The sequence below is a fragment of the Anthonomus grandis genome, chromosome 11 (genome assembly GCF_022605725.1).
Source record: "Anthonomus grandis grandis chromosome 11, icAntGran1.3, whole genome shotgun sequence".
Taxonomy (NCBI): domain Eukaryota; kingdom Metazoa; phylum Arthropoda; class Insecta; order Coleoptera; family Curculionidae; genus Anthonomus; species Anthonomus grandis.
The window spans coordinates 8,229,229-8,517,586 of record NC_065556.1 but is presented as its reverse complement, the minus strand read 5'-3'; the positions used below and the strand labels follow the sequence as shown (position 1 = coordinate 8,517,586).

Below are 288,358 nucleotides of genomic sequence, written 5' to 3'. Positions count from 1 at the left end.
CGCGAACATGTGCATTTTGAGAAGAAAATATGAAGGGTCATTCAATCACACAACTTCTGCATAAGAAAGGATGTCAAGCACATTGGAACGTAAGTTCATTTATAACCAATTATAACATTTATACATATATACATTTATAACCCATATATACACTTATAAGTCAAAACTGAATAAACCGAAACACTGCACACATACTCCCAGAGTCGACAACCCATTTGACAGATAGCGACTGTCATTGAATTTATGGAAAAAAAACAGCAAAAAATTTAAATAAATCAGTTTCCTTCATTTGTGAGTACTTCACATTATTTATAAAAAAACTCTTTGCAAGATATACCTTCCGCCAATTTATTCATTTTTTTTCAGGTAAAATTAAGCCATTAAAAAAAGAAAACCGATAAAAATACGCCAAATTTGACAAAAGCTTCTAAACTGTAAAATCATATTATTTTTAATTCGGACCAAAATCTAAAAATTGTAAGAAAAGGTAAAAACAGTTTTTGTGAAATTATATTACTTTATTTTACGCATAATACCTAACATTTCACGTGACTAGAAAAATACAGAGTGAATTCTTCACTTTATAATTCACTTTAGAGAAGGCACTCATGAGTAAGCCACACTGGAGACAAGGCTGAAGCTGCAGAGTAATGCAGTTGACGACAATGATTAATCACGTCCCATAGTGAGTGATTTAGTGCCTGATAATACCCTCGTCGTAATAAAATTTGGCTTTCTGCCACTCTTAGTGAAAAATATATATCCAAATCTACTCATTTTGCAAAAAACCCGACCATTGTCAGTTTTGACAAAAGCCGCTAAACTGCAGAATTACCGCCAAAATGTATAGATACGCGTTTGGAACTTGTGGCGCACTTTTATTGACCGGGCTAGCAAAAGTTGAAACTGAGGCCATTTCAAGTCTTTTTTAAACGTATTTTTCGTGTAATTCACAGATTGTTTTAATTCTCTTAAACAAGCGTAGACAACCAAGTATGTTACGTGTAACGTAAGTTTTCGTGGGTCACCGTGCTTCAAAAATACTAAGTAAATCAGTGCTACATTAAGACCAAAGAAAATTCAGCAGATCTTGCTTCTAGCGGTATTATGTCAAGTGGATGATTTAACTGTTCGATGTAGTAGAATAGTTCTTCTTTCCTATGTAACGATGTTTTGGAATAAACCTAAACCTTTGACTGGTATTATGGCTAATTTACCTTATTTTAGAGTAAACGTATTCGGTCCATTTGAGTCGTGGTCATCTATGCAGGATCTTTTTTAATAAGGGACAGGAAAGGCAGAAGGTTTAAGACGAAGATTTTCGTGCCTTTTTATATGATTTGCTACTATATATAGTAGTGCATTTAGAACTAGTTATTAATTTAGATTCCGAGTCTTTTATAGCAAATTTAAGACGTTTTTGTTCAAGAGCCTTTTGTTGTCGAACAGGAGTTCCTTTTCATATTTTTTCTAAAAATGTAAATAGTTTTGTCGGAACCCTATAGGAGTTAAAAATTTTAGAAGATTACCATTAATCTTCCATTTGATACCATTAATTGGACCATTCCAATTTAAAAATTGGGCTCACTAGCCACGATACACATAATAGAGAAATTGAGGATAAGTTTATAAACCTATTATGCAGTCTGTTTGCATTCTGTTGAAATGTTACTACCAAATAAATTCCAAAAGCAAAATTGCAATTTTTAATTATTTGTAATAGGGTAATTGTTACTTAATACCTATCTGAATCGATGAACACAATAAATCGTGTATAATTCCGATTGTTTCTTTATGAATTCTATAAATATTTTAAAATAAACTAAATGGCAATTAAAGAATTATAGAATTTTTCTGGTTACAAAACACAATTTCCCTAATTGATATAGATATGTTCTGAAAACCCAAAGATTTTCTGGATATATGCCTTTTTCTCGATAATTTCATGATAATTTTCAATAAAAGTTTAACGATGTTATAACACTTTTCTAAAAGAAAAGACATTAACTAGTTGCTGCCTTTTAATTTAATTGAAATAAGCTTGCAATGGTAGTAAACGTGTTAAACGGCATAACGGTTTAATTATTACAATTATTCACGTTTTATTACATAACACGAAGATCGTAATCACGTGTGACATTTACTAAGAATAATATAAAAATACCGATAAATAACAGGCGCATGAATTAATAGTTTTTTATGCATAGACGGTTGGATCTAACAGTATTTCTATTTTTTTTTATTACATTATTGTTTGAACATTTTTTTCATCGTAATTTATTGTCATTAGTTGCAATTTTCGTAAATTAAATCAGATCCTGATATATTTTTTTTAGGAAGACATGTTTTTTATTGACATCAAATTACTAAAATTTTACTTGACCGGCGTTGACTATCTACGCTTAATTGCTTTCAAGCCAAACAAGAAAAGTGATTGAAATATAATGGAGTACGGTCCATAAAATTAGTAACGAAAAACTAGACATAAGTAAAATCCTAAATAAGCTTAACTAGCCAAATTAAATTACAAAACAAAAGAAAACATGAGAATAATTAACCTATTTATATTTTCAGAATGTGTCTCCCCCTTTAAGCCGCATACTCATTGACAAACTGCAACTGTACAACTTTTAAGCAACGAAATTCAGTAATGTGTTCAGAACAAAGTTCCCGAGTACATTTGGAACTGCTTGCAGCGAGTCGCAAGTTTGGTTTTCAAGGCGAACACCAAGAAAGAAATAAATAAAGAAAGAAAAGTCGGTTATTTGCCTAGAAATATCAGAATACAATATTTGACATAATTTAATTTAATAAAATAGGAATGTATCTCGATTATAAGAAAATCGTTCGACAGTAACACCTTGCCAAAGAGTTACGATCGTTATGATGCATCCTTGCAATTACTACTTGGGAAATATATGCAATGCAATAATTGATATAAAAATAACAATTTTATATGTAAGGAAACAAGAAAATATAAATATACCGGGTGACGTAGGAAAAGAATGCAATGAAATCGATTTTTCCATGATTGCTTTATCAAAAATTAAAACTCTTTTGAAATATTATTTTCTATCAAAATACGTAATAATATACCAAGTGTCTTAATTAAACTAGGAGTGTGTGAAAAAGTGAGTATTAATTCCAGTTAAATCGGAAGTGACGGAAATGAACTAAATATATACTAAAAGATGCTCTTATAACAATACCATCAATATACTAAATTTCATTTGTTTATCTTGAAAAGTAAAATAGTTATTAAGTGTTCCCTTTTTCCTGTGTCACCATAGAGTAATTAAAAGTATGAGAGGGTTTAATCCTATAGTGACAAGTAGGCACCATCTTTACCCTAAACTCGATTGCAGCATACGGTTGCGGTCTAACCGAACTAAAATAATTGACATTTGTGACAGTCGGTAAAATAGTCTACTGTAATACCGATCCGTCATAGAAATGAAGGGCAGGCTATTCAAAATTTTAGAATGGCGCGAAATTAAAAATTATTGACCCATTAAATCAATTTTTAACAGCGTAAAGGCTGTTAATCTCAATAGTGCAAGTGTATTAATTTAATTTTTGAAGAGGCTAAGAGTGATAATGTATGTAATTTAAGTTTATTTTCTACATTTTTTAATTGAATTCGTTAGTTTTTTGACATTAAATTCATCAAATTTGCTTTTAAGCTGTTAAGTTAATGCATTAAGGCCCTTCAAAAAAAAAATGTTAATAATGCACTTTTTCATTGATTTTTAAAGAATGTGAAAGAGATTTTACAGCCCAATACGCGATCAAAAAAAGATTTAATGGGTCAATTATGTAAGACAATATTTTAGAGATTTAAGTATAATATATTAAGTCCTATTTTGAGAATTGAATGCTTAATACTAACAATGTTAATTTCACTGTTATCAACAAATTAACAAGGGTAGGGGTAGAATTAAAGTCAATTGTAAAGTAAGTTTATAATCTATTGTCTTAAAAGGGATCCTGATACAATTTGTTTTTGGGCTGCTTTAGCACAACACTGTCCATGATATGTATTTTGCTTTTTCTACATTTTGAGGATATGATACAAAAATTACAATTTATCAAATTTATAAATTAATTATTTATAGACATAAGAACTATATTTCTCAAAAATATGCCCTAAAAATTTTACGTTTACCACCTACTTTTTTGTACAGAGGGTACCCAAAAATGTTAGGGGAGTGGTAATATATAAAAACTAAACCTGTAATTAAAATATTCTTTATGGAGAGTATGATATTAAAAATTAGTTAACACTGATGTATACCCTAAATTCTAGATGTCATCGGTCCTTCTTCTTAAATATTCAAGGAGAATCCCTGGATCTTACTCCCACCTTATCGAGGTGAGGTACCTCTTTGAGTAGTGACCTGGTGGAATGGAAGTTGTTTCACTTATTGTGCTTTTGGTACTTCCTAGCAGCAAAGCACTGATGATACCTTTCGTCAGACCTAGTAAAAAGTGGTCTAGCATAATTATGTTCATTCTGAACATTATATTGAGACTGCTGGATTATGATAGCAGGTAATAAAGTCAATGTATCTTCCCAAGGTACTTGTGCCTCAACCAGTACTGGGGCATTTTGAATAATACTTGGGCCAGCAACTGGGAGAGCACACTTTCTTAAATGAGTATGTATAGTACTAGTAAATGAAATATCATCAAAATGGTCTTGACATAAATAACACCTTGTTGAGGTTGGGCTTAAACCAAGTATTTTAAACCATTCGGACCTCCTAATAATGTCACTTTCAGGAAATTTAAAGAAAATTTTATTTTTGTATGAATCCTCAATAGGCCAATAGTATGTATTAGAACAAATAGGTGCCTTGCATTTAAAAATGAATTTTCCTGTTGATAACATTATTAGGGCAGTTTTAAAATGGTAAACAACAATTTTAGGTGACCTACAACATGGTGAAAACTATTTGATAAAAAAAATTGCACTTACCCCATCCTAGGGATCTGAAACCACACAATAAAACAACAAAAAAGCTTCTCTATGATGAAATTAGAGTTTAATCACTTTAAGCTACATTTTGAACTATTTTTTGTTGAGAAAAAAAACAAAAGGACACACCCAATGGACGGCAAAATAAAAATGAATAAGCAATGGCGACGATCGATGAGGCGAAGGTGGGTGGGGGCAAGGAACGAAAGAAAATCGATAATCTAATGACAATTATGACAGAAGTTGGCCCTCGATGCGGCCTAACCGAACTAAGTTTGTTAGGTTAAGTTTTAGAACTTGATGATCAGGTTAGGCTACCTTTCGAACACTCTTTTAATATTCATTTCTCTATGCTGTGTCACCCAGTACAATACAGGCACCGGCTGACCGCAAAACGTGAGGTGAGGGGAAAAAAGTATTAATATTATAAACGTTTAAAATTAGTATAAGTTATAATAACTTAAGGTTTTTTTTAATGATATATTTATAGTTAGTACTTTCAAAACTATCACAATCCTCAAACTTCTTCTATTTGACATAAGATTAATGAATTGCATAAGTAATATTTTATTTTTTCTGCAAGATGCCTCTTAACTTTGTATAATTGCTTTAGTCATTAGTAGTTTAATATATAGTCTTCAGCAAATTTGTAAATATTATTATATATTAAGTCCTGATTGAATTGATTTTGGGAAAGAAGAAAAGAGTCGGCAAACATTGTATACACCTGGGAATCGTCGCCGTATTCTTGAAGTTTAGAATAAGATATTACATTTTCATATCTGCGACATACAGAGAAAATAACAAAAGCCGGAGAATAGATCCTTGGGAACTGCAGTTTTATTTAAAACATAGATTTTGAAATGTAAGTCGTTCTATTTCCACACAGTAATATCTATTACTGAGACCTTATTTTAAAAAAGAAATAAAATTATTTGAAAAACCATAATAGTGAAGTTTAGCAAGCAACGTAGTGTGACTAATAGTATCAAAAGCTTGGCTGAAGTCAAGAAGTTAAACAAATCAGTTATTTTCTTTTGGTTCTCATTGAGTCTTATATCATTAACTAAGATAATTAGACAAGATGATATTGCTCTCTAGATCTGAGAGCACTATTGTTTTCTATTCTTCTCAACTCAACCCACGCTTGCATTCATTGAAAAGAAAAATAAACTTAAACGGTATGACAATGACAAATGATTCATTCTAGCAGTTCTATCAGTCAATGTCAACAACTGTCTGTCAGCTCCTTGTTAATTTTGCCAAGCAAGATGGCCGACATACGATTCCGATTTTCACCATACAAGCTTCATACATGTGGTGTCACCTATAAGAGCTTTAACCTGTCAGGGTATATTCATTATAGAACCGCTAGAACCATAAATTAATAGTAAATTAGAAGATATATACTAATATTGTTTAATAATTTGAAAATAGAGTTGTCATTATTATCAAGCATATAATTTAGTTATGTTTTGAATTTTTAATGCTGAACATTTTGCACATTTTTCCGAGACCACTTATAAAATTTATGCAAATTGGTATGAAAAACTTTTGTTAACAAAAAAATTTTGTGCGCGTATCATTTATGCTGATTAGGTCTTAACTATCTTAAGTTTTTCGATATAATTTTGTTCTTTATTTTAGTACCTACAAACTCGTGGTGTTGTATTTTGTTAAATTCATTTCGATAAATCCGCATAGATTTTTCGACAACCAGAGTGACATCTTTGCTTGGGCCAATTAAATATGTTATTTCGTGTTCACGGTAATTCTTATTTAATAAAAATATTTGAGAGGATTCGGTTAGACATTCGTTTGACTTCAGTAAAGTGGCACAATCGAGACAAGTAAAATTTTGTAAAACTTTTTTAACTAGTCAGTAAAAATTTATTATTTTCTTTCTTTTGATCCTTATATAAAGATTTAATTGCACTAATAGATTAAAACATTCCATTAAAACAAGATGGCCTTTTTTAATTACTTTGCTGATACCTTTTTTTTCATTAAAAACTTTCTTTTATTAAAAACGTAAAAATATGTTTCCCTTTCTTTAAGGCTCAGATCACTGATTCGTTTTCAGAACTAATATCGCAGTTAAAAGGATTTTTAGAATATAATTGTTTGCTATTTAAAGCATTAAACAAATTATTCATATTTTCTATGTATTTTGCAGTATAAGTGCCTTCTTGCCAATCAACGAAAACTTTTTCCACACACGTTTTAACAGCTGCAGCCATTGTGTTTGAAAAAATTTGTAACGTCAAATTTATTTGGATTAATACGCTTGTCAGTCAGTTTTGGCAGAACTCTAGCGAATTGAGACGCTGTATCAATTTCATAAGTTTTCTTAATTATATCAAAACTAATTTTTTTATTAAATAATTCAAATATTCCTGATATTATATAGCATATTATTCCGAATACTTTTAAAAAGAAAAGGTACATCGTAAATTGAAAATATTTTTCTGCCTCAATAATAAAAGTAAGGTGTATCTTTCGTAACGCCTAATAATTTCATAGCGCCCCTATTATTGATGCCCTGATCGCAAACTATAACAAGAGGCGAAAACTCAACTGAATAAAGGGTGTTTAAAATGTATTTTATTATAATTTTTAAATCTTCTTTTGAAGCGTAATTATGTCAAAAAAAGTAAATCCTTCTATTAACTCGAGTTTTCTATTAAATTCAAAGTTTTCTTTAAGGCTTATTTCATCGAACTCGACTAAACGCACAACGCGTTTTTTCCTTAAAAAATAATAAGCTGATGGAGACTTATAGTAAAAAAAATGGAGAATTCTTATTCCTTTTGACTACAGGTCTTTTACCCCTTAATTGCATATTAACAAATATTTTTGCTACCAGGGACAAAAACGGCAAACGTGTAAAGGTTAGATTTTAATTTTTTTTGTGCAATCTAGATTTTTTTTTTAAAGTTTTATTTTTATTTGTTAAAAATCTTACTTTTTTTTTAGTTTCAATTTTCTTGGTGTCGTAACAGTATCCGGTAGTTCTACTAAGTTGTTAATAAATTTATCGGATGTATTTTCATGTTCAAATTTGAGGCGTTTCTTAGAAGAGATAAGTGGGTTAGTCTTAAAAGCTGAATTGTTTTCACCTGCAGTATATTTTCTTTTTGGAGTTTGCACGTTTAAAGTTTTCTCGCTATCTGAAGCAAAAGGGTTGCTTAAGAAAGCAGTATAGTTTTGAGGAACTGCATTACTCTTCAGATATTTTTGGTTTTCTGTCCGGAAGTCTTCATTGTTGAAATGGTTTCTACAAATGTATTCTCCACGTAAGATTTCAACTGGAAATCCAGCCAACACAGCGTTTCCTAAAATATTTAAAAAAATCTTAATATTTAATAAAGCATAGACGGACAAATAAAACAATAGTGAAAACTATTTAAATACGTTTTTATAATGAGTTTAGTTGTGATAGAAATTAAGAAATAATCTAAATGATTGTGTTCAAAGTTTTCAGCCTTGATTCGGGCTTCTGCTTTTTTACAAAATATGAAGGGTAAACTGCGAATTGATTGCAGTATTGGTCATAAATAAGTACATTTTTACAAATTTTGTAACAAATAAGTACATTTTTCCTTTCCAGTTTTTGATTTTTTAAAAAGTGCACGTGCACATTGATATTTTACATGTTTTATTTAAGCATATTTTTTTATATTTTAGAAATAAAACAAACAATTATTTTTTAGGAATTGCAAAAGATATTTATTTAAATATTAATAGCACAAGGAGCGAACTTGTACTTTTACTTATAATTTTACTTACCCGAATTTAATATCCATTGATTGCAAATTTCCTTAAATTTCACTGGAAATCTAAACATCCTAACGGTAGAATTTCTGCGTGAATTGCCACAATTAAAATTTGCATATTTATTTCCACCTGGACGTTTTTTAACACTTATTTCATACATTTTTAATTTAAAACTTTAAAGTGTAGCCAAACAAGATACAACTGCGAAAATATTTTTTTATAATAACAGACTAAGGAAAAAATAGACCTTTTGGCTTGCGTAGACCAATTGGGCTTTTGCAATGCTCTCATTCGTCCAGAGCAGGTTATGTGAGCGTGGGAAAAACCTAATTTCGGGTTTTGGCTACTTCCCTAATCATGCTTATTGTATTAATTACTATTCTATAATTAACATTTACAATTTCTAAATTGATATACATTTTAGAAACAAAAATATAATTAAGGGTGCTTTAAATTTATTCTGTTATAACTATAGCACTTAATACCCTAGTTCGAAACTAAATACCCAAGATCGAAAATCCTTTATTACTCGTCGTAACGCAGAGGTGCGCAAGGAACCGGGATGCTCAATTTGGCAACATAGACTAATAATTTTGGCTTGGGATGCTAGAGCTCACACAGGCCAGCATCCTTTTAGGGTCCGCAAATTTCACATTTAACGATAAATTAAGCAATTTAGCAAGAAAAGCCTGATAACAAACAAAGAAAACAAGAGGAATGAAATCGTAAACAAGAAAGTGATAAAGCACAAAGAAAAGAACAAGAAAAACGAGCTTGTAAAAAAAAAGAAACAGTAAAAACAAAATGAAACAAGAAACATTAATACCTGATACAAACTATAAGAGACGACCTTAAGAAAGAAAGTAACAAGCGAAATAGAAAACAAGAAAATCTGTTGAAGGCCCTGAAAGGAGAATTACATTACTGAACCTAAAAGCAGATCTTAAACGAGAGTAAGAAGAATGAAATACGAAACACAGAGAAGAATAATGAGAACTAGAACGACAACAAAAAAAGTTGTGAATCTTACAACTTCGACAAGATTTTGAGACAAAATAAGGAAAGTTAGTAACCAGTTCGCGATAACCCATTGACAGAGAATTTAAAAAAGTATATAAAAAATATGAGAACTAGAAATAAAAGTAAAGCATGCCTCGTTGCTTTTTCTCAACTTGGAATACGAAATTCTAAAAGCTGAGCCACCAAATTTGGCATCAAAGAAGGATGGAGTACCTAATTTAATCAGTTCAAGGCTGCTGCGATAGAAAACCGCTGGGATAACGAAAAAAACAATAAATCTTGAGATCTGCCTGAGAGAAGCAGCTACAGAAATACTAAGAATAGTGCCACCTGAGATCATCAGCTTAATTTCCACGTACTAGTGCTTACCTTAGGAATGTGATATAGTGAAGCCCATCTACAACAAATGTACCAGGCCCAATTGAAACCTCTGAGACAACAACCCGAGCAAGGTCTCCAATAGCTGATTGACAAAAGACTATTGCATGTGCAGCAATACATCTACCAGGCGGACAAATCCATTGACTTGGCTCTACATCACCTAGTGAGAAACGTCCTCTAGGCATTGGTAAAGCCTACCTGGGTGTGTTCCTAGATATTGAAGGAGCGTTTGATAAAGCTCTTACGAAGTAATCTGCCAAACACCGAGTGCCATGACTCAGGATCCTGTTTCATGAGTTGAATAGAGAAGTTACCTCTTGCTGTGTTACTAAGTTGCAATGTTGTAGGCATACCTACCCAGCTCAACAGCCAGGTTGTCCAAACGTTGGCGGCTATTATCCCCACCATGTAATGCCTAGTGGTCGACAGCTCGATTGAATATTTAAATAAGGTTGGCCTATAAACACAGGCCTACGCTGATTATCTGGTCATCCTGTGCCCGCGGAAGGGCACCGCCATAATGCAGGGCTTAAGGATGAGGGCTTTGCGCATAGTGGAAAAATGGAACTCGAGGGATCTTAGGATCAACCCCAAAAAAGCAAAGCTTTTACTATTCACGAGGAGACGTAACTTTGCTGTTAAGAATGCCTATGGGTCTACACTGCTAAATAATGCGAACTTCTGGTATACAGTATGAACAATAGAGCTGGTGCTCTGTGGTGGGATTCCACAGATCAGCAGAGCATACTCACTGATAGAGCATGCTACTGTTTTCCAGGCTCAAGTTTTTACAGTGTTGAAATGCGGACAGGAAATCCTTAGCGGCGAACACCGCAACACAGTCGTATTAATCTGTTCGGATATCAGGGCGGCCATTAAAGCTATTATGGCCGAAAAAGTGAAGTCCATGCTCGTACTGGAGAGCATAAAGATCATAGAGGAACTGGTAAAGGTTAGCTGTAGGGTCCAGCTTGTCTGGTGTCTCGGAACTCAAGCCATGCTGGAAATGAGGAAGCGGACTCCCTTGCTAGACTAGGATCTGGTAGGCCAAAAACCTATGATTGGTTTAGTCAAATGTTTTCCTGTTGCATTACAAAAAAAATCCTGAACAAGTGGATCTTCTGGAGATTGATGAAAGCACCTGGCATGAGACAGGGTAAGGCTCACATAAATAGGCTCGCTGTCTGACTCACCAGATAACTATTGCATTTTAAGAGACGAGAAATTCGGCTCGTGATAGGTCTTTTAACCGGACATTGGCATTTAAGGTGCCATTTCCATACCATAGGTATTGCAGATAACGCGGAATGTTGTTGGTGTTGGGAGGAGAATGAAACTGCAGACTACATTATCGGAGAGTGCACAGCACTACGCCCACTAGGTGCCAACATATGGGTAACACCAACAGTTTACATAGCGATATGCGATTCGTCTTTTAAACCAAAGTACATCATTGGTTTTTTAATGGAAATCCTCGTTGGGGCACGACGGGTCCAGTAGAGATCTATGTACACTACAGCCTGTTTGGGGCAGGCAAAGGAAGATCAAACTACCTTACAATTATAAAATTACAATATATATTTAATTTGATCAACTAAACCCCTACCATTTTATTTATTATAAAATCGTATTTACAACGGTAAATTTTTCTAAGTGATCTATTAATACTTTTACAAATTTATGCAAAATTTGGGTTTTAGTTGAAAAATATAGAGTAAATGTAATATAAATAAACAAAGCGTTTATAGACATAAGATCTATTTAGATAATGTATTTCTTTTGTAAAAATTGTTTATTAGGAAAAAATAATTTTTTTATAGTATATTTTTAAATTAAAAAGAAATATTTCGGCGTCCGTATGCTCTATTTAAGTATACTAAAGTTACTCTTAACCGCTCAGCTGCTTAATGTACCGTGACTCCTAAATTCAAAACAGGAGCTTCCTTCAACATAGCCACCAGCGATTCTTTTGCCACCATGAGGCGATGCATTCTACCTTGTATATCAAGAAAATTTTCATTTATAGCGTTGCAAACTTGGCAAAAACTAGTCAATGAGAAGGTATCCTCACTGGAGCTTAATTCTAAAGTGCACCGATGCACCTCTTCAGAATTTGTATATAACCAAAATTCTCCATAAGATGAGTTTCCTTTCTCCGATCCTGCCATTAATAGCCAAAATGTACTAATTGGTACCGTTTGGCAAAATTTATTACAAGTATTTATTATAGCCTTATCGGTTTTTTCAGGGTTTCGCAAATAATTTACACGATTAATTTCATAAACGTTCATCATTGCCATGCAAAATGGATTATCATATTCAATCAGTGATACATCTAAAGATAACCGAAAAGGTTCTCCTCTCTCCACACCGAAGTTAGGTACATCTTTGTGTTCACACTTAAAATGGCTGACAAATTGCGATAGTGCAACAGGTTTATTGCACATCTTATGAGGGCAACGAATAGGTTTTCTTGATATCATCACAGTGGATGGTAAAGTCAATTTGTATTTAACGTTATGATATTTTTCTCTAGGTTCAAAGGTAAGATCCGATTGATAAAAATGTTTCTTGCTTAGGCCTATCAGTCTTTTGAATCTTTCTTCATCTTCATTTTTAAGATCACTTATTACTTTATGAGCGGTAGAGCAAATATGTAAATCATTTTGATAGTCTATCAAGTTTTGCTCTGAGACTGGTAAATTATTAATATTGTGGTAGTTGCGTTTAAAGGCTATATGTTGCTTGCTGCTATTTGATGGTTTGTTCTTAGGATCATATCTACAAACCAGACAAGAGAAGATTGTCTCATTTTCTAGAAAAGAATATTTAATTTAACATTTATTTCATTGTTTAAATAAAATTACTTACCCTTTTTTGATGTAAATTTAATGTAACAATTTTCACAATAGGGGTGATTTTGTGGACAATAAAACAGCACAAGCAAGTCGATTACTCGACCGCATAAAATACAAGCCCGCTCCTGACTGCAATTTCCATTTTTTATCGCAATGCTCGTACTATATGGGCATCCATTTTCCATTTTAATACTTAATTTTCTAAAACTAAATTGATTTTCTAAATTTTCGTCTTCATGAACAGTTACCAAAATTTTAGTATCGACTGATTATCCGAATAAAATATTATGTTCATAACTTGAATTTAATTTAAAGGGGTTGACAGCGACATTTGTTTGATAGGCTGTTAGTAGTGACGTTCGCAGGTAATTTTGCTGGTCGAGGAAATAGGTAATAAAATGGTAAAACTTTAGATTAAATCGCGTTTGGACCACGCGATTATATAGAATTTCTTTTCTACGATGTAGGGTTTCTCGCTTATGAAAAAAGATAGAGAGATGCGGTCGCAACACCATGCTACTTTTTAATGAGACTAAAGATGCACTAATCAAATTTGCCAGATCTTAATTTTTGTGCTATAGGGTGATTTTGAAAAAAAAAAAATTCAGTGATCGCCTTTAATTCTGGTATTGTCATAGTTTTTGAGATATTGGCATAACTTTTATTGTTTTTAATGGGATATCTTTTTAAAGTCTGTTTCAACTAGTCAAGAGCGTTCACAAATATAGCATAGTCCATGTTTATTCTTATAAATAACATGACAAAATGAAGAATACAACGTGACAAAAATAAGAACGATAGCTAAGATATTTTAAATATTATAACAAAAAAGCTATAATTCCATAATAATATTGAATTAAAAGATAGATTAAGAAGTGCATATTTTGTTCCCGGGATATATTTGTGGTCCAATAAACTACTACTACCTTTACTATTACCACGACATATAAAAAATCGAATATGATCAGCAAATTGAAAATAGCCAGGTTTTTCATTTAATTTTAGGATTCACAGTGGAGCATATCTATACGATTTTACATACAGGGTGATCAATTAAGAATGCAAGGTACTGTATCTCGAAACGTACTCATCGCAGAGGCTTGCGGTAAAAAATATTACTAAAACGGCCAAGGGAAAAACCAGGCTAATATTTTTAAGTTTCTAAAATGACCGCTAGGTGGTATAACTGCAATCTTGAATCTCTAAAAGTAAAGTTTTTGTGAATTTCGATATATTAACATAATAAAAAAATAATTAATCATTAAAGTAGAGGACAATCTGAAACTTTTTTTGTTCGACATTTTGCTGCATCTCTGAAAATAAAGTGGGGAGGAGAAGGAGGGAAGGGGGTATTCAAAGATTTCCGTAAAAAACACCCTGTATCTTAAAAATGGCTTAGTCGAGTTTAACACAATTATGTTCTTTAAAAAGGGCAATTTTTGGACATGTTTTAGTATTCGAAGTTAACAAGGGTTAACGAAATCCTTAATCTCATTTGAAAAATTCATGCCAAACTTACGACCTATATTACTCAAAACCTGAAAGCTGCCTTTAGAATATGTACCTCTTTATTTTTTTTAATTATTTCTTTGTTTTTAACAACTATCACAAAATATAAAAATTAAGCAGGTTACTAACAATGTTATCAGCCTCCTCTTTCCTCAACAGTGGTAGTCTTCTAGCTGTCTGCCGGAAGACTATCATTTTTCGCTAGTTACTATTTTTTTCTGTAGATAGCAAGCCGTCCAAAACGACCTTGTTTTGCTGCTCACGTTTTTCCGGTTTGGTGCGTACTAGCACCTTCTGAATAGTGTTTTTTTGATTTGATCTGCTTTGGTACGTTTCCAGCATTCCAACCTTTAATCCTGACAACTACATCCTCCATTCACCTTCCTAATGAACCGCTTAACTGATTCCCCAATGTCGTCCTCTCCTGGAATTAATTGGCGGACAGGAGCCTGGCCTTTGTTCGTGTTCTTAGAATTCAAGGAGCTGAAATAATTGAACTGCTAAATGTTTTTATTTAAAATATATTTAATATAGTATAAATATGGAATACAAATATTAATAGATAAGATCTGTTTTATAACATAAAATAATTATTTTAAAAAAAAATTATATTAAAGCATAATCTGAATTGAAGTTGAAAGTGTTGGTACCTCTTGGTTAATGTTTCATTACAAATGTCTGGGTTACTTGTTTTGCCTTGGTCAATGTTGATCTAAAAATAAGAATGAGATTTCATTAAGTATGAGGCCTACAATAACTGGTTTAATAAAATTGTTCATAGTAAAGATGATCCTCATTTTCATATATTTGTATTGTGGTTAAAGTGTAATGAGTTTCAATTTCAGTAAAATTGTGAATAAATTACCTATCAAATATAATTATTGATTTACTTCTTAAGACCTCATTCTTTAAGTTTTATTGTGGCTGGCACATACTTAAAGATCTTACAAATACTACTTAGTAGATGCTAAGGATTGTCTATATTTCTGGTAAGATTCCAAGGTTTACACAGGCTAAAATCTGTAGCGAACCATTTTGACAAATGTGGGATAATGGGTCATTTTTCGCCTTAGTTAAAGTTTTTTTTTGTGATAAAAATCCCAAAAAAGGCCACTTTCCAATTTAAGTACGTTTGCTTATGGCTTATGGTCAACATATTTTTGTATTTTTTCATTTAAAGTATTCACATTTTTAAAGTAAAATTGTATTGAAAAATTATTTTCCTTACTTAAAAAATTCCTCGGTTCATATGGTTTCCTTTTTAAACCTTATCGTGTATTTAATAAAAATTAACCCATTATGAAATATTGATGGAGTACTCCAAGCCTATGGTCTGAGCACAATCAAACATAAATATCCTGACATCCTTCACATGGCTGACTGTAATGTGCAAACTAGGGCTGGCAAAACCTGGCCAAAATCGAAACCAGTAAACGTATCAAAGACTTGGTGGAAATCCTGACCGAGCATAACAGTCTAAACAGGCATCTAAACCTTCTTGGTATAAGAAAAAGCCCACTCTGTTTGAATTGCGGTACAGGGGAGGAAGCTTCATACCACATACTTAGGTATCTGTGATAGGTGGAGAAGGAAAATTTTTGGAGCGATGACACTCCAGTGGGAAGATCTTAAAGATATGGACTGGGACAACGTGCAAGTTTTATCAGAAGGACTCAGTGGAGACCGCGCATTGGGAGTGGAGGCGTGGGGGGTGGGATGTGTGATTTTGGGGTTGCCGGACTGCTCAGGCCTATTTGCCGAGCTCTAGCTCCCCCACCCTTATTACTATTACTACTAATAATTCGGAAAAGGTATTACAGATTAATCGGTTTTTGATTGCTATCAGTTTGACAACGGATTTTACTATGAATGAGCTGTGATATGTGATTTACACATGGTGAACTGCAGTTAAGAGGATAAAATATCAAACTGTTTTTTCCTATGTACCTATTTCTTTCTTCAAAAAAAATTTTAATTAAAATTCTACCCGCAATATTTATGTATATTAACGTTAGCGCGATCTGTTCATACACATCCCAGTTTTAAAAATAACTTTTTCTACTAATTTGCGTAAAGTACTTACTTTAAGCACGCTTCTGACTTAAACTTAAATCGCAGATCCTTTGTTTGGATCTGAATCAGCAGAAGTTGTAAGAGACCAAGAATCATTAGAAAGCGGTGACGAGTGTGACGACCTTAGAATCTTGCCTAATCCTAAAAGTCCATCAACATCCAGCTGAATAACACAAATCGACCAAATCTTCCTGTCGAAAAAAATTGCGATGAAAAAGAAAGAGTCGATCACGAATGGTATAGTAAATATGATAGTTAAGGATATGCTACCCCTTTCATTCGTGGAGGGTCCAGGCTTCATTGAGTTTATGAAGAAGACTCTACCATTATATAAAATTCCATGTCGTAATACCATAAAGAATAGAGTTTCAGTAATGTATGATGTCGAAAAACAAAAAATAATGAATGAAGTGAATTTGATTGAAACTTCCAGAAATAATGAATCTTATATTACTGTTACAATGCATGCAATTTCTAGAGGATGGAAACATATCAATTATACACTTACGACAGAAATAATGGAAGACAATTTAAGAATACTGCTGAAAATTTAAAAAATAAATTGAAAGATATCAGAACATGAAATATAACAGGCAAAGTTTGTGCAATTGTTCATGATAATGCTGCAAACATTGTTATCGCTTTACAAAAAACTACAGAAAATTCGGAAAGTGTTTGTTTTGCACATACTTTGCAACTGTGTATAAATAAAGGCCTAGAGATCGAAAACATTCGGCATCTTCTTGCGAAATGTTCTGCTATCGTAGGGCATTTCAAACATTCAAATGTAGCTGCTAACACTCTTAAAGAAGCCTAAAATCATATGGTAGTACCAAACCATAAATTTATCCAACATGTCAAAGTCAGATGGAATTCTGTATATGGTAATATATGGTAGAACGACTAGTTGAGCAACGACAAGCAGATAAACGTCCTCCAAAATCGCGTTTTTACCTTCAGGTCTCAAGCCTTCAGCTTTGAATTAAAAGAATCGGATTGGGATATGTTAGAGGCACTCGTAGTTACTTTAAAGCCGTTTTCTTAACTACAGCAATTATGAGCTCAGAAAACTCTCCAACCATATCAATAGTTTTGCCAATTGTTCAATCCTGTTACTATACTATGTTCAATCCTATTACTGTTGTGAATAATGATATAGCATTGCAGTCTCAGAGGACGCCTGAGCTTAGTTCTGTAAAAGATCCATCTCATCATCTATATTTTTTTAGGTCAAACCAAATTCGGGAAAGGCCAAAAAAATTAAAGTCACAAACGGAGTGAAGATTGTTAATCTAAACGCAAGAAGCATTCGACTTAAATCTGCTCACTTGGAACTGTTTTTACACTTAAATGCCTATCCTGAGATTGTCTGCATCACAGAAACTTGGTTGTCGGATATAGAGATCACATGTTTTAAACTTAATCACTATGAGGTTGCGTCATACTACTGTAGGGACTCGTGTGGTGGTGGTGGTGTGCCAATATTTATCAGATCTGATTTCAGTACTTATAAACTTGTAGAGAATAAAGACTTTTCACTGTCTGGTAACTTTGAATGTGCTGCTGCTCTTCTCCAGGCTATAAATAAATGTTAAGATTTTAGTTTTTTTGTATATATCGTCCTCCTAGCTCTGATTTTAACACTTACTATTATTATATTATTATTATTTTATTAGTGAATACTTTGAGAAATTGTTAAAGCTTTTATATAAACTTAATATTTTAATGTCCTTTTGTGGTGATTTTAATTATGATTTTATTTCCAGATGTAAAGAAGCAGTATATATGGTGGACGCATTTAGCTCATATGGTCTTAAACTAGTTTTTTCTGAACCTTCCAGAACTCAGGGATCAACCTGTATCATGATTGATAAAATATTAACTAACGCTGCACTGTTTCACAATCAGTCACGATTTAAGCAAATTTTCTAAGAGTTCCAGATCCTTTTCTGGTGAAAACATACGCTATTTTGACAACTTGTTGTCCAAAGAACATTGGCTGTCAGTTATTGATACTCTGGATTTTGAAAGTAAATTTTCTTACTTCTTTGACACGTTCTTCAGTTTATTTAATACGAGCTTTCCTTATGTAAACAAATCGAAGCCATATCACAGAAAGTCTCATCAGTGGATAACACTATTGATAATTAATGAGGGCAAGCAGTTGAGACTACTTCGTACTCAACTAAAGAGCGTTCATGACCATGAGTTACTGACATTCTATAGAAGGAGATATATAGAATGCTAAAAAAGCCTATAATTCAACAAAGTTGCTTACTTTTAACAATATAACTCGAGCCTATTAACTCAATCACGAACTTCGGATTCACGAACAAATCGCGGAACAAAGTATGTTCTAATACATTGCTAATACATTTAATTTTTTTTTTGTATAGTCAGTGCCAAAGATCACAGATAATTTTCAAGCACCCATGGGAATGAATGTGCCTTTCAACTCTTTTTCTATTCCCTCTCACTGAAGGAGAAACACTTGAGATTATAAAATCTTCCTCCAGGAAAAAGTCATCCGTTGTAGACGAGCTACCTTGTTACTTATTGCTAGCATGTGCTGAGCATATTATCTCTCCAATTACGTATTTTCTGAATTTGGCTTTTTTCCTAAAGGGCTAAAATCAGCTCTTTAGGAAAATCTGAGCTGAATAGCTGATTTTAGCTCTTTAGGAAAATACCTCTCAGCAGTCATACCTCTTTATAAAAAAGGAGGAGACAGCAGAAGTGAGTAACTATAGGCCTATTGCTCTCCTCTCTGTATTCTCAAATTCTTTTAAAAGAAGACTTTAATTACATTGCATTTTTAGATTCTTTTGCTATACTGTCATGTCATCAGTTTGGATTCAGGTGTCTAGACTCTCTACATCAGATGCTTATTATCTTTTTATACAAATATATTGAATAATTTTGAATTGAAATTAAAATTTGTTGGTATCTTTTTTAATCTTACTAAAGCATTTGATACCATTAATTATTTTTTGCATGTGAACAGAATAAGCCTTAGTCTAGTAAACCTTAGTTTTAAGATAAGTTTTTAGTTTTTTTTTTTCTGGTTTTCTTTTGTCTCACTTCAAATAATTGTTTAGGGTAGGTACAATATGTCTTTACGTATTTCTCAAATTAATGTTAGATCACTAGTTCCGCATTTGGACGAGTTTAAGACTACCATTTTCAACAATAATTTCGACATTGTTGGTGTGACTGAAACTTGGCTAGGTCCAGATATACCAAACAATAATATAAAACTAAATAATTATACCTTAAAAAGATGCGATAGGGCGTATGGCCGCGGGGGCGGCGTGGCTCTTTATATTAGAAATCAATTTAAAACTGAAATTCTCTTTTCTGAGAGTCATGAGTTTTTAGAATGTATCTGGGCAAAAATTACAATAAAGAAAGAACATTTTGTTATTGGAATAATTTATAGACCACCTAGATCGAATATTCAGCAGTTTTTAAACAGAATGGAGGACCTTGTTTCTAACTTGTTTTCTTTGTATAACAACATATTTTGTATAGGAGACTTTAATATTGATATGTTACAATGCGATAATCTTTTCACAAAAAAGTTAGTTTCGATGTTTGAGCCCTTTAATTTGAAACAAGTTATAATGGAGCCAACCAGAGTCACGAAGTCTTCTAGTTCCCTAATTGATTTAATAGTCACTAATTATGACCAAATTAAAAGCACTGGTGTTATTTGTTCTGATTTTTCCGACCACTTCGTAGTCTATTGTGAGATACAAATGGCCAAATTAAATTATAAACCAAGAACTATCATTTCTAGAAATCTAAAAAATATAAACTATAACCTATTTAAAAATGACCTTCAATCGATACCGTTTAATAATGTTTACAATATCGTTGATGTTAATCAAAAAGTCGTATTTATTAACAATGCTATAACTAGCCTATTTGATATTCACGCTCCTCTTAAAACAATTACATTGCCTAAAAAACCCTTCCTACCCTGGATTACAGAGAATATTAAGAAAATGCAGAAATTAAGAGATGCAGCTCTTCAGCAGTTTAAACGCACTAAACGTCCAGAAAAATGGGAATATTATAAATCATTAAGAAACTTAACAACAGCTTCAATAAGAATGGAACGCAAAGCCTATTATAAGCATAAATTTAAAAATTGCAGTACTCAAGAAAAATGGGTGGAACTTAATAAACTAACTCCGTCTAAGAAAAAAGATATTCCGGTGCAGTTTAATGATGTTGATCAATTTAACAATTTTTTTATAAACTCTACTATCTCAAACCAGCCTTTAGATCAGGAACTTTTAAATTTTTATTTAACCAATAAAAAAAGTGACATAGATTTCTCTTTGCAGTTCAGAGCAGTGGAAAATTATGATGTATTTAACATAATTAAAAAAATAAAAAGTAAAGCCTTTGGATCAGACGGTCTTAACATAACTCTTCTTGAGCTTTGCTGTCCTCATATTTGCGAATATATTACACACATAATAAATAAATGCTTAGAAACTAACTATTTTCCCAATTGTTGGAAGGAAGCCATTGTCTTACCCCTTTCAAAAATAAGTAACCCTACTGACTATACACATTTTCGATCCATTAGTGTGCTACCAACTATGTCTAAAATATTAGAACGCGTATTGGATGTACAAATAAGGAACCATATTAATAGATTTTCAATATTACCCATTAAGCAATCTGGATTTCGCAGTGGATATAGTTGCGCAACAGCAATGGCAGATATTACCGATGACATTTTTCGTGCCCGAGATAATAACAAAGTCACCGCTCTGGTATTGCTAGATTTTACTAAAGCCTTCGATTTTTTAAATCATCAAATATTGGTAGCCTTACTGCACTACATAGGATTCTCAAATCATGCTATAGCTTTAATAAAGTCATTTCTAAGTAATAGGTCTCAAATGGTAAAAATTGATGCAACCTTTTCAAGTCGTCTTTCAGTTCTTAATGGGGTGCCTCAAGGTAGTATATTGGGGCCACTACTATTTAGTATTTATACAACATGCTTTCCTCAATATCTTGAATACTGTAAGTATCACTTCTATGCAGATGATACGCAGTTGTATCACTCCTTTGCACCTTCTGATTATTTAACTGCTTTGAACCATATAAATGCTGATCTTGACGCACTTGTTAAAGTCTCTAGTAAGCATATGTTAAAATTAAACCCTAAAAAATGTGTAGTTATTCTCTTTGGAAGTAACGTTCAAATAAGGACTATTTATGAAGAATTTTCTTTGTTTGTTGGACATCAAAAACTTCAAGTAGTTGAGAGCACCAAGAGCTTGGGTTTAACACTCGATTCACAGCTAAAGTTTAGTGGACACATATCAAATAATCTTAAAAAGTCGTATTGTGCTCTAAAAACCATGTACCCTCATCGACATTACTTAGATCTGAATATTAAACGTGAGCTATGCGACTCTCTTGTGTTGTCAAATTTTAATCATTGTGATGTGGTTTATGGACCTTGCCTAGATGGTCAAGACTCCTATAGAGTTCAAAAAATGCAAAACTCTTGTATTCGTTTTATTTATGGCATTAATAGGCGAGGTCATGTATCACATAAGCTTAATGATCTTAAGTGGCTTAATATGTTTAATAGACGTAAGCTACATTCCAGTGTGCTATTTTATAAAATTATTAAATACCGCAGTCCTCCCTACCTATACAACAAAATTACATTTCGGACAGACATTCATCACTTAAATTTAAGAAGTAAATCTTTAACTATTCCTAAACACAAAAATCAATTTTTCAAAAAATCATTCTCTTATAATATTTCTCATATCATTAATGCGCTACCACCCGATATAACTGATATTTCGAATTCCATTTATAGATTCAAAACAAAAGTAAGGCAAATCTTATTGGATAATCAGTGACATGCATATTAGAACTAGAAGATTTATTTTTCATTTTTCTTGTTTATAAATTGTAATTGAATGGCTAGTATTAGATATATTCTTCCGTATTTAATTGTTGTATTGTTGTAATCTGTACCAAATCATCAACTCTCTAGATGTAATGTATGTACATTATATCTAGTAGTTAGTTTAATTTATTAGTTGTTAGTTTAATTCGTTAGTTTTATTTATAAAGTAGTTTAGTTTAAAAAGTTTTTTATGTTGTAGCTATGTAGGTAGAACAGAACCTGCATTTTCAATGCAGGAGTCTGATACATTAGCTTTTATTTACCTCAATTATTCAATACACCTGTAAGTTTATATTCTATGTAATTTCCATGGTAAATAATAAACGTTATTATTATTATTATTATTATTATTATTAATCGGCTTATAAATGGCTTGAATCATATTTGACAGGTAGAACCCAGGCTGTTAGATTGAGAGTTAGTGGTCAGGTGACCATATCTGATTGGGCTACTGTCGACACTGGGGTTCCACAGGGTAGTGTTTTGGGCCTATTTTATTTTGACTTTTTATTAATGACTTGCCTCTCCTGGTTAATGATAGCTACATAACACTTTTTGCCGACGATACTGCTGATGCAGTTGTCCCAGCAGGGGTGGTGCCAGAAACATGGTCTTTATTTGAATAGTTTGAAAACCAATATCATTCTTTTCACTCCGATTCGAGCTATTCAGGACCGGAGCTTACTCCTTAGAGAGCAGTCATCAAGTAGCCTCATCCAACAACACTCCACCAAGTTCTTGGGAATTGTAATTGATAGACATCTATCGTGGGATCCTCTGGTGGAATCTGTGTGCAATAGATTATCCCGCAGCAATTATGCCATCTTGCAACTTCGAGACTATGTGGATGCATATACACTTAAAAGCTTTTATTATGCCTCAGTGCATTCCACTCTATCCTATGCCTTATTAGCTTGTGGTAATTCTTCCAGTATTGGGAGAGTGCTAATAAATCAAAAGCGCATTGTATGTACGATGCTTAGACTTTCCTCTAATTAACATCTATATCTTAGAGTACGCATGTCAAGTACATAAAAATCCTTCAATCTACATGAGATCTGGAGATCTTAATTTTTATAAAACTCGAAATGCAGATAAATTACACATCCCTTTTACCCGGTTGTCGCAGGTACAGGATGGTCCGGAAATTACATCTCTCAAAATTTGACAGAGTTCTTTAACTGTAGATTTATTAAATTAAATTTGTTTCCTTTCATATCTTTGTAATTTTATACTATTTTTATTAGAATTGTAGTTTTTTATTCACAATTCCTATATATTGTTATGATGTCGATGGAAATAAATGATTTAATTTGGTTTGAATCCCTTTTAGACAATTTTTTTAACTTTCGATGATAAATTTACCTTGCCTGAAATAAAAAAGTTTAAAGAGATTGTATCTAAGCAGATAAGGTCAAGATTTGATGTTAATGACACTGAAGACGTCTGTCAAACCAAAGTAATACAACTCCATGACCAGCTTTTGTCACAAACACCCAATACGATAACTACTAATGCTGGTCCCCCACAAGATAAGACTTCTGTATCACTTTTAAGAACGGCCTTAGATCTTCTCTTTCCGACAAAGTTGCAAGACGAAATCAACACGTCGCAAGATCCTGTTAAAAGGGAAATTAAAATATATGCCAAGGAAAATCGAATAGATAAAAACTCATCCCCATTAGATTGGTGGAAAGTAAACGAGCCAAGATTTCCTCTTATGAGTCAATTAGCTCGTAAATATCTTGCCATACCAGTAATTTCTACACCTTCAAAGCGAGTCTTTTCTGATGCAGGGAATATAGTTTCCGCTAAAAAAACTGTTTGAAAGCAAGCAAACACAGTAAATATGTTGGTTTTCTTTAACAATAATCTAAAATTATAAATTCTTAAAACTATTAGTTTTCCTTGACTTTTTGTGGAGTTTTATTTAAGTTCTCCAAAGTCAATTTTCAATAAATATCCTAGAATCTTGCAACCCAAACTGCTAACTAAAATTCGACTTAACAAACATGTTTTTTCTTTTTGGTTTGGTTGATTTACCTTTAAAATTACGGTGATAGTCAACCAACAATCCATTAACCACCTAATCAATCACCACCTAATTTTAGCAAAATTGCATGTTTTCTTCTAACGTGACATAATTCTCTCTAAGTACATAATAGTCCCATCTATTATAGTCTATTACATCCCATCTATTACATATATACAGGGTGTTTCACTTTTTTGTAGCAGGACTTTAACAGTATTTAGAAAAATTAATTTTAAGGTAGGTTTCTCATATAAATATTGATCGTCAAACTTTTTGTTTCTGAGATACAGGGTGTCAAAGTTTCCCAAAAAAAAAAGTATTTATTTTTTAATATCCGAACTATCAAAGATATTGAAATCAAAATTGGTATAAACAATTATAGGATGAAGGGTCGTAAATAATCGTAAATAATGTCATGTTTCTACGTTGGCCAGTGGCGGAGATATGACTAATTAATAATGTTAATGTGACTAAAAAAGTAGCACGCCACTGGATTAAGTCGATTAAACGATCATTTCTAAATAGTGCATTTAATTGTAAACAAAAATGCTCTCTTGATATTTTTTCGTATCTGACTCCGTTTTCTCCTCAAATTAGGTTGTAAAAATCACTTAAGATTTGAAGATAAATTTATTTCAACCGTCTAATAAATCGCAACATAGAACAATACCACAAATACTTATAACTTACTTATAACAAACAACAGATTACAAGAACACAACAAACAATTAACAAATTTAAAGAAGATGTTCGAAATGTGAACCATTTTCTGCAATACATAATTCACATCGACGAATAACCTCTTATTTTTCTCTTCTAAGAGAAACTCGGCTTCATTATATTCAATCTTTTCTTTGGGCCACAACTCTTCGTCTTGCCTCAGCCAAACTGGACCCTCCCACCATTTCGACTCTAGTAGATGCTTTGGAGAGCACCCACGGGATGGGAGGTCAGCGGGGTTCAAAACACACGGGACATGTCGCCATTGAGCAATCGAAGTAGTATCTCTAATTTCTTTGACTCTGTTGTGCACAAAGGTGCCCCAACTGTCATCTCGACCTATCCACGCTAAAACTGTTGATGAGTCGGTCCAATAAATACATTTTTTCAAATCAATCCCCAGGCCGGCTTTCACCGTATTTGATAGCTTGGCACCTAACACTGCAGCCAACAACTCTAACCTAGGATTGGTACCACTTTCAACGGGGACATACGACTTTTTGCTGCCACCAGGCAAACATGGACTTTTCCAAAAGAAACACACCTCAAAAAAATTACCGTTGCATAGGCACTCTTGCTTGCATCACAAAATATGTGCATCTGTATGTCCTCAGTCTCACCTGGATCTGCCAGTACCTACCTGGGTATTAAAATGTCCAATAAAAGGTATACCTCCTTCAACCAAGCCTTAAAAAGATTTTCAGCTTCCTGATCTACTACCGCATCCCAAGTCAACTTCTTCTCCCATATCTGCTGCAATAATAATTTGGGAATAAGGGTGGCAGGACAAGTAAAACCTATCGGATCAAGAATCTTCAGTGCCAGGGATAGCATAATACGCTTGGTTATGGGCTGGTCCAAATGTTCATCAACACGTTTTAAACATGTCTCACTAATACATAAAAAATCACCGCAGGTATTCCAGGTCAACCCAAGAAGTGGAGTCGTTTTGGAACCATCATCATTGAGTTGGTCTCCACTAGAGTACTCCCACCCTTTCAAGCCGAAATTACCCTCTGCTAGGATCATACTCGATTTCTGTATAAAAGTTCTTAAGGTTTCTTCATTCGGCACAGTTGACAATTATCGACATAGAAGCTTTTAGAAAGAACAGAGAGAAGGTTTTTGTCATACGAAGAGTCTCCCCTGTTGCAATTCTCTAAAGCTCTCGACAGATGGTAGTACAAAGTCGCTGCCAGTAAGCATAGGCTGCTATTGACTCCAAAAACAAGTCACCTGTGTCGATACACCACTTCGTTTCCCTCTAAATCAGTCCACAAAAATCTAAGAAAATCTCTATCCGTAGGATGGACACTGATTTGAAGAAACGCCTTGCGAATGTCTGCGATGACCCCAATTCTACTCTGACGAAACCTTATTAAAATATCTGGAATTACCTCTATCAAATTCGGACCTTTTTCTAGACAACAATTCAACGAGGGACATTCCTTTTCTTTTGCAGAGGCATCAAACACTGGCCGGATCTTAGTAGTACTTCCTTCCTTAAGTACAGAACTTTCTTAATTATGCCCTCTTGTTCCCACTCCTGAAAAATGGCTTCATAAGAACTAAAAAGTTTCATACTATCCAGCCTTTTCATAGTACTCTGCAGCCTTTTTTTAGATATACTTAAATTGGAGGGCAGCGGTGGATGGCCTTCTATCCAAGGCAACCTAATTTCATATCGGTTCTCCGAGTCCACTCTCGCTGTCTCTAGAAAAAACTCTTTTGCAGCTTCATTCAATTGATCTTTCGACTTGGTCTCAGAAGGATCCTTAATGCCTAGTACATCCAGCTGCCACAGCTGCGTAAGGGAAGCATCATTGAAAAACAAGGAAACGGCTGTCAAACAACTGCCACTACCAGTCTTAATTAGAGGAATTCTACCCATAAGAGTCCATCCTAATAGTGTCTCCACTGCCACCAATCCACTGGACAGAAGCTTCCTTTGGCCTGTGTAAAGTTTCCCAGCCACATCTGCTCCAATCAAAATTTCAATAGGCCCTGTTTTTTTCTTTCTAGCCCTTTCAACTCTTCTATCCATGGTCCATAGAATACTGGAGAAACGTCAGCACAAATCATAGGTTGGGACAAAGCCTCTATGACACAACTATATTTCTCATAACTCAGTTTTACATCGTAACAGTCATGTTTCATCTCAGACATAGCACATGACAAGCAATGTTTAATATCGAGTTGACGCTTCGAAGTGTAGTGCAATAATTGAGCCGTCGATTTACAGATGTAGGTATTCTGGGAACCAGTGTCGATCAGCGCACGTACCCATCGAGAACCGTTGATACCACTAATCTTCACCCTTAAAGTCTGTAGAAATACGTGACTGGACGTTCCATTGGTGCAGGACAATAATACCGCAGATGACTCACTATTAGACGAAACTGAATTTGAAACTCCTCCTTCTTTAATTTGCTTGCTTCCTCGTGACTCTGGACACATCAAGGCAATATGACCACATAACACATATTTCAGTCGATCCTTAAACCGTCGGCCCTGATGCCCTATTTTTAAGCAACGAAAGCAAGCCCTTTTTAGAGTTAAAATTTCCTTTCTTTTTTCAAGCGAATAACTTTGGGCCTTAAAACAATTGGCACTGTCATGAGTTTTGTCACAAAATAGACATTGTAACATAGCATTAGTTCTTGACTCGTGATTAATTAAGCCAGCTGCAGTAGGAACTGTATGATCCATGGTTAATCTACCTTGCCTACCTACTACCCTTGAATCCCTTGAACTAATACTACAAAGACCAAAACCCTCTGTAGCCAAACTGATCCGCTGTTCCCCTTCAACTTCACCCTTTAAAAACAACATTAAATTGTTGAGCCGAATCTCAGACGTGGAAGCGACATTCGTTGTAGAGTCCTCCCCTGCTTGGTTCAATTCCCTTAAGCTACCAGACACTGAAGCCCTTTCTGTGGAATTTGCTACTGCCAATGGGGACCTCTGCCACACTCTGAGAAGTTCCTCAGGTAAACAGGATTCAATAAGTGGAAATAACATCGATGCACACCCCTCTGAAGCCACCCCCAATGTCTCAAGAGCACATAGCTGAGTAGAAATACCGTCATATAAGAGAGAAAGGTCAGTTTTACCAGTGGAAATAGCGTTATTTATGATTAGCTTCAAAAGTTCCCTAACATAAATTTCTATTTGCAAATCTTCCCTACCAAAACGCGCCTTAAGACATTCAATAATAGCGTGATAATTTTCGCCAATAGTAGGAAAACTTTCCACACACTGCCCAGCCTTATTATTTGCTACCGTAGCTTGCAACAAATATTCCACTTTATCATTGAGGTCTATACTGGGGTCGTCATGCACTTTGCTAAATTGGGCCCAAAAAGGCAGCCACTCTCTAACATTACCATCAAAAGTTCTAAATTGAATAACAGGTAACTTAAAAGTTCGCTTACCCTCAATCCTGCTGGCTAACGCTGAAGAATTTCGCTTCTCTGTACCCTCACCCACACTCAACTTCTTGGCGAGGTACTCATTAACTCGAATTTCTAACAACCCATACCTTTTTCTGTATTCCTCCTGGGACTCCAGCTCTTTTATTAAATCCTCTTCTTGAAACGTGTCGTCCTCAAGTAAAAGGGCATATGTTTCTTCGTCCACGACCTTTAAGGAATCAGATTTTGCAGTCAATAACTCAAACAGGGCCTTAATCTCTGTAATATTGCCTTCACTGTTGAGTAACTGCTCCAATTCATTACTATTTCTTGTGAACATCGACCGCGACGCCTTCCTATTTCTCTTAAACTGCTCCATAACAATAATTTAAGAAAAAAAAAAGGCGAAAAATAACCGGTTAACTGGGTCCGTCCAAACCTGTTCAAAACACGCACGACCACGTAAAAGTTTGACGGAAAGTTTACTTAAAAACAGTAATAAAAATCACCAGTCCGCTTACGCACGTTTTCCGATTTAAAAAACAACTCTGAGGCGGCAAAAACGGCGGGGAACGACTGAATCGGGAACCTACTAACGCACGAAAGTACAAAAAGTACAAATCGTTTCAAAAACTAAGCGATTTCAACCCAAAACTAACGGCAACTTATTGCAGTCCTGTCACGGTCGCCACCACAGAACACAAATATAGAGAAATGTGTGTTGCCTAATGAACAGACAGAAATTCTGTTGATAGCTTTATTGACGTTGTTGACAAAGACGGGGGCATCCATCTTGGGTGGCATGTGGCGGGAAATTTAAGCTTGATCTATTGCCTGATATTTAAATTTCAAGTAATTTGCAGTTGCATTACAAAGTTGATGCGTTAACTGACGAGTGATGAGATATATTTAAAAAGAATTTTATTTTATTTAAAAAAAAACAATATGCTTATCATTTTAGAAATACCCACATTTAATTAAAATCGTTAATTTTAAATGTTGAGAAAAAATAAAAATATTGCATCTCAGACATCCCTCATCACTTTAATCAAGAATTAACACATCAACTAAAATATTATTTAATTTAAATTTGGTTCTCAAGACATTGCTTATTTAAGATATATACCTATAGATACGTACCAAGAATTATAAATTGGCCCGATAGATATGGGACTAAATTTTAAATAAAAAAAAACAAAGCTAAATTGTCTTTTAAATGTTTTATTAGATTAATTAAAATAAATTTAACAAAGGATTTTAAAATGCATAAAAAAGTTACAATATATTCTAAATGAAATACTGCAAACTGTAAGTATGGTATTAATAACACCTTTTATGTAAAAAATAGAATTGTTGCAGGTATAAAGCATATTTTAACTGAAAATCCTAATTTCTGGAGTTTCAGAAAAAAATTACCTGCTTTTTTTTTTGTTTCCATAAGTGTATAAAACATCATAAGAAATATGTAACAAACATACCTAGATAAAAAATTAAACATATATATTTTTTAACCATCTATACAATTCCAATAAAATAATATATATCCACAAATTATGGAAAACAAAACATAAGCTCTTATAAAGACAGAAACTGAACCTATCTCTTGAAATAAATCTGGCTTTTCATTGTAAATAAGTTAATTAATAATGACTAGATATAACACAAATACATATGTACGAGTTAATATGCATGTTTTTTTCCATTTTATTTTTTAGTATAAGCAAATAAAAACAAAATATGACTTTTGATTAGTCACAATCGGGTAAAGATGTCACAAGTCAGTGGGGTTGTCTCCAGTAAGTATGCAACATGAAACATAAGAAAACAGATTAAGACAGTGTATTGTGTATACAATATTATATATTCTATCGGGTTAAAATTAAATCTCCTAAAAGTATTTCATCCTAATGATCCAAAATACATAAGTTTTCATTGATTATCACATTAGTTATGATTACAATTAAGGTTCTAAATAATACCGCAAAGGATTTGATATTAGTCCATAATTTTACTTTAAGCTAAAAATATGAATTTAATTATGGGTCAGTAAAAATAAAATAGGACTGTAAAAAGCATAAAATGTCTGAGGTAATTTAGGTATTTTAAAAAATAAGATATTACATACTAAAATCTTAACTAAAAAGTTAAAAAACAAAATTATTCTGATTGTGTAGGTGTAGGATCATGAGTATTAAATGAGGATATTTAAGATTTTTGTTTTTTTAAAGGCATTTTAGATTGTCAAATATTTTTCTGTTTTTTAGAATGACCAATACTTAAAGATTGTTGTTGTGGTTTTGAAGTTGGCTTTTGATTTTATATTTTAAATATTTATAAACCAACCAAAACTTTTTCTCTAAATTGACTAAATGACCATGGCTATCCATCCATAAATGTGAATAACTTAAGGTGGATTAAGTCGATTAGGGAAATCAGTTTTTGAGAAGTATATGTCAATCTGTTTTCGTTAAATTGAACAAATAGGTATTGTGTTTATACTCCATGTGAATATCATTTCTACTAAGGAACCAGAAAAGTGTTTGGAGCAAACATTTTTAGCCGGACTTACATGACAGACAAGATTTTTGTAAGGATGGATTCATTCGCAATTAAAAAAAATTATTTGACTGTCTGGGCAATTCCTCATATATAAACTAGTGAATAAAGGATATTTGCATGAATATCTTAATCTAGATAAAGACAAGGAAAAGGAAATACTTCATATTTTCCCAGTGAAGGTTCAAGAATTAAAACTGAATTGTAAAAAAAGTTAAATTGAGAACAGTGACGTAGATATTTCCAAAATAGGACTAAATCTATAATTATATCCTGGAAAATAATAATACATCCAAGATACACCTAAACATTATTAGAAAACACTTAGGTATGTCATAATTGAAATTTACCTGTCTCCTGCTCTATGTAGTTGCACGATGATTCTTAAAAACTTTAAATTGGAAGAAAATCATGAGGCTTGGCTTGTTTTCCACCCAAAGAAAACTTAAAAAAGACAATCGTCAAATACGACAGTTAAAATGTCACTATTGTCATATTTGATGTATGTCAAAAATTAGACAATCAGAATCAATCGGCCATCTTGGGTGGCAGACTATTCCGCCCCGCCACATTCAACCTTCATACCGGTGGTCGCCACTATCATATATCGCGCCCTAGTCACAAAATATCCCCCCCTAGAAGAAACTCTCAAACGTTCAAGAATTAGACTGATTACAGCGCCACCTTTTAACTGACCGCACCACTACGTTGCTTTATGGCGGGCGCGGAAATTTAAAGGTGGTGTTATTTTTGCTTTTCTGATAATTTTCACATTAAAGTTATCAAATATGTAAATTTATTTGCAATTTTTCTGTTACGACAAAGATTAAAACAAAAAAATTGCAAATCATACATATTAGCAAAGTTTACTGAATAAAATACAAGTTGCTTCACTCGGCTCAACGCGCCGAATTACCTATTCACCGCCCCCCCCCTTCATTTGCCGGGCGACGCTCCAACAATCGAATCTGTTGGGTTACACAGTGAGTGGAGTTTAAATCGTTTTGATATGCGAGCGTTTTATTACTAGTTGTACCGGGTGGACTCAGTGGACTGGGAAATTATTATAATCTATTATATTAAAATGTCGACTTATTGTTCGGTAGTGGTTTAATGTTTTTTAGATGTTCGAAAAATGAAAATATATATTTATATATATATAATAAAATAAGAAATAAGGGTAACCAATTACATGCCAGATTATAGTACCTCTCTGTCTTGAGAGGGTGTGTTGTGACCAAAATAACGTGCGCAGTTTCGTTTTCACATAAAATAAAATATGAAAGTTCGATTTTGGTCAACTTCTTACTTTATTCTTATATTATTTTGCTATATAAATGCGTTATGGAACTTTTGTACATTTAACTCTTATTTTATTTTTATTTTACTTTATTTGTCTGTATAAATCCAGCTTAAGAGACTACATTGTTTACATTTTAAAATGGCAAAATATATTTTACTCTCAATCTTTTGTCCTTCTTTTACAATATTGCACTTTTGCCAGAGCTATTTATCCGCTTTTTAAGTATTAAAAAAGGTAATACCTTTTAAAGGTTATTTGAGTCGGAAAACATAACTGAGCTTATAATGAAAAAAACTAATCGAAAATTAATAAAATTCATAAAAAAATCGACTTAATTTAAAAGCAAAAATATTAATAAAAGCAGTAGTCAAAACAAAAATATCTTGGAGCATTAAAAAATTTAGTCACTTCGGCAACATTGCGCCACAGTCTTACGCACATTTTACTATTTTTCGAGTTATGTCAAAAATTATGAATGAATGAATCCCGAGCGATGTTGCCAAGGAATTAAAACAAATAAACGCTTTAAATTATTGAGTCTAAGGGCGTGTTTACGTTTAAACAACAAAAGACTTTTGTATTTTTACCTCCAGCGTCGTCACATGAAAAATAACCTTTAATTAATTATGTAATGACATTTTTCGCCTCTATTTAAAATTGCACAAGAGCGACGAAAACAATACGTGTAGATATAGAAAATTATTTGTACAGTACACAATTTGTTTGGTTTTTAGCGGACTGTATATTAAAATAAACTATTGAGATTTGGTTCAAACACTGCTAACGTTAATTAAAATCGACAAAATAAAAGGATACTATACGTTCAAAAGCAAGATTTATTTTTCCCTTTATTTACAAAGTGTAAGAACTTAACTTGTGAAATTTGCGAGAGATAACAAAATAAAATTAAAAGGTTGCGCGTGTGCTTCGTCGAGTTCTCTCGCCAGACTTGTTTTTCGATCGCGTCGTTCGACCCTGTTAGGCGACAGCGCGGGTTGGAGAAGAGTGGGGAAGCGAACTGAATAAATATGTCTGTAAGCGTTGTTGCCGCGACTTCGTTAAACGCACTTTAATTTTGGAAGAACGCTCACACATAAACTAAAACGGAACACAATCCTAACCCGATTTGTAAGGGAGGGAAAATGAAAATTACAAATTTGTCGATTATTATAATATTATTTGCACTAGTGCATAAGCTCTACCCCACTGGCAACAAACCAAACAAACATTAATTGAAAATATGCATTGTTGCTAAGGGGTACTAACAACACTTTCTCCATCCTTTTCTCTCTCACTACTGATTTTAAAACAATAAAATTCTACATTTTTGGGCTGGTTATGAATGAAACGTTACGTTTATTACTTATAATGTCTTTGGTAATGCTATTATTAGTCTGACAAAATAATTAATTATAAAATTCAAACATGTCATTAGTTAGTAGTTATGTCTATCTTTAGTTGTTACGTTTAGTAACAGTAATATATGCATTTTTTCACACAAACTTTTGACTTTGATTTAAAAATAAATCCTAATAAAACCAGTCGTACCAAAACAACCTTTAATAAGAAACCTAAGTACCTAATTATTAACAAAAAAAATTTAACCATTTAGTTCTTGAATTACGTAAACTTTGATAATGTAACATTTATTTAGTTTGGTGGCTATAAAAACAAATAATTTATAGTATTATCAATTTACATATTTTTCCCAAGTAGGTACATTAAATAATAATTTTATGCCAGATAATAAAGTTATTATAAAATCGTGCTCCGTCTTCCCCTACAGTTCGAATTAGACGAAACTCGTAAAATAATAGCCATTTTTTATCCGAATTCCCCTTTACATTTTTTGCTAGTTCCCCGTCGGCGAGGAGCTCGGCGGCCTGCTTTTGAGATCGAAATATAAAAGGTTTTTCGCCAAGTGAAGCAACTTGTATTTTATTCAGTAAACTTTGATATTAGTAACTCTAAAGTAAAAATTATCATACAGAAATAGTAGTAGGTATAAAAAAAACACACAAAAACATTGAAAACAAACATTTAAAAGTTTATTACCAAAACAAGATTTTCTTATTTTATACCTTACTAAGAAATACTTATAGTTAGTTACATACTTAGTTTATTAACAAAACTACTATTAATAAACAATTTACAAAATATTCTTACAAATGAATATTAAATATTTGTACATTTTATTTTTAAAAGTGCTTACTTGGCCATTTATAATTATATCCAACGAATTTAAAAATATTCATATGAAGTACACATGAAACCGTTCATAGAATGGTAATTTGAGGTTGCTTAACATACGTTTGGTGCTTAGTTAGCATAAGCCACCAGCCAGCAGCTATATAGTTTAGCTGGGCGACTAGAAATTACCATTCTCAAAACGGTATTCTCAAAGCATGGGTATAAACCCGTGCGTCCCCCCCCCTCCAGCAAGTGTTTTAAAACAAATTAAGAGCTGGATTTTTGCACAACCATTTTCAATTATTTCACAAGTTTTCTGATCCAATTTACTGGATCCCAAACCCAGCATATTAGAATATTTAAAAATTGGTTTCTAGCTTACCATGCAATTGAAAATTTATTCTGACTGGTCGTGCATGAACTATCTGCTTTTGAAGAACCAGGTAAGCAATCCACTTCGAGTACTTGTAATCCTTCAGTAAAATCTTGTACAGACAACTGCAAAAGTGGTTGTATTGGTGGTTAATTATATTCTTGGTGATGTGGCTCTGGCTCTTCTACAATTTATTATGTTAGAAATAAAATAATGGTACGCAATAATTAATTTTTTTTACCTGATTCATTAGTAAGAAATAGAACTGGCATTGCATCTGGCTTAAGCCTCTGCCTTGAGCCATATTGCCTTTGTTCAGGTAGAAAATTTCTCTCACACACAACACAATTTTGGTATAAAGTATCAAAAGGCATTGTCATAAGCTTCGGATTGTTAACTTTTTTCAGCCATCAATCCAATATTTATGGTTTTTATTGTGAAAACGAAAACGACTGCCATCTTTATTGCAGCAACCCGGTACTCAACATTTTTTTTTTTAGGTCTTTTTTCACCAGCAAAATACATGGCTATTCTTTAACTCACAAAAAAAACGGTAAATACACACAAAAAGTAACTTTCAATAAGCAGTTAAACCCTTTAAAAAAACACTACTCCTTAATAATCTCAGTTAAAACGAGTAAAAACGTACAATAACAAGCCACGTAAACACAGAAAATAATCAATATGGCGGACTGAGTGGCGAACTTACGACTTTACGATGACTACAGCGCTCCCTGGCGACTGATCGCATAAGTCTTTATTATTTCACGGGAATGCACATTTAAGTGAAATTTCTAAAGGGGGATATTTTATGGCCCTAGTAAGCTACCCGCTTAAAAGGCCACGTCGGTTCGTTCGCAAATAAGTTGATTTGCAAGAAGGGAAAATAAAACAGTTATTTTTCCGGAAAATGTCGACACTTAAATCTATACCGTACTCAAATTACAAATTACAAAAATCACGTCCACGTTAAAGGTTAAAAAACTGACCGAATACAGTGGTTATCCCGGCGAACTCTTATTTTACTCTAATCTTAATTTATTCCTGGCGGCGGTCGACGATCAACCGTAACCCAAAGCTAAACAAAAAATATAAACATAAACGCCGGTATAACAGGGCGACGATTGTATTACTGATAGGTACTGAAGACACAACAATATCAAATATCAAAAGGAGATAAACTTAATAGTTGATATATATAATGCTGCGTTGGCCCGTGCATTTGACACTGAACGTCATATAAATTTACTTGAAAATATTGGAATTAAAGGAAATATAAAATTATTTGAGTCGTATTGACCAGAAAGAACCAAAAACTTAAAAATAAAAGACGTATACAGCAAATCCTACAAAATAGAATTCGGAGTAAACAGAGGGAACTGTTTTCGGTCCGGCGCTTTTTTGTTTCTGTATAAATTACCTTTTCTCTGCCATCTCCGATATAGATTGTCAACTTGTATGCTATATGTAGATGATATTGTTGTTTTAATTAGGGGTAAATCTTGGGAGGATGCATTTAGCAAAGCAGAGGATCATATACGTAATTATGTGATCGTATATGCATATATACATACACAACTGTGGTTTGATCAAGATATTCTTACAATGAACGTGAAAAAAACAGTATGTGTTCCATTTTCAATAAATAATAACCAAAATAGCAGTTTTTCGTATATTAAATTATATAAGTATTTCTGTTACACTAAAACTACGGCATAAATTATGTGAGATATTTGGGTACTTGTATTGATAGCAATTGGATAAGAGTCATATAGAAAGATCCGCAAAACTATTTAAAAATCTTAGCAACTACGTGAAGTTATTTTTGAATTTATTAAAAATGATATACCAATCACTAATTGAGTCAAATTTCATTTATGGCCTTAGCATATGGGGCAGTGCATGTTTGAAAGTAATTCAACCTTTAAACATCACACAAAAATATATTATCAACATTTTTACCAAAAGGTTTCCATCAGGCTTACTTTATAAACAAATAAAGCTTTTAACAATAAGACAACCATATATAAAAAGTGTTCTTCAATACATGGAAAAAGAAAGAAAAATATAAATAATCAATTTTACATACAGTTACGACACGAACACGAGTTGATAGGGGTAACTTGGTGGCGCCACTCGCATATTTTACAGCCTCTCACAGACATGTTCATTGGGCCAAGAATTTACAACTACTTGCAATACGAGTAAAACATTTTCCTAGACTAAATTCTAGTTATTTAAATAAAATTTGTACCTAGATAAAAAATCACAGTCAGCAAATATTTTTAATTCTCCCATGTTTCGATGTTAGGGTGAATTGAGGATAGATATAAGTTATTTTTTTACTTTTAAGTTAATTTGGTTTATCTTTGGTTTGTGTTTTCAGAACTTTCTTTTCAGTAGTATTTTTTTCTCTTCTTTCATTACAAATTTACTTGATTACTACTCATAATTCTAATTAAATGTGTATTTTGTACTTTATCTTTTAGAAATAAAGATTATAATATTTAAATAATTTAAAAATCCAGACAAGCTTAAAGATTTATTGTTGTATTTTTTTTCTGAAACACGGTTAATATTAATAAAGAATTTGAATATTGTACTTGCATAAATCAAAATCTTTATGTAAAAAATATAGATTTAAAATATATTGCTGCATGATATATGTAATATTTTATTTATTCTTTCTGAAATCAATATTCTCCTATTGCATTTAAAACTTGTCTTATTGTAAAATGACCAGCTGGGCGGAAAAAACCACCAGATGTAGGCCGCACTATCAGTCCCTAGAGAGAACCGATAAGGAATAAGGACGACAGTCTTTCTTTACCTGCTTGGTGAACCGAGAACACATCTACGGGTCGGGCAATATTTAAAACTAACTACTAGTAGTCTGTTACAAATCTTTTATATTTAATAAATGACAGCTTATTCTCTATTCCGTAGTTTGGACATTTTAGCCTATCGTTTATAGAGCAGCGGTGAGATTGGCCTATGTGCCTAGTACTTTTACGGATATTTGGGTTGTGTAAAAGTGCAATTGGATTACAGTGAAATTGGGTAGTAGTTGTGAATGGTTAAACCCAAAAGCTGTAAGAGTAGCATATCAAATTTAAGACATTTAAATGCATAAATATTGATATTAAGTATTGGCCAATTTGCACGATAAAATAAAACAAAAACTCTTGTTAAAATTAAAAAAAAAAAAAATCCACATCTGTTTTCGTTCTTTACGAACGTTACGGGTACCTGGGTCAGGGTAAAAATAAGAAGGGTCAAGTTTTATGACTGTGTATCTAAACAGGGGAATTCAAGTGTTTACCTACGGATTTAGTTTTCGCTGAAATATTTTTGTTTTAATATTTTAACGTATTTTAATTTAAGGATATTTATAGTTAAAAACATTTATTGATATACGCTAATAATAATTAAGTGTGAGTAAAATGGGTCGTCGTAGATCTAAGTCTTCAAGTTCCAGCTCTAGTTCAAGCTCAGATGACTACGACTATAAAAGGAACACTTGTAAAAAAGATAACAGACGAATAAAAACACAAACAAAATCAAAAAGATTGATACCACCACCACGTGAAAATTCGACTCAAATTATAAGAGTAGTGTCTTCTCCTAGTGAGGCGTCTACTTCAAATGCTGACTCCAGAATTGAAAGGCTTGAGGCTTTAGTTGAAAAATTAATTGAGAGCAACTCAAATAGAAATATGCCATCTTCTTCAAGGACTATGGCCAGAGCAGAATGTATTCCAGAATATTCTCCCGGAAATCCGAATTTAAGTTGTGCTAAATGGATTGAAAAAATAAAGCAACTTGCTTTGGTAAATCAGTGGGATGACCATGTAATTATTTTCAATAAGCAAAGTCGATTGACCGGATTGGCTAGGAAATGGTATGATAATTTATCAAGTTATGCTTACACTTGGGATGAGTGGAAAACGCTTTTAAATAAAAGTTTTCCTGAACACTGAGATTTTTGGTCTCTTTTGGAACGACTTGTACTTCGAATTAAAATATCATCAGAAAGTTGGGAGCAGTATTATTTTGCAAAAATGGATCTCTTAAATGCATGTGAAATTCCCGGTAAAAAGGCCGTATCCTGTATCATTCATGGTATTTCGGATCCCACAATACAGGCAGGTGCACGTGCTGGACGATATAATAATCCTGAAGAATTGTACGCAGAGTACCTGTCTAGTTTGGCTACAGAGGTAATAAAATCCAAAGACTTAGATAGCCAAAAATACGATTCGAGAGGTTTAAAACGCTTCCACAAAGGATCGGAATTTCCAGTAAAGAAATTTAAAGGGTCTCAAATACAGAGTGAGTTTAAACCAGTTGCAAAATGTTATAACTGTAAGGGCAAAGGACATTTTGCAAATTCATGCACAAAACCCAAAATAGAATGCGGAATTTGCAAGCGTTTAGGTCATTTAGCCAAGGATTGCCGTAGGAAGCCATTGAAGAGTCAAGTAGTAGAATCGGTAGTTCCAGAGGCCGATTATAATAAAAACTATTATTTTGATGGTTACATTAATGGAAAATGTATTAAAACATTCATAGGTTCAGGATGTGGAGCTGTTTTAATAAGAAAAACAGATGCAGACAAATTAGATACCCCGAGTTCAATAAACATATCAGGGTATGGTGGTGCAATTATCAATGTGATAGGTGAAACAAAAGTGTCGGTCAAAATCGATTTGGCCGAAGGAAATGTTGACGCCTTGATTGTGCCAGATACTTCCCAAGCCGTACCCATTATGATTGGTCAGACTTTCTTTAACCAACCTGGATTTCTTACGATAGTGTCTGGGGAAAAAGTTAGGATTGTGCCAGCTAATATGGACTTGCAAAAAGTTCTTGGTCTCCCTGCTAGGAAGATACCTTTATGGGCCAAGAACGAAACAGTGATTCCTGCGCAAAGTGTTGCTCTGGTGGCTGTCACTTCCCGTGGTGCCATCTACGATGATGTGTATATTCGAGGTGGCTTAAGACCAGTACCAGGCCAAGCGCACTATGTAAATGAATGTGTAACAAAGGGGGAAGATGGTTACGTGACCGTGGAAAATCTGTCAGGAAAAGATCTCCTGGTAAGTACAAAAACCATTATTGCTCGATGTGTTTATAGTTTTGAAGACAAAAGTATTCACAAAAGTAATTATTTGTTTTAAGTGTGAAGCCACATACTTCCAAGAGTTTTTTCTGACAAAGATTTAACTTTTAATCCAAATTTAACAAAAAGTGAAACAAAAAAAATTGGTTGATTTGATTAATGAATTTAAAACTTGTTTTTACGAATGTGATAATCGTTTGGGGAAAACTGATGTTTTAAAAATGTCCATTCATTTGACCGATAAAAATCCTGTACTGTATAGACCATACCGCTTATCTTACAATGAACGAAAAGTTGTAAGAGGTATTGTAGAAAATTTAATTACTGATGAAATAGTGCGGGAATCTGATTCCCCATATTCGAGCCCAATTCTTCTCGTGAAAAAGAAAAACGGTGAAATGCGCATGTGCGTAGATTACCGAGCATTAAATGCAAAAACTGTTAAGGATAAATCTCCATTGCCCCGTGTGGATGATTTTATGGAACATCTAAAGGACTGTAAGTTCTTTACAAGTCTGGATCTTGCCAGTGGCTATCATCAAATACCAATGGAAGAATCATCGATTCCAAAAACTGCATTTACGACTCCAGATGGTCACTATGAGTTTATGAGGGTGCCGTTTGTGTAAGTTTGTGTTTATGTAATGCACCGGCAATATTTCAAAGAACGGTCAATAAAGTTTTAGGGAATCTACGATATGGCAAGGCTCTAGCGTATATGGATGACGTATTACTTCCTTCCAAAGATTTTCAAATAGGTATCAACAACTTAAGAGACGTTCTGATAAATTTGCAAGACGCTGGGCTCACTTTACGTCTACCCAAATGTTGTTTTTTTATGGAAAAAGTTGAATATCTTGGACATGAAATGTCGAGATGGTGTTCAACAGAAAATTGAAGCTGTAAGCTTCTTTCCAACTCCGTCCGATCTTCATTCTGTAAGGCAGTTCTTAGGGTTATCAAGCTATTTCCGAAAATATATTAAGGACTTTGCTACGATCGCAAGACCTTTGACTTTACTCACAAAAAAAGATGTTAAATTTTCTTAAGGACTTGAACAACGTAGAGCTTTCGATTCCCTTAAAGAAAAGCTAGTTTCTAGGCCCCTACTGTCTTTATACGGTCCCTTACTAAAGACCGAGGTACGCACGGACGCTTCAAAATGGGGCTTAGCAGGAATTTTGATGCAGCAGCAACAAGATAATTCTATTAAGCCGGTCCTTTATTATTCTCGACAAACCAATAAACAGGAACAAATGTACCACTCATACGAGTTAGAAACAATAGCCGTTGTCGACTCATTAAAACATTTTCGAATATATCTAATTGGAGTAGAGTTTAAAGTTGTGACAGATTGCAATGCCATCAAGTCAACGTTAAGTAAGAGGAATTTAATCCCAAGCATTGGCAGATGGTGGTTAAGTATCCAAGAATTTACATTTACCGTTGAATATAGACCCGGGACAAAAATGGGACATGCAGATGCTTTGAGTAGAAATCCAGTCGAATCTATGTGTTCAACTTCAGCAAATATTAATGTTTCAGCAGTAAACGTTAACGATAACGATTGGATATTACATGCACAGTTGACCGACGAACGGTGTAAATTTATATTTGACGTGCTTAATAGAACACCAAATGATAAGAAAGACCAGGATATTCATAAGAATTATTGTATTAAAAATAATCGAATTTACAAAATAACTTTAAAAGGAGAAAAATGGTTTATTCCTAAAGCTGCAAGAAGACAAATACTTCTACATTTTTATGACGGTAATGAACATTTAGCGGAAAACAAAACGCTTTTAGCTGTGGCCAAACTTTATTGGTTTCCTGGCATGAGACGATATGTAAAAAAGTTTATTTCTTGTTGTTTACCTTGTTTGTATAATAAACAACCTGGAGGTAAACAAGCTGGATTTCTTCATCCAATAGAAAAAATCCAGGAACCGTTCGATACCCTTCATATCGACCATTTGGGGCCATTTGTAAAATCAAAAAAGAAAAATATGTATTTAATTGTTCTGATTGAAGCATTTACCAAGTTTGTCTTCATGAAAGCAGTTCCTTCAACTAGAGTACGCCCACTTATAAATTTTGTTGGTAGTGTTTTAGAAAATTTTGGCGTGCCAAGAAGAATTATAACCGATCGAGCTTCTTGTTTCACGAGCAAAGAATTTAACGGTTTTTGTAAAGAGCTTAATATAAAGCATATTCTAAATGCAACAGCAACACCAAGGGCGAATGGTCAAGTCGAACGGTATAATCGCACTATACTATCTTGTCTCGCAGCATCCACGACTGATGAAGAAAGATGGGATGAGATGGTATCTAAAGTTCGTTGGGGCTTGAATTCGACGACGAATTCAACCACAACAAAATCGCCATATGAATTGCTTTTTGGATATTCTCCGAGAGGAGTGGCCAATTCTTTTCTGGCTAATGAAGTATCCTTAGAGTCCACGCATGATAATGAGTAACGAAAACTCGAGAAAAGGTAAAAATCGCTATTACCGACAATCAAAAGAAATGCAAAGAAAAATATAATGCACGACGCTGTGCAGGAAAGAAGTATAATGTTGATCAACAAGTATTAGTACGTACCAATATTGTGGTTAATGAAGGCAAAAGTAGTAAATTGCCTCCAAAATATAGTGGACCGTATAAAATAGTAAAAATCTTAGACCACGATCGTTATGTGGTTGAAGATGTAAAAGTTCTCGTTCGCAGAGGAGGTACAAGGGAATCGTATCCCTTGACAAAATTAAGGCCTATAACGTTGAAGTTAGTTCGGACTCGAATACCGAACTTGATGACAACAACGAATACTTTGTCATCGTCAGGTAAAGGTATTGTTTTTATAAAAAAAAGAGGGATCCCTTAGTGTCAAAGTCATTATCCAAAAGTATAGTTGCAAATTGATTAATTTAAATGTTACATTTGGAAAATGACCTGATGTACTTATTTCAAGTTGTATAAGAATAATAAATATTTTGTTTGTCAAATATTTTTAAAAGATTCCAATAGGTTAGATCGAAGATACGAAGTTCCTGGGAAGCTGATGTCAAATATTAATATTTATTTGAATTTATTGCCTAGACAAATTGTTTTTTTTTGTGACATCTAATTTAAAAAAAAAATGCCCTTGTAAAATTTATAATGTGAGAAATTTTTTAATTATAGGATATTCCGACTTCCACGAAGACGTGGAGCTAGGTAGCGCAGCCGACTGTAAAATGACCAGCTGGGTGGAAAAAACCACCAGATGTAGGCCGCACTATCAGTCCCTAGAGAGAACCGATAAGGAATAAGGACGACAGCACATGGATGAAACTTGTATGGTGAAAATCGGAATCGTATATCGGCCATCTTGCTTGGCAAAATTGACAGGGAGCTGACAGACAGTGTTGACATTGACTGATAGAACATCTTTTATCATTGTCATACCATTTGAGCATAAAGAAATGAATATTAAATACTTTTAATTACTCTATGCATTTGAGTTTGTTTTTCATTTCAATGAATGAAATCAAGCGTGGGTTGAGTATGCTATTTGTTTTAAGGATGTTATTTTAAATTTGTGAGTTTTTTTCTAAAAAGTTCTCTTTCAATATTGGGAGTAGTGTTTTAATTAATTTGCGGCAAGCAATTCCAGGTTTCTGGTAAGAAAATCTGATTTTATTTATTACTATTATGTTTTTGTATTGTCAATCTTTAGTCTTTAATAAAATCAAATTCAGTTGATTTCAATGAAGAAGTTTCACTTTATAAGTATTTAATTTTTAACTTGATTATTATAAATACATATTACAAAATGTCTGGCCTCTCATTTTCTATTCAACAATTAAAAATTGATTGAAATTTTCCTGACCTTGATGTAAGAGTATGTATATTTTTAAATGTTTCTGAGAAACAGTAATAAAAGATTTTTTTAATTTCCTTCAGTTCATATTACAAGAAAAACATGGAGAGGGATTGCATATCCCTGTAAATATTATCAAGACTTTGAGCTATATAATTATAGAATAATATTATTATAGAATTTCTTCTGATCAGTTCTCCACAAATTTTAATAATGCTGATACCGCTGGCTTTACACTACAATACATATTTATTTAAACATTTATTTTATCTTTTTTTTACATGATACATTTAGTAAATTGATTTATAAGGTTTGCACTGTCTATTTTTTTATTTTATTTCCTGCTCGTATCATACCACTTCCTGTGTTCACTGAGACAAGACATAAGGTATAGCGGCTAAGAGACCTGAGCACCCGGAATGGATCAGAATTAATATTTTTCTTACAACTTGTTTTTTTAAGAGTTTCTTTTTATTTTATGTAAACATCTATGCTTGAATTAAGTTTTTAGTAATATTATAGTTCCAAGATATGTTGTTAGTATTATAAGAGACCAACAAATATATTCTATGTAAGTGATATATGTTTATACTAAAGAGTTGTTTTCATTTTGAAAGAGTTTATTTTGTTTTGTCGATGGATATATTGTTTCTTTCAATAATATTCTGTTATAGAATTTTTAATTAATTTTAAAAATTAATATTTAGATTATAATTTAAATAATTTTAAAATCTGTTTAATTTTTCTTTAGGAAACAGATACAAGTACATATTAAATAAGAATAATTCATCCTCTATTGACTCTATGTGTTAATAAAATGAGGATATTATTAACCTGGGAATTAATGGGAATGCCTTTAGATGTATTATGAGAAAATAGCACAAAAATGTTGACAAACTTTTCTAATCTGTATAAAATTAGGGTAGTTCAATGCTAACAAAATAATTTTAAATTTTAATTTATATAATGTCTGTTATAATGAATTATTGAATATTATGTATATCATTTTAAGTAATTTTTTTTTTCCAGGAAAATTAAATAATAAATGTACTAAAGCAAAAAAAACATTGTTTTATTTCCATTTGTCCAATTGGTGATATGTCGTACACTATTGTTAGTACAATTTCGTAGATTATTGCAGTAAATTAACCTATTTAGATATGTAAAATAAAGCTGAAAAGTGTTATTTTTGTTCAGATCAATATCTGATGCTAACACCTAATCAAAAAAGCATTTTTCTCTATGAGTAACCTTTTTGATTAGGCGTTTGCGTTAGATATTACGATTAAATGATAAGATTGTCAGATTAAATGAAATGTGATTTCCCGCCTTAAGGAGGCGTAGTCGGCCGCCATATTAGACTTCCAACTTTTAAAATTTTCCGACAGATGACGCAAGTAACATGTTATTTATAAATCGTTAGTTTCGTAAAAGTCCACCGTTGGCTGTAGCGCCACTGTATAAAGCTGTAGAACAAAATAATTAAACACAATAAATTACACACCTATTCATGGGGATTATTTGACCCTACGAAGTTTCATTTATTTTCCGACTTATCAGCATAAAATAACACAACCTTGTTATAGTTTTATTTGAATGGCTGTTATTTTATTGGAGTAGCTGCGATAATTTTACTACAAAATGTTTTTGAAGAAAATATTCGTATAGTGCTGTGATTTTAAGACTCAAAAGTTAGAGGTTCAGTTAGGTCATATCAAAGTTGCGTCATTTGATGCTTATCAAAATAAAATTTAAAGATTTTAATTTAATTTTCGAATATTTACGGAAAAATTCATAATTTTTTTAAATACTTTACTTTTACTTTCTACAGGTTAAAAAAAAAAGATTTTAAAATACTACGCCTTTTAAAAGAAAGTCACACACTTTTTCGTGGTCGCTTTTTTTAACCTACATGATAATCGTGCTTAGCTTCGTAGGTACCTTTCCTACATAATTTAATTTGAGATCGCTTCAACAGTAATACAAAAAAAAAATTCTCGAATATTACAAATAAGCACCTAATAATAAACTAGTAAATTTATCGTGTTGCAAAAAATATACCATATCATATAAAAAACAATGCGGTCTTTTTGCAAGCCATTGCTTTTTTTGTAAATGTACCTATGACATGGTCTGCATGCAATTAAACAATGTTATAATTTGTCATATAGCTTTGGCCATTGGGTATTTACCTTTTCCAAGGAAATTGTCTTAATTTATTTTTAAAATAAAGCACAAGACTTCTCTGATAAAAAAAATTAACGAGTTTTAATATCTTTTCAAGAAGCAATGAAGCGTTTAATAAAATCGTTTTTTAATTATTCTTTTCCTTTTTTTTTAATTAATGCATACAATTAAAAAAAACATGCGTTAAAAGAGAATTCAATTACCTTTAAAATAAGGTATCACATTTAAGATTTTAGAAAATAATTCTGAAAAAAAATAATGACTCTCCGACATATATATATTTATTTATCATATGTATATATGATTTTTTTATATAAAAACCTTACCATTGAAAAATTCATAATCGGAATTAAACCATAAATCACAACGAAAAATTAGAAATTACTTGTGGAAATTTAAAACTGAAATATTTTTATCAATTCTCAATCTTTTCTGGGTTTATTTTAAATCCAACATCGTTTTACTCCCAAAAAAATTAAAATTGTTTTTCTTATAATTTTTTTTTTAACTTCTTTTTCTATATAAGACTTTTTTGTAAAGCTTAAATTGATTTCAAACAAATAAAGAATAGAAGTTGGCTTCCTAGTTAATAAAACATTTATTTATTGGTAATTTTTTATTAAAAGTTTTAATTTTGTTTATGATTGACTGAATTAAATATGATTAGATTTTTGTTTGATTATTTTGGAATATGATTAATTAGATTTAAAATATTTAAACAGGAAAAAAGTTGCAAAAAAAAGAGTTCAAAAAAACAGCTTCTGACAATGAATTTTAAGTCTTCATTCTGCTTTTTAGAAATCATTAAAATTAAAAATAAATAAGTCATCATTGCATAAAAGGTACTCTATAAGAGTATCACAAATAATAAGAAAATATAGAGGAATTTCCTTGTAACTGACTAAATTATTTTCTTTCTGTGTTCTTCTGTCCATTTAAGATATTTTTAAATGATTAAAAAAAAGGAATTGTTCCTATAAGGGTATCATTTGAAAAAAATAATTAAACTCCAAAAATACAGCTGTTACAATTAAATATATGTATGTTTAAAAATGGGCACTTAGATAAGAAATCTCCATACCTAATATCATTTGTTTGGCTAAAGCAATGTAGGTATTAATAAGTGTTGCCTTTATTCCTTTCATATCTTTTAATGTCCTAATAACTAATGTGCGCAGAGTTAAATATGTTGATAATCGTTTTTATTAAAAAAATATTATGATGAGATATGAATATAGTTTTCAATTTCTCCTGTTCATTTCATGAACATATTTTATACAAGTATTTCAAATGTAATATAAGAAAAATTGAGGGAAACTATTATTACTAAAATTATGAAAAAACCACATTTTGACAAATAACATTTATTTATTTATTATTTATTTATTTATTTAATATTTAAACAGAAATATAAAGTAATTTACATCGAATTTTAACAAAATAGAAAAGCTATATAAATATTAGTACCTAGGTATGCGCTTGAAAAATAATGCTTCGAATGTTAATTTCATGCTAATAGAGTATATTTTGAGAACCAAAAGGTTAAAACTAGGCAAGACCAAAGTAAAACTAATTTTAAAATTTTAATTATAAAAGAGAATAATTGGCCAATATATAGAGGTGCATGTCGACAGTGTAATTAAAAGTACCTTAATTGTAATGGCACTAAATTTTTAAATTTTTAAAAAATATTTGGCAATTACTAGCTTTACCGATAACTATTTATTATCTTTTGATATAGTGTTTTTGTTCTTTGGCTACTCGAGCTTAGTTTCTAATCTTAATGAGAAAAGGAATATGAATCTCAAAAAAATTATATTTGATTATCAAAAATATGAACTAAGCTATTTAAAAGTTCTAATTTATGTGTCTAACTAATTTGATAGTTACATTTTTTTGTTTAATACTAACATATACATGTATGTAATGAACCCTTGCTTTTTAAAAATGGGCATGTAATTGTAAATTAAGTAGTGATTAAAAGAACAAGGGTACTAAATAAATAATCTCTATTTACCAATTTTCAAAATTATTTCACATTATATAACCCTCCTAATTAATTACAAATAAACATGTGTGTGAAGCTAGTCGTCGATCGATATCCAGCAACCAAAATCGAGAACGCAGCATATGCCGGTTGCCAGCGACCAATTTATAATCCGCGCTCCCTGTTATTTAATCAATTTAATGCCCGTATCTCCTGAAATTCCTAAGGGATTTTAATAATTTTTTGTCCAGATATTAACAATGAATACCTAAATCGACTGACGATGGTCTCAAGCCTCTAAAAACTAAGGTTTCGTTGTGAAAATTAATTAAAAAGTCAAATTGTAAAAAAATTAAAAAGGCTCTAACTCCCAAAATTCCCAAAGGATTTCGATAAAACTTTTTTTTATAAAAGATAATAAATATCTAAATTGATTTTAGATGGTTGCAAACCTCTACAAACAAAAGTTTTTTGGTAAAAATTTATTGAATTTTCAGATGTACAAAAAAAAATTTTAAGCTATAACTTCCAAAACTCCCAAAGGATTCGAATGAAACTTTTTTATACAACTAATAATAAATATCTAAATCGATTACACATGGTTGCAAACCTCTACAAACGAAAGTTTTTTGGTAAAAAATTATTAAAATGTTAGATGTAGAAAAATATAAACGACTATAACTCCCAAAGGATTTGAATGAAACTTTTTTACGCAATTAGTAATAAATATTTAAATCGATTTTACATGGTTGCAAATCTCTACAAACGAAAGTTTTTTGGTAAAAAATTATTGAAGTGTTAGATGTAGAAAAATATAAACGACTATAACTCCCAAAGCTCCCAAACGATTCGAATGAAACTTTTTTATACAACTAATAATAAATATCTAAATCGATTTGACATAGTTGCAAATCTCTACAAACAAAAGTTTTTTGGTAAAAAATTATTGAAATGTTAGATGTAGAAAAATATAAACGACTATAACTCCCAAAACTCCCAAAGGATTTGAATGAAACTTTTTTACGCAATTAGTAATAAATATCTAAATCGATTTGACATGGTTGCAAACCTCTACAAACGAAAGTTTTTTGGTAAAAAATTATTGAAATGTTAGATGTAGAAAAATATAAACGACTATAACTTTCAAAACTCCCAAAGGATTGGAATGAAACTTCTTTACGCAATTAGTAATAAATATTTAAATCGATTTTACATGGTTGCAAACCTCTACAAACGAAAGTTTTTTGGTAAAAAATTATTGAAATGTTAGATGTAGAAAAATATAAACGACTATAACTCCCAAAACTCCCAAAGGATTCGAACGAAACTTTTTTATACAACTAATAATAAATATCTAAATCGATTTGACATGGTTGCAAATCTCTACAAACGAAAGTTTTTTGGTAAAAAATTATTGAAATGTTAGATGTAGAAAAATATAAACGACTATAACTTTCAAAACTCCCAAAGGATTGGAATGAAACTTCTTTACGCAATTAGTAATAAATATTTAAATCGATTTTACATGGTTGCAAACCTCTACAAACGAAAGTTTTTTGGTAAAGTGAACCGAGAACACATCTACGGGTCGGGCAATATTTAAAACTAACTACTAGTAGTCTGTTACAAATCTTTTATATTTAATAAATGACAGCTTATTCTCTATTCGGTAGTTTGGACATTTTAGCCTATCGTTTATATTATTTAGGATCTTTTATTCTAACCCAATCCCCAATCGGTTGTTCACATACAGTCTAGAATTATAAAAATACATAATAAATAGAAAAAAATGAAGATAATCCAAAATAAAATGCTTTGTGACTTAGAAAGAAAAATAAATCTTTTTTTCGCTTCAAAAGTTACATTTATTGCTTAAATTGCTAAATTGTATCTCTGGGGATTTTCTAGAATACTTTGAAGGCAAACCAATCATTTTATGAGGTTAAAAAAAACCAAATGTTCCTTTTCCATTATAACATACTTAATTATATATTATTGTCTTTGTAAAACAAATAATATATTATGATGATTTTTTAACTTTTTTGAAATTGAACCCCTGTATTACACCTTCAAACTTGGTTATAAATAAAAGATTATAAGGTACATTATATATCTGAGACACACGTTTTTGCAGGGGATGAAGGGGTGTAAGTCACCTCCAAATAGTTTAAAAAATCGTAGTAATTAGTAATAATTTCCAAATTACGAGACAGTTTTACCACTAACCAAAACTCTTTATTTTTAATCTCGCCACGTGTTTTGCAACGATGTTAGCGTGTTCGGGAAAAGATTAAAACTACTTACAAATCTCCAATATCCTTATATACTAATGATGTAACTAATAGAGCGGAAAAGGCAATGTCCAAGCAAATCTTAAAAACTAACTAAACTATATAATTGACGATCAGGAATTGGACCTTTATCCCTGTTAAGAATGTTTTTTTGATTTTTGAATATTGCAAAACTTTCGTATGCATCTAATTTTCTATTTTATAATCTCGTAATTTGAGCATCACACCAAAGGTTCCAACCATAAAACTATCAGTAATAATTTTGTTACACCTTCAAACTTGGTGTACAAATAAAAGATAATAAAATCTCTATTTTATTATCTTTTATTTATACATCAAGTTTAAAGGTGTAACAAAATTATTACTAATTACTACGATTTTTTAAGTGGCTTACACCCCTTCATCCCCTGAAAAAAATTGTGTTTCTGAGATATATGGTATATTTTATTATCTTTGAGTTAACACCAAGTTTGAAGGTTTAACAAAAATTTAACAATTACTGTGATTGTTTTGATTATCCATTTCATTCAGAATCATTTTTCCAAAAAGTACAATTATCTAGACCTTGAGATTTTGCAAAATGGAGGAAAACTGTTAATGTGTAGTACTGTAACTAGGTGCTTAAATGCTAATTTGTTAATGGTCTAAAGGAAGGCGGTACTAATATGAATTTACAGTTAACTTAATACCACCCTCATCGGTTAGTTTTAACCTTCACCAAAATATTAATAATTGGTAATTAACAATTAAGGGTTAAAATTAAATGGTGTTTAATATTTATTGATTTTTAGGTAGACAATTTATATAGTATTTTTTTGCCATTTTGCATGTTTTATTCTGTCTACTGTGTAATTTAGAATTTATTAATTATGTATTGGATATGTATGTTAATCGTGTTTATTTTTAGATGTAGCTTTTTACAATTTTTGATTTTTTCAATACATGTAAGTGTAGCTCCCACTTTTTATAACATTGCTTTTAAAATTATTATAATAACATTGCTTTTTTTTGCTTTTTCAAATTGCACCTTAATCCATCTAACAAACTTAATTAACAAGTCATTCCAAAATGGAGTCTTTCCTACCTGCCTTAAGACTGCAATAATTATTCCGTTGCATAAGGGAAGAGATAAACAACAAGCTTCAAACTATCGCCCAATCGCACTCCTTCCCACTTTATCAAAGATCATTGAACGATTGGTTAAAAAAAGGCTCTTATCGTTTCTGTTTAAATATAAAATTCTTACTCCTCACCAATTTGGATTCTTGAGTAACAAGTGCACAAATGATGCTATGTTTTCTCTCTTTAATAGTGTTTACACCAGTATAAATAATACTCATTCAACAGCAACAATTTTTTGTGATTTCTCCAAGGCTTTTGATTGTGTAAACCATAACATCTTAATTGACAAATTGAATCACTATGGGTTCAGAGGAACGCCCCTTGAGTGGTTTAAATCGTATCTCAGTTACAGAAATCAGCTTGTAAAGGTTGATACGACGAAGTCTTCTTGCAAACCAATAGAATGTGGGGTACCTCAAGGTTCAGTCCTGGGCCCTATTTGTTTCTGATTTTTATAAATGACATGGCCAATCTTAACATCAGTGGCAAAATCTGTCTTTTGGCTGACGATACTAGCTTTACATGGAGCAATCCGGATGCTAGGGCACTACATGCTACTATTTCTAATGATTTAATTACCATTAAATCGTGGTGCGATTCTAATCTTCTGTGCCTAAATGTCTCAAAAACTAAAGTCTTATCATATAAAACTACTATTCAAGCCTTTGTACTTAACAACACCAGTTTGGACGTTGAATCTGTGAAGTTCTTGGGACTTAATGTTGACTACTCCCTAAAATGGGACTTGCATATTGATGCCTTATATAAAAAGTTAAGTTCAGCATGTTTTGCCTTAAGATCAGTTTCCAGGGAATTAAGTTTTCAAACATCAAGAACAGTTTATTATGCCCTTTTTGAGTCACATCTACGTTACGCACTTCCATTCTGGGGCACATGCCGTGTGACTCAATTTGAGCGCATCTTTAAACTCCAAAAGAGAGCAGTTCGGTATCTGCTTGGACTTAATAGCAGAGCTCACTGTCAAGAAATCTTTAAAAAATACAAGATACTTACTCTTCCCTCTTTATTCATATTGGAATCTATTTGCTTAGTACGCAAACATAAGTCAGAAATGCCAAGTAGGCCGTCTCACAATTATTCACTTCGCAACGCAGTGCATGATCTTCATCTGCAAACTCCTTGGTCCGAGTTAGTAAAAAGCTCTATTCTATACAGAGCCAAAAAGATGCATAATTTTTGCCTTTGGAAATTAAATCAATTACTTCTTTTCCTCGATTTCATAATGCTTTGAAGGCCTACTTTCTGGAAAAAGCCTTGTACGCAGTGGAGGATTTTTTTCTAAGATAACTTTTTGGGTATCACACACACACTGGCTCTTTTTATGTCTTAAAATAGAAAATATATTACTTTTTTTGTCTTTAATAAATGAATTGCACTTTCATTTTGTATTTAATTAATTTACTGTTATTGTCCATTGTGTTTATTTTTATTGACATTTTAAACATTATGATGTATATTGACCAGGTACATTGTTTTTGTACAGTTTTGCATGTATTTATTTTGTTTGTATATTTATTTTTATTTTGTGTGTTTTTATATGTTTTTTTTTTATTAGGTTTGTCTACACAATTTTGTAATTTTTTGACAATATAGCATATGATTTGATTGATTGCTTTTGTGATGTTACTGGCAATAAGAGATATTATATTGAGACTAGAAATTCGGCTATTGATAGGTCTTTCAGCTGGAGAATACCTATAGTTTGGCCAGGAACATAAAATTTATCTGACCGGAGCGCCTCATTGGCTTCTCCAAGACCATTCACTGGTAATCTTCGTTAAGCACGACGGCTCCATCAGAAAACTTATGTGGGCAACAGCCTTTTGTCTACCCATTGCCGTAATTCAATTTAAAGCGACTGAAATAAAGGACCTGGAACTCAGTTTTATGATCTTCATCAATCGATAGAGTTATACCGATGAAATATTAGAAGAGTTATATTATATAGTTGAAATATTATTAGAGTTATAGCGATGAAACAGCTGAATGAGCAGTTGGTTCATTTTCGACCACTTTTAGGTTCGTAGCACAAAACTTTTAACTGCGCCTGTTAAATGCAGAAAATACTAAATTGATTAAAAAATAATTTTATTTAAGAGTGGACAATAGGTATGTTTAAGCTTTCAACGTAATTATAATTTTGATAATAAATTCAAACTTCTTTCAATATGTTCAATAACGTTAGCTTAATTACGCTGCGGTAAAAATATCATTTGATTTTTGGTTTACTAATACTTTCGAAATTGGGATATCCTGTTTATCTAACCGATCCCAAGTAAAGTGCATATTTCCTAAAATCTATAATAAAGGACGTATGAAAACAACGAAAACATTAAATAAATACAGTTTATTACTTTATTAACCACAGATTTGCTCACCACTCAAATAAAACTTTACAATTTGCAACTACTGCTTGGTATGGTTAAAGTACATGAAAACGTAAATAACAGAAAGTTATTGCCACATTTCCAATGAAAAAAGATAATAGAATTAGATTATTTTCAATACTTTTATTTAACAGAACAGTATATATTTTCCCACCTTTTGTGTTTAAAAATAGTATAGATTATGGGACAACAATCTGCAAAATACCCCATTCTTTCCAATTTCTATAAGTGTTTATAGGATTTCAGAAACTTAAGTTGTGTACATATTTAAAGATTTTTATAAAAAAAAAACAATAACAAATATTTTTTATACAAACTCCTTAAAAAATCTGCTATATATCCTATTAAATACGGTCGAAATTAACAACTTTTATCTTTAAATATTTGTTTTTTTTTTAAATAATCTTATAGCATATCTTGATTTTTATTAACTTATTTTAAGTTCTCCTGTATATGATGAGTATTATGCAGACTTTAAGTTTATCCGAAATCAGGTGTCCTGGGTTATGATGGAAAAATAACAGCAGTCCACTATTTATCAAAGACAATTTGTTATAATAATGGTTAGTTTTTAGTTTGGTTCTGGCTTTTTAAAACAACTAAAGTCAAGGTAGTCATAATAAACCACTAAAAAAGGGTAACAAAGAAAACGGATACAATAGAATAACAACGAAATCATTACACATGGATATATACAAGCTAGTAGCAGCTACTGAACTGCTGGGCCATTATTCAGCAAATAATAATGTCAGTTATACATCTCAAAACAACCATTCACAAAATCACCCAGCTATTTACTTTTAAGCTTTATACTCCAGTCTATATTGATTACCACTCAGCATCTCCATTTGCCTTCTGGAACACATAATCAACAGTATTTAAATTCATGATGCCGTCTTTCAAATAAAACTTCCACTTATTCCTGTTTCTAATAATTTTATCATACTGACAAACTACAATGTTATCAGTATCAAAGAGGTCTGTAGGATCTTCATCTGAGACATCATCTTCAGAATTGAGAGGTTCCTCTTCTCCTCCTTCATCAATTCCATCACCTTCATCACGCTCCTCTTCATCTTTATCATCGTCCAAATCATCAAGATCGTCTTGCTCATCATCTGAGCCCTCAGATCCTTCATCCGAAGTATCCATGGAACCATCTACTTGATGAAAAGAACTATGAAAAGCTGAGGCACTGTTTAAAAAGGAAGGTAGTTCAGGTTTTCTAGAAGATTCTGTAAAATAAGTATTTTCCTAAAAGGTTTTATAAATCTATCTTAATACTTACTCTTTTTAGTACTTCTACTGGATAGGGCAACTTCAATTTTTACATGGTTATCACCACTATCATCTTGGAAAGTACCATCAAGCTGTACAGGTCCAGTTCTGCTAATTACTGTAGTCTGCTGTTGGCTATTGAAAGCAGCATTAACGTGCTGCTGTAAAAGTGAAGAGGCTATTGCTGGGGGAAGACCCATAGTAGCAGTGATAACTGGGCCAGTGAGAACTTTCTGGAGTTGATTACCTTGCAGAGCAGTTGCTGGCACCTATTGTTTTAAGATTTTAAATTAATAAATTATTAATTAAAAACATAGAAATAAATTATGCAATAAATAAAGATTTGGCAACAAAAGAAATAGGCAATTAAATATTTTGTGAAATCGCCTCCGGAAATATCTAGATGAAATATATTGCTAAACCGAATCACGAATTCTCATAATTTGCATGTTGTAATATTCTATTTTACTTTAATCAATAATTGCAATAATAATGGCGAAAAAAGATTTAACACATAGAGTTTCATGAAGACCTGATTAATTTAGATATAATTAATAAGTTAGTTAAGCAACTTAAAGTGTGTAATACAAAAATTAACTATTTAATTTATTTTACAGTATGTGTTTCGCAACTTAAACGCAAATACGCCACGCTTTTAAACATTAACTATGAGTCATCTGTGAATTTAGTTATCTTATTCAGGGCGTTTCAAGAAGAATGGTGGATATTTTGGTATGTTGTAGTATCCTTAATTCTGAATCAAAAAGTTCATGTAAACATGTATCGTAAACTCAATAGTTTAGAGTTTAAAAAATATGGTCCACGATTTCCGAACAGACGATTATACTGAGTCCAAGAGTATTTACTCGTATCTTCGCCATACTGGATGAATTAGAACAGATCCTTGAATCGGTGGAACCTGATCCTAATATGAGTACACGGAGAATTGCTGTACGCACCGGTGTTCCTCACGTAAAGGTATAGCGAATATGACATAAGCAAGGTTTGCATCCATTTCATGTACAACGGGTACAACACAGGTGTTGTAGGGTTCCAGGGAACCCAATGAACTCGCTGGTAGATTGGATTTTTGTCATTGGATAAATGGTCCCTATCAATTACTTTCATTAATACTATTGTCTAATGAATCAACCTTCACTCACGACGGTATTAACAACACCCATAACTGGCATCGGTGGTCTTAGCGAAACACGTGTCGAGATTAGAAATAAAGAGTTTTGGTTAGTGGTAAAACTGTCTCGTAATTTGAGCATCACACCAAAGGTTCCAACCGAAGGATTAACAACACAAGAAGTAACAACAAAGCTAGATTAAAGTGTAAATCATAAAGAATATAATGCTAATCATTAAAAAATTCCCTTAAAGTATTGTAAGCTTTACGGGCGAGAATTTCCTTTGTATTTATATGTAGACTTTTTTTAATCTTAAGTTTTCTTATTTCTAGTGGAAGATTATTAAATAACTTTTTACCTCCATATACAATAGAGCCCCTTATAAGTTCAGTAGTCGCAGCAGGTAAGTCAGTGTATCCCATCAATACTATGTCCCTTGGGAGTATTCTAAATATATCTCTCATGTAGATATTAAACAATTGTGTGCTTAGTGGTGATCCCTGTAAAAGTCATTTTGTGCTATTCTTTGATTTGTTAGGTTGTCCTCATGATCCCGTGTTATTATTTTTCCATTCTCTAGTATCTTAAAGGTTATGTTGCACATTTTTTCTGGGATGCCGCCTTTACGTCCAAGAAACTGGAGTTATTACAATGTCCTAGGTTTATGTACGATGTGAGGTAAGCTAGGTTGTCTGGCAAGCCCATCTTTTTCCTAAAGGCTGTTTGCAATGGTGTGAATCTTTTCTGATTTTCCATTTGCCATTCAAGTCTGTTTCTCATCATTATTTCCATTGTTTTAAGGATACAAGATGTCAAGGTAATGGGTCTATAGCTGGAGAGGAATTTCGGATCTTTTCCTGGTTTACAGATTAGGATTATCAGGTATTCCTTAAGTTTTCCAGGAATTTCATCTTTTAGAATTTGGTTGGATATGTCTAGGATGTTTTTTTTATGCTTAGAGGTAGTTCTTTAATCATCGAGCCCAAGTGCAGTCTTTATTGTCCTTAATAGCATTGTACATTTCATGGATGGTGAAGGGAACATGTTGGGAAGATTTTTGAATTTGAAAAAATGGGTTGATGAATTCATTTCCGATTTCCCAACTTGGCTTATGGATTCCTTTGTTGCTGTATTTTCCTGAGAATTTTCTTATCTTGTTCCATATTTCTGTAGCGTTAGAATATCCATTCACATGCTAAGGCAATATCTTTGGTGGTCATTGTTAAATCTAGTGGGCTGTATGGGGGTTATTCTTATTGTAGGTCCATTATTAAGGATAGTATACTCATTTTCTAATAAAAAAATTTGGTTTCCATTTCCATTGATTTTGTTACTGCTCCACAATAGATGATGGGAATTGAACTCACCCATTAATATTGTTTGCCAAATTATTGTGCAATTGCTTCTAAGTGACTTTTGACATTTGGTGCTGAAATTGGTACCTGTTTTGGAATGTAGACTGTAAAAATGTTTAATTGTCCTATATTATCATCTACTGTTGAAGTAAATTTGATTTTCCTGTATTCAATGTTTCTTTTTCTTAGTATTGCGAAACCCCCAAACCCATCTGCCCTGTCTTGTCTTATTATGATATAATTTTGTATGTATAAGTTAAGTTGTGGTTTTAACCATGTTTCATTAATAAGCCCTATGTCCGGGTTATTTTCGGCTAGTAGATTTATTAAGTTTGTTGTTATTGAGTGTATATTCCATTGCAAAATTTTCATATTGGATTTGTTTGTGATCTTGGGGGTAGGTTGTGTTTAATTGTTTTTGTAATAACCCATTTGTGTGTGTTTTTTTTCTATTTATTTTTGTTCTAGCAATACTTTTATTGTAGATTTATTTACTTTTCTTTTTTTTTTGTTTAGTTTTTTTAGAAACCCAAGTCTGTCTCCATGGCGTCCTCTGCCATGAAAATTGATAGGGTTTCATATATTTTTTTCCTTGTGTTATTTCGTTAATATAATTTCAGTTTCTATTCTTGTACATTTTGTTAGTATATCTATTACACTATCAAGCTTGTTTGTGTTGACCTGATTATTGGTTTGAGTGTTTTAATTTTGATGTCTAAAATGAAGTATCGGTCTTTGTGATTGTGATGATGTAGCTTGGTTGTAATCATTTTGGGTGTTTTCAGAGATAGCTACTTCTCTGCTGTTCGGGCTGTTGAGGGTATTGTTGTGTAGCCCTTTGTTTGGCTCCTTACTTCGGTTAGGATCCTTTTTTTTTATTGGTTTATGCAATACATGTGAGTAAGATCTTTTGTGCTTTGCCTCTTGTCTTTGTGCGGTTGCTTCGCTTTTGCAAAACTGGTATAATATTTGGTTCATTTCTATTTGACAATAGTGGTGGGAAATCTGTTGTATGTGGGATGTAATTGTCTTTATTTGCCTGCGGGCATAGTTGGGCGGAATCATAAAAAAATATATTTGGGAATGTCATTTGTCTTTTAATCTCTTTTTGTCCGATGTGTTCAGGGCATAATAGACATTGTTTTGCAGAATAGACATTTTCTGGGTGGTTTTCCTCCATGATTTCTGAGCATTTTTGGCATCTTACTTCTGCATTGGGCTTCTGTGTGTCCATACCGAAGGCAATTATAGCATTGGGTTACCAGGGATATTTTACTACACATTTTTTTATGAATTCGTTTCTAGTAACTTATTTGCTGTTTTAATGCATGAAAAGTTTATGCCCATTTTATTTCTACCCTTAATTTTTATCTCATTAATATGATCAACGTTAAGGTTACATATTTCTTTAGCTATCTTTAAATAGGAATATTTGCCTATATTTTCATCTTCAGTATTAGGTTTTACTACAATAGTAAAAGGCGATGTATTATGATGCCTTAGGAATCTTGGTTGACTTTTTTTAGAAATCTTTTGACCGTTTGGATTCTTCTACAAATATTTCAGATTCAAATATTTGAGAAAAATTAATTTCGGCGTTTGTTTTATATCTAAATGCTTCATTATATCATACTATACAAAAAAGAATCTCATAATATTTGACTACCAAATTAGTGATGTTTTCCTAATAAGAAAATCTGAAATTTCTGATCTGGGTATAGTGTTTGACGGGGAACTCACTTGTATACCGCACGTTGAGAATGTTGCCTCTGATGCCTCAAGGATGTTAGGATTTGTCTCAGGTATGTATGTGAGTATGGCAACAACAAAATTGATTGCTGGAACAATTCCTTCTGGAACAATTATCTTTTCATGTACCCCGACTGGAAGCAAGGTATAACAAGGTTTCATTATGTCCAAAAATTTTAATCTCATCTCGGATGAGGGTGACATAAACAATTAAATCCCCCTATATTTGTCACCTAATTCTTGTTCCGTGCGCTGGCTGGAGGCTTGACTAGGATTTGTTTGTTGGTTTGGAAAGTTAAAGCAATAGAGCAACATACATACGTCATTGAAAGAACAGGGACCTATCTGAAATATCTTAAAGGCAAAAAAAATCTGTAACTTGATGTTGTTTAATCTGCCTGAAAATACTGAACAAAATGACTTGGATAAAGCTTAAAATCTTATGTTCAGTGTGATTTGGTGTGATTGACGTGCCAATTAATATATTGAGTGCATCAAGAATTGGCAAATGTAATAAAAATGGTCACCGTTCCCTGCGTATTATACTTAGTTATTATATTGAGTCAAACTTAACATCAGAACAACGGGTTGAACTTAATAATTTAAAAAGGTACTAGCGGCAAAGGCAACAAACTCGTGAGAAAGACCTCTTCTTGAAATATGTTAACGGTGTTCCTAAAATAATTTCAAAAACCTGAGTTTTCCTACTGCGAAACTGCTAGTATTTGCATCGGAGTTGTTTGTGTACTTCTAGAATGTTGGGAGTCTGGGTACTAAGCTTCAGCTGCTCTTTGAGAATCTGTCTTACTCCCAATACCATGTTATGTGATATTAATGAAACATGGTTATCCTCCAATTTTACAGACTGTTAACTTCAGTTGGTAGACTATGTTGACTTTAGTAAATGCCTTGAGGCAGTAGCATAAGAGTATTCATCACCTAATGAAGTACAGTCGATCAGTAGTCAGTACCTGAGTACTGTTATTTATGTGATCATATTAACTTTTTTTAAACAAATGCGAAAGTAAATGAGAGCAACTCTATTATGGATCTGGTATTTCTACAGGACAGTGAAGCTGGGGATGCATTGGCAGACATTCCTTTGTTGAAAAAAGTGCTTAACAAATACATAACAAGAGGCTTGTTCAGTGACTATGAGCACTTTTCTAAGCTTAGAGCTGATTGTAAGGCATTGAAAAAAGAGTACCACCGAAATTATGTAACACATATCTTCACTTAGAGATAATGTTAACATTTTATGGAAATATGTGAACATGGAAAAAACGAATGCTGGCATTTCTCCTGAGATGTTTGATAATGAAAATAGGACTCCCTCTGGGAAGGAAATTGTTAATCTCTTTGCAGAATTTAGAATTCTTTTCACAAATGTATACTGATAAACTCTATGACGATCCGCTGATATAAATTTTTTACAGAGTTCCATTAACTTGTCTGGCCATAGAATCTCTATATCCATGATTTATGAGAAACACGTATCCATGGACGTAAATAAGGGACCTGGTCCTGATGGCATTCGTTTTATTCTTATCAAACAATGTGCTTTTATACTTGCCCGGCCGCTTTTCATAATTTTCAATATGCCACTTAATAGTGAAGTTTTTCCAAAAGTTTCGAAATCAGGTTTTATCACACCCATCTTCAAGTCAGGGGACAGGTCGCAATTATGTAGTTGGTAGTTAGGTTGGTCTATTTGATTTAATTATAATTCTCAGATTTATAAACATTTTATAATGGGCTGGCTTATGTATAAATAAATAAATAGATTTATCTTTTTATATTTAGTGATTGATCTTATCAAAAGGAAATTGATAAGATCAATCACTGTTCTTTTAAATAAACTGGTGCAGTTTGGTTTCTCAAAAAACCTTTTAATTTATTGAAATCTTATTTATCAGACTGAAATTTACAGACAGACTTTTATTTATTGACGTATGCTGACGAATACTGGCAGTAAACTTATGAAATTGCTTTCTCATGAGCACGAGTTTTAATGGGGTAAATAAAAAACATAAACAAAACATAGTATAAGGTATGTTTTAGTGTAGTAATGAAGTTGTAGTGTAGCTCTTTTTTATTCATGTTTAAATTTTATATGGTATGACAGATGTGATATTTTCAAAAAAAAGTGTAACTATTGCAAAAAAAAGTAACTGACCCTCTCAGTGTATAAAGTGTAAGGCACTACCATCCAAGTGTGCTGGCCGAGTGGGAAGCAGGAATTATGACGGAAACTCGTGTGTTGTCAACACCCTAAGAAAAGCTGAGTTTAACCAACCAAAACAAAGGAAAAAAAGAACTCCTTAAATTTGCCGATGAAAATAAAATGAAAACCATCAATAAACAGTCGTTCCAACAATATCTCTCCCCATTTGAGTGAAAAATTGAGAAAAAAATGTTCTGACCTAGAGAGCTGTAAACAATTTTTGTCGGATTTATTCGATGAATTAAAAGGCATTTGATGACGTTATGAGCCAGGCCAGGGAATGAAGGAAAGAAAACGTCATGCTGAAGAAAAAGACACAAACTTTGAAAATTAAGTGTGACGAATTGGAAGTAAAAGAGAGCGCTGATAACGTTATAATTGAAGGGGTGCCTAAGAGACCAGATGAAAACACAAGTACTGCAGTGCACAATAGTTATTTATGTAACAAGTATGTTAAATGATCTTTTTTTATGAATGGGAAATTTGTCGACGGCTCATGCAACAATTCCCATGAATGTGCGACCTAGTTTATAAACCAACAGACAAAAACAATAAAATATATTTAAACAATGATTTACCCATTAACAAAAGAAACTTATTTAAAAAGGTAAGGGACTTCAGAAAAGAAAAAACTTTAAATCATCTTTTTGTATGAATTGAGTTATCTATTTAGTTAAAACAAGCAATAGTTCTGCCTGTGTATAAAAAGATTGATAGTAAACTTTTTGAAAATTATCTCCTGATTAGCCTCATTCATTCCTTTTCGACGATATTTGAGACGGCTGTTTGTTGTACCATTGTAATTTTTTTTGTGCAGCATGGCCTTGAGTTTCTCAAGGGTAGATCAATAGATTAAGCTATCTAAAGGGAATATATAGTAACTTAGAATAACAAAATAAAACTTTGGGGGCATTTTTGGACTGATCCAAGGCGTTTGATACCATACATCAAAACCTTCTCTTGAATAAGTTGGAGATATATGGGATCTTAAACACTTGACCTTTTGACATTTTTGTTAATAAAAGATATTTTTTTTTAATTTAATTATGACCAACCCTATCAAAGGCCTTTGAGAAGCCTGTATACACACTATCGACCTGTACAGACGCTCTCAAAAGCACCAATCAAATCATAGTGCTAAGTCAACAGGTTAGTCACCATAGATCTACCTTAAGAAAAACCATACTGATGACCACTAAGCAATCGCCTACAGTGCCATGAAACAGAGAAAACAACCTGTCAAACAGCTTAGGAACTACAGACTGAATACACACACCTCTATATCGTTCTATCTTAGCATCCAATAATCAGGAAATTTGCCTGATGTCAAGCAAAGATTGAAAATGTGATCAAGAGGCTTACTTAGAGTACGCACACAGTTTTAAAAAAAACAGATGGGATACTATCAGGGCCAAAAGAATTTTTGTTAGAAAGGCCGAAAATTTAATCAAATATGTCCAATAAAGAAAAAGAGATGCGATTTAAATCCAGACTGTAATCAAACTTATAGTCAGGAGCCTTACTGATAGGTTGCCTGTATGTAATTTTAAAATATCTAGCAAATAGGTTTACAATATTTTGACCATTACCGTGTTGTATAATTTTTAGTTGCGGTTATTAATTCTCAGTAATTCTAGACACAACTAATTTATTGTATTTTTTAAATATACCGGAAACAATATGCAGATGGTGGAGTAGTGAATTTTCAAGTGGATTTTTCCCAGAAAAAAAAACAAACAAATTTATTTTGTCATTTATACATTTTAACCGTACCTGGAATTATAAACCCAACCTAACTTTTATGAAAACCACACTTAAAAAGAGAAAAAAATGAGTAAAGATGATTATAAAAAGTGAAATTCAATTGCTTTTGAGCAAGCAGAATCTGAGCACAGGACCATGCCTCCAGGATGAACTCATGACTGTCACTTCTGGCTCTAAAAATATAATTGGACAATGCCTATCAACAGCCATTTACTGTGGAGGGCAAACTAAGGGTCATGTAGAGTTCAGAATGGCGGACAAGCAACTGAAAAATGTCCTTGTGTATGGGGATACGAGTGCCGGGGGTTTTTCTACTATACTTTGAGATCTTCTAGCCTCAACTCATCAAGCGTCTGGATATATCCGTTCCGGGTCTACATTTAAACATTTATGTGAGCAGGTATTTCCTTCAGTTGTTAACTTGTCATCTGTAGATAATTTTATTTTATGCTTAGATTTAAATGTTACATTGTCTACTTATACCGGGCTAAAAAGTTTACTATCAATTGGCAAATTTACGAATGTTATTCTGTATATTAAATGTGGTAGTAGATTTAACAATAAGAATAAGTACTCTAAAATAATTAGTTTTATAAGTTCATTTGTACTAAACTCAAGATTGTCTGATTGTCTGTGACACAAAATCAAACTAAGGTCTATAAATTGCATTAATACTATTATGTCTGATAGCGCCATAGTAATGAACTTGCCTGAAAAAACTTCAAAAGATTTGAACAAAAAAAAAATTTATATACAGAAGCTAATAGAAATACCACCATAGCTCTTTTAAACATTCTGTACGACCCAAAATTGATGAACTATTTATATTTCTGGAATCACTTAATTTTCCTGGTATTGTGACTTTGGTTGAGCATTGATTACGACCCCTTGAACCTTTGTATATGACAAATTATGTAGTAGTAGCTAGATTTGATAGACACATTTGATAAACAATTCATGGTGGTACTTTATTATGGTGGAACAATCTTTACGTAATAGACTTAAAAGTGAAAAAATTTACAGCTTTAATTTTTTGTTACAGGACAAAGTGTTTGAATTTTCTGTTGTGTTTTTTGAAATAATTAAGGTTTATGTAACTTGTATTTATAGGTCACCATCCACAGATTAGAAATCCACATGTTAAGAGATTTTTTAGAGTCTAGAAGTTTTGTTGAGTCAATTCTCAGTTAATTCAACAATATTATTAACAGAAGACAGAAGACAATATTGATTACTCAAATAAGTTGTGTCTCCTAATGTGCAATCATTAACTAATTTGTTAAATTCTTTTAATTTGTTTATGCATGTTGATGAGCCTACTAGATTCTCTGCTTTTTCTTGTTTGAGTTCTAGATAATGTATGTACGTGTTTTGATAGTGAAAGTATGAAATGCAATACGGTAAATGTTGGATTATCAGATCATGAGGCTGTTGTTGCATTATTGCCACTTAAACATTATGGTCAAGATAAACTTCAAAAAAAAGTAGGTCATATATTTTCCAAAAGAAATTTTGAAAGATTCAGTTTAATTTCTTTGGAGACCCATTGGGAAAATGCTCTAAGCTTTGATAATCCACTTCAGGAATTCCACAATACTCTATGTGTATTATTTAATGATTCTTTTCCCATAACAGTTATGAAAAATAAAGAAAAGAAACCTTGAATTACAAGAGGTATAGAATCATCCAGTAAAAATATGAAGGCATTACATTATATAAGAAAGTATTTCTCTCAAAATGTAAAGTTTATATCATTTTATAATAAATATTGGAAAAGTTATAGGAAAGTCATAAAATCTGCCAAATATACTACTATCAACAGAGTATTTTAAATCCAAAAAATAGATCAAAGGAGTCCTGGAGAATAGTCAACAAATTAAGAGGCCAAACCAACTCATCATCAGAGACTTCAATCCTTGATGCTAGCCAGATAAATGAGTTCTACTGCAATATTGGACTTAACATAAATTATGATGCTTGCACTGATCATGTGGAGTTTCGGGAATACTTGGATCATTTGTCTGTTTCAGATGCTTTCTTTTTTTCATCATTAGAAATTCAAGAATTATTTGGACAAATGAAAAATAAAAATTCTTCTGGGTATGATGATATCTCATTGAGAGTGCTGTTAGCTATCCCAGACACAGCTTTGGAGGTCTTGGCCGAAGCTATTAATTCTTCATTTTTAACAGGTACCTTCCCTTCTTGTTAAAAAAAGCTTGTGTTATCCCTTTATACAAAGGTGAAGATGCAAATAATCGTTCAAGCTTTCAACCAATATATAAAAATAGGGTCCTTTCATTTTTAAATATTATAATTGTACATTATAAGCTTTCAACAAATATACAAAAATAGGGTCCTTTCATTTTTAAATATTATAAGTGTACAGCAGTTTGGCTTTCAGGCATCCCTAAGCATGACTGATGGTATTTTCAATTTTGTGGAAAAAAAAGTTATATCTTAGACTAAACAATGGTGATTGTGCTGCTGCAGTTTTCTGTGACTTGTCTATAGCCTTTGACTGTGTCAGCCACAGTATACTGTTGAGTAAATTGGAGGCTTATGGATTCAGGGCAATGGTCTTGGAGTGGTTCCACTCATATTTGATGGGAAGAGTGCAGACCGTTAACTTTCAGGATCAAAGCTCCAATGAAATGAAAACTAGCACAGGTATCCCTCAAGAATCAGTTTTGGGACCTCTCTTATTCTTGATCTATGTTAATGATTTGCCTCATATTTCAATAAATGGTCATTTTACCATCTTTGCAGATGATACCACCATTCTGTGGCAAAATAAGAATGATGTCTTTTTAAATAATAATATAGTATTGTCTGCTAATCTGAAGATTCTGGGTTAAAATTTGAAAATCATGTAAGCACATTATGTAACAAAATTTCCTCTGGCTGTTATGTTCTTCGTCTCCTTGTGAATAATTTAAACAGCTCGGTGGCTAGAGCTGCTAGCATGTTCTCAGTATGTCTTTAACAAGGTATTTATGTTGCAAAAGAGGGCTATTAGATGTTTATTTAGGGTCGGTCCTCGAGAGACTTGTCGTCTCTTATTTGATAGACATAAATTCTTACTTTGTACTGTATTTTTATTTTGGAAACAGTCTGCCTGATTTTTAAAAGACATAATGGTGAACTCTCAGGTAAACTAAATGTGGATAATATAGGTTATAATACCCGGCATGCCTCTTTTATCAGATTGCCAATCCCCTGGTCTGAACAAGTCAAAAAATCAGTGGTGTATAATGGAAAGAAAATGTTCAATCATCTACCCTTGTCATCCATACACCAAAGTAACAACAGCTTGGAATTCAGGCGCTCTACCAAAGCTTTTTTGTTAAAAAAGAGCAACTATAGCCTCACAGAATACTTTTCTGAAGTATATATTTGTAAGTACGCGAGTGCGAAATTAATTATGTAAAATATGCCATATGTAGCTCAGTGTATAAGCTTCATAATAGTTGCTCAGTGTATAAGCTTCAACTTGAGCTTGCCTTTTTTGGTGCTCTGATTGTAAGAGGGAAAACTTGGCTCTGATCCAGAGGGGACATGGTTCTTATGCACAAAGGGGAGGCAACGTTTTAACCAAGAGCAAAGACTCTATTATGAAAGCTAATGAAGTAGAAATAACATATTGAAAATGAAAATAAAATTGCTTAACACTGAAATTACAGAGAAAAATACCCTGCTAAGGAAAAACAATAGCCTACTCAACCAGAAAATTGATACACTGATACAGGAGCTGAATACTTTAAAAGAGCAGGCCTCTACACTTTCCATTCCCAAAAGTAACTTGCCACCGGCAGTGGATACATTAGAGAACTTCTTTTTAGAATATCAAGAAAGGGAGAATCGTATGAAGAACATTATAATATTTAATTGTCCGGAAACAATAACCAATCCCAAGGATATTGCCACCCAGGTCATAGAACAATGCACTGAAGCTAGAGAGGCAGACATCCAATCTTTTTGCTTAGAAAAAATAAAAAATAACAGAAACAGGCCCATTAAAGTAATTTGTAAGTCTCATGATCTTGTTATGAGCATTTTGCATAATGCCAGGAAACTGAGACAAAACTCTCAACTGAATTAATGGCTAAGGGTAATAGCCTGGTAATTAGCCAAGACAGAACTCCACAGCAGATTGAGTATTACAGAGGGCTTAAGCAGGTTTTGAAGGATCAATTAGAGGGAGGCGAAATAAACTTGAAAATCATACACCGAGATAGAATATTAGCATTATTTACCAGAATGTCAGAGGTCTGAACTCTGACAATGGTGAATCTATGTGAAAATAAGCTGATGGCCATAACTGCAACTATGATCACAGCCTCTTGGGGGGTAAAAACCATCAGCTTTGAAGCTTAAATACTTTAAAAATTTACGTTGTACATACTCGAGCATGTCAATACGTACCTTATAGTTAGGGAACCATATCATTGCAGCATAAAGCAATTTAGATTTTATCAAGCTATTATATAAAGCAATAAGGCTTTCCAAATTCAGAAAATCTTTTGTGGACCTAATGATAAAACCAAGAGTTGTTAATGATGCTTTTACAACTTCATCTATGTGTTTACTGAATGTGAATCTGTTGTCATTTTCCACCCCCAAGTCCCTGGTAGAGCTAACTCGTTCAAGAGCAAAATTACTCAGGTTTTAGTTAAAATTAAATTCATTGTGAAGGTTGGAGATTGATGTAATTTTGCACTTTTTAATATTAAGAGGCAGTTTATTTATTGAGCACCAGGATGATAAGTTGTCTATGCAGTTGGACGCAGTGGTTGTTGTTTTCTATAGTGCAAAATACAATGTTAAACTGGATGTGATGTCATTAAGAAAAATTAAGGAGGCAAGGTTACTCCCTTAAGGAGCACCACTCAGAGATGGATATGAATTGGACTTATATCCACCAAATTCAACATATTGCGATCGATCATTCCAGTAGGAGATAAAGAATTCGAGAAGATCATAATAAAATCCCATCAGACATTTTTTCGATAATCAGACCATGGTCCAATCTGTCAAAAGCCTTCGAAAAATCAGCATAAAAAACATCTAGTTGTCTTCTCTTTCCAATAGCCTTGTATGCCTTTTGTAAAAAGCATGAGGGATTAGTTACTGTAGACCTTCTAGAGAAGAAACCATGCTGCTTAATAGATATTTGATTCTTTAATAAGTGAAATAGTTTAGTTCATTATATATAAACAGTTCAAAGACCTTTGAAAAGTTGCTTAAGATGGCCACTGGTCTATAGTTTTCTATATTGTTTGTAGGACCACCCTTGTGTAAAGGAGAGATTCTTGCAATCTTTCAAATGTCCGGAAAAGTACATGATTTAATTGCCAATTTAAAAATATGACAGAGAGGAGTTGCAAAGCATTGTGCGCAATCTCAAAGAATGAAAGAGGGTATCTCATCATGGCCAGCTGTATATTTGTTCTTCATCTTTTTAAGTGCAATACTCACTTCCTGTTCTGTGAAGGGATTAATTCTTATGTTTTGATAGGCTGCATTATTAAGATATTCGTATTTTAGGTTTGGGGCACAGGACTTTACATATACTCCCCGAAAAAAGAAAGCAAAAGCATCAACTATATTTTGAGGTGTCTCAGCTAAACTTTGGCATAGCGTCATTGAGCCGGGTATGCGAGAAATATTTCTTTTTTGGCTAATATATTTCCAAAACTGTTTAGCATCATTCTTCAATGATGACTCAGTTTGTTTTAAATAGGTTCCATAGGCAGCAGCAATCTTACCCTTAATAATCTTTCTATGCTTGGAGTATGCTATATGATCAGTATGAAATTTATATTTTTTGTACCTTTCATGAGCTTGTTTTTTTTTTAAATCTCTAATAATTTCCACTGTATACCAGCTAGGATATCTAACTTTATATTTCTTAGGTTTATGAAGAGGTACTGTTTGATCTAAAGTATCATACAAGAAGTTATAGAAGAGCGCAACTGATAGATGAGATCAGTAATGGAGTTATCAGTAATGAGTATTAAAGTTATAATCTCTACTGCATGGATTTGGTTCAAAGTTCAAGTTTGAGGAATTCTTAAGTGAAAAAGAGATACTAATAGTTGGTTGATGCCTGTCCTCAGGGACAAGAGGTAGATCTTTTTTACCGACCTCACATTCAAAATTGGAGGTAACAAGATCTAATAGATTATTGTAATAATTTTTAATGGCTCTAAGCTACTTTAAACCACATAAGGCCATAAAGTCATTTAATTTATTAAATTGTGAATTAGATGTAATATTGAAGTCCTCTATGAAAATGGTGTTATTATCTTGAATGGGTTGAAAAGAAGAAAAAAAAATCTAATAGAGTTTGGTAGATAGTTGGAGGCGAGTTTGGTTAAATGTAAATTACAAAAATATTACTAGTATACTACTTTATTAAATATTAAAAGCCTACAGCCTAATATATCAACCTCAGCCAATAGTTGTTTCAGATCCTGAAGTTCGACCCTGGTCGATGGTATCTGCCTAGTTTGTTTAATTTTGTTAGTTGATTGTATTTTTTTTGTTACCATACAATTATGAATAAAATTGTCTTTTGTATTGGGATTTTCCTGTTGGACAAAAAATGAATAGTTTTGGTTTGGTTTAAATGGGTTAAGTACAAAAAGAGTAGTGATTTTTTTCCTGTATTCCCATATACTCAAAGCACTGTGAGTCGGTCCAATTTTCAAAATATGGACTCTACAAATTATAGAGATATCATATTAGATGTAATGCTGCCTTATGCTCGTAGAAACATGCCACCAAATTTTTTCAACAGCATAATAATCTGAAACATACATCCAAGCTTCCTCAGCAGTCTTTCAGCAAGGAAGATATCTGAAGGAAAGGAAGTTTTAGAGTGGCCTATAAAATTGTGTCATTATCTTGTTAAGCTTATAAAAGCGTAACAAAATAATCACATATTTAACAAAATTAAATTAAATTAACTGCAATATACCTACTAACTATAACTTACACATGGCTCTTGATCCCAAGAGTAATGATCCACCAAGATATTGACAATCACATGAACCAGAGAGAAATTCGATTAAATGTATCGCATATTGTATATAGCGGCGATGTCAACAGGATGTTAGTATGAGGCCTTGGCAGAGAGAATGTTAGGGGATGTTTTTTCTAGCATTAAGCCTTGCCATCATGAAACGTACACCAGAAAGAAGTACAGGACTATCAATTAATCCATGCAGGAATTTTACAGAGAAGATCATTCTTCTGAGATGTAATGGATGTAAATTGGATGGTTCCAATAGTTGTCGATGATCAAACCCTTTAACTGGATATATGCCATCCTGCCTGAAGACCAAAAACTTAGCAAATTTACTCTTCCAAAGTAAAACTTTGAGAACTTCTATGAACCCAAGCCTTCTCAGAGCTGACTTGACTTTGTTGTTGAAGTGTGGAACGAATGTAAATTCAGAATCAAAGGTGATACCAAGATCAGTAATTAAAATTTAAGGGTGTTTTTAATCTAGAGTAACAAACCACACAACATTTAGTCGCTTTCAAGCCTAACCTGTTAACAGTGCACCATACCTCCAATGCATTTAGGCAGTTCTGAAGAAAAACACAATCCTCCAAACCATATACATACATTTAAATATAGCTTCAAATAATCGGCAAAAGCCAGCCTATGACAAGTGACTCTATCTAGTCATTTATAAAAAAACTATACAGGAGCGGACCCAGGTTCGAGCCCTGTGGTACACCCGACGTTACGTTAAAAAGTTTCAATTTAAAACCCCCATATTCGACATATTGAGATCTACCAATCAAGTAGGAATGAAATAAATAATCTCCCTGAAAAACCAGACAGAGTTAATTTATGCAGCAAAATATAGTGCTCTATTTGATCAAAGGCTTTTTGAAAGTCGGTATAAAAAACATCAACTTGAGTATTAACATCAAGTGATTCACAGATGTGGCTAGACAGACAGGATAAGTTAGTAACACAAGATCGCCTGCTAAAAATATCCATGCTGGTCTACAGAGATGAGTTCTTTTGCGTGACTAAATAGTAACCAATTAAGGATAATTTCGAAAATTTTTGAGAAGTTACAGAGTAATGAGATTGGCCTGTAGTTTACAATTTGATCAGAGTCCCCAGCTTTTAAAATAGGTATTATTTTAGCAGTCGTCCAAATTTCAGGAATCTGTTCTGTTGACAGTATTAAGTTGAAAATGTAGGTCGGATCAGCCACGACACCAATGCAATCTTTAACCAAAAAGCTAGGTACACGTCTACACCAGATGTTAACTTATTTTTTTTAGAGTTTTTTACTAGCCAAAATAATCTGGTAAGCATCAACTTTGGAAATGTCAAAGTGGGGCACATTATCTGACGTCGACAAATGGTTAATGAAATTTGATTGTATAAATGCCTCACCAAAGAACAATGCAAAAGCATCAACTATGTCTTGTGGGTCTTTAATTACCATGTCACTGGGTAGCCTCATCATACCAGGAATCCTGGTGCCAGCCTTCTTAAAAACAATAAAAAAAACAGCATTTATTTCCAACAGGTTTGTTACTCAATTACAGGAAAGAATTTTAAAAAATTACCAAAATATGTATAAAAACGAAAAATCTAAATGCTTAACATTCTATGTACTTAAACAGACTATCCATATACATACTAGAAAGACTCTGCATCACCTATTTACTTTATACTTTCTATAATGGACCTTAAACTGTCAACTAAAATATCAAACCGTTTATGTAAATTATTATTAATACAGGGTGATTGATGGTTGATGCTACCTTAGACGTTTACGGAGAACGGAAAATAATTTTTTTTTGAAAATTTGGCAACATGGGTTTAAGCTGATGATCTAACGATTAAAAATATTTTGAGCGATGCAGCGTTGCCGCTTATACCAAAAAGTAGTAGAAACTTTGTTATTTTAAATGGAATACCCTGTATATTTTTTTATTTTCCGATCCGCTGTCACTTTATGATTGGTTCTGTATAAGGTATTCATATACCTATCTTTAGTGGTTTTCGAGAAATTAATTATTTTCTTTATTTTTTGACGAAAACATAGATCCAAATAAATTTGTATTACTACGACACGGGAACGCGCAGAACCTTGAAATTATAAACGTAATTTATGGAAGTATTGTACATTATTTTTCACTATGAAAATTTGTTCTAGGTTATACAGGGTTGCTCAAAATTAGTGATTTTACCGCTAGATACAAAAATGGTAAAAGGTGCATTTTTTTAAATGGAACACCCTGTATATTATAACATATTCTAAAAGGAAATTAAAATCCCTGTCTAAAGAGGTATTATGTTCCTATATCGAAGTAGTTCGGTTTCGGAAATAAAAGCAATTTTCTGTAAAAATCGGAATATTTTGACATATTTGCTTTAGTTGACCATGAAAGGTCATGATGAAACAATGCTATCCTATTGATGTTTGACAGTGACATTTAGTTGATTAATAGTAAATACGCTTGGGTGTTTGCTTAAAATAGTGACCTAAAAATTCATTAAAATGGAAAGAAATAGTTATTCAAATGAAGTTTTGATGAATCTATTTATTATTCATGGACAATGTGACAAAACTGTAGCAAGAACATGCAGAAAGTTCAAAGAAATGTACCCGAATTTACAAAAAATGGATAAAAGAAAATTTGTGCGAATACAAAATAACTTTATACAATTTGGTTCACAACTTAAAAATGATACAAGATTATAAGTAATTTACAATAAATTTTCAAAATGATTGCCATTGACTTCTAAGCAATTCAAAATCCTGCGATGTACAGCATTTGCTTCAAATTACCCCAAAAGTAAAAATCAAGTGGTGTAAGATCAGGTGATTTCGCAGGCCAGTCCCATGGTCCCAAACGCCTAAACCAGCGGTCATCAAATTTCTCAAATAACTCACGTGTCACCTCCTCAGTGCAATGAGCGGGTGCCCCAAGCCAATTGGAACCAGCAAGTGCGATAATCTTCAGGCGTTAAATTTTCCAGAAAATCTTCTACTACTGAGCGCAAAATCTGAATGTATTTATGGGAGTTTAATGACCCGTCGTAAATAAAAAAAGCTATTTGATTGTCTTTTAGTAAACAAAAAACATTAAAACTAAATTTTTCTTCAAACCCCATTTCCTTAACCGCGTGGATTTTGATTAGCCCAAAAATGTTGATTTCTTCTATTAAAAATACCTTCTCTAGAAAACTTTGCTTCGTCTGTCCATATTATTTTTTTTAGAAAGTTTGGATCCTCTTGAGTGCGTGTCAGAAGTATCTCACAATATTGAATGCGACGTTGGTAATCATCCGGTTTCAGCTGATGAACTTTTGAATATTTAAAGGGATGCATATTATTGTCGTTCAGAATTCTTTGCACAGAATAATGAGTTAGGCCTAAATCATCTGCTGCACTTCGGATGGAAGCTTGTGGATATGCGTGAAAGTAGGCTAAAACATTCCCGATGTTGTCCTCATCAGACGTTACAGGCTTGGGCAAACTTGTATCATTTTTAAGTTGTGAACCAAATTGTATAAAGTTATTTTGTATTCGCACAAATTTTCTTTTATTCATTTTTTGTAAATTCGGGTACATTTCATTGAACCTTCTGCATGTTCTTGAAACAATTTTGTCACATTGTCCATGAATAATAAATAGATTCATCAAAACTTCATTTAAATAACTATTTCTTTCCATTTATATTTTTCCTGAATTTTTAGGTCACTATTTTAAAAAAACACTTAAGCGTATTTACTATTAATCAACTAAATGTCACTGTCAAACATCAATAGCATAGCATTGTTTCATCATGACCTTTCATGGCCAACTAAAGCAAATATGTCAAAATATTCCGATTTTTACAGAAAATTGCTTTTATTTCCGAAACCGAACTACTTCGATATAGGAACATAATACCTCTTTAGACAGGGATTTTAATTTCCTTTTAGAATATGTTATAATATACAGAGTGTTCCATTTAAAAAAATGCACTTTTTACCATTTTTGTATCTAGCGGTAAAATCACTACTTTTGAGCAACCCTGTATAACGTCGAACAAATTTTCATAGTGAAAAATAATGTACAATACTTCCATAAATTACGTTTATAATTTTAAGGTTCTGCGCGTTCCAGTGCCGTAGTAATACAAATTTATTTGGACCTATGTTTTCGTCAAAAAATAAAGAAAATAATTAATTTCTCGAAAACCACTAAAGATAGGTATAGGAACACCTTATACAGAACCAAAAAATATACAGGGTATTCCATTTAAAATAACAAAGTTGCTACTACTTTTTGGCATAAGCGGCAACGCTGCATCGCTAAAACTATTTTTAATCGTTAGATCATCAGCTAAAACCCATGTTGACAAATTTAAAAAAAAAAATATTTTCCGTTCTCCGTAAACGTCTAAGGTACCATCAACCATCAATCACCCTGTATAATTCTGTCACATTATATTAATAGGGGATTTACATAAAATAATCTAAAATGCCTAGAGTTTATTCTTCGTACCCGAAAATTTAATCCAGCCAAAAGGGTGGGACAGTCAATCTTGTTATGAATAAGGTTATATAAGATTTTTTGGAAAGAATTTCTCTTCTTTTTGCTAAGGGTATAATATTAATAAAGTATTAATATTTTCAAAATGCCGACAGTTTCGATAAATAAAACCCAACAATTTGGCAGAGTCAGAAACTATTTTTGCTACATGCTTGGCGAAACTTAATTTCGCATCATAAGTAATGCCCAAATTAAGTGCCTCATCCACTCTGGCTAACACAACATTATTTGCTGTATAGTCAAAATTGATTGGCACCAGTTTTCTAGAAAATGAGAGAATAGAGCATTTATTAACATTTAAATATAGTCTATTGACATTGCACCACTCCTCTACTTTATTAAGATTTACCTGAAGGAATTCGCAATTGTCTTCAGTATCTATTTTTGTGAACAATTTTATACATCCACAAACAGCTAACTCTGACAAGACGTGAAGCTCTTACATATACACTTCATATATAAGAGACTTAAAGCTTCATATTCAACAAATTGTTTACGACCTCGTAAGTAAGATTTTATTAAAGCAACTAAATCGAAACCAAATTGATTAGGTGCCATGTCTAATTTGACATGGGCATATATTTTATTATAAAGAACTATTTCAAAAAGTTTGGAGAAATTACATAAGATCGATAGAGCTCTGTGATTTTGAATGTCGTTCTTCGGACCCTTTTTGAGTATCGGGGATATTCTTACAGTCTTCCATTTATCGGGAAATACTGATGAAGACAAGATAAGATTAAATATGTGGGCAATAGGCCCTGACAAAACGCGAATACAATCTTTAATGACAAGACTTGGTACTCCATCAGTACCGGAGGTCAACTTATTATAAAAGCAATTTAATAGATTCAATACTAACATTAATACTAGATGGGTTCGACTTAATATATACACTTTGAAAAGAAGTTCCAAATGCATCAACAATTTGCTGTGGATCTTTTATTGTACGATCCTGAAACAGCATTACTTCGGGAATACGTGAAATTCCTTTCTTAATCTGCGCATATGTAGTTCCAAAAATCGGAGAAGTCTACATTATTTCAATTTTCGGCTGTTCTAGAAAATTCTAAAAAAGCAATCCTAATTTTTTCTTTAATATTGCTTTGAACTATTTTAAACTGATTTTCATAATAATGAGTTCTGTATTTCTTGAGATTTTTCCGAATTAATTCTTTAGTTTGATATTTTTTATGATATCAGAATTAAACCAGACTGGAAATTTATATTTTTAACGATTCTAAGTGGAACTGCTCTATGAAATATTTCATTAAGTGCACTGTAAAAGCTGTCGCAAGATACACTAGGATTTAAAGAGGCAAACACCTGCCAGTCAGCAGCTTCAATTAAGCTATACAAATAAAATTCCAAAAGCTAGATGGATCCACAGATATATTCCTTTCAGTGTTTGATATGTACACCTTATATTCATCACATATTTGTAGTTTGATAAAGTGTCTAAGGGAATGGAATTTATTTTGAAAGAATGGAGAATTGTACATATTAAAGTCCTTGAAAGCCTTTTCTTTCCTATAAATGTTCTTAATCAATTCTCGGGAATAATAATTTGAAAATCTTCTTTTATTTTGCTCCCCAAGAGGAATGAATGTGGCAAATATGCCATTCAGTATATCATATAGGGCTCCACATGCATCATTAACATTAGAGGATAAATACACAGTAGACCAGTCAGCTTCATGGATCGAGTTGTAAATGATGAGGCACCTCAAAATCCCAAAACCGCGTTTAAAGTTAAATTTTTTTTGAGAATAATTGATGTAGTAATAAGTTCTCTAAATAGTAGATTTGATCTCTAATTATAAAAATGTTTTTGGTTTTTTTAGTAATATTTTTACATTATGTGATGATGATCTCCTAAAGAACAAGCTCTACAACAGAAGCTTACTGATGCTCTACAACAGAAGCTTACTGATGCGGTAAAGATCGAGGCTGATATTGAGGCAGATGTTTTGTTTAATGAGACTAAACCTTAAAAGTTATTTTCAATTCCTTATTCTTCAAATCCTCTGGGTATATTGCAATATATATTTCAACATAATTTATCCTCATCTCTGCCAAATGTTACAATTTCCTGAAGAATACTCCTAACTTTACCAGTATCTGCGGCTTCTGGAGAGAGTTCATTTTTAAAATTAAAAATAATAAAAAATTTTCTTCAATTAACTATGCATCACTAGAGACTATCTGGGCTATGAATATTAGTGCTGAAGTTATAAAAGAATTTGCTACCATTAAATCAAGAAAAGCACCTATATTTGACATTTAACCTAATAAAAGTTCTAGTTTTAAGTGATGGATTACAGATGCTTTTTTTTGTTATTAATTACTTATTTATTAATTATTAATTCCAGTAAAAATAAAATTTGAAAAATGTCTGGTCTTTTATTATAAAATAAAAAAAAAGATGTTTAGTAGAAGATATGTAAAATTTATAAAAGCAAAATATCAAAATAAATGTAAAAAAGGGCGTTGGGTTGCCACGCCCTTTTTCATCTGCGCAACATTTTCATCTGCGGCGCTCCACCTACCTAATATATCTCGAGGTGACATTGATAGGATGCCAAAACAAGGTCTCCCACGCGGGCGCCGCTCACCCTTGCAGGGGCCTTGGGGATTGGAAGAGATAAGTTGTTTACTTGATGAGCATTATGACTGCATTATGGTGGATATATATGAGTGTAGCAGTTTCCAACATAAAGAGTGAGAAAACTGTTAAAATTCTTTTAGTTACAAAAAGAGGTTTACAAGGACTCTCAGAGCAACACCACACAGATACCTTAATGCTTTGTTCTAAATAGTAAAAATTATTTCAATTTTGTGTTTGTGACCCAATATCTTCAATATTGCGGAGGGTTGTTGGGTGGGGTCAGAAATAAAACAGAAACCTGTTTACCTAAATGTCGACGTTTCGACTTATATTAAGTCATCCTCAGGACACTGAAATGGATTCAAGTAATTACAGAGATAAAACAAAGTAATTTCAAGTACATAAAAAACTATTAAAATAAATGTCCTTTAAGTTACAAAAATTAAAACAAAAAAAAACAAAAACCACGACACAGTTAAAATTACATTCAGGTACAATCCGTTTCAAAAAATTTTTTATAAAAAAAAACAGTATAAAATATTTTTTTTTTTTTTTTTTATACGTTACACCTCTTACCTATGTCTAGGTTTCTTAAGTTATATTTAAAACACATTTATAATAAAAGCGTAGAATTATTTTTAACATGGGTTAAATTGTATGTGTTATTGTGGGCAAACTAGAATCAACAATAAGCCAAGAAACAAATGTTTTTAATCTTCCGAGCGTTTATTTATTTATGATTCAATGTTATGTTAATAAGTTAAGGATTAGTAGATAAGGAAGATGTATGTATCTATACGTTCAAAACCAGAAACTTAATTTGTTAATACACTGTGTGATCTAAATTTGGGACATACACTCTTTGACAAAAATAAATTTTATGTTTTAGTTTTATCTTTTTGGTAGTAAATTAATTAAATTATAGTAACTTGCATTTAGATCATCGGTGTCTTGTTTTTTATTAATGCTTTCTTTATACTTTTTTATATTAACCATTTCTAGTAAAATTCGTTTTTTATAATTTGATTCTCTGCCAATGATCCGAGTGCTGGTTAAATCAAATTGGTGTTGTTGATTGAAGGAGTGTACTGCTAGAGCAGTCTTCCCAGATGCTGCGTAGTTCGTTGGTTTTACGCTTCTTTCGTGTTCGCTAATTCTGGTTTTTAAGTACCTGCCCGTTTGACCCACACACAGACCTTGACAATCAGAACAGGGTATTTTATAAACCACGCCACTTTGTAACTCATTTGGTGTTTTATCTTTGAGTTTTGAGAAGTATTTGTTGATGGTATTTTCATTTTTGAACACTATTCTGACTTCATCATCAGAAACAACTCCTGATAGCCTTTCAGACAAACCTTTCACATAAGGAATTTTTGCAAATTTATGGTTTTGGTTTTCTTTGACTTTAATAGGTGTAGGGTTGTTGTTTAGGATTTTGTTTAATAGTTTATGAGGAAAATTGTTTTTTAGTAAAATATCTTTAATTTTGTTAACATTTTTTTTTAATGAAAACTGGAGTGAGATAAGCGCGGGATTTTAGGTTGCTAAAAAAAAATGCTTAGGTTGCTGGAAACGTCGACATTTAGGTAAACAGGTTTCTGTTTTATTTCTGACCCCACCCAACAACCCTCCGCAGTAAAAATTATATTAAGGAGTCGCTCGGTGCACAAACCCAGAGAGTATATATCGGCAACGTTGCATGCTCTTGTGTGGTTTGTTTACAATTTTGGCTCCTCAAAATAAGCTTAAGAAGCGAAGACATTTAAGGGACAGTGGCTTGCCGGCAAGAAAACCATACAAGAAACCCTTTATTTCGAAGAAGAATCGAACCGCCCGACTTCAATTTGCACATGACCATTTAAACTGGTCAGAAGCAAGATGGAATACAGTATTATTTTCGGATGAAAGTAAGTTTAATTGATTTTCTTCTGATGGTATTTTATCGGTCAGGCGTCCTAAAAATAAAAGAGTTGATCCAAAGTATACTTTGGGCACTATTAAGCATGGAGGGGGAAATGTACAAGTGTGGGGTTGTTTTTCTGGTATGGAAATGGGCCCCATTGTCAAAATTGATGGGATTATGGATCGGTTTAAATATTTAGAAATATAACTGATAATATGTTGCGATATGCAGAGGAAAACATGCCATTGCAATGGAGGTTTCAAGACGACAATGATCCGAAGCATACAGCGAAAATTATAACAAAATTTTTTGAGTACAAAAAAATAACTCTTGTTAAGTGGCCAGCTCAGAGTCCTGACCTTAATCCCATAGAGAAAGAAAGAAAGAAAGAAAATGTGCTATATTACGTAAGAATAATCTTGTGTACAAGCATCCTACAAGCTAAAAAAACAAAACACAAATACAATTTCAAAAATTGACAAAACAATGAACAAAATTAAACACAAGAAGACAAAACTTTTTGAACATACTTAAATTAAAGATAACTAAATAAAACAATCAATTACTAAATAAAGGTAAACTTGTTGACAAAACTAGAGAAGAAAAAAGGAAAAAAAAGAAAACTTTCCAACATGTCCAAGGTTAAAACCTATCATTAAAAAAGTCATCCAGGTTATAATATGCCTTAGCCAATAAAAGTGACTTTAATTCTCTTTTAAATTTCTTAACATCCGATATATGTCTAACACACAGAGGAACATGATTGTAAATTTTTTTACTTATGTAAATTAATGAGTTTTTGGTAAGGGAAGACGTAGGAATAGGTAGGGGAACATCATTTACATGATGAGTCAAATGGCCAGTGTCAGAGGGTAGTTTGGGATTTTTGTGAATAAGAGCAGCTGTTTCTAAGATAAAGAGTGAAAAAAGAGTTAGGATTTTTTCAGAAATGAAGAGGGGTTTGCAAGAATCTCTTAACTTAGCAGAACACAGATATCTAACTGCTTTTTTTTGAATAACAAAGATAATGTTAAGTAGCCCCTTATTGGTTAAACCCCAAAAAGGCAAGCCATACCGAATATGAGATTCAATAAGTGAAAAGTACACTGAACGTGCAACCACCCCTCCCAGCTCTTGTTTTGCCATTCTTACTGCGAAACATCCAGAAGATAATTTCCCAGCTAAATGTAAAATATGATCTTCAAACTGAAGGCGACCATCAATGGTAATTCCTAGGAACTTGCAGCACTCTTTATTCTGCAAGAGGGATTTTTCGTCAAACATCAGACCCTGAACATCGCACTTAAACCCCATAATAGACGTCTTTCTTACATTAAACACGAGCCTGTTGGAAGTACACCACCCTGATAAAATCTGAAGGTCTTCAAGGATACAAGTCTTAATATAATCAGAATGTTTATGGCTCCATAGTATGGTGGTATCATCAGCAAACTGAACCACCTTGCCCTGCAGTTTCAATGAACTCAAGTCATCCAGATACAGTAAAAATAACAGTGGTCCCAACACTGAACCCTGGGGAACGCCGCATTTTAGGGATCTAGAAGCATGGGAATCTATGGGATTTAGTAGACAAAAAAATTCGTAAGGAACATCCCGAAAAATTTTAAAATGGAGATGAGTTGTTTGAAGCAGTTGAAGCTGCATGGCATTCTGTACCCGAGGAGACCTTAGGGAATCTGATTGGATCTATGAAAAGATGCCTTGCAGTTATTAAAAATAAGGGATATGCAACTAAATATTAATTTGTTGTTATTATATATTTTCTTTAAATATGTGTTTTTCTATTTTTGCTCCCTGTTTTTTTTTAATTAATTTACATATGGCTTTATAATAAGTAGAATTATATTGTTTATGTTTTATTTTTATTATCTAGTTTGGTGTAGTATTATAGGATAAAAAAAATTTAGTTAACTTTAATAAAATAAATTTAAAAATAAAAAAAAAGTTTCTTTACTTTTGCTCGGTACTATATATTTGATTAATGGTTTTGATTTTTTCTGGAAAGACAGAGATGGTGGAGGAGGTGGAGTTGCAATATATGTTAAGTCTAAGCTCAAGTCAACACTCATTGCTACTCCCAATTTTAATAATGAAATTGACCAACTTTGCATATGTTTTAAATATAATAAACAATAGGGGTTGTTTACAGACTACCTTCTGTGCCATACTCTGCTCTCAATTGCCTATATGATGTTTTTGCTGTGGTTATTTGTAATTGTAATGTTTTGGTATGTATTGGTGATTTTAATGTAAACTTTTTATATGATAAATCTGTAGAATTTAAGTTTTTTAATGATATTTTAGAAAGTTTTGGTCTAACTCAGCCAATTCCGGAACCAACCAGAATAATACCCAGCAATGAAACTTTAATTGATCTCGTAACTTTAAATAACATAAATCTCGTCAAAAGTTATGATATTGTACCCTCTGATCCAGTTTCCACAGATCATGAAGCAGTATTTTGTATATTAAAATGTGATAAATTAAAAATAAGTAACAAGTCTGTGATAAAAGGTAGAGATCTGGCATATTCTAAGGAGTTTAGGGCAAGTGTACAACAGGTAGATTTGCATAACCCATACTATTCTAATGATATAAATATACAAATTCAAATATTCAATGAAAATATCCTGTCCCTGTTTGATGTTTATTGTCCCTTAAAACCACTAAAACAAAGAGGGTCTAAACCATTGTGGTTAACACATAATTTAAAAAAAAATGATAGAGTTAAAACATAAAGCTTTTAAAAAATATGTTTATCTAAAGGCTGGTAATAGTAGAAGGTATTATATCAATCTTAAGAATTGTGTAAATGTGGCAGTAAAGGCAGAAAAAAAGGCATATTATTCTCATGAAATTAACAAGTGTTGAGGACCACAATTGGAAAGTAAATACAATGTACCTGCAGAAATTCCTTCTAATCTAAGACAGTCAACACTTATTAATAATCATTTTCTGGATAGTGTGCTTCAATTACAGATTGATCCAGATAATTTGGATACATTTCTTAATTCCTCAATTGATGGGGAGCTGTTTCATTTTAATTTTAAACTAGTCTCTGAAAATGAAGTTTATAAAACCATAAACAGTATTAGAAGTAATACTATTGGGGCAGATGAGATCTCTATAAGAATGTTAAAAGCTTGCATTCCTATTTGCCTAAAACCTCTAGTGAACATTATTAATAATTCTTTATCTTCTGGGTGTGTCCCTGACATCTGGAAAAAGCCCTTGTTACTCCAGTACCTAAACTGAACAATCCAACCAATATTAATGAACTAAGACCAATTAGTATTTTGCCAACTTTATCTAAACTAATTGAGAAAATTGCAAAAGGTAAATTGCTGCATTACTTATTAAGCAGAAACATTATCCCAAAATTTCTGGTCAGTCTGGTCTGGATTTCAGTCTGGCTTTAGACCAAATTATAGCTGTACAACAGCTCTTCTAAAAGTAACAACAGATTGCTGTATCTCTGGATAATGGACAATGTTGTCCCTGTTTTGATAGATATGACAAAAGCCTTTGATACTCTCAATATAGAACTTTTAATGACAAAACTAAGGCACTACAATATTCAGGCAAATGGGTGGTTTAAAAGCTACCTTCAAAACAGGCAACAGGCAGTAAAGCTGACTAATGACAAGGGAGTGGTAACTTCTGGGTGGAGAAATGTAACTCAGGGGGTCCAGCAAGGGTCGGTGTTGGGACCACTTCTCTTTATAATATTTGTGGCTGACTTAATTCATAAAATAATTTACTGTTAGGTATCACAAGTATGCAGATGATTTGCAAATTTATTTGCCATCATTGGTTGGTTGCCTGCCTAAAGCTTTGGATTTAATTAATGCTGACTTACAGAGGATCTCTGATTGGGCTGACAAAAACTAACTTTTTATAAATTCTGGTAAAACACAGGCAATCCTGTTCTTAAGAAATAAAAGTACCTTGAATAATGGAGCACCAAGTAAATTAAATATTAATGGTGTTAAATTGGAATAGGTAAATCAAGTAAAAAACCTGGGCAATAGATAATGAAGTATTTAAGTATGGATAATTTAATGTCATTTAATGCGCATGTAAATAAGATCTGTCAACAGTCATATAAATTAAAGTCATTATATGAATTTAAGGATATTTTGCCTGCTAGTACAAAAAAATTCTTACAGAGAGTTTACTGCTTAATATTGCTGGATACTTAAATATTGTATATGGTCCTTTTTTAACTGAACAAAATAAATATAAAATACAGAAAATTTAAAATTCCTGTGTAAGATTTACTAGAAATTTGCCTCGAAGGGTTCATGTGAGTGAGAATGTAAAGCAGGTCTATAGTCTTAATATGGCTCAAAGAAGATTTTTGGGTATAAGCTACACTGCACATAAATTACTTAATTTTCATTAACCAGAATATCAGTCAGAATGAGTCAGAATTGCTTATTCAAAGGGGAGATAGGTACACATAATGTAAATATTCACTATAAAAGCACATTGGCAATCCCCCAGCATAAGACTGAATTTCCGAAAAGTTCTTTCATATATACTTCTGCCTGTATTTACAATGACCGACCTGCAGAAATTAAAGATTTAGGTATGGCCTCTTTTAAGTCTAAATTAAAAAAATTTTTGGAGACTGCTGATATTTTAATATAGGTGTAACTTTGATTCTGGTATGGTTCTCTGAATCATTTTTGTTCAGATTTTTATTTTTATGAAAATTGTACTATGTTCTATTATTTATTGTGGTGGTTATTAAAACATGCCTAGCAGTACTTTCCACCTTTGTATGTATATATAATAGATAATTTATTTATTGCATACAATAAAGATTATTTTATTTTATTTATTTTATATTAAGGCAAAATAAACTCCAACTCATGCCTGGCAACCCTGACTACAAAACAACCAGAAGAATTATAAATTTAGTTTATTGTAATTTTTTGATTGTTCTATCTTTAAGATAATAAAAGTACTTTACAATGATAAGTGAGTGAATTTTTATTATGCATTTTTTGTAGGACATAATCATAAATTTATCTTTGACCAGATCATTTTTGGATGCAACTGCATATCCTTCATATATTTATTCCTAATATTAACTAACATTTTAGAAATGAGTTAGATCTCAGTTTCAAAAATGGTGATGTAAAATGAACTAAACTTGCACATGCAATCAGCCTTAAAATTAGATTATACCTGTATTGTAAGCACTCTCTGTCCCCCATCACTGCCAGGTTGTGGTGGTAAGGTAATCTGAATTGGTACCATTTTAGTCTCTACCACAGACTGTATTGAGGCTGAAGCTGGTGCAGGAGCCAAGGCCTGTGCCTGTTGATGGGGTAATTGCTGAGAAGTCTTTGCAAATCCATTGGAAACCATGTCCTGCTTCTTTGGTTTCTCTTCAGATGGAGGTTCATTTTGTATAGCCTTGCTGGCCGTTAATTTTGTTTCCCACGTGTGGCGAAGCTCTTGAAGCACCTGTTCATCGACTCCATCTTCGACAAATAATTCCCGAACTCCAGAAATCACATCTTCTATAACTTCTTTGTAAATTCGAAGCACTGATGTTTTACAAAGAGAGCTGGCCATAGCGGGGGCGTACGTAAATATTACTCTATTGATTATAAATAGTTGGAAACATTAAAAATCTCCCATAAATATTTGTAACATAGCTTGGATGGAATACTTATTTTAACCAATTTTTTTAGAACCTATGCAGGGATACATGATAAAACAAACCCCATTTTCATGATTTTGACACTAGACAATGACAAATTACAAGCTGCTAAGAAGTTGAGCCATATTTTAGCGAATAAGCAACCGGCTATAACCGTCTTAAGACATTTCATTCGAGCGATCAATTAATTCATGACGTCACCGTATAAGGCGCTTTAAGGGTTTGTAAAGATATGGTTTCGGTGGCGCGTCTGGCTGCCGCGACTGGCTGCAAGCGGCAGTCGCTCAAGGTGTTGAGTGGTTTTAGTTGTGCGCCTAGAGTTAGCGGTCGGCTGTCGGAGTAGCCAGTTTGAGTTCAGTTCTTGATATAGCGTGTTCACCCCTATAAACTGTTTATCTATGAGCGTGTTCTCTAATCTTAGTTGTATAAGGTACGAAAAATGGACGAAGAAGAACATATGTTCCCAAAAGCTCCAACTAATTTGATCGATTATTGCGATTTTCACAATTATACTGAACTTTCCTTTGTTTCTTTGTGAAGTATTGACCATATTGTTGTTTATTGTGTTTTAAAATAGTACCTGAAAAGTTTATTTTTAAACACTATGTTACCATAGACAAGTACTATATTACAGTGAGAGCTGGAAATTAGTGAACGCTAATAATAAGCAACGTACTTTTGTTGGGTCGGGTTAAGCCTAGGATTTGTATATATGTATTTTATAAATTACAAATTCTTACATATTTTATTTGTCATTGAATAATTTTCAGCTTTCACGCTGAAACGTTACACATTCTCTGTTTGATCTGTTTCCTAAATTTGCATCAAAATTTGATTATGCACGAATCTAAGGGCTTTAAAGTTGATATTAATATAAATTATAGGTTGATGGATGTAATTGAAGATTTGATGGACGCAAAGATGTGGCAGAGAGTTTTGAAGTTGAAAATACCAGATAACTACCAAGACAAAGTGATAGTAAAAGCTCATAAAATGGCCGAAAAAATGGATATGGCAAATATGGTAACTGAAATTATATTTGGACGGTTTCAGGTAAAAAATGCAAAAGAAGAATTTTATAATGTTTCCCTAAATGAAGTCTGCGAGGTTGGTTGCAAAACATTGTATTGTAAATTAATTATGTAAGATCTGTCTTCATCGCTACACATGTGAGTATCCACAATATTGCATTAAAACAACAATATGCATACATTTAATATGTTTATACGAGCAAAGGAAGGGAAGCGATTCTCTTTTAGGTGATGTCGCTGAACTCCTTGGGGAATGTTCGTCCAATAATATTGAAGCCATAGTGTAGAAATTGAAACGTTTGTTAATGAGAAGACGACTGAAAATCAACAAGTAGCAGTACAACCATTGAATAAGCAATCAACAAGAGAAATTGAAATTGAGAGCATATCAAACTTTACCAGCATATTACCTCTCTACCTAGGTATAAAAGTGATTTAAAAAAATACTTATAGGTACTTATTTCAAAAAGATTAATAACATTTATATATTTAAGATTAAAATTAAAGTACAATACTACAATATTTTATAAATTTAGTTTTTCATTTATTTATTTTTTTCTAAATATACAATTATTGTTTAAGTTGGGCTTTTCCTTTTAATATGTTCACATATAGAGAATTTTTCAAAATATTTATTCAAAAAAAAAATTCAATTTCCATTCCATTGAATCGTTCAACCAAACTGCATTTTCTGGAAACTTACATTAGGGTATTATGTATAAAATTATTAATTCAATTTTCTTGTTTTGATCCTTTATTTATATTTAATTTATTTAAAGAATCAATAATTAATATTATTCCAGAAACGCTATTTTTTATTTTAATTAAATTATTATTACATTAATTCTTATTGCCAGAAACCACTGCTTCTAGCAACAAACATTGCTCTTTTATTGGTTGCCCGCCAATCCCGCCATTCACATAATATTTAAATATCCGATTGGGACAGTCGGAGATAGCCGGATGGTGACGGGAATCGGGTGCTTTTTAGTCGCGTCTATCTCAGACCCCTGCTTTTCAGTCTTTTTATTAATGATCTTGGATCTCTCTTGGAATCCCATTTCCTGCTCTTTGCGGACGACCAAGTCTACAGGCAAGTCTCCACTCCAAATGATATTATTACTTTGCAAAATGATTTAAGCACAATATATTCCTGGTGCCAACAAAATGACATGCTACTTAACGTAAATAAAAGTTGTTATATGAGATTTAGTAGACAAAAAAATGTTGATTATGCCATTAACAATGTTGCATTAAAGAGTGTTGAATTGATTGATTGAACTGGTTCATTACCGTTTATGAAACAACTCCCAGCATTGAATAAACTGCAGTTTAGGACACATATGCAACAAATATTAATAAAAGAACTACTAAAGAAATGATTAAGCTTTGCCCTCTTCTAAGGTTACTCCTACAAACATAGATCATGCTAGATCATCATCAGAGTAGATCATGCCCCTGCCCTTTGCCAGTGGTAGCTGAACCTATTGACGTCGGTAGCCAGGTCGGATGATGCCGGATACGTCGTGGGGAAAGCGTCACCCTGCATTTCAGTATTAAAAAGTGTGAAAATATCGATTTGGGGAACAGGGTACATACCCGACGGTTTTCCCGAATCTCCAAATCGTGCTGGCTGATTGCCTCGTAGCAGAAGCTATTAAACCTCGCAAATCAAGTCACGTCAAAGAAATAACTTAGACAGATTGCAGGTTTATTATGAAAATTGTAGAGGTTTAACAACAAAGCTAGAAGAGAATTAATTATTAAACTTATTGAACAATAATTGTGATATTATTGCTTTTACTGAAACATGGCTTAATAGTTCAGTTTATAATGAAGAATTTAATTTTGATAGAGTTATCTTTAGAAAAGACAGGAACAGTAAGCTTAAGGGTAAAAAGCAGGGTGGAAGTGTATTATTAGCATTAAATAAGGAATTAAATGCTGAAAATTGTGATATTTTTGATAAAAATATTGAAGCTCTGTGCGTTTAGAACATTCCGGCACTGAAAACATTGTATTTATCCTTAGTTCGATCGAAGCTTGAATTCGCAAATATAATCTGATCCCCTTGCTAACAAAATAACATATGTCGAATTGAAAACATCCAATCCAGATTTATAAAGTTTGTAAGATACAGACTATTCAAATCTGGTGTAGTTCTTAGTACGGAGCAAACTATGTTTTATTTGTCTATTACTGCATTTTCACTAAGGAGAGAATTTTATAATGTCTGTTTTGCATAGTACAGAGTGGCCTAACCAGATGTCCTGAGTGTTTGGCTCCTTTCTTAATCTAGATCCCATTTTATGCAACCTTCTGCATATTCCTTTTTGTCGAACATCACATTTGTTAAAAAATTAATAAATAGGAATTCTGCAACTGTTAACAGATATGCAGATAGTCTTGATTTCTTTTGCAGTAATTTAAAAAAATTTAAGAAATGTGCACTTAATATTAATTAATATTATATATTATATGTACCTATTGTGTATTATCTTAGAATTTTTATGTAAACGTTGATAAGAATAAATAAATAAATATTAAATTCATTCAAATTAACCACTTGGAATCTACCAGAGGAATAGGATTCTAATAATTTTATGCTACGGCTTGAAAAATTACAATATCTTAATTTCATTGCAAGTGTTTTAAAGGAGATACAATCGAAAGCCCTGCTCAAATCTCCCTTTTTTAAGACCATCATTTATTATTTCTGTAAAGTGATTAATTGCCATTGTTGTTGATTTAGCACTTCTAAATCAAAACTGTTTATTACTAAGAAAACCATTGGATTCAAAGAAAAGAGTAATTCTAGTCTTTAACTAGGGCATTTTCGAAGATTTTCGAGAAAAGAAGGACTATTGATATAGGTCTATTGTTTGTCAGATCATTGTGAGGGCCTTTGTTATAAATAGTTGTAACTCTAGAGATTTTAAGGACAGTGGGAAAAACGGAGTCACTTATGCACAAATTAAGAAGTTCTACTTTATATTCATAATATGTTTAATCAACTTAGTATTCATTCCATAAAAATCACGACTGTTTTTGTTTTTTAATGATTTGATTAGGTCACGCAGCTCATGGATAGATATTTCGGTAAATGTGAATTTATTATCTGAAAAGTGTGGTTCAGCTGTGTATTATTTCTCAACATAATCTTCTGTCATTCCCCGGGAAAATTCATTTACTCAGTTCTGTTTACCTTTTAAAATATTAGAATTGGTATGAATTATGTAAGTGTCATATGCTTCAGATTAAGCTTTATTTAATTTAATTATGATAATGTTATCAACACCAATACTCAAACCTCTTGGCAAGACGAACCATTCCCAGGTGCTTACAAGATGTAACACCATCGAGAGCGCATAAATAAGAGGGTTTTATTTATGGGTATCGATTACGCTAATGGGCCTTGGAGGACGAGAACGAAGGGGAGTTACTTTGGGTTTTGACCTGCAACGCGTATGGTTGTACTCGTCCTGTCAATTATTAACCATCACCTTACTTTATTTTATTTTGTTTGCATTAATAAGTAATAAAGTCCGGGTATTGTTTGTACTTCGTGTTATAATTATTTTTTGTTTTACATCAGAAGTGGGATAATTAAATCCAGTGACCTTATAAAAATTAAGATTTATTAGTGTATCGGTTTTGTGTAAGTGTAACAAAATGTCCCGAAACAAAGAACGCAACTATGTTCACTCGTCGAGTTCCCCTATTGCATACGAACGTTCCCGAAGTAAGGACGGAAGTTCTCGTGATCGCCATGACGGTGAGTTATCTCAATATTGTTCCAAAAGAAGTAAGGATCAAGGAAGAAGTTACACTGCCCCTATGATGTCCAGCGAGCAAAATGATAGTGAGTTTTTTTATTCATTAAGTCAAGCCTTAATTCAGGGTTTAAATCAGATTGCTAATAATTCTAATAATCGTTCTGGTGTGATTAATAACGATATTATTAAAGAGTTTAATCCTGTTCATAAAGATATTAAGGAATGGCTGAACGCTGTAGATGAATGTTCTGAAATTAATAAGTAACATGTCATCTAGCATTAAGTAAATTACGTGAACCGGCAGAAATTTCGTATCGAGGACTGCCTACACGAATATTTACTTGGTTTGAGTGGAAAGATCTACTTATTGAAAATTTTATTCGTGAGAGAGACTTGAATGCTGATATGAAAAAAACGTTGAGTTGTATCCCTATGCCTAACCAAAGTCTATATAAATACGCGTTTGAAAAACTTGCATTAATAAACCGTATGAAAATTCCCTTTTCAGACACGGATAAAATTAATTTAGTAATGGGCAATATTAAAAACCATCAAATTCGATTTGCGGTAGAAACTGCTGAAATTAAAAATCCAGCAAAATTAGCTCGTTATTTAAAAATATTTTATGACAAAAATTCTTATACTGAAAGTTCTCCTTTAACTTCTTCCGCGACTTCAAATTCTTTTCGCCGACCTTCAAATTCTTTTCGCCGACCTAACAACAACCAATTTAAAATGGTAAATAAACATAAATGTTCCCATCAAATTTCAGAGAAAAACTCAATTCGCTGTTCTAATTGCCACGAAAAAGGTCATTTTAAAGAACAATGTCCTAATAACAATCAAAAAAATGCCAATCGTGAACTGGTCACCTATCATGAAAATTAACTTCTAATAAGTTTCTAAGCCATTCAATGAAAACTTACATAAAAGACATCTATATAGACAATATATTTTTAAAGTATTTTATTGATTTCGGAAGTGAATGCTCTTTAATTAACAAGTCAATTATTCCAGACTTTAAATTAAAAATATTTCAGTTAAAAGCAAATATTTTAATTAAAACCGTCTCAGAAAACAGCTTAGAATTATCAGAGTATGTAACAGCAAATCTAAATATCGACTCAATAAAGAAACATATTAAATTGTATATAATTAAACAACAAATTTTAGGCGTTGACATACTTATAGGGCAGAACTTTACGGAACAAAATGATGTTGTTTATTTTAAAATAGGATCCACTTTAAGATTTAATGCTCAACCCTTTTTAGTTTTAGATAAATCCAATGTAAATATAGGTATAGAAGATGCCAGTGCTGAACAGTCGCTTTTAGTCCTTTTAAATAGGTTTAAGAATCCTTTTAATTAGACTATGTGTGCACCAACATAGATGCAAATGATTTTAATTGTAATGTTTTAAAATTTTTAAATTCAGGGCTCTCTGACCATGAGGCTATTGCATGTGATTTTTGCATAGGTCACAAGAGTCAAATGAGGGGAAAGAGAAGGAGCAGAATTTATAGCAAAAAAAAACCTCCTAGTCGCTGGGTAGATCAGAGGATTGGCAGCGAGTTTTGTCTACTGCAAGCCCTTTAGAGTCATTTCACGCAATTATTTGTGAAAATTTAAAAAAAGTTTTCCGATAAAAAACATAAAAACGAAAACAAAAAAAAAATGGATTACCAAGGGTCTTAAGGTGTCTGCTAGAAATCTTAGATCACTGCATTATATTCGGAAATTTTATTTAAATAACATTGCTTTTATTAACTATTTTAACAAATATAGAGTAAATAATATAGAGTACAGACTAACAATTAAGTCTGCAAAGCAAAAATACTTTAAAAGTCGCTTAGGTAATTCAAATAATGTTCAGGGGGAGGCTTGGAAGATAGTAAATGAACTAAGAGGTAAATGGGGCAATATTGTAAAGGTATATATTGAACCTGATAGGCTGAATAACTTCTACTGTACCATAGTAGTAACATAGCAAGTCAAATTCAGGGTTTTTCCAACTATGAACAGTTTTTTTGAGTATAGGGCTGGACCAGATTCTTTCTTCTTTTTGCCAACTGATCTAGTTGAGCTTAAGTCTACTCTAAAGAAGATAAAGAGGAAAAATACGTCTGGCTATGCTGAACTTAATGTACGGTTATTTTTCAATTTACCTGATTCGGCACTGGAGGTACTTGTATCTGCAATTAATTATTCTTTTAAGGCCAATTTCCCAATTGTCTTAAAGTAGCTAGAATCATGCCTTTGTTTAAGGGGGAAGCTTCAGAATCACCCTCTTCTTACAGACCACGGTATGGATTCAGAGGTTTGGCTTTTCAGTGGTTTGGGTCTTATTTGCATACTAGAATGCATAGAATGCATACTAGAGTGTTTCTGTGGATGGTGCCCTTTTAAGGGAACAGCTTGTGACTCACGGTGTTCCTCAGGGTTCAGTTCTTGGGCCACTTCTATTCCTCATTTATATTAATGACATGGCTAATCATAGGATCTCAGGTAAATTCATGCAGTTTGCGGATGATTCAACAATATTATGGCATGACACGAGTGCGATGAATCTAAATACCACAGTTAACAGAGATATTGATTCCAACAAACTGTGTTTAAATATTTCAAAAACTAGTGTTATGAATTTTAAATGCAATTTAAAAGACGAAAATACATTTTTAGGTTTATTTATTGATAGTAAACTAAAATTTGAGGGTCATATCACGCAATTGTGTTGAAAAATATCAGCAAATTGTTATGCTCTTAAAGTGGTCGCAGGAGAGGTTGATTTTGACATGGGGAGAAATGTTTATTTTTCTTTATTTGAGTCCTATTTAAGGTATGGTTTGTGTTTCTGGGGTGCATGCACACATTACTTATTTAATAGTGTTTTTGTTTTGCAAAAGAGAGCGATCCGACGTGTGTGTAATGTGAGTATGAGAGAGTCTTGCAAACAGCTATTTATCACTCATAAAATCCTAAGCCTTCCTGCCTTATTTATATTGAAATCTGTTTGCCTCGTTCATAAGAAATTTAGAAATGTGAACACAACTAATAGGCATGAATATAGCAGTCGACGAGCTAATGATGTGCAAGTGCCTATGCCTACAAGTTCACTGATAAAAAGAACTTTTTGATGGTAGAAAACTCTTTAATCATATTCCTGCAGATTTGAAAGGTATAGGTAGCTGGAAACTTTTTAGAAAACGTGTTAAAAAACTCTTAGTTGCAAAGGGCTATTATGAAATAACTGAATTTTTATCGGGTAGATTTTGGATCATTTTTACCTTTTTCTTGCAGGACTTTAGGTATATTTTTTACACCATATCATTTCGTCTAATTTATTTCTATGATTCATTTTTTTTTTTACAGTTTTACATTTAATAAAATGGTATATTTCGGGAGTGAATAATCTATTTGTGTTATACATATTGATACTCTTGACATTACATTAGCTTTGTATGTTTTGGTTTAGTGTCTTGGTGGAGTATTTCTGAAGAATGGGGATGTTGTTGGTTTTACCGGTATAGGTAAACCATATTCATGGAAGCAGAAGGCCTTTAGGATGATGGACCATAGCATGCTAAATAACCTTTTTACATGTTTGTGTATATGTTTTTCTTTTTTACAGCTTTGTCAACAAATTTACTTTTATGACAATAAAGCATATATTGATTGATTGATTGATTGATTGAATTAAGTAGTAATACTTCAGTCGTCCAAAGACCGCGGCGATTTCCGGAAAAAGCAAAGCAAACTATTCGAGATATGGTCTGTGGAGGATCTTTTAAAGCACGGCATAGTTAGGGAATCGGATTCTCCGTATGCCTGCCAAGTTTTTATAGCCATAGATTATAGAGCGTTAAATAAAATCACTGTACCAAAGAGAAATTCTCTTCCATTAATCGAAGATCAAATCGACAGACTATCAGGATATAAATACTTTTGTAACAAAACAACCGTGACAAAGTCACGGTCTTTTTACTTACATGGATTTGATGAGACCGTGACAAAGTCACGGTCTCATATAATTTTTTTTTTTTTAAATATCAAACGTGTTTCGCTCCTATTGGAGCATCATCAGGCCTAGACCTACACAGATCACATTACAACTCGAGTTACAATGTGATCTGTGTAGTGATCTGATCAAAACGAGTTGTAATGTGATCTTTGTAGGTCTAGGCCTGATGATGCTCCGATAGGAGTGAAACACGTGTAGCATTTAAAAAAAAAATTATATGGATTTGATGAGACCGTGACTTTGTGTTTTTACCTTTATTTTGTTTTCGTTTGGTCTCTTGGAGAAAAAATGGATGATAGGTTTCTATTTAATTAATACTTTTGTAGTTTAGACTTAGCATCCGGATATTATCAAATAAAAATGGCAGAAGATTCTATCGCTAAAACCGCGTTAGTCACACAGGATGGACTTTATGAATTTTTAAAAGTTCCCTTTGGTCTAACTAATGCGCCGTCAGTATTTCAAAAAAATCATAAATAAAATTTTAGGTAATTTAAGGTTTAGTACAGTTTTAATTTATTTAGACTCTTCAATTGTGCCTGGTAGAACAATTGAAGAGACTTTAGATAGCTTAGGTGAAGTTTTGCAACTTTTTGCAAATTAAGGTCTAACTTTTAGACTAAGTAAGTGTTACTTTTTGCACACAAAAGTAGAATTTTTAGGATATGAAATAACGAATTCGACCTTTAGACCAATTAACGACAAAATCACTGCTGTAGAAAAGTTTCCGGTTCCAGAAAATATTCATAACGTCCGTCAGTATTTAGGTTTAACTAGTTATTTTAGAAAGTTTATCCCAAAATATGCCGAAAACGCAAAGCCTTTAAGCGAATTATTACATAAAAATTCTTCATGGGTTTGGGGTTCCGCCCAACAAAAGACATTTGACCAGTTGCTAATCCAAAATACAAATAAAAGATAATAAAGAGCATCCCGTATTTCACTAAACAAACAACATCTGGGAAGCAAAAGTATCATTCTTTTGAGTTAGAAACGCTGGCCGTCGTTAGGTCAGTTCAAAAGTTTCGTCACTATTTGTTTGGTAGAAAATTTAGTATTTTAACTGATTGTTCGGCCGTTGTAAGTACTTTTAAAAAGGCCGAAATAAATCCTTGAATAGGTCGTTGGGTTATGGAATTAAGTGAATATGATTACGAAATAAAACATCGCAATAATCAATTACGCCATGCCGACGCCTTTAGCAGAAACCCTATACCCGAAACTAATTCTTCGTCTGTTAACCGTAATATTCACATAAATTTCATAAATATAACCGAAAGTGACTGGCTTTTAGCCGCTCAGGAGGATGATAAAGATATCAAAGCTTTAAAAAAAATATTAACATCTGGTGATATCCGAAATTATAAACAAACAACAACCGCATAATTCCACTTAATTATGGCTATTTTTCGTCGATTGAGTAGTAGTATTGACACTTTTCCTCACATCAGTGACAATATTCATTTTACTGGTGCCCGTTTAGTTTTACCTGAACCGAAAATTTGCTAATTCTGCAATTACATTTAATTGAATAATTCAAGAATCGCTTATTAAAATTTTTTGAAACTTAACACAAAGGTTTGCCAGATTGGTCTCTTCAAAAAGTTATCGTACGTTTTTTCTGTAAAATGTACAGGGAAGCCAATAATTGACCCCCTTAAAATTTATATGGAATTTCCTATGTTCCGCTCGGCTACGCACCACCCGGTATATTATACAGAATAAGGTAAGATTATTATATTATAAGAATAAAGGGCGTCTCAGAATTAACCCCAAAAAGGCAGAGCTCCTACTATTCACGAGGAGACGTAACTTGGGCACGCCCCCTGTTATATCTCTAGACAGTTCGATTTCTGGGAATCAAGTTAGATCCCAAACTCTCCTGGTATGATCATGCAGACACCAGAATGAAGAGGGCCACATGCGCGCTATGGGCCTGCAGGCGGGCTTTCGGCAATACCTGGGGTCAGTCTCCTAAGATCCTCCACTGGATCTACTCGCGCATTGTGAGACCCCCTCTCACATACGGGGCTATCGTTTGGTGGCCATGGACGGAGAAAGCGAAAATTCGTGCTCAACTGGACAGAATCCAACTTCTTGCATGTCTCAGCATACCGGGTTCCATGCGAATGGCGCCAACTAGAGCACTTGAGACTCTGCTGAGCCTTCCGCCTCTCGTTGTGCAATTCGAGACAATGAGGACTGCGTACAGGCTATACGTCCTCGGCGAACTACGTGCTGGCGAGACCGGTCACGCAAAAATTTGGTCACGGGCCATTCAGGAATGTCTTCTCCTTCTGATGGGCAGTGACTGCATGGCTCCAGTGACTGTGGAATGCGAGGAATTCGTGAAGCACATTGCAGGCAGAGAGGAGTGGCAGCATTCCAACAGACCTGCATTGCTAAATAGGGGGACCATCTGGTACACAGATGGCTCCAGAATGAATAACAGAGCAGGATCAGGGCTTTGTGGTGGGATCCCACATATCAGTAGGGCATACTCGCTGGGGGAGCACGCCACTGTCTTTCAGGCCGAAGTATTCGCTGTATTAAAATGCGGACAGAAAATTCTAAGCTGCGGACACCGCAATACAGTCGTATCAATATGTTCGGACAGCAGAGCTGTCATTAAGGCTATCACGGCCGCAAAGGTAAGCTCCAAGCTTCTACTAGAGTGCATAAAAGTCCTGAAAAAACTGGTGCAGGTTGGCTGCAGGCTCCAGCTAGTCTGGATACCTGGCCACGCAGGCCATGCAGGTAATGAGGAAGCGGACTCTCTTGCCAGACTGGGATCCGCAAACGTGCCGATGGGGCCGGAACCCATAACTGGTATCGCCAAATGCGTAGCGGTCGCGTCAAAGAAGGGTCTGTTGAACAAGTGGACCCACCGAAGGTGGACTGAGTCCTCTGGCATAAGACAGGCCAAAGCGCACATAGGTGGGCCCTCTGCCTGTCTCACCAAAAATTTACTACGCCTAAAGAGACGCGAAATTCGGCTAGTGACAGGTCTTTTAACCGGTCACTGACCCTTAAGAAGCCATCTCCATACCATCAGTATTGCGGACAACCCGGAATGCCGATGGTGCTGTGAGGAGGATGAAACCGTTGATCATGTTGTCGGGGAGTGCCCAGTACTCACGCGCGCCAGGTTCAAATACTTGGATAACACTTTCAGTGTACCGAGTGACTTTAAGTCCTTCAGACCAGAGAGCCTTATCGGTTTCTCTAAAGCCGTTGGGCTCTGGTAACCCCCCGGTGGGGCATGACGGGTCTATCAGGAGACCTATATGCACAACTACCTTGGCAGCCCACTGTTTCGACAATTTCAAAAATTTTCAAGGTATGATTAGTGAAAGTTGTTTTTTTGAGCAAGAACCCATGTTTATATAAAGTGTAATCATCACCTAAAATGAGACAAAGTTTCAATTAACTTGGGATAGATGCATGCACTTTAAAATAATATTTGTTCTATTATTCTGATAATCTTGAATCTTATAAATATAAACCTAAACTTGAATGTTATAAAACCTAATACCATGAAAATGATGATCTTTATTTAAATTTTTGTTTGTATTTACTTAACAAATTCAGTTAAAAACACTTTTATTTTCTTTCTATTTTTACTATTACGTATAGTACTTTCCTTCTATGTATAGTGTTTCCACATTAATAGGTACAACCATCTATAAAAATCAAAATATATCGCCAAAAACTAGGCAATCCGCTATATTCACACGTCAAACGTCAGCGTCGTCAACTTTATTACCGTTATTTAACGTATTTTTTGTTGGCAACACTGAAAATGTTCAGAATGACCAACATCAAAAGGACACAACCACCATAAAAATGGCGGCTACCAGGCAGTGGTCATTTTTGGGTTTTGTGGCCATATGCATTAGCAGTCCAGGTATACTCGTATTTATTAAGTTCGTAATCAGGTCTTCAAATGTCATTTCATCCATGATATCCGCTGAATCTCTTAAGGATTTCACAAAGGACCAAAACTTAATTCTGGGATTTGTTCGTAACGCAGATCCACGTCTCTTAGGTAGTTGGTGTAGGCAGCTTTAATCTTAGTTTTAACAGCAGCTCTTATGAAATGGTATCTGGATTTCCAGTAGAAAGATCTGGATTTTTTTTAATTTTAGATAAACTATATACTTTAGCTTAATTAGTTTGATAATCTTAATGGTAAACCACACTAGGTATTTCATATATATTTGACAAACTGCTGTATTAAAAAATTTCAAAAGTGACACTATTTACATCAGTAAAAAGTTACCCTTTCTAAAGTTGAATCTAGTTGAGGTAACCTTGCAATGTCTAGGACGTTCTTAACCTTTAAGGAAAACATCCAAACACGAATTTGGTGTTTCCAATTTCCACAATTTAAATTAACAATTTCTTGGATGATGAGAATCAACGGGAACCAAAAAATTCTAAATGCCATAAATATCATCAAAAAATACAATTACAAACGATTACAGTTTCAAGGAAATAAAATAAGTGGATTTTTTGTCCATAATAGCCGATGAAACTAGTAATGTATCAAATATATTTGAAATGGTAATTCTCTTTCGGTACATCTAAAAGGGTAAGCCCGTTGAACGCTTTTGGGATTTTTTGGTGCCTTGTGATCATGACGCCAAAACTTCGTCTTCGGATATTCTGACAAAGCTTGACAAATACGTTAAAGATAACAAAGCCGTTAACATCAAACCATTACGCAAACATACGATGGCGCATCAGTTATGAGCGGGTCGTCTAACTTCGGGGGTGCAAGCAATAATCAAAAAATCTTATGAACATGCTGCGTACGTGCATTGCTATGCACATCAATTAAATTTAATAATGTTAAATGCTGCTTCTGCAAACAAGAACGTTTAAATTTTCTTTATAAATTTACAAGGAATTTGTTAATTTTTTTTTAATAGTTCTCAGAAAACATCAGTACTGGACCAGATTGTGCAAAAAAGCTTACCACGCTCAGTACCGACAAGGTGATATTTTAAATTTAGAGTTCTCTGTGCTGTCTTTGAGTACAAAGATGGCATTTTAGAGACAATGAAACAAATTTTAAATGAAAGCAGAAATTTTAGCACTACAAATCAGGCATCAGGGTATGTGAAAATTCTTGAAAGTAAAAGTTTTGTTTTATGGCCTAATTTATTTTATAAAAGAATGCCTCATGTGGTTATTTTATTTAGTAAATTTCAAATCAGGCAAATTGACACTGCTCTTGCAAATAGCTATATATTATCTTTTGAAAATAAATTAATAGGAATTAGAAATAATATCACCCCGGATGCTATTGAGCCGGCTCTGATATGAGTAGATGAGGGAATTTTGCCGCGAAGCAAAGGAAGTATGTAACATATTATTTTCAAGGAAAGGAGCAATTCAGTTTTACTGGCACTTAGTCTTTTTTTTGTCGTCAGACCAGAATAACCAATATAATATTATTTTCCATACCTAAAATTTAAAGAAACAATAAAATATTACTAATCAGTTGCTAATGTAGTTCGCAGAGTATCTGTGTCTGGGCTGTGCCAAAGAAGTGTGGTATCATCGGCAAATAGAGTAAATTTCCCCCGTACATTAAAATTGATAAGATCATTTATCTATAGGAGAAAAAGTATAGGCCCAAAACTGAACCCTGAGGAACTCCCAAGGTGATAGGATGGTAATCAGAGTACTTAGATCCTACAAGCACTCGTTGTTGCCGATCTTGCAGATAGGAAGCAAACCAAGAAGATGAAACTCCCCGAAATCCATAATGATGAAGCTTCCGCAGCAGAATCCTATGGCAGACACAATCGAAAGCCTTCGACAAATCACAAAAAACGCTGTTAAGCGTTTGTTTAATAGTATGTTAATATTATTAAATTAACGTATGTTAATAAGTGCCATGTTTAATTTTTTTGCTGAGTAAAGCTCATGAAAAAAATTAAACATGGCATCATTGGTACTGGTATTTTCACGGAAGCCAAATTGAAGTCTGGTGAGGATGTTTTTGGACTTTAAAAAGGACATTATTCGATTTTTAACCAGTTTTTCGATTACCTTTGATAGCGTAGACAAGAGAGAGATGGGACGAAAGTTGGAAGGATTATCAAGAGCTCCACCTTTGTGAATTGGGATAACTTTAGCTGATTTTAGGCAAGATTGAAATATCCCCTTGCTCCAAGAAAGGTTAATTGCGTCAACTAGTGTATTTAGCGCCGTTTCTGGAAGGTTGAGAAAAATCTTAGCTGAAAGGTTGTCTTCTCCAGTTGAATTTTTATTTTTTTTCAGTATACAGAATATCCTTGAGTTCGTTTAGGTTTGTAGGTATAAAGAAGAAGGACTTTGGAACATGAATGGCTGGCATAAAGGAAAGAGGATCCACAGAAGGGTTCAAATTTTGCTGAAGTTGAAGAGCAATATTAGAAAAAAAATTGTTAAAATCATTGGGAGAGACTTCAGGGCATTGTCTTGACTGCTTACCACAATTGTGACGAATATCATTAATAATTTTCCAACTCTCCTTATATTTGTTATATATGTGACATACTGCACAACAAAATTGCTTGTCTTTTTTACAGCATTTAAAAACTTGCTGCATAATTACTAGATTTATATGTCAATAACTTTTCAAAATTAGTTTCGGAGAGTTCAATAAATTCACGACAGAGGTCAAGTTTAGCAAAACACGCGCGGAAAACGGATATTATTTTATTATTCTGAAAATAGATATTTTGCACGTCGAGTCGATGCGATGCCAGGTCAAAGCAAATCAAAACAAAACAAATCAAAACAAAGCATCAACAACGGCGAAGCCGACGAGCAAAAAACACGACCGTCTCGTACGACTGTACGACTACGATTGAATATATAATAGGTTTTTATTACGGGGATAGTAAATAGCTGAATTAATCAGTGCTGATAATCTAGGATTCGACTATCTTCTGCCTTGCGCTTTACAAATATTATTAAAATTATTTTGGTTAAAAGAAACCTTAAAATTAAAAACTAAACTTAAAAAAAAAAATAATCAAAACCATTTTTTATTCTGATAATGACCCGGACATCAGAGTTATTTCAATAAAACGAATACAGAATCGCTAGAAAGAGAATAACCCAATTGGAATCTTTTTAAAAATTTCTATGTTTATAATTAGTCGAACAGTTATATTAACTAACGAACACATTGACTTACAGCAATTTGATTGATTTCAATATACATCTGTAGATCTGATAACTTGTTTAAGTAATAATAAAATAATAAAATTAGACGCATACGAAAGTTTAGTAATATTCAAAAATAAAAAAAAAAACATTCTTAACAGGGATAAAGGTCCAATCCCTTATAGTCAATTATATAGTTTAGTTAGTGTTTCAGACTTTTTCAGCCATGAGTCATTACATTTTCCGCTCTATTAGTTACGTCACTAGTATATGAAGCCATTTTTAAGTAGTTTTAGTTTAGTTTTCTCCTGAATTTCCTCCTCTTCTCCCGAATATGCTAACATCGTAAGCGAAACACCTATTGGGAGTAAAAATAAAGAATTTAGGTTAGTTTTAAAACTGTCTCGTAATTTGAGTCTCACACGAAAGGTTCCAACCATAGGACTTGAATCTTGATAACGGTTTGTCATGCGATGATGATGATTCTATTATATATCTAAATAGATTTACTAATCCGCAAGGAAGATGAAAAAGATCATGATAGCCAAGATGAAAAACTAAGAAATGAATGAAGAAAAAATGTGAATGAATGAAGAAAAAATATTTTTTCAATCAACACAGAGAAAGAAGGAACAGGAACAACAATCTATGATCGACTTTTAGCTATTAAAGAATAAAAATTAGATAAACAGTCCTCGATTTGCACAAAATTTGATAAAAATATTACAGCATATCATAACTATAATAAGTATTTTTTATAACTACTTGTTTCTAATGAACTTGCTACCTCACATGAAGAATCTGCCACCTTTGCGGAATATGTATATGCCATTGCAAATTCAATAATTATTTATAACCGAAGCAGAAATGTTAAAGTCTACTCATATTACTCAGAATCCAAGTCAAGTATTAAAAATCTTCAGATTATATAATAAAATTATATTCAAAGCTATTTTCATACTTTTAACTGAACTTTGTAAAGTTTAATTGATAAATATTTACTTTAAAGTTTCAATAATATTAGACAAATACAGTTTCGAAAAATAGAATATTTTTAAATTCTGGATTTAATTCTAGTTAAGATATAAGCGGTGAAATATTTTTTTTAAATATTTTCTACATTCTGAAATATTCAAAAAATGTTGTCGGCTGTTGCTTTAATTTTTCGAATAAAAAAATTAATTTATCCATCTTTTATATATTCCATTTACATATCTTTTTTTCTCGTAATTAGATATTTTAAAATGTTTTTTCACTCAACATCAATAAAATTACGTCAATTTTTCTTAAACTGAATGTTGTAAATCTAATGTAATGTAACCATTAACATCAAATGCTCATCCAATAAACTTCTGAGAGAGCTCGCACGTGTTAAAAACGCATGAATCCACATTCAATGTAATCATGTCCTAAGACAAGGGAGACGTAGCCATTATAACCATTAACATCAAATGCTCATTCAATAAACTTCTGAGAGAGCTCGCAGGTGTTAAAAACGCATGAATCCGCATTCAATGTAATCATGTCCTAAGCAAGGGAGACGTAGCCTAGCCAAATAAAGAACTACACCGATGCTGCGAAACTGCACGGAGTTCTCAATAAAGACACATGTAGAAAAAAATACGATAGGAGAATGGCATATTTAATGCTAATCTCCAAGGAAGCGCGCGAGGCAAAGAGGTCTGAAAAAATCCCAGAATAGATTAATAAAATTTGATTTATTAGATGCGCAGCTAAAAAGGCTTTTTCTTTACTTTGGCGTATTTTCGGCTTAAACGCTATGAGTTGAAATAATATGGTTAACCCTTAACCAATTGGTAGAGTTTGTAGTCATGGAAAGTGACACTTATGGCGAATGGCGATTTCGATTGGGCTGCAAGGTTTCTATTCGAATGGTCTCGGGGTGAGCAACTGCTCGTATACAGAGTTGCATTTGTACGGTTCTGGAGCAAGGTCGAAAGGTGAATTTGTAAAACCAAACTTCCTTCAATTCGCTCGAATCAAGTGCCCATTCTGATCTGCTCGGCTGTGTGGATTTGAGGTTAGGCTACGCATAACCGACCCTATGAGACAATTCCAAAATAATTGCACTGAGTGCTAGTTTACGAATTTGCTCTGATGCAGCGGAACAAAAAACCAATCCGCTCCGGGTCAGTGCAAAGCGAGGCGAACACGCACTTAACACTGCTCTTTATTAGTTTCTACCAGTTAAAACTCAAAATTGTCATTCTGTGCGAGTTCGCATTGAGTGCGGCTTAATGCAGCCAGTCGAAAACGCCATTAGATAGCCTAAAATACGCTCATGCGGACTCCATTTTGTCACGTGATCGACTATATACTAAAGGAAGTCGACTCACGAGATCGGCTCAACGTAAGCAGTATACCATCAATTGAAAATTCTAGATTATAATCGTTCATTTAGACACAACAGAAACGGAATATTCTGGACGGAAAACGTGCAATTAGTGATAGTCTTGAAGTGTTGAAGTGAAAAACAAGGTGTTACTATTCTGTTTATTACTTTATTACATTGCAGGGAAACGTTTTATCCAAATGGAGCAGGTGAGTAAAAAAATTATTTTTTTTTGAGTAAATAACCGTCTTTTTAAAAAAAAAAAATTTTAGGTTGTAGCATTGAAAGATAAAGGCAATGCGGCATTAGCTGAAAATAAGTTAGAAGATGCCATAAAATATTACACAGAAGCCATCAATTTAGACCAAGATAATGCCGTGTTATATTCAAATAGATCTGCTGCTCATGCAAAGGCACACAACTATGAACTCTCTTTGAAAGATGCTGAGAAAGCTATTGCTCTAAAGCCTGAATGGGGTAAGGCTTTTTCAAGAAAGGGCACTGCCTTAGCATACTTGGGTAGGTTGGATGAGGCTATTGAAACTTATGAAAAGGGATTGCAATTAGACCCAAATAATCAACAACTCAAGGATGGGTTAACTGAAGTAACTACTCAAAAAGCCGCTAAATCAAGAGGTGGTGGAGGTTTTCCAAACATATTTGCTGGTATTGATGTATTTACTAAGTTAAAGGCTGACCCTAGAACTGCAGCACTTTTAAATGATCCAGATTATTTGGCAATGTTGGCAGAGCTACAAGCTAACCCCCAAAGTCTAGGTTTAAAACTACAAGATCCAAGACTGCTCATGACTTTAAGTGTACTTATGGATGCAGGTAAATTACTTAATAAATAGGAACCAAACCCATTTTAAGTGATACCATTAAAGAAACTGGAATATGATGTCAGTTAAATTAGAAGAGATCAGTATCTTATGCTCAGTAAACTTGCTTTTACAAATTTATGTCTGAACTTAATTTGGTGAGAAGACAGCATAAGTAAAAAAACTTATGTGTGTGAAGCTAGCATCCAATTGATGTCCAGCAAACTAAATCAAGAATGCAGCATATGTTGGTTGCCAGCAATCAATTTATAGTCTGCGCTCCCTGCTATTTAATAAATATGATGCCTGTATCTCCTGAAATTCATAAGGGATTTTAATAATTTTTTGTCCAGATATTAAAAATGAATACCTAAATTGACTTTAAAAAAGGTTTTGTTGTGAAAATTAATTAAAAAGTCAAATGCTTAAGAAATGAAAGATTCTTAAAAAAACTTAATGGCTATAACTTCTAAAACTCTCAAAGGGTTCGAATAAAACTTTTTCATGTAATTAATAATAAATATTTAAATTGACCTCAGATGGTTGCAAATCTCTACAAATAAAAGTTTTTTGATAACAAATTATTGAATTGTTAAATGTACAAAAATACATATGGCTATAACTTTCAAACTCCCAAAGGATTCAATGAAACTTTTTTATGCAATTAATAATAAATATCTTAGTCAATTTCAGATGGTTACAAATCTCTATGAACAAAAGTTTTTTGATTTTTGGGCTATAACTTCCAAACTCCCAAATGATTCAATGAAATTTATTTATGCAATTAATAATAAATATCTTAATTGATTTCAGATGGTTGCAAATCTCTACAAACAAAAGTTTTTGGATAAAAAATTATTGAATTTTTAGATGTACAAAAATATAAACGGCTATAACTTCCAAATCTCCCAAAAGATTCAAATTAAACTTTTTTATGCAATTCATAATAAATATCTAAACCAATTTTAGATGGTTGCAAACCTCTACAAATGAAAGTTTTTTGGTAAAGAATTATTGAATTGTTAGATGTACAAAAATATAAACGGCTATAACTTCCGAAACTCCGAAAGGATTTGAATAAAACTTTTTTATGTAATTGATAATAAATATTTCAATTGATTTCAGATGGTTGCAAATCTCTACAAACGAATTTTTTTTTGGGAAAAAATGATTGAATTGTTATTATTAGATTAGTTATTGTAATTGACATTGATCAGACGCTAGCTTCAGACACATAAAACACTCATCATTTATAATAATTATCTAATTATTTATAAAATAAATTATATACATTATTTAGACAATTTTCCTGCATATATTCATTTTCTATATTTTTATCATGTAAATTTTCTGGCCATCGCAAAGACCATTTTTTTTCTTATTTAACTTTATTGACTTTTTTTATGCATCTTATTGTTTTAAAAATACTCATTTATATTATTTATTGACACTACTGTACATATAGGTGTATGTGGCCCTATATACTGATCAGTTCAATCAATCTATTTGTAGCCATGCCTGCTGTTATTTAATCATTAATTAAGAAATTTAATGATTTTTTGTCCAACTTGAGTAACTAAATTACTCAAATCAAAACAATTTTACTTTTTTCTACATTATTTTAATAAATGCCTTGACCTTCATATTCACTCTGGCAGATACACCAACAATTTTTGCCCCACAGATATATCTTTGCTTGAACTGTTCTTTCTGGAACACTTAAAGTATATTTTCAAATTCATTTTTCTTTTTTTTTTCCCAATGTTCCAACCCAGTTCATTGGCCTTTTCTTCAAATTCAATATATTACATGCAAAATACACATAGTTGCATGTACACAAGTCAAAATCAATATATAAAACAAAACATTAGTTGCACATTAAAACTTAAGAAATCTAAAATCGCACAATACACTTTAAAACTTTAACTACTACTGAACAATACAAAACATCTATTATTAAAAGCACCAATGAATTCTGTAGTTCTGAATTTTGATTGAGCACAATTGCTTACGCTTTTCATGACATGAGGAAGATAATTGTATATATGAGCAGATTGATCTTGATGGCTTAAATGCAAAACATTGTGTCCCCAGAAACCAAAATTATTCAGGGCAAAAAACCTTATTTTACAAATCACTGTTTTTATTTTCTGTTTTTGTTAAATTATTTACAGGATAATGCAAAACAATATTTTAATTAATTAATTTTTTTTTTCCAAAAAGTAGTGGGTAACATTTTGGTCTTGATGATGAGTTGAGAAAATGATTGTGACTTAAGACCTTTAAGTATTAGAGCAAAAGAAATTAAAAACAAAACAGGTTTTATTTAATTCCAAACTTAAAAAAAGATTTACTTCCAAAGATTTATTTTGAAACCAAAACATACATTTTTCTAAATTAAAAATGAAAACTATTTTTTATTATTTTTGACAAAAAAGGTATGTGTTCATCTTTTTTATTCTGATCTGGACGAATAGACTGGTATCTGGAACTATCTTTAATGCTAAAGTGAAAAAATCATGGGTGAACTTAAAGGAGAAGGCTTTTTTCTAGCATCCAAGATAAAAATTGCATATTGACTTATCTCTCATATAACATTATCTAATAGTAGTACAGTGTATTCTGCCGAGATATTTTCTATAGCATTGACATCTTTAAATAGAACAGGAATATTATCGATGTATTACTCATTTGAGCTCATTGAAGTTTAATTACTCATTGGGGTCAAATTGGTCAGAGATGCTGAAATTAGTTCATCAGACTTGAAGACTTCTTTGTTTTTATTATTTCTTACACCACTTAGATTTTCATTAGAGATATTATTATTAGTGGTAATAGCAGCAGTATGCCAAAATTTGAGCTTTTCTACTTGACATCCTATAAAAAAAAATGATTATAATAATTACAATAATTATTATTAGTAAAAATTATAACTTATTTATTTAAATGAATTAGACAAGATTCTGAATTGATAACTCCTGATATGCTAAAAAAGGTAGCAAATGATTTTACTACAATTTGGCACATTGTCAAACCATTCAAGGGACCATTTTCAACATTTAATTAAATAAGTTTATTGTTTAAATACTTCTTTGTATTGTTTTCTTTTTATTGGTTAGTATTTGCATGCTTTATTTATAATAAATTTTACACAATAATTTTCTAAATTATTGTATCTTTTAATCTGTTGAAGTTAGGTATAGCATATGTGACACGAAGTTGTGTTCAAATTGCGGAAAATGCGTAAAAAAATAAACCGTTATATTTAAAAAAGGTATGTTTAGTCTCTAAAATTATTGGAAGCCTCCTGTATATGCAAAGTTATCTTTCTAATGGAGATCTGTAAGAGAATTTTAATTTGGGACACTTCTTGATGAAAGAACGCGTCCGCGAATTATTAAAGGAGACTTTTTTAACACATGGTAGGTTCAGTTTTGATAAACAGGTATTATCATCAAAATTATTATCTAACTGCTTTGCGAGATATTGAATGAACTAGGCAGGTCAATAACTAAGAGTGCATACTTTGCACTGATTGACTCTTATTAAGATACTGTGTCTGCTTTTGAGGAAATTTTGTGGGCTACTGGCACAGCTCTCTTTTTGTACTGGAAAAATCGTGGCATCGCAATCTTGTATAGTCTCAGCAATTATTATTTTATTTATTTAATTTATCTGAAAAATTCGATTAACAGATTACAATTATCAAAGTAATAGTAAGTAATCATCAGAATCAAGCAGAATGAAAAATAATAAATAACTATTACAATTATATCATATTTAAAAACTTAATAAATATTTTCATTATATGTATAATCCCAACACTTATCAGACTTATATTTTATCACAATATAAAATGTTATGTTATGTTACACCCTAAAATTTAGGGTCAGAACCTAGATTTCATGTTATTTAATTGACCTTTGAAATATAAGGAGCTAATATCAAAAATTTCTAGATGATGCTGATTACTAGATAGATATACAAGGAAAGTACTTGTATATCTATCTAAAGGAGAATAATGTTCCTAGTTGGTTCTGTGGAAATATACAAGAAACAATATAAAATCCTGTCTTCTATTTCTTGAGGCAATGTCAATGTATATAATTTTAAGTAGATCTGTACACTCTATTTCATCTTTAACTAAGTTACAATAATTTTTATCCAGCATGAAGCCTATGATCTTCCAAAGGAGGCAAATTGAGTTAACTTTCTATTTATCTATAGTTGTGATCCATTATGATCAAGCTAAGTTTATATGAACAAACTCACAAGAATTTATGCTGAATGCCTTCTGCCAATGTGATAAGTACTGCATGATAATGAGACCATATGCAGTGATGCATACTCTAACCTAGACCTAACTAATGAACAAAAAATATTATATACACAGAAAAACTAGCATCTTTAACGATTTTGTTGTAACTGTATTAGTATGTTCAACAAAAGATAAGTTTTGAATGAAAATCCTTGATTCTGGAGATATTTCAGAGTTACCCCTTGCTATGAGTAAGAAGTATTGAACTTTTTTTTTCCCTGAAAAACTTAATTTGACAACATTTAGATATAAAGTGCTTTCATTGCACAACAAACCACCCTTAATAAATTATTAAAAAAAACATGTGCATCTAGGTATACAGGGATACTTTTCATTTTATATTTGATAAAGTTATGTCAATCACCTGCAGCTAACATCACTTTGAATCCGCTGACGTACCAGCGAGTAGTGAACTAAAATATCTTGTAATAATGAATATTTTATCGACTTCATACTTTGATAATATGTCAAATGGCTTTCCTATAGGGTGATACATTATTTTAAAGAGCATATAATCTACCACACCACTGTGTATAAAAATGTAAGTTTATAGTACTTATAAAGAATAAGGGTTTAAAAGGGTATTTAAAGAATAAACAATTTAATCAGTTCACAGAATTTATTTTATTAAGTGCTTAAAATGTGCTCCGCTCTTCGCGGGAAAATAATAAGTCTGCTTTGAAATTCCTGACGAACATTGGCAAGTGTTTGTCCGCTAATATCTCTACATTCGCGAGTAATTTGATCCTTTAAATAAAGGGTTTAATAAACTTTGCTTTTTAAATACCCCCAATGGAAAAAATCTAGCAGTGTTAAGTCTGGCGACCGTGCGGGCTAATTCACATTCCTGGAAACTGTTCATTAAGCCACTCTCGGACTGTCAAAGCGTAGTGCGGCAATCCGATGGGGGGAGCTTTATCTTGTTGGAAATACAAATTATTTTGCTTTAGTATCCCAACATCATTTTCATCCACTTCGTTTTCGAAAGATTGGATGATATATTTGTTATTATTGTATATATTTAATATTATTGCACGAAGGATATATTGAATTTTTGAGGTCTAAATAAATTTGTCCAGTTAAATTTTCTTTTAAAAAAAAAATGGTCCGATGATTTCGTTATCATAACTTCCTGCCCATACATTAATTTTTTCAGGTTTTTCAGGATACTGAAAATGATGATCCTCTCGAAAAAGGTGTGAATTTTCATTATCCCATTATCTACAGTTATGCCGGTTTACGAGTCCATTTAGAAAAAAAGTTGACTCGTCATTGAAGCAGATGTACTTTCCTCGTCAATTCCCTAGCACATCAATTCGCAAAATTCAATTCTCGTCTTGTCCTAGTCGTTCACGGATTTGAATTTTGTAGGGAAAAACTTTTTTTTAATTGTGTACAGAACCTGTTGAAATCTTAGCTAACTCTGCGACTTTGGGAATAGATAATGTTGGATCGTACTGCATTGTTATTTTTGTACCAAAGAATATAATAGTCCCTCTAGAAGGCTCATGCTTATGAAGGAACGCGAACCGCGAGAGGCGCTCTCTCGACCGAATCAATGAATAGTTCAGTTAAATTTAAATTAGCGCCGCTGACGTCTTCTTTTGGCCGCGCGACGTTGTCATGGTTTAATTTTTATAGATTACAATATTCCTTATATATTCTGTTGGTAGTTTTATGTATTCTTATAGGGAGCGGTAATAGTAAGTTAAGTTGAGAAGAACTAAAAATATTGTGTTAAAATTTGAAATAATTTAATGCCATGGAAAAATGTTTGTTGGAAAATTAGTCTCCTTCAATCCTATCCAAAAAAAATTTAACTATTTGATTTGATAGATTTTACTTAGCGAAGATCAACAGCATCCAATGATTTTTATCACAAATATCAAGTTTCCCTCTGAGACGCCACTTAACTGAATCTAATTATGCGGAAAGTAGCTCCTTAGTTTCATTAAAATACGGCGAAACGCGTAACCTAAAACAGACGCTTGATTTATGAGACTTAGACTTTGAGTTTACTTTCTCCCTCCTTTGTTCATATACTTAAGTCTCTTTGGGAGTAATGGATGATTATTTTGAATTAAAATTAGTGTTAACTACATATGTCAATAATGACTCAAGTTATTTTAAATTTAACGCCCTGTGGCAAAAGAATGAAGCCGTTGCAAACATGTTTATAAAATGACCTGAAGAATCACACATTAGCATATCATTAAGTAACTCTATACAGGGTGTCCCATAAAAAATGGCAAATATTTTAATAGCAGAATTTCCTATTTTTATAGTACGAGTAAGTCAAGTCAACGACAATCAAGATACAGGGTGATAAACATAATGTTTTTGTTAATGGCTTGGCGTAATTTAATTCATTATTTGAAATATGTATTGTGCAAATAGATTTGCTTAAAAAAAAGTTAAACTTAAATCTCTACGATTAACCCTTTTCGAGATATTTACATTTAAAGTTTTCAATTCCCTCAACAAAAACAACATTCATAAACTATTTAAATTGCTTTATTACACTTACACGAATTAATAATAAAAATATTTGCCAGTAAATGATTGATATATTTTTTTTTACTGAAAGATCGCCGAATCTTAAGAAATAATTGCTAATTTCTAAATTCCTCAGCGCAGTTAATATTTTTGCTATTAATTTTATGTATTCTCGTATGCAAAAATCTAGTGGGTTAAAGTCTGGACTTCGTGCAAGCCAAGATCGTCGACTTCCACGTCATATGCAATAAGTAATAATAAGTAATAGTAACTGACTGTGATTACTTAGCATATGCAGATGATTTGAAACTTTTCCGTGTTATTAAGTCACAGCGGGACTCTGATATCTTACAACACAATATTACTTCTTTTGTAAAGTGGGCTAATATGAATGATCTCTCTTTAAATATAAATAAGTGCTACTCAATTGGATTCTCTAGACTTAAAAATAAAATGAATAATATATACACTATTGATGACATAGTACTTAGTTCTGTTGACTCAATGAAGGATTTAGGAGTAGTCTTTGATACTCAGCTCAAATTTGGAAAACACTGTGATCTTGTGGAGGGGAAGGCCTCTCAGATGTTAGGTTTTGTTTTACGAACTTGTCGTGACATGTCTATTTCTACTTTGAAGATACTTTATTGTTCATTAGTTAGAAGTCATAGAAGTCCTACAAGTTGAATATGCAGGATAACCTACTTGACATGGAGGCAATATTGGGACTTCAATCGTTGGAATCTAGAAGGATTCAAAGTGACCTCAGCTTTATGTATAAGGTTATTCATGGGCTTATTGATTGCCCTGCTCTCATCAACAGCTTTAATTTAAAGGTCCCTGCACACACCCTAAGGAGACATGAACTGTTTGCTTTACCAATCTGTCACTCCAACTATTCTCCAATCTGTCGTAGTCTTGCCTATTTAAACTCTCACCCTGAAATTGATCCATTTGCAAGCTCACTCTCTGGATTTATTGGTCAACTGGGTCAAATATTTTAATTTATTGTTTTCTTATTGTGTTTATTTCTTGTGTATATGTTTTGGAGACTGTCTAATTATGTTCGTGAAAGTACTTTTATTATGTTAATTATACATCTTTTACTTTATTTAATATTGTAACCAAATCTTTTGGAAAATGGGGTTTCCCGTATATTGATTGAATAAATGAAAATACCAACAGTGACAATGACATGTATAAATAATTCATATGTATTCATAATAAATAATTAAATGTAAATATTTCGAAAAGGGTTAATCGTAGGGAGATTTTTGAAATATGTATACCTATTTTAAACAAAACTATTTGCATAATGCATATTCAAAATCAATTTATATGATGCCAAGCCTAAAAAAGTTTGCAGACAGAATTTTAAAAAAATATTTAAGTATTGCTGGTGGCGCCCTCTATGACATTGTCCAAGCTTTGTTAAAAACGAAGAATAAATTGGCTTTAATTTTGGCCTAGGAAAATTTAACTTATCCTCATTTTTTTTTCAAAAGAAATCTGCTGTTAGAATATTTACCATTATTTATGGGACATCCTGTATATTTGAGAGTAAAAATCAAGTTAAAATATAAATAAAGAATGAACAAAAATTTCGCTTTTAGATTTTGCAGATACAAAGAACGACATTATAATGACAATGAAAATAGCATGGTGCATAAGAATACATTTTTGGAAACCAAAAAACACGTTACGTTTGTGATAGGGAATTGTGACGCTAAAAGCATAACACCTTCAACCCTCTGAGCGCATGTGTCCGCCATATTTTGTCAAATAGCAATCAAGGGGATCAAGTGATACCTTATTCGAAAGCGCTTTTAATCCTCTACACATACCGGCTTAGTTTTTGAATACTATAAGTAGTTTTTGAACCTATAAGTTTTGAGAAAACGAGATATAAAAATATACATTTCTACCATCACTAAGTCCTGTCAAAATGGTTCAAGTTAAAGCAAAACGACTTTTACATTTCTACCTTAGAATAAATATCAAGACCTATCCGAAGTCGCACACCTTAACTGATGGTAAACTTAGCTAACAGTGTGGTCCTTGAGCTAAGAATTATACATAGTATTATAGAAATTTAAAGGCAGTTTTGCTTTAACTTAAACCATTTTAACATTACACGCTTAAAAATGTCAGTTTTTTGACGTCGTTTTCTTAAAAACTTTGGTTTTCAAAAACTAAGCAGCAATACATATTAAATTAAAAGCCCTTTCTAATGGTAATCTAAGGCATTGACTTCATTTCCAGGGAAACAATTTGGGGTTACTCCTATTAAATGAATTAGAGATGTTGTTATGGTTTTGATATCAAAAATTGTCCCCCTCCCAAACAAACTTGACCTATGTTTTGATTTTGAACAAAAGTTCTTTCTCTCTGTAATGCCTTGGGGAAGTTTTCAATGCGCCACCGTGTATATTCGGCATGCGAGTTTGTAAGACGAAAAGACTTGGCAATCGACAATGTTGGGCTGAGCAAAAGTTTATCGTCTGGATAACACCCGATACGATCCTAAATATGTTTGTGAGAGATCCCGAAGTGGACGATTCTCAGTTCATATTTGAGGTTGGGTGTCTCTGAATGGTCCTGGAGTAATTTGGCAAATAGAGGGCAATCTGGAGATCAGTATAGGACCATTCTCAAAAATATGTTGCTGTCGTCCGTTGACATAATCTATCCCAATGGGTTTAAAATAATTCACGACAATTCACCAATTCATACCTGGCGTGTTGTCAGGAAATGGATTGGGCGAAAATAAAATATGCAGATGCAACTGGACAAGCTATTAGACATTATATGCCATATCCATTTTGCTTTTTTCATATTTTTCATATCCATTAGTATTTTCTAAACTTGAATTAAAACTAAAAAATTCAAAATTTTTTTAAATAAGGTATAAATTTTGCCAGTCTGCTTTTAGAATAAGAAAACATTTATTAAATATTTGGTTCTTGCATAATTTTATTTTTCCTGAAAATGTATTTTTTTTCTTTAAAAACTAAGGTATAAGCTGGCTTATTTTGTTAATCTAGATAAAAATAATAAATTAAATGTCAAAAGCTTTCATATATAATTGTAGGTATTGGGTATCGGATTCTAAAGTAATGTCATGTCGTAAAAATATAGGTATTAAAATAAAACAAATGTATTTAATTTAAAATAGGGAAAATAACGCTTCTGGTTTACTCTTTTTTTCTCACAAGTTTAAGTTTTCTATCACAAATGAGTTGGAATTACTCGGAGGATAGTAGTTTCATTGTCACCGAGTATAATATATCATTTTGAGAAAGAAAAAAAAATTTCACTACTAATGACAAAAAATAATAGCATTATTTTGTAAGTTGCACTATTAAATCGTGAAAACTCCGTCTAAAAACATATAAACCGATTCCAATCGATCTATCGGTCTTAATCGCGGTTAAGCCCTTGGTTGACCTTGAACAATCCCTTTATAACATAACCAATCATGTCCGCTTGGACGTGTTTGGTTAAAGTAATTTCGTAATTTGTCAGCTGTCGCTGTCATCATTTTGTTTGTTTGTAAATAATACCCCAGACGCCAGTAATGTTATATGTAATTAGTTCACATAAATATCAAAAAAGAAAACTTATTAGCCATAATAAATTTTGTGTCATCTTTAAAAAGGAAATAATTTGTTGTTTGTTATTATTTTTTCCCGCACTTATTTCAATATCTTTGACATTTGACTTTTAGAAAACAGCTCCGGACGTAGGTAATTACTGTTCCAAATTGATGACGTATAAAGGGCTAATTGGTGACGTCACGTATCTCAACACGGTTATAACTATAACCGCTTGGACGTGTTTGGTTAATACTATTTAGGAACGGTAATTACCGATAGACCGCTTGGAATCGGTTATAGTTACATATGTTTTTGACGTTAAAATTCCCCTACCACAAAAATTAATTTATTTAGAATAAATATACCGAGAGATACGGCCGTTTGGTGGGGACAAGTGAGCCGCAAAAGCAAGGCGTTCATTTCGGCGTGGCATTGCCGGTGTTGGCGCGCGAAACCGTTCAGACAACAGACCAAACCTCACAGAAAGGCCTGAAACTTTTTACTGACGGGTCCCGTTCATAATACAATACCTATACAGGGTGACCAAGATAAGAATCCTAAGCATGGGGATCTCGGTACCTGTTGGAGATACAGCTTCGGTTAAATTAGGAAAAAGTTGTGCACTTTGAAGCGTATTTACATGCCGTTGAGCAACTTCAAAAATTTCCATGGCCTGCTGAGATATTTGGAAAAAACGGAAATTTGCCAATATCGATTTTATTTTTTCCTGGCTTTATTTTAAAAGATATCAAAAAACTATTGACACATTTGAAGTAGTACGTGATGGCGCTTTTAAATTTTATATCCGACGTTTCGTTTCCGAGAAACCACCATCAACTTTATTTTTTATATGGCGCGAAAAGAAAGTACACCCTGTATCTGATTCCATGAAGTACAAAAATTTGAAGTCGATAAAACATGCATTTTTTCCAGAGATTTTTGGTCACTATTATTTGCTCATCCGTCAACAGATGATTTTTTTTGCAATGTCGAATAGATATTTTAAGGCTGCTTACAATGATGTGTCTTACGATGGGGGTTCCCATTGGACATATCAAAATGAGGTTAGCTGGATGTGAGGAGGTCATTGACAGAACTAAGTCAATTTTAAAATTAAACGTCGCTCTGTATATCTAGGTTGACGTGTTTTTTTTTTAAGAAGTGATTAAGGGTGGTTTGTTTTGAAATGTATATAAATATGTATATAAATGAATGTACGTACATATATGTATGTATATATTTATAATCTCTTATATATATAGCTTAAGACTGCCAACATGTTTTGGACACGGTAGTTTCCATCATCGAAGAATATTAAAAAGAATTAGTCGTGAACAAAGAAACGATCTTAAAATTAATTTAAGTAGTACTTAGGGTTTAAAATTAACACAAGTCACATAGACGAGGGCTTGAATTTATATGAATAAAAATTCTTGACACTACAAATTTATTTTAATTTAACATTTCTAATATCCATATTTCTAGATTTTTCAGAATCATAAGTTCGAGTTAATAGTCGGTCAGTTGGTCTTTTATTTTGTCGTAAAATACAGATACAAAACAGCAATATGCTCTTCCAGTTACTTATTCTGCTTACCCCAATTAACGCTATCTAAATTTAATATTTTCGGATAGAGAAATTGCTCAACAAGCTTCTTGGTATCTTTCTCTTCTACACTTACCCGGTGACAAATCAGGGTGACATTAATCGCCAGCTTGAGTCAAGTGCTATATTTTCTTTTGCATTATAAAGTTTTTAACTATTTTGCACTATATACAGAGTTTGATCATCGATGATACGTGAGCATTTATCTCACCTAAGATTTTATTAAACAAAAAAGTAAAGCTCGTATGTGCTGAAAATTCTCGTTCGTGCTCGTTCATGCTCGAGGAACGTTCTCGAAAAATACATTTTCGAGCATTTTACAACACTATGTATATTTAAGAATCTTAATGCTAATATAAGGCTAACATTTTGATTGACAACATTTTTTCATCGCAATATTCCTTTTGAAATAATTAATTACTTAATCAAAAAAAATTGAAACTTCGCCTGCCCAACTGAGTATGAAACTTTTGGTATCTAAACCAATTTTCGCGGTTCAGCCAACACTGGAAAGCGTGTATGATTTGATCCAGATCTGCTTTTGGATTTTCCAATCATTCTAAAAATTCAAATTTTGGTAACTTCAACTTTGGTAAATTCAAATTTTGGTAACCTATAAAACATTAACAGCAAAACGGGAAATCTTTTTTAATTTAAAAGATTTCCAGTGAATTCTTTTAGAAAGACTACCTAACTAGGTAGAGTTCAAAAATGTAAAAATACCATGAATACAGCACCTTTTGTCTGATAGCACAACGCATTTTTAATCTATAGGTATAAACAAAAAAAAGATAAACATTAAGGCAGTGTGTAATAATTGGCTCAATAATTATTAACTATACTTTTTATACATACACGCAATGGCACTTTCAATAAAATGGTACAAAATAATCTTGAGTAGCCTGATTTAATAATACTTTATACTAAACAGTCTTCTAATCAACTTAAATGCCTTATATTCTCTACGCATGACTCCCACATACGAGTGTATGCGTGCATTGCATAGCACAGCGGTCGAATTAAAAAACAGTCTAAATACGACCGACACGGCAATCATTCTGTTTTGTGCCTGCATATATGGGCATTATTTTATGTTCGTTCCTCAAAGTAGAATTCTTATATGATGCCTTATCCGGCTCGGATGTCGGCGATTATCAAGGCTCTCATACTTTTATTGACGGAATCAGCTCGGCGGATATTATTCTAACTATTGTGGGAGATTCTTCAGCCACGAGATACGACGGCGTGCTGGTCTCCTCCTGACATATATTTTTCCTTGCAGGGCGAGTTAGATCTAGAAGAGAAAATAACAATTAACATACAAAATAAATTTATTCCAAATAAAAAGGTACTAATTTTTTCAATTTTAATAGTCCTTTATATTCTTAGGTGGTTCGGATGAGCCAATGGAAACGGAGCCTACTTACACGCCACCCAAAAAGCCAGAACCAGAACCAAAACCTGAATTCAAAGAAGATCCCGAACCAGAGTTGCCAGAAAATAAAAAAATTGCTAGAAAAGAAAAGGAATTAGGAAACGAATGTTATAAGAAAAAAGATTTTCCAGGTAAAGGTTTTTAGAATTATGATGAGTTAAGCAATAAGTTGTCTTTTACTTTAGGTGCTATTGAACATTATAGTAAGGCCATAGAATACGACCCGACTGATATTACATTTTACAATAACTTAGCTGCGGTATATTTCGAACAAAAAGAATTTGATAAGTGCATAAATGAATGTGAAAAGGGTATCGATATCGGTAGAGAAAACCGTGCAGATTTTAAGATGATCGCAAAGTCGCTTATGAGGATTGGAAACGCCTATAAGAAGAAAAAAGATTATCATAATGCAAGAACTTATTATGAAAAGTCAATGTCTGAGCATAGAACTCCTGAAATTAGAACTTTGTTATCTGAAGTAGAAAAACTTATTAAGGAGGAGGAAAAGAAGGCTTATATCAACCCTGAATTAGCTGAACAAGAGAAGGAAAAAGGTAATGAATGTTTTAAAAAAGGAGATTATGCTGCCGCAGTAAAACATTACACCGAAGCTATTAAACGAAATCCGGATGATGCAAAAATTTATAGTAATAGGGCCGCATGTTACACAAAATTGGCCGCTTTTGATTTAGGTTTGAAAGATTGCGAAAAATGCGTCGAATTAGATCCGAAATTTATTAAAGGTTGGATTAGGAAAGGAACAATTTTGCAGGGAATGAAGCAGCCTAGTAAAGCCATAGCTGCATTCCAAAAAGCCTTAGAACTCGATCCTAGTAATGCTGAGGCACTTCAAGGTAAGCTTTTCCAATAACATATTTTTTGTTGCATGCTTATTTTTATAGTAAATAAGATATGAATAAAACAGCAAAGATCCAAGTGTTTTTTAGTTGCTTAATCTAAAAAAATATAAAAACTATAAGAAAAAGTTACTGAATATTGCTGTGATGCCCACGAAGAACGATAGTTAATGCTAAATAAATAATTCTAATTTATAATTGCACCAAATTTCTGCCGAATCGATTTTTAATACAGTTTCTTAAATTCCACCTTATGTATATAAAATTTAATTTTTATATCCACTTAAAAAAGTTTTAACTTATTTTATTAACTCGATTCCGAAAGTTAATACTTCATTATTCACTGACTGTGAAGTTCCAGAACGAATGATTTACAGGTAATATGAATATGGTTCATGATGATCTTATGATTTAAAAAATATTCATTGTTGCCTTGATAATTAAGAAAATGATATCGTTAGCGAAATATTGAGTAGTAATAAATAGTGTTTTGGCAAAGGGATACAAATTGTTGAGTTTGATTTATTATAGTCTAGTTTTTTGGTTTAGTAAATTATAACAAAATCCGTAATATTATTTTCGTTCATTGCAAAAAGATGTTTATCCTTCTATGCTATGAAAGCTTTAAAAAGAATACGACATTTATCTAAATGAAAGGATTGAGTAGTGCCATGATTTGATCAGCTAATAAAACCTAAATTGATTTATAACGTTCAGGTTGGTAATCGTTTTTCCTAATAGGTTACAGAACATGTACAATCGAAAACTCCAATTTGGACGGGGATCCAGAAAAAATTAGGCAAAGAGCGATGGGCGATCCTGAAGTACAAGCAATCCTAAGGGATCCAGCGATGCGTATGATCTTAGAACAGATGCAAAATGATCCTAGAGCCCTTCAAGACCACCTTAAAAATCCCGAAATAGCTGCAAAAATTCAAAAATTGCTCGATTCTGGTTTAATCGCAATCCGTTAGATCTTGTATTTAATTAATTTGAAAAATCTCAGAGACAGTTTTACCACACCAAATTGTCTATTTTTCTTAGGTATTCTTACGTGAATTCAATAATGATTGTTACTTTGTTATTGGATTCAATATTTACATGTAATTTTAATTATATTATTTTTCATGAGGATAAAGATTGTATCACTGCTTTGCTTTTATTCCTAAATTTATATTGTCGTATGTACTTTAAGAAATAAATTATTGGAAGTTTGACTATGTTCATATAATTGTTTTTCCTATTATAGCTCCACCAATTTGGACAAATTGTAAAGAAAATTGTTTCTTACAATTTATAACTATTTTTCTCATATTTTATCAATTTCGATTGTCGGCCGTAAATATTATGAAGACTGTACACTAGAACAACGAGCTGGATCGTCGCATGATCTTTTACGACAGGCCGACTGGCAACCACCAAACGATGATGGCTGATGCAACCAATTGTCGGTCCTTTAATACTGAGTAGTATTAAAGGGAGGAAACGTTAAAAATTAAAACATATGTCAAATAAAAAAATTACCAGAAGTATGGATGTATTCAAAATCATTCAACTTCGAAAATGTAAGCTGACAAGAATAACACTTGAGAAGAACTATTTTGGGATACAACCTTTTGACAACGAAATATATAGGCAGGTTTATCCCATTTCTACATTTATACTAAATTCTGTTTTAATATAAAGGTAGAAATGTATGTAAATGTAAAACGACTTGACCAAACACATTTTTTAGATGCCTACGAGAACAATGGGATCGACATGACACTGCGACTTAAAACCATTCACAACTCATTTTATCAGCTGGCCCATTTTTACTATATTGTTTTTCAATACCTATTGGGAAATGACATGTGACGGAGCGTTGATAATATATTTTTGTGGATTTACCAGATAAAGTAATTTAATATTTAACTCTTCTTAGTCTGCTACTTAAGTTTGGCAAAAGGCCTAGACAATCAGATATATTGTTTATTTTAAAATATATTTTGTTATCATCAGCAAATAATAAACTTTTTACTTTAAGGTGATTAATAAGCTTTTTACTTAAGTGAGAGATTGTTTATAAATGAATTAAAGAATAGCGGTCCCAAAATTGAGCCCTGCGGCACACCAGGTGTGGGAATTATTTTGCCCGAGCTATAACCATAGCACTCAACATGCTGTATGCGTTTAGTGAAATATGAAGTAAAAAAATTGTTTAACCGTGGGGAAAATCCATAATTTTGATCAAAGTTATTTATGAGAATGCTATGATTTAATACTTGTTGCTGTATCTTTAAAAACTTTATAGGAAAAAACAATAACAGCATTAATATTTATAAGAGAATATCAAAAAATAAAAAAATAGTTCGACACTATCAATCATGAACTACTTATAGCCAAACTTCATTATGTAGGCTTTTCTGATGAGCCTATCGATGTTTTTAAAAAATTTGGTCACTCTACGGCAGAGCTGCGTTGCAACACCCAATCAAATGGGTATTCAAAAATCAAATAATAAAATTTCAAAAAAGGCTATTCTACAGGGCAGTACTTTTACCACTTCTTATTGCCATTTATGTAGCAGATATTTGAAGCTGAGTAAAATTCTGTAAAATTAAACAGTTTCCAGTTGATGCTCAACTTGTAATCCCTGTAAATAGTCATAATATAATAGAAGGCTAACCTGGGATGTTAAACATATATTTGCTTGTGCTAAAAGTTATAATGTAGACGTAAATACCACTAATTATTTGTTGGTCGTGTGTATATAAATCAAATCCATAATAATAAATGTAACTAAAAATTTGAGGAAAATCATTTTAAACCGTAAATTCGGCAGCCGATTGAAATAGAAACGAGACTCCCCGGGCCGAATGATACTGGCGCGCTAGTTTCCCGATTGGACTTTGTTTCAATTTGTTCTCTTGTTGACCGTCACCGAACATAATGCATGTAGACCTGATATCTAACGCTAAATTTTCTCCGCTTTTCGAATCCGCAGTTAAAAATATGGACTAGCTCCCATTTAAAATTTCGAAGTTGCCGTCAAATTCACCATCAAAGACATTTCCAGGGTCAAATTTAAGGTCACCGTTTAGTTCCCTTTTCAATTCTATGTAACTCACAGTATGAACCCAATTACAGCAACCATTCCCATAAAGAAATAATTATTGTAATATGATATCTTCTACATGAATAACTGATCAATATTAGATCTAACAAATTTTTTGAAAGAAACTAGTGTGAGAGATTTTATGTGCAGAGGAACTCTATTATAAAGTCTCGCTATATTGTAAGTATAAGACCTTTCAAAAATAGAAGTTGAGTGAAGAGGTATAGTTACACAGCTCGTATCACGAAGATCTAGATTATGGATTATTTGTCCGTTCGGATATTTAATAGACACCCTGTATATCTCACAGGTCGTCTGGGTGGTTGTTGTCCGATGTTCCCCTCTCAAGTTCACATTTATATATTTATAATACTGAACCTGCTAAGAATTCTGCATGTTTCCTACTTGTTTTTTTTCTGTTTCTTAGTTTATTTCATTTTTTATTCTCTCAAGGCTTTTTTTTCACAAGGCATTTAAGTGGATCTATTGCTATCATTTATCGGGAAAGAATCCTATTTCGACCATAGATTAACTATATTAATAAGTACATTGTGTTTTGAATTCGAAGTCAGGGATATCAAGTAGATGAAGAAAGCAGAAAAGTAGCCGCCTTTCCTACAGTGGCAAATGAAGCGATTGCCTTTGGGGTTAAAAATTAGTCCAAGTGCTTTTTCCAGGCTAAGACAATTGTAATGGGTTTAAGTTATGAGAAATATTTTATTTATATGATCTTATAGTTTTTGAAGGGATCTAAAGGAGCATATTAAAAATCAAGGTTTTTGCTAAGCTTCGTAAAGTAAATGCAAAATTTAATTTATTAGTAAAAATCTTTATTTAGGTAATATTGTACGCGATAATGGGAACTCACATACAAAATAAAATCCTTAAATGAATATCCGATGCCTATTAAATAAAAGTGGTCAAACGTTTCGTCGCTTTTGCGAATTATTATCGCATATTTTTATCAGAATTTGTATATTAAAATTAGTACCACTAAATTAATTGTGTAGGAAATATAAAAGATTTAAATTGACGGAACAATATGATAAATCTTTTCCATTTTTAAAGAACGCCCTTGTTAGTTATCCAAATTTACAATACCCTAGGAATAAATGAATTTATCGTGCAAACGGATGCATCTAATTTCACTATTGGTACAGTTTTGTCAAATAAAAATAATAAACCAGTAGCATACACTAATAGGAGTTTAAACAAACCGAAAATTATAAATACCCAACAATAAATACATTATAATTTAGAACACATTTTAGCTATATTTTCGCGATTCGGCATTTCAGCATGCAAAATAGCAACTTTTAATATCTTTTTAACAGCACCATATAATAAGTGGTACAATGCCATCGTTGACTAATGTTACACCAAACTAATATATAACATATATACCAATACCATGATGGTAGAACTGCACGAGAACAGCGCAACCCATAAAAATCGGTAAATAAAAGCATAAACAAGGTAATCTTCGGAATGCCTGAATGGGGCAAAAAGGGTTTAAATCTAGATGCCTTAATCCTAACGAATCTGTCCCTCACGATGATGACAAATGATATAGCTTTGTTGTCTAACGACCCACAAGATATCAAGAAAATGCTGAAAGATTTTCAGGAAGTATGTGCTCAGGTCAGGCTAAAAATTAATATGTCGAATTTCCGATGAATCTAGAGAAAATAGTGCTATTGGTGACTGTGAGGTGGATAGTTATACATGTCCTGGTCATGAAATACGAATCTCAAGGGGCAACCAAACATGCGCATTAAAATGAGGAATCGGTAAATGAGCGCAACAAGGTGATATTATATCCCCCAAACTGTTTATCACCGTTCTGGAATAAGCTTTCGGAATGCTTGAATGGGGCAGAAAGGGTTTAAATCTAGATGGTTTAATCCCACCGAATCTGCCCTTCGAATGATATAGCTTTGTTGTCTAATAAGGATATTTGGAAAGCATTCTTTAGGAAGTATGTGCTCAGGTCAGGCTAAAAATTGATTTATCAAAAACCAGATTTACGACGAGTCTGGTGAAAATAGTGGTCTTGGTCATAAAATACGAATCTCGAGGAACAACCAAACATGCGCATTAAAATGAAGAATTACGCACTGTTGGGCTGCATATGGCAGACTTGGAGATTTGTTTAAGAGTATTCTCTCAATTTGTCTATTTGCTCGGTGTATCACTTCATGACTCTTAGAAAAGAGTACTTACGGGCGAGAACAGGAGTTACTCATGTGATTTACCAGGTGGCTAACCTCAAGTGAAACTGGGCAGCCTATGTGTATCGCATGGCAGATGAACGAAAATTGCTGCTCAAGTGGAGAACAAGAGGTGACAAGAAAAACAGGAGACTTGCCATGCCATGAATGGACGATATCAAAAGAATAACCATAAACTGGATGAACAGCGAAAAAAAAAGAGGAAAGTGGGCAGAAATGGGGAGGATAACCAACATCTATGCAAAGGGCTGATTGGTGATAATTTACGATGAGGCATTTTTGCCGATACTTATACGGTCGAAGATTTAAAAATATAACTGACCATAAGCCACTATTATACTTATTTACCCTTTGTAACCCTTCTAGTAGATAACATTTATAATGAGGTTAGAAGAATATTACTTTTATATAAAATACGTCAGTAAATAAGCAGAAAATAATTTTAACTCGTAAGGAACTTAAGATCATGAATGGAAAAATGATAAGCGTTATGACTAGAGCGCAAAGAGTAAGGATGAAAAAAGAAGGTTAAAATAGAATTTTTACAGATATATCGAGTTGCGGGTTATTACGATTTGAAAAATTAAAGAATATAAAAAGTATTACAGTAGACAATTTTATTATGTGCATACAACTTGTTCTATATGTATCTGAGCATTCTAAATCAGCATCGGCGCAAGTGAGAAAATTGATATAAAAGAGCTATCTATTTTAAAAAATGACAGTAATGTAGACACAGCTTTTTCAATCAAGTTTTTTTCAGAAAACTAAAAAATAGACGAGGTACTGAATACAAAAAGTCTCTTTATGTTTAGTTTTTTGCTCTGATCTATAGGCATTATATCAATCTGTTAATGCAGTAGTCACTTTCGGTTTATCGTTGTTAATTGTAACTTGTCAAATCAAATAATTAACTTGCAAGTGTCTTCAGAGTGCGGCTGGTGCTTCGAAATTATGCGCATAGTGCTTTCCTTTGCGGGCTCATCCTTCACCGCGGATGCTACAAGCTGTAGCGCTTTGACATGTTAAATGAACGGACTGATCTGACTTTCTTTGCAGAGCTCAGTGAATAGTTCGTACAATACATTGAAAATATTTACACTTTTTGACAAGAATTTTAGATGTGGAAGAGGCAATATTTATCCGATACGAAAATAATACTTTTCGAAATATGCATGTTTCGTCTGTTAATAATCCCAAGGCAATTCGGAGAACCACTTTTCAACACCGGTTTTTTGTTAATGTGTGGGCAGTAATTGCGAATGGGTTACTTGTTGAGCCGTATAGGTTATCAGATCGTTTGACGGGCAAAATTTGTTTGGACTTTTTTCCAACACTGGACTTGTTGCCTGAATATCATGCAAGGTATATGGCTTCTGCAGGATGGAGCACCTATTCAAGACGGAAAGTGCGTGAGTTTTTAGATATTACTTTGTCAAATAGGTTGATCGATCGAAATGGATCAGTTACATGGCTACCAAGGCCGCCATACTTAAATCCGTGGGACTTTTTTTTGTGGCGGCTTATGAAGTTTAGTTTTCAAGTGGCCTGTCAATACACGAGAAGAATTAATTGCTCGTAGTAAGCAGGCTGCAGTAGCAGTTAACATTGTAACACATTGCTTGTGTCGAGCAAATTCTTGTGTTGGAAAGAACTTATAACATTTTTTTATTTTTCGGTTTTTTGAAAAAGTTAAATTTTAACAATGTAAAATATATAGTTAAATCTATATACAGCGCATCCGAAAAATAGCGGATAAATTCAATTAAATGAAATGGGCCGTTTCTGAAGAAAATGCTCGAACTCGTCGATTTGAATATATGATAATATTACAATCGATTGAATTATCCAACAAAGGATAATTCAGCAATTGATTCCCTAAATTATTCACAGAATGGATGAGGATAAAAAGCTATGAAATTTTTCATCACGCAAGACATTGCCTGACTGCTGCCTGCTAGACAATTAGCCTAAATCCAGATTGGTACGTAATTACGGATACGTGAGGCTGTCAAGCCTATCCGTGACTTTTATGCCATCCACCGCACACAGAGATGTGAGAGATGAGCGTATCCGTAAAATTACATTATGTTATTACTCGAGTTTTTGATGTTTACAGTTTTGACCTCCCACTATCGCTTCGACCTATTTTTATACCTTGATTGTAAAAAGGTTTTCGGATCCCATAGAAGCCATTACATTTAAAAGCTAAAGTTAAAATATTGTCCTAATTGGCGCAAAGCTCGAAGGTAAAACCCTGGTTCTCCTCTATATATACTAGGAAACCATGGCGTTCCAAATAATTGTGGCACTGACTATTAATTAAAAAGTCGCAATAGTCACATTTAAAATATGTGGAACCCAAGGTTGAACCCAAACTCGACATTCTAAAAAAATAACTAATAAAAAAAAATTTGGTAAAAATTCAAAAATAACAATAAAAAAAAAATAGTAGAACGGACCAAAAATACGGTTCACATTAACAAACTTCTACCCGTGTTTTCCTTCAAGTAGGTACGTGAAACCTTTTGGGTCTCTTATTGGCTGATAGCAATCACGTGGTCCCAACGGATCCGTAATTACGTGTCAAAGTAGTAGATTCAGGCTTAGCCTAGTGCTTAGCCTGTGCAAGCGTTAAGCCATATTTTAGAGTGTAAGCGCTTTACTCGGTTGCCTTACGATACCTTAAACGTTACGTCATCATATGGTTGTGCTCGAATGACGTCATGTCTAACAGCTGTCAGAGTCTAAAATATTAGCTATACCTTTCATGGGTATTGCATTCATTTTGAAGACTGACCTAAACCATGAAAACACCGATTTTTCAAAACGTTCTGAGTCTAAATCCGATCTCATACATTTTTAGAATCAGATCTAGATCGTAATAAAATACAACGTAATACCTTTACGAAAACGTTTATAAAGGGCAGACATTTGCTCAAGAGGAAATACATTAAACAAAAAAGTTACTGATTACTAATAAACACGAACTAATCAAAAATTAATTTAAAAAAATTTCCGTGCAACCTCACCTTTACGTTCTTCACAGTATTTTTTAATTAATATTAAATAAATTAAACCTAAAGAAATATAATGCTTCTTAAAAAAAAAACATCTCTAAAGAAATATCAAAAAATTGATATCAATATTTATTGTTTATTATTGTTTGTATAGTTTCCCTTTGACTTTGACATATCGGTCTTCCGAGACCGCTAACAACTAACTTAAATCTAAAAGAGAAAAAAAAGCTTATACGGTGACGTCATGACTTAATTGATGGCTCGAATGAAATGTCTTAAAGACGCTTATAGCCGCTTACTTACTCGCTAAAATATGGCTTTAGTCTGTCAAGAACCGACGGTTACTGTCAAAAATGTCAAATGTCGTTAAGGCTATCGCTTAGATGGGATGTTTTATATTTGCGGTCAATCGGTTATTTGTTTACAAGTCTATTCTGTGGCGCTATATTGTGTACATGGACGTTGTTCTTAAAACTTCAATATTCTTTTGGATAGAATTTGAACTAAACCCATTTGTAGTTTTACAATTCTTAAAAAATATTAGGCCTAATACATTTTTTATGATTGTGCTGATTGTTTATGTATATTTTGACAAATATATAATACTAGCCGAATGCCCGCGGCGTTGCTCGCGTGGAATTTGAAAATTAAAGAACATTCTACTGAAGAATTTCTTTGTAAACAACATTTTTTGGTGGCTACATGAATTGTCCATGCGTAAAGCAATCCTGTCTCAAATCAATCCCTGCTATCTTTGAGTCTGGCCCTGCGACTCAATAAACAAACCAAAAAATTCTTCAAAGGGATGAAGAGCTTCCTTCTGTGTGCGGCCTTTTATTTCGTAAACGCGGCCTCAGGATAAAATGTGTACTTTGCCATCATAAAAAATATTTTAATCGAAATATTTTTTTTTAATAATCATCAATATCATAACGTATTTACAACGTAAATTAAAAGAATAAAATTTTGGAAAAAAAAACGTGAAAGTTATGCAGCAAAATAAAATTGTTTACATTCAACGTACAGACCCCACTGAATACCCGGTTCTCGTCCGACCACCGAAGTTACGCAGCGTCGGGCGTGATTAGTTAACTTGGATGGGTGACCGCTTGGAGGAAACACTACGTCGTGTTATTTTCTTTTTTTAAACTTTTTAGTACTTTTATGCAAAAAAGATATTTTAATGTCGCTTTTTAAAGTTAGAAATAAATATAGAAATTTTCCTTATAATTCCCCCCCTTTTGTTCACCTTGCCTCTTTCTGGTGTTTTCATTAAAATAAAATTAAATTGTAGTGTTTTGCAGTTTTTTTCCGAAAAGCAATCAATTTAAGGATAAAAAAGATGTTAAATCCTAAAGGGTGGTTTTAACTCTTTAAAAATAAAACAAAATATGGAAATTGAATAAAAAAATAAAATAAAAATGACGTGTTTCATCGTTTCTTAAAAAAGTCGTTAGTTTTGAAGCTATTATACATAAGGGGTGGTTTCAACCCCTTCCCGATATAATTAAAAAAAATCCCTTTTTAGTGGATGTCTACATAACCATAGGAATGTTGTCTCCTTAAACGGTAAAACCTATAAATATTTCATATTTCTAGGTTTTACCGTTCTTTTTATATATAGAGATATTATAAATATATATATGTTAGATGATTTATTTCACAAATTACTTTTTAAAAAACACTTATATTATGAAAAAATACATTAACTTAAAATGAACATGCCATTACTTTATTTATTTTTGGTTTGTCCTCCTTTTATAGTTCTTAAATATGTCGATTCAGTGCGAACAGGTGTCTGGCTGGACCGCGTCTCAGGGTTTCTGCTGACTGTGAGGCTGCAGTTCCTTCTTATTAAGTTTAGGATGCCGTAATTTAATCCGATGAGAACCAAGGACCAGATGACTTTGTTAGAGGTGACTGGTGTCATGGGAAATAGTGATATATGCGTAATTTGGTCCGATGAGAAACAACGACGGATGATTTTGTTAGAGGTGACCGGAGTTATGGGAATTAGATATAACAGCTGCCACTTTAAGAAAAAAGTTAACGTGTGACAGCAACTTTTTAAGACATCTGTTTGTTCGAGTTGAGTTCTAGCTCTTCTCCTTTCTCCAAGGGATCTCCAATATGGATACTTGGTCTTCTTCTGGGAAGAATTTTCTTCGATTGTTGAGGAAAGGTACTATTTGGATATCAAGGTGGTAAAGGGGAATAGTCATCGCTGGAAGTGGCAATTCCTATTCTCAGGTTTCTTCGTTTTTTACATTTACAGGTGATGTAGAGGATGATCAGGGCTATAATAAGAACGATTGTTAGTACAGAAAACCAGCTTATATGTTTGTTAACGAAAAGTTGCTTTATGAGTCGGTCCATTTCATCAGAATATTGGTTTAAACTTATGTTGTACAATGTTGAGGTCCTCTACGTTCAATTTATTTAGCTTAAGTTGCTTCAAGTCTGGCAGATGTGTTTTTTCTGGTAGATGGTCACATCAACTGTAGGGTATAATGACTGTATAATTGCTATAAGTGATGTCATGTACGTTAATCAGCTTCTGAGCACGGATTCTCGTGCTGCCAACAAAGGCGGTACATTCTGGTTGGAGTTTCAAGAGCGTATTATTCTTGGTATTTTCGTTACTATGTCTCTGGTACCACATTGGATAGTATTGTTAGATGCCATAGGTTTTCGCTAATTTATTGGATGTTGTAATCTTTTGCGAGTACTACAAAAATCTGGCATGTCTTGGGTAGATGGGTTAGTCGTTTGAGGAGTTGACTTTCACAGATGGCACACAAATGCTATCTGTGAAATTTGGGATGAGTAGTATTTAAGCTGATCAGAAATATCCATTATTGAGTTCCTAATCTCTTCTATGTCTTTATTAAAAGTTTCCTCGTCAATTTTTGGATAGTAGCGTTAAAATTCCGTATTACTGAGGTTGCCACTGAAATTTGATTTTTTAGAGGGTTCTCTAGTTCATGTACGTCATGGGCTAGTTTGCCTATCCATTCGTTAAAGTATTCTCCATCTGAAGCATCGAGATTACCGGTTATAGATTTCCAAATTGATCTCACACCGTTTATTAATCCACCTTTTTCTATAAAAATGTATTTGCGTGCGTCAGCCATGATGTCAGTATTTTTGGTTTAGGGAATTTGATATTTGCCTAAAGAGACTAATGTAGTATAGTATAGAGACTAATAGTATTGTTGATTGGTGTTATAGAATATTGGCAGAAGATGACTGGAAACAGTCCGAAGAGCCTAAAAGAGAATTTACTCATGATAGAGTTTCATTCTATCAAAATTTATTTTTGATTTGTTTGGGTATTTAGAACAATTGCCGAATTTTTAAGGATTTCAAGAATTTCAAAATGTCCGTTGAACTTATTCGCTGATATATTTGCGACTTGAGATTCTTTAATAGATACTTTATTGCCTACTTCATAGTTTGGAGGGTTTTGGAAATCTTGATCGAAACGTTCTTTAGCTTTTTCTTTCTTCCGGTCAGTTTTGGATCGTACAACTCTATAGAAATCTTGCATTCGGTTGCTTAAACCTCTAGAGGAGGTATGCCCAAAAATAAGTTCATATGGTGTGAACCCGTGTGTTTTGTTTTTGGTGTTGTTATAACAAATAGCATATTATATAGCATTTAGCATATGGTAATATATGGAAAGGATGATCGTCTGGATAAATGAGCTCGAAGCATTTCTCCTAAAGTGGCGTGGAATCTTTGATTGAGGGTGGCTTACACTTGAAAATGTTTTTTTTGATCTCATAAAGTTCGCAAAGATCTTTCACGAGTCTGTTGTCAAATTCACGGCCGTAATCTGCATGGATCCTTAGGGGAGTGCCATAATGTTGGAAAAACAGTAAAAGGGTGTTGATGACCGTTTTGGCAGTTTTGTCACTTAAAGGATATGCCTATTATAGTAGTAAATTTAGTGAATTCAGGTAAATCTGTGTGTAAATGATCGTGAATTGTGGAAGAGTAAACTATTATATCGTCCATGTAGACAATACAGCGTTCATTTAAAATGCCAAGGAGAATGTTGTGCATAACGCGCTGGAAGGTGGACGAGGCATTTTTGAGACCAAACGGCATTCTGTTGAATGCTGTTTTTGGGATGTGTTTTGGGTCGATTTCTATTTGGTGGAAACTAGATGCAAGGTCAAGTGTGGTGAAGTGATGACACTTTTCAAGCTGATCGAGTAAATCGGAAATGTTCGGTAGTGGGTATTTGTCATCCACAGTAGTCTAATTGAGTTTTCTGTAGTCGATGACTACTCTCCACTTCTGTTTTCCGGAAGAATCAATTTTTTTGGGAACAACCCAAAAAAGGGAGGATCATGGAGTAATAGAGGGCCTAATAATTCCTTGATATAACATTTTATTGACTTGGCTTTTTATTTTCTCTTTATGGATGTGAGGGTTTCTATAGAATTTAGTGAAAATGGGCCTGGCATTATTTGTTTCGATTTCATTAGTGAATGAAAGTTTGTCGCCTTCGAGATAAAATATATCTTTATATTCAAGACAAAGATCGGTAATGAGCTCAGTTTCTTCTTCGTTCAGATGTTCTGTGCGAAGTTGGTTTTTAATATTCTCAATTCGATTGGTGGAAAAATTAAATTGGTTTTCAGAAGTATTGTAATTTAATAGGTTATGTAAAATAAAAGGTTCAATTTGAATATCGGAAAATTCTATGCTTTTGGGGATGGCGTTAGCATTGACTATTGACGTATAAAATTTACCATTTTTGTTTATGTGAACCAAAGCATTAGGAATGTGGACTTCTTCGATTTCTTGTCTAGATAAAATAGCGCCTGTATCTGAGAGATTGCATTTAAGTTTGAATATTTGTTCTGTTCTCGCGGGAATATTAATTTTATTTGAAGTTTTTTCTATAGAGGGCACCTTTTAAAATTCTGTTTTTTTTTTCAATTTTGTGAAGTGGCAAAGTTTTGAAATAAGTTATTAATTGTTTTTTGTTTAAATCAATAGTACATTTATAGTATTCCAAAACAAGTCTATGTCTAAATTATTAATATAGACTTTATGTGGATCTCCGACTTTAAAAGGTATAAGGGTTGAATCTGTAACAAAGAGTTTTTTATCAGTAATAGGTACCTTGAATTGAAATTTTTTCTGGAAAACGTTGTTTTCCAGCATTTTTCACGGCATTTTCTTTGAATATAGAGATACCTGTAAGTACCTGTGTCAATTAATAGTTTTAAAGTATTTGTAGCGTCTGTAATGTAGTGGCCGGATACTATCGATAGCACTATCGATATAGTCTTGCTATCGACAACTATCGATAGTTTGACGTAATTATCGATATTGATGGTTTTGCGTGGCTTAGATTTTATTAAACCAATTACTCAAATTAAAATAATAAATTACTGTTTCATTTATATTTAGTTAATATTATTTTAAGTATTTATAAAAAAGCTTAATCTTTCCTTAATAATAATGTTGGTGCTGCCATCTATGGAACAATGAACAAGTTAAAAAATATTGATCCAATCCTGCGTCCTGCGGGGATTCCCCAATATTCGGTAATTTCTATTTTGTTTTCGTTGAGGTTATTACATTTATTTTTTACTGCTACAAGATAAGGTTTTCTTGGAGTGAGTTATGTTTCCTATCACGTTAATAACGTTTTAAAAAAACTTTTATTTTGACAAGCAGCGATACAGTGTACTCTAAGCTAGAACGAAGATTACCTTAACCTAATATTACAAGTGATTATATAGACTAAATAATGCAAATAAAGCATAAAATACAATATAACCGAATAAGCATATACATGTTAAGCGAAATATTATATATAGGGTGGCATAATTGTGTACATAACTCCTCCCGCCTAAGTCGAAAACAACAGAGATGGTGTGTTGCTTTTTGAGGTACCAGGCGTAGCATCTTTTTCTTTAGCTTCTTGAAGTTCCAGTTCCTCTTCAGTAAACCTTTTCCTTTTGATAAGTGTGTAGATAGCGAGTTTTTCAAGTTTTCAAAAATCAATTAATAGGGAAGTTTTAAATTCTGTGCCATTATCACAGGTAATCTGATGAGGTAGTTCATGATGACTTATAAAAATTGCTAAATTGTCTAGAACTGTAATTGCGTTGCAACTAGGTTCTAAAGGGTAAGCTTGGGCAAAGTTTACTGAATAAAATACAAGTTGCTTCACTCGGCTCCACGCGCCGAATTACCTATTCACCGCCCCTCACTTCATTTGCCGGGCGACGCTCCTACAATCGAATCTGTTGGGTTACACAGTGAGTAGAGTTTAAATCGTTTTGATGTGCGAGCGTTTTATTACTAGTTGTACCGGGTGGACTCAGTGGAATGGCAAATTATTATAATTTATTATATTAAAATGTCGACTTATTGTTCGGTAGACAGTTATTTTACAAGGCGTGGCAGTGGTTTAATGTTTTTTAGATGTTCGAAAAATTTAAATAGGTAAGTACATTGGAATTAGTTGTTTATTAAATTCATGATTGCATTCCTAGTTACTTTATAATCTGGTTCCTGTTTCTTTTTTTAAATTAATATCAAAAATGGATTATAGGTGCCAACTCTGGAAAGGTATTTTGGGATTTACTGGCGAACATAGATATGCCGATCTTACTCCGGAACAATGTTATAAAAGGGTTAATATCTATAGCTTGCATTTTGCGGAGAGCAGTTTTATATCCCCTTCAAATCAACGTCTTAGACCCGACGCAATTCCTACATTGTTCCTGACCAGAGCATCGACAAGTATGTTTTATGTTTTCTTCTAATTTGTACACTTATAATGGCAATATGTATTATAGAAGGTACCTTTTAATATTTGCAATTTTTTGGTGTATAGGGAAATCAGAATTATTTACAAATTTACGTACTATTTTTCCAGACACAGATAATTCTAACATCATTGCAAGTCACACATTAAGGAAGGAATTCAGTGACGCTTCCGTGCAAACTGACACTCCGATGCAGGTTAATGTTTCTGTCCAGATGGATGTATGTAATAATACAGGTAAGTGAAAGAATCGGCAATGTGAACTTTTTTATAATATGCAAAACAATTACACTTGCACTATACTCAAATGTTTTACTTAAAGTACAATAAAAATTAAGAAAAACCTAGTAATTTAATAATGAATACGACGCTACCCCTATAATAGTTTTTTAGCACCTGAGTAAAAAAATCTATATTTTTTGTTAGATTTTATTATTTCAGTTTGGGTAAAGTTCAATAAATTCCAAAAAACATTACCTTCAATTTTTTTAAATTATTTTGATCTTGTTTTGAGTTAAATTTTAATGTTGTATTAAAACAGGTATCGTATATCCAAAATAAATTTTACTTTCAAGATAAGTTCTGTCAAACGAAGATTTCGGCAATGACTCCAAGAAAAATTCAATTAAGAAAAGAAATTAAAAACTCTGAAAAAGGAAGGCTCTCACGCAAAAAGATCCCTGGAAGTAGGAGTTACTTTGGACGATGTTCAAAAATTCCTAGATGACAACTACCGAGCAGATTTTTGTGCATTCCTTAAGAGTCAGCTATCTCTTCTGAACAAGTCTCCTCGGGGAAGCAGGTACATAAATGAATATAAACAATTTGCTATGAGTTTATACCTTGTTAGACCAAAAGCCTATAAAAAAATGTCATCCGTTTGTCGTTTGCCGTCAAAGTCCACTCTTCAACGTTTCGCAAAAAACTGGCCAATAAATCCAGGATATAATGATTTTATTTTTCGATTAATAGAATTGAAATCGCGTTTTTTAAATGACAAAGCAAAAGACTGTTTTTTATGTATAGATAAGATGTCCATTAAGTCACATCTATATTACAATATCTCAAGTGACAAGGTAGTTGGTTTCCAGGAAGGTTTGAGAAAAAACACTACAGATATTGCCAGCAACGTTTTGGTTCTAATGGCCCGGGGTATTGCAACCAGTTGAAAGCAGCCTATCACATATTTTTTCTATAAATCATCTCCAAATTCCGATGAACTTAAAAATATTTTATTTAAATCAGTTCGGAAAATAAATTCAACAGGTTTAAATGTCCTAGGCGTGGTTTCTGACCAAGGCTCAAATTTTTATAAACTAGTCAAAACTACTTTACATTTATCTGAGGAAAATCCGCGGTTTTTAGTTAATGATAAAGAACTTGTATATATGTCTGACGTCGCACATTTGTTAAAATCAACGAGGAATAATTTTTTTAAGTACAATTTTGTAATTAACAAAGGAGCAACAAATAAGAGTTATTTGGAAACCATGTATAATTATGATAAAATGAAACAGTATAGACTTGCTCCAAGACTATCTAGCGAGCACATTTTTTCAAATAACTTTCAGAAAATGAAGGTTAAATTAGCGACACAGATATTTAGTCACTCTGTTGCAGCATTGCATACTTATATTGATTTTAAAATTCTTCCAGAGTCAGCAAAAGTTACTGCAGATTTCATTGAAAAAATGAATAGATTATTTGATATTCTAAATTCGAGTACTCTGCAAAATTTCAATGCTTTCATGGGAAATGAAAAACAAATTTTGTTTTTAAGAGAAATGGACAACTTATTTAAAAACTTAAACGTTATAAATGTTAATGGAAAAAATATGACAAAACAACTTAAATTTATTTTTGGTTGGCGGCTGTCTATTAATGCTATTTTGATATTATTTGAGACTTTGCAGGGTAAGGGATATAAATATCTGTTTACCAGAAATCTAAATCAAGATTGCTTGGAAAACTTTTTTGGGCAAATCAGGAATTGTACTGGAAATGTGAGAAATCCAACTCCTATACAGTTTTGCCGGGCTTTTAAAAAAATTTGGGCTGGTTATGAATGAAACATTACGCTTTTTACTTATAATGTCTTTGGTAATGCTATTATTAGTCTGACAAAATAACAAAAACGTCAAAAAGTGTAGTAATCAATCATTTAAAATTCAAACATGTCATTACTTAGTAGTTATGTCTATCTTTAGTTGTTAAGTTTAGTAACAGTAATATATGCATTTTTTCACACAAACTTTTGACTTTGATATAAAAATATATCCTAATGAAACCAGTCGTACCAAAACAACCTTTAATAAGATACCTAAGTACCTAATTATTAACAAAAAAAATTTAACCATTTAGTTCTTGAATTAGGTAAACTTTGATAATGTAAAATTTATTTAGTTTGGTGGTTATAAAAACAAATAATTTATAGTATTATCAATTTACATATTTTTCCCAAGTAGGTACATTAAATAATAATTTTATTCCAGATAATAAAGTTATTATAAAATCGTGCTCCGTCTTCCCCTACAGTTCGAATTAGACGAAACTCGTAAAATAATAGCTATCTTTTACCAGAATTCCCCTTTACATTTTTTCCTAGTTCCCCGTCGGCGAGGAGCTCGGCGGCCTGCCTTTGAGATCGAAAGATAAAAGGTTTTTCGCCGAGTGAAGCAACTTGTATTTTATTCAGTAAACTTTGGCTTGGGCGTAACGTGAAAAAACATCTATTATAGTTAGGAATTTTACGTTACAAATCTGGAAAGTGTCGATGTGGATAGATTCTAGAGGTTCTATAGGTGTGAGTGTTAATGAAAATTCTATTTTTGGAGGATGGCGGTCATACTTAGCTTGTTGACATATATCACAATTGTTTATATATTGGGTGAGGTCTAATTTCATATTGGGCCAGTAATATAATTTTTTCAATGACATCATACATTCATTAATACCTGTGGTATGGCAAGTTTTCTCGTGATGGTTCTTTATTAAATTCGTTTGCATTTCTACATTTACTATATCGTTTAAGAATGTATTGGAGATGACTAATTTGTAAGAGTTATGTTTGAACATTTTAGCTAAGATTACTCCTGTTTTATTTCCTAAATTTTCAATTTCAGATTGTTCAATATAAATGCAGTGTACAACTTTAGGATCGATGTATTCTCGGAAAAAGTATACAATTTCGTTTACATAATTGCTAGTCAAAGTTAAGTGATATCTGATTTTGTTCTCAAAATGTTTCGTTTTAAAGGCACAATATTATTTCTTTGTATTGTGAGTAATTAGAACTTGATGGTTGTAGGTATTTAAACCATTTTCTGTTATAGGTATATTTAATATTGGGTCATCTACTGCTGAGTCAATTGTATCTCCATTTTGTGGACGTTGGTCATGAGGGGGTAATATTTGTATATCAGAAAGAATTTTAATTTTATTCGGTTTTGGTTCTAGATCTAAAGCAGGGTTAAATAGATCTGGTAATTGATCTAAATCATCTAAAGTAGCGTTTTCATTTGCAATGTATTGATCGATTTCTTCAGTGATGTCTCCAGGGATTCCAAGTATAGAATCATTTTCTATTATGTTAATCTCTATTCTGGATGGAGCATCAGCATTTGTATTTTGGGTTCCTTTTTTGTATTGGACTTCATAATCGAATTCTTCCAATTTTAATCTTCATCGTACCAATCTAGAGTTTGGCTCTTTTAGAAGAGGTAGGGGTTTATGGTCTGTAACGATTATGAATTTTCTGCCAAATAGGTAAGGTCTGAAATGTTTCGTAGCCCATACTATGGCTAAAAGTTCCTTTTCTACCGTCGAATAGTTACATTCAGCTTGGTTTAAGGTTCTAGATGCATATGCAATTGGAAGATCTTGTCCTATTTTTCCTTGACTTAATATGGCTCCTATTGCTATATTTGAGGCATCTCTGGTTAAAATGAAGGGTTTTCTAAAGTCTGGGTATTGTAGTATAGGATCGTTACATAGCAAATTTTTACATGTTTCAAAGGCTTGTATGTATTCAGGGGTGTGTTTTATTACTGCTCCTTTCTTTAGGCATTACGTGAATGGTTTTGTTAATTTCGCAAATCCGTTTATAAAGCGTCTATAGTAACCTAAGAGTCCTAGGAATGCTTTTATTTCCTTTGGTGTTCTCGGGATCGGGAATTTCTGGATCGCCTCTATTTTTCTAGGGTTCGGCTTAACTCCGTCTTTCGTTATCACATGTCCCAGGAATTCAACTTCTGTTCTTAGGAATTCAGATTTATCAAGTTGAATTTTCAATTTTGCCATTCTTAATCTTTGAAAAACATGGTGCAGGTTTTTTATGTGCTCTTCTAGGCTTGCTGAAAAGACAATAATATCATCCATATAGACTAAACAGGTTTTTCCTTGAATATCTTTCAGTACATTGTCCATGATTCTCTGAAAGGAGGCTGGTGCATTTTTTAATCCGAATGGCATTCTTACGTATTCATAATAGCCATTTTTTACTGTGAACGCTGTTTTCTTAATAGAGTTTGATGCCATTTCTATTTGGTGGAATCCTGATGATAAATCAATTGTGGAAAAGTATGTACATCTTCCTAGTTTCTCTAATATATCATTGATGTTTGGCAGAGGGTATCTGCCATCAATTGTTTTAGAATTGACTCCTCTGTAGTCATTGACAATTCGCCATTTTTGTTTTCCACTTGCGTCAGGTTTTTTACTTACTATCCATATTGGACTACTCCATGGACTTTGGCTGGGTCTTATAATTTCATCTTTCAGCGTTTTGTTGATTTGCTTTTGAACTTCTTCCTTGTGTATAAAGGGTATCTGTATGATTTTGGGTGTATTGGGATTTCATCGTGTGTTTTGATTTCGTATTTGATTTTGTCTGTAAATGATAGTTCTTCCGTTTCTTTATGAAAAATGTCTGAGAATTTTCTGATTAATTTAAAAACTTTTGACTTTTCCTCTTTATTAAGATGATCATGTCTTATAAATTGGGTAATATCAAGATTTTTGTAAAATGTAATGTAATTATTATAGGATATTTCTGGGTTTGAATTTATTAAATTGTCTAGGTGAAAAAATTCGAAATTATCTTTATGGTAATCTGGTAAAATTTTACAGTCAATTGGACTCATTAATTCAACAGTAATATTTTCATCTGTATTGTTCTGAATATCAACACGTGCAAAACCATTTTCTGCTGTGAAGAGCGTTTCTGGTATATATAAAGAGTTATTTATTGTTCCTTCAGGTATAATTATGTCAATAGGATCATGTGTTGTTACGGGTACCTTTGTGCTTAGAATTTCGTTAATTCTCTAGTTTAGTTAATTCTCGAAGGCCTAAAATACCATCATAATAGTTATGAAAATCATAGAGCATGAAATCGACCGAATCGTTTGTTTGTAATTCTGTAAAAGCTGGAATATTGGCTTTGTAGAGAACTTCTTTTTCTCCAACTCCGGTTTTTAATATCGAAGAAAATTGATAGATTTTGTCAGGAAAATATTTTTCAGCTATGGAGGGTCGTAATATTGAAGCGTAACTGCCAGTATCTATTAATAGTTTAATTGGTGGGTTTTGAATTTCGATGTAAGGGAGGCTATTAGTGACTTGTGTATTTACTTCGTGTGTTATGTTAGGGTGTTCGAAGGGTTGGTAATATGAAAATTTTCATTTTCTACTTGTTGGTCTGGAATAGGGAATGTATTCACACGTAGCCGATCGAGAGTTCTAGCCGTGACAGTGGTTTCGTGGCATCAAAATTGAAGCCGAGATCTGGTGGCGCACGCCGTACAGTGGAACGACTAAGTGGAGATACCGCGGGACCTAATACTTTACATTTTACAAGATAATATATTTTTTTTATTATTACGTATTTTTAGGTATATGAGAAATGTTTTAAATATTTTTTATTATTTATTTTATTGCAGAAATATACATAAACGGTGTTTCAAATTCGTCTACCCTCAAAATACGAAAATGGATAATTTACCCCAAAGTTGCACATTATTTACTTGTAAAAGAATATGCCATATAAAAAAATATAATATATATTATATTTTATGTGGTTTTGAAGATTATTGAAAAAAAACAATTTATCAAAAACTTATTCTTGACACTTTTGTGGATTATCTTGGTTGCTATGGGAAAGTTTTTGCATTGCTGTATTACTTTTTCGTAAAAATGTTAATGCCGAAAACAAAATTAGGTAGGTACCTACGGCAAATTTTTGTTGCTTATTTAAAAAATCGAAAATTTGAATGATTCTGAAGATAATCAAAAAAAACAAAAAAAAAATTTTAAATTTTAATTTAATTTGAATTTTTTCTGAGCTTAAACAGGAATGCAGCAAGAGGTAGGCATTATTCTAAATAAAATTAAGATTGTAAAATGTAAGTTAAAAATAAAATTGTTAATTTACCCACCTAATTTAAATACCGAATTTTTATTCTTTTTAAAACTCAAAGCGAGTATCAAAATAGTTTGGTAGTTTAAAATTTTAAATGCATAATCTTACTATAAACTACAATAATAACTGCAGTAAAATATTATTTCGAATCAACGCAAAATATGTGCCCCAGCGCGGAATTTTTGCCATCGCGGTGCGGTCGTCGCCTCGCATGATTTCGGCTTCTGTTGTGAGGTATCGATGGAAGCGGGGATAAGTGTCCAGGCTAGAACTATCGATCGGCTACAATTCACATCATAGGAATATTCTGCTTCATATTCCAAGTTAGTTGATGTACAGGGGTTATTTCCATGTATTTGGTAAGAATTTGTCTCATAAGGATTTTCAACATTATTTTCATAATAATCATCATTATCTTCACTGGGGTGGTAATTGGCTGTGACATTTTCTTCTGGATTTTTATTTTCCATTTGAAAAAGTTCTTGTGAAATGAAATTTCTTGGGCCATATGGCTTAAAATAATTATTGGGGCGAATGTTAGAATTTGTTGGCATTGTATAAGATGTTCTGGTTGACATTGGCTCAGGTTTATCAAGGGGTGTTCGACCTGTGGGTTTGAAAACATTCTATGGGGTACCGAAAACTTGTTGATTGGTTGGAAGAGGTCTCTGAGGCATTGGCCTAGGTTGTATTGGACTGGACCTCGAGGGAAATTTTAATTTTGATTGAAATTCTGATAATTAGGCGGAATAAAATTATGTCTATAGTTATGTTGTTGATTAAAATTATTATTTGGGGTTCTATAATTATTTTGATTTGGATATTGTATATTATTATTATAATTTTTGTGTTGCGGGTAATTCTGTGAATATGCTGGTGGTTTGTGCATTGATGTTGGTTGTTTGTTATGGTTTATCGGTATAAATGGTTTGTATAAATTTTGTGTATAGTGGAAGTTTTCTTCCTCTGATATCATTGTCATTGCGGTTTCTATGCGATCTGGGTTTTTTAATCGGATAATACTTTGTAAGGGGTTGTTTAATCCTCCTATAAATGTTCGTAAGCATATAGTATCGTATTGTCTAAGATGAATAAGTTTTGTTTCAGCTGTCATAAGATTATCGTCAAAACTATTAATTTTTTGGGCTAAAGCACTACGCAATACTTGTAGTCTTTTTGCAAAATCTAACGGTTGTTCATTTTTATTTGGGATAGCTATAAACAAATCTTGTTCAAGGCATTCTATACTACGTTTATCGCCAAAACAGTCTAATAAAGCATTTCTAATATCTACCCAGGATAATAATTCCATACGACAACCTACTAATATTAGTACTCGGTCAATTAATTTCATTCTAATAGTTCTAATCAGATAATTTTTTAAAATAGGATCTTTTTGGTTATCATATGTTTCAAATAGAAAATCTGCGGCAGAAATGAAATTGTTAAGAGTATAAGAGTCATCATTGTAAGGGTGAATTGTATCAACATACATTTTTAAAAGGGTGTAGTTTATAGAATTTGATCGTATGGTAGTCATTGTATTAGATAATTCGGATTGTTCAGTAATTGTTTCTAAATGCGAATTTTGTTATTGTAATTTAAGAGTTCTGAAAAATTCTTCAGCTAATGCGTCAACGTTTGGTTCACTCATAGAGTAAAAATAAAAATAATGTTATTAATTAAATAACACAGACTCAATTCTAAAATTAATTATATTACTAAATTATTTGAATCTTTCTTCCTTTACGATAAAGAGAGAGTATATTCCAATAGGATTTGCTCAAAAGAAAGTTCAATGGTAATTTCAATAATGTTCAATTGGTAAAGATAAACTCAAAATAAGTTTTTCAAATATATGTTTCAATAAAATCTTAAAAATAACAATAATCTTAAAACTAACTTTCCACTCGCTCAATCCAAACTAAGTGAAAGGGTTTGAAAGGAAATTGGCACTTACCTTTTTCCAATCAGATGAATCCCCGCGTTGCTAAGGTGCTGTGGTCATGCTGCCAAATGGTGTTTCCACTGATCTCTCGTCTCAGAGCGATTCTGATAAGGTTTGATCTCAGCTTCCACGTTCGTATCAGGACCGAAGAGTTAAAACTCACGTTTTACGATTAATCGTCTCGATGACGTGCAAATCTCAATCGAAAACTGCCCTGATCCTACCCGACTGGGCCAGTTATGTTTCCTATCACGTTAATAACATTTTCAAAAACTTATTTTGACCAGCCGCGATACAGTGTACTCTAAGCAAGAACGAAGATTACCTTAACTTAATATTACAAGTGATTATATAGACTAAATAATGCAAATAAAGCATGAAATACAATATAACTGAATAAGCATATACATAAGCAAAATATTATATATAGGGTGGCATAATTGTGTACATAACTAGTGCGACCAACTTAAATTTATTTTAAAATGAGTAAAAGCGGAAAGTCATCATATGTTTGGGAGTATTTTTTGAAAACTTCAAGTGGAAGTGGCGTTGTTAAATGCAAACTGTGTTTAAAAGAATATAAATCTTCCGGAAATACATTTAATTTAATGGACTACTTAAAAAGAAATCATTCGAGTGAAATTTTGAAGCATTCTGATGGTGACGGTGAGCAAGCAAAAAGACAAAAATTGAACAATATTTTGGTTCTAAAAAAGAAAACTTTTATGAGTGTGACAGTGCGAAGTGTAATAAACTGAACGAGAAATTAGCTATGTTTATAGCTATGGATAGCCAACCATTTTCCGTAGTTGAAGATAAAGGATTTAAACAGCTAATAGATGAATTAGATTCTAGATACAAAATTCCAAGTGCCAAATACGTAAGTAAAACCCTCATGCCTAGTTTATATCAACAAGCACAACAGAAACTAAGAAGCATGCTTTCTGATGAAAAAGTAGAATATGTAGCTTTACCTACAGACTGCTGATCTTCTATTAATGTCCAAGGGTTTTTAACTGTTACGTGCCATTTTGTGTCCGAATTTAAGCTCATATCTGCTGTTTTACAAACCGTTCTTTTAACTAAAAGTCACACAGCTCTTTATCTTAGTGAAAAAATTTAAACAATAATAGATGATTGGCAGCTTATGCTTAATAGAAAAGTGTCTGCGATCGTAGCTGATAATGCCAATACTATGGTTAATGCTTGTGGTCTGCTAAAAATTCGTCATATGCCGTGTATAGCCCACACTATAAATTTATTAGTGCAATATGCTATAAATTCTAACTCTAATGAGGAGTTAAAATTAATTATTAAAAATTGCAAAAGCATTGTGAATTATTTTAAAAACAACCCAAAAACATATGAAAAATTGCGTTCTATCCAACAGGATCAAAATAAACCCATCCTTAAGGTGATTTAAGAAGTAGCCACTCGTTGGAATAGTTTATATCTAATGGTGCAAAGGCTGCTTCTTATTAACGATTAGATAACATTGGCTTTATACTCTAGCTCAAGCAAAACAGCACTCAAGCCTGATGAAATTGCAATCATGGAGGATATGGCCGCGGGACTATCCTCATTTTTGGAGGCTACCGAAAAATTTTAAGGGGATACATTTTTTGCAATTTCACTAGTAATACCGATAATCCATGGACTTCACAATGAGCTAAAATCAGTTAATTGCAAAACCGAATGTGGTGATAAATTAGTCAAAGATTTGCAAGCACGGCTAATAAAAAGGTTACTCGCTTATGAAACTAAAACGGCAGCATTTAGACTCGATGATAATTATAAAAATGCTGTTAATATATTAACCAATGAGTTGACCAACGTTTTAGTTCAAATGAAGAATGAAACTAAAATACAAGAAGAAACTGCAGGTACGTCTCAATCAGTGGACCTTGTCGAAAATGTAGACACGTCAAAGGAATTAAAAAAATCAGGATTATTGAGTTTCTTGGAACCCAGAAGAAAGCTATAGAGCAAAAGAACTGATGCTATAATAACCGTAAGACAATATTTGGAACGTCCTGTTATAACAATGGATAAAGATCCTCTGAGCTATTGGCAAACAAATGAAGGGGCTTATGAAGGGTTGCCACACCATTGGACTTTAGTAAGAAAATATGGATGCATTCCAGCTACCTCGGTTCCATCGGAACGAGTTTTTTCTACGGCAGGGGAGATTTTATGTGTACATTTATTTTCTTTTAAGAATTTTTCTTTATTTTATTTTGTGTTTTGTTTCATTAGATACACTTAAAATGATAATTTAAGTTTTTTTCTGGTTTCTGCCTTTATTCTTATTTATTTCAAAAAATATATTATGTGTTTTTGAATATAAATCTTATTTTTTATTTATTTTGAACCATTAAGCTTAAAAAATTATGATATTATGTATAAAAACATAGAATACCATAAATTTACCGCATTTATCCAGTTTCGAAAGTACTATCGATGGTAACTGTGCGAATATCGAAAAATATCGATAGCACTAACTATCGATAGTATCCGATCACTACTGTAATGTAGTATACATTTTTAGAATTAACTGTTAGGTTCCGGGAAATTCAGGGATGGGTCTAAATCGTCTAGATATCTAAATGTTTCGAATCTCTGCCATTTCCGACTGGTTTTCTGATTCTCGGGTCATATTGGACGTGATGTCCAGTGTGGTTTTGACTGGATAGGGATAAAAAATCCTAATAATTTTGGTCATCGATTTAATTTATTGTTTGATCATTTTCTGAGGAATAGTCATAAAAATCATTAGGATAACAATTCTCAAAATTGGAATCATGGTTATCAAATGGGCTCCAAACTTGTCTGATTTGCATTTGGATTTCTTTGAATTACTGATGGACGTGATTGAAAGTTATTTGATTATGGGTTAGCAGATGAAAAGTAAGGTCTTTGTTCATTGGACCTATTTTGTTGATTAGGATTAGGTTGATTGTTATTAAGGTCTTTGGAAATTGTTGGTACCATTTTGGAAATAATTTGATCGTTGCTGTGAACGATACTCGGTCTCATAAGGACCGATGCGCCCGCATGAATGACATTTGGGCACTTAAAGATTGGGTCTTCTTATTGGTTGATTAAAAATTGGTTTAGGAAGGTTCGGTTTTACGGCTTTTTGATTCTCAAAATAAGACAGTTAAAGTTCACGTCTTATATAACAAACCTGGACTTCTAAAAGATCTCTCGGATTACTTGCCCGAATGATATGGCCAATTTTTGGTTCTAATCCTGTTAGTAAAGTGTTGAGTGCCATTGATTCAATTAGGGTTAATTGTGCCTGTTTTTCATTAATGGACATAACGTTAGTTTTCTGTACATTTGCATGCATTTTTGCATTCAAGGTTTGGACACATGGTTTATGAATATTAAAGGAGATTCTTTTGTTTAAGATTCTAATTGTTTAACGCGTTACAAGTCCTAAATAAGCGAGGATATATCTCTAGTATCGCCAAAATGAGAGTTAGGTAGTTGTTTTATTTCTAAATATGACAACGGACTTCTAGAGCTTATTAGCTAATTTATTTCTTATGTGAATTACTAATAGATGTTTCTGATTTATAGTGGATATGCTATAAGCACAATCACAAGCGTTAAGAAATATTTGAAGAAAAATTTGATTTTCTTTAAACTCAGGGATTATAGAGAAAATTTCTGATAATTTATATAGTTATACTTCTGCATCATTATGTGCAGTAATGCTTGTTTCGTTGTCTGTCATGATGTTTAATTAATAATAAAATTACAAGCAAATAGTACATTTTTAATTGAAGTATTGACACAAAAATTTGTTTAAAACGCAACACTACTATAGATCAGAAAAATATTTATTGATTAACGTATAATGAATAGTTTATTTCTTTAAAAAATTTTAAACCATTATTTGTTATTTCTGTAATAACAATAATGCTGAAAGCTAACAAGAAATAAAGTTTAGTTTTCCGATTATTCTACTAATAATCAATAAAGTCGAACGGCATTTCTACCGTTGATTAATATATAATAAAAAAAATAACGCGATGATTCAATGCTGTGATTACAGTAAGGAAATCATCTAGCTGATCGTCTTGTTCTCTACGCCGATTTACCAACCAGAGACTTCATTAGCTGTTCCTTCCGTAGTTCGTCGTGAGTGAGGACGTCACAATTCTTCGGGATTCTTGATTGGTTCTTTTTCTGTTAAAGGATAGGGATCCACTATCACTAGTTAGAATACTCGTGTTCTAGCGACGTTGTCAGATCCTACTAACGACTACGCCAATTGTTATATTACTTATTTTACAAATTACTTTTTAAAAAACATTTTTATTACTTTTAAAAATTACAATGAAAATACATTAATTTAAAATCAACATAAAGTAATGGCAAAATGACTTGATTTTGCCATTACTTTATTTATTTTTGGTGTGTCCTCCTTTTATAGTTCTTGAATATGCCGATTCAGTGAGAACAGGAGTAGGATTCTCAACTTCTCGATAGGTGACGACTCGGAAGGTCACGACTACTCGAAGTAGATTTCGATACCTAGCGAATAGGTGATTCTCAACACGTCTCGAGTCGTAGTCGTAGCAAAAGTCAAAATTATATTGGTAGCATTGAATTTAAACTCGTAATTTGACAGACTTGACGTTGACATATTGTTAAATTATTTTGATATGATATTTTTATTATTATCAGAGACAACCAATTTATTAATTAAATTATTAATTAAGTTATTATTTTTGTTTGTGGTTTGTGGCAAAGGACTAATACCTATTATTTAATAATAAATTTTCTTGTGTTTTTATTGTTAATAGTGATCTAAAAATGTTGCCAGTTTTTGATCATTTGTTAAGGGAACAAGCCAATCTTGATTTTAGACGCAGAAGGAGAGAATGCAGAGAGAGTTTTGATTTTAATGGTATCAGTGATAATCGGTTTAAAGAACTCTTTCGTGTGAATAAAGCACTCTTCCAGCATCTGTGTGAAGTTTTGAGACCTCATATACACCACCCGACACACAGGGATAAGGTATCGGTGGAACAGAAAATCTTAGTAGCCCTAAGGTTTTATGCAACTGGTGGCTACCAGAGAAGTGTGGGTGGAGATTTTAATATGGCCGTGAGCCAGACTAGTGCCCATAGGTAGGTAAAAAATTCATATTGCATTTAGCACAAGAACATTAAATCATACTGTGAGCTGAGTTTCACAAAAAATGGACTAATGCCTTTTTTTGTTAAAAATGAAATTTTAATTCACCTATTATTTCCATAAATTTCTCTGTTTATTAATTTTCTTATGTCTCATCCTATCTTTTATTTCTTTTTCAGATATATCCATGAGGTTACCAATGCTATAAGTGAGCATCTATCACCCCAAAAAATCATATTCCCCCGCACCCAAAGAGAAATTAATAGAAATAGGGAGCTCTTCATGCAAAGGTTTAATTTTCCCCGCATAATAGGAGCTATAGATGGGACTCACATAGCCATTTTAAAACCAAATGTGGATGAACACATTTTCATAAATAGGAAGGGTTTCCATTCTCTTAATGCATTAGTAATATGTAATGCAGAATTAAAATTTATATATATAAATGCAAATTACCCAGGTAGTAACCATGATTCGTTTATATGGAGGCAGTGTCATCTGAGACAATTTATATGGGAAGAATACCAAAGAGGTAATATGAGGGGTACATGGCTAATAGGGGATTCTGGTTATCCCTTAGAACCCTTCCTTCTTGTTCCATATTTAAATCCTCCAGAAAACAGTCCAGAAGCCCGCTACAATAATGCGCATATTGCTGCAAGAAATGTTATTGAGAGAGCTATTGGAGTTTTAAAAACAAGATTTAGGTGTTTACTGAGGGAGCGAGTGGCAAGATACTCACCAAACTTTGTTGGTGAGCTTATAAATACTTGTGTAGCACTACACAATATGTGCATTGATTTTGGATTGGGACAAGACATGGAAAATTGGCAGCCTAATGAAATTGAAGTAGTCCAGTTGGCTAATGTACATGTAGGAGGTTTATTGGGTCAAGGAAATGTTGTAAGAAATAGGGTGGTAGAGCAGTATTTTTAGTAAGAAGTTTGTTATTTTTGGTAATCTTAAACATAAATTTAGATTTAAGTTTTAAATCTATAAAAAAAGTGTCAGCTCTGTAAAATGGTTGTCAATAATTTAAACCTGTTTTGCTAAGCATTTTTTTCTGGAACACCATGCTACTCATTTAGGAAATTTTGCTAGCTTTCAGCAATTATTGCTGTTTTTAATTTAAAGACTTAAGTTAGTTTAAACAACAATGATCTATTCTTATGACATTGCTTTTTTTGAATCAGATTTTTTTTTATGGTTTTAGTGAGTGCCGCCACAATGCAGACCTTTTTAAATTAATATAATTTAAATAGTTAATAATAATTCAGTGTACCTAATGTATAATGATTTATATTATTTTATTAATTGTTCAAACATTTTCTTCAAGAAGTTTTCTTTATTTGTACAATTTGTATGTAATGTTCAATATTTCCGAATATAAAATATTTTTGTAAATTGCTTGTTTTTTTAAATATTTTTAGGTTCTAAGAAGTAACTAAAAATTATAGGTAGCCACAGAAAGTTAAAATGGCATTTTTTTTTAAAAGAGCAATAGTATTAATTAATTAAAACAATAAAAATATAAAAAACAATTTAATAATGAAGTCAACATAAAGATAATTGAGACATAAACTTAAATAACATAAATAAATATAAAATGAAAATAGGAACTCTAAATAATTAGTAATTCAATCAACGCTAAAGAACAAAAAGGGTAAATGGTATTTAAACTTACATATCATAAATAAATACAAACTAAGATAGGAACTTTAAATAATTAGTAACTAAACTCTAAAAAGACAAAAAAGATAACTAAGATATAAACTTAAATAGCATAAATAAATACAAACGAAAATAGGAACTCAAACACTTAATAACTAAACTCTTAAAAAATAGGAATAGAACAAAAATCACAAAAAAATATAACCCATGGTGTTAAAAAAGAAAAAAATTGCACTCTTGGTCACAAAACTTATACTAAATTAACAATGTTTTTATACCTAATATATTACCAAATAATGGTTGTGTTTATTTTTTATGGCAAGTCATTGTTCCTTTTACTTAAAGATTGAAAGCCTTCCTTCAAAGTCAAATTTATATCTGAAAGACCACATTTTAAAGTGTTTTCAATGCTTTTTAAGCATTCTATGGTTTCTTCATATGCTTCCATTGGTTCCTTATTTTTTTTCTTTTTTTTGGGGGGAGGTTCACTATGCTTCCCAAAGAATAAGTAATCATGGTCTTGGTCTTGCCTAGGGCATGCTTGCTTACATGGACCTTCACTTTCCTTACCCCTTTTAGCAGCAGAAGTCGAAGGCTGCTGTTGAGCATCATAATTATTATTCTCTATTTCAGTAATAGATTGCTGCGATAAGCAACAAGAGGTTGTGGTATAAGGTGTTGAGGTTGAAGGGCCTGATATGCTAACATTTATCTGAAAATTACAATATAAAACAGTTAATTAATTAACCAGAATTTTATTTAAACAAAAGTGAAACACAGTAATTTAACAAAAACCATTTGCTTGTTTATGATTGGTCTATTTTGCAGGGAAAGAAATACCTAATCAAGTAAAATACTTACACCTCTTTCCTCCACACCAACCCCTGCCTAAAACATAGTGCCCAGAATGTTAAGGATTCTCTGTTCTAAATCTGACAAAGTCTTACGGGTTGCTGGACCACCACCTGTGCCTTCTTGATACCTTTTTATTTCGGCAGCTTTTTTTTTTAAATTACTTTTGTAATCAGACCATGTCTAAAAATATATACCTACTAATTAAAACAAAATTTTTACATAAAATATTTTATTGATTCTAACTCAGATTTTATATTTGCGTATCAGACACCCAAAAAGCAAACTTTAAAAGTCACATTTCAGTCAAAAATTTGTTTGATAATGATAATATGTTTGAAAGATTTGTTGTATAATTCGGTAAATGGCACTTATTGCAACATGTGTTTAACTTTTGTGATTGTGACTAAACAAATGTATAAATCTGGCATTATATTGTATATTTTGCTTACTTTTTGCCACTTTGCCACATCTCTAACACCAAGTCCTAAGGAATTTAACCTGGTGGTTAAATTTCCCCACAGTGCCTTGAACTTCTCCCTAGCATTCGAGGCAGAAAGTCTACCCCTTGCAAATTCAGGGTTGTCTTCCATAAAGTCTGCCAAAACTTCCACATGCTGTATTTGCATTCTTCCTAGGTACCTCAAAGTCAAAGTCAAAAAAGTTTATTACCAAAAAAATAGTTATAAATATAATTAGCTACATGAGAAAATAAAATTGGACCTGTTTAATAAATATTATTATATGGCAGGCTCCTAATTTAAACTAATAAAATGTATATTTCATACCATAAGCTATTGTAATTTTAATTGTTATTGTAATGATATGCATAAATAAACAAACAACTTACCGGATTCTCCAACTGCACGCTGCCTAAGGTGCGGAAAGGATCGATTTAAAACTTTTGGAAAATATTTGGAAATACTCTGTACTTGTACTCCCAAACAAAAAATCAAAATATCAAAAATTCAAACTTAAGCTGAAGAACATGAACCAACAACGGATTGTCGTTGTCGATGTCCGATAGAGATAGACACACACAACGAAAAAAAGAAATAGGAGATTTTTCGACTAATAGATCGCTTCTTTTACCGTTCTCGGCAGCTTCTTAGGTCCCGAGCGAAAATGACAGATGAACTCGATAGATCCCGACTCGCTATCGAGAACGAAATGGATTGGGAATCGCATTTCGTAGCAACTCGAGACGTCACGTCTCGAGAAGATGATTGAGAATCCGCCTTCAGTACTGTCGCGGCGGCGGCGTTGGAACATCTCGCCTTTTATAAACTTTATAAACTTTACAAGTCGCGCCAATGTTCCGATTTGAACTGCACTCTGCGGCGTGGGCTCCTTGATATATCAGCTAGACCACTGTTCCAGAAGATTCGCTAACGATCTACGCGTCTCCGGAGATGTCTTGCGATGTTGCCGCTTGTGTCACCGCAATGATTCCGGAATGACGAAGAACAGCTAATATTGGCCACATTAGAGAACAAATTTAAAAAAATCTCAGTCTATATTTTATTAACTTATTTATTTAATTTTTTTAAAGTTTATTTTTAAAGTTTAATTTTTTTTTTCCGAAAAAATAGTGTAAATCTAAAAACAGATTAAATTTACAGTCCTTTTTGTATACGTAGCTTTAATTCTTCCTATACAAAAGAAAAAAGAATGCTAGAAGAGCTTATATGGGAAACCAATTTTCGGGACTATTTATATATATTTGGGACTATTCTGTGGCAACTATAAAGATTTTGTTTTTGTTTCGATTCCGTTCTTGACTTCCATGACGTATAGTGGAGACATTTTTACGAAAATTGGTGAGGGTTACAATTTTTTTTTCTAAATTATAATAATAAGATACGCCTATGTGTATAACGTTATAATGATAATATCATTGTGCTACATTGCTTTATTAATACTTTCCACTATTATTACTCTCGTCTAAATAAATACACCTGTTTAAAAATAAAATTGATAAGAGCGACGCAAGCTGCTTATCTCCAGGAAACCAGTCGTTTCATTCCACCTAATCAAAAGCAAGCAAAGAAAGTCATGTGCCGTGTCTTGTCTAAATATTTTTAAGCAAAAATGTACCCATACTATGAATCAGAGTGGAGTGTTTTACCACCCGAAGCAAATAGAAGGTAATATATGTTTAGAAAAATATTGAAACCTCTCAAATACGCGCAGAGGATCATTGCTTTTTATTGTATATACAGCTTTTATCTGGCAGCCATTTATATACCATTTTTTCTATTTTGGTGTATGCATGTAATTATATTTAAGAGACAAAAATAGATGAATTCGATAGTTTATAATAAACCATTTTGGCCAATTATAAGATAAATGATCGCAATTGAAAATCAAACTTATACATTCTCCCCGATAAGATTTTTTTTATATTTAAGTATTGAATCGGATTTTAACGTAGGTAAAAATTTATGTGACTAAATAAAGAACTGCGGACAATAGTTAAAAAATAAAATTTTAGGTAAAACTTAAAAATATGCAAAATTTTTTTATTTTAAAAATGTTTCTATCTATGTATTTTTTAATATCTTTTATGGTAAGCGAAATCTTAATGAATGAAATTATATCTAATATCTCAAAGATTAACAAGATGTATATCACTTAATATTTACTTAGACACTTTATATTATTACAAGAAACTTATAACACGGCATACAAGGTATTAGAATATTTAATATTCGAAAAAGCTCTCTTCAGAACTAGAATCGTCATCGTCAGATCAAACTATTATTTTGGGTTTGCGTAGTAAAACTGTATATTCGTTTTCAATTTTATAAAATTTTATAGTTATGTTCGACATAAATTTGTTATACTTCACTTCCAAATTATGAAATTACTTGGCGGATGTTGTCAATGACTACATGATTAATGTTGCTGAACTGTCGCACTTTCGAAGTAAGTTTAGTTTTTTTAATGTAACATATAAACTAGTTTAATAGGGTCAAATATACCTGGTGACCCAACAAGACTATTCCTCGGTCAGATCTCAGAAATCGTTCGTTTTGGAACCATTCTTTTGGAACTATTCTGTTTAAAACTTAATGAATATTTCTGGGGCTCCCGATTTAACCTCCCTTGAATTTATCTCTGGGGATGGATTAAGAATATATTCTTTGCAATAAGGCTAACTTCGCGTGAGAATATGATTGCAAGAATTAGGAATGCCATCTTGAACATCCCAAGAGCTGAAATTTAGACTATCTATAGAAAATATGTTAAAACCAGGACTTTGTAAAAAGTTAACTTTAACTGATACCCCATCCATCCGATAAAGTTAACTTCTATATTTTGAAGTTAACTATGACATGTGACGTTATTCCACAAGTTAACTTTAAGTTATCTGTCAAAATAGTTTTATAATACCGGCCTTTAGCCAATAATTTTTTTTTCTCCTTACGTTTTTCGAGATATGGCCGAGGAACAGTCTTATTGGGTCACCCGATACAATTACATGGAAGAAATCTTAAAGGAATATATTAATTATTGTTGGCAATATTGTCAATAACATAATTGTTAACATTAAAGTTATAACGCTTAATTAATAAAAGTCAACAAATGGAATAAATATTTGCTTTATAGTTCTATTTTTCCAATTCCAAACTAAGTCCATTGTTACTAAGCAAATTTTGGAATATGCATGTTCTTAATTTCAAATAGATTGTAAAGAGCTTTATTTCTGATACAGAGCACCAGATAATTCTTCCAATAGCATACATGTATTTTTTGACCACTAAAACGCCACTATGTTAGAGGCGGCAAAGAGAGCTGATTTCTTATATGTTTCGAGGGATTCTAATATAGACTTCGGGATAGAAAGCTATCAAAAACATTATTAGTAGAAACTTTTAGTAGTTTTAGTAGTTATACTCTACCAACAACTCAATCATGCGGCCGGAGTCTCAGACCAAAATTGATTATATCTGTATCAATTATAGCCACTACAATATTTCGACCCGAATAACCGCTGGGTTTTATGATCACCTAGCCTTGTCATTAAAACTCAACCTAGGTCAAGTTGACAAAAGCCCTACAGAAAGATTAATCAGGCGGTTCTTTTCAGATAAAAACAAGGCAACATTTCATAATTATCTATCTTCACAAATTTTTAACAGTGTGTACTATGCCACTGTCGAACTGATGGCGAAGAAGATGTTTGAAGGAAAACCTCATGTGACCCAGATGAGATTCCCTGTTTTATTTTGAGGCATATGGCAGATATTATTTCTACTCAATTGAAAAAATAATAAACAAATCGTTTGAGCAAGAAAAAATTCCATATTTCTTAAAATATGCCAGTTATTCCAATTTACAAAAAAGAAATCAAAAAAGATCCAAATAATTATCGTCCTATTTCAAATATGTCGGTTTTTTCAAAAGTATTCGAAAAACTTATGTTTTCCCGCTTAACACATTACCTTTTAAAATAGAATTTATTCTTAACATGTATTTTTTTGAAAGAAAAAAACCACATATTTGAAAAACTTGATAAGAATCGTTTTGTTGCTGATGTTTATTATGACTTGACTAAGGTCTCTGATCTTGTTAAGAAGGGACTTTTAAATTTTAAACATGAATTTTTTGGCACTCGCGGCCAGCCTTGGATTATCTCTTGTGTAACGGATAGGCGGCAATTTGTTCAGGTTGTATCTAGTCTGGGGACGATTGTCAATGAAAAATTCAGGTCGACCACTCTTGTTATAAAGTACGATGTCCCGCAAGATGGAATACTGTAACCGCTACTTTTTTAAATATTTTGCCTGAATACTTCAATTAATCAAGCTAACCCAAAATCCAACCAATTTGCTGATGACACTTCCCTTATAGTTTCCAATGAAAGAGCGGAAAATCTTATTATAGACATAAATGCTCACTCTAATAAAATTTTAGAATGGTGTATTGGCAATAGCTTATTTCTTAATCCTCAAAAATCAGTACGCATTCAATTTTCTAATCCTAGTGTGGCCAATCGTAATCCCAAATCCTACCTTATAAGAACAAATGAATAATACATGTTCAGTCTACAAGTTTCTTGGGAATTAAAATAGGTTCAGGCTTAAGTTGCTGTAATCACATCAATTACTTAAATAAAAAATTTGCTTTATCGTGTTTTGTATTGACTAAGCTGAAAAAGAAAGTCCATCTCGGTTCAATTCTCCTCTATATCCATGCACCTGTGATGAGTCGCCTTCCCTACGGGATTATAGTATGAAGATTAGATTCCTCTAAGATTGGCAGACTATTTTTACTGCAGAAGCGAATGCTACGCACACTGGACGATGCAGAGTGGAGAGCTTATGCTGCTCCCACTAACAACACTCCCAACTAACATCAAAAATCTTAACAATTTCAATTCATACAAAAAGAAAAATAAGTCAGTCTTATACTTAAGAATGTTGTGTATTCACATACCGACTACTTTAAGATTTGTAATTAGAATTTCTGGCTCTCTACTTACTGTGACTCACTCTATATTCTTCTGTTCAAGCTAAATATGCATGCTTTCAGTCTTGCCCAGTTTGTTTGTTAAAGTTTTCCCGTGTAACGTTTTAAGTTATTTGAACATATCTTGTAATTTAGGATAGGTGAATTTTATTATTATTTTATTATATTATCTTTAGTGTTAGCTAAGACATTTTGTTTTTGCTTATTTTTAATTTCTTAACTGTGTAAAGCAACCTATATGCATTTGTGTATCTTCAGACTTTAAATAAATAAATAAATAAAATAATAATATTACCATAACTTTACCATATACTGACTATTAAAGTGTTAATTACATATAACCAAATTAGGAAAATGGATAACTGGGACAATTTCAACCATGTGAACCTTCAATACACATTCAGTCTTGATTATTAATAATAATAAATATATAATAGTCTGTTTTATTGACAAAAAAAATTACAAATTTTGTAGACAAATCTAATAAAATAATAAAAAAAACAAATAAAAGATCACAATACAAACAATTTTAAATATAAATCATAAATACATACTTGTTATAGCACAATTACACAATAATATTGTACAAAGATAACTCTTTTTACAATAAAATAAAAATTGTACGTGGTCACAATATTACTTATAAGTATAGTATAGTCTTAAAAGCACAAAATTAAAAAAAAAAGGAAGAAAATTCTCTGAAAAGAACTTTCTCCAGCAAGAGTGATTTTAAAGCCTTGTGAAATGTGGGAAAAGATGATATGGATTTGATTTCAAGTGGCAGGTGATGTGCTTGTGGTTCAGGGTTGTTTCTTGGATGAAATGAAGCAAAACATTCTTATGAACATAAGGCCTAAACGTCTTAAATTTTACACTACAGGGTGGTAAAGTTGAAAGAAAAAACTTAAATTTTTCGATAAATTTGATACATGTATTCGAATGTTTTACCGGAGAAAGCCTCGGATTAACTAGATTTAGGCGTTATGGCTGTCCACAATAATGGTTTTAATTTTTTTATGCGAAAAACGTGCATCGGGCGGAATATTAGCTAGATAAAATATTGCCAGATATGCTCTAAAAGAAATAAAGAATTTAAAAATATTTTCTATTACAAGGAAAAGCAGTGGCATTATCAATTCTTTAAAAAAAATATACAGTTTAAAGCCAGAATAAACGCCAATGTCGAATATAAAAATTTAAATTTTTGAGCCCACACAATAAAAAAATTGCTACTGCTTATATGAGCTTAAAATATTGAAATAATCTAAAGCGCTTTAACAAGTATTTTTTGTGCAACTCTTGTATGTACACCTCTCAATGTACATCAGTAACGCAATTACATCTTCCGTTTCATCTTCTATTCAAAAAGCGCAAAATTCCTGTATGCTTTTATCCTTTAATAGTTGCTACAGAAGTCATATTACCCCATATCTTAATAATCATCTTATTCTTTCAATGTCAAATAGATGCAAATATCACATGTACTCTTTCATATACAGAATTTGAAAGTCGGGAAACCCACCACATCTTTTCAAATCGCATAAGAACCAGACGGTTTAATATTTTTAGGGTTCCTCAACATACAACAACAGCTTTTCAAAAATCATTTAATTACGTTGCAGTTCATTTGTGGAACAAGTTGCCTCATTTTGTTAGAGCTTATTCTTTTTATAACTATAAGAAATACATAAAAAGTATAATTATGCAGTCACAGTATGATGCCTAATAAATAAATATGTATTGAGATGAATGTGAATTGGATTTTTTCCAGTCTCTTTTCATTCAGGTTGTGTCATATTCATATAGCTGTACTGGGTCTAACCCTACCCTTACATTTTGGTTTCGCATTTAATAAGATATACCTGTGGATATTGGATGTGTTTCCTCTCCTGCGCTTCCCTAATTCAGTCGTTGCATACCCCTGCCCTGCGTACATAAATATAAATAAATTGTATTTTTTATAATGTTAAGTAATTTCTCTCATTATCAAAATATTTTCAGCTAAAGTTTTTTTTGTTTTTATTTGGTTTTCTTTTTTGTTGCTTTTTCTCAAGGATGTATCACTTAAAAGTGTCTCTTGCAGAGATATTTTTGAGAAATGGTTTTTATTCGAGATGCACTCCTATTTGCTAACTAACATACGTACAATTGTTTTATAGTTTTTGATATTGACAAATAAACGTTTTGAATTTGAATTGAGTTTGTTGTGCTGTGAAGCTCTCCTAATACTAGGGACGTAAAAAAGTATAAATTTTCATTAAGGAGGTATAAAAGTGGATCATAGGAAGAAGTCATGGTATTCATTAATTTTGTTGCAACATTTACAAAATAACTATTAAGGGGCTCGGGTGAAGTAAGGATTGAGCCAGACATCATCAGAGAGGAAGTTCTAATCAGTCGGTTGACATAAGTGCTTGAAGTTTACAACATTTTTATCTCTAAAAATATGGACTAATTTGCGTGTCGTATTTATTTATTTATTTTTTAATTTATAGAAAATTTATCGAGATAGCTACATAATTAATTTACTTTTTAAGGGCAGGAATTTTAGCAAGCTCAGTAAATTTTGACAGAATTCCTATACATCAATATCAGATATTCTGTAAAAACAAACAATATAAAGTTTATATTATTTATGGTAGACAATGGAAAATTCGAATATTTTTTTCAAATAATAGATTATCAAATGTCATTATTGTCGAGAAGTCGTTAGTGGACAGCATTATAGTACCTCCATGAGATAAATTACTTTTATTATATTAACTTATGATAGTATAATTTTGAACAAACACGTTTATTATATTTAATTTTATATACACTCATTTATATTTAACCAATATTCATTTATAGTGACAATTTCTGAAAAACTTCTCTTCTAATAAAAGAAATAATTTATTTGTTTTATGTCTTAAGGACTGAATATTTAAGAAAAATACACTAAGCTTACTAACGTCAGATTTTTCAGAGGCTGCTTGACTTCTGATCGCGTTATACAGGGTGATTTTTAAGTTGATACTTTTTTTTTAACTGTGTATAGAACTCGGTAAAATAAACATTTTTTTCAAATAACTTTATTCAAAAAACCGAAAAATGAAAAAATTGCATTGCCAAAATGTTATAAAATGAGTCCAATATGGTCTTCTCTAATTTAAATAAGTTGTTCACAGTTGTCACCATTAACTTCAACACAACGATTTGCTCGACGTAACCACTGTTCCGTAACGGCACGCAATAGAGAAATCGGTTTTTGTCTAACTGTTGCCGCAGCCTGCTCAATACGTGCTATTAGTTCTTCTTGTGTGTTGATAGGCGTCTTGCAAACTAAACTTTTCATATACCCCCCACAAAAAAAGTCACATGGATTTAGGTCTGGCGACCTTGGTGGCCATGCAACTGGTCCATTTCGGCCAATCCACCGATTTGGGTAACTTATATCCAAAAATTCGCTCACTTCTCGTCTAAAATGGGCAGGTGCTCCATTCTGCAGGACCCACATAGCTTGCCTGATATTCAGTGGCACGTCTTCTAACGGAACAGGCAGATTATTTTGCAAAAAGTCCAAATGAATATTGCCCGTCAGACGGTCTGGTAAGATAAATGGTCCAACAAATATCCCATTCACAATTCCTGCCCACACATTAGCAGAAAAGCGGTGTTGAAAATTGGTTCTGCGAATTGCATGGAGATTATCAACAGACCAAACATGCGTATTTCGAAAATTGTTAATTCCGTTTCGTTAAATCATTTTCATGTTGTTGTAGGAACCATTCACAAAACTGAACTCTGCGGGGGAAGTCTTCAGGCAGTAGCGCTTGGACACATTGAACGTGAAAGGGATTAAATTGATTCTCGCGCAATGTTGTCCATACTTTTGTTTGACTTAATCCGACCTGCCCTGCAACAACTCGAGTACTTGTTGTTGGATCTTCTTCGATGAGATTTAAAATTTGTTCTTCCCTATGAACATTTTCACGTCTTCTTCCTCTTCCTGCATGCCCTCCACGATGTTCCCGTAAATCGCCAGTATCCTTAGCCCGTTGAAAAAGATTTATGAAACTTCTGGGTGTAGGATGATTCCGCAAAGGAAAGCGGTCTGCGTATAATACCAAAGCAGCAGCAGCACTTTGAAGACACTCTCCATAAATAAGCAACATATCCACAAGTTCATTGTTTTCATAACGATGTGCCATTTTTAGGATTTGCAAATTTAAAATTAACAACAATAAACCAAAAGTGTCTAAGACTAACTGATCGGTACAATGCGTGATCGATAATACAAAAATTTGAGCAAAAACTAAACATAAACAAACGATGAAAAACAAACCCATATTCACTTTTTTTATTCTGTATGTCCCTTATTTTTGAGTGTATCGAAAAAAGTTATTTGAAAAAAATGTATATTTTACCGAGTTCTAAACACAGTTAAAAAAAAGTCTCAACTTAAAAATCACCCTGTATAATCGAAACATTTTTGGGATTTGTTGGGGAACCATTAGAAAAGTAGCTGTTTTGATTTCCCCTAATTTTCTGGAGCCGTAGGAGTTTTTCTGATCAAAAGAATGACCTCTAGGCCGAGAGATCTGCTTCAATTTCATCGGAACCAGTATGGAAGCGATAGTATAATTTTTGCAACGCGTTCATATTCATTAATTTAATTCTGGTGCATGTATGGCTTTCAAAATATGTACTTGAAGGTTAGCCATGGAGGAAGGAAAGGAAGAACCTGAGTGATTTTAAAATGGAATAATCCCTTATTCTAGCCAACAAGTAGCGACTATTTTCTGTATCAGATGTTCGGGATAGCTTTACTATTGGAGGCGTCATTGGGTCCATAAATAGCCCATCATCATCCTTCGCATGTTTTTATCCCGGTTTTATATTTTCTCACACATGAAACTTACTTGCAGCTACAGCCTCCTTATCAGAATCGATACTGTAGTTTGTGTATGTGACATCGGCGGTGTTGCTTTTTGATGTGTCAATACTGCGTGGGCATGCGTGACAGAATTTATTTTTTTGCCATCTATCACAGTACCTTGCCGCCACATAGTTGTGTCTTTTAGCAGCTTTAGGTTATTTTTATTTCGCACCCTTACTTTAAAATCTAAGTCTAAACTGTCCCCAATCTTCAGCATTGGAAAATATCGAATAAACTCAGTAGTTTCTAGTTTTTCTGTTACATAGTGTGCAAAGGTATATAAGGTGATGGAATTTTGGAAATTAGCACATAATGCCACTCTTCTGTTATGGAGGGTTTACAGAGTGGAGGAGTTTATTTCTTTTTAGAAAATAATTCTTGTTATTTCTTCCTTATCTAAAAAGTTAATTTGACTTGAGATGGGTATTTTTAGTGGTGGTAGGCTATTACTAATTTTGGGCTTATCTTTGGCAGCTAAAAAGCTATTGAAAATTTCTTACTTCATTTCCCTGATCGAATAAAATAAAGATTCTTGTTCATTGTCAGAGGTGTTAGATTGGAAGCCGTGAATGTCATCCATATATTTTTCAAAGGTTTTCCAATTAGGAGTAATGACGCTCAAAATGTCGTAGATTATCGTTTTAACAGGAAAAAAGTCATTGTTCCTTTTAACACAAGTTCCCGAAGTTTCGACGACTTTCAGAGGTATCTGTGATTTTTGCAGCAGCGAAATACTGTTGGAAAGATATTTCACCATAGGAGAGTCACATACATTGCATAAAAATGTTATATTGTGGAACTTTTGATGGACTTTCACCTGAGTTAGTAGCTGCATTAACAAGGTACCTCAAACTCAAGGCTGCTATGAATACGAACAAGAGCCAGGCTCGTGTCCGGCAAGTAATTCCAAAGACAACTTTGAAGAATCAAGCAAATAAAATTGGAGGAGGGATGCGATTAAAGGACATAGCCACCTGGACCGAAAGGTGGAGTACCGGAAACTTGGCAAAACGGGTCATATAAAAACAATCTAGTACAGACACTATCCAGAAGGCTAATTCCATTCCCGCCAAACGATTGTTACTACTTGTTGTACCTTTGTACCTACATTCAGACCAAGGAAGAAATTTTGAATGCAACTTATTCTAGAAGTTTTGCAAGCCACTTGGAAAAAATAAGGATTACTGCATTACACTTGCAGTCAGGTTACATGGTACAACGAATGAATAGAACCATTACTCGGTATTTGGCCAAAGTAGTCTCAAAGCGACTGGTATAGGTTTCGTCATTTGTTCCTGCTGGTTTATCAATCGGCCATTCACGAAAGCATAGGAGAGTCTCTGGCTCGAGTAGTGATGGGAAGAAAACCATCACTATCCGATCTGAAGTTTGGGTGCCCGCTAGGAGCCGATATTGCCAGGGCGGTCTATGTCAGTGAGCTGCGTAGAGGAATGGATGTCATTGATAGTCAAGTGCGCATTTCCATCAAAGATGCCAGCGATCGTGTGAAGGATGCATATGATGTTCATGCCAAAGACCAAATGTACAACAACGATGACTTGACTTAGCCTTATGACACTAAGAGACGGGTCTGTCAACGAAATTTAAAACATCCTGGGATGGGCCTTACAAAGTTCTAAAAGCCATTAACGGGGTTCTTTACAGAATAAAAAACTGACTGGCTCCTTATTATTATGGAAATCACAAAGACGCTGAGCTACAGCATATTAAACCGGAGTTGAATTTGACATTCGATAAATTCATGACCCATTATTCTAATGGCCGTTCCAGATGAGTATACTTTGCTACATTATGTGGTTACAAATTTTCGAACGTCTCGAAGAATAAAAGAGGGTTTCCGTCAAAAGTTTAGAAAAAATTGAAGAATTGCATCAGTCTAACCCCAGAATCGGCAAGCACTTAAGACAAAAAACTGTTGGAAAGTTTTTGTCAGACGCTTTGTGTTCTCTAATGGAAGGAGGATCTGAGAAGCCTTTCCCAATTTCCGAACTCAGAGGTGCACTCGATAACTTGGACTCGAGGATGATTCGCAGCATGGTGGTCTTCAAGTTTATAGGAATCCAAATTCTGGTATGGTGTTATAATCCTTAATGTCATTCTCTGGAGAAAACTGTGAATTGATACTTCTACGAGAGATCATGCTGCAAGAGTAGAACCTTATGCCCATATCGATATCCACCATCTTCGGGATCATCATTCGGAAAGAAAATGAGCTTAAGGAGCGGGCAGTGTAACGATATTGGCAACGCTGCGAAATCAGCTGTTCCTCGTCAGAATCATCGCGGTGACGCAAGCGAGTAAAACGGAGTACAACGAATGGTAAAAACACTACAATATTATCGTGAAATATGTAATCTTACAAAACATGCTTTGTCTCGATAAAAGACAGGTTATTATGAGCAATTGACTCTGAAGAGTGGCAAAGAGTTTTGTATATTGCGAAAAAACCACAGCTATTCAAAAAAAAGTTGGTTATCTTTACATAATTTTAACCCTAAAGATATACATAGACATTTTTTTCAGGATATGCATATCCTGAAAAAAATATCTTAATAAACTTGTCTTTTGGACGAAGTTTTCCCATCAGCTTGGAAAAAAGTATTTTAAAGCCATTGCTCAAGAAACCAAAAGTTTTGTGCTGTAAAAACTAGCAACAAATGCGTCTTCAATTTGAAGCATTCTTAGTTTTCTACTTAACACGGAATCGGAAATACCTATCATGTATCGATGCTATCCCTGCTCAATATCTATTTTATTTTCATTGATATTTACGGAAGTTGAAGTATAACTGCTTTAACTCAAGTACCTTGGAATCTCTAAAACGCCGATCTTTTTACGTCAATTTTTTCTCTTGGATACACTCTGCTTTCCAGTTAATTTTATGTTTAAATTACAAGAGGCTTCTAGTTTTGCAGAAATTGCTCTATTTTCCTCAAGAGGTATATTCTTGTGTTTGATAAATATTGCATCAGAATCTTTTTGGTAGTCCTCCCTTGCATAGTCTATTGAAATATAGATTGTGTCCCTTTAAGCTTATTTACATTCCTTAAAATTATACTTTTTAGGTAATAAATAAGAAACTTAATACTTGTCTTTTCTTCACTTCGGTTTCCCAATTGTTGAAAGTTGAACATATCCGAGAAATGACAGTTGACGTCAGGCTTTTGATTGCACAGTTAAAAATAAAAAATTAAGGTCTACTAATTCCTCATCTATTTCGTCCAATCCTTTTATAATAATTTTTAGTTTCTTTTCCAGTTTTACTTGGCTTTAGTTGGTTAGTTCTTAGGAGTTATACTATACAGGATGTCCCATTAATAATGGTAAATATTTTAACAGCAGATTCGTATCAGGAAGATAATGAGGTTAGGTTAAATTCCTAGTCCGAAAATGAAATGCAACCAAGATACAGGGTGATAAACATTAAGTTTTTTTTTTAATTTTGCTCATAACTTAAGCATTTGTTCTTTGTTTTTAATGAAATTTGGTATGTTGGTTTTTTTTATATGACAAATATAAAACTTTTTTCAATCATCTCATAGAGGGCGCCACCAGCCTTATTTTAGTCTTTTTTTAAACTCCATAACTTTTTTACACTTTCTATAATGTAATGTTTTATTATAAATTTCTATTCTGAAAGTGTTTTTCCTTAAAAAATATATATTTTAAAAATGTCGCTAGGATTTACCTTTCTTAAGATATTTAGACTTAAAACTTGCAATGCGCTCAAGAAAATATGAATATTTTTCTACTTTAAGTTGAAAAAAAAATTTAGTAGGCTGAGTCTAACAAAAAAATTAAAACAAACAAAGTCACTGCCACGACTTGTGTTTTTTTAGTTACTGTGACGCGTTATAGCTCACACGATTAGTTACTTTATTACCTTTTATTGCGTTATTTTTCTTAGTTATTAATTGTTCCTTGTTGCGTTAGTGTTAGTTCCGGTAGTCTTTAGTTATCACTTTAGGTTAAGATGCCTAGACATCAATATTTTTCTAATTCGGAAATGGGAGATATGGTTTGTGTTTATGCCCAAGCAAATTACAGCGGTCTAAGAGCTTGTCGACGTTATGCGCAATTGTATCCAAATAGCAGGCAGCCAGATTTTAAACTCTTTAAAAACGTTTACCAGAGACTTGGGGAAACGGGAACATTCAGGCCAAAGCGAGATGTTGGGCGTCCAAATAGACGTAATGTGGACCAAGAAGAAGAAGTGTTAGTCCAGATTGCTGAAGATCCAGAAATAAGTGTAAGGCGTATGGCGGCAAGAACTGGAATTAGTAAGTCCTCAGTTTTAAGAATTTTTCATAGTGAGCGTCTTTATCCCTACCATTTTACGCCAGTACAAAATCTTTTGGATACAGATCTTCCAGCGAGATTAGATTTCGCCCGCTATATCCAGGAACAACAAAATCAAGATCCCCTATTTATTAATAAAATTATGTTTATGGATGAAGCGACTTTTAGCCGACGGAGAATTTTTAGTTTTAGAAACAAACGTTCATGGGATATTGCAATTTCAAACTTCATTACTAAAAGACACTTTCAACACGAGAGTTGTCTATAAATCTGCGCCCAGATATGATTTTTATGCAAGATGGCGCTCCTGCGCATTTTGCTAGACTCGTGAGAGAATATCTTAATGCTAATTTCAACTGGATAGGACGTGGAAGTCAAAGACCTTGGCCCACACGAAGTACTGATTTCGACCCATTGGATTTTTGCGTATGGGGATACATGAAATCCATTGTTTACGAAAAACAGATAAACACTAGGGAACAATTATTTGAAAAAATTCAAGCCGCTGCTGAGTCATTTCGAAATAACCAATTATTTTTTAAGATTCGACGGTCTTTTAGTAAAAAAATTTTAAAATGTCTTAAGACAAATGAAGGCCATGTGGAAGATGCCGGCAAATATTGATAATTTTTATTTTTAAATAATTATTTTGGTTTTATATTTTTATTTATCAATCATTTAAAGTGTAATATAGCAATTTAAATAGTTTAAAATATGGTACAATCTTTAAATATAAATATCTAGAAAAAGAGTAATCCTAGAGAAATTTTTAAGGTATACCTTTTGTAAGCAAAAATGCTTGCAGAATGCATATTTAAAATAAAAAATAAAATTATACAGGGCGTAAAAAAGCTATGGAGTTCCAAAAAACTACTAAAATGTGGCTGGGGGCGCCCTCTATGAGATAATTAAAAAAAACTAATAAAATTAGATTTGGCATATAAAAAAACCTCCAAATGCCAAATTTAGTTAAAAACAAAAAACAACTGCTAAAGTTTCAAAGTTTCAGTCAACAAAATTCAAAAAAAATACTTAATGTTTATCACCCTGTATCTTGGTTGCATTTCATTTTCCGACTAGGAAAATTTAACCTAACTCATTATTTTTATGAGAGGAATCTGCTGTTAAAATATTTACCATTATTAATGGGACACCCTGTATATAGTGTTATAAGAGTTTGTATCAAGTGAACATGGTGAGTGATGGAAAAATTTCCACTTAAACCGATAATTTAATTTTCAGTTTTAATACTTGGAACTTCACAACTTTGAGAAATTATTCTTATAATTATATAATCTGGGTTTCAAATATTTTTGTAAGGTTTTTTATTTCAGTTAAGGTTTTATATTTTATTTCACTAGTAAAAAAATATAAGTATAAAAAAATTAAAAATATTTACAATTTTAAATCTTGACCAACTGATAAAGATATACATATAGTAAGACTAAGTACAGTAATTCCTTAGAAAAAAAGGAGAAGCAGGAAATGAGTATTATCTTAATTACCAACTAAAGTTTTAGCCACATTTGAGTAACAATAATTATTTTAAAACTATGTTAAACATCTTTTAGTGCCTCAAATAAAAGCATAATCCAAAATGAAAATAGATAGGAAACAAATTAGAGCACGACAAATTTAACACTTTTCAATTATCAAGTGAATAAGCAAATCCTCTATAAGCACCTCTATAAGCAAACTCTATTCTCCAGGCTTATGTACTCTGCTAATTTATAATATTCAGTAAAGTCATGTCAAGCGTGAGTGCTCTTGATCATATTTTAGAGCAATGGGGAATATCTACACTGAGTTGACTGAGAGCTTCTGGATTCTTGCGTGATGTAGGTAACTTCAAGAAACTTTCTCTTTCTTTAGTGCTTCTCCCTGCAGAGAATCTTTGCTTCAGACAAATAAATATGGTGGCCATTTAACAATCGGATCTACCTGATTTAGAAACTGTCCCTTTAGTCTATCCCCAATGTAATATGGTATCAGTTACTGGGAATCAGGAAGAGGTGCTCTACATATATTTAGAATGCAAAAGTGTATCATTCATTGTTTCTTAGGCCTGACCTACAGAACCTCCTCTAGATCTTACTCACCCTTCCTTCCTTATACTTTTCTTCCTTGGTGGGTGTTATTCGCAAAAAACACAATCAATTATTTGTTGAGACCAGGGCAATGTACCAATACCTCCTATAATAAGGCTGGAGCGCTTAACGTGTGATATTATAATTTAGATGTGCTTGTTTCTTATTACATATATACACAATTTGGCAACTGCGAGATCATATGTCAAAAGTTTGACAATGTAATTATCAATAGCATAGAGTTTCGACACAGCCTTCTTAACTTTACAAGCCGTGAAGTTAAAAAGGCAACACTGTAATGTGTCAATTAAGTGGTGCTAATTCTGTGGATGACTAATTTAATTTCTTCTAGTAATTATAATAGTTATATTTATGTTTTTAGGATTAAAATAAACCAAAATTATAAATAATAATACTTTTTATTTATTTTCCGTATTATAGAATAAGATAACATACAACCAGGATTTATTAAACATAACAAATTAGCTCATACAAACTTTAACAAATTTATATAAATTTTCATTTTGTCAGAACTATGGGTGTCTGTGGAGGAAAAAACGTATAAAAAAAGGTTTATTTGCCCTTATCCAATCAATATAAATACAATATTAATAGGTAGGTATTCTTAAAATTACTTTTGTTAACGTAAAGTAGTAATTTTTCTTTTTTTACTTGTATCAAATTTCGGTTTATGACATTCATTATTTTTTAGCTTATTCAACAAAATATTACTGATTATTAAAGATGAAAATAGATATATCTTTCTACTAGCTGTCCCACATTTACATATTTGCATAAGGTCTACTTTAAAAATGTCATATTCTAATGAGGCTAAAGCTAAGTTTGATAGTATTTTTTGATGGTTTTTTGCTTTCAAAAACTGAACCTCTAGATTTCTGTTATTCTTAATGTATTCAAACAAAGCACAAATGTAAAAGTAAATAAATTTAGTTTCGTCAGTCGCAACACAGAGACCACCTCTTTGTAAAGAAGTAAAATAAATGTCTTCAGTTTGTTTACCTTTTTCTAATACAACCAAATTTTGACAATCAACACACTTGATATTTTTTAACACTGATCGGGCTACATATCCACAAATGTATTCTCTCACTGAATCATCAAAAGTTGAATACATTTTTAAGTAATCGGTTTTTAAAATCCACATAAAGTCATTAATTTCATCTAATATTTGAAAATTATTGTCAGCATCACTGATTTCTTTTAGATCACATTTTAGATTATTTAAATTACAATTATTTTCATCACAGGTTTTAAACAAATTTTGAAGTCTTACTTTCTTTTCTGATTCTAAAATTTGACAATAGGATACATTATAATTACAACCAGATAAATTTTGGTACCTACCAAATCTTTTTTCCAGATTGTCAGTTTGAAATTTTCCAGGCAATATATACTTTAATTCAAATTTACTAAAAGAATATTTGACAACATTAATAAGATTTTGTGTACTTTGCTTTAGGGCATTATATGTGTCATTAGTAAATTAGTAAGACTTACGTTACTTTAATCATTATGCCATGCTTCAAGCCAAAGAATAAATTTTTCTAAAAAAATAACTTTAAAATCATTATGAGAAAAAATGGGAGTGCAAAAATCATTTCGTTTTATGACCCCTTTATTGCTGTTCTTTACATTTACAATGTTCCACCAATTTTTTATTATTTGAAGGAAACCTGCAATCTCAATACATGATACATCTGTTTTCAAGGCAGCAATGGTAGAATCATGAAATATATTTTCTGCCAATAAAACATTTTGCCTTTCTATGTTATTTGGATACAATGTTTTGTCACTTAACCGATAGGCTTTTTTAGTTACCTGGCTCAACTCTGAATTATAAAACACTCTAATTTTCTGAAAGGAAGCATTTTTTTTATTTCATGGTTCTCAAAATCTGGATAGACAAATGTTTTTTCGAAATTTTTAAGATTCAACCAATTATAATAAATGTTCTTAAAAATATGAACAAAATCATATGACAAAAATATTTTTTCATTTTCAATTTGGGGGTTGTCAATAAAGATTTTTTTGGCTCCAAGAAGAGCAAACATTTTTTGATTTACTCTGTTGTTATCAGTTATGAGGCATAGTACTTTAAAACCTATATTTTGGACATGCCTAACAACTTCAAGTGTACTTTCAAGTAGTTGTTCACCTGTCATATTACTCACAGGAATTAATCGCACAACTTCTTTCATGTTAGCAAAAGGAGAGGAAATCATAAATGTCTGAATAGTTTTAGCAACCTGACTAGCATTATTTTCAGCATAACCAATTATTCTCTTTGATTTGTATGTGAAACCACTTTTGAGATATATTTCACCAATAAGAATGCAAACAATTTTTTCTCGTTCATTTAGATTGGAAAAAATATGTGTAAGATAAAGGTTTTTTTTGATGTCATTTTCTGGAGTTGCATTTAGATCAGCTATTACTTGCTGAAGATGTCGTGCTGAAGGCAAAATGAGAAATTCATGGAGTTTTTCGTATGTCGAGGAAGACTGACAAAAAACTAGAAGAGAAAACAGCATAGTAGACATATTATATCTTTTTCTTTTGGTATCAATCAATAAAAGCTGGTTTGAAATTAATTCTAATGTAGTTTTAAAAATACAATTTTCATCCAGTTGTTTTAATAGACACTGGATATTTTTGTGAGCCTTTTCTATAAAATACTTATTGTTTGTTAACATGTTCAAGGTATAACCGTAATGAGCTAACAAATTTTCAATTTGAGACCACCTAGATAGTTTACCACTTCCTGGTAAAATCCAATTTAAATCATGATAGGATATTTCAGAGTTTTTAACAAAAACACTTACCACTAAACCTTGATCAATACTTATACTACAGGTAATTTGAATATTTTCTTCAGGAATATAGCACTGAGTGTCAATGTTTAATAAATAGAAATAAACCTTATTTGGCAATATCTTAAGGCTCCACTTATTAAGCACAAGTTTTGAGTCAATACATCTTACAAAATCATCAAAATTTAAAATAAGATCACTCTGCAGGAACTCTTCCACTTCCATGTTTTGATTATTAATTAAATTGGTTCTTCTTTCATCAGGATTTTTTCGTGGGATGGCAGCAGGCTTACTGAAGTATTTAGGCAGCATCTTAAATAAATGTGGAACAGCATTCTTCTTTAATCTTGGTCTTTTTAACTTAAATTCTTGAACTATGCCCTCTTTATCTTTATAGCTTTCAAACCTCTGAATTTCATTTTGGTCAAAATGCTTTTCACTGACTACTGTGTTTTTGGTTAATATAAAGTTTTCCCTATGTATTGCTTGTATCGATAATTTTCGGATAGCCCTCCCTATCTTTGGGAAATGAGAATGTCGTTGCTACTTTTTCGTTTTTTAGTGTGCTTCTATAATTAGATTTACATCGGGAGATGCAGCAAGTTCTAGGCATCTAAAACAAAATTTGGACATTATTTTATCGAACAATAAACAATAATTATGTACTAATACAAACATTTGACAATTACTAGCCCGACCACTTACCTTGATTGATATTTTAATTAAAAGTAACAATTTTAAACTTTTATAAATAATTATGAAGCATCAGCTTTATTTTAATTTGGAAACTAAACAACATCTAACATAACCTCAAAAAGAAAAGCACCATACGCGACGTTGCCATTATTTCTTACTTCATGGCTTGTAAAGTTAAGAAAGCTGTGGTTTCGATTATCAAATAGAGTAGAGTAGACCTCTTTTTTCACATAATTTAATATTATTTTTTAGCGTCCTATGTGAATAATCCGCAAATTTTTTTCTCTTAATCTATTCTTTTCAAAGTAGTCTTTATGCTCAAATTTTAAAATATTGCAAAATCGGAGATACTTAAAGTCGACAAGACTCCTATAGGCCCGTTTTTAGAGCAATTTCCCTAACATCCCGGTGCACTACACTTATACAGCATATTCAGTTTATTATAGACATTAATGTAGTGATGCGAAGAGTCCGGATTAATCGTCCGTTCAATCCGAATATCAAATTATTCCGAATCAATCCGGATATCTAAATCGCCCGGATACACGCCGCCCGTCGACCCGTTCGACCGACAATGGAATAATTGTATGAGCTTGCACGAGACTCACGAAGTTCCACCTTCCACCGGCTAAGAGAATCCGAATTAAATCGTCCGGACAAATAACCCGGCAATCGGAAACAAAGCATTTTTGTATTGTTTTGTACACTTGATTTATTACATACATAATTAGCTATTTTAGTTTAGTATGTAAAAACGAAATTTATATGTTTTTCGAAATATATTCGAAAAACAGCTATAAAAAACGTTTATCGGACGGTCGAGCATCGAGCCCGAAACATGGCATAATTTGCCGAACGGGCGAGACATCGAGCGGACGAATTAATCCGGATTTTTACAACACTACTTTAATGTGTAAAAATGAAAAAACGCGAACGGAAGGGGCAAGATAAACAACCTGTAGCCGAAAGTCATGTCACGATTGTCACGCACAGAAAACAAGAGAGTTCTCTCTTTGTTTTCTGTGATGTCACGCGTCAACAGCTGTATTCGATTCAACGCCGGTTTTGGTTCTGGTTGACAGCTATGACGTCATTAAATGTAAAACGAATACGGTTGGTATCACTTCGGTTAACCGAAACCAGTGGTGCGATTCTTATTCACTATTTCGAGACGTCTCGTCTCGATTACTACGATTTCGCGATTCTTATCAGGAAAACCGAGACAACAGGGCTGGGATTCTAAAATCTAAATTTCAATCGTCGGCTAAACACGTTTTATTCGATTTGATTTAGGTTTCTTGGGATATATTTGTTATTTTCCCTAATATTTGACAGATGGAAGCGTCAGTTGTCTTTTCTATTGAGTTTTCATTTATTTTGTTAATTTTTTTCGCCTTCATGCTTTTTTTATTTAAATATATGCCTATATTATTTCTTTAAAATAAAAAATTGTCGTTTAAAACCATCACTATCCATTGGAAAATCATAATTGAATTCATGGAAAATCACAAAAACTTGTTGTGTTCATCCACTTTTGGTATGTTTAAACGTTTTAATGGCAACATGTGTGCAATCAATAGAACCTAGAATACCAGGGAAATTGGATCTCTCTATAAATGTTAATTTAATAATTTCTCTAATCTCTTATATTTGAAAAATTAATGAATCGGTCAGCAAGGTGATTGTCAATAATTTCAGTAATTTTATGGATCCAATGACTTATAGTAGTTTCGCTAATTTCAAATTTAAAATCTTGTCCAATGCTTCTTTGGTAATAATATGTGGCATAAAATCTTGATATATGTACTAAAACTGCCCATTCAATGGTAACTCTATTTCCTCTGCCTCTATTATTAACAGAAGGTTGTGGAAAATAGGGTCGAATTAAATCTATTAGTTGTTGTGTTTAAGAAAGCTTCTTGATATACTAATGAAAACCTGGTATCATAGATAATATATATAATAACTAAAAATGCCTGGTATGACTATTGGTAAACAATAAATGAAACAAATACGTTTAAAAAAGGATGCTGCTACATTATGCACGTATTAAAAAAGGAAGAAGCTATATCGTCTGGTGTATACGATAAACCCAAGCGTGTCGTCGACAAATCGTTAAAAACTAGGCAATCCGCAAGACACTCACGACTGAAAATTTTATTTAGAATCAGTCATACCGAGTAATCGTGTCGTGATTTTAGAATCCCAGTGCAGTTAACGATTAACGATTCGAACTGTCAGTCGTGATCGATGTAGATGCCGAAATGGTATTTAACCTCACATATTTATTGTTTTCTTGATCGGTCTCACAAAATATAAACCTACGTGGGTAGTTTATATTTTGTGATCGGTCTGGCGATTAAGGATAGTTTCAATAAAACTATTAAAATGTCCTTTAAGATTAGAGGTCCATTTGATTGCCTTTGCAAATTTTTTCGAAGAATATCCGGATTTTGCCAGAGGGCGATTGTCTTGCTCTAATGCCCCCCAGGAATTTAAAAAACTATGGCAAGAACTGGCAAATATCTTAAATTCATTAGGGTATGGAACAAGGACAACTGAAAAGTGGCAAAGGGTAACAAAAGTTATTTTTTTTAGAAATATTTATAACAACATAAGAATAAAGTTAAATTAAAATATATTATGAACCATAGATGTCTGGAATTTTGAAAAACTATTCAGCATTATTTAGTTAATTTAAATGCGTCTCTTGGGAAGATTTATCTCCTATTTTTTATACATGGTCAGATTATAAACTCAACTTAAAAAAGAGGGCTTCAGAATTAAAGAAACATCAGACTCAAACAGGAGGAGGGCCTCTTTTAACAAATAAAGGTATATCTGACACTGATAACCGATTATTAAATATTCTTGGAAAGACATTTTTTGAAGGCTGTGGAACACAGGAAAAAGGTGTAAGTATAATATTGCCTTGTAGCAATAAGTTACTAATAGCAGAGCCTTAAACAAATATAAATAGAAGTTTTAAACAAATATTTGTACTTCCTCTTATATTATCCCCAAACAATAAAAAAAACCATTAAGATTGAAAAAATGTCATAAATACCTCCCATTCATTTTAGTTTGAATCATATCACAAAAAATTGGTTATTCCAAAGAAGAAAACATCTTCTGCTACATCTACAATTACTTCTGGAACATTATCAGTTAGCCCTGTACAGCAAATAGTGTCCCAAATTGATTTAGAAAATATGACAGATTCAAATTTATTAGTTTCCTCACCCTCAACACAAAGAAATGAAAGTCTTCAACAAGAGAAAAGAAAAGGTCCAGAGGATGACCATGATTATTTTGCCCATATAAAGCTACAAGAGAGAAACCCAAATAAAAAGAAAAAACATGATAATAATACAATCAATTATTATCAAGATACAATCAATATTCTAGAGAATATTGATGATCGTTTGCAAAAGGTAGAAAATAGGTTAGAAAACATTGACAACACTTTACATACAAAATTAACTGAACTCTGTGAAATTTTAAGAAACAAGAATCCTAAGAAAATGTAAAACTACATTCAGACTGAATTTTGAGGAATCTACGTTTCAAGCTCTAATTTTTTTATAAAATTATAGGTTTGTTCCTCTAGGAAATTATGATATTTAATACTAGACATACTTAAGAAATGTTTTTGAAAAAAAGTTTTCTTAAAAGGATATTATCCTTTTCGAAAAGGATAATATCCAGGGTTATAAATATAAACTTTTTTATGTTCAGATATGTTCTCTTTCACTAGTATACATTTTTAAGTTATTTTTTTTGTTTAATTAGAATGAGTTTTTGATTTGTAATCCTTACAAAAAGTATTTGAATATTTGATGTTCCTTATTATATATATTAATTTTTTGTTTACCTGTTTTCTTAATGTAAGATTTTCAGTTGGTTTTTTAAATTTTATTTGTGTTGGTGATTTTTTTGTGTATTATAATAAAAAAAGTTTATTGTTACTTCAACATGTTGAGCATTAAACAATAATCAAGTTATATACCAATTAAACTAGATTTTGACCAAATAGACATTAGTTTTATTCAGAAAGACAAACTTAATAGTAATATTACTGTAATATTTTTTTTATATCTAAAGCATAGAAAAGTAATTTGGATTTGATTAAATATTAAAATATGTGTTAACAATACTTCTTCTTATTGCCTCTCCCTCTCGAGCACCTAAGTTACCCATTATATTTTGATTCCCTATATTTTGTAAGTTGTCATTTCCTCTTCATTATCATTTTCTTCATGTTCAATACCAAAAGTAATACACAAGTTGTGTAATACACAGCATGTGTTAACTAACTTTCCTACAAATTCTGGAGCATATCTTGCCACTCGTTCTTTTAACAAGCATCGTAATCTTGCTTTCAAAACCCCATTTTTTCTTTCAATACAGTTTCAGCTATCGTCTCCTTATATGGTTTTAATTGTAATGGGATTCTGGAGAGCCTTCCAAAGGGTTTTGGTATTAGGGTCATTAATACTGGTTCAAGTGGGTAGCCTGAGTCACCCAAGAGCCATGTTCTTCTCAGACCCTGACGATATTGTGTCAAAAGGAAATTTTTTACCTCAGAATTTCTCTAAATAAATGAGTCATGAGTTGATCCTGGGTAATTGGCATTTATAGACAAATTTTTAAGTCTAAATCTGTATTTATATTTGACAACGCCGTATTTACGAATTTCGGCAGCTAAATAGCGACCGATGCGATGGATTGTCTGTGTCGCAACTGTTAATAGCTAGATGGCGCACGCGGGCGGCAACTGTATTATTAAGTTATATGGAAATATGGGGTATTCTGTATAGTGTATATGTTACGATCAATGATGAAAATTCGCACATTAACGATAATGGCCGAGCAATAACATAACGATCCAAGTAAAATAGGAAATATATGAGGTAAATCGAAGTTTTATGACCAATATTCTCTATTTTCTTAAAATATTCAAAACCTAACCCAACCTTGGGCCAACCCAAGTCACCAGGACGTTGTGTAGCCAATTAATTTTAATAATGCTTAAATTGATGTCCAGTCGTTATCATTTGATTAGACAAAGTTAGGGCGAGTTAGGTTGGCCCAAGGTTGGAACAGGTTTCGTATATTTAAAAAAAAAAAATAGAGCATATTGGTCATAAAACTTCGATTTTCCTCATAATTATATTGTCTATTTTATAATAATTTGTATAAGTATAAAACTGATTTAATTTCAAATTTAAATTTTATTAAAAGTTTCATACCTTCTGACTTCATTAATAAATTCTTTATCAAAAAATCTTTGATTACCAAATCCTTCCATCTTTGCAACACACCCACACACAACAATAAGTTCTAGGTTGAACGGCCTTATTCGTTGTAGTTGTTGTATGGTTGGTATCACATTCAATTTCACACAGTATCCTCCTCTCTGAACTGAATACTGAATTTCGGTCACATTGCTAAGAATATTTTAGAGTTCTGACAACACTGTTTTTAACCGTTCGACCGGATTCGTAAACGTAGGACAAATTCCGAGTAGGACCAATTCCGATCCCCCCCCGATTTCCGGCGGTGATCGTGTATGTTCGGAGAAAAATTCGGTCGTTTGACGTGAATGACAAGAATAACGACACGAATGTTCCCGCGTTTGTTAGTTGTTTACTTTCGTAAAAAAGCTCCAACTAATTTGATCAATTATTGCGATTATACTGAACTTGTTTCTTTGTGAAATATTGAACATAGTGTTTTAAAATAATACCTGAAAAGCTGTATTAATTCCATTTCAGCGATTTTAGCTGTAAAGATGGACGGCCCTACTCAAAACTATCAGAATCAGGACCAAACTATCAACAAAAATTTGTGCCACTTATGCCGTAAAATGTTTTCTTCCATTTCAGCTAAGAACAAACATATTAAAGTTATTCATAAGCAGCAGCTCCCAGATAACCCAAAGTCACACATTTCTTGTCCCTTATGCAAAGAGACTAAGTATTCTTGTGAGACTTATCAAAGACTTGAAGCTTATTTACAGGTTAAGTCATGATATCAAAATAGAGTCCTCAACTTTCCATTTTTCCAGAGAAGAAAGATTTGAGGAATGGTTAAGAGAGCATAAAATAAGCACAAACTATGCACTTGTTTGCACAAGGAAAATTGAAGACAAGATTGAAAAAGTATATTGTTGCAATCGAAGCGATTTTAGAGGTAATTTGTAGCAATTTCAATTGTTCATTATGGTGTGTGAGCAAAGGAAGGGAAGCGATTCTGTTTTAGGTGAACTCCTTGGGAATGTTCTTTCAATAATATTGAAGCTAGCCATAGTCTAGAAATTGAAACATTTGTTAATGAGAAGACGACTGAAAATCAACAAGTCGCAGTACAACAATTGAACAAGCAATCAACAAGAGAAATTGAAATTGAAGTGTGAAATTGAAAGTGTATCAAACTTTTTAAGATATTTAAATAATGAAACTTATGATAAGTAAGTTATCTTTTTATAAAATTATATTAGATATATTAACATATACCTGTAAATGTCTAGGTGCATGAGACAACTGACATCAATGATGGAACAGATAAATAAGACAAATACAAGTAAACGAAAAATGGACAAACAAGTTTATTTTCCATCAAAGAAGAAGAAGGAGCAATAAATAAAAATAATTAATTGTATATTTTTTTCTATTTATCAGTATTTTTTTTATATAATAGTAGGTATATTTTTATAGGTTTAACTATATATGTATGTATATGTGTATTATAATTTTTTATGTAAGTTTGAGGCAAATATTTTAAAAAACATTACCTATCTCATAAGTTTCTTGTAGTTTCTTCTTATGAGTATTAATCGAAACTGCGAATTGTAAATTAGTATTTTAGCATAAAATAATTAAGTTTCTTTTCAAATCAGTCATATACATGTCTTTGCAGCATTTATAAAATAAAACTTGTTAATATATGATACATTTATATAATAGTATAACTAATTAAATCCATTGTGTTTTCACTTACCAAAATTACCTCTCTACCTAGGTATAAAAATTATTTAAAAAAATAGGTACTTATTTCAAAAAGATTAATAACATTTATATATTTAAGATTAAAATTAAAGTACAATACTACAATATTTTATAAATTTTGTTTTCCATTTATTTATTTTTTCTAAATATACAATACCCTATTGTTTAAGTTGGGCTTTTCCTTTTGATATGTCCACATATAGAGAACTTAAAAAAATAATAGTTATTTATATAACAAAAGGGAGCAAAGTGCATAATTTCCTTAAGTGGGTGAAGTTTGATCCAGCAAAAGCATCCACAGTGAGGAAATGACACTGCTCCTACAGTACTTCATTTTCTACTTTCATTCTTATTAATAAGCACAATTTAATGTAAAAAATTAATTTGATAAAAAATAATAAGCAAGATATAGTCAAATAAAAAAAATCAATTATGCAGGGAAATAAAATTAAAAATGTTCTTATAAGGTAGTAGAAAAATAAAATTTTCAAATAACACTTTCTCAAAAATAAACTATAGTAATTTTAAATAATATCCAAAATCAAATAAATCCATGTCCGCCTAAAGAAACTTTTTAAAATATTTATTCGAAAAAAAAAAAATTCAATTTCCATTCCATTGGATCGTTCAACCAAACTGCATTTTTTTGATACTTACATTAGGGTATTATGTATAAAATTAATAATTCAATTTTCTTGTTTGCATCCTTTATTTATATTTAATTTATTTAAAGAATCAATTATTATTATTCCAGAAACGCTATTTTTTATTTTAATTAAATTATTATTTACATTAATTATTCTTATTGCCAGAAACCGTTGCTTCTAGCAGCAAACATGCTCTTTTGTTGGTTGCCCGCCATTCACATAATATTTAAATATCCGAATGGACAGTCGGAGCCGAATGGTGACGGGAATCGGGTGTTTTTTAGTGGCGTCTGTTGACGCTGCAGGCATTTTCGCCGATCCTAATGGGTTCAGTAATGGGCGGCATTTAAGCAAATTTGATTGGTTAAGAATTTCGTGTAAGTGTATGTCCAAATTCGAAGATGACAATAAATTGGTAAAAAGTAAATGCATATTCACCGCACGGAGAAAAACGAAATTAGGAAAATGTTTGTTGCGAATCGAATTTTCGACGTTTTAGTACATTTTAGGTTGTTTATAGCAAAAAGAAACTAAAATCTATTCAAAATCCTAAAATATCGCAAGTAAGGATACATATTATACATGCGTATTAAAAAATAATATATATATTTAGTACTGACATGATATTTAGGAACTATTTTATTATTTAATAATTATTATTTTAGTGAGAGAAATTAAAAATATGGCTACTTAATGTAAAATCACAGATATAACTAGCTACCTCGGTAGTTATATCTACTATACCTACTCAGCTACCTTCCTAGATAGTTACATATAAATTTGGGGTAAAATCCTCTCGAAAATAAGTAAACAAATAAAACAAATTTTAGACCAGGAACTTTTATTCAAATTAAAATACAAATATATTTGTCCGGTGTACTTAAACTTTAATTATTAAGAATTTACACATTTTTCTATTAAAAGTTACAATGTTTAAAATATATCAGCAATACAGACGTTGTTTTAAAACCCGAATATATTTTAATTTTTTTTACATTTCGTAATACCAATACTTTTGTTTAAATAAACTGCAGTTTGTAAATTGTGTGGAGTTTTTTTGTTAATAGGTAAAGAATTATATTTAGTGTAATAGTGATCTTGTAAATTGACATTAAGTTTTATACCTTGCCTAGGACGACCAGCTGATATTACCTTTTTTCCGCTTAAACACTTTTTACGTCGACCAATTGCTGTAGGTTGAACACCTATAAATGAGGAATGTTTTCTTCTTAATTGTTTATTTTGTGCTGTTTTCTTTCCATTTTTAAAAGGTTCAAGTCCACTATATTTACCAAATGTATGTAATGCACTAATAAGACCAGTTTCTGTTTTTGCAAATTTTTTCGTATTACTCAGCATTTTTTGCACTGCTGGGACAAAAATATTTGGTTGGTTTTGTACACCTTTTGTTATTCTATCAAACAAATTTTTAAGTTCCATTTTTTCTGTATCCAATAACTCAAAAATATTATTTTCATCCTTCTTTTGAATTAAAGTACTCAAGGGTTCTTTATAAGTTTCCTCGGGAATGTCCAAAGGCTTCAGTACGTTACTACTTGGGTTACTAAGGACGTTATTACTTTCAAATATTTCTGTATTGCTTACGGAGACAGGAATTTCTTTCAGCGGCTTTAACCAATTACTAGGGCACTTTTTTCCTGTGGCTATGTAATACATTGTTTTTTTGGCATTCTCAGAAACTAAATTAAAACCACTCTCAAGCTTGTCTTCCATATGAAGAATCACAGCGGATGCATGTGAACATAAACTGCCTGTTGTGCCTTTAGCACAAGAGCAGGTACCATTAATAATGTCTACCCAATATTGGTTCTTATTTTCACTAGAAATTAGGTTAAAAACACCCTGCATATTAATACATCTCTGAATCTCATAGGACACATTGCCTCTTTGTTTGGGTAACATCCTTTTTAACATAGCTTTTGGGTATCGACCATTCGTGAAATCTATGAGTCTTTTTTCCATATACATTTCATAGCGAGTAAGAATAAAGTCAACCAGCTGAATGATACTAAAGGCCATAACTCTGTTTAGGATACAGTCCTTTAGAATTCGGAAAACCACCTCTACATAATTTGTTGTGTTACTACCTCTTAACATATATTTTTGTCGATAACAGGTAGCCCAGTCCTCTTTGTAATTCCATAATTTTAAATAATGGTTTATGAAAAGAGGATACTTTTTTGAGACATTACTGTTGAGAATTACTGTATGGTGCTTTAAAGCTTCTTCTACATTTAAAGCATAAACAATGTTTTTTATCATGAAATATAGCTCTTGTCGATTAGATTGCAAAATGCCATGCTTGGTGTCACATAACCAAGTCCAACATGCTTTTAAAAAATGAAATTGGCACAACAAAAGCACAGAACCAGCAAAATTTTTTTTTAAGGGATTTCTTTCCTTTAGGTCATTGTCAGTTAAAAATACTGTAGGGTATCTTTGTTTATAAAATGAGTCAGGCGGTAATATATTTTTCATTTCCTGTAATGCTTCATCAAAAACATACTCCTTTTCAGTATCAGTTATGATGACTCCAAGTGGCAAGCCACCTGCCACTGTTGGTGTTATAAAGAAATATACTCGATGTCTCTGTTTGTCCATTCCACCAGAAGCATCAACCATGACCAACTCTCGACTTTGACTTATGTTTTGATGAGCTCGAGACATAATTGGAGTACACAAAACTACAAAATAGTGATTATCATCTTTGGTTTTGCAAAGCTTTGCTCTTCCTTGATTATATGTTTTAGTGTATTCATCCAATTTTGCTTTTAAATTTTCTAACATCAAATTTCCTAAAATAAAATAGGTTTATCGTTAAAGCCCACCACTGCATAGGTAGATCCAGGTTTTTCAGTCTGATTATTTGTTTATGTTTTAGTTAATTAGTTAGTTGTAGCTCTCGCAGCCTCACGGTAATATTTTTTTTTCATTACGATACAACCTTATGTCTTTTTGTACAACCCTGTATGTTTATATATGTATATGTTGTACCCCCCTAAAATGAACCCTGGATCTACCACTCTGTACTTTAAAGTAACAGCAAAATGTTAAATAAAATTACCTGTAAAACATCCATACTCTTTTGAAAACTCCTTTTCAAACAATTTATGTGCTACAGAAACTGTCGGGACATAATGAGAATCTGCTGCAATTTCATAATAATTTTCTGGATTTTCCAGCAACAAATCTGGCAAATTTGCAAAAAATGCAAGGCCGATGAAGGGTTATGACCTTGTCGAAAAAGGCTCTGAAGTTTTGCCCTGGTCTCATCTGACATGTCACGATATTTTAAAACTGCTGCACTAATAATGCAATGATTATGCGTAGCCTTAAATGTTACAATAGCTGGCCATTCAGCAACAAGATGGTCTACATTTTTAGCTCTAGATTTAGCTATATACCTAAAAATAGTAAAAACATAGGTAAAAGCATCCACACTTTTATAGAGTTAAGATTTTAGCTATAAAATATTACAAACCTTTTAATGACAATATTAAGCTTTGCTCGACAATCTGTATTTCGTGTAGATCTTATTCCCTTGACTCTTTTATCTGTAAGATGAATGCAACGTAGATCAACCTTGTAAATATTAATTTTTCCACAATTTGGATATGTAGCAGCTTTTCTCCAGCTGGTTTTCGTGTGTTGCTCATAATTCTTAAGCCAAACCTATTGAAAGTATAATATTTTAAAAATTCAAAAATTAATAAAAGTGTTTAATTAAGTCCAATGCACTATTTGCTACTGAACTGATTTGCTAGTGAACCAGAGCCTTTACAGTATTATAAATAAATATTTAATAACAATATTAGTTTTAAAAAAAAGTGTATTTGTTTACTTGCCTCAGCAGAAGACTTATCCTTCACTTCTTTTATTCTTATCACTTCCTCATTGTTTTCGATATTGCCTTTAGTATGCACTACTAAATATGTATAGCCTAATGGTAAATTCAGCAATATATGTTCATCTACCTCCATTTTTTTATTATTTCCTCCTGTAGATTTTCGATTTCAAATTTAACTCTGACCTAATAACCAATAACCACTTTAATAACACTAATAACCTGCACGGCAAAGTGAGTACAAAACAAAAACAAAACAAAGTATCACGTGATCGCTTTTAACCAATCAAATTCCCCTACACGTTTTCCATTACTGAACCCATTAGGATCGGCGAAAATGCACGCTGCCGTTGTTCGTCCGCGGAAGGCTGCCTGCAACGCTGCCAGACTTTGCAGATTGACGTCAACGTTAGGATGCTCTATTACTATCTTAAAATAATTAAATCTATATCTTTAACTCCTCTTACTTTACAACTTAGTTAAAAAAAAGAGTGCATCCTTATTTCTCTTTTTATAATTTAAACTTCCATTTTTTCAAATTTCATCATTTATCTACTTAATACCTTGTTACTTGCCAATAGGAGTTCTTTCTATATAAATCTGACAACTGCGCATCTACTAGTGCCACCTGATGAAACGAGAGGTTAGGTTGTTTATATTTATGTTCTGTGGTTGCCGGTATTTCTGACGAGATCCGCAGTAAACATTAGCTCATTTTGTGTTTTTTTCTAAAATCGGAACTGCTTATTTCCGCGAAATGTGTATGTTATGTTTATGTAAAGTCTTCGCGTACTTTTAAATCGCAAAATCGTATTTTCGGACTAGAAAAATCCTCGGAAAAACCGGTTCTCCGGCGCGCCGCAGATTTATTTATTTATATCAGACTTTAATACTTTAGTTCGTGTTTAATTTAATGTTTTTCTCCCAGTTCGGCTTGTAGTTAATACCAGAGTGTAAATATGCCTCAAAAGTGTTGTGTTCCGGGTTGTAATGGAAACTATAAAAACGGACCTAAGTGCATGTCTTCGGTTTTCCTAAGGATATAAATCTAAGGCGAAAATGGGTAAAGCCAAGTAAAGATGAAAGGTTTAAAAATATTGACGAGTTGAAGTTAGCAAAGCTCTTGAATTAAGCAAAATTGACTTTGGCGAGCATGAGAAACAAAATCATTTTGACAGTTTTGAAGAGTTTATTGAAAAATTTTCTGCTTTTAAACTACCGAAAGATTGGTTTACTGCTCACAGTGAGTCTCAAGACAGCAAAAAGGTAACAATTTTTAAAATTGAATACACACCTGGTCCATGCATTAATTGGGCAATTGTTTTTAATTTTAATTTAAATGTTGAAACTTTTTTTATATAGCAAGCCAGTTTGTGTTTTAACATCAAAATTTAAAACTCCATATACTTCCCATAGTTTAGATGATTTATATGCAATACTTGAAGCAATAGACCTTACTATTATTACCCTGCCTTTGGAGGAAAATGTTACCAATAATGACAACCCTGACTGTGACTTAAATCGAAATACTCCTACCGAGACTGCTACCAATACCCTTGGCAATACTATTCTCGATCATGTCAAACCATCAAATGACATAAATAAAATTAAACGTGTGTTCGATTTTGTGTCGAACATACTAAAAAGTTTTAAAAACATTGAAGACAACAAAATAGTGCATGCTTTAGATTTTATTTGTGAACAATTAGCTTTGCTTAAAACTGCAAAGGAAAGATACAGATCTTAGAACATTGAAAGGCTAGAATTAGTAAACAACAACTTTGTTTGAGTCCAACATGTGCACAGGGGCAAGAGGGGTGTTTTGTTTACAAACATATTTGCCGATTCTCTGTTGTCAAGTCGACGCAAATTTCCAACGGAGGAAATTTTTAGCTATATTTTAACAACCATTATAACGTTAATTTAACTTATTTGTGTTGTATTTTATAGGAAAATTTAAAATAAAAAGTATAAATACTACAATTAACCTATTTTAAGAATAAATATAATATCCTTAAGCCAAAAAAAAAACAAAATTATTAACATTATTATCCCTAAAACTGCTTCTAAAAAATTTGAAGCGACAACACTGAAGCTTAAGCGCCTGAGCCATACGCGTAGTGTCATCTGTCAAACGGCTTTTTGTTTATTTTCGGGATTCGTGTATTTTCTTTAATTTTCGGTTTCAAAAAGAAAAAGGCCACATTTTAGTGTTTTTTTAAATTGCTAGGATGGGAAAAACTTGGTCGTTTGTGCCGCATCATGATAAAAAGGTGATTCAAGCCATTCTTTTCACAAGTAAGTACCGATACTTCACAACACATCATAACATCACATCATGGGGTAACCATCATCATAAACGTAGAATAGGGGATCTTATAGATAAACCTAATAAAAACTTGAATGTGAAAGTGTGCGTAAAATACCAAAATATTTATATTTTTAAATCTAAATATTTTTTTTAACATATTCATCTATCAATAGGCTATAAAAAATATAAAACTAGAATTTTGTCCCTGGTTTTATTGCAGGATTTTATGTTTTTCTTTTGTTGTTTTGGTAGAAAGAAGACATACCTAATACCCATGTACCTATCTATGTATAGTTATGTTTTTTTAATATAGACATTGGGTAGATAGATGAAATTATTAATTTTTTATTGCCTTTAAAGAATTTTGAAATTTATTTAGATATTGATATCTATGTATAAAGTTAATTTTGTCTTTCTCTAAAATTTGGTCGATAATTTTTTTTGTTTTATCACATTGCAACTTACAATAATATATATAGTAATTTTCACCACATATTAATTCATTACTGTAAGTTTTTTTGCTTTTTGATTAAATATCAAATACTTATCATAGATTGCCTAATATATGCCCAAAGGGAACAATGGATTTTATTAATGGAAATCAACACAATTAAACAGAACATATTTGTTTGTTCAGATCACATCCTTAGAAGTGATTTCTTATATAAGGAAGATAATATTATCAGTAGCCAGACTTTATTAAAAAAATCAGCTCTACCTCAAAGGTAATTTTTTTTTAAATATATTTTTCTAGTATAAAAAAATCGTCAAAAAAAGGATTAGTGTTACTCATATAAGCTTTATTTATACCTAATACTTATTAAATTAGGTATGTATGTAAAACTATTTTTTTACTAGGATTTCTGATGCACTGGTTAAAAACACAGCAGCCGATAATTCAGTTAATTTACCAAGTGATTGATCCTTCAAAGCTGCAGGAGTAGCTTTCCTAAAGAGTGCAAAAACTTCTTTAGCTTCCAAAATGGTATATAGTACAAACAGTGAAGCTAATATAGACAAGTATGGATAATTAAAGTAGATTAATATTCTTGATACACCAAATTTTGTATAACTACAGATCTGATCATTCATCATCAACAATAACTGCATCTGAGATTAATAGTTCTACAGTAACCGAGGGGTCTAGGTCAACAATTACTATTTCTCATCTAAGCCGTTTTTGTTTAACTGCTACACATTCCCTGACTCTGCCAAGGAAAAGGTAAAAATACACTCAAAATAGACTACTAGTTTTATGCCATGTATCATCCTATTCTATATATCTTATTTAAAAGTGATATAGTATTTTATTGTGTTATATTTGTTTAATTAAATGCAATTAATCAAATGTCTGATATTACAAAGATTCTTTATAATAACATACATTTTATTGATCAATTGGATTATTATAATACATTTTTTTAATTTTTTCTTTTTAATTTTGGTAATACTATATTTTTATGTATATTATTCTAGGGTAAAATCAAAATGATATCCTGAGGACCTAAGCACTGATGATTCCACCGTTTCAAAAGCTAAATCACTTGTTACCAAATTATGGAAAAAAAATAAAGAACAAAAAATTAAAATTCGAAGATTGCAATAAACAAATTTGCCCCAAAGAAATTGAATTAGATGTCTCAATTCATTATTTAAATACTTAAGAAATAATAACATGATTTTCGAAAAAGTCCAACATACTACATATTTTATTTGACTTGTAAAAGTATTTGTTTGTATATTACTACTAATAAACTAATCTAATCTATTGTACATAGTCTTTATTCTTAGGTAAGCTTTGTTTTTTAGTATAAATTAATATGATATAATATTTGGTATTAGGTATTATATAGGTCACTGTTAAATGTCTTAAAACCATTGTCATACTCATAATAAAAATCTTATAACCTATAAAAAACCTGCAACTCCTTCACAATTTGAACATCCTTGTAGTTTTAACTCTTCCGCTGAATCAATACTGTCCCTTTGAAAAAGTCAGCACCATAGAAGTATATATTATGTGATATAAAGTAAGTGATGTAAAACTGAGTTTTGTCCAATATAATAATAACAATAAAATTTTGCAAAATGTTAATATTTTGTGTCTTAAAACATGATTTATTAAGAAATCTATAATATTAATAAAATATTGAATTTCCATAAAAATGCTTTGACAAAAATGGTGCCTTTTATTAGGACCTTCCTCTAACGAAGTTCGTTAAAAAAACACATAAATAGCTCATAAAAGGTAATATTACTAATACTCAAACTCTATATTAATTAATAAAAATTTATCAGGTAAATATTTGTTGCGACGTCACTGGTAGAGAGTGCTTGTATCAGTGGCAACAACAATGCGATCGAGCGGCGTTGCGATGCCATTACCGTTTTCTCGTTTTTTCGTACTTTATTTTCATTTATTTAAAGTTAATATTGACTTTGATATAGAGTATTTTATCAAATTTATTTAAAAAAAATGCTTGATATTTTATTAAAGGCGAGCAGTAGTATTGTTTTGAGCCTTCGGAAACAACTGAACATTTTTATGATATTATAAAGTGATTTTTGCCATTTATCTATAAGCATTTGGCATCATTGCATCAGAGATGTTGCAAGCAAACAAACCTGTCCATAGTTCCACGGCATGCTACTTCTAGCCTTTCAATGTTCTAAGGTACAGATATTCAAGTATGTAGTACAATAATTTTGACTTCTATAATCTATACTATTAGTCCTCATGCGTACAAGCTTAGAACATTGAAAGGCTAGAAGTAGCATGCCGTGATGCAATGATGCCAAGTGCTTATAGAGAAATGGCAAAAATCACTTTATAATATCATAAAAATTTTCAGTTGTTTCCGAAGGCACAAAACAATACTACTGCTCCCCTTTAATAAAAAATCAAGCATTTTTTTAAAATAAATTTGATAAGATACTCTCTATCGAAGTCAATATAAGTTAAATAAATGAAAATAAAGTACGAAGAAACGAGAAAACGGTAATGGCACCGCAACGCCGCTCGATCGCATTGTTGATGTCACCGATACAAGGTTTGTTCTCACTGCAAATTTCTTACAAGTTTGAAACTGTTTTCAAACCATTTTTGATGCGCATGCGTAAAATATTACAACTTCTGATCGATTTGAAACCGTCTGTGCGAACATCAAATACGGGTTGAGTTGAGAAGAAAAATAACCTCACTTTTTTATGCCAGTGGGAAAAGGGCAATAAAATAAAACATAAACAAATAAAAAATTACAGTACAACCTTAAAATAGCTGTATATTATTATTAGAGTTTAAGATTTTGTGATTATTTGCTACTTCAGGGCTTATTCTAAAATGGTCGAGAAATTCTATTCTATTAAATTGGGACACAGTTTCATCAAAATAGTTTTGATTTTCGGGCCTTATCCGTTCTTTAAGTAAATCTTCTTTAAAAGTCTGTGTCGGAATCAACATAACTCAGATTCAAGAAAATTCTGATCAGATTCTTCCGACGATTCAAAATCACTTATTTCCTTAATGTGTATTTTTAGACTAATCCAACAATTTAAAATACAATTTTTTAAAACGAATATCAGGGACTATACAAAACGACAAAATACAAACAACAATTTAGAGGTTATGTTCATATTCCGAAGATCGGCGTTGACTGGCTACACGAATTCTCTGACACTTTACTTGAAATAAATCCGAAAACAAGCCCGACTATCAGATGACAATCAGAAATTTGTGCAAGAACATCAAACTTTTGATTTGAAACCGATCAGAAGTTTCTGTGCGAACGCATTTTACTCTATTGCGCATGTGTACTTGTCGAAAACTTGTTTCTTACTGCTGTGAGAACAAACCTACAAGCACTCTTTACCAGTGACGTCGTCAACAAATATTTACCTGATAAATTTTTATTAATTATTAAAGAGTTTGAGTATAAGTAATATTACCATTTATGAGCTATTTATGTGCTTTTTTTTTAACGGACTTCATTAGAGGAAAGTCCTAATAAAAGGCAGCATTTTTGTCAAAGCATTTTTATGGAAATTAAATGTTTTATTAATATAATATTATAGATTTCTTAATAAATAATGTTTTAAGACACAAATTTTTAACATTTTGCAAAATTTTATTGTTATTGTTATATTGGACAAAACTCAGTTTTACATCACTTACTTATATCACATAATATATACTTCTATGGTGCTGACTTTTTCAAAAGGATTGCTTCAGCGGAAAAAGTTAAAACTACAAGGATGTTCAAATTGTGAAGGAGTTGCAGGTTTTTTGTAGGTTATAAGATTTTTATTATGAGTATTTAGCCTGTATAATGGTTTTGAGTCATTTAATAGTGACCTATATAATACCTAATACCAATTATTATTATATCATATTAATTTATACTAAAAAACAAAGCTAAGAATAAAGACTATGTACAATAGATTAGATTAGATAGTTTATTAGTAGTAATATACAAACAAGTACTTTTACAAGTCAAATAAAATATGTAGTATGTTGGGCTTTTTCGAAAATCATGTTGTTATTTCTTAAGTATTTTAATAATGACTTGAGACATCTAATTCAATTTCTTTGGCGCAAATTTGCTTGTTGCAGTCTTCGAATTTTAATTTTTTGTTCTTTATTTTTTTTTCATATTCTGGTGACAAGTGATTTAGCTTTTGAAACGGTGGAATCATCAGTGCTTAGGTCCTCAGGATATCATTTTGATTTTACCCTAAAATAATATACATAAAAATATAGTATTACCAAAATTAAAAAGAAAAAATTTAAAAAATGTATTATGATAATCCAATTGATCAATAAAATGTATGTTATTATAAAGAATCTTTGTAATATCATACATTTGATTAATTGCATTTAATTAAACAAATATAATACAATAAAATACTATATCACTTTTAAATAAGATATATAAGAATAGGATGATACATGGCATAAAACTAGTAGTCTATTTTGAGTGTATTTTTACCTTTTCCTTGGCAGAGTCAGGGAATGTGTAGCAGTTATTGTTATTGTTGATGATGAATGATCAGATCTGTAATTATACAAAATTTGGTGTATCAAGAATATTAATCTATTTTAATTATCCATATTTGTCTATATTAGCTTCACTGTTTATACTATATACCGTTTTGAACGCTAAAGACGTTTTTGCACTGTTCAGGAAAGCTACCCCTGCAGCTTTGAAGGATAAATCACTTGGTAAATTAACTGAATTATCGGCTGCTGTGTTTTTAACCAGTACATCAGAAATCCTAGTAAAAAAATAGTTTTACACACATACCTAATTTAATAAGTATTAGGTATAAATAAAGCTTATATGAGTAACACTAATACTTTTTGTGATGAAGCTGTATGTTTTACAACATAGCCCAAGCACAAGTTTTAAAAGGTTGTTTTTTTTAGCTTACATAATGTAGTAAATAAAAGCATGCAAACCTTTATCAATAATTCTAAGGTAAAATATAGTCATACTCTATAAATATACTAGAAAAATATATTTAAAAAAAATTACCTTTGAGGTAGAGCTGATTTTTTTAATAAAGTCTGGCTACTGATAATATTATCTCCCTTATATCACTTCTTAGGATGTGATCTGAACAAACAAATATGTTCTTTTTAATTGTGTTGATTTCCATTAATGAAACCCATTGTTCCCTTTGGGCATAATCATTAGGCGATCTATAATAAGTATTTGATATTTAATCAAAAAGCAGAAAAAAATTACAGTAATAAATTAATATGTGGTGCAAATTACTATATATGTATATTATTGTAAGTTGCAATAAGGTAAAACAAAAAAAAATTATGGAACAAATTTTAAAGAAAGACAAAATTAACTTTATACATAGATATCAAACTATATATAGATAGGTACATAGGTATTATGCGTTTTTTCTGCCAAAACAACAAAAAAAAACATAAAATCCTGTAATAAAACCAAGGACAAAATTCTAGTTTTATATCTTTTATAGCCTATTAATAGATGAATAAGTTCAAAAAAATATTTAGACTTAAAAATATAAATATTTTGGTATTTTACGCACACTTTCACATTTAAGTTTTTATTAGGTTTATATCTATAAGATCCCCTATTCTACGTTTATGATGATGGTAACCCCATGATGTGATGTTATGAAAGTATCGGTACTTACTTGTGAAAAGATCGGCATGAATCGCCTTTTTATCATGATGCGGCACAAACGACACAAGTTTTTGCCATCCTAGCAATTTAAAAAAACACTAAAATGTGGCCTTTTTTCCTTTTTAAACCAAAAATGAATTGATGATTTGGATATATATTTTTCACTAAGAGTGGCGGAAAGCCAAATTTTATCACGAAGAGGGTGTTATCGCGCACTAAATCACTCACTTTGGGACATGAATAGAATAACGTCATTAGAATAACCCTGTATTCGATTAGTTTTGACAACAAATAGGTTACAACTAAGGTGAGGTTAGGTGTGGTGTTGCCAGTTCTGTCGTCTACTGTGTTTTGTCACTCTGTAGCTTCAGCCTTGTCCCCAGTGTGGCTGACTCATGAGTGCCTTCTCTAAAGTGGCGAATTCACTCTATATTTTTTAGTCACGTGAAATGTTAGGTATTATGCGTAAAATAAATTCACAAAAACTGTTTTTACCTTTTCTTGGGTTGTCGATTCTGGTAGTATGTGTGCAGTGTTTTGGTTTGTTCTGTTTCTCTGTCACCGCGAGGGGAACATAAGGCGCTGCGCAACCCAACCCAACCCAACCCAACCCAACCCACTCCAACCCAACCCAACCCAACCCAACCCAACCCAACCCAACCCAACCCAACCCAACCCAACCCAACCCAACCCAACCCAACCCAACCCAAACCAAACCAAACCAAACCAAACCAAACCAAACCAAACCAAACCAACCCAACCCAAGCCAAACCAACCTCACAACAGGCTCACACAGTTGGGAGGTTCATTAACACCCAAGAGTTCATCAACACCCTTGATGGAATGGGATGGAACGTTGATGGAATGGGATGGGATTCAAATACAGAGTGAATTCTCCACTTTAGAGAAACCCAAACAGGAGACAAGGCTTTAGCTACAGAGTGACAAAACGCAACAAAACTGGCAACACCACACCCAACCTCAACTCAGTTGTCACCTATTTGTTGACAAAACTAATGGTATACAAGGTTAATCTAATGATTAATCGCATCCTATAGTGAGTGATTTAGTGCGTGATAACACCCTCTTCGTGATAAAATTTGGCTTTCCGCCACTCTTAGTGAAAAATATATATCGAAATCTACCTACTTTGCAAAAAACCCGACCATTTTTCGTTAGTTTTGACAAAAGCCGCTAAACTGCAGAATTACCGAATCCCGAATATAAACAAAAAGCCGTTTGACAGATGACACAAAGCATATGGCTTAGGCGCTTAAGCTCCGGTGTTAAGTTAAATTAACATTATAATGTTTGTTAAAATATAGCTAAAAATTTCCTCCGTTGGAAATTTGTGTCGACTTGACAACAGAGAATTGGCACATATGTTTGTAAATAAAATACCTCTCTTGCCCCTGTGCACATGTTGGACTCAAACAAAGTTGCTGTTTACTAATTCTAGCCTTTCAATGTTCTAAGCGTACAAGTATTTAAGAGATTATGGATCCCTAATTTTACCACATCCTCAAACTATAATGGGTATTTGTAACAAACACATGACCGATCCCCACATAGATGAAAAAAAAATGTTTTTAACTTATGCCCGAAATGTGTTTAGTTTACTAAAGGATCATGAGAGATTTGTGACAATACTTTTTGATGAAATTCATATTGACCCTTACATGGACTATAAAAGCGGTAATATCACTGGAACATCAGTCAATAATAAGTCTCTAGCTTCCTCGGCATTTACTTTTATGATTACCAGTGTGTGTTCCAGCTTTAAGGAAGTAGTTCACATAGCTCCCATCTCCAAAATTACATCAGACATACTTCATAATTGGGCCAATTGTTTAATTAAGCACACAATTTATTGTATGAGTGGACTGTATTTATTTTAGTAAAGTAATATTTCAACAAACACAAATTCAAATCCGTTTAAAAATAATAGTACGCCGCTGTTGGGCCAAAAAATAGTGGAGAATGCGAACCCTGTGTTCTCTCTCATCGTTGATCAACATCTCCCAAATTAAATAATATCGCATAATTTTCTCCCGCTTTGTCACCGAACTAGCCAATCACAACGTCCGAATGCTTACTCCCGCTGCATTTGGTACCGGGGCCAAATTCTCTGAACTGAAGAAAAATACTTCTATTCTCAGTAAAGTGTTTGATGATTCCGCCTGTTTAAAAATAATCTTTTAAATTAAAAATTATATTCTTTGTTGTGGAATTTTTCACAACAATAATTTTATTAAGACAATTATTGAAAATTTGGAGCAGATTGGGTAGGTACATAGTTTTTTGTGTTATAAGTGATAATAATGCCATTAACGAAAAAGCCATGAGTCATTTTTCAACTGCAGACCAACTTAGCATTGTTTATCCTCCATTCCATAGATAATCAGAGACCATTTTATTTTACCTATTTGACACAGTTCACTTACTTAAATGTGTATTTAATAATTGGCTTAACTCTAAACCAGACCAAAAATTAAATTTTCCTGATTTTGACACTTCAAAGAAAAAATGTGCTTCTTTTTCTGCAATTAAAAAAATTACATGAACTGGAATATGATAAGCTTTTAAAGTCAATATATGTATTTATGTGTATATAATAACATTTTTTACTACTTGATGGTATAAAAAAATTATTATAAATACCTAAATACATACGTTGAATTTTGGTGCTCTTCGGTGCTTTGGTGCAGTAGGGGAGTTGGGAGTCTGCATTAAATAATACACCATAATATTTAACCTGACATTCAACCAGAACTAAAACATACCTTTGAATGTTTCCTGAACTCTATTCTATTCCTAGCATTTTTTAAAATAAGCCAAATATTGAGATATTAGCATATGAAATCCCTTGGTTTTTAAAAATCGGTGGCCCACATCGATGACGTCACGCGCCAAGCACTAAGGCCTTGTCTTTGAGTGGGTGTTGGACGACGACGGTAGCATGTCGACCGCGCACGCTGCTTTGTTAATATTATTATGCATGTTTTTGCTGTTGTTTGTGTTTTTCAAAATGTCTGCTCCACATACCAGCTATAAATATTGTATTGTATTTTAATAAGTTCATATGTACATATGTTCTATGTCGAAAAACGCCTTAGGCAAGGAAAATGGTTGGACCGGTATTAGCCTATATTTACAATGTTAACGAAGTGAGCCGAATTTTTCTCGCATTATGGTGACACGCTTACTTGTTTTTGAGTGTATTTTAAGAGATTCTTGGTTTTTTTTTAAGTAAAATTATTGGTTAAATCTATACTTTTTTGATATTACATCAAAGTGGGATGTTCAGTGTTTTGATTTAAATTTCGTAGGAAAAATAATTGCCAAATGACATTTTTGCAGATTTGGTGGCAAGCAGCTCGTTTCAGGTGTTATTTTCCTTGTCTAAAAATGCCTAGTTTTTGAAAAACAGGGTGTCAAAGTAAAAGTTTATTTTTAATTATTTTTTAATAGAATTTATAGTTTTAAAATATTTACGTTTATATAATGGGTAAGTTGTCTGACTGACCACGAACAAATCCCTGCTCCATTGTAATTAGTCAATAAGCAAAATACGTCAATAATAAAAGTTAAAAGTCAAAAGCTTTGTTTTGGTTCCGATTTTGGGATGATTCTAGAACTGTGCAGAACTCGTTGCGCCGTAAAGTAAAATCCGGAATCGCTCCCGTTTCAATTCTGCATGGTATGGAACCCGAACGCTTGACGCACTGACAGTAAACAGCTGATTCTGATTGTTTATTTACTAAACACAACTTGTTTTGAAATTTTGAATATTGCTTATTGCTTTGGTTTTGGACCTTTTTAAAACTATTTTAAACATTAGGACTGGAATAAAAATGTCAATAGATTTAAAAAAAATCAATAGATAATTTTTAGGTTAAGTGAAATCTATCTACAAGAAAAACAATAAACATTAACAAAGCATAAAAAATAACTTATTTACTTCTTCTTCTTCTTCTTCTTCTTCTTCTTCTTCTTCCTCTTCTTCTTCTCTAATTTGGTGAAGTCGAGTAAAATTGTAAGGATATATTTTTTGCGCATGTGCGAACTGCCTGATTCTGAATTGATCCCTACTCTCGAGCAGGGATTTTTGGACGATTCTAGGACAATTCTGAACCGGTCCAAAAAACAACCAAAACACCAAACTTTCAATTCGGAATTAATTCTAATTTAACCAAAACGCATAAAACAATCTGCGCATGTGCAAAGCAATTCTAGGACGATTCTAACAGGAACCAAAACAAAGCTAAAATGTCAAGAAACAAAACCACCCTGTCAAAATAACGCCGGGGCACTAGGCTGTGGCTGGCTGGCTAGCGAGCGCTCTATAATACATCGTCGCGTCGGCGTCTATGACGTAGCGCGTAATTGAGACGGAATCTCGGGAGGTATAAAAACCCCAGACTAGCAGCCTTATAACTTTGCAAATACTTACCCTAACAACTTGAAATAAACGTTATTATTCTTATAAACTTATGTTGTATTTATTTTTAGGAAAATATATATACATTTTTTAAAATTTTCCAAGCCCATTGACCCTACAACACCGGGAAATTGGAATTTTTGCATAAAATTCTCTTTCACAATGTTCATCTCTTTTCTTGTTATAGGAAATTTAATGGTCCTAGCTGTAAGGTTGTCATTAATGGCATTGGTGACCTCATGAACGTATCTATAAGAATTATGTGATTTAATGTTGATATAAACTTATAGCAAATTAAATTACCTATGGACAGATGTTTGACTAACTCCTAAATTAAAATCTCCTTCTACACTTCGTTGAAAAGAACCAGTAGCATAAAATCTTAGGGCAACCAAGACTTGTTGTTGCACTGTAACTCCACTAAGGTATTTTGGTTGCCTTAAGTATGGGGTTAACTCTTCACATAAAAATCTGAAAAGAGCTTTATTTATACAAAATAGCTCTTTAAATCTGGTTTCTGAGAGTTCCTCCAGGTTCAATTCCATCCTTATTCGTCTTCTTTTCCTCCTTAAGGTCTGGTTGAGTCTTCTAATTTCTTCTTGATAAGCAACATCACGAAATATTGGTAACACTCTAATAAATATTTGAAATAAAATAAAGCAAATAAATGAAGCAAAATTAGCAAAATTTAAAAAACTCATAAGAAATAGCGAGGGATTATGATTTGAAAGCCGACAGTGACAATTGACAATAATGTGTTGCTACAAGTCGACGAGAGACTACGACTCGAGATGAAATGAGAATCACATTTTACTCGGGACCGAATTGTGTCTCGAACGAGATATGTCGATTCGAGACGTGACGTATCGACCTATAAGAATTGCACCACAGGAGTAGGATTCTCAACTTCTCGATAGGTGACGACTCGGAAGGTTACGACTACAGCTCGAAGTAGATTTCGATACCTAGCGAATAGGTGATTCTCAACACGTCTCGAGTCGTAGTCGTAGCAAAAGTCAAAATTATATTGGTAGCATTAAATTTAAACTCGTAATTTGACAGACTTGACGTTGACATGATGTTAAATTATTTTGATATGATATTTTTATTATTATTTTTGGTTTGTAGCAAAGGACTAATACCTATTATTTAATAATACATTTTCTTGTGTTTTTATTGTTAGAGATCATCTAAAAATGTTGTTGATCATTTGTTAAGGGAACAAGCCAATCTTGATTTTAGAGGCAGAAGGAGAGAATGCAAAGAGAGTTTTGATTTTAATGGTATCAGTGATAATTGCTTTAAAGAACTCTTTTGTGTGAATAAAGCACTCTTCCAGCATCTGTGCGAAGTTTTGAGAACTCATTTACACCACCCGACACACAGAGGTAAGGTATCGGTGGAACAGAAACTCTTAGTAGCCCCAACTGGTGGCTACCAGAGAAGTGTGGGTGGAGATTAAAAGTTCTAAGAAGTAAGTAAACATTATAGGTAGCGACAGAAAGTGCCAATTTAAAATGGCCTTTTTTTTTTAAGAGAGCAATAATATTAATTAATTAAAACAATAAAATTATAAAAAAAACAATTTAATAATGAAGTCAACAAAAAGATAATTGAGACATAAACTTAAATAACATAAATAAATACAAACCAAGATAGGAACTCAAACAATTAATAGCTAAACTCTAAAAAAATAAATAGAAAATAGGAATAGAACAAAAATCACAAAAAAATATAACCCATGGTGTTAAAAAAGAAAAAAATTGCATTCTTGGTCACAAAACTTATACTAAATTAACAAATTTTTTATACCTAATATATTACCAAATAATGGTTGTGTTTATTTTTTATGGTAAGTCATTGTTCCTTTTACTTAAAGATTGAAAGCCTTCCTTCAAAGTCAAATTTATTTCTGAAAGACCACATTTTAAAGTGTTTTCAATGCTTTTTAAGCATTCTATGGTTTCTTCATATGCTTCCATTGGTTTCTTACTTTTTTTCTTTTTTTTGGGGGGAGGTTCACTATGCTTTTCAAAGAATAAGTAATCATGGTCTTGGTCTTGCCTAGGGCATGCTTGCTCACATGGACCTTCATTTTCCTTACCCCTTTTAGCAGCAGAAGTCGAAGGCTGCTGTTGAGCATCATAATTATTATTCTCTATTTCAGTAATAGATTGCTTTGAGGTTGTGGTACAAGCTGTTGAGGTTGAAGGTCCTGATATGCTAACATTTATCTGAAAATTGCAATATAAAACAGTTAATTAATTAACAAGAATTTTATTTAAACAAAAGTGAAACACAGTAATTTAACAAAAACCATTTGCTTGTTTATGATTGGTCTATTTTGCAGGGAAAGAAATACCTAATCAAATAAAATACTTACACCTCTTTCCTCCACACCAATCCCTGCATAAAACATAGTGCCCAGAATGTTAAGGATTCTGGTCTGTCTGGGACTCTGTTCTAAGTCTGACAAAGTCTTAATGGGTTGCTGGACCACCACCTGTGCCTTCTTGATACCTTTTTATTTCGGCAGCTTTTTTTTTTAAATACTTTTGTAATCAGACCTTGTCTAAATATATATACCTACTAATTAAAACAAAATTTTTGCATAAAATATTTTATTGATTCTAACTCAGATTTTATATTTGTGTATCAGACACCCACAAAGCAAACTTTAATAAAAGTCGCATTTCAATCAAAAATTTGTTTGATAATAATAATTTGTTTGAAATATTGTATAATTCAGTAAATGGCACTTATTGCAGCATGTGTTTAACTTTTGTGATTGTGACTAAACAAATGTATAGATCTGGGATTATATTCTATATTTTGCTTACTTTTTACCACTTTTCCACATCTCTAACACCAAGTCCTAAGGGATTTAACCTGGTGGTTAAATTTCCCCACAGTGCCTTGAACTTCTCCCTAGCATTCGAGGCAGAAAGTCTACCCCTTGCAAATTCAGGGTTGTCTTCCATAAACTCTGCCAAAACTTCCACATGCTGTATTTGCATTCTTCCTAGGTACCTGTTTAATAAATATTATTGTATGGCAGGCTCCTAATTTAAAGTAAATAAAATTTATATTTCATACCATAACTTATTGTAATTTTAAAAACACAAATCTATAATAATATGCATAAATAAACAAACAACTTACAGGATTCTCCAACTGCACGCTGCCTATGGTGCGGAAAGGATCGATTTAAAACTTTAAAAAATATTTGGAAATAATCTGTACTTGTACTCCCAAACAAAAAATCAAAATATCAAAAATTCAAACTCAAGCTCAAGCACATGAACCAACAACGGATCATAGAGTAATTAAAAGTATATTTAATATTCATTTCTCTATGCAATAGATTGTCGTTGTCGATGTCCGATAGAGATAGACCATAGACCATAAAGATAGATTCTAGTTATTAATATATTATCTATGGAGATAGACACACACAACGAAAAAAAGAAATGGGAGATTTTTCGACCAATAGATCGCTTCGTTTACCATTCTCGGCAGCTTTTTAGGTCCCGAGCGAAAATGACAGATGAACTCGCTAGCGAGAACGAAATGGATCGGGAATCGCATTTCGAAGCAACTCGAGACGTCACGTCTCGAGAGGATGATTGAGAATTCGCCTTCTGAACCAGCGTTCAGTCGAATATAGCTATTGAGTGCCAATTCAATGAAAAGTAAAGCCATATTTTAGCGAGCAAGCGCCTATAAGCGACATCTCATTCGAGCGAACAAGTCACGTTGTCACCATATAAGGCGCTTTAAGCGTTTGTTAGTGGTCTCCCGAGACCTCTAATAATTTCTATATGTCAAAGCCAAAGGGAAGCTATACAAACAATAATAAACAATAAATATTGATATAAATTTTTTGATATTTTTTTAGAGTTGAGAAGCATTATATTTCTTAGTATTAGTTTTAATTTATTTAATATTAATGTATATGAGACAGTTAAGACATCCAAACCAAATAAAAATACAGAAAAGAATAAATTATCAAAAGAGCGATTAGATTTGCAAAAAATACAGTGAAGCACGTAAAGGTGAGGTTGCAAGGATATTTTTTTAAATTAATTTTTTATTAGTTTGTATTTACTTGCTTGCTTGTTTTATGGCACTGCAACGAGGCAATTGCCAGCACAATTTTAGTTTGTATTTATTTCTGTGAAAAATAATATGAGTGAGGTTATGTTTACGCCAGTAACTTTATTGTATTTCCTCTTGGGCAAAAGTCTGCCCTTAAAAACTGCCCTATAAACTTTTTCAGGGCTAAATTAATTTGTATTTTGTTACGATCTAGATCTGATCCTAAAAATGTACGAGATCGGATTTAGACTCAAAACCTTTTGAAAACTTAGACAAATGGATTTTTTTATGGTTTAGGTCAGTCTTCAAAACGAATGTAATACCGATGAAAGGTAACGATAATCTTTACTAATATTTAGACTCTGACAGCTGTTAGACATGACGTCATTCGAGCGCAACCATATGATGACGTAATGCTTAAGATATCGTAAGGGAACCGAGTAGGCGCTTACTCGCTAAAATATGGCTTAAATTACCACTACTAGGGGGCCGCCATTTTGCGTGATTGTGTCCTTTCAATTTTGGTCACTCTGACAAATTTCAGTTGTGCCAGTTTTGTGCCAAGTTTTTGAGAGGCTATTTACAAAAATACAAAACAGAAAGTTACATACAGACACAGCCGACTTTACTCAAGCCGTGAATTGATAACATCGGCAACACGGCTTTCAGATCCGTTTTCATTTCAGTTCTCATGGGACTTAATGGGGATCGTTTGAATTCCTCTTTTAAATTTGAGTTTTTAAGTGAAGTTTCGGAAAGGAAAGTGAATGTAGTTATTATTAAGCATAACTTACTAAGTCTTAGTAACATCTCCCAGCCAGTGTCGGTGTGTTATATACTATAAAAACAATGATAAATGGTTATAAAGATAAACACCTTGTTTGTAAACAGAAACAGGTGGAGCGAGCCGGCCGGCTTCTTAAGTGGGTCATTGTGCTATTTATCGATTTTCAAGTTTATTTTACATGTCACTTTTAAGATTTTTGTGTTGTGCTCTTATCTGTGTGATTTGGGATTTTTTGTGAATATCTTCTGTTCCACTAAAACTAGAAACTTATGCCTAAGAACCAAGGTTAATGCTTTATTCACATCAAAAAACGTAGGCTTTGTTTTATTTATAAACATATTTGGAGAAAATCTGGTAAGGAATACCCATAGTATTAATTAAGTATAGCTTTATTTATATATAGGAATTCATTGAAGAATTTTTTGCCTTTTGAAACATTTCAAGTCCCTGCTGTGTTCCCGGATATAAATCTAATTACAAAAGTAGTTTAAGAGCAGTGGAGGCAAGTATCTATTTTTGGCTTCCCCAAAGATGAACAACTTAAAATTAAAAGCCATACTTAGAAATAATTGGGCTCCTACTCAATATTCTGTTGTTTGTGCCAAGCATTTTGACCCGAATGATATTATCCGTGAAAATAATTATCTTTTACCTAATGGCACAATCTCTAAGATTATAGTTAAAGCAAGATTAGTTTGCTCAGCAGTGCTTCAAATTTTTCCAAATTTACCTGCATATTTTATGAAAACTCATATAAAATCTCTTCCTAGAAAAAGTCCAGACGAAAGAATTAGTGAACAACAACAACATAAAGAACTTGCCAATGAAGCCTCTGAGCAATGAAGGCTCTGACTTAACTAAAACTAACGGCACCACTAATTATTTAAACATTCTATCCACTTCTTTAGCACCGACTGAGAAAGTTGTTAATTTATTAGTTGATGAAATTTATATAACTAAAAAACTAGACTATAGGTGAAAAAGTCTAATAATGTATTTATATAATAATTAACGGCGCCTATACATATTTGAAGCAATAAATCAATCACATAAATAAAATATTCTCATTTGTAAATAAAGCAAAATTAAAATTGAACGTCCATCTCGGCAGAACGGCGCTTTCAAAGCTTACGCTTTGAAACGGATCTACCAAAACGGATCCGAATCTCCCACGTGGTGCGACGTTGCTAACTGTTATTTCGTAGTTTGAGTAAAGTCGGCTGTGATATAGGTAAGAATTTACGATAGTTGCTCTCATTCTCTTTTCTGCTCGAATGCGTTAATCGTTAATCCTTATTTTTAGAATACCATATATTTGGGTATCCCCTATATAATTAAATTAAGGCAAGTTACTTCTTTTCAGTCCACCTAACAAGAATTATATCGCTTATCATGTCGTTCTGAATCCTTCTTCCTTGAACCTGCCACAAGCCGTACTAATTGAAACCAGCGCGTCCCTTTGTGATCGTCGCAAAAACCGACAGAAAATGGATAGCAACGCGACGCGCGCGTGCTTTTTTTCTAAAAAGTTCTTTCAATATTGGGAGTAGTTTTAATTGATTTGCAGCAAGCAATTCCAGGTTTCTGGTAAGAAAATGTGTTTTTATTTACTACTATTTTGTTTCTGTATTGTCAATCTTCAGTCTTCAAAAAAATCAAATACAGTTGATTTCAATGAAGAAGTTCCACTTTTTAAATATTTAATTTTTAACTTGATTATTATAAATGTATATTACAAAATGTCTAGCCTCTCATTTATTTTCTACAATTAAAAAATTGATTAAAATTTTCCTGTAAATATCCTTCATTTAAGAGTATGTATATCTTAAATAGTTCTGATAAACATAGTAATAAAAGAGTTTTTCAGGTTCCTTCAGTCCCCATTACAATAAAAACATGGAGAGAGAGATATGCAATGTAAATTTTAATAAGACTTTGAGCTATAGAATTTATTCTGATCATTCTCTTTAACAAATTTTAATATCGCTGATGCTACTGATACTGCTGGCTTTACACTTTTTTGCTAGCTTTACATATTTATTTAAACATTTCTTTTGTCTTTTTTTCACATGAATCATTCATTTATATATGTTTATATATTTATATATCATTATATATTAAGCAAAGATTTTTGCTTCACAAGCTTTTCAAATCTATTTAAAGTTAGAGTAGTTCAGTGATAACTAAATACTTTTAAAAAAATTAAATAATAAATGTATTAGAGAGTTCATTTATTATTTAATTTTCCTGAAAAAAAAATTACTTAAAATGATATAAGTAATATACAATAATTTATTATAACAGACTTTATATATGTACATTAGAATTAATATAAAATAAAATCTAGAATAAACATTTTTAAAAGTATTTTGTTATCACTGAATGAATTAATCAATTATTGATTATTGCAGTAGATTAACTCATTTAGGTATGTACAATAAAGCTGAAGAGTTTTATTTTTATTCTGATCAATATCTGATTCTACCACCTTAATCAATCAAGGCCCTTTTCTCTATAAGTAATCTTTTTGATTAGGCGTTTGCTTTAGATATTACGTAAATAATAGGATTATCAGATTAAATGAAATTTGATTTCCCGCTTTAATTTGGCTACACCTTTCTACCATTTTAATTGGTTCAATTAGGCACGTCAAACTGTCAAGTTAGTTACAACAGTTTCCGTTGCCAAGCGAGAGGACGCAAGCTGATTTGTCAGAGGAATTCAGTCAGTTCAGTCAGAATTCAATCAGTTTATATGCAACCACCACTTCTCTATATTTTTGTGTTTTGTGTATTATAGCCACGAACTTAATAAATATACCTGGACTGCTAATCCATATGGCCACGATACCCAAAAATGACCAGTGCCTAGTGGCCGCCATCACAGAACATTTTTAGTGTTGCCAACACAAAATATACTAAATAACGGTAATAAAGTTGACGACGCTGAGGTTTGACGTGTGAGTATAGCGGATTGCCTAGTTTTTGGCGATTTGTACACGACGCTTGGGTATATCATCTGGAACAGGCGATGTATCTTCCTTCTTAGTTAATACGTAAATAATATATCACCATCTTTATTTGAAGGTATTTGGTTCACTGTTTCTGAAAACCGAATTATTGTAAATTGTCTGTCTGTGTTGTTGATAATAGAATAATATATTTTTACTATTTAAACCCTTGCTAATTACAAAGCCTCATAGTATCGTCTATATTTTGAGTTTTATATATGATTGTTATATCTGTAATGTGTACATATATATCTGTTAATGTGTACATGGAAGGAAAGTAAAACTCGTAATAGTGAAAATAGAAAGAACATAAAAGTGTTTTTAACTGAATTTGTTAAGTAAATGTAAGCAAAAATTTAAATGAAGATTATCATTTTCAAGTTTAAGTTTAGATTTATAGGATTCAAGGTTATGAGAATATTGAAACAAATACTTTAAAGTGCATGGCTCTACTCCAAATTGATTGAAACTTTGTTTCATCTTTCATAAATTTTAATGAAATTCTCAAAGAAGTACAAGATAAATCACAGATCTTCTATCGGTTTTTGCGACGATTACAAAGGGACGCGCTGGTTTCAATTAGTACGGCTTGTGGCAGGTTCAAGGAAGAAGGATTCAGAACGATATAAATAAACGACTTTTAGTATTATTAATATTTTCTCGTAAGGAATGAAGTAACTTGCCTTAATTAATATATATAGAGTATATTAGGATAATTAAGATATATAGAGGATACCCAAATATATGATATTCTAAAAATAGAGATTAACGATTAACGTATTCGAGCAGAATTAAGAGAATGAGAGCACTTTGAAAATTCGGAAAAAGTTATTTTATGACTTCGTATTTGAGCCCAAAAATGGGCTTTAAAACTGCGATATCTCAGCTAATATGAGAACTACGACCTCGTTGGATTTATAAGGATGAATTACTCTTTTCAAAATAACGGTCAATGAAAAATGTAAATTTTTATTTTAGCACGATTTTTTCATATTTAAAATTCGGTCTTCAAAAATTGCTGATGAGGCTAATCTGTCTTGACATCATATTGACTCCCGAAATTAAGTTTCTTTTTTGGCGATTTGTGGTCCTATTTTTTGCAGCAAAGATTCAAAGTATATTGGTGACCATCGTGTAAAATGTTTATACTGTCCGCTGATCTGCTGAAACTTTAAATCTTGCATTAGTTCTAGGTCAGAACGTTTTTTTAGATAACCCAGTACGTCACCATCAGCGAGAATTTCGATTTTTTTAGTAAACTTTCTGTAATTACTACCCAGGGTTATTAACGCTAAAACTTCTTTATTGTCAGACAGTCAAGTACCCTACACTATAACTCAAGTGTTAAAGTAAAGTGAAGCTCGTTTTCACTTTAAAATAAAAATTTAATTACAATCAATAAAATTGATTTGTTGGTGGCGCGTGGCAGGCGCATTCCAACTAAAAATTGTACCAGGCGCGTCGCGTGCGCATCCTTTTCAATGTATACGCACCTTTATATGACGATCAGGAAATATATATCTTTTAATGACGATCACAGAATGCTACCTGCTGATATTAGTGGCATTAAATCTACAGTCCAATTTAAAAAACCTGTTTATGACTGGATACACATTAAATTTTTTAGTAGTTAAGTATAACCTTGCTTTGTCGTCCTATACACGATTTTGGAAGCAAATAAGGAATATTATTATATGTAAATTAAATGATTCTACTTCTATTTAAAGTTTTACCTTTTCACAATGTCACGTGTCATATCGATCAACGTCAACATTCCAAAAAACGAAATAATTTTATTTATTCAGTATATTCAGTCAGTAGTCAGTGTTCTTCAATGACTATTTGTTAATAAGTGAGTTTCAATCTAATAAATTTTGATAAATTAAAGTTTAGTGCCTTTAATTGGTTGCAGTTAATATTTCTTTGGTATTTAATTTAACCAATAAAGGCGGTTTCTATATTCCAGTTTCAGGGCAGTGACTTGTGGATCCTATGCCTATTATTCTAGAGGATAATATAGGTGGTTTTACTTGTTAGGATCTTTTTTTCTAATCGTTAATATCTGTGGAGATTTCCAAAAACGCCAACTAAAGCTTTCAGCGCTAAATGTGTCTGTTTGTTTAACCTAGATTGTGCTGTGTTTCTACAATTTGCTAACATGAATGCTTCAGAGCATGGGTAATTGCTTGTTTTTTTTTTGTCAATCTTGTCCTTTTTATTAACATACCTAAATTTTAGATTCACCCCTGCTTTTAACATGGCCACAATCAAACAGGTTGTTAATGAGGCAATTGAAAGGGGTAAGTAATAATAATCATATTTGCATTATGAAGTAAATTTAAATAAAGGTGGATTTGTTCATCTTGGACATAATAAAACAAACAGAAATATTCGCCAATGCCTTAAAAATAAATGAAAAGGGTTGTTCGCCCTGACAGTAAAATAGATTCATTCCTATATGTCAAACTTAAGATATATTCTTTTATGGATCTTAAATGATTAAAAATAAAATCTTCATTTTCCAAAGAAATTGCTGCTTTGAATTTGTATTTTGTAAAATTATGTTTATATAATAATTGAATTAAAAATATCAAAAATATCATTAATGTTTAGTATAAATGGAATTTCTCCATTCTACTGTCTTTATGTTGATAAGGCCAAAGTTTACTGAATAAAATACAAGTTGCTTCACTGGGCTCCACGCGCCGAATTACCTATTTACCGCCCCTGCCATGCCGGGCGGCGCTCCAACAATCGAATCTGTTGGGTTACACAGTGAGTAGAAAGTTCTAGACTTTAAATCGTTTTGATGTGCGAGCGTTTTATTACTAGTTGTACCGGGTGGACTCAGTGGACTGGGAAATTATTATAATCTATTATATTAAAATGTCGACTTATTGTTCGGTAGACAGTTGTTTTACATGCCAGGTATAGTACCTCTCTGTCTTGATAGGGTGTGTTGTGACCAAAATAACGTGTGCAGTTTCGTTTTCACATAAAATAAAATATGAAAGTTGGATTTTGGTCAACTTCTTATTTTATTCTTATATTATTTTGCTATATAAATGTGTTATGGAACTTTTGTACATTTAACTCTTATTTTATTTTTATTTTATTTCTTATTTTACTTTATTTGTCTGAATAATACATTATCTTTATAAAACTACCTCTGAGGTATTGATCTAATACTTAATTAGATATTTTTAAATTTGCTTTTGTAAACCTATATTCTTTATATTTTTTTTATTCAAATTACTGGCACTGCTTTGTAAAAGCTAAAGTATCTTAAAGAAAAATTGAAACATAATAGCTGGTATTAATAGGTTAAATTAGATTCAATATTTATAACAAATGTTTGTAAAAATTCTATAATAAATGAACCTCTCTATTTAGTGAAAAAAAAATTATAAATTATATATAAACCTTTCCAAGATACCACATTTCCATACAACTTCTTGTTACTTTTGTTTGGTATGTTCTTATGTAAATATCATTTTTCAACAAATTATTTTCGCATATATTTATTTTTTAACAGTGTGTTCCCCATCAAAAAAATATCCATATTACCACGGGTATGGATCCACTCAAACAGTATTTGATTTAAAACCTGAGATTTAAAGAATCTTAAATTATTGTTTTTGTTTTTTTTCATCATGAAGTCCTCTATAAACAACACTTATTTTGATTTGTTGCCATCATAACTATTTTATTTTTATTTATTTATTTACGGGCATTACCCATTTTTACAGAAATAGCATAATTTACAATAACAATAATTTATAACCTCAAACAATTTATACTTAGTATTATTTTATATAATTATCATTTGATATTCACAACCCATCACTATCACAGTCATAGAATAAAACAGGATTAATAAATAATGGCAACAGGAGAACTTAAAAAATATACAACAAAAGAACACAATAAAATTAATTAAATTCAGTTTTCACTCCCTTGAACCCAATTATCACCTCCAAAATTGGTTTAAACCAGCACACAATAGTATGAAGTATGAATAGTATGTACACACAATTAAACAGAATAGCAAAAACCCCACAACAATATACAAAGTCACACATGAAAATCCTCAACAAACTTAGCAAAGCGCCTTGGACTTATATTGAAATCTATGTTCAGAGATGTACTATTATTTGCAAGCCTGGCTGATCTAGCAATAAAGCTATTGTACTTGATGTTTGTTCTACAGAAAGGTTGGTAGAAACCTGTATATTATGTATCATATAACTATGTATATTATGCAAGAGAAGCAGCTTTTCACTACGCTACTAAAGAAAATAAATTAATGTTTATCACCCAAAATGTCCACAAAAAAATTAAATGATCTTTCGAAGTATACATTTTCTTCTATAAAGTTGCGTCTCTTCTCAAATATTCAATCAACGGCATACATCCTTGGTGCCAACAGTCAGTCACTGTCTGCCTGCTTTGCATCATCCGCCTTGAAAACTCGGGCGCTTTGAGCTAATATCTAACAATGTTTTTGACAGGTATTTCACCAGAGCCACTTTCTGTTTTTTTTTACATATTTAAGGAAATCAGAGTTTCTTTCTTTTACCTTCTTTTTTATCAATTTCTTTCATATAAGATTTCTTTATTTAAAGAAATCTTAAAGTTTTGATAAATTATTACTTTTATTTGAACAAGCAAAATTGAATTTTTCTTGATTTTTACTGAGTGTTTTCAATTAACATCTTGTGAATTCTTTAATATTGAGGGTTATAGCACATATTATAATGGAGCGGATTTTAATGGAAATGATGCGCATTTGTGCATGAAATTGTGGGATAAATATACTGTATAGATCTCCAAATTCAAATATTAATTTATTATTTGAGGATTTACAGGCGTTTTTTTATGACAAATTGCAAAATAATATACAGGGTGTTTATTTGAAAACTTCCCACAACGGATTTATCGAAAACCACTGTTTAAAAAAAAAAAGGCCGAAATACGTCAAAAGGTTTATCAAGGGGGACAACTTTCTAACCTAAAATTACTTCACCCGCTTTCATCCTCTGCCCACCAGGGTCATCCCCTTAAAAATTTTAAACGGCAAGGGGTATCAAGTAATAGTTTATTTAAAAGATCTTTCAAAGTCTTTTATTTTGACGTTTGATTTTTTTAAATAGGTCGATTCGTTTTCGAGAAAATCTTAATTTGTTCAGATAGAAAACAAAAACATGAAAATATCAGTTTTTATTTCAATAAGTGTTCAAAATGTTGCCCGTTTTTGGCCAAACAATGATATAGGCGATGTTCAAATTCCTAACGGACATTTTCAAAAACATGTTGTGGGATATCATGGCAGCTGTCGATGATGATGCGTTGACGAAGTTCATTCAAACTTTCAGGTTGGGGAGTAAACACAATATATTTCAAATGACCCCATAGAAAAAAGTCTAATGGCGTTATATTAGGAGATCTAGCAGGCCATTCTATAGGCCCCCTTCGCCCTATCCATTTATCTGGAAACTCGTCGTCTAGCCATTGCCGAACGGGAAGAACATGTGGTAAAGCATTTGTTTACAATTACTGTTCACATCGACGTGGCATAGAGTTTACAAGATCTTGGAATCTCGATAACGTGATGCTATGCCAGGAATTGCTAATAACTGTCCAGAGTTCTTCTTGATTTTTTGGTTTCTCACGTGACACGGCATCCTTAATGTCTCTCCACAAATTCTCGATGGGATTGCGATCTGGACTCTGCGCAGGCCCTTCTAGCTTAATGTTGTGGTCAATTAAAAATTGTTTACAGGCATTCAAAGGGCGTCTAACGTACGTCCTGTATACCAAACAAAACTATTTTTCTTTTATCTGACCATAAAATATTTCGCCATTTAGACGCAGGCCATGCTAAATGTTCCTTAACAAATTTTATTCTGTTCTTAATTTGTCTTTTATTGAATAATGGCACTTTTCGTGGGCTTATGGCAAACAAATTAGCTTCTCTCAATCGACGTCTCTATCTATTGTCTCTATAGTTCGATGTCTTATAGTTCGACTCTAAACATCCAGTCCTACAAGATCTTGGAGTTGAGAAGCAGAGGCGAATGGGTTTTTCTTTGAGGCTCGAATTTTTTCCTGCCTATTTGTAGTTTTGCGTTTACGACACGGGTTTCGACTTTGGGCTGCCACCTTACGCACTTACGCCGCCTTAACTGAACCATTTTACTACCATTTTACCTACCATTTTAACTGAACATTCCATTAATCCTTGTACTTGGGATATGATTTTCCCTGAGCGTGTAATTTTCTTATTATTTCGAGCTTTTCTTGAGAACAATGCTTATTCTACCCATCTTTCTGTAAAGCTTCATTTTCAAAGATCATAACCACAATATGAAGTATATCAAACATACCAGTAGATTAGAAAAGCTCATCAAATTCTTAAAGCATCTAATAACAAATAAATACTGCTATTATTTTGACCATCTAAAATTCAGGTCTCACTACAAATGGATAAAAAAAAAATCGATCATTTTAACTCATAATAACAGACGTTACTAAATAAATCTCTTAAAAATTATGACACATACCAATTTTGATGTCTTAGTAACTACTAAATTTGGTTAAAAAAAAAACATGGAAGTCTTACATAAATAAATACTGTATACTTAGGACAAAAACAAAAAAACACAAAAAACTCACCCTGTATAAAATTCAGCCTTTATACGATAATATAGGAATAACATAGGTTCAGCTACATTCAAAGTTTAAGCTGCCTGGCGAGTGATTGTCATGGAAATGACTGTGACAACGACATGATTTCTACTATTTCGAACAAATTATGAAAAAATTACACTTTACTCTTTGACAATGTCAAGAGCGAATATTTCTCACCTTGATTTCCTATTACCTGCTGAAGCCACTACGACTCAAGTCTTATAGTAGCCCATCGTTCCTATACCAGTGGAGACGTCACCCAGAAAAACTTTGAACTGCATCTTTTACTTTTTTATTGCAAATTTCTTCTACTTTTTGGATGTGATATAATGCTAACTTTACTTTCCAATTGGCCTTGATTATATGGATTAGAATTGACAATTACGTTGAGAGGCTGTTCCCAGCAGTTGAAAGTTGGCAAGACCTTTGGCCTAGAGTTCTTGATAGATTGTGGCTGGGGTTCGGTATTAGTATAAGCATAGCATATATAATCGTATTATTAGTAGTATAGCACCCCACGCAAAATCATGTAAAGCCGTTTTTCGTCTGGTAGGCTGAACGAGTACAGTTTTCTGGTAATCCTGAGGGGTTGCTAGGTGGGGGTATTTTTATGACATCGTTGGTATTAAAGGCCTATCTGTTAAATAAAATTTTGTGTGATTGAGTGTTTTAGATAGGCCTATGACTATCGGGTACTTCTTTCCTTTTTAGAGGCAAGAGAAGCATGTTGAGTCGTCGATGTCGTTTTCTGTCTTTTGTTGATCACGAGTAAAAAAGTCGTGGGGCAGGGTTAGGGGATGACACCATGATATGGAAGCCTGGCAGCGGTTGTGGGATCCTTGTGGACGATTTTTGAGAGCTCTTGTATGAAGAGTTCTGGGGAAGTTTCTGACGTATTATTCTCTTCTATTTTAATTTCCAGAGAAAAATTGAAAAAGAAAGTTTCTCAAATAACGTTCTCTTGCTGGGACCAAGGAAATCAATATGATGTTTCCTGGTAACAATCAAATATTCTTTTATTTAATAAAACCAAGTTCATCCAATTCTGTTCAGCTCTTTCTTCTCTCTTCCTGGTCTAATTTGACATTTACTAGCAAAAAATGGTTAACCAAAAAGTTGTATAATTTTAGTAAAATTATCGACGTAGTTAAAAAAAAACGCCTTTTTTCTTAATCATTGTAATATCGCTCTCTAGGGGCAGGACTAAACATTTTAAAATTATGTTTGGCACTTTTATTAACTGATTTTCCTCCCAAAGTTCCTGGATTATTCATCGTCACTCTTAGTGAAAGACCCTGTATATTTAGTGAAAAACACAATCAAAACTACAGTACTATATCTATTATTTTAGACTTATTCTTTTTTTTACATTTTGATAACAATTGTTTTCTTTACTAGAAATACCTACATTTCCTACAACATTGAGTATATCTTTATGCAACTACTAGTCTGTTTAGATTGTTAATTAAAGAGTATTACTAAATATCTATTTATAAATATCTATTCTTTTCAGTTGACTTCCTATATTTTTATTATTTAAGCATATCTCTATACTGATTTAACATTATAAGTTTTAATAGGAAATAAAGCATAAAGGGAGGAGCACTTTCACGGTAGGAGTATCAAGAGATGTTTTATAGAAGAACGTTTTTTGTTTTCCATGCATTAAATTGATGCTCTAATAATTAAATAATTAATTACCTGGTAATTTTAATTAAAAGTTTCGTTCGTAATATGTTCTTTTTTTTAGTTCGTATGCCCACTCCAATGAGGCTTCGAGATCTTATAAGACAAATCCGAGCTGCTAGAACTGCTGCTGAAGAAAGAAGTGTCGTAAACAAAGAGTGCGCATATATTAGAAGTACTTTCAGAGATGAAGATTCAGTTTGGAGGTTTGAACGCATTATGATTATATTCAAATATATATTAAAAAATTTTTTTTAGATGTCGCAATATAGCAAAACTTCTTTACATTCATATGCTAGGATATCCTGCACACTTTGGGCAGTTAGAGTGTTTAAAACTTATCGCCAGCCCAAGGTTTACTGACAAAAGAATTGGTTATTTAGGGGCTATGTTGCTTTTAGATGAAAGGCAAGATGTACACCTTTTAATAACTAATTGTCTTAAAAAGTAAGGATTTTTATAAATATTTTGTGTATATTTTTTATGAACCCAGTAAATTTGTTAATATTTGCAAATTTTTTAGTGATCTTAATTCTTCCACTCAGTTTGTGGTGGGACTTGCGTTATGTACTTTGGGTGCTATAGCATCGCCTGAAATGGCCCGGGATTTAGCCGCAGAAGTGGAAAAATTAATGAAATCGCCAAATGCCTATATTAGGAAGAAAGCTGCACTTTGTGCATATAGAATCATAAAAAGGTACTTCCATGTGCATGCAAATTTTATTGTCATTTATACATAAATTTTCTGCAGAGTACCCGAACTCATGGAAATATTTTTGCCAGCTACCAGAAGTTTGTTATCTGAAAAGAATCATGGGGTGTTAATAACAGGAGTAATTTTAATAACAGAAATGTGTGAAAACAGTCCTGACACACTGAACCACTTTAAAAAGGCAAGTTCTATTATTAAAATAGTTAGGTAGTTAATTAATGATTTTATATTATATTGACTAATCATTCTGTGCTAAACATATACCGGGTGACACAGAAACTTTCCTAATTTAAATGGGACACTTGGTATATTATTACGTATTTAGATATAAAATAATATTCCGAAAACAATGATTCTGTATTTTCTACTTTTTGTTCTATACTCATAGAATTTTTTTTTTAAATTTTAAAATAGGGTGCCATGAATGCGTTCAGAGTTTTAATCAAGTTATCACGGAAAAATAGTTTTCATTGCATTTTATGACTTAAAATTAAACGCCTATTTAAATTGTCTAAACCATTAATTTTGGCATTTACTTAATTTTTTTAAATAGCACATTATTGGGAACAACCACGTTTGAAATGTCGTTTCTTTTTCCTAATAATTTTATATGATTATTTCTTAAATCGGTTGATAAATAGGCCCATAAGAAGAAAAAAACTAAGTCACATAAATAAACGCATTTAATCAATAAAAATAGCATAGAAGGCTTTGATTCTTGAATAGGCTGCGTTTTGACGCGTTCATCATTTATTTTTCAATTGACATAATACATAACGTCTTGTTAAGCGCAAATATTATTTGTTATTTAAATAAATTTGATAATATTTGAAATGTTTGCCAATGAAGAAAAAGTTGATATTCCCGCGCATACGTACTTTCGTTCGACAAGAAGCCGGTCGTTTCGAACAATACATGTGAAAAGTTTTGTATTAAAATAATTTATAAACCTCATTTTTACTGTTTGTTTACCGTTTGTGTCTACCTATGTTATGTTAGGAAAATGTTATAATAAAATGTGTAGTATTAAGATATTGAAAAAATTATATTGAAAAATTTGTTCTTTTATTCTTAAATAGTAAATATGACGTTTGACAAAATATGTGTTATGTCATTTGAAAAAAATACGCAGGCATGTCATTACAATGCTTCCTGTTCATTCATTTTTGTGTATTAGTTTTTTTCTTATGAGCTTATTTATTAACCAATTTAAAAAATAATCATTTCAAATTATTGGAAGAAAGAAACCGCATTTCAAAAGTGGCTGTTCCCAATAATGTGCTATTAAAAAAAATAATGTAAATACCAAAATTAATGATTTCGACATTTTAAATAGGCGTGAAAAGGTTTAAGTCATAAAATGCAATGAAAACTATTTTTCGGTGATTACTTGATTAAAACTTTCAACGCATTCATGGCACCCTATTTTAAAAAATTAAAAAATAATTTTTTATATAAGTATAAAACAAAAAGTAGCAAACAGAGTACCATAGTTTTCAGAATATTATTTTCTATCGAAATACGTAATAATATACCAAGTGTCCCATTTAAAATAAGATAGTTAGTGTCATTTCCTGTTAAACCGGAAGTGATGGAAAACAATAGAATATGTCAAAAGATGCTCTTATAACTATTCCATTAATATTCTAAATTTGTTTATCTTGAAAAGTAAAAAAAGTTCTTAAGTGTTCCCTCTTTTCTGTGCCACCCGGTATATTTTTTTTAATCATGCTTGCTATTAATTTTATTTTATGAATAAATTATTTTTTGATTACTGTTATAGATTGTACCAAACCTAGTCAGAATTCTTAAAAATTTGATACTTGCTGGATACTCTCCAGAACATGATGTATCTGGAGTCAGTGACCCTTTCTTGCAGGTAAATATTCTATATTTTATTGTTCTTTCAACGTAACAACATACTTTCAGGTAAAGATTTTAAAACTTCTTCGTATTCTTGGCATAAATGATACAGATACATCAGAAGCTATGAACGATATTTTAGCTCAAGTAGCTACTAATACAGAAACGAGTAAAAATGTTGGAAATACCATTTTATATGAAACGGTTTTGTCTATCATGGATATCAAGTCTGAAGGTGGACTAAGGGTACAAGAATATAAATAAATTGAAGTAATGATTTAATTTTAATGTATTTATAGGTGTTAGCTGTGAATATTTTAGGAAGATTTTTGCTGAATAATGACAAAAATATTAGATATGTGGCTCTGAATACTTTGCTAAGAACGGTTCATGTAGACACTTCAGCTGTTCAGAGGCACAGATCTACTATCTTGGAGTGTTTAAAAGGTATACTGTTAATTTTATTTTTATTTTTTATTTACAAAAAACTTATAGATCCGGATATTTCAATTCGAAGAAGGGCGATGGAACTGTCGTTTGCTCTAGTGAATTCCCAAAATATCAGAACGATGATAAAAGAATTACTGATATTTTTAGAAAAAGCAGATCCTGAATTCAAAGCTCCATGCTCTAGCAATATTGTTATGGCAGCCGAACGATATTCACCTAATAAGAGGTGGCACTTGGACACTATGTTGAAAGTACTTGTTGCTGTGAGTAACTAGATATACAGGGTGTTCCTTAAGAAACACCGTGTATACATTAGATTTTATTTTGGGTTTCCTTCTTGTATTTGATGTATATGGTTCAGAAGTGAGAAATTCTGACTCTTTAAAAAAATTCAAAATAAAATTTTAAAATTCGAAAATTATTTTTTTTTACGTTTGAGGCATAATAATTAGTGTAAAAATATATTATTAGAATAATTATGGAATAACTCATAAATGTTATGATTTATTTTACTTCTTTGTCAAGTCTTTTTAATTATTATGAGAACATTTTGTTTTTTTTTGGTTTAACTAGGGCAAGAGATATTTTAAAATGCATATGCTTTTACATTAATAAATTGTAGAGAAAGAAGAACACCTGATAAGTTAATGGACAATTTACACTTTTTTTATTTATCAGTTTCTAAAGATTCATTTAGTAACAGTGTGTGCTGATGGAACGAATTTTATAAAATTTGAGGAAATTTAGGTATCAACAAAAAGTATTGAAAAGAAAATTTCTCCTTAATCCGAGGTATTAGTTGAACCTTCGATTAGTCGTTTCTTACATACTCTATAATAAACAATACATATTCGTTACATACTCTATAATAAGCAATATTAGGGCTACACTACAGGGTAAGAAAAATTGGTATTATCAGAGGCGTTCCAGAAGATCTTTTGAAATTTTGTTCATACAGGATGTTTCAAAATGCAGTAACATATCAAAGTTATATTTTTTTAAATGGAACAAATGTATATTATTGATTTTTGTGTTCTACATCTTAAATAAAGATAGGTTTTATATAAGTTTACCCAGCTTAAACATTAAAGTTTTCTAAATTGTATTTTGTGTTTTGCGAAATTACTGAGAAAACTTCAATAAAAAAAATCCTTAACATATGGATACATGTATGTATATGTATATATATGTATCCTGACATATCCTTAACATGTTTTCTCTTTTTTATCATGTTTGCACTGATGAGCACTAAACTGTTAAATTTAACATTTCATTTGTAAAAAAGTTACTATTTTCTACAGAACGTTCAAAAATTAGATTTAAATTATTACAGTTTTAACATCGCAATAAATTGCTTAATTTAAATGGAACACTATAAATATACAATAAATATACACTATAAATACACAAATATACAATGAATTCTTTTTGGAATTTTTTAAGGTTTTGCTATACATAAACCTTCTCTTCTGTTTAAAAAAAAAATAGCAATATTTAAAAAGCAGATTTTTTAAAAATTGAAACATATTTTATAGTAGGCGATAACAAATTTACATATCTCTTATTTTCTTGTAATTTTTGTATCGTTTTAGTAATTTTTTTGTATGCACGAGGTGTGATCAAAAAGTAAAGTAAAGTGTTCTTCGTTTTTTTTATTTGGTTATGTCAGTACACTTGTTTCGAACATATGCCCGAAATTTTATCAGTGGTATAAACTTTTCCAATGCCTCAGCACGTCAACGACTGATAAAAACGTTGAAGAAGTGAAGAAAATAGTGTTGGGAAATCCTCGAATTACCATTAGAGAAATTGCATATGATATCGGCATCTCGTTTGGTTCGTGCCAAACAATTTTAACAGGTCGGCGAAGTTTGTTTCGAAATTGCTCATCTTCGACCAAAAAAAACCGTCGCATAAGAATCGCAAGAGCTATTGACCGACGATCCAAACTTACTCAAAAGAGTCACAACAAGCGACAAAATGTGACTATACGGTTATGACGTCGAAAGTCTCAGTGGAGGCATTCTGGATCACCAAGACCAAAAAAAGCACGTCAAGTTCGATCAAATGTGAAGGTTTTGCTTACAGTTTTTTTCGATTGCAGGGGTGTGGCGCATCATGAGTTTTTGCCACAGGGTAAAACTGTCAATAAGGAATATTACCTGCAAGTTATGCGCCATTTGCGCGAAGCAATCCGCCAAAAACGCCCGGAATTGTGGAAGAACAAACATTGGCTTTTGCACCATGCTAACGCCCCTGGTCCACATCGTTCATCGTTTTGCTTGTGCGCGTATTTTTGGCTAAAGCCATCACACTAATGATGTCGCAGGTACCGTATTCCCCTATGACCTGACCACCAGTGACTTCTTCTTGTTCCCAAAACTGAAGAGGCCCCTGATAGGACGGCGTTTTACAACGATTGCGGAGATAAAGACGGCATCGAAGGAAGAGCTAAACAAGATCACAAAAAATTATTTTTTGAAATGCTTTGAGGGGGGGATTACTTTGAAGGGGACAAAATAGAAATTGATGAATAAACAAATATAAATTTTGAAAATCATAAAAATTCACACCATTTACGTTGATTATAAACTACTCTAAATGCATGCCGGTTGGAATCGGAGTAAGATAAAAATTATGTCTGTTAGAGAGCCATTATTGTGAAAAGTGCATTAATTTGTAATCGAAAAATTATTAAAAAAATTGTTATTATTTGCAACCTTTTCCAAGACTTACATACAAAATTCAACTCTTCTATCAAAATCCTTTCCAGAAAGTTACTGGAGACGATGGATTTTATAGGGATGAAAGTAATTTCGATTTAGTTTCCTAGAAACGCTTGAATAATATGATTTTCTGCAATAATGCTAACTCAATATTTTCATTTTCTGTTATGGTTCTTTTAGGATTTATCTTATATTCAATTCCAATTTCTATAAATTGGGTCAACAGTCTTTCAAAAGCGGCCTTATTTGGATGTTTTCTATTGGGAAACCTTCGTAGACGCGACATGCCAACAAGCTCTTTTGGAGATATTCACCAAGAATAAATACCATGCCGTTCTTTTTTTAGGGTATCTTTCATTATCCATAAAGTAATTTAAGCAAAAAAAATGTTTAAAACCTTTAATTATTAAACAAGAACTTTAAAAAAACATTTAAGATTTAAAATACAGAGTGGTCCATTTAAAAAAACACAACTTGACATGTTTCTGTACTTTGAAACACATCCTTTTTTATTCCTGTGTTAGTTTAAAATTTCAAAGCCAATAATTTTGTCACAATATTAATGCAATTTTTTATATAACTTTGTGCCCATCTTTTAGGCTGAAAATTATGTCAGAGATGACGTAATTGCCTCAACGATTCAGCTGATTTCAGAAAGTACGAGTCATCAAGGCTATATTGCTCTGCAGTTATGGAAGGCGTTATCTGAAGATTCGCATAATCGCCAGCCTTTGACCCAGGTAGCTGTGTGGGCAATAGGTGTGTGAATATTCTTAATTTTTTCTTATTTTGTTATTTATGTCTTTTAAAGCAAGCCACCGTCTTAAAATTTTATGTTAAAATATACTTTTGTATAACTATAACTTTCTATAAACATATAGAAATTACAAATTACGAGTCGTGCGGAAATAAATATTAAACGGTATAGTGCTAGAACTGCAAGCACTGCATTTTTGATAGATCTCTTATATTTACAATGTTTTTCTCTATTGTCAATTACTGCGAAATTTCTTGAGTTTGGTCACATATATATCGAGACAAACGGATATATATTCCAATTCATTAAAACTCTTCGCCTAGGGTCGAAACAGCCCTGTTTACAGCTTACTATCATAATTTCACAATATTGAAGTATTTTGTGAAAAAAATTAATCACAAATGTTTTATTTATTTAAGGGTTTTTACCCTTTAAGGCCCAATAACGAAATTAAAAAAGGGCTAATTTAATATATTGTCTGTTTATAGATGATGCATATAAAACTTTTAACCTAATGAATACCCATATTTTAATCATTTGTCTTGTTCTAATGCATGCATTTTTTTATGACAGAAAAGAAGGCACGTTTGTTTGACTTGTCCAAAAATCGGGATCCGAAAATGTTTGATCAGGCTTTAACTTAATCCAGTAATTAAAAATACTATAGATTCCTTCCAAATTTTCTCTTATAGCTTTGCCAAACAAAACATTTCTCAGTTTAGTTTGCACACATGACATTTATAAAAAATAATAATAATTTACATGAACGCTGCGATATTTTTGTTGGCAGTTTAAGATCCAATAAAGAATGTATAAATTACATTGGTCTTTCTGGTATATAGTCTGTTTTAGTACATAGAAATTTTAATTCTTTTCTATAATTGGAAACAAACCTGTTGGAAATAAATGTCTTTCTTTTTTTTTTAATATAAAAAATAATTTCTTTGAGACTCGAGCGTGAACTAGTTGTCATAATTGCCACTGGATTATTCTTATTTCCGACTATTTCTAGAGTATTGACTTCTTTATAATCCAAAAAAAAATCAAAGGGATTAATATTAATTGTTAGGCGAAATAAGACCATGGTTCTAACCAAATATCTACAGTGCATTTTTTTTTATCTCAGATCATAGGGTCTTACGTGTAATATTTTCAACCCCATGTTAGAACCTGTTCTATTTAATCGATAGGATTGAAACTTGGAACAAGTGAAGTTTAAGTTAACAGACTTTAAAAAATCCCATTATTTTGCAAAAAAATTTGCGAGAAACCTATTTAAAATACGCTTTTCTGGTGAAAAAGTTTGCTTTTTCTGCACCTCGTAACCTTCATTACCTTTACACTTCAAAGCAGGTAGACAAATATCTGACAGTGACACAAAATAATTTCCTCAAAAAATAGGTTTCTCGCGAATTTTTTTGCAAAATAATGGGATTTTTTAAAGTCTGTTAACTTAAACTTCACTTGTTCCAAGTTTCAATCCTATCGATTAAATAGAACAGGTTCTAACATGGGGTTGAAAATATTACACGTAAAACCCTATGACCCGAGATAAAAAAAATGCACTGTATATATCTCCTTCGAACTTCTAAACATAATAAAAATGAGTTCAGTACTCTTAATTGTTCAAATATTTTAGTACTTTTTTGAAACAGAAACGGTCTGACTAAATATAATTCTAATTTAAAATTGCTATAAATTATAATAAGTTTTTACAATTTTTTTCAATTCCAGGATTACCTGTACCAACTTTAATAATGTTAGACTATTAGAATTTATTTCTGAGAACCACCCAAGACTTAATATCAAAATTTCTAAATACTTTAAACAATTATGAAAATATGTGACTGTTGAATTAAATTTTAGTTTTTATTAAAGCTTACAAAACAATACAATAAAGAAAACTTCTACTAGGTCACTTTTTGAAAATAATTGTCTTTTGGAAAACCTAACACATGGACTTTTGGCCCCTTAGACTAATTTCCATGGCCCTAAGGTTCACTACACTTATACAGCACATTAGTTCAATAATTACAATTTTAGCAATAGCATATAATTTTAATTTAAAATTTAGGGTTGTATAATCACGAAAAAAATCAAGAAGTATTTAGGTCGTAGTTTTTTCTTTCGTTCTGTTTTCTGTTTTATGATTGTATGTGTGGTGTTGTAGGATATTGTATATACAGGGTGGCCCATCAAAAACAATCCAGTAAAATGTTTGGAATTCCATTGCGTGGCGATGCGTAGCTCAAATTTAAGAACAAAGCGCTATTGTAAAGAAAATTGAATGCCGTTTTGCATTTCAAAAATAAGATATAATACTTTTAGGTCGTTTACTTATTTTGGACCAATCTCGTCCCAACTATCCCGTTTTTTTTTCTTCCTTTGGCATAACCTCAGCATTTAAAACCAATAATTCATTAAAAAGCCACCTAACTAAAACTAAAGATAAACTACCCCCGCTATCTTCTCCGGGAGTTTATGAGATTAGGTGTGAATATTGCCCTGCAATTTACGTCGGTTAATCTGGTAGGAAGATTTCTACTAGGATTAGTGAACACAAGGCCCAATATAATAAATTTAAAAATACCGATATCACAGTGACCAGATCGGCTTTTGCTAATCACCTCCTTGAATCCAAACATAATTTTGTCGACAGCCAAAATATAAAAATACTTCATCAGTGCAATAAAAGCAAAAAACTAGACTTGCTGGAGACAATGGAAATTAGTAAAGCTTTTAAAAGTCCAGATCCGACCTATATTAATGAAAGGTTTGAACTTGATGGCCACCTAGTTTTTAATAACCTTAAATAATTTTGGACACTTAAATGATTGTTAGATTTCTGGAATATACAGATATGATCATTCTAACTTCGCCTATAGGAATTATATATCGCGGTAGGTTTGGCAACGTTGTGACAACATACTCGAAGCAGCGGAGCCCGCCGAAGCCCGAAATCTTTCAGTATTCTTAAGGCGTTCAAGCGGGAATGCATTGCTCTGTAGCAAATTAAAAAAAAAATTGTTTCGTTTGAGTTTTTGCTGCTGCCTGTTCTAACAGCAAAAAATAAACTAAAAACCGACTGCAATAATGTTGTAAACATAAATTAACTAAATATTGGACAGGAAATAAAAAAAATAATTCAAAATAAAGCAAAAAATTAAGTTAATTTGATAATATTAAATAAAAATTAAAATTATCTTATGTCAGGTTCAAAAAGGCCACCCTGTTTAGCAGTGCAGTACGTCAATCGATCATAAAACGACCTTCTCGTGTTCGACAACATTTCAATGGAGATACTATTAAATGCTTGCCTAATTTTAACACAAAGCTTTTCTATATTTGCAACTTATAGCGCTTGTACTTATTTCTTTTTAACGTTCTTTTAACCCTTAAAGGCACAATACCCGTTTCTTTGGCAATGGTTGTACTATTGCAACGAAAGTTCATTTCAACAACAGCACAAACATTAACCTCTCGAAGCTCCCTTTCTTCGCCTAGCGGTCTAACAACAGGTGGTTGCTCATTTGCGTAGCATTTCCTGCAATTTTGCAAGTACTCAAAAGTCTCAAACCTACGGATAATTGCAAAAATTGTGCTGCGTACGGGAATGGGCAGATTTTCGAACGTGAAAGCAATTCTGCCCGATATTTCATCGACAGAGCTGCCGGCATAATACCACTTAATAATTTGCTTTTTTTCCTCAAGAGAACACATTTTAACAAGAAAATAGCGAGCGGTTTTAAATTTAATATTTGTTGATTAAGCAGGAAGCTAAGAATAAAAATAACGTTAAACGTTTCAAACTTTCAAATGCAATCTCAGATTGGCGGTACAGTGTGGTGGGGATAAGAATTGTCTCGTTTTTCGATGCACGAGCGGAGAGCCGTGCGGCAGAAATATCAGTGTTGCCAAACGTATTAATTTGGAAACGGCATGTATTGTACTCTCTGTCTGTCTCATGCGGACTCCATATGTCACCTCTCGCTTACGCTCATAGACTATTTCCTATAGGCGAGGTTTGAATGATTATATCTGTATAAAGTGATTTGATTGTTTAGTTAAGTTCTTTGTACAACAGATAGTGCCACTTTATTGTAAGCTTTGTTTATTTATATGTTAGGTGTTTTGTGTATGTTATGGTAAGTTTTTGGTGAATCTCCTTTCTTCGGGTTACATCATCTTAATTATTATAGGTCTGATGATGCTCTAGTCAGGCGAAACATGTAATCTTCGTCGTTTTATTAAATGTTTTTGTGATGCTGTAGATTTTGTGTTTTTGCCTTTTATAAAAAAAATTAAAGCCAATTGTATTTTAGTTGACATTTGACTGGTTTTTTTATTAAGATTTTAATTTTTTTGAAACTAACATATATCGCATCTATACAAGTACAACATCGATTGATTATCTTGAATTAAGTGTTTACCCTGTATTAAACTCAAATGGTATTGAAGAGTTCTACGAATCCATTACAGAAAGCATTCAAAGGAGTCATACCTACATCCACAATATTTATTTAAGCAAGTAATATACATTATTCTTTAATTGAAATTAGGAATAAGGATAATAAAAAAATCACATTTATTAACCTGTTTATTTTAACAGAAACATTATTATTAATTTATATTATTAACATTATATATTAAACTCAAATGGTATTGAAGAGTTCTACGAATCCATTACAGAAAGCATTAAAAGGAGTCATACCTACATCCACAATATTTATTTAAGCAAGTAATATACATTATTCTTTAATTGGAATTAGGAATAAGGATAATAAAAAATCACATTTATTAACCTGTTTATTTTAACAGAAACAAATTTTAACAGAAGAATGTCGTTGGAATATGCTTTTAATGATATTTTTTGTACATAAATCTAAGAGATTTGATTAAAAAAAATGTATTTTTAGAGAATTGTATACCAATGCGTTATGCGAAGCAATATGATTTGGCTGGTCGTTAGTATATATAAAATACTCTAAAGTCCAGTGCAACGATATATTAGAATGGTCACCCGTCAAAACACCAGCATTCCACCTGCCAAACAATGATGTCATCCACCTTCTATTTACATTGTTTGAGAAGTAAAATGCTGGTGTTTTGACGGGTGACCATTCTAATATATCGTTGCACTGGACTTTACTACCTCTTTCTGTACTAAAACTTTTTTAAAGATGGTGCTTAAGATCAATACATCTAGAACTGTCAATTTTACAGTACAAGATAGTAGCGATTATCAATTTACTTATGTGAATTTCCATTTTTTTGTCCCGTTAAAAAATAACTGAAATAAGTGAAAAAAGCCTGTTTATAATAGAATACAATGTGAATTTTAGACGATGTAATTTACTTTTTTATTAGAACATCATACTATAATATACTAAGTTCTTCCGAGTAAACACTGAAAGTCTAATGAATGCATGATTATTTTAGGCGAATATGGTGATTACCTTTTGGAAGCTCAGGCAGATGAGGAACACGAAATTTCTCGCCCTCCTACCGAAGATGAAGTTTTGGAAATTTATCAGAGGTAAAACCGATTTGTAATTAAGTGTGGCTTTTATGTAGGCATGATAATATTTTTATCTCTAGCTTTTATCTGAGTTAGGTTAAATAAATACAACTAATATATTTACGTGACTACACAGCACCCTTTGGAAACTATTTAAAAAATGAATGGAACATAGGTGCATATCAGAACAAAACAAGATTTCTAACCTTTCTGACCATATTAAAACGAAAAAACAATTTTTCTTATCTCTATTTATAACACAATTTTAAAACAAGTCAGTTAATGAAATTAAGAGATGTGAGAAAAATTGATCAAATATCCGATTTGTTTCAAAATATGGTTATAAATCAAATCAGTAAAGGTTTTGTTCAAGAGAATTCAAATGTACAGATTGGTTCAAATTATAACCGTTTCCTATATTTCCCGATAGTCTCCCGATAAAGATATTTGGCAACTGCGCTTGATGCTTACGTTTAAATGGTGTAGTTCGTGGTTTCTTTCGTATAATATTAGTATTAACAAGATATTTTGAGTTATTTCAAAACGTTTTTCTTATTAATAATATAATTATAAACTTTATTTTTGCTGAAAAACTCGCAAAGTGTGTCGCATATGTCGGGAAAAAGGAAAAAATTCAAATCGTTCCTTTTACAGTTAAGTTAGCTATCATTTTTATAGAGTATAATATTATAAGAGACAAAATATTTGTGAAACTGGGTACCAAAATTAAGCTTTCTGGGTTCTTTTTTTTTTGTAATAATAATATTATTAAAATTATGTAACTAAGTATATTATTATAATTCTACTAAAATTCTAGGTCTACTAAATTTTTATTCCTTAAAGCTTTAAAAAAAAATAATAAAATGGAAACCATTATGGATAATCCTGCAAAAAGTTCAATCCTATTAACAAAAGGTAATTAATAAGAAACAGGTTTATTCTCTCTTCAGGTTTTGATGGCATTAAGCATCAATTATAAAAGTAAATAAGTGCATTTAATTATATCTGAACTTTTGACCATTTGGTTAACAACCTTTAATATAGTGGCGACATATATTTGATATACAGATTGGCGAATGGATTACTACACATATAAAGTTCCTAACAGGCGAGATGTTGCAACGCCACCGCCGCGACAGTACGCTGGTGTTGAGGTTCGAGCTCGATTATTTTAAATTTTATTTTAGTAGGCGTCTGGCGTCGGTGGGGGCTGTATCTCTTGCGGCAAAATTAAAAAAAATATATTACACAGCATTGATATAATATTTTTTTAATGCAGGAATTACATGTTTAAAACCCGCCTAGATTCGTAATTGCAATTTTTTTATGCTGTGCATTGCATACTGAAAATTAAAGCGTATTTCTTATTAAAATAAAATATAAACTTTATAAGAAAACATTATAAAAAAGCAGAAAATAAAACTCTAAATAATAAATCTAACAAATAATTCTTTAAATAAAAGGCTCGAAAAGACCTCCTTCTTTAGCTAAACAAAAGGTTAGCCTATCGTAAAAGCTGTTTCTTACTTCTAAAAGAGTTTGAGGTAAAATAAAAAAAGTTGATAGATTCAACAATTTTGTTTCACTCAACTTCTCTAAATTTGTGGGTCTACTATGATGCTTGTAAATAGTCTTGTTCAGTAATGGCATTAGCATCACTTGCATTAATTGTTTAAATACTTATATTAATCTCACTTCTCTAAGTAAATTTTAAATGACCTCTATATCTAAAAATATGTCTGCTCGCTAACACCAAATTCCTGATTCCCCTCCTAAAAATGAACGAGGAACTAGACGTGAGAGGAGTGGACAAGCACTTAAAAGGGAACCATTCTCGTGTATTCGACGCATTTTTGGTGTATACTTCACTAGTATTCAAATTAAGTAACCAATCCCGTAAAACCTTGTCAAAGTTATCAAAATACCGGCCGGTAACGGGAATGACGGGCAGCTCAAGTATATCGAAGAAAGGAATCAACAGCCTATAGTATGTTCATTTTTATTATCCCTTTTCTTTCATAAATTTATTACTCTCACCCCCACAAGTCTCCTTAAGAGAACCCCACAAATAAAACTAATTTGGTGACAAATCGATCTTGGAGGCCATTTAATATTGCCAGTTCCACTAATAAGGCCGTTAGGAAAAGCATTTGTTAAAAATTATTTTATTGTAACCGCATCCTGAGCAGGACAGCCATCTTGTTGAAAATAGGTTGATCTAAAATAGGTCTATCAGAGAGCAGTTGAACGACAGGAAGAACTTGGTTTTGTAGCACCTTAAGGTATTTTTCGGCGTTCTAAGTGCCATCAATGAAAAATGGCCCAATAATCTGGTCGCCCAAAATACCAGCCCAAGCATTCAACTTTTGAGGGTACTGAGTACGGAACTGAAAAACTTTGTGCTCGTTTTCCTGAGACCAGTAACGAATAATGGAGGGATTGTGTTTACCATGCAATAAAAAATAGGACTCATCTGAAAACAAAATATTTTCTAAGAAATTTTCAATTTTTGCCTTTTCCATCATGGTTTCACAAAATTCTATTCTTCGCTACTGGTCTCCTGAGTTTTCGAATATATTAAACAATTGTTTCATGTTTCATTCATGTTTTTTCCTAATACTCATCACAGTTTTATACATACTCGAACACTGCTGCTCGATTGTGTTGAATCCAAAACTAAAGTACTACAAACCATTTCTTCCCCCCGTTCTACCTCCTGGACCCTTTCAATAGGTGGTTCTTGAGCTTTGAGGTGACAATTTCTACATTCTTGGAGGGAAACGATATTTCAAAATTTGACACGACATTTAAAATAGTTTTAGCACAAAGAATCGGTCCATTTTCAAAATGTACTGAGAATAAATCACTGCATTGTAGCGGGTGGCCAAATAAGCGAGATAAGCGGCTGTATCTCAGGACCTGTACATCTGGCAACAATGGAATTTTTTTTATTATTATAAAAGTAGCCATGAGAAAATTCTGGAAATTATTTTTAAGTTTTGTATTTCACTGCAAGAAAGCGCAACCAAAAATTAAATAAGAGAAACCTCTTTTTCTCCGAAAACTTAAATATTAACTTATACTTTTGATATTATTTTTAGTAAGCCTAGATAATTTGCTATCATTTTGGTTTATGAATTATTGACGTACGAACGATAGTAGGGGTGGGGGAAGCTATTGAAAGTGGAATCATTAAAATCGGTGTAAATTCTAAATCACTTATTCGATTTGAGCAATTCAAAATTTATTTGCAAGATAAATGTAGCTGCTTTAAAAGTCTGATCTCATCACTACACTATAGTTCCTAATAAAACTGCCACAGGGCGCAATTTGTAATAATTCCAGTTTTTTTCATTTTGCTCCAAAAATTCAAATTGAATGGTATATTTTTGACATCATATTTAAAAAGTAGATAAAATTTGCAAAAATACTGGGAAAACCGCACGATGATATCTTTGCCTAAAAATCTCTAATTTGTATTACCACAACTAGGATACCATGATGTTGTCATAATTAATAAATTATTAAAGTAATAATTGATTGATAAATTATAAATTAATATGTATCACAGAATAACTGGAAGTTTATGTGACTTTCTTAAGGCGAATAATATTAATAACGAATTTCTTTTTATAATTAAATTATGGTCCTGAAAACGACCGATTTTAAACCCAAACATATTTGGTATTGGCCTCGATAGGTGTTCAAACTGCTTTCCATCACATTCCAAACAAGCTTCCAATCTTCTTTGAGTGGATAAAACTGCTGTATCGATTTCATCAGCTGATATTTCATTTATTGCACCACGGATTCTGTTTTCCATATCCTGTCTTGGCGATATCTATAAAGCCGATATTTAAAAAAATTAAAATATAGCGCTTTAAGACTCAATAGTGCAGTATGGAATCACGAAGCAAAATGAGGTTTGCTGATTGTGCCGTGCCGAAAATAGCAAATCAGACGATCGAAATCCGCCGCGCCGCTTATCAACCAGAAAGTAAGGGAGATGCGGTGTTGACATTTATATTCGCCAACCTGTATATATAAAGCAAAGTTTAGTTGTCCATAAGAATGTTGGAAATTATTAATTTATATCGGAAAAACAACTGGGTAATTATAGAATTATGGAAACATAGGAAAATAAGAGAATTACAAGGGTCGATTAAAATATTATGACTCTTATAGCAAAGCTTGTATGCTGGTAATATCATAATTAACCAATAGATTTCAGTCGATATGCTGTTATAATAAATACATTTTCTGATATTAGCTATAGCATCCGGTGTATCTTAGTGATCGATTGGCATTCGCGATTTTGGAACATTAAGCTAATGTTCCTTATTTATACTTCGGTTATATTAGCAGAACGATAAGAAAATACAGAATCCATTTATTTCACCAGGGTAACTTAAATGAACGGATTGCTGTGACCGTTAAAATAATGTTATAATAATTAGTTTAAATGTATAGTAAATTAATTTGTAAGTTTAGTTAAGTAAGTAGATAGTATAATTTTTGATTGTGGACAAATGCATCTAAAACTAATTTTTGTTTTGTTCAGTTAAGTAAATTTAAGCTAGACAAATTTAAGTATGACAACAAATGATGGCCTTAGATAATTTTAAATACTTTTTAATAGGGACATATTTTTGTTTAAAATGAAAAGTCAAAATATTGAAAAGTCAATATTTTTTTAATTAAAAATTTTGGAGAATAAATCCCACCTATTTATTAGCCGAAAACAATATAAACTCTCCAATATTCTACCAGTAATTATAACAACATTTTATTTCACTAACACTTTTCCAAAAAAAATTAACCATTTTTTTATTAAATGAAAAATGAGATTTTGCCTTAAAAATCGAACGCATTCATACCGATCTTGCTTCATACACAGCGATCCTTCTCCGTAAAGTAAATGGCGGACCGAGTTACTATAAATATATTTTTTTTATAATGTATGATTTGTATATAAGTAGAATTTTCTTGATAGATGAAAGGCACCCTCGATCGTCAGGCGTTCCATCTTCTTGGCTGACCTATTTACGTAATTCTAGTTATTTTAATTTTGGTTTTATTTTTATTGTCTTCTCGCAATTCCAGTTTTGTCTTGTGCATGATGCATAAATTGACCGGTGCGACGTGAGGGATGAATTTATTTGACTATAGTGCGTTTATTAAATTATTTATTATAATTTTTTAATATATTATAGTATCAGATTAGTTATATTTTTTGTCTTTTGGTATTTTTTTGTCGTTAATTTTTTAAATATTATGGGCAGATATTTGAAAATTGTAGTAGTGATAACGGCAATATAAAATATGCCTTACAAAAATGAAAGAGCAGAACACCTATAGTTAGAATTATAGGTGTTATTCATTCATTATACCTTCATATGAATATGTGTTTAGGATTTATATTTTTTTAATAAATCTGATATAATTGTGCAAATTTGTTAACGAAATTCTCAATAAAAGGTATAAATTTAAAAACTTAGGCATGCGTATTTTTCTCCATAAAAAATGTTTTAGCGATAAAAGTCAAATAGAAAATACCGTTGTGGGAAGAAGACTAGTTGAAATTCAACGCTTGTTCTCTCAAATATTCGACAGTAAACTTCTTTTTGGAAGCTCGATTGCGGATACCGAATTTGTAAAAGAGAAACGAATGGGATCAGTTTGCATTTTTATATTTAGAAGATTGACTCTTTTGACCCGTTGTCATACTGCTGCAATTTCTTCAAATTCATCTGATGTTTATTGATAGGGCTGTCGAACAGAACAGTTCAAAATTTGGTATAGAAAATTTAGAAAAAATGCGACTTTTTCAACAAAGACTCAGCCTGCAGTCTTTCCTGATAAAGATACTAAAAGCAAACGAAATAAATTCAATGGACGAAAGTGAATATAAAAATAGAGAAAAATATATTTTTTTTAATTTGCAGAAATCATCCAAGGAAATAGATTCTATTGAAAGAAAAATCAGAAACCAAACTAGTTGTTCTAAATGGATCCCGGAGAGATCTACTGTTAACCATAAAACGTCACCAAATGTTAAAATTATTCAATCTTTTTGATAAAGAGATCGCTTGGCTAGTAATATGTTGATAATTAAAAAATAGCGTAAATATTCTATTATTTTTTTATAGGAAAGTTCCATATTTTTTTTTTATTTCTACCTGAATCCGAGAGATTTCTAGGGTTTTCCGAGACACCCTTATAAAAAGATATATATACAGGGTATCCCATAAATAATGGTAAATAATTTTACAGCAGTTTCTTTGTAAAAAAAAGAATAAGATCAAGTTAAATTTTCCTAGTTCGAAAGTCAAAGACAATAAAGACAGGGTGATAAACTTGATGTAATTTTTTTGAATTTTAGCCATTAATTTAGAATTTATTCTTTGTTTTTAACAAAATTTGAAATGTGTTTTTTTTATTATATGGCAATCTTAAAATTAACCTTTTTTAAAATTGTGTCATAGAAGGCGCCGTGTGTCATCATAGGCCTAGCATAATTTAACTTTTTATTTAAAATATGCATTGTGCAAACAGTTTTAAAAAAAAGTACACTTAAAAATACAAAAATCTCATTTCGATTAACCATTTTCAAGTGATTTACATTACACCACACCACACTGTATGACATAATTTTAAAAAAAAAGTTAATTATAAGATTTTTTTTTCAATTCAAGACTTAAAAAACAAAATTTTTACTTCCAAAAATAATAACCCCAAAGAAGCCTATTTTATTTATTTATTTATTTATTTATTTCAATATACGGCAGAGCCAGTTTACAAAACAAAATAGATAATACAAAATACTAGACAATATAGCAATATAAATACAATACTAGAATTACAAAAAAATATATACAGGGTGATTCATTAATATTGCACGAAAATGAAATGCCGGTTTTTTTGGGTTAAATTATGACGAAAAGTTCCTATAAACATATGTCCGAAAGTGCTTCGTTTCCGAGATACAGGGTGTTCAAATTTTCTTAAAAAATCGATTTTTTATTAATATCTAAGAAATGCCTTTGCTGTTTGCAATGTCATTCACACCATTTCTGGATATGTTAATGATGTATCTTTTTGACATATGACAGTTGATTTGTTATTCCAGGGACGTGCCCACGGGGTAAGCGGGTTAGGTTTTTTGTACAAAAAATAGCACCTAGTAGATTTTTTGAACCTCCTGTACATTTTTTGGATGACGCAACTAAAGATGGAATTGTTTTAACTCTTGGGTGTTTTTCGTATCTCCCTCCGTTTTCGATAAAAAAATTAAGAATTGCTTTTTTGCATCCCTCTGTAAAAATACAAGTAAATGCTTTTAAATCACGCGAAAGCAAAGAAATAATTTTCTTCCTAAAATGTAATACTTACCTATTCATAGTGTCGAATATCAAGTACAGCATTAACAACTGCTGATCTAAAAAATACTGCGGAATGTTGAAATTGTAAATACGTATTAAACAAAATTTAGTAAATACTATTATCGTTTTAGTTTTTGTCGCATTCTTTTCGTTGCTTTGAAAATGCAATAAATAAAATACCAGTTCATTTAACATTACTAGGTGTGGCTCAGTGATAAGGTGTTGTTTTTTTCCTGTCAAGTAGACAATTTCCTCATTTTTGTCTAAAATGGAGTACACTTATAGTGAAATGTGCGATATGCACTTTGTGTATGGTCTTGCTAATGGTAATTCACAAGCACCGAGGCGTATTACGCGGACAAATACCCTAACCGAGTACTTCCTCATAGTCAAATGTTTACTCGCCTCCATCAACGTCTCAGAGAAAGTGGAAGTTTTAAAAAACTTACAGTCGACAATGGACGACCCCGCACAGTTGCAACCGCAGAAGCTGAAGAAGCAGTGCTCCACGAAATCGAGGATAATCCTTCAACGAGTACAAGACAGATTGCTGCCACTTTAAACATTAGTCAGCCAACAGTGTTTAGAATACTGAAAAATCAGCTTTTGTACCCGTATCACATCCAGCGGGTACAAGCACTTTTGCCAGACGACTATCCTCATAGAGTGGCTTTCTGTCGATGGTTACAACAAAACATTGTAGAAAATCCTCCTTTTTTATCAAAAATACTTTTCACGGACGAAGCTAATTTCTCCAGGAATTCGATAATGAATTTCCATAATAATCACATTTGGGCAGATGAAAATCCACATGGAATAAGTGAAAGTCGCCATCAACACCAATTTTCACTGAATGTTTGGGTTGGATTCATTGAAGACCACTTAATTGGTCCTTTCTTTTTGCAACAAAGGTTAAGTGGAGAAGTGTATCGGCGTTTTCTTCAAGAGGAGTTGCCAACACTATTAGAAAACGTCCCGCTTGACTTAAGGTACCAAATGTTTTTCATGCATGATGGCGCTCCGGCGCATTTCAGCTTGATTGCTCGACAGTATTTAGATAGAGTATATCCCAATCGTTGGATAGGTCGTGGAGGTATACAACCCTGGCCTGCGCGATCTCCCGATCTAAATCCAATAGACTTTTTCCTGTGGGGCCACCTCAAGCAATTAGTTTATACCACCCCCATCGAAAATGTTGAAGAATTAAGAAATCGTATTATTGCAAATTGCGATATTATTCGAAACACGCCAGGGATCTTTGAACGTGTTCGCCAGTCAATGCGTCGCAGGACAGACGCATGCATTGCAGTTGGAGGAACTCATTTTGAACAACTCTTATAGCGTACGTTTCTTAGTCCATAGCTTTTCATTACCTTCATCAATTTACTAATGTTTATTCTAAGAATTTAATTAATGTACCTAAGTTTAATTAAAACTATTTTTCAACAGGTAGTACAGTTAATGTCATGTCAAAATTCCAAATTACCGTATTTACTATTCTTCACCCTGTAAATCGATAAGTAGGCATTTTATTATGTTTATTCAAGTTTTTTCAAACGTTTGCATTAAACTAATTTTTTTATCGAAAACGGAGGGAGATACGAAAAACACCCAAGAGTTGAAACAATTCCATCTTTAGTTGCGTCATCCAAAAAATGTACAGGAGGTTCAAAAAATCTACTAGGTGCTATTTTTTGTACAAAAAACCTAACCCGCTTACCCCGTGGGCACGTCCCTGGAATAACAAATCAACTGTCATATGTCAAAAAGATACATCATTAAGATATCCAGAAATGGTGTGAATGACATTGCAAACAGCAAAGGCATTTCTTAGATATTAATAAAAAATCGATTTTTTAAGAAAATTTGAACACCCTGTATCTCGGAAACGAAGCACTTTCGGACATATGTTTATAGGAACTTTTCGTCATAATTTAACCCAAAAAAACCGGCATTTCATTTTCGTGCAATATTAATGAATCACCCTGTATATACCAAGATAAAACCTCTGAAAAAGCAGTCATCAACAGGGCTAAAAACTTAGCACTATCCAAGGAACGTAGGTTAAAGTGTAAGATTATTTATTTTTGATTTGAATGACCGTAAGCCGCCGGAAAATGGATCCAAACTATTTTCATTAAAGAAACGCAGAGTCCTAGTCAGTGGAGAAAAAAACCCATAGTTGGCCGAATGAAAGGGTAAACGAAACATAGAAGAGTTGATCCTTCTTTGATAGGTGCTAAAAGGAATTGCTTCCAAGATGGTAGGACAATGATATAAACCATTTAAGATCTTATAAAACGTTAAAGCATCAGAATAATGCCGTCTGACTTCAAGATTAGGGATATTAAATTGGACACTGATAGCATTATAGTCAATGTAATAATTCCGAAAAATATTAGCTCTATAAGCAAGGGATCTTAAGAATCTTCTTTATACAGCCTCAAGGTGTTCAATATGAGAATCATAATAAGGGGACCAAATTACAGACGCATACTCAAGCAAGGAACGTACCAAAGAGTAATAAAGTAATTTGAAACAATAAGGTGAAAGATGTACACTATTTCTAGTGATAAAACCAAGACTACGCATACTCCTGTTAATAATATCCAAAATGTGCGGCAAAAAAGTTAGCTTGGTATCAAAAAGAACACCTAAATCTTTAACTGTATCAACTGACTTGAGTTCGTTATTGTTGATTGTGTATTGATAATTAATAATTTTATTAGAACGACCAAACGAAATACATACACACTTCTTTACATTCAGTTCCAGACTATTGCTATTACACCACTCAGCAACACTATTTAAATCCAATTGAAGTAGCTCAGCATCAAGATATGACTCAATGGCTTTATACAGTTTAAAATCATCAGCAAAAGCAAGATGTTTTGAATGAACAATTACATCACTCAAATCTCTTATGAACAAGTTAAAAAAGACCGGTCCAATATGCGAACCTTGAGGCACGCCTGAAGATACTTCAATACCATTAGAAATATAATTACTTATCCTGACCAACTGTGTGCGACCAGTCAAAAAACTGTGACAAAACTCGACCAAAGTCCTACCAAGGCCCATAGCCCCAAACTTCTGAACCAGATGTTCATGACCAACCCTATCAAAGGCCTTCGAGAAGTCTGTGTACACACTATCGACCTGTACAGACCTCTCAAAAGCACCAATCAAATCATACTGGTAAGTCAACAGGTTAGTCACCGTAGACCCTGACAAAAGCCATGCTGATGATCACTAAGCAATCGCCTACAGTGCCACGAAAATCGCACAGAAAACAACCTGTCAAACAGCTTAGGAACTACAGACTGAATACACACACCTCTATAGTTACAAATATCAGTTATATTCCCATTTTTATGAATTGGCGTTAAAAAGCTTACCTTCCAATAATCAGGAAATTTGCCTGATGTCAAGCAAAGATTGAAAAGGTGATGCAGAGGCTTACTCAGAGTGCACACACAGTTTTTAAGAAAAACAGATGGGATACCATCAGGGCCAAAAGAATGTTTGTTCGGAAGGCGTAAGATTTCATCAGATATGTCCAATAAAGAAAAAGAGATGCGATTTAAATCCAGACTGTAATCAAATTTATAGTCAGGAGTATTTTAATTAGTCAATGCCACTGTCTTTCTCTGGCACGATGCGCTCGAGAGAATCTTTACGTCGGCAGGCTCCAGAACGGTCGGAAGAACATCACAAAATGTGTAAACGCGGATCGCTCCGGACGCCTCTTCTACGTAAACTCTTGAACAAAAAAAATCTCATTTAAAGTGGCCCAAAAAAAATGTGGGAATATATTTTCAAGTCCATTGGTCAGCCGCTAGAGGGTGTTACTTCAAAACTTAAAATTATAGTTTTCCTGGAAATACTTCCTACAACGGGTATCCCAAAATATTATCATAATAATCAACAAACATTTCTACACAAAGAAATTGGGTTCTTTGTGTAGAAATGTTTGTTGATTTCTACTGGGTCGAGTTACTGCCGCTTCGAGCGGTTACTATGACAACCGTCATGCCCAACTAATCAACAATCCTTGAGCCGTGTTACTATACGGCTTTTAATATTAGGCCAAATTTAAACTGCCAATATTTCGGAAACTATCAATTTTTGGACTAGATATAAGGTTTATACAAAGTTAACCTTATTTTTAATTATCTTTATGAAAACCTTATAAAAATAGGGGGTTTCCATTTTAAAAAAAAAGACTTTTCATGATTTTTTCATTTTCATTTTTAATGCTAGTTTTTGACCCCCCTGTATCTTTTTTTTAGTAAAATATTAAAATAGTCTTTTAAAGTGGTCTTTCCTTTAAAATAAAACCAAAACTAACCAATAAATAAAGGCTACTAAAAGGGAGTAATCGGTAATTATGTTAGGGCTTATAAACATAGTTTTTCACATGAAATTAAAAATATGTCAAAAACAGTTACACTTAGGTATAGGACATTATACACAAAATATACTTAGAATTTCACGTGAAAGCCAAAAATGTAAAAATATATAGGGTGTTCCATTTAAAATAACGAAGTTGACACCTACTTCCGGTATAACCGGAAACTGTCAAAATATTTTAGTTGTGTAGCCCCCATCGACTGTGCCATGTTGCCAAATTTTCAAAATTTTTGAAAAATTAGTTTTCGAGATATCGATCGCGTCTATTCGTCGTAAGACACCCTGTATGTTTTTTGTAATGTTCTGTTAAGTTCTAAATCTGTATTGTTATAGCAAATAAGCTCCTTTTTTAAAATTTTCTTGAATTACTGTATTTTATTTTAGTATTTTAGTATCTGATGATGGCTGTCTACATAGCCGAAATGCATAATACATTTACCTAAGTGACCTACATGCATTTTTCTTGGAGATAAAGACTTCCCCATTTTGTAATCTTTCTAGTCAAGTACTTAGGTATATAAATCCATCCACCAGCATGTTAGTTGGTCTTCCCATCTAGATATAGTCTTGAAGAAACTATCAATTTATACATATGGTATCTGGAACTTACGTAATAAAATTGATACTCTACTACTTCTTTACTATTACGGTTATATTCAGTCGTGTTCAGTCGTTATGTATTACTGTTCTAGAACCTTATGTTTTTTTTCCTGTAGAATATTGTTTCGTGATTTGCAAATTCCTTGTTTCTTTGTTTGTCCTTGTTTTCCCTAACATAAACTAGTTAAAGGTGCAAATAGCCCATTAGTTTTACTCATTAAATTATATAATAAACTTCCTATTGAACTATCTAAACTAATAATTGGAAGGGTTAAAACTTAAAGCATTATTTAACAAAATTCCAATAACAAATCCTTTTACAATATACCAGAATATATAAATTATGGCGTCTCATTTCTACGGCCCGAATGAGGTACTTTGTTTATTAAACATTTAATAGTAGTGGTATTGTCATTTATTATTTTGTCTTTTAATTATAATAGATTTTATTTTTATTTTCTTTTTGATTTTGGGAGCTACTAATTTGTGGTATTGTAGCGTTTATTTATTTATTAGCGTATTATTTAAAATTATTTGATACTTGTAAACTATATAGAAATAATTATTTTTCTATTATCTGACTTATTATAAAAAAATTGTTAATAAAAAGCTTTATCGCCTTTAGCATATAGGCATATTAAATATGGAATATTGGGTTGTCCTGTTATTGGCTGGTTATAACCTACTTGTTAGGCAACCAAATCTGATTAAATAGACAAATAAATAATGTGAAAGTACTTATATTATATTTTTCTTTCAGATTACTTTGGAGCCAGCAGAACTCTATAACTAGCAAACAATATGCACTTATGTCACTGACAAAGCTAAGCACAAGATTTAATAAATCCACTGAGTAAGTTTCATGGTTCAAAAGCTTACTAAGCAAATGTATCTTCACATATAACAGTTCGAAAATAAAATACTTTTCAAAATCATTTTTTAATGCTTTGGGCATAAAACCCAGTTTTCATTATTAAATATTAGGTCGTTTACTCAACAATTTTTTCACCATAATAGTCCAAGATTTTGGTGATATATATTGAATAAAATCAATTTTATGTTCAGAAAAAAAGCCACATTTTTTATATTTCAGTATTTTAACTTGGCATTGAAGTTATTGAAACTATATAGTTATGAGAGAAAAATTAATGAATAAACGACAGATGTAGTTGCGAACGTAGGTCAAGTAGATGAAATAGGAGCTGTAACATTATTTATGTATTTTTTATTATTATATTAATTATTTTTTAGCAAGATCCAACAAATAATCAGTTTCTTTTGTTCGAGTCTACACATAGAGTTGCAACAAAGAGGAGTAGAATTTTCGCAGTTGTTTGGAAAGCACCAGCATTTACGCCCAGCTTTACTAGAAAGGTACCATCATTAATACTTAAGCCTGTTTACCCTATAAAATATTGACAAACTGCAAAAACTGTTAACCAAAACACTTAAAAGTTGTATGAAGTTTATTTATTTAACAAGTCAATTCTTAAATATCGAAGCTGACTTCTTATTTAATTGGAATGACATGTGCTTACTGACAATAGTTAAGACAAAAGTTTTTATTTATTTTAAGTATCTTACAAAAATCCATTTGATAAGTTTAGTTATTTAATTTTAAATAGTTTTCTCTAAAAGATCGGATGGTTCATTGTGTATATAGGGTGGATCAATTCAATTTGATATAGCCTCATCAGAAAATGTGCATTTTAATTTTGGTCTGTTTACGATTATCATATTCATATCAAAGCTGTAAATTCTATAAACAAGAGACCTCCAATGGTCATGTGCTTTAACTTAATCTCAATAAATCATCTGTTTTATATTTTGGCGACAACCAAGTTTCCCTCTGTACGGAAAATTTAAAGGTTTTGCTGAATGATATAGGAGCTTCACCTACCTCTGATTCCTTTGAGTGATTTACATGAAAACTTCGATTGGCCTACTTCTAATCTAAAAGCTAATTATGGTTACAAAAACTTTATACCACTCTGTACTAGCCAAATTTTGTGTGAATCTTTAGTACTAAGCCATTTCAACCATTGTAATGGTGTTAACATCTAATAGGCTAAATATGAATAATCGGCACAAACTTCGTTTATATTGTTTAGGTTTTAAAATTATAAAACATAACACGCCATGTTATCTTCATAAAAAATTGCTACTTAGAAGTGATATCCATAGCCTCAATATACAACAAAGAGATACTCTGGCACTACCCAAACATCGCAAAAACTCTTTAAAAAATCATTCTCTTATAATTTGCCCAAATTATTTAATAGTTTAATTAATAACTACATTTCTATGTCTATTCCGTTTTAGATCTCTGTAATTTCTTTTTTTCTTTCCTTCCAATTTTTTTAATGTCTAGGTCTCTAAAAAGAAATATGAATATATAAAATAAAACATTTTAGAACTATGTTATTAATGTCTGCAATAAGGGGAAAATAATACATACCATGATAAGACTTTTGACAATATTTTCTAGTAGCATCGGATGAAAACTAGCAAAAAAAAAACACATCCAGGTAATGAATGTGAAATATAAGAACCTTACATTGAGCAACATTTTTCCTCTATCGTACAACAAGGGCAGACATAAAGGAAATTTCAATATATTAAAAAGGAGAAATATGTTTAGTATTCATCGAATTAAATTTTAATATTTATGGTTATTAACATTAAGCTCACCATATATGAGCAGCACGAAACTGGTTTTGTTATTATTACTGCTATTTTTTTTTGTATCGAGTGTTGCTGGTTGATAAATAGAACGCGAGTATTAACCAATCACTTTCATCCTAGTCATGATTTAAGAATCGATATTTCGCGTGAGTCGCCAAATAATTCTGGAGATTTTTGAAGAGGTCCCGTAAGCACATCTCTACCATCTATCGACGTGTGTTGATGGTGTTATTAAAATGTTCTTCATATGCATATTTTAATGTCATGCTGCAAAGGATCAGTTAAAGAATTATTTAAACCTAGGTGACAATGTGACATTTTGCGATGTGTACAGATGGAGCTACCAACAATCCATCCCAGTCGTGTATATTGTAATAAAGGTGCATGTTCTCCTAACTTTATTTGACCTGCGCAAAGAAGGTTCCAAAATGCGTGAACATCTATTAAAAGGTCTATAGATTGAGGTTCAAAAAAATCAAGATCAGCTAACTTAATATCCAATGGAATGTTAAGCTATTTGATATTAATTCTCATATGAGGAATGTCTGATATGATTTTATCTAGGACAAAACAAGATAAATTGAATGTATATGAATTAATCAATGATTCTACCTGAATTTCACACTTATGTTAAGCATAATGAGTTAGTAATTCCTGAAACAGCCAAATTAGTACCAATTTTCTTAAGGTTTAGTTTTTTGCAAAGGTCTGCCGTATTATAACTGGATTGAGAACCAGAGTCGAGTAAAGCACTTTCATGCACTCATGCTTTAAACATGCACTTTCGCAGTCGGTAAAATGGTGTATTGATTTACACTTGAACGAATATTCGATGTATTAGATGAGCTAGTTTGAACATTGTCAGTATGAATTTCAAGACTTTGATTGCCCTGAGTCGCCTGTTGTTGTCATTTTTCAAAATTTTATTTTCGTGCAGCACTGTATTGTACTTATGACCGCATATTTTACACCCACCCCAAGTACAGTCTGTAGGAGAATGATTTCGTCTAAAACAATTTAAAGTCCTTATTTTAGCTGTTCTATCTTTAACGCTTAATCTTAGAAAATCGGGACAATAAAATAAATTATGTTCTCCTTAGCAGTTAATCAAATTAACTTATATTTAGATTGCTGACCGTCAATCTTATTTTCAGCCTGAACTAAGAGCCCTCATGAATAATAACTAGGTTTCATATTTTTTCTGTATACCTTTAAATCCTGAAGATCGTTCGATTTACGATCATGGTATTTTCAAAGTGGATTTAAGTTTAATTCAACCGTCTCCAATAAATTTGCACGTTTTTTGAGAAAATCTCTAAAATCTGCTAAAGTAACAGCACATGTTGTTGTCAAGTTTGACCTTTGATTTTCCCATTCTTGAGCCGTAACCTTGTCATGTTTACCCGCGATTATAAAAATAATTAGATATTGATAAATGTCCCAGGATTCAGTAGGTTCGTTTAGTTGCTTAAGTGAAGCTAAATGTTTAAAAAGGTTTTAATATAAATCTCGAATTTTTGTTGCTGAAGCAATGTTATTATTAGGCATATCAAAAATAGCCCTTAAATGATTTTGTACTAATAAAGGTTTATTGTCAAACCGATCGTATAAGGTATCCCAAGCAATACGGTAATTATCTGCGGTAAATTTCAAGGATTGACCTGCGGTGCAGCGCCAACCAATGAAGACCTTAAATAATGGAATTTTTGAATGGTACTGATTTGAGAATTATTATGAATTAAAGATTCGAAAGTATCCCTAAATTCCATCCACAAATGATAGCTACCATCAAATTTAGGTAACTCAATCTCTGGTAATTTTACCCTTTCGAGTGATGAATTAATTGCGTTACAGGTGTGACCATCTGAGCCATTAATCGAATTGACGTCATCATTTTTGACAGTAAAGTTTTCAAGGTGAAATTTAGAACGAGCCAGAGCACTATAAAATTGACTTTCAAAGTCTTTCCGTTCTTCATAATGCTCTTCAGGGTCCCCTACTAGGACCTGGATTTTGGATTAAATCAAATTCGCATAATATTTTTTCGCATTAAAAATTTGTTCTTCTAACTGAATTAGTTCTGCACGCGTTTTTTGTTGGATTTCCAAGCTATCAAACGTCGAAATAAATTTATCAAACAAAGTAAGTTTCGATTTTAATGAGCCGCGTTTTTATCAGTGCTTTGCGTTTTTATCACGTGTTTTTATCAGTGAGCTTTAAGAGCCTTATCTGTGTCCTGTTCTGTCATTGATTTAAACGATTTAAATAATGCTACTAATCAAATCAACAAATACTAATAAAAATATTTGTACCGTATTAATATTACTAAGATTACTGTGTCTCAAACGCTACGATTACTAGAAATTCAATCAATACTCAAATAACTTTTAAATGTAAATAAACGTACTAAAATGCAAAACTTTACCTCACGCACAATTTAGTCTCGATGCTCTGTGAATCCGTCCGACAATAGATCATAATAGACCAATAGTCTCAAGTCTTCTTATCGTTTTGCCATAAGCAGAAATTAACTACTCCGCTTTGTCCGCGTCAGGGTTATCGCGTTGGGTAGGAGATGCTAATGGATGCAAATTTCTTTGTTTTCGATGAGTCTTTTCGTCTTTAATACCAAATCTAAAGCTTCATTAAAATCCTTGTACGAAGGACCAATATTTCGTGTAGTGGAATGCTAATTAGGCACTGGTCAAATTTTTAATATTTATTTTAAAATAAGGTACAAATTACGTTAAACAAAGAGATTTGTGTAGTCTGTCGATTATAAAAATGTAACGTGTAATAACTGCTGCTCGTCACCGACTCAGGCCATCGCGTCGCACCGTGAGAATATGAGAGGGTCCCCAAGACATACAGCGGTCCATGCATCATATGCAATGGCACAAACATTAACAAAAAACAAGTGTCTTTTTGTTAATGTTTGGTCTGGTTATGTTTGTTAATGTTTGGTATTGTCGTCAACTTTACAAGTGTCCACCATTGTGTAAAATATAGTTCACCTCTTTATCACATCTTCTCTTGTTGTGGACCGTGTTTTGTACACAATGCCCTTAATTCGTCCCCATAAGTAATAGTCTGACACAGTTAGATTAGAAGATCTAGGTAGCCATGAAAACAAATTCTCTTTTTCAATCCAACCATCAGGGTAACTTTTACTTGAAAAATCAAGCATTCTTTGAGAATAATCTGCTGGGCAACCATACAATGGGAACGTCTTCAAACTATTGGCAACGTATTTTGTAAAAAGTTAAAATAGGACTCATCATTTAAATGTCCATTAATAATAAATGACTAAATGATTCTATTTCCCGACAATCTGCACCAGACATTTACACTCCACCTGCTTTTGTGATCTACTTGCCGCATCCATGGAGGTATTTTTCGGGACCAATAATCCATGTTATGCAAATTTACCACAACTAGAAAAAGTAGTGTTCTAGTTGTGGTAATTTCAAAATTGCTTATGTAACCACTATTCATTTGTACCATATCCTTTGTAAAAAAATGCTGATGCTCTGATTCTGCATTAAAAAAAAATGTTGTTTCTATTTAAAAAACATATTGATGACATCACATCTTTTTTCTGAGTCACCCTGTATATTTAATTTTCACGTAGAAAAACCCTAAACCCAATATTAAAATCGACGGGTTCGGGCTTTTTTTTTCAGAAACAGTCCATTTCATTTTTATTGAATTTATCCGCGACATTACGGATGCAGTGTATCTAGTATATATCTAGTACTAGATACACATAGATAGTATGTATATATCTAGACGTTGCCAAGGTTTAACTCCCTGGAAACCTAAGTGCAAAACATGCATAGTTTGTCATGTCATTTTTTGGATGAGTCATCGATTTACAAATCGCATTTTAAGGATTGTATTGGTAAGGATTATATTGCTAAACTGATGCCCAGATTAGCAATATAATTGGTAAATAGTTGAAACAAAATAGATCCTAAGACTGAACCTTGAGGCACCCCACATTCTATCGGCTTGCAATAAGACGTCATTATATTAACCCTTACAAGCTAACGTATGTCATTAAGATAAGTCTTAGACCACACCATTAATCTTAACCACAACGAGAGCAACGCCTCTCGAATACTAAATCCCTAGTACTATAATTTATTAATTAAGATATTATGATTTACAGCAAAAAAATTTTGCTGTTAGGTAAATAAAGAACAATATAAAAGTCATAACAGATATGTTGAAATGCGTGTTTTAAAAGAATACTGAGCCAGACAGAGGACCAGTTGCTGATCTGTATGCAAGAGCAATAGTTATAAAAGTGAGCAAAACGACATTAACAATTTAACTAGGAGCACGACAAACAGATGTCGAGCTGTTATAACAGAGGTGGTCATACATTCAATTAACAAGAACTTTGTCTTTTCTATTGATTTTTCTTTGAATTTTGTTATTTCGAATTTTTGATATATTACTTCTTTAAATTGTCATGTATAAATCTCACGATATACTATGATGAATTTTTGAGTTTTTGATAAATGAATGTTCAGTAGTGTTTCCAAAATGAATTTAAAACGCTCGCTTTTCGAAAATTTTAAATGCAATAGTATATATTATAATAGCTAATCATATTAAATCATAAAGTTTTAAAAGTCAGCGAAAACCGCATCTTTTTCAAAATCAAGATTTTTTTGCAAACTGAAGATATTGGCAAAAATAATAAGCCTTTATTTTTAAGAGACGCACGGATATCGTGAATATGTCTATGCTAATATAGTATGAGAAAAAAAAAATCACATTCATATCGATAATATACCAAAACATCGTAATCCCAGGTAAATTAATATGTAGTCCCTATTTTTTTAGGTGCTCTTAAGAATTTCCATCTCAAAAATGGTATAAACCCAATTTTAGAGAAGGATTCAGGGGAGCTGTTTTAAGCAGTTACGACCCATTTCGTTTTTTTCTAATTTGATAGTTTAACCGGGTTTAATAATATTCCCCTTTCATTTACCAGCCATTTTCTTCGAAAACGATTATTTGTATCTAAAAAATGCAAGAAAGAAAAATTTTAGTTTTTTTATAGCTAACTAGATGGTGTTACTAGATTTTTAAAATTCTTATTGGAAACATGGTATAGGAGCCATGAGAAGAATAAGCTTCTCTAAATTCTCTCATAAAATTGGATTTACATCATTTTTAAGAGGAAGATAAAAAAAAAACATCCAAAAACGAGAAGTTACAAATTTTTAGAAAATTTGACGCTTAACTGTAGTTAATGTTTAAGGTAATAGACTTTCTTCAAGCAATTTGCGCGGCCTGTAGCTCTGAGGGGGACCATTTTAGGAAACATGTTTGTAAGAAAAAAAGTCTTATTTTGACTCTAACATTATGCTCTTAACATATTTGCATCGATTTTTGTAACACCTTCTAGTTTATTTAACCCAAATAATTGCATTATGTTACCATATGCCAAGGTGATACTTTTGTTTAAGGATGCCTCCAATGGAAATAATTCGGAATACAGATGAAGCTCTCCATACGAATGGAGAGATTGATAGCTCAGATATTAACTCTCAAGAGAGCAGCCCTCAGCATGTAGCTAGTGAATCTGTAAGTAAAGCAGTTTTGGAGCTCTAAAAGTGAAGGATATTTTTTAACCATTTTTCTTGCTTTCAGAATACGCTCTTAGACCTTCTCGGAGGTGCAGATGATTTAGATATAATCAAACCCACTTCTGATGTATCTACGAAACCTCCCCCAGTCTCGAATTCCAATAACCAAGATCTTCTAGATCTTTTGGGTTTAGGACCATTAAATGAAGTGACCAGTACTCCAACTTTGAATGACACACGTAACCTGGTGCTGATTTTGGAAAATAATAATCCTAATCCTATTTTTCCTGTGATGAATAGTCAAAACTCAAATTTTCTTACTGGTTAGTTATTTCAAATTCTACATCTCTTAATTATTATTAAATTATTTAACCGATACCATAATCGTAAACCAGATACATTTTTGGTCAAAAAATCGGAAATTTGAAATTAAAAAAAATACATGCATCATTTGTTTTTTATGAGTGGTTGGTTAGTAGTCTATGAAGAAGTGGCCTTAAAAATGAAAAATGTGTATCTCCACTCCTTGCCGTTTTCTTTTTGTTAGTTCTGAATTTGATTTTCTTACTAAACCGTAAGTCAACACTATAAAAAATTAAGACAACAATTTAGTACTTTCTGGAAACAATATACGTGTTATCACTTTAAGACTTGATTTCACTTTTTTCTTTAAAAAAAGGTTTATTTAATAAAATAATTATTATTGAATTAAAATAATTATTAAACTTAAACCTTCAAATGGACATAGATTAAATATGCAACTTAAAACTAATCTTATACAACTTAAAATTATTATGTGTGCTGTATTTATACAGAATAGTACAGCTGTGTCAGCGGTTCCCATAGTAAAGAAATCATGCCACCGGTTTTCCAATCGGCGGAAATAGTGATGTTGCCAATTCCTATAGAACTGCTGACTCTGGTTCGTTGCAATAACACACGTGTAAGGTTTTGTATTTCAACATATAACAGCTCCCACATTTAGTTAAAAGCTGATGCCTTGCAGCAACTTTTTTAGGGCGAGATCAATTCTGTGGATTCTTCGGGGGAGTCATCAGGATGAACGGCAGGGCTTCTTCTGGGGAGGATGCCGCTGAGTTTAAAGCTTTGGAGTTTGAGGTTGTGAATTCTCAAAGGTGGTGGGAAGTCATCTGCTGCAGTGGTACTCATCGTTAGCATCGGTTGTCTCTTGGGTCTGCATTTCATCAAAATGTAAATGGCAACGAGAAGGATGATCTGGGTGATTCAAGTAATAGTGAACCAGGAGATGTGTTGACTTATTGAAGGTTGTTGTTGTATGATTTCCAAATTTTCAAAGAATTGATGCAGTTTATCTTGGGCAATATTGAGATCATCTATATTGATTTTACTTAGTTTTAAGGGTTGAAAATTCGGGATATATTCTTTAGTTGGTAAATGCTCACAAGATATGTAGTACAAGTTGGTTTTTGTAGCTGATATTTTAATAGGTTTTAACAATATATTTTGATTGGACTCTGGTGCTACCAATGAAGGCTGTACAAGAGAGTGCAAGTTGCAGGATACTATTTAGCTTGGCGATACTAGAGAAGTAGTCTCTTCCTATACATTTAATGGTAACGGGTAGTGGATCAGACAGTGAAATCAACCATAAGTTTTAGTCTATATTTTGGACGTTATAACCTTTGGCTAGAAGAATATTAACTTACATTGCCATTAACTTGGCAAGTTTGTTGTAGTAGTTGGGCGTTCTGCTTTAAAATTGCATTGCAACCAATCTATTAGTGTGTTCAGACAGATTTTCTGGCTTTGTCCTAAACTTTTACAGTGTCCCAAATTGTGCAAAGATACGTAAAGTCTCGAATAATCATCTCGCGCAATATATTTTTGTGTTGTTGAAATGATGTGATGAAATCCAGTTCTATTATCTGATATAGGTATAGGGTAAACATGATATAAGGAATAAGTTGTAAGAGGAATTTTTAAAATGAAAACTATTTTCGAGCCAGATTGATATGCTTCTAATTCAATTATGTTGAGATATTGAGCAATATTAGATGAATAGACGGGTAAGGGTACATTGTTTTTATTTATTGCTTGAGAGATGTGTTTAAGAGAGCTGATCAAATCAGTTGTTGTGATCATGGAACTATGTAGAATTTTTAGTTGTGCAAAGGTGATGGCATTTATAATATCATTTAGAGATTCTTCAATAAAGGCATAGCTCTCCAGAAGATATTTACAGGTGTCAAGAACTTCTATTTTTGCAGCATAATAAGCCGTAGTATCAGTAAGATTAGCGATAGATTCTTTATAGTTTTAACAATTTTGTTGTACGTTTCTTCGTCAATCTGGAACTTTTGGATTGTTGAATTGAAGTTCTTAATTACAGAAGTAGTAACCGATATTTGATTTTTCATCAGGGATTCAACTTGCGTTTCGTCACGGGCAATTTTTTCGATGCAACTATTGAAGTATTCACCATCAGAGGCATCTAGGTTACCAGTTCCCAATTAACCAATTCCGTTTATAATACCACGTTTTTCTCTGAAGGAATATTTTTTTATGGCAATGATTTCTTTAAATTTTATTTTTAGTCGGAAATTTGGCTAAGAAGACCTATGTGGGTCTGGACTTCTGTTTTAAAAATAGCTATTTTAGGGGTCTATACATTGTAAAAGTTACCTAATAGATGGTTTAGAATAATTTCGTTATTTGATATTGCTTAAGTAAGTCTTTATAGGCTAAGAGTTTATTTGTTATTTAAAGTTTTTATGTTTCCCTCTTCATGGAGAAAGATTCCTATGGTGTTGTAAGGAATGTTTGGGATAAGGAAGATTTATTCAGATAAAAAAATTTATTCAGAGTAGGATTTTAAGCTTTTTAAATTAATTTTTGAAAATTGGTTTGTGTTGTGTTGTTTGTGAGGTTTAATAATTTTGCGGAGCTTGAGAAAATTTCGATTATTTCAAAATTTTAAGGCCATTTAAAAGATTTTCATCTTTAGGACTTAATTTCAGATTTTTTCGTGTATTTAATAAGAACTTTGTCACCGATTTTGAAATCATAGTTTTGTTTTGACACATGTTAGTCGTCTCTTGCCTTCGCTTTTTCCTTTTTTGTTTCAGTTCTTTGGCGTGATTGTTTATAGTAAAAGTCTCTATAGTAAAAAAATCTCTATAGTATTTAGATATTAGTTACTTTTGATTGTATAAGATTTCAAGGGACCGACTCGAAGTATGTCCGATAATGAGTTCATATGGAGTAAATCTATGCGTTTTATTGCGAGTATCGTTGTAACAGATTACGGCATAGGGTAGCGCTTGAAAACAGTTTATCGGGGTTGTTGGCGTAGTTAGCACAAATAATTTCGAAAAGATTTTTTTTTGCATGAAATCATTTAATAGATCCGTTTGATTGAGGATGACTAAAATACTAGAGTAATCGCAATGTATTCTCAAAGGTGTGCCCTTTTGCTGAAATAATACTAACAGCATATTGACTAATGGTTTTAGCCATTTTATTTTCAAGAGAGTAGGCATGTGTAAACTTGGTCAATTTATCTCGAATTGTTAATGCGTGGTTTCTTGTTGGGTACTCGTACGGGCATTATATCGAATAAATAATAGCGGGCGCGGACTATAAATAGGTTGCTGGGAAAGGACATATGCTGCGTTCTAGATATTGGTTGCTGGATATCGATAGGACGCTAGCTTCACATATATGCAAAAATATCTAGAAAAAAACACAGAGTGGCAAGCTCGGATACTTGCATTGCAAACACAGAGGTATTCTACGTTGCCAATTGCTCTTTTTTACATGAACTTTTTGTTAAGAATCTTTTTTATCCTGAAAAATTTTGTTGATTACTCTCAAAGTATATATTATTAGTTAGCAAACAAACGAAACTTTTAAAGAGTCCATTTTTAACCTGTTACAAAGTACAACACATTAAAAAAAAATTCAGTGGATTAAGAAAAATATATATTGTATGCAAAATTGGAAAGTCAATTTGACATCATTGTCTGACGATGGTGAAAACAACCTCGCCTATGGTTTGCAGATAGGCTTATTCTAGGCATTCAATATTCTAAGGATGTGGGACTACTATTTTAAGGTTATAAGGTAGTAGAACGATGAGGTATTTCCTATTCTTAACTGATTTGCTATGGAGGATTTTATTGCTAGAAAATCTGAAATCAAAGTATTCTTCAAATATATCTTCTATTATTTCATGATGTAATTTATTGTGCCGAAAAGAAAGTTATGTTTTTATGGGATTTGTCTAAGAGTTGGTTATTTGATATTTCTATTTTGGAATAATCTAGTAAAGATGTCTTCTTGCAAAATTTTGTAAATTTATTATATTCTTGTACCATATACTCTTCAGTTTTTTCGAAATCATCTGTAGCAGGAGGACAGGGGTGTTCTTCCTCTTTTTCTGCGTTTTCTTCTTAAGATGTATTTTTATTAGATCCAAAAACATTTATTTTGGATTGCATCGAGGCACATTCTTTTCAAAATTTATTCTTATTCTGCATCGGCATTCTTATTTATTTTTTCGGGTTTGTGTTCGATATGGTATGTGTATTCCTCAAGTTTTAGACGCCATCTAGCAAATCTTCTACCTGGATCTTTGATAGAAAATAGCTAAGTTAGAGGTCGATGATCGTTTATTAAAGTGAATTTTTGCCAAAGAGATAAGTTTGACAGCCCAACGATAGCACGTAATTCTCTCTCAATGGTTGAGTACTTGGTTTCAGAGCTACAGAGGGTTCTCAAGGCAAATGCTATTGAAAGGACTTTGCCAATGGGACCTTGGGAAAGGACAGCACCTATTGAAAATGCGCTTGCATCAGTAGTGAGTAAGAAAGGTTCTTCGAAATTAGGATATATTAAGATGGGGTCTGAAATTAAGGCTTGTTTTAATTCGCTGAAGGAGATTTTGCATTGTTGACTAGTTGATCTTTTATAATATGCCTTCAGTCGATTGTTTCCGGTATGACTTTGTCTTGTGCATGATTGGATTCGACCAATCTAAAGTTTCTACGATTAAATCGGAGAAATCTATTGTCTTAGGAATTGCATTTGCATTAATAATTGTTGCTAAAAATTCACCTTTTTTATCGACGGGCATGAGGAAGCCTAACTTTTCCTTTTTTTTGTCCTAACAAGACAGCATCGGTATTGAAAAAATGACATGTTATTTAAAAAAAAAATTCGGTCCTTGCGTCAATTGAAATGGTATTTGAAGGGGGATGAATTTGGGATGGAAAGGTATTGGAAGTTGCTTTATGCAAGGGTATTGGTTTAAAATTTGTAAAAAGTTGTTTAGTATTTAAATCAATTATGCATTGTTTTCTAGAACATTTCTAGGAAATCAAAACCTAAAATTCCATCGAATTTTATGGCTAGGTTAAAAGTAAAAACTTTATGCGGTTTTTTTGTATTAGAAGGCACTAGGGTTCTTCTTCTTCCTCAAATACAATGGACTCGCGTCGTATTTCGACGGCCGCCCAATATTGTTGTTTATGGACCTATAGTTTAACGTATGTTCCGAACCACAGTGTTTTGTTTTTATAAGACGAACACAAACAACCATGCCCATGCCGGGATTCGAACCCGAGACCACACGATTGCATCGTGAACGCTTTGCCCACGGTGCTACCGAGGTCGGCTAGGAATTAGGGTAGATTCGGTAATTTGCAATTTTTGGTTGGTTATGCCTTGAATGTTAATATTTTCTCTAAATCTATGGAGGAATTGTTTTGCAATATTTTCTTTGAGAATTGATATTCCTGCTCCCGCGTCTATTAAAAGTTTAAAGATATTGGAAGCATTTTTAATGTAATATAAATTTGTTGCATTGACGGTAAGAAGTGGATTTAGAGAAACTTTTGTTCGGGGAAGTTTAGGTCTAAGTTAAAGTCATCTAGGTTCAATTTTTGTGGAAAGCGTGTAGCTTAGGACTGATGCATATTTGGTCTTTGTCGCATACTCTGGTTATGAATATTATTATTGTTATAAGAATAATCAGATCGCTGTGTTTGTGAAACAGTCATTGTTATTATATTGGTCCTATACGGCCACAAGTTTTACAATATTTAGGTGGTTGAAGTAAAGATCTAATAGTTTGTTGTTGAGGTTTTGGAGATATGACCGTCTTAGGGGAGGGTTTCTGGAGTTCAAAATAAGAGAGTTGCAGTTCTCGTTTGAGCATCTAATAGCTTGAAGATCTCTCGGGTTTCCAGCCCGAATGATTTCGCCTAGTCGAGGTTTCAAACTAGTAAGAAGGGTATATACAGTCATAATATCTATCAGATTACTTTGACCAAGTTTTTGATCAATATTTAGTAAAGATTTGTGTATAGAAGCATACATTTTTGAGTTTAGAATTTCTAAACACTTGAAAAATGTAAGAGGGGATTCCTAAGAGGGGATTCATTTGGGAGTTCCCGAAGTCGTTGTAGGCCTTTAATAAGAGATGATAAATCTCTAGAATCTCCAAAATGAAGAATAAGAATTGCTTTATTCTTGTATACGATTGGGGATTTAAATTTATTAGTTAAGCAGCTCTGCCTTTAAGTTTATTTTTTATAAATAGTGTGAGTAAAGATGTATAAGGAGATTTGATCACTTTCATACCTAGGGATAATTGAAAATATCTCTGAAATATAGGGTTCGATTTCTATCTTCGTTATTTAGTTTAACGGCTGTTGCTGTACAAGTTTCTTCAGTGGCATTTTGGTAAATAGATTTTACTATATTTAAATATTTAAAGATATATAAAATATTCAAAAAAAAATATATCAGATTATCGAACAAATGGTAACAACAAATCACTTTTACATATAAAAGAAAACGGGATGATTCGATTACTTACATTAAAGTTAGATGCATCGTTGTTTTGTTCTCTATCGGTCAGAACAACAGTGGTTTTCTAACGATATTCCATTTTGGTTTTCTGTGTTATTGAGTGACGATACCTTGTTTGCTCTTTGGGAGTCCTGAGGATGGTCCGTTGTCCGTTATGGGATTGGAATCCGCCGTCAACAGTTAGAATTCTCTTATTCTGTTAAAGTTTTACGGATCCTACCGATTGGCAATTGTTATTACTTTAAAACTTGTTATCACTTTAAAACTTTTTTTAAGATTTCACTTTTTTTAAACAGATAAGATAATTATTATTTAATTAAAATAATTATTAAAATTTCTAAATTCAAATGGACATACATTAAATACTCAACTTAAAACTAATCTTACAGAACTAACTTAAAATTATTATGTGCTGTATTTATACAACATAGTACAGCGGTGTCAGCAGTTCCCATGGAATATATATTCCGCCCAGCATCGGGCGTAGACAATGGTAGAGCTGCGTCAGCTGTTTCTATCGTAAAGGTATCAGGCTACCAGTTTGCCAATCGGCGGAAATAATGATATTGCCAATTCTTAGAACTGCTAACTCTGGTTTGTTGCGAAATACCACACGTGTGTGGTTTTGTATTTCAACATCTGACATACCTATATAAAACAGGGATAAAAAACTTAAAAATTAAAAAAAAATTAACTTAAAACAATTTCACCGCAATTGAGTAATCTCAGTTAAAAAATACACTCGAAAGGTAATTGGCAAAGAAGTTAATAATTTTTATTTTTTGTTCTAGAAACTTTTGTTGTACGACGGCAAACAGAAAACCAAATTTAGAATTTCTCAAAAAACGACATTCACATATTTGTTTTTTGGCTTTCCTCGTGTTGATGAGGATACTATAATGATAACAGACAGAACGGTTGCTTGGATTTTTTTAACTAACAGATCTTTTTGGATGCTAGATGTTGCTTGGATGACTGTAATAAAAAGTGTACTGAAACCGTTTTTTTATCATTTCTTCCAAAAGAAGGTTACAACCCATAACTAGATGAATTCGGGCCTATTAACGGTATTTAAATTCAAAAAAACTCTCTAAGAAAATATTACTCGACCCTTCTTCCATTTGAAGATTTTAGTGATGTGTCTCCTAAAAAACAAAATTGACATGTTTGAGATTTATTAATACTTATTAACCGAAAATGCCGATTATGACGTACACTATTTAAGAAATACGAACATGAAAGAAAACTATAGCATACCACAAACCTGTAGTCATATCTAATAAGAACCGTTCCGAAGTTTAAAAATTGACCACACCAGTCTACGTTAATAAGCAGCACTCCTAATCCAACCATTCACAAAAATTATTGCAAATACTGTTGAAATTATGCATATCTTACAAGAGTAAAAGTGTTAGTGATAATAATTTCGATATCCATTACTTGCAGATGATCTTTTTACTAGTGTACCTGTTGAAACCATAAAAATTCAACCTTTAACCGCCTTTGAAAGACACGGATTGAAAGTTGTATTCTCATTTCCCGGAGTTAAAGAGAACGATGCAGTTACAATTAACGTTACTGCCACTAATGACACCTTAACTACGATGAATGACTTCTTGTTCCAAGCGGCTGTACCAAGGGTAAGAAAAAACAATTATCGTGTGAAAGTTTAAATATTGTCTTTTTCAGACATTCCAAATTGAATTGCTACCACCTTCCGGTAGGATATTGGCTCCAAATGGAGTTGTCACACAAGTTCTGAAAGTAAAAAATCCAGGTCAAGTAAGTATAAATTTTATTGTTCCAATTTTTATATAGTTTAGTTACTCGGTCGTCAGGTAATATTTTTGAATTTAATAATTTCTAAATATGGAGGCAAACTCGTCATTTTTGCAAAATTTTAAATCATTTTGGTTAAACATTATTTAGTTTGATTTCAGCAACATTTATGTAAAAATTTGTGACAAATGACACTAGTTTTAAGAATCTAGAATTCCAGTAGGATTTTCTTATTAGCTTATTCTTTTTACCAGACAAACTTGCTTGAAAAAGTTATCGCAGTTCGTTTAAATGGATTTGATAACATTGCTAGAAGAATCCAAACGTTTTTTATGCATGAAGATGCTCAAAGACATTTTAGTTTTGTTGGTCGGCAGTATTTGGCTATTACCAAACGCCACTGGTAAAAATTAATACATTGTTTACATCAAAAAATGTCTTTTGATGCATAGAAACTGTATTCCAAATTTCTTGAGATCTAGAGGGGTGTACTGCAAAAAAACGTATTTTTTTTTGTTATGACAATGGGAAGTTTTAACTTTTAGTAAGGCGCACATTTTTATTTTTTTTTGCAATTTTAAGAAAACACCCTTTTTAGCAACACGATTATTATATTAAGGAAACACGATTTTCTATGACGATACGTTAAACATTGCTTCCGGTCCTATGAGACTCTACTTACAAGTTTAGTATATTAATGTTGAAATAATAATTTTTCTTTGGGAGAGTTTAAAGACTGTAATGTCATGTTTTCTAGTTTAATCTTATTTTCTCGGAAAAGAAACCCAAGTGGTACCTATCTTGGGGTACAAGCTCTAAAGCTATAAATTGAAAAATTAGTAGATATACCTTTAATTTAAATATTTATTTAAAACTCCCGTGTTAATAAAATATAGTAATAAAATGTATTAAATAGGACCGCAAAAATACAAAATGTCTATTCTAATAAACAAAAATAATTAAAACGTGCTTGTATTAGGAGGCGACTACTTGAGGCTATGTCGAACAGAACACAGCTGATTCTAGAAGCTTTTTTTTGCGAAAAACTTGCAGATTTTGCAAGAAAAGGTTGTTTTTTCGATGGATTGTGGTATTTGCAAAGAAGCATAAGAACAAAAAGAAGAAGAGAATATCATTGCGGCCAGCAAGAGGATGTCAAAAGAGTATGAGGAAATATTCAAAACCAGAAAAATTGTGATAAATGAGGAAAAAAAATAATGGATGTATTCCGAGTGAATACCAATATTCCTAGCGGTACACCAAAAAAAACTGCGAATTGTGTTAGTTATGTACACAATTATGCCACCCTATATATAATATTTGCTTATGTATATGCTTACTCAGTTATATTGTATTTCATGCTTTATTTGCATTATTTAGTCTATATAATCACTTGTAATATTAAGTTAAGGTAATCTTCGTTCTTGCTTAGAGTACACTGTATCGCGGCTTGTCAAAATAAAAGTTTTTTAAAACGTTATTAACGTGACAGAAAACATAACTGGCGCAGTCGGTAGGATCAGGGCAGTTTTCGATTGAGATTTGCACGTCATCGAGACGATCAATCGTAAAAACGTGAGTTTTAACTAGTTATGTACACAATTATGCCACCCTATATATAATATTTGCTTATGTATATGCTTACTCAGTTATATTGTATTTCATGCTTTATTTGCATTATTTAGTCTATATAATCACTTGTAATATTAAGTTAAGGTAATCTTCGTTCTTGCTTAGAGTACACTGTATCGCGGCTTGTCAAAATAAAAGTTTTTTAAAACGTTATTAACGTGACAGAAAACATAACTGGCGCAGTCGGTAGGATCAGGGCAGTTTTCGATTGAGATTTGCACGTCATCGAGACGATCAATCGTAAAAACGTGAGTTTTAACTCTTCGGTCCTGATACGAACGTGGAAGCTGAGATCAAACCTTATCAGAATCGCTCTGAGACGAGAGATCAGTGGAAACACCATTTGGCAGCACGACCACAGCACCTTAGCAACACGGGGATTCATCTGATTGGAAAAAGGTAAGTGCCAATTTCCTTTCAAACCCTTTCCCTTACTTTGGATTGAGCGAGTGGAAAGTTAGTCTTAAGTTACCCCTTTCCCTTACTTTGGATTGAGCGAGTGGAAAGTTAGTTTTAAGATTATTGTTATTTTTAAAAAAATTTTATTGAAACATATATTTGAAAAACTTATTTTGAATTTATCTTTACCAATTGAACATTATTGAAATTACCATTGAACTTTCTTTTGAGCAAATCCTATTGGAATATACTCTCTCTTTATCGTAAAGGAAGAAAGATTCAAATAATTTAGTAGTAAAATTAATTTTAGAATTGAGTTTATGTTATTTAATTAATAACATTATTTTTATTTTTACTCTATGAGTGAACCAAACGTTGACGCATTAGCTGAAGAATTTTTCAGAACTCTCAAATTACAACAACAAAATTCGCATTTAGAAACAATCACTGAACAGTCCGAGTTAACTAATACAATGACTACTACACGATCAAATTCTATAAATTACACTCTTCTAAAAATGTATGTTGATACAATTCACCCTTACAATGGTGATTCTAATACTCTTAACAATTTCATTTCTGCCGCAGATTTTCTATTTGAAACATATGATAACCAAGAAGATCCTATTTTAAAAAATTACCTTATTAGAACTATTAGAATGAAATTAATTGACCGTGCACTAATATTAGTAGGTTGCCGTATGGAATTATTATCCTGGGCACATATTAGAACTGCTTTATTAGATTGTTTTGGCGATAAGCGTAGTATAGAATGCCTTGAACAAGATTTGTTTGTAGCTATCCCAAATAAGAATGAACAACCGTTAGATTTTGCAAAAAGACTACAAGTATTGCGTAGTGCTTTAGCTCAAAAAATTAATAGTTTTGATGATAATATTATGACAGCTGAAACAAAACTTATTCATCTTAGACAATACGATACTATATGTTTAAGAACATTTATAAGAGGATTAAACAACCCCTTACAAAGTATTATCCGATTAAAAAACCCCGATTGCATAGAAACCGCAATGACAATGATATCAGAGGAAGAAAACTTCCATTATACACAAAATTTATACAAACCATTTATACCGATTAACCATAACAAACAACCAACATTAATGCACAAACCACCAGCATATTCACAGAATAACTCGCAACACAAAAATCATAATAATAATATACAATATCCAAATCAAAATAATTTTAGAACCCCAAATAATAACTTTTATCAACAACATAACTATAGACAGAATTTTATTCCACCTAGTTATCAGAATTTCAATCAAAATTCAAATTTCCCACGAGGTCCAGTTCCAATACAACCTAGGCCAATGCCTCAGAGACCTCTTCCAACCAATCGACAAGTTTTCGGTACCCCAAAGAATGTTTTCAAACCCACAGGTCGAACACCCCTTGATAAACCTGAGCCAATGTCAACCAGAACATCTTATACAATGCCAAAAAATTCTAACATTCACCCCAATAATCATTTTAAGCCATCTGGCCCAAGAAATTTCATTTCGCAAGAACTTTTCCAAATGGAAAATAAAAATCTAGAAGAAAATGTCACAACCAATTACCACCCCAGTGAAGATAATGATGATTATTATGGAAATAATACTGAAAATCCTTATCAGTTAAATTCTTACCATACAAATAGAAATGACCCCTGTACATCAACAGATTACAACGATTTTGAATATGAACCAGAATATTCTTATGATGAGAATACATTCCCTATTCCAGACCAACAAATAGAAAATGAAAATTTTCCTATTACCAACCCTTCGAAAACCCTAACATAACATATGAAGTAAATACACAAGTCACAAATAGCCTCCCTTATATTGAAATTCAAAACCCACCAATTAAACTGTTAATAGATACTGGCTGTTATCCATCAATATTACGACCCTCCATAGCTGAAAAATATTTTCCTGACAAAATCTATCAATTTTCATCTATATTAAAAACCGGAGTTGGAGAAAAAGAAGTTCTCTACAAAGCCAATATTCCAGCTTTTGCAGAATTGCAAACAAACGATTCGATTGATTTTATACTCTATGATTTTCATAACTATTATGACGGTATTTTAGGCCTTCGAGAATTAACTAAATTTATGTTTAACATTGACCTATATCATAAAAGGCTGATAAAGTCAGACGGTATTACGACCTTGTCATTCAGATATCGCGAGCCTGACTCAACATTTAAAATCACGGTCAACGCCCACGAAATTCTAAGCACAAAGGTACCCGTGACAACATATGATACTATTGACATAATTATACCTGAAGGAACAATAAATGACTCTTTATATATACCAGAAACGCTCTGCACAGCAGAAAATGGTTTTGCACGTGTTGATATTCAGAATAACACAGATGAAAATATTACTGTTGAATTAACGAGTCCAATTGACTGTAAGATTTTACCAGATTATCATAAAGATAATTTTGAATTTTTTCACCTAGACAATTTAATTAATTCAAACCCAGAAATATCCCATAATAATTACACTACATCTAATAAGAATCTCGATATTACCCAATTTATAAGACATGATCATCTTAATAAAGAGGAAAAGTCAAAAGTTTTTAAATTAATCAGAGAATTCTCAGACATTTTTCATAAAGAAACTGAAAAACTATCATTTACAAACAAAATCAAACACGAAATTAAAACACATGATGAAATCCCAATACACTCAAAATCATACAGATACCCTTTCATACACAAGGAAGAAGTCCAAAAGCAAATCAACAAAATGCTGAAAGATGGAATTATAAGACCTAGCCAAAGTCCATGGAGTAGTCCAATATGGATAGTAAGTAAAAAACCTGACGCAAGTGGAAAACAAAAATGGCGAATTGTCAATGACTACAGAGGAGTCAACTCTAAAACAATTGACGACAAACCTCTGCCAAACATCAATGATATACTAGACAAACTAGGAAGGTGTACATACTTTTCCACAATTGATTTATCATCAGGATTCCACCAAATAGAAATGGCACCAAACTCTATTGAGAAAACAGCGTTCACAGTGGAAAATGGCCATTATGAATACGTAAGAATGCCATTCGGATTAAAAAACGCACCAGCCACCTTTCAGAGAATCATGGACAATGTACTGAAAGATATTCAAGGAAAAACCTGTTTAGTCTACATGGATGACATTATTGTCTTTTCAGCAAGCCTAGAAGAGCACATAAAAAACTTGCACCATGTTTTCCAAAGATTACGAACAGCAAGATTGAAAATTCAACTTGATAAATCTGAATTCCTAAGAACAGAAGTTGAATTCCTGGGACATGTGATAACAAAAGACGGAGTTAAGCCGAACCCTAGAAAAATAGAAGCGATCCAGAAATTCCCGATCCCGAGAACACCAAAGGAAATAAAATCATTCCTAGGACTCTTAGGTTACTACAGACGCTTTATAAACGGATTTGCAAAATTAACAAAACCATTCACGAAATGCCTAAAGAAAGGAGCAGTAATAAAACACACCCCTGAATACATACAAGCCTTTGAAACATGTAAAAATTTGCTATGTAACGATCCTATACTACAATACCCAGACTTTAGAAAACCCTTCGTTTTAACCACAGATGCCTCAAATATAGCAATAGGAGCCATATTAAGTCAAGGAAAAATAGGACAAGATCTTCCAATTGCATACGCATCTAGAACGTTAAACCAAGCTGAATGTAATTATTCGACCATAGAAAAGGAACTTTTAGCCATAGTATGGGCTACAAAACATTTCAGACCTTATCTATTTGGCAGAAAATTTATAATCGTCACAGACCATAAACCCCTGCAATACCTCTTCAACCTAAAAGAGCCAAACTCTAGATTGGTACGATGGAGACTAAAATTGGAAGAATTCGACTATGAAGTCCAATACAAAAAAGGAACCCAGAATACAAATGCTGATGCTCTATCCAGAATAGAGATTAACATGATGGAAAATGATTCTATACTTGGAAGCCCTGGAGACATCACTGAAGAAATTGATCAATACATTGCAAATGAAAACGCTACTTTAGATGATTTAGATCAATTACCAGATCTATTTAACCCTGCTTTAGACCTAGAACCAAAATCGAATAAAATCAAAATTCTTTCTGATATACAAATATTACCCCCTCGTGACCAACGTCCACAAAATGGAGATACAATTCACTCAGCAATAGATGACCCAATATTAAATATACCTATAACAGAAAATTGTTTAAATACCTACAACCATCAAGTTCTAATTACTCACAATACAAATAAACAATATTGTGCCTTTAAAACAAAACATTTTGAGAACAAAATTAGATATCACTTAACTTTGACTAGCAACTATGTAAACGAAATCGTATACTTTTTCCGAGAATATATCGATCCTAAAGTTGTACACTGCATGTATATACAACAATCTGAAATTGACAATTTAGGAAATAAAATAGGAGTAATCTTATCCAAAAAATTTAAACATAACTCTTACAAATTAGTAATCTCCAATACATTCTTAAACGATATAGTAAATGTAGAAATGCAAATGAATTTAATAAAGAACCATCACGAGAAAACTTGCCACCGAGGTATTAATGAATGTATGATGTCACTGAAAAAATTATATTACTGGCCCAATATGAAATTAGACCTCACCCAGTATATAAACAATTGTGACATATGTCAACAAGCCAAGTATGACCGCCATCCTCCAAAAATAGAATTTTCATTAACACCTACACCTCGAGAACCTCTAGAATCCATCCACATGGACACTTTCCAAATTTCTAACGTAAAATTCCTAACAATAATAGATGTTTTTTCACGTTACGCCCAAGCTTACCCCTTAGAACCTAGTTGCAACGCAATTACAGTTCTAGATAATTTAGCAATTTTTATAAGTCATCATGGACTACCTCATCAGATTACCTGTGATAATGGCACAGAATTTAAAACTTCCCTATTAACTGATTTTTGTAAACTTCACAAAATAAAAATTCATTTCACTACTACCGGAAATTCAAATAGCAATAGTCCTATTGAAAGAGTCCATTCAACCTTAATTGATCACATTAGAGTTTTAAAACTTAAATTCCCAAATGCGACAATGAAACAACTAATGATTTACGCGATTACAGGTTACAACCTCTCTGTACATAGTGTTACTAAACAAAAACCCTTTGATGTCTTAAATGGACGTCCAAACGCTTTAGACCCTTTTGACCTTACAGATGAGATCATATTAAATAAATATGTTAATGATCGTAAAGACCGATTGAAAATTATCTATGACGAAATCTATAATCAATCTCTTAATACTAAATTACGTTTAAATGAAAAACAGAATAAAAATAGAGAAGCCCCTATAGATATCCCATCAGGATCAAAAATCTATGTAACAGATAAATCCGCTTCGAGAACTAAAGATAAAGCGCGTAAGAAAATAGAATACGTTCAAGAAAATATCGGTAATAAAATCATTACTAAAAACAAGAAAGTTGTACATAAATCTATGATACAAAAACCTAAAAAACACTTTCTTTTCCCTAGAAATAATGAACCTCCTGACACTTCAGAAGAGCTTCGCAGTTCTCCTACAAGTATTATCGACAACAGTGATAGCGACTAATCCTATCATAACCCCAATCAAATCCCCTTTATTCCCATTTCATTTAGGAAATGCGAGAATTATTGAAAGTAAGCATACTTTCCTCCATTATGTAGAAATTAAACCATTAGTTATAGAGCTTACTAAACTTGAAGATAACTTTAGAATTTTAATTGCTGCTTGTAATGAAACAAATATTATTAACGCTTTGCTTTTACATCATATTAACACATTAGATATGCTTAAACATGCTAGCTACTTTATTAATGAAATCAAAACTAAACTTAATAACATTAAACCACATAGCCGTGAAAAACGAGGCTTAGTAAATATATTAGGTAAAACGTCAAAATGGCTTTTTGGTACATTAGACTCCGATGATGGAGAAAGATATGACAAAGCAATTGAAGAATTACGCTATAGTCAAAATACATATAAAAAAGAAATAAATATGCAAATGTCATTAACAAAAGATTTAATTAACAGTTACAATAACACCATACATACTTTAAGTAAAAATCAGAACTCTTTAAAAAATCATGTTGACCTTTTCAAAAAGCAAATGAATAAAACAATTAATGATCTTTCTATATATTTAAAACTTCAAAATACTATAAGTCAATTAATTATAAATTGCCAGAGTTTTATTACTTTCCTAGATAATTTAGAAGATGCGATAATGTTTGCTAAACTCAATACCTTACATAGTACCGTAGTTTCAGCTATCCAATTAGAACAAATAATTTTGAATCTAACTACCCTTTATGGTGAGGAAAGACTAATATCATTTAGCGACTTAAATTATTATTATCAATTAACAGGACTTCAAGTAAGTTTTTCAAATGATAAAATAATTTTTGCTATTCATTTCCCTATATTTATAAAAGAAACTTTCGAACTTTTCCACTTGTTTGCTATTCCAACAAACCAAACCATTATAATTCCCAAACTTCCTTACCTTATAATTGGCACTGATCTACACCAATATCAAGAAGAGGCCTGCCCATTGATTGAAGACCTATACGTCTGTCAAAATGCCCTAGGACCCCAAGTGGATGACTGTACTACGTCCCTCATAAGAAAAGCAGAAAATCTAAACTGCAAGCTGCTTAAAGTTAACGTCACTACCCCTATTATCCATCCCATAAATCAGCAATATGTTCTAGCTATTCCTGCTAGCACCAAAATAAAAGCACAACAAACGTGCCAAAACAAGCAAATATTCTTTATTGATACACCTAGTTTAATAGAAATACCATATAAATGCGGTATAAGCTTGCTAGGATCACAATTCTGGAATCAAGAGGATATCCTGAGATCCAACCCTTTTCATCTACCGGATGTTACATTTAATGACTTGGAAATGCAGCTGCCAGAGGAAACAATCCAACTAGATTCAATCGACTTCAACCACATCAGATCGTTAGCAGAACGCTCCAATATCTTGAAACCCCTTCCAGAAGAAGAAGAAAGAATTCACCCTGCAGCCTGGAGTTTTAGTATAACTCTTGGAACCATACTAGCCATATGCTGTATAGTCTTCACTATCTACACACTTATCCAAAAGAAAAGGTCTACTGAAGAGGAACTAGAACTTCAAGACAAAGAAGAAGCTGAAGAAAAAGATGCTACCCCTGGTACCTCGAAAAACAACACACCATCCCTGTTGTTTTCGGCTTAGGCGGGAGGAGTTATGTACACAATTATGCCACCCTATATATAATATTTGCTTATGTATATGCTTACTCAGTTATATTGTATTTCATGCTTTATTTGCATTATTTAGTCTATATAATCACTTGTAATATTAAGTTAAGGTAATCTTCGTTCTTGCTTAGAGTACACTGTATCGCGGCTTGTCAAAATAAAAGTTTTTTAAAACGTTATTAACGTGACAGAAAACATAACTAACTCTTCGGTCCTGATACGAACGTGGAAGCTGAGATCAAACCTTATCAGAATCGCTCTGAGACGAGAGATCAGTGGAAACACCATTTGGCAGCACGACCACAGCACCTTAGCAACACGGGGATTCATCTGATTGGAAAAAGGTAAGTGCCAATTTCCTTTCAAACCCTTTCCCTTACTTTGGATTGAGCGAGTGGAAAGTTAGTCTTAAGTTACCCCTTTCCCTTACTTTGGATTGAGCGAGTGGAAAGTTAGTTTTAAGATTATTGTTATTTTTAAAAAAATTTTATTGAAACATATATTTGAAAAACTTATTTTGAATTTATCTTTACCAATTGAACATTATTGAAATTACCATTGAACTTTCTTTTGAGCAAATCCTATTGGAATATACTCTCTCTTTATCGTAAAGGAAGAAAGATTCAAATAATTTAGTAGTAAAATTAATTTTAGAATTGAGTTTATGTTATTTAATTAATAACATTATTTTTATTTTTACTCTATGAGTGAACCAAACGTTGACGCATTAGCTGAAGAATTTTTCAGAACTCTCAAATTACAACAACAAAATTCGCATTTAGAAACAATCACTGAACAGTCCGAGTTAACTAATACAATGACTACTACACGATCAAATTCTATAAATTACACTCTTCTAAAAATGTATGTTGATACAATTCACCCTTACAATGGTGATTCTAATACTCTTAACAATTTCATTTCTGCCGCAGATTTTCTATTTGAAACATATGATAACCAAGAAGATCCTATTTTAAAAAATTACCTTATTAGAACTATTAGAATGAAATTAATTGACCGTGCACTAATATTAGTAGGTTGCCGTATGGAATTATTATCCTGGGCACATATTAGAACTGCTTTATTAGATTGTTTTGGCGATAAGCGTAGTATAGAATGCCTTGAACAAGATTTGTTTGTAGCTATCCCAAATAAGAATGAACAACCGTTAGATTTTGCAAAAAGACTACAAGTATTGCGTAGTGCTTTAGCTCAAAAAATTAATAGTTTTGATGATAATATTATGACAGCTGAAACAAAACTTATTCATCTTAGACAATACGATACTATATGTTTAAGAACATTTATAAGAGGATTAAACAACCCCTTACAAAGTATTATCCGATTAAAAAACCCCGATTGCATAGAAACCGCAATGACAATGATATCAGAGGAAGAAAACTTCCATTATACACAAAATTTATACAAACCATTTATACCGATTAACCATAACAAACAACCAACATTAATGCACAAACCACCAGCATATTCACAGAATAACTCGCAACACAAAAATCATAATAATAATATACAATATCCAAATCAAAATAATTTTAGAACCCCAAATAATAACTTTTATCAACAACATAACTATAGACAGAATTTTATTCCACCTAGTTATCAGAATTTCAATCAAAATTCAAATTTCCCACGAGGTCCAGTTCCAATACAACCTAGGCCAATGCCTCAGAGACCTCTTCCAACCAATCGACAAGTTTTCGGTACCCCAAAGAATGTTTTCAAACCCACAGGTCGAACACCCCTTGATAAACCTGAGCCAATGTCAACCAGAACATCTTATACAATGCCAAAAAATTCTAACATTCACCCCAATAATCATTTTAAGCCATCTGGCCCAAGAAATTTCATTTCGCAAGAACTTTTCCAAATGGAAAATAAAAATCTAGAAGAAAATGTCACAACCAATTACCACCCCAGTGAAGATAATGATGATTATTATGGAAATAATACTGAAAATCCTTATCAGTTAAATTCTTACCATACAAATAGAAATGACCCCTGTACATCAACAGATTACAACGATTTTGAATATGAACCAGAATATTCTTATGATGAGAATACATTCCCTATTCCAGACCAACAAATAGAAAATGAAAATTTTCCTATTACCAACCCTTCGAAAACCCTAACATAACATATGAAGTAAATACACAAGTCACTAATAGCCTCCCTTATATCGAAATTCAAAACCCACCAATTAAACTGTTAATAGATACTGGCTGTTATCCATCAATATTACGACCCTCCATAGCTGAAAAATATTTTCCTGACAAAATCTATCAATTTTCATCTATATTAAAAACCGGAGTTGGAGAAAAAGAAGTTCTCTACAAAGCCAATATTCCAGCTTTTGCAGAATTGCAAACAAACGATTCGATCGATTTTATACTCTATGATTTTCATAACTATTATGACGGTATTTTAGGCCTTCGAGAATTAACTAAATTTATGTTTAACATTGACCTATATCATAAAAGGCTGATAAAGTCAGACGGTATTACGACCTTGTCATTCAGATATCGCGAGCCTGACTCAACATTTAAAATCACGGTCAACGCCCACGAAATTCTAAGCACAAAGGTACCCGTGACAACATATGATACTATTGACATAATTATACCTGAAGGAACAATAAATGACTCTTTATATATACCAGAAACGCTCTGCACAGCAGAAAATGGTTTTGCACGTGTTGATATTCAGAATAACACAGATGAAAATATTACTGTTGAATTAACGAGTCCAATTGACTGTAAGATTTTACCAGATTATCATAAAGATAATTTTGAATTTTTTCACCTAGACAATTTAATTAATTCAAACCCAGAAATATCCCATAATAATTACACTACATCTAATAAGAATCTCGATATTACCCAATTTATAAGACATGATCATCTTAATAAAGAGGAAAAGTCAAAAGTTTTTAAATTAATCAGAGAATTCTCAGACATTTTTCATAAAGAAACTGAAAAACTATCATTTACAAACAAAATCAAACACGAAATTAAAACACATGATGAAATCCCAATACACTCAAAATCATACAGATACCCTTTCATACACAAGGAAGAAGTCCAAAAGCAAATCAACAAAATGCTGAAAGATGGAATTATAAGACCTAGCCAAAGTCCATGGAGTAGTCCAATATGGATAGTAAGTAAAAAACCTGACGCAAGTGGAAAACAAAAATGGCGAATTGTCAATGACTACAGAGGAGTCAACTCTAAAACAATTGACGACAGATACCCTCTGCCAAACATCAATGATATACTAGACAAACTAGGAAGGTGTACATACTTTTCCACAATTGATTTATCATCAGGATTCCACCAAATAGAAATGGCACCAAACTCTATTGAGAAAACAGCGTTCACAGTGGAAAATGGCCATTATGAATACGTAAGAATGCCATTCGGATTAAAAAACGCACCAGCCACCTTTCAGAGAATCATGGACAATGTACTGAAAGATATTCAAGGAAAAACCTGTTTAGTCTACATGGATGACATTATTGTCTTTTCAGCAAGCCTAGAAGAGCACATAAAAAACTTGCACCATGTTTTCCAAAGATTACGAACAGCAAGATTGAAAATTCAACTTGATAAATCTGAATTCCTAAGAACAGAAGTTGAATTCCTGGGACATGTGATAACAAAAGACGGAGTTAAGCCGAACCCTAGAAAAATAGAAGCGATCCAGAAATTCCCGATCCCGAGAACACCAAAGGAAATAAAATCATTCCTAGGACTCTTAGGTTACTACAGACGCTTTATAAACGGATTTGCAAAATTAACAAAACCATTCACGAAATGCCTAAAGAAAGGAGCAGTAATAAAACACACCCCTGAATACATACAAGCCTTTGAAACATGTAAAAATTTGCTATGTAACGATCCTATACTACAATACCCAGACTTTAGAAAACCCTTCGTTTTAACCACAGATGCCTCAAATATAGCAATAGGAGCCATATTAAGTCAAGGAAAAATAGGACAAGATCTTCCAATTGCATACGCATCTAGAACGTTAAACCAAGCTGAATGTAATTATTCGACCATAGAAAAGGAACTTTTAGCCATAGTATGGGCTACAAAACATTTCAGACCTTATCTATTTGGCAGAAAATTTATAATCGTCACAGACCATAAACCCCTGCAATACCTCTTCAACCTAAAAGAGCCAAACTCTAGATTGGTACGATGGAGACTAAAATTGGAAGAATTCGACTATGAAGTCCAATACAAAAAAGGAACCCAGAATACAAATGCTGATGCTCTATCCAGAATAGAGATTAACATGATGGAAAATGATTCTATACTTGGAAGCCCTGGAGACATCACTGAAGAAATTGATCAATACATTGCAAATGAAAACGCTACTTTAGATGATTTAGATCAATTACCAGATCTATTTAACCCTGCTTTAGACCCTTTTGACCTTACAGATGAGATCATATTAAATAAATATGTTAATGATCGTAAAGACCGATTGAAAATTATCTATGACGAAATCTATAATCAATCTCTTAATACTAAATTACGTTTAAATGAAAAACAGAATAAAAATAGAGAAGCCCCTATAGATATCCCATCAGGATCAAAAATCTATGTAACAGATAAATCCGCTTCGAGAACTAAAGATAAAGCGCGTAAGAAAATAGAATACGTTCAAGAAAATATCGGTAATAAAATCATTACTAAAAACAAGAAAGTTGTACATAAATCTATGATACAAAAACCTAAAAAACACTTTCTTTTCCCTAGAAATAATGAACCTCCTGACACTTCAGAAGAGCTTCGCAGTTCTCCTACAAGTATTATCGACAACAGTGATAGCGACTAATCCTATCATAACCCCAATCAAATCCCCTTTATTCCCATTTCATTTAGGAAATGCGAGAATTATTGAAAGTAAGCATACTTTCCTCCATTATGTAGAAATTAAACCATTAGTTATAGAGCTTACTAAACTTGAAGATAACTTTAGAATTTTAATTGCTGCTTGTAATGAAACAAATATTATTAACGCTTTGCTTTTACATCATATTAACACATTAGATATGCTTAAACATGCTAGCTACTTTATTAATGAAATCAAAACTAAACTTAATAACATTAAACCACATAGCCGTGAAAAACGAGGCTTAGTAAATATATTAGGTAAAACGTCAAAATGGCTTTTTGGTACATTAGACTCCGATGATGGAGAAAGATATGACAAAGCAATTGAAGAATTACGCTATAGTCAAAATACATATAAAAAAGAAATAAATATGCAAATGTCATTAACAAAAGATTTAATTAACAGTTACAATAACACCATACATACTTTAAGTAAAAATCAGAACTCTTTAAAAAATCATGTTGACCTTTTCAAAAAGCAAATGAATAAAACAATTAATGATCTTTCTATATATTTAAAACTTCAAAATACTATAAGTCAATTAATTATAAATTGCCAGAGTTTTATTACTTTCCTAGATAATTTAGAAGATGCGATAATGTTTGCTAAACTCAATACCTTACATAGTACCGTAGTTTCAGCTATCCAATTAGAACAAATAATTTTGAATCTAACTACCCTTTATGGTGAGGAAAGACTAATATCATTTAGCGACTTAAATTATTATTATCAATTAACAGGACTTCAAGTAAGTTTTTCAAATGATAAAATAATTTTTGCTATTCATTTCCCTATATTTATAAAAGAAACTTTCGAACTTTTCCACTTGTTTGCTATTCCAACAAACCAAACCATTATAATTCCCAAACTTCCTTACCTTATAATTGGCACTGATCTACACCAATATCAAGAAGAGGCCTGCCCATTGATTGAAGACCTATACGTCTGTCAAAATGCCCTAGGACCCCAAGTGGATGACTGTACTACGTCCCTCATAAGAAAAGCAGAAAATCTAAACTGCAAGCTGCTTAAAGTTAACGTCACTACCCCTATTATCCATCCCATAAATCAGCAATATGTTCTAGCTATTCCTGCTAGCACCAAAATAAAAGCACAACAAACGTGCCAAAACAAGCAAATATTCTTTATTGATACACCTAGTTTAATAGAAATACCATATAAATGCGGTATAAGCTTGCTAGGATCACAATTCTGGAATCAAGAGGATATCCTGAGATCCAACCCTTTTCATCTACCGGATGTAACATTTAATGACTTGGAAATGCAGCTGCCAGAGGAAACAATCCAACTAGATTCAATCGACTTCAACCACATCAGATCGTTAGCAGAACGCTCCAATATCTTGAAACCCCTTCCAGAAGAAGAAGAAAGAATTCACCCTGCAGCCTGGAGTTTTAGTATAACTCTTGGAACCATACTAGCCATATGCTGTATAGTCTTCGCTATCTACACACTTATCCAAAAGAAAAGGTCTACTGAAGAGGAACTAGAACTTCAAGACAAAGAAGAAGCTGAAGAAAAAGATGCTACCCCTGGTACCTCGAAAAACAACACACCATCCCTGTTGTTTTCGGCTTAGGCGGGAGGAGTTATGTACACAATTATGCCACCCTATATATAATATTTGCTTATGTATATGCTTACTCAGTTATATTGTATTTCATGCTTTATTTGCATTATTTAGTCTATATAATCACTTGTAATATTAAGTTAAGGTAATCTTCGTTCTTGCTTAGAGTACACTGTATCGCGGCTTGTCAAAATAAAAGTTTTTTAAAACGTTATTAACGTGACAGAAAACATAACTTGTTATAAGCACCAATTTTTTGAAAATACCAAGTGAAAATACCCTTACTTGGTAAATTTAAGTGTTCTTCACTTACATTCAATACGCAAAGATCATTTGCAGAGTCTCAATCCGTGCATTATTTATGCTAAATATATTGCAAATTAAGTTACTTTCTAATTTCAATATGTTGTATATCGTTTCCTACTAATTTGGTGTCATTATAAAACATTTTCACATTATTTATTCAGTTGTGACAGTATTGATTTGTTCATTGTGCAATAGTTATTATTTCTATTATGATATTATATGATGTATTTTATAGAATTGCGCTACGGATTGGAAAGTAATGCGTAAAAATGCTTACTATAAGGAAACTCGAAGGTCATCAACTGTTTTCCTGTTGTCATTGGCAAACATTTCGTGAGCGAAATTGAACATTAAATATTTGTCAATTGATACTCCGTATTAATATAATCAATAATCTTTGAATCTTCACTAAATTCGTGTTTTTTCGTCACTCATAAATGCGGCATCTTGCATTTAAATTATGCTAGTTTTCAGGTTAAATATATAATATATATATAGATAATTTTAATAAACAAAGAATATTTTAATTAAGTGAATCGAGAATTTAAATTGTGAGTTGTGTAGGAGCTGACGTCATCAGACTTAAGGTAATTCTTGGCTTGTAAAGTGGACGAGGCTCGAGCGTTTTTACAAGTAAAAATGATCTATGTAAAATTAAAATATTGATTTATACAATCGAAAGTTTTTGAAAAGTCAGAGAAAATTGTTGCTGTGGAGTATTGTTTACTGATGTTAAGATTATAAATTAAATGCGAAATTATAGATGCATAATTTGTGCTTTTTCCACTTCAAAGTGGCGCTTAGTTAGAATTTTATATTTAAGCAGAAATGAAAATAGTTGCTTATGTAACAAGTGTATAGAATGATCCTTTTTTATGAATGGAAAGTTTGTCGACAATTTCCATGAATAAAAAAAGGTGATTTTACACACGTGTAATATACACAATTTTTCCTACTACCGAAAAAAACATTAAAAAAAAATTAGAAATACGAAATTATTTTACGCACTAGTTATAAAAAAACTATACGCACTAGTGCTTCAAAAAATGTCAAGTCAAATGTCAACAGATACAGCAAAATGTCAATACATTCGCGCTCTAATAAGGCCTTTTAATATGCGGGTTAACAGCACATTTGGATATGTCTCAAATTCTGTTCATTCCTATATTGAAAATACATTAATTACACTAAAATTATTAAAAAGATATATTTTTTTAAGTATATTAATAATATTGTAATAACTTTATTATGTTAATTATAATAAAGTAATAAAATCATCCGTGATTAATGAATAACAATTTATCGTTAGTATTTCTATACAATTACATTTTGACTAATATTATATTTAGTTATGTTTTTTCTTTATTTTAACTATTATTGAAAATAAAAGACAAGTTCTACTGAAGGACTTCTTTGTAAACAACATTTTCTGTTTTGCCTTCTTGTGTCAGAATTATTAGGTTTTTTGGTAAACTTGTCTGTTAAATTTGATGAAGAATTGAATTTGTTGAAGAAGGCAAAACAAAAAATGTTGTTTACAAAGAAGTCCTTTACTAATTTTACTTTAAAGAAACTTTTCTTTTATTTTCAAATTCCACGCGGGCAACGCCGCGCGCATTCACCTAGTATTTAAAATTTCTACTGCCATAATGTCGTAGCTTTAAAAAATAAATCAAAATGCAAATAAATGCAAGTATTTTTGTAAAAACTGCAAAATAAAAAAAGAAACTAAAAATTATCTTCCTCAAAAAAAATACATGTACCATGTAACGTAGATACTATAGTATGTATCTCCTTAATAATAATAAACAAACCAAAAAATTTTTCCAAATAATTAATTAACTCTAAATAAACTATAATCGATATATATATTGTATACTTCAATACAAAATCTGCGTAAACATTTTGCATTTAAGGTTCACCCGCTTACACAGCTCAAAATTTCTGCATCAGTAAAACCGTAGAAATGAGTTTAACTTATTTTGAAACTGACACTTTATTACATTACATGTACACTGTGTCCCAATTTGGTTGTATTTGCAGGTTATTTCTGTTATTTTTAAAGATAGAGATGTGCGGTTTTCGCGAACCTGTGTCACTTTTTTGTAAAACTTTTATTGCCGCAAACAGAATTGAGATACCTTTTTTTGTTTCTGAGATACAGGGTGAAATTGAAAATTTTCACTTTTTGATGACTTGCTCTATCTCACGAACCATATAAGTTATAAAAAAAAGTAAAAACTGCTATGGATAGATAATTTTAAATAAAATTCAGAGGCGTAGTCAAAAATTTTATTAAAGGCATTATTTAAGATATATGACCCAAACTTGCATTTTTTTAAATGGAACACCCTGTATTTTTTCATACCAATAAATTGCGCTATTTTTTCCGATTAAAATGATATATAACACTTGGTATCTTAAGTCATGATAAATGGCCAAAACATGCAAAAAAAAACAAATCATAGCGAAAAAAACATTAGTTGGCCATGAAACAGAAAAAATTGAAGTTGGCTGTTTAAAGATGTCAGTATAAAGCTGTCAATAATTGTTTAGAATTTATTTATTTCGAACGAAAGTTTTTAAGTAAATATTTTAGTATTTTTCTTAAGTGATAGAGCGTAATTTTTAAGAATGACTAATAATTTTGAAAACAGTCACAAATATGACACGATAGCTTGTTTTATTGAGTGCCAAGAAAATAGTGACAGGGCATCCGATTTGTATTTAAACAGTTGAAGTAATTGTTGAACTATGTTAACTTTGTATGGTTTATATTTATATTTTTTTAATATTCGCTGTGTTTGACTCTTTGACACTCCTACATTAGTTGTCAATGTTTCGACAGGAATTTGAATGATTTGCCTCAACACTTGCTAAAACCGCAATTTCATTATTTTCCTGATTTTGCCTATGGTAATTTTTATTTCTTGGCTTTGTAAATGATCCATTATTAATCAAACTCATTTTTATTCTCCGAAAAATAGACTTGTTTGGTTGACGCCTTTCAGGATATCTTAGAAAAATTGTTTTAAGTATAATAGCAAATATTAGGTAACGACACTAACACATACCTGTTTAAATACAAATCGGATGCCCTGTCACTATTTTCTTGGCACTCAATAAAACAAGCTATCGTGTCATATTTGTGACTGTTTTCAAAATTATTAGTCATTCTTAAAAATTACGCTCTATCACTTAAGAAAAATACTAAAATATTTACTTAAAAACTTTCGTTCGAAATAAATAAATTCTAAACAATTATTGACAGCTTTATACTGACATCTTTAAACAGCCAACTTCAATTTTTTCTGTTTCATGGCCAACTAATGTTTTTTTCGCTATGATTTGTTTTTTTTTTTGCATGTTTTGGCCATTTATCATGACTTAAGATACCAAGTGTTATATATCATTTTAATCGGAAAAAATAGCGCAATTTATTGGTATGAAAAAATACAGGGTGTTCCATTTAAAAAAATGCAAGTTTGGGTCATATCTCTTAAATAATGCCTTTAATAAAATTTTTGACTACGCCTCTGAATTTTATTTAAAATTATCTATCCATAGCAGTTTTTACTTTTTTTTATAACTTATATGGTTCGTGAGATAGAGCAAGTCATCAAAAAGTGAAAATTTTCAATTTCACCCTGTATCTCAGAAACAAAAAAAGGTATCTCAATTCTGTTTGCGGCAATAAAAGTTTGTACCTAGCGGAGGGGGGACGGCAGCTGCGGAGATGTGGAGGATGCGGCGAGGCGGCTGTTTTCCTGGGTGCCCCAGGTAAACGGGCGAACCCGTTTGGGAGCTTTTGCATTCAGGATCTGCTTCGGATTCCTGGGGTATCCCAGGTAGTTGGCGGTGTGCGGACCTCCACAATTGGCACATGTGGCCGGCTGGTCGCGTGGTTTGGTGCACTCGGCGGTGGCGTGAAGTTGGCCACACTTCACGCTCTTGTGTGCCGCCGTGCATCTGGCCTGCGCGTGTCCGTGGAGTTGGCACCTGTGGCACTGGATCCCTCTGGGCTTGTTCCTTTAGGCTTCTACCCTTATCTTCACTCCACGTAGCTCCGTTACCGAGAAGACCGACTTCTCTTCTCTCGGGAGCTGCACCAGGACCAATGCGCGTGGGCTGCCTGTTCCTATTCCTATAGTAACGTGCCGCTGAGTGTGGGTGGAAGCTCAGCCTCCTGAGGTCCTCCAGGATGCTTTCGGCCGATCAGTGCTCGAAAGATCCTCGGAGGACGATGTACAGCCTTCTCTCTTCTGGCAGGGAGAAGGAGTGGAAAGGCACTTTTGAGGAGTCCAGATAGTCCTGTGTAACTCTGTAGTCCGTGATGGTCTGCGGGTGGATTTTTATGCCGTCGCGAGTTTTGACGACATGGTGATGTTGTACTCCTTTTGACTTCAGGGCGGCGACGACTTCCTCGAATTTTTCCTTCTCCCTGATTACGATGAGGTATCTTGGTCCTGCAAGTTGGTGGAACGGGCTCGGGTCTGAGCTCAGGTGGTGTTCCTGAACCCGGCCCTGGAGGTGGAATAAGCTTGGTCGGGTTGCGAGATGGTTAGCGTCTTCCTCGGGACCGTCTCCGGGTCTGAGGTCTTCCTCGTGCTGACAACTGGTTGGAACCCGTCGTCTTCGTTCTGGGGGCTTGGTTGAGTCCTAGGCTCCTGTGCTGGGAGTTCGGCCATCTCGATGGACTCCACAGGTGTTTCCAGGGCGGCAGGGGAGGCTTCGACTGCGGGACTGGCCTGTACCGCAGCGGAAGCGAACGGCAAGGCGGACTCGAGAGCCTTTATCCGGTTCTTGAGTGTCTTGGTCGTCTTGTGGAAGATCTGGCGGAGGGCGTTCATCTCCTGCTCGTGTTTTCTCTTCACGCTTCTCATCCGGACTTCGTAGAAGTATGTTAACTCCTCCTGGTTTGACGGGGTGGTCTGTAAAACGGCCAAATCCGCTTTCAGTTCGGCCTCGTCTTGTGGTGCTTCCTCTTCCTCGTCCGTGTTACAGAACTCCGAGAAATCCTCGTCGTCCTCCAACAGGAAGGAAGAATTTTCGTCTAGTTTTTGAGCCATGGACAGCGGGGTTGGTTTGGTGCACTCGGTACAGTGAAACTCGTTCAGAGAACACTTCGACGTTAAGTGCAGGTGATCTGCACTCAACGGAGGACGAACTCTGTATGCTTCTTTCCGTGTGCCGCCTTATATTTATAGTGGTTTCTTACAGCGTTGTCAAACGTAATTTTATTTCATGAACGCGGCCTCAGGATAAAATGAGTACCTAACTGGAAACTTACGTATTTAACGTATTTATCTGTTGCCATCATAAAATATACTATAATCCAAATATATTTTTTTTATTGATCATCAATATCATAACGTGTTTACAACGTAAATTTAAAAAATGTAACTTTGGAAAAAAAAAGTGAGTCATGCAGCAAAATAAAATCGTTTTCGTGAAATGGTCAGACCCCCTCTGAATTCCCGGTAAGCAGTGTCGGGCGTGGTTAGTACTTGCATGGGGTGATCGCTTGGAAACATTACTTCGTTGTGTTTATTATATTCTTTTTTTTACTTTTTAGTACTTTTATGCTTTAAAGGATATTTTAATACCGCTTTTTAAAGTTAAAAATAAATATAGAAAGTTTCTTTATAATTTTCTCCCCCTTTTTCCCCTTGCTTCTTTCTGGCCAACATAAAAAATATGGTACGTAATATGTATGTAACATAGAAATAATATTATGAAATACCAGTGGTGTTTTTTTTCGTTTTTTAAAGTAAGAAATCGTTTTTGAAATCAATTATTTCTTAAATAATTATAGATTTAAAACCCGTTTACCTTAATACACCCCTGGCATAAACAAAATTTAAATCACAATTTTTATTTTGAATGCATTAGGTATACATAATAATGTGTAAAAATATCAATGTTCAACGCTATAAGTTTAAAAAGAAAGAATTTTCGTAGAAGAAGTTTTCACCACTTATTTCACCTCTTCAGGGTAATGAAATTTTCGAGAATCTGTTGTTTTCATTAAAATGAAATTAAATTGAAGTTATTTGCAGTTTTTTTTCGAAAAACAATCAATTTAACGATAAAAAAAGATGTTAAAATCTTAAAGGGTGGTTTTAACCCCTTTAAAAAAAAAACAAAAAAATGGAAATTAGGTAAAAAAATAAAATAAAAATGAAGTGTCTCACTGTTTTATAAAAAAGTACATAGTTTTGAAGCTATGATACATAAGGGGTGGTTTCAACCTCTTTCCGATGAAATTTCAAAAAATCCCCTTCTTAGTGGCTCCTACGTAACCATAGGAATCTTGTCCCCAAATTTCATATTTCTAGGTTTTACCGTTTGGGCTGTACGTTGATTATCAGTTAGGACAAGTCTTTTGATATATATAGAGAGATTAAAGAAACAGTTGTTAAAAGTACAATTATTAAATCGTTGATCAGGAGTATTAAAAAGAATGGAATGTGAATTTTTGGATGTCATTCTATTATTACTGGACGTAACCGCCTTTGTGTTGGATACTGAAGGTATATTATAGCTTTTTTTGTACAAAGCAAGACACTGTTGGCTCATAAGATGATAAAGATTTTTAAGGAGTATATAGAATATACTCGAATTTAATTTTTATAAAGAATAATTAATAAAATTATTATTAGGCTTGGAGCATATAAGTTATAATTTATAAATTTTAAACTTACCTACACTAGTAAAAACTTTGAATCTGGAGCTTCTTTAATAAATTTTATAAAATTTCTGATTTTTTCTGGTTTTAGAATAACACTAATTTAAGGTATGTAGAAATATCAATGTTTTTTTTTTTAATTTTTAATGTAGATTTTAGCATTGAAAAAATTGACTAAAGGCTTATATGATTTTAACTCTTCCGCAAAATGCGCTAGCAACACATTTTCAGAAAGTTTAGCAATATTGCTGTTTTGTTTTTGTGACCCAAAAATATTTTATGCTTTTTGCTAAGTGGATTTGAGGTCAAATAAAACTCAGGTTTTTATTTTAATACTGCCGACGTTTCGGTCTATGCAAGGCCATCCTTAGGGCGCTACAATGGATGTAATTTGTGTTTATTTAAATCATAAAAAGTTTTTTTCTTTCAACTTTAAAATATTATAAAGTAAAACATAATATAGACAAGAAGATACATTAACACGATTGGATTACATATAATAACACTGGAGGACAATCTGAATCTTTTTTGTTCGACAGTATTTGCTGTATCTCTGAAAATAAAGTGGTGGGAGGTATTTAAAGGTTTCCGTATAAAACACCCTGTATCCTAAAAATGGCTTAGTCGACTTTAACACATTGTGTTCCTTAAAAAGAGGCATTCTTGGGTTTTAACTGTTTTAGTATTAGAAGTTTTGTTAGTGTCACATGTTGCCACCAGAGGGCTTTTTTGACAGAAATGGTGACATTCAGACAGAAATGGTAAATTTTCTCAAAAAAATTAAATGCATTGCTATGATTCTTTTTTTATGAAAAAGTAGCTAAATGAGCCCTAAGAGAGATTTTTCAATGGAAACGCGGAACACCAAATGAAATATCACCAATGGTGAAAACTACTTCCAAAGTTTCGAGAGGCATCTAACCACTATTAAGGATCCTGCTTCGAAAGATAACTGGTGGAAAGTGAAGAAGCACCAGTGAATCTTAGTTTCGGATGTTAATTTCACTAAAAAGATGCTGACGGAGAGGGATGATAATAGATTTGGTTTCACGTAGTGATTTAACCTCTCCCCGTCACAGCTGACAGCAAAGTTGCCTTTCGACGGAAGCAGGAGCTGGAAAGACCTCCCGATACGTCGCGGGACCTCTTAAGTAGTAGCACAGCCTACTTTACTCAAGCTGCAAATGAGAACATCGGCTACATGGCTTTCAGATCCGTTCTCATTTCAGTCTTGGGACTTAATAGGGATCGTTTGAATTCCTCTTTTAAATTTGAGTTTTTAAGTGAAATTTCGGAAAGGAAAGTGAATGTAGTTATTATTAAGACCTTACTAAGTCTTCCTAAATAACATCTCCCAGCCAGTGTCGGTGTGTTATATACTATAAAAAAAACCTTGTTTGTAAAGAGAAACAGGTGGAGCCGGCCATGTATGTGAAGCTACATCGATCGCGTTCGATCGATGGTCTCAAACCTCTACAAACCTCTACAAATAAAAGTTTTTTGGTAAAAAATTATTGAATTGTTAGATATACAGAAATAAAAACAACTATAACTTCCAAAATTCCCAAAGGATTCGAATGAATCTTTTTTATATAATTAACGATAAATATCTCAATCGATTTCACATTGTTGCAAATCTCTACAAACGAAGGTTTTTTTGTAAAAAAATAATTGAATTATTAGATGTACAAAAATATAAACGACTATAACTTCCAAAACTAAGATAAGAAATACTGAACAAGCAACTAATTAAAATTGTTGATTAATCAATCAATCAATCAATGCTTTATTGTCAAGAAATTGTTACAATTTGTAGACAAAGCTGTAAAACAAAAAAGACACAAAAATGCAAACAAAACACAATTAAAAAAAGGAAAAACAAAACAAAATTAAAAAAAAAAATATAAATAAATAAATAGAATAGATTATCTACAATATATACAGATTAATACAATTTAGAAATTGTAAGTAGTCAAAAATATTATTATAAAATATACAATTTAATGTATACAATGTCAAAAAAAAAGATCATTAAAAAATCTCTCTACGTTAAAAAAAAATGTAAAAAATGTTTAAAAAAGTAAAAAATTATAAAAAATCCTAAAATAGCTACAAAAAGCAGTATACCTAAACATGTACAGATAGTAAAAATACATAATCTGCTAGTGCGAAATTTCAAATCAATGATTACAAAAAAAAATCGTTAACTGTGTAAAAAGCTCTGTAAGAATGCTTTTAATGCTTTTCGAAATGCAAAAAAAGATGTGATGGATTTAATTTCCAATGGCAGATGATTGTGCATTTTTTTTGCATTATATAATATGGAACTTTTGACCAACTCTGAATGTGGGGTAGGCAGGTATAGATCATGTTCCGTGTATCTAAGTAGATAACTATGGGAAGGCCTATCAGATGCTGAACCGTGTTTGCGTATTAGACAAAGGGACTCAAATATGAATAAAGATGGAAAAGTTAATATTTGAAATTTTTTGAAGAAATGCTGGCAATGACTTCTGTATTAAAGTCTCAGTGTATAACGTAAAGCTCTCTTTTGTAGTCTAAAAATACGGTCAAATTGAGTTGCACTACATGTACCCCAGAATGGAAGGGCGTATCGAAGGTGCGATTCAAAAAGGGCAAAATAAACTGTTCTAGAAATAGACAGGCTAAGCTCCTTAGAAATTGATCTTAACGCAAAACAAGCGGAACTTAATTTTCTTGATAAAAAGTCAATATGTGTGTCCCATTTTAACGAGTTGTCAACAGCTAGCCCTAAAAACTTTACAGAATCAACTTCGTCAATTGTTGCATTACCAAGTACAAAAGATTGCAAGGTATTTTTATAGGACAACATTTTAGTTTTGGAAATGTTGAGACAAAGGAGATTAGAGTCGCACCATGATTTGATAGTAGTTAAATCACTTGATACGGTTCTATGAAATTTAGAAATATCCGGATCACTCCAGGTAAAACTAGTATCATCAGCAAATAGACAGACTTTACCGTTAATATTTAGATTAGCAATGTCATTGATGAAGATAAGAAACAAAATAGGGCCAAGTACGGAACCTTGAGGCACTCCACTTTGTATTGGCTTGCAAGAAAACATAGTCGAATCAATTCTCACAGCTTGACTTCTGTTACTGAGATACGACTTAAACCATTCAAAAGGCGCTCCTCTGAACCCGTAATATTGCAACTGTTTTAATAAGATGTCATGATTAACACAATCAAAGGCTTTAGAAAAATCACAGAAAATTGTTGCTGTAGGGTGTTGGTTGTTTAAGCTAGAGTATACATTATTAAAAAGAGAAAACATAGCATCATTTGTGCATTTGTTATTTAAAAATCCAAATTGATGGGAAGTAAGTATTTTATATTTTAGCAAAAATGATTGAAGTCTTTTCTTAACCAATCTTTCAATAATTTTTGAAAGTGTGGGAAGAAGAGCAATAGGGCGATAGTTGGAAGACTGATCTTTGTCTCCTCCTTTATGTAGTGGAATTATTGTCGCCAACTTAAGGCAGTTAGGAAAAACACCTTTTTGAAAAGAGTGATTAATTAGAGTAATAAGATGACATAATGTACATTCGGGCAGATTTGAAAACATTTTGAGAGTGTTTCCATCAATTCCAGAAGAGCCTTTGTTTTTGATTTCCCTAATTGAACTGCAAAGCTCTGGTAACACTACGGGCGTAAAGAAGAAGCTGTGGAAATTCTCATTTGCAATGGGAAGATATGAAAGTGGATCATGGGAAGGAGTTATGGTACTCATTAAATTATTTGCCACATTTACAAAATAATCATTAAGGTTTTTAGATGAAGTGGAGATAGTATTCGACAAAGAAGGCTTATTTCTCAAAGCATTAACAATCGACCATGTTTCCTTAGCCACATTTTTAGATTTAGCCAGTCTCCTATTATAGTAAATATCCTTGGCGGCTTTTAAAGTTCTCTGATAAATCTTTTTGTAAAGTCTTACGTACTTATGAAAAAAAGCGCTGTCCGAAAATTTCTTAAGATGAGATAATAAGCGCATGTTCTTAGCAGATGTACGCAAGTCTTGGGTAGACCAGGGGGTTATGTTGCTTCTTTTTAAGAGGTCTCAAAGGAAAGGACTTGTGAGAAAGACTAGATAGCGTTTTTACAAATCTAGAGAATTCTGAATTACTTTGCACTTTTAAAAACTATAAAGCTTAGAACACGACCTAAACCATATACAACTGACACAATCAAAGAAATTATAAAACTGAAGAAAAAAGCATATAATAGATGCAAGCACTCACTTGCTTCGTCTGATAAAAATTACTACCTGGATCTTAAGCATTACTTTCAACTGCAATAAAAAATGAAAAAAAGGCTCACCTGACTTTTCAATTGAATAAGGTAAAAAATAATTCTAAAAAGATTTGGTCAAAGCTTAATAGTTGGAATGTTCATTCTAGGGCTTCATTTGAAATCCCTGGTAGCCTGAAAGATGTAACAAGAATTAGCGATTACTTTGTCAGCATAGCCGATAGAGCCATCCCAGTGGACCCGGAGCTGGTCAAATATTATTCGTCCAACACTATATTACGTTTATCGCATAACACCTACAAATTATCAATCGTTACAGAGTATAAGGTTTATAAATCATTTTTGCAGATTAAATTAAAATATATGGGTATCGATAGGATAAGTTACGAAATGCTTCTATAAGGACTATTTACAATAACTGTTCGCCATTCTATATGGCGAATATCCTATCATGTGGAAAACGGCATTAGTAAAGCCACTGCCCAAGACTACACATGTCGATAGTCTGGATGAATTACGCCTCTTGACGATCCTTGGGAAAATGCTTGAACGACTGGTTTCCGACATGATGAACAATTCTGTTCACATGTTCAACTCACATCACTTTCAACACATGCTGCCGGTTGTTCAGTTTGGATTTAGAACTTGTCATAGCACAGCAACGGCACTTAGCAGGATTACTAGTTGCATATCTAAAAAGATGGATGAATCAAAGATCTCCTATCTGGTACTTTTAGATCATAGTAAGGCATTTGACCTTATTAACCATCATATGCTGATTGCTAAGCTGCACTTTTTTTGATTTTCCGATCAAGCTTGTGGCTGGTTCTCATCATTCTCAGAAGGCAGGTTGTGGACCTTGATGGGTCTAGGTCTAACATTCAATATCTTCAACATGGAGTGCCTCAGAGGTCCATTCTTGGTCCCGTACTTTTTGCCCTTTTTACCGCTGACTTACCATCTCAGATTCATCAATGCTCATCACATCTTTATGCTGATGACTAGCTTCTATGTTCATTTTATCCTGAAGATTCTTGCTGGTGTTAATGTTGATCTGAACAATGTCTCCGACTGGTCTTCTGGGCATGGTTTGTTGCTTAATGCCAAAAAAAGTGTACACCTGATTATTGGGTCCGAGGCCGTCAGGGCTAAGTTCATAAGGTTCAATTTTACAACCATTCATATAAAAGGAATAATTATCCCGTCTATTGAATATGCTAGAAATCTGGGCCTTGTAATGGATGTTGCGATGAATTTTCGGCAGCATGTTTTGAAGTAGCTGTGCTCTGTTTCCTTCAAATTAAAGAGCCTCTATTTTTTTAAATATGTTCTTCCTGACCATATTAAATACCTCTTGGTGGAATCCCTAATCCTACCATAACTAGACTACTGTAACTCGGTTTACTACAGTTACCTCACAGAAGAGTATAAAACTAAAATACAGTTGGCTTAAAATATGTGTTTCGTTATGGAGGTCTTTTGACCACATTACTCCATTATATGTCAATAATAAAAATTTAAAATACAATTTTCGTGTTGACCTCCACTTTGCTATGTTTGTATATCGATTTGTAAAACACAACTCTCCATCTTATCTTACAAAATATTTGACTGCAAGGGGCACTTTACATAAACTTAACCTTAGAAATGTGGCTCATTTTGATATTCCCTTTCAGCGCACAACAAAATTTGAAACTGTTTTGCCTACCGGGCGGTGGAATTTGTCAATTCAAACTATTTGCTGCTGGCTGGCTTTGGTCATTATTCTTTTAAAAATCAATACACCAAGTTTGTACAACAGTTGATAACTTTTTTTTTTTGATTTTCAATACTCTATGTCTGGGTTGTGTTAGTAGGCTTAAGTTGTCTGTATATTTATTTTTATGTAACTGTTTGCTTCTTATTATTGTTTTTTAACAGTACCGTAATTGTATGTATAATGTATGGTGTTATGGAAGATCCTTTTTCGCGAATAACACCTTTTGTGTATATATGCTATATTAATGCACAATAAACGATGATGAGAAATTGATTCTAGGTAGAATCTTCATTGATATTCCAATATTCCGTATTGAATATGCGAACCATCTAGAGCATCATAGATACACATAAGCTGGGGAACTTCTAGAATTTTTTTTTAGTTATCTAAATGTGTAAAGGATACATCTTAACATTCTGGTCAACCCTTTCAATGAAAATACCCCCTTGAGTTGAACTTAATTTAATTTTATTTTATTCCGGAATATTCCTGTTGTTGTGACTAAAAGCTACAAATTTGCTTTTGTTAAAATTTATTATAGCGACATTGCAATCAAACTCCTTTTTGCAACTTCTCTAACGTCTTCCCAGGATTCACCTTCATACAAGATCATAGTATCATCCGCAAAAGAAGACACACCACCTCTTTGTTCAAGCTGCAATAACCTATTTATATAAATAGTAAAGAGTACCGGACCCAGTACTGTGCCTTGTGGAACACCATATTTGACAGATCAGTTGGAATATTGGTAAATAAGGACCGAACTACCGAAATCAGAATATGATTTGGGGTATAATGAAATTCTGAAGTGTTCAGACTAATTCACAGGAATTTTTGATATACTGTTCGTTTTTCTTAAAAGCATGTGTAATAAATTAGCAAGATATTTGGTTAGAGAGATTATATAGCGGAAAGCCTACAAAACTAGCTACGGGTCTAAGTGGATGATTTTCTTTGTGTATTTTCGGAAGAGAATACATTTTAGGAAAAACACCATTTGTGCATTTTAGTTTTCTTATTATTTAAAAATTAGATGGTATAGGGTTGGATATCATTTCTATTATTTTACTTAGTTTATTTTGGATATTAAAAGTAGTATCTTTAGAAAGAGAAATATAAGTGTTATTGTCTGCTAAAAGCAAATTTGCTTTTGTTAAAAATGATCTTTTGCAAAAGCAGCGCTTATATTTCCTTTATCTGCCCTTCTTATATATTATATCAGGGTCTTGTTTTAAAAAAACGTTTTGTTTTTTTAACTTTATTAGTTCAAATTTTACCTAATTTATGGGTAACATGGGTAACTTTTATTTGTGTGGTTTGTTATGATATTAATAACTTAATTTCAATTTTCATCATCTTCATCACTAAATTGATCTATTCAGTATCTATAATAATTTGTTCTTAAGGAATGCTGTTTGTTGAATAAGGAATATTAAACTTCTCTCCAAGACTTAAAATATGTTGCACGTCATCGGGAAACTCAGTACATTTTCAGTTTCGTGTTTGTGACTCAATATCTTCAATATTGCGGAGGGTTGTTGGGTGGGGTCAGAAATAAAACAGAAACCTGTTTACCTAAATGTCGACGTTTCGACTTATATTAACTCATCCTCAGGACACTAAGTCTAGGTTTCTTTAGTTATAATTAAAACACATTTATAAAAGGAGCGTAGAATTATTTTTAACATGGGTTAAATTGTAGGTGTTATTGTGGGCAAACTAGAATCAACAATAATGATTATAACATTATATAACACCCTCCACAATAACTCAGTACATGTTAAGTTGACAAACCATTTTTTATTAAGAATATTGTTATTTTCACCATATTTTTCATTGAAAAAGTGATTTAGTTTATTAATTTGGTTGAGTTTTATAGAATTATATAATTTATTGTAAAAAGTTTTTTGTAATTGTAAAAATAAATTGGTTAGTTCTTGTGGCAAAGTGCCCAAAGTTTCTATACTCTCTTAAAGGGTATTTTCCAGATTATTTTCCAATGTACCTAATCAATTTTCAAATCAACTATATGTTGAAAATTTTTAAATAAATTATAAGGCCTGTCTTTAAATGGAGGATTTTCAGGTAATAAATAAATATTGTAAACAATTTTTGATCTTGATATATGGTTCGGTATTATATCATGTTTTTTACATTGAAGCAGAAATTTCTTATGGTGTTTGTATTTTGCAAGTTGACTGTTGGTTCTTGCATCAGTTTTAAAGGATGTGTATGCTTCCATTTCATATCTCTTCTTACGTCTTCCAAAAATCCCATTGTATTAAAGGTCCTTATAAATAGCTGTTTTATTTTTGTCACCCAAAAATATTTTAAATAAATATTTTATGCTTCTTGCTCTGTGAGTTGTTACATGTAGTCCAATGGTGTTAATAATGTATCATATTGTTTATATTAAGTTTTACTTTATAATATTTTAAAGTTCAAAGAAAAAAAAACACTTATTGGTTTATAATTTAAATAAACACCAATTACATGCATTGGCTATACAAGGCGCTACCTTGAGGATCACCTAATATAGGCCGAAGCGTCAACAGTATCAAAATAAAAAACCTTAGTTTTATTTAACCGCAGATCCAACTCGCTTAGCGAGAAGCATCTTCTGCATTTTCCACTAACCCATAAATAATTTATGTTTTTGCTCATAAATCGTACAAGTTTTCTTTGGATCAAAAAGGAAGAAGCTTTCTGGGCTGATAAAATTATGTCGGGTGGAGTAAAATTCATATCGATATTGAAAAAGTCCGAACTTGCCATATATGATAACGGAACTTACTACCTAGAACAAAAAATAATATGACTCACAAACTTATATAATATGAAAAATGTCCCTTACTTGCGCTGTAGCCGTAAAATTAAACTATAGTAATAAATAACTAAAGTTTTGCTGGTCACAACAAAGTTCTTACTAGAAACCCAAAAAAACTAATTTAGATTATAGATAATGTTCAAACAAGTTTCGATTACTTACCAAACACAAATAAAACCTTTTAACTGTCGAATTTAAAACACTATTCGGCTCAACTGATCCTCAGATGGAAAAACTCGGATGTAAACATATCTTCGTAATACCACCAGAAAAAAAAACGACCGATGTTATGTCCAGCGAACGAGGAGGCCACGGAACTGTAAAAATGTGTACCTATCAATTTTTGTGGAAAGTCGTTCGATAGATACTGCTGAAACCAACAATTTATAACCTTTGCCGTAATTTGTCCAAGGATTCTTCCAAATCGCGTTCCAATAAGTTGCGATAATGCTCCGAGGTAAGGCAATTGTTGAAAAAAGAAAGGGGCCTATTAAATCTGTTCCAAAAATACCAAATCACATAATAAAACCGAAACGGTGCTGCCATTAAGTAGCCATTCGGTTTATTTAGGGATTATCCCTTGATCAAGAATGGGTATTTCTGCGATTAAAATTTCCATTATTTAATATTCAATTTATTAGTAACCATAATCTCGCCCGACCAGATAATCCTTTGGGGAAATGTTTTATTTTCCTAACACTTCCTGGAATACCATTCAAAAATGTTCTTCACCTTTTCTCATCAGCAGATCTAAGACCTTGACAGATTTTGAATTTGAACAGATGGAATTTCTGTTTTCTCAAAATTAAATGGGCAGTAGATTTCGATTCGATTCGATTTTTTTAGTATTGCCAATTTTTCTAACAGATATTTCCGGATTTTTATTATTTTTTTTTCTCCATTGCAGGGCTTATTTCTTGACAATACTGGTTTCTTGAATACCTGAATTTCTTGAATACTTGAATTTACTGCTTAGGATTCAAAGCACCTTCCATTTTGTAACAGAAAAAAAATGTAGCAACAAGGCGCAAAAAAAAGTTCAAAAACACTATCACTGTTAATAAAATTATTTTGACATTTTACCGACTATTACACGAAAATTTCGGAATTTATAAAAACCATTTTTCGAAATAATCAATACGATAGGATAGGATATACTTTTTTACGCGCCATATAAAAAATAAAGGTGATGATCGTTGCTCCGAAACGAACCGTATAGAAAATCTTTGAACACTATTTTGTAGAGCTTAAAAAGTGGGCATGTGCCAAGTGCCTTTTGTTTTTCCATATCTCTTTAAACAGCGTTAGCAAAAAATAAAAACGAACTCGCCAATTTTGGTTTTTTAGGTATATCTCCGAAACTACTCGAAATTTTAAAACTTTCTAAACGGCATATTGTTAGGCTTCAAAATGCGCACTATTTCTATAATTTAGCCATCTTCGTATCGCTTTTGTTTATCAAGATCTTCTTGATAGACATACTTATCTTCGATAGACTGTATATTACAAAAATACTTTATTAAATAAAGTACAAGCTGATTTGTTTTTTTATCCTAAAAACTAAAAGGCAACATCAACAAAAATTTAATTTTGTAATAGAGTACTATAAATAACTTTAAAATGTACAATTTTTTTAACAATTTTCATAAAATCTATAAAAATAGTATTGATAAATAGAAAATATTTTCTGTTCCTGTTATATTATTTCAAGTTTTTTAAAATTAACATCACTTATTTTAATCGTTTTATTGGAAAAAAGATATGAATATCAGCTATATTATTTATTGTAAATAATATACATTTTTGTATTTGTTTTTTCTTATAGTGATTTAGTAATGCCAAAAAATTTTGAGTTAAAGAACTAAATTAAGACATTCTTTTGCTTGTATAGTTAATAAGTCAGTATATTAACTTTCTTAAAAACGTTTTAAATACATTTCAAAATATGTTTTAGAACGTATTGAAGATGCGGATCCGCATTTGCTATGAAGTTGACGGAAATCCAATTCAAGAACAGACCGAAGTGAATAATTTCCCAGGGGAACTTTGGGAATGACTGACTGAGTGATTTCAATCATATAGGTTTGTGGTGTATAAATTATTATTTTTATAAAGGAGTTTTCCTGTGAAATTATCAAAATTGTTGTATCAAAAAGTTTTTTATTTTCTGTAACAATTGCTAACATTCTACAAAGGTTTTAAGATATAATATAGATAGATAATTCTTTAAAATACGAGCTAACAATATTATGTATAAATTAAACCTATCATCTCAGCAAATTGAAAAGATGCACAGATAAATTATTTAAAATAAAAATAAAGCCATATTTTTGATGAGTTATGAAAAAAGAACATTTCAAAATTACTTATATCTCTGTCATTTATTTCTTTTGTTTTACTTGAATACACCCTGCATATTATTTACTTTTTAAAATCGTGTATTATCATTGATGTAAATTTCGGCTAAAAATCCTTCTGAAAATATACGTTTTTACAAGTTTTACTAAGTTGAGTGTGTATATTTAGTCGTGGCCAAATCTCGTCAGCAATAAAATTCACATCAATGATCATTCCTACAGTGCCTTGAGTTGCGGTGATGGTAGAATGTTAGAATATAGCGGCATTTATATTAGAATACAGATATCTAAGTAGTCGCTTATACGAGACAATTTTGGTAATTTTGTGAAAAATATAAGGTACTTCTAAAACGTGTTAGACAGATTGCATATGTTTACTTACATACGTTTATGACTTTTCATTTATTGTTAGGGAATGCAATGTTTTCTATTTATATAGTGAGATTTTAATGAGATCATGTATATTATTTGGTACTTAATTAGGAATATTTCTTTTTATATTATTATATTGAAATATTGAGTCGAAAGTCCATTTTTATTTAATGCGTTTGTGTACAGGATAGTTGATGTAATATTACTAAATATTTTGAATTTAGGATGTACCTACTTATATTTAGGGTATTGAGAGCAAAACCTACTGAATATAACTTATTCATAACCTGTAACAATCCCTGTTACATATATGTTTATATTCCAAAACTATATCCAAATATCCTCAAAAAAGGACATCGACGATCAAATATCCTGTATTAATATTATAAATTACAAAATTTATATATTCATATCTGAACAAATTAATAAGTAATGTAATTATGTATTAATTCGTTCAGATTTGAATACCATTTATTAACTGTAAGACCTATTATAGTAAGTTTTTTTTATTTTGATGCTTTGTCATAAAACTGTTATTTGCGTCCATAACGTAGTTAATAAAATAAACTGTAAATAATCTAAACAATATAATTTATTTATTCCATCAATTTTATTTAAATATTTTTAATTCCCTCTTTTGAAAGAGATTTTTGCATGAAATAATAAATATTAACTTTTGATAATATTATCGATCTTTACGTCGATAATATTTCTTTTGATTGGGTTACCTATTAAGTGGGTATTATATACAGGATGTCCCGGTTCATGTCGGAAATCTCTCGGATCCAGGTAGAACATCGAAAAATAATACCGAACGTTCCTATAAAAAAAAATTCTACAGGCCTTCTTTACGAAGATACAGCCTCCTAAAGGATGCTGCTGGAAATTAGTTTTTGATAAATTACTGTTAAACTACCCGGTAGAATTTAATAAAAATTTTAGGTGATGAACACTATTAGGGACCTCTTAAAATGACATCCATAAAATACATTTACCTTGTTTACTTTACCAGGGGCGGACTTGAACCCTAGGCTAAAAAAAGGTACTCTTGTTCATTATCGATAAAATGAACCGTTTTGGAGAAAAAAAAATAAACGAGCTAATGTTTTTTTTTAAATGAGATAAGTACCCCAGTTATTCAAAGACCAGAAAATTTCGATGTATGTGTTCTATAAATTTGTGTTCTGTGCGTTAAAAGACAAATATGCCCAGCCAATAAGAGCATTCCGGCACTACAGTAGCTTGCGTGCCGCCAAAATTCAAAATGCGAATTTTTCGATGCCTCTAGTTAAACAGCGAGATTTGGCATCTCTGACCTATATATTTGCTACTATAGGACTTTGTTTTCTTAGGCATTTAGATTTTAGATCGAAAAAGAAATGCGATGTGCATATAAAAGACGCTCAATAAAGAAATATT

At 32.3% G+C, this 288,358-nt stretch overlaps 6 protein-coding genes and 3 long non-coding RNA genes across 11 annotated transcripts; 5 read left to right on the top strand and 4 right to left on the bottom strand.

The window, feature by feature from the left end:
• Window positions 1-11,716: 11,716 nt before the first annotated feature.
• LOC126741862 (uncharacterized) lies at window positions 11,717-13,374 on the bottom strand. Its single transcript, XM_050448308.1, has 2 exons — window positions 13,028-13,374; window positions 11,717-12,971 (listed from the first exon to the last, which is right to left on the bottom strand). Exons 1-2 carry the CDS (start codon window positions 13,197-13,199, stop codon window positions 12,061-12,063), a joined length of 1,083 nt encoding a protein of 360 aa, XP_050304265.1. The 5' UTR covers window positions 13,200-13,374; the 3' UTR covers window positions 11,717-12,060.
• A 1,723-nt stretch (window positions 13,375-15,097) lies between these two features.
• Window positions 15,098-29,275, bottom strand: LOC126741865 (uncharacterized). The gene is made up of 2 exons (XM_050448311.1): window positions 28,736-29,275; window positions 15,098-15,235 (listed from the first exon to the last, which is right to left on the bottom strand). The coding sequence occupies exons 1-2, from the start codon at window positions 29,091-29,093 to the stop codon at window positions 15,225-15,227; spliced, it is 369 nt and encodes a 122-aa protein (XP_050304268.1). The 5' UTR covers window positions 29,094-29,275; the 3' UTR covers window positions 15,098-15,224.
• A 24,785-nt stretch (window positions 29,276-54,060) lies between these two features.
• Window positions 54,061-85,522, bottom strand: LOC126741864 (transcription initiation factor IIA subunit 1-like). The gene is made up of 3 exons (XM_050448310.1): window positions 84,935-85,522; window positions 55,404-55,662; window positions 54,061-55,350 (listed from the first exon to the last, which is right to left on the bottom strand). The coding sequence occupies exons 1-3, from the start codon at window positions 85,325-85,327 to the stop codon at window positions 54,944-54,946; spliced, it is 1,059 nt and encodes a 352-aa protein (XP_050304267.1). The 5' UTR covers window positions 85,328-85,522; the 3' UTR covers window positions 54,061-54,943.
• An 18,234-nt stretch (window positions 85,523-103,756) lies between these two features.
• Window positions 103,757-120,110, top strand: LOC126741861 (stress-induced-phosphoprotein 1). The gene is made up of 5 exons (XM_050448307.1): window positions 103,757-103,970; window positions 104,034-104,595; window positions 117,988-118,164; window positions 118,219-118,890; window positions 119,635-120,110. The coding sequence occupies exons 1-5, from the start codon at window positions 103,962-103,964 to the stop codon at window positions 119,865-119,867; spliced, it is 1,653 nt and encodes a 550-aa protein (XP_050304264.1). The 5' UTR covers window positions 103,757-103,961; the 3' UTR covers window positions 119,868-120,110.
• A 27,002-nt stretch (window positions 120,111-147,112) lies between these two features.
• Window positions 147,113-148,935, top strand: LOC126741863 (putative nuclease HARBI1). Its single transcript, XM_050448309.1, has 2 exons — window positions 147,113-147,550; window positions 147,737-148,935. The coding sequence occupies exons 1-2, from the start codon at window positions 147,234-147,236 to the stop codon at window positions 148,491-148,493; spliced, it is 1,074 nt and encodes a 357-aa protein (XP_050304266.1). The 5' UTR covers window positions 147,113-147,233; the 3' UTR covers window positions 148,494-148,935.
• A 932-nt stretch (window positions 148,936-149,867) lies between these two features.
• Window positions 149,868-151,550, bottom strand: LOC126741867 (uncharacterized). Its single transcript, XR_007662415.1, has 3 exons — window positions 150,533-151,550; window positions 150,090-150,263; window positions 149,868-149,940 (listed from the first exon to the last, which is right to left on the bottom strand). It is a non-coding gene; the product is annotated as an uncharacterized LOC126741867 (long non-coding RNA).
• A 524-nt stretch (window positions 151,551-152,074) lies between these two features.
• LOC126742539 (AP-1 complex subunit gamma-1) lies at window positions 152,075-287,543 on the top strand. Of its 3 annotated transcripts, XM_050449200.1 has the most exons (20): window positions 204,426-204,589; window positions 204,704-204,915; window positions 204,976-205,037; window positions 211,178-211,319; window positions 211,372-211,560; window positions 211,637-211,810; window positions 211,865-212,006; window positions 213,609-213,704; window positions 213,755-213,934; window positions 213,988-214,135; window positions 214,184-214,401; window positions 217,464-217,623; window positions 223,061-223,157; window positions 236,295-236,387; window positions 236,786-236,908; window positions 243,703-243,820; window positions 243,887-244,145; window positions 252,124-252,317; window positions 252,367-252,459; window positions 286,165-287,543. In XM_050449200.1, the coding sequence occupies exons 2-20, from the start codon at window positions 204,896-204,898 to the stop codon at window positions 286,264-286,266; spliced, it is 2,610 nt and encodes an 869-aa protein (XP_050305157.1). In that variant the 5' UTR covers window positions 204,426-204,589; window positions 204,704-204,895; the 3' UTR covers window positions 286,267-287,543. The 3 variants fall into 3 exon arrangements, with proteins under 3 accessions (XP_050305156.1, XP_050305158.1, XP_050305157.1); XM_050449199.1 differs by lacking the exons at window positions 204,426-204,589; window positions 204,704-204,915 and adding an exon at window positions 152,075-152,227; XM_050449201.1 differs by lacking the exons at window positions 204,426-204,589; window positions 204,704-204,915; window positions 204,976-205,037 and adding an exon at window positions 152,106-152,227.
• Window positions 173,152-177,339, top strand: LOC126742541 (uncharacterized). Its single transcript, XR_007662593.1, has 3 exons — window positions 173,152-173,322; window positions 176,185-176,879; window positions 176,940-177,339. It is a non-coding gene; the product is annotated as an uncharacterized LOC126742541 (long non-coding RNA).
• On the top strand, window positions 185,115-185,950 carry LOC126742542 (uncharacterized). The gene is made up of 3 exons (XR_007662594.1): window positions 185,115-185,260; window positions 185,319-185,462; window positions 185,717-185,950. It is a non-coding gene; the product is annotated as an uncharacterized LOC126742542 (long non-coding RNA).
• Window positions 287,544-288,358: the final 815 nt, after the last annotated feature.

What these genes read in the sequence shown, in the direction of transcription:
- LOC126741862 (XM_050448308.1), bottom strand. Translation starts at nt 13,199, where the DNA reads ATGGAAAATGGATGCCCATATAGTACGAGCATTGCGATAAAAAATGGA. An exon ending in TAAATTTACATCAAAAAAGG is followed by an intron (nt 12,972 to 13,027) that starts GTAAGTAATTTT and finishes ATTCTTTTCTAG; the next exon opens with AAAATGAGACAATCTTCTCT.
- LOC126741865 (XM_050448311.1), bottom strand. Translation starts at nt 29,093, where the DNA reads ATGGAGCAGTTTAAGAGAAATAGGAAGGCGTCGCGGTCGATGTTCACA.
- LOC126741864 (XM_050448310.1), bottom strand. Translation starts at nt 85,327, where the DNA reads ATGGCCAGCTCTCTTTGTAAAACATCAGTGCTTCGAATTTACAAAGAA. An exon ending in AGAGAGTGCTTACAATACAG is followed by an intron (nt 55,663 to 84,934) that starts GTATAATCTAAT and finishes TTAAAACAATAG; the next exon opens with GTGCCAGCAACTGCTCTGCA. An exon ending in CAGTAGAAGTACTAAAAAGA is followed by an intron (nt 55,351 to 55,403) that starts GTAAGTATTAAG and finishes CTTATTTTACAG; the next exon opens with AATCTTCTAGAAAACCTGAA.
- LOC126741861 (XM_050448307.1), top strand. An exon ending in TAAGAAAAAAGATTTTCCAG is followed by an intron (nt 118,165 to 118,218) that starts GTAAAGGTTTTT and finishes CTTTTACTTTAG; the next exon opens with GTGCTATTGAACATTATAGT. An exon ending in TAATGCTGAGGCACTTCAAG is followed by an intron (nt 118,891 to 119,634) that starts GTAAGCTTTTCC and finishes TTTTCCTAATAG; the next exon opens with GTTACAGAACATGTACAATC.
- LOC126741863 (XM_050448309.1), top strand. Translation starts at nt 147,234, where the DNA reads ATGTTGCCAGTTTTTGATCATTTGTTAAGGGAACAAGCCAATCTTGAT. An exon ending in AGCCAGACTAGTGCCCATAG is followed by an intron (nt 147,551 to 147,736) that starts GTAGGTAAAAAA and finishes TTTCTTTTTCAG; the next exon opens with ATATATCCATGAGGTTACCA.
- LOC126742539 (XM_050449199.1), top strand. Translation starts at nt 152,172, where the DNA reads ATGTACCCATACTATGAATCAGAGTGGAGTGTTTTACCACCCGAAGCA. An exon ending in GATGAAGATTCAGTTTGGAG is followed by an intron (nt 211,320 to 211,371) that starts GTTTGAACGCAT and finishes AATTTTTTTTAG; the next exon opens with ATGTCGCAATATAGCAAAAC. An exon ending in AGTCTGAAGGTGGACTAAGG is followed by an intron (nt 213,935 to 213,987) that starts GTACAAGAATAT and finishes ATGTATTTATAG; the next exon opens with GTGTTAGCTGTGAATATTTT.